Here is a 209770-nt window from a genome sequence, read left to right on the forward strand (position 1 = left end):
GGGGGAGCGGAAGGCGGGAGCGCCGTTTCGCGTCCGAGGGAGGAAGGGTTGTTTGGCGCCTTGGTCTCGTGCCTGTGCCCCGCCCGCGCTGCCGCTCTCTGATTGGTGCGCTCGGCCCGGGCCCCGCCCCCCGCGCGAGGCCCCGCCCCCCGCATGAGGCCCCGCCCCCGCCGCGCCCGGTGTCCCGGTGCCCTCCCGGTGTCCCGGTGCCCTCCCGGTGTCCCGGTGCCCTCCCGGTGTCCCGGTGCCCTCCCGGTGTCCCGGTGCCCTCCCGGTGTCCCCGTGCCCTCCCGGTGTCCCGGTGCCCCGGGCGGGGGCTCTCCGGGGACGCTTCCTGGGGGGGTTCGCCCACGAGCAGAAGCGTCCTGCGAGGAAACCGGCCAGGGACCGCCACCGAGCTGCAGGCCGTGCGGCTTGCGCTGCCTCTGGGAGGAGATCCAGGCTTCGCATCCCTCTCCAGAGCCGCGAGACAAGGTGGGGAGGCTAAAAAAGTTGGAATGGGAGTAACTTTTTCAAAATCACCACTAAACCATGTGCCTTCCCGTCCTCGGCCCGCTGTGCAAGATTCCCTCTGTGCCTGGGCTTCCCCCAGAAAAGGCATCCTGAGTGGAATCCCGTGTCCTGCACTATCACCTGGCAAATACTTTGGACAAAACCTTGGACTAGGCAACCTGCAGAACCGGACCTGCCCGCTTAGAGAATGCCAGTACTGCTATCTGTAACATTCTGTGTAAATTCACATAATTATTCTATAAAAACTAGCAATATGAAAAAGTTACTTTAGCAGTTCAAAGCAGGCACTGCACAGATGTGAGATATTCCCTATATGTATGTACTGAGGTTTTTATTGGAGGTTTTGTTTAGCACTTCGCCTAAGAGTGGAGATGACCAGAGCCACTGTTTTCCTGATGTTTTTCTTGGATTCAGAAACACCAGGAAACAACGGACTCCAATGAAAAGGTGTGACCCACACCACCTCTCTTCTGACCCCCTACCTTCGGCTGGCCTAGGGAAACAGAAACAGAAAGTAACAGTAACACAAAACTGGAAGCACGGGGCAAAATACGAAAGTGTTTTTTTGAACACCTAAATATCTCAGTCTGCTCCCCACTCCCTTTCATCATGCCCATCCCTCAGTCTCTGTTTTTCAAAAGTTTTGAGCCATGTGGTTTCTGATCTTTTAAACGCAGCCTTAAAAGCGTAAAACACTGGCTGCCATCGCAATGTGCACCTTGCTTCTTCCTTGCTTGAGCCCCTCCTACACAAATTCTGCCTTCAGCTGAAGCTTTCTGCCCCAGGGACCACCTATGACTATTATGTTTGTAAAAAACCTTCCTGGAGTGGATCCCACTGTTTGACAACACACTTCTAGACCTATGCACAACACTACAATAAATCCATGTTGATGCTGGGTGTAATTTCCTTGAGAAACAAATGACTTGCTGTCGTATAGATTTTCTTGAAAAGACAGCAGTGTATATATGAAGTATACCATTAATAAAATGTTAACGTTTCATGCCCAGCGTCATCCAGGAATTCCAGAAGTATTTTTATAACACATTGAAGGAGCAGATGAAATCACAGTCCTATAAACATTTGCTTTGTCTTTCAAGTTTAATGCTTTAACTGTGGAAAATGGCAATAGATGTAGAGGCATTTCTATGGTTAAGTCACCTAGAGTTGTAAAGAGTTTCTAAAAGACAACCAAGAAGTTGGATACAGAGCAACTTTGACAGGACATCCAATTCCAGCACTGGTGATGGCAAGGTGAAGCTGTTTATCATGGGAAGTAAGGATGGATTTCTGAAGTGGCAGGGGACTGTCAAACTCTCCTATAACTGTAAGTACAGGAATAAAAGCAAACACAAGCAGTGAGGCTGCTCACTCGAAATGAAGATTTTGCTGAGGAACCACAGGGAGTGGCAGGTAAGGGAAAGACTGGTATCGTCACCCTCTTGAGATTAAGTGTCACAAATTGCTTTTTTCCCTGACACAGGACCAAGTCTGTGTGGAAACAGATCAACGAATATCTATTAGCAAACTTTTATTAAGTTGTTGTAGTCAACTTAGTAACAGCAGATCATTATCCAGACAGTAAATTCAGTTATTCTGTCAATCACTCATCGGTGCCCAGTGGGGAAGGAAAAGCTGACCACAGTGGTTGTCTCAGATAGACACTGATGTGCCACTGGCTTCAAGGTCAATACTCAGAAAAAGAAAGGAAATGTTTAAAGATTTTCATTGTTTTTCCTGGGAGAACACAGATACTGAAAAAGTTGCGGAATTGACGGAAGAGATAAAGCCCAGTCTCAGGTGGAAGTGTTCTGATATAGGCAGTCATTATTCTTTGCACTGCACATGTAAAGGGGACTGCTGAGCGCTAAGCAGGTTGGGGGTTTTGAAGTAGAAAACCACTTATTTTGAAACCAGAATAATCATGTTTTCTTTAGACTTAGGCTGGTTTCCTCTGACTGAATCATATACCTGAGCTCAAAGCCAGAGGCATGGCAACACCTCACATGAACGTGTCTGAGCCAAGCCTGTGTAAACTCATCAGTCTGTTTCACTCTTCCAGGCACTTCCACACTCATCTTCCTGGCTGGGGTTGCCTTGGCCGCTGTTTATTCCCTTCATCACCAATTTGCCATGTGGTTTTGGCACAGCCACAAGTTACAGTAGAGCTCAGATACAGACATTTCTTGCCATTCCTGGTTTCCTTTCCTTCCATCTTTCTGCAGAATCCCTCCCTTTCTCACTAATTCCCAGACATTATCAGATCAGATACTCCCTACTGTGCATTGCAGGAACCAATTTACACCTCCTTACCAAGCAGACACTGATACCTTGACATACAGCTCATGGAGCAGAAGACTAAACTTTCCTTTAGGTAAACATATGGAGAGAGGATTTATGGTACCACTTCCAATTGCAATTAACAGTTTAATCAGCTGAGAGGGTTTGTATCTCAACGTTGTAAAGTATTTGTGCTTTTCAGAGCCTGCTTTACCCAGGCAATTGTAATGTAGAACTGAAATAACACACCACTTTCATTTTTTGACTAGAAAAAAAGCTGGCAGCACTGCACTGATATGTCAAGGGGACACAGTGTCTAGAAAATACCTGTCTGTACATAATAATTCTATTACATTAATATACATTTACTAATCAGTACAAAGTTTGCTTGCTTCAACTAACACTAATGATTCTCCTGGCTTGCATACCCATTCCCACAACCATTTTCATGGAAAACTTCAAATCAGTCTGTGTCAGTTAAATTCCATCTATTCTATTCCCTACCTTTTGTTTATTCAAGTATTTCCAAGTTGTGAGTTCCAGGTCTCTCAATACATTGGCAACAGCCATGTAACCACACACTCAAAATTCCTTTGTCATGACTACAAGGAAAAGTCTGGTTTATAGCTTAAGTTAATTAAAAATGGAAATGGCCTTCACCTGTGGCTTCTGCAGCAGACATCCATGATGTTAACATTCACCAAGGTTAATTCCTGTCCTTGATGCTCCCTTTCTATGGAGGCTGTCTCTGGGTAAACTTCCTGTTAATCCCTGATTGTTTCTGTAAAGATTAATCATTCTTGACACAAAGGTCAAACACGAAAAGAAAAGATGAGGGACAACCCACTGCTAGCAGGCAATGAAAAGGGCTTTCCTTCAGCAGCTTATCACTGTTTCTCTGGCTTTTTCTCCACAACACGAACATATTCCTTTCTGCATAACAAACGACAAAAATTTTAGTTGGTAGTTTCAGTTAGCTAATTAAATTGCCAGACCTCTTTCTTCTTCTTCCACTTACATGTTATGCCGTGACCAAGCTCTTTCAAAGATATTTCTTTTGCAAAGATTGAGGGAATTCCTGAATCAGCCTTAAATATTATAATTCTTTCACAATCAGAATTCTGATGAAGCTAGGGACTGTTCAGCCTTCAGAATAATTAACAGGGAAATGCCTGCTGGGACAGGGAAATAAGTCAGAGCCACCATCAGAGGTAAGCAGAGAGGACATGTGACATCTGGCCAAAATGAGGAAATACTGTTATATTTCAAAAGCTAGACATGCAATCACTCAGTAAAACCCCTTACACTGACTTTCTACTATTTTTAATCTAAGTTCCATGTCTGTGAGTGAACAAATGGAAGACTATATATCAAAAGTGGCATGCACTAGCAAATCTTCTTTAAAAGATTTTTTATTTAGTAACCAGGTAAGTCTGCAGGACCAGCCAGTTCACCCAGAAGCCAGGGAGCCACACACCCGTCACTTCAGTAAGGAAACGGCATCATCACAGCTTGGTGAGAGGGGAACAGCCTTTGTAAAAGCAGAAGAGAGTTAGATGTTAATAGGAAAAGTTGTTGCCACCTTGTCCAAGACTTACGGAGGAAGAAGCAAGATTCTTAGGGAGACAAATTCACTACAATAACTTGGACTTTGTAAGTAAATTACATTCTAAAAATTGGTTCAAACCAGCACAAAAACTAGACCTAGCATCATCCAGAGGAACCCGAAATATGGAACAAGGATTTGAAAGCCAGCAACACATCCTTAGTGTTATGCAAGCAGTCCTCATGGATTTTGACACGTGTCTTGGAATCCTCAAGCATGAGGGTGTGAAAACGTGAATAAAACACATGACAATGAGTGAGAAAAATAAGTTCTCTTAAAACTAAACTTCCCTTTTCATTAAGATTCACATTGAATTTTGTTGGATTGATTTTTTTACAGGCATAGGGGCAGCAAATGCAGCACACATCTCGTCTTCCCAGAGCCTTGAATGCTTTAGTGCACCTTCCCAGTCTAGCACTCCAGCCAGCTCCCCCACCCTGGCCTGTATCAGATAGCAGGGGTGAGTCGTGGGCTCTTCCTTGGATGTCTAAAGCCATATCACTGCTAGAAATGCACAAAACTGGACAGCACAAGGTGTTGGCCAGAACCATCTCCACTTAAAGAAGATCAAGCATTGCTACAGCACACCACTAGTTGCTCTCCTCTGAATTCCCTCGAGAAATTCCCAGCTTTCCCGAAGAACAAAGTGCAAACCCTTTCACCATACTCCCACAGGAGCCCCACTACAGCAGAAATATCTATCCCCATACCCACAGGATAAACTTGTGTTCACACAGGAGGGAGAGGGGATCCCCCCCTCACGTAGAGTTCTGATTTGATGTGACCTGCAGATCATTTCTGCCAGAGCTGTTGCTGAACAGCCACTCTCCATCTGACAGTCCTGCAGTGCATTCTGTTAACTCACTGCAATTCTTTGTGCCATTCATCAATGCATCCCTGAGACTATTCCTCAAGATAACTTTTAACTCTGACTCTTGTTTTCCAACGCTCACCATTCCTCCCTGTTGTTGTGTATTATTTGGTTTCATATTGTATTTCAGTTTTACATTGGGTTTTGTGATGGTTTCTTCTCTACTCTCCTGTTCCCATGGAAAATGTAACATCCCGAGGTTTGTCCCTGCCCCTTTTCCCTGCCCTTTCTCCCACATTGTTCCCTTCCTGGAATGTAATCCAACTCTGTTCCACTCCCACCGTATCCCTGGTTGGATAGTGGCTTGTCCTCGCCTTTAGCCCCTTCCCTGGATATAAGCCAGAGGAACACGTGGAAAACTCTCTTGGCTCGGGGATTGGGAAGGGGCTCCTGACCCAGGCTGGGGCTGGGCCACAGGAGAAAGACTGAATAAAGCCCTGATTTCCCCCCGGATCAGGTGCAGACCCTCCTTTGCCATTGATGGGAACCTGCTCTCTCTCTAAAGGAAAAGGTTCACAGCCACTCCTGGGTTTTTGGGGCCCTGAGGAAAAATCCTTCCAACTGTGTTTTGTCTCTCAAGCAAGCCGAGGCAAAAATGGAGCCAGGGCTCCGTGAGAGAGAGAGAGAGACTAGCCACACCTCCCAAATTCACAACAGTTTAACAAACATACTCCACAAACGTCATTGTAGGCCACTCTATGGACTCCGGATGAAACATTTGAATGCCCTTGAACACTGGATAGGCTCCTGGAAAAAATTAGGCAATACATCCTGCTCTTCTGGCAACATACCCTCAGTAACTCACCTTAAGTACAAGTGAGCACAGGAGAGGTAGAAATGTCCAGGAACTGGTGTGATTTAGGTGCAAAAATATCTCACGTCAATTTTGCAGGGTTCAAGTCAAGACAGGCACCTAAACGTACATGGCACATACACAAATAGGCAAAGGTATCTCACCAAATTCTTTTCCACAGGGCCACACTGTTATGGATTTCTGAGCTTGTAGCTTGAAAGTGGTTTCAGGGGTGCTTAACGCTAGTTGGAGCTGCACTTCACAGTGATTATGTGTAAATACCCTGTAGTGACCCAGTCACATGGTAATTGTGAGGGTTTGGGCTTCTTTTCTTTTCTGACAAGGTCAGGATGAATAATACATAGGAAATGTAGGCTCAGGTTTGGACTTGGAATGTTTATTACCACTTACCTATTTACAGTATTTACAGACTACCATGAGCTCCAATTAGCATGCTAGGAAAACGAGGTAAAATGGAGAGCTTCTAACTCTTTCCAAGATTATTTAAGCAATAATCCCCCAATAACAAGAGGACACCTACATTATTTATACTTTTGACCCAATAATGACCACCCAAGGCCTGCAATGCAGACCTTTTTTCACCCAATTACAGAAAACCACCTAAACCCATGAAGAAGGACAAGAAGAAGGACTCAGAGAATGCCCAAGGCCCTCCATCTTGACTCACATGTATTACTATAAACTAAAATCTTAAATCTAAGTTTCTAGCATTCCAACAGGTAATTGGGCAGCAAAATGCAGCACAGCATTCAAAGAAACAAACCTGCTTTTTGCAAACGTTGGATTGGCACGGCATAGCGACAGCTAAGTTAAATTGATAAATCAAATAGTAAAAGAACATAAGCACACTTACATCTCGAGTGACACCTGTTGGAGAGAAAATTGAGAAGAAATATGGAAGCATCACTCTTCATACCAAAAATTCACCCACTATTGAATATTATCTCTAGATGTGTATACATTCAGTATCCCCAGCTTGGCTAAAAAGGAGAGGTGGTTCCCCCCATGCTCTACTTCATGTTTTCACCATTCTGAGCATTGCTAAAACAGGCTCTCTCCACTACAGCTTCCTGCTTCCAACCAAACTTCCCAGAGTGACACTGCTGAGCAACCCTGGGACACCCTTAGGCCTTTTTCTCAGTGTCCTACTTGTCACTTAACAATGAACTGTTGACTCTGGCATCTACATAAATACCCTGTGATGATCCAGAGGTCAAACCCTGAGCTAAGACAAACTGGCACACTTTTAAAATATGCGTTGGGAAATATGAGTGACCTTCCAAAACACAAACACAATTGGCATTTTAATTCTTAGAAACTTCATTTGTAGGTACAAGGTCAGTATTTGCAACAGGTTAGCTGAGTGTGATTATCTGAATATCATCTCTGATAAAGAAATGGCTTGGAGCTCAGCTATGCCTTTAATTTTATATTGTGTGACAGCCACAGTTTATAATTAACTTGTAATTAATAACGTTTATTTATCCTGCTTATTAAAAAAAAAAAAAAAAAAACAAAAAACACAAACAACTCTTTAAAATCTGTTTTCACATAATAGCCTAGAAGAAACTGAGATTTTTTTTTAAATACACAAAACACGATGCAGCATGAACTCATCTAAAAGCATTCCTTCTGTTAATGGTAGAATTGAGTCACACAAAGCACGAATCATTTACAGCTTCATTAAATGGGCCACAAAAATGTAAAGGTTATAACATGGCAGGTATTCCTACACTTCCCTCAACAGTGCCAAAGGAATTTCCTTTAATTCCTTCTTAGGGAGGAGTTTCACGTGTAACAAGCAGACTATAATCAATCCAATCAATTAAGTTCATCCATGTTCCTTATCAGTCACAGCTTTGCAAGACAGCTCCTTCCTCTCTGCCCTCTGCTAAAGGTCACCACTTCCTCAGGTTTCCTTCCTGGTACTGTAAGGACACCTTCCACATTTCCATCAAATGAGTTTTTCCTGGTTTATTAAATAGATTTTTTTGCTAATCCAGATTGTTTTGGCTGAAATGAGCATGTGTGTGTAGAAACAAAATCTTCCTGCATTTTCCCACCAACAGCTCCAGCTCATGTGTGCTTTCAATTAACTGAGCTTCTGTAAGTTACTTCACCTTTGTCTTAGCTGGGTTGATCCTGCAAGAAACATTTATCTCAAATGGTCTGTGCATGTTCCCTCTTCCCATGAGCCAAACCCTTCAAGGGGATCAGCGTGTACATGTGCAGTACATGCTCTCTCTTCCTATATTTCTGCCCTCAGAGTGAGCAGCTGTGGCTTTTCAAAGGCAAGGAAACATAACCATCTTCTTGACAAGCAAAGAAAGCATTTTTCACTTTCATATGCTCAAAAAAGCTTGATTGCTTCATTATCGTCTGTAACTGCTCTGTTACTCTTTCTTGTGCAGCCCTGCACACGAGGCTGGTTGTGCTAGGCACTGGTCAAACACAGCAGCCTCTTGCTTTTCTTTTAAGTTGGGGACTGGAAAAGGCTCCCTGAGCAGAAGCCTTTGGTGGCACTCTGGTCCCTGAGAGTGGGCTCTGCTGCAAAAACATCCCACCTGGAACTCCTCCAGCCTCCTCTTCACCGTGCTGGGCTCAGCACCCACACCACCAGACATCTTTACAGCCCTGTGGTGAGCAGACTGAAAACTCCAAATAAGCTCGAGGCAACAAAAGGTTTATGTATTTCAAGGGAACCAGTTCCCGGCTGCATTACGGGGTGTGAGGTGGAAGGCACAAGCCAGCTAAGAGGGAAGGAGGGGATTTGCTTTTTCCGCAGCAGCAACAGCGCTAAGCCCCAGCCTTCTGCAAAACCAAGACAAATTGAAGAGATTTAATTACCATATCCCTCATTCCGAAGAGAAAGCGGGGACTGTTCTAGAGGGCATTTTGATTTATTCCTGATATCTATAACAGGAATTAATGTTTAGCACCAGAAACCAGACGGACTGAAATGAAAAATAAGAAACAGGAAAAGAGTGGCAGTGGTTAACTAGTAGAACAAATTATCAGGGGAAATGTTGGTTTTCTCATTTCCCAATGTCTTCAGATCCGTCTTTTTTGGAAAAAATATGTACTTTAGTTCAGCATAAATCAGTGGGCTCATGTCAAGAGAAACAGGAAGGAATTGCACGGCCTGTGAAAGATGGGAGGTCACTCAATGGGGTCTAATGGTCTCTGCCTGTTCTGCAGAGCTGAACTCCACAACAGGAAATAGAGGATTTCTTTTGCATCCACATGCACACACATCCTGCACCCGCAGGGTTCCCACAGGCAGCTGGTATTTGGTCCCACATGGGGCGTTCCTCTGCTGACCACTGCACCACACTGCTGCTTGCCCAGAGCCACCTGCCACCTCGTGCCACATGCAATTCCCAGCCCTTCAGTTTTTCTCATTCCAGGGCATGAAACAAATTCAAGTCCTTCTCCTTTCTGCTCCACTCAAGCAAACATCCTAGACAAAACAGATCCTGGGTGTCCTGCGCACATTGTCTGTCTTTATTACCCTATTATCCCTCTAAGGACGATACAAGTTCTATGTAATTTCTTCTATGTTCTGACAGTGAGATTAGACAAGAAGCCCACAAGTACCTGCCACGTTTTGGGGCTCCACTTAGATCACCACACCAAGAATGTTTTGTTCAGCAGAAAAACACTGTCTTTGCCTCTTGTCTCTCACTAGAATCAGAAAGGTGCTTTTACAAAGCAAACCCTGAGTAGTAACTCCCACACCCCTCTGGCTATTCTCTGATCACTCAGCTGCTGGGACAAGGTAACCAACAGGCAGCACAGCACACACAGGCAACCTGGGAAAGGTCTGAACAGCCTTTTGACAAACCTGTGTTTGGTTTTCTGAATTCCAGCATGCTTAACATCCACATTCCTCTACAGCCCCATGCAGCAATCTTTCCAGCTCTGGTAAAGCTTCCATTATGCTTTACTGTTATCAGTCTCTTTGGGATCATAGTATTTTTCAAGATGTCTTAGCAAAATACACTCATCACAAAAATTGTTAGAACTTCATCCACTTCAATTATTGCATACAAATTTAGGCAATAAATCTGAGATTTTACCTAGAAAAATCAAATGCCTTCTTTACTAAAGGACAGTTGTGTCTCATGATCACTCCTATTACTTTTATATCTGCGAGCCCACCTCCCAAAAAGTTTGGCATTTGGAAGGGTTTTGTGTTTGGAGAATCTCTGCACACCTTCTGCCCGCCAACACCAGTATTGCCCAGTAAATATGGTCACCATGTCATGGGAAAACAGAGGTCAAGTACTTCTATGAAGCCACATCACAATTCATCTACCAAGCAGTAAAAAAATACCAGGCTTAAATGTCTCCCACCTGACCCAGCTGTGTTCTCCCTGGACTCTCCCAGCAGGAGCAACTGGAGCAGGTTGATTTTTACCTAATCTCCCAAGCAAGTGCTGGCTTTTTCCTTCCTTATCTTTATGTTTTATCAGTGCCCTGAGCAATGCCTGCAGACATTCCCTCATCCCCACATATTCCTGTCAAAAGACTCCAAATATTTCAGAAGGCAAAGAGTATAGAAAGTTTTTTGTCTAAATCTTACCACCTTTTATAAGGTGTTCCGATACAGACTTAACACAATTGGTGAATAGGAACGACACCTCTCTAATTCCACTGGTGAAACTAGAGAATCAGCAAAACACCACCTGGAGAAAGATTGTTTTGAGAAGAAGCTTTCTCAAGAACTTTTCCCTTGGGAAACAGTTAGCACTGCTAGCAGGCTAAAACCTCTTTATACTTAGAAATGTCAGGCCCACATATTCCTGCAGTTCTTTCTTCACATTCCTTTTATATCAGACTTCTGGGGAAAAAAGCAGTGATTTTTTCTCCTTTCCCTCCCAACTTGGTGGTTATTACAAGGTAGGATGAGGCAGGTCTCAGCCTGATGAGCTCATACGGGGATCATCTCTGACAAACGCTTTCCTTCTACACGAATTTCACCTTTGAGGACAGGGGTTTTACTTTGTCCACCTCTGCCAGTGTACAAACACCCGCAGAGTGCATCAGTTCACGCTGCCTCTGCTGTATACTTGAGGATAGCCCCTGTCTCTCACAAGGGACCTGAATATTTATCCTCATGCTATTCACAAAACACACAAATGATACATGTTCCTTTCCTGGATTAAGTATAGGTAACGCATTCACTTTAGTCAAAACCAGTGGTTTGTGCCTCAAATTCATGTTACAGGTGTCACAACCATGCTTAAGAGCCCTTTAGCATCCCTACATCCAGCATGGAAACTTGTGATGGCCAGTGCTCCCAGAGCACGGCATTTAACACAACAATGGGGCCTAATGTATTTCAAGTATTAAATAGAAGGTGTTACAATAAAAAATATTAAATAGAAGCAAGATGTTACAGTGCTAAGCAACTTGACAGCAACTGCATGTGATCACTCTCTCAAAGGTCCTGTGAGGCACAGGCAGCTTTACAGAGGGTAACCAGTCCCTAACAGCTCTTCCATAGCGGCATTTCAATTCCCCTTCTGCATGCAATTCAATGGCACCAACGTGTTTCCCATTCCAGGTCCCTCCTTTTCTACTGGGCCCTTATGTAATACTTTTTAAATTTTTTTCTCCCCTCATACTGCTCATCCGAATTTTCCTCCTTGGCCCGGTATTGCCAACATGCCCCTTGTGCAGATCTTTATTTGGAGTGGAAGGCAGCGATCCGCTCAATATTCCTGTCAGCTGGGTGGGCCAGCTTTTTGTGTTGTTCCAGGCCGATTTTAGTTTTGAATCCTTTTCCACACACCTCACAAATCCATCCCTCAGCGGGACTCCTTTCCGAACCCCTCTGTGCCGTGGGACATGTCAGGCAATACTGTCAATGTTCTACCTTTGTCTCTCCACATTTTGCACACAAACTTTCTCTTCCCACGGTAACTCTTGAGATGTTCAGTCAGTCCCAGGATCCATCCTGTCTGCTTCCCACAGCACGGACCTTTACCCCAGTGTGTCCTCCAGCGGGAGCTCAGTGGTGTCACACAGGGCCGGGGACACCGGCAGTGCAGGAATGAGCACCACGGCTCCCAGAGGCAAGAGCCTCTTCCCTTTATTTCCTCTCTCTTTTCCAGGCTGATGCTGATGCCCCTGATAACTCTGGAGTTAGGTATCTGGGACACCTGTGGATGCCTGGCCAGACCTTCCCAGCAGGGGGAAGGATGGTAACCATCTCTGTCCACCACCATGTGGGGTAGAGGGGCCACAGCCGACCCCAGAGCAGCAGGGAATTCCTGCAGGGCAACGAAACAGCCAGAAACAGGTAAGAAAAATAAAAATTGTGACATAAGTGGTCACAAAAACACTGTGCCAAAATTACTTTAGGTGACTCAGAGTAAGAGTACCTTCATTTTACACCTTTCCAGTGCTGCCAGATTCCCTAGAGATCCATGGTGGATTACCCAGACCTGAGGCAGGATCAGCCATGCCTGGACCATCCCCAGCCACTCCTTACCTACACTAAACGACCCGAGGAGCCCACTGCTTCTGCAAAGGACACAGCTTTCCTGGCAATAAGGGCTGTGCTGGAGACACTTTCAGGGGCTAAGGGAAGTGGACAAGCTCATCACACACCCCCCAGCGTCAAGCCCACCCAGTACTTCTTTTCACCTTGCAAGTTTGCCCTGGCAGCAGCAGAGCTTGGGGAAAGCACAGCTGAAATGAAGAAAAATCACCGCCTTGGCCAAGCAGTGGCAAACTGCTGTTCTTCAAAGTTATTTTCATCCGTCCCGGGTCACTGAGTCTGTCAGAAGTTAATCAGCATTTCCAGGCCAGGCTGTGCAGTGCGAGAGCCGCCTGTGGCAGCAAGGACGGGAGTGTGCAGCCCTCTAGTGCCCGCTGCCAGCCAGGGAGCTGCCGCAGCGGCCACGTCCCTCCGTGTCCCTGCAGGGCTGCACAGCCTTCCCCCGCTGCCGTCCCTCCTGAACCCGCTCCTGACAGCCAGCAGGTCACAGCCTTGGCACTCTGGACCTCAGGGCGCTTTTTTTTTTTTTTTTTTTTTTTTTTTTTTTTTTTTTTTTTTAATAATAAATATTCCAGCTTTTTGGCTTTCAGCTGCCTTCAAGTACAGGGTCAGCCCAGAAGCTCTCTTCTCCTGTACCTTCTGCTGTTCCAGCTCCTTCCAGCCACAAACCTTCCGTCAGCATGCAGGGCTGGCACATCTGCATTTGTGCTGAAGGGTAACATTCCCATCAGGCCACGTTTTTTTCTGATCCCCTTAACTTAGCCATGAGTGGAGAACATTCCCCCTTGGACTGGGGCATCAGCTCTGGCTTGGGATGCAAACCCACACTCCCTCAGGGTCTCTGCTACAGTGTCACAGCTGCTGCACTTGAACCCCTTGCACATGATCCAGCTGCCCTGTCCCCTCTGGCACTAACCCCAAAGCGGCCCAAAGCTCGGCTGGCAGCCAAGGTGGCATCGGGGCTGCAGCCCCTGTGCCAGGTCAGCCCTTCTCCACCACATGGAAGCTGTCTCCTCCCCTCCCTGCTGGCTTTCAGGGGTCTTCTCCCCTTGTATCCCCACTTACCTCTGCCTGGCAACTGTCTGAAGACCCCAGAGTACACCCCTGTGAGACAGCCAGCTACTCCCCAGAAGCTGCTGGGTTTGCCCGCCGTGACCTTTATTTGCTGACAGTTCCCCTCAGTCTGCTCTTACCATCTCCCTGTGCTGGGTCCTAATGATGCCAAGACCCCATCCCCAAAGCTCTCCAGGTGGTAATTGAATCCTCCTTCCCTTTCTGCTGCAGACCTGGGGCCACAGCACTGGGCAGCTCGGCTGAAAGGCCACATTCATGGGGACAGCGGTCGCTCTGGCTGCCACAGCTGGAAGATAACGCAGCTCTTGGCAGACACAAAGACCTTTCCTCACCTCATTTATCTCACATACAAGTAATATTATTTTTGTGTGCAATGCCGAGGGCACCATATTTAATAAGCTGGGGTAGAAACAGGTGCCCTGTCCCAGGATGTGGATCCCTCCAGAGCCAGCTCTAGCATCTATTCCCAGGACTGCTCCCAGTCAGGTGCTCTCCCAGCAGCTTTCACTTGCCCGGAAAGCTTAAAAAGGCCCAAGTTTGTTGTGTTTTCCTTCCCCGCACAGATGATTCACTGCACTCTTCCCTGTAAACAGTGGGTGGATCCCAGCTGGATATCCGGGAGCAACACGGCGCCGATTCCGGGCTCCGGGAGCAGCAGCTCCGCTCCCGCATCTCGGCGTCGCCTCTGTCCGTCCTGCAGCAAAGCACAAGTGCGGGAGCACAGCCGTGCTTCACGCACACCTGCAGAACGCTTATGGAGTGCGGAGGGGAAAGGGAGCTCCAGTGTGCCCGGATCTGCCTCACTGATGCAGGCGCTGGGCACGGGGCACTCCTGGCTGCCGGGCGCCCCTCTCTGCCGGGCACTCCTGGCTGCCGGGCACCCCTCTGTGCCGGGCACCCCTCTCTGCCGTGCACCCCTGGCTGCCGTGCACCCCTCACTGCCGGGCACCCCTCTCTGCCGTGCACCCCTCTCTGCCGGGCACCCCCCTGTGCCGGGCACCCCTCTCTGCCGTGCACCCCTCTGTGCCGTGCACCCCTCACTGCCGTGCACCCCTCACTTGCCGGGCACCCCTCTGTGCCGGGCACCCCCCTCTGCCCGCTCAGCCTCTGCAGGCTCCTTCTCCCCCGAGCCGGAGCGCAGCCCCCGGGCAGTCTCATCACAGCCGTCTCGGGCTGCCTGGGGAAAGCTTGATGCTAAGAGTTAACTGGATCTCGCCTCCCAGCGTGCCCTAGTTGCAAGGCGAGACCGGCGTTTGCAATGAGAAGTGCTGGCAAAGCTCAACATCTTTATTTATTTTCCTTTTTTTTTTTTTTTTTTTTTTTTTTTTTTCTTTCTTTATTTTTTTTTTTTTTTTTTTTCCCAAGAGACTAATTGCAAGGCTAGCTGAAAGGAATTACTTAGGGAAGAGCTGACGTTTCCCTTGGTATTCCTCATCGCGCATCTGTGGGAACCAGCATGGTGCTTGAAAGCTTCTCTTCATATGTAACGCCATCCCTAATCCAAAAACCCTCAGCAAAACTCCATCTGCTCTCAGATGAGACCTGGGGCAGGCAGGAGCATCCCTGTCAGGAGGGCTGGTAGGGACTGGGGCCACCCACCCGTTGTCCCTGCACAGGGGCAATTCCCTTCCTCCCTGCGCCGCAGCCCCGGGAGCTGCCGGGGGCTCCGGGAGCCCCGGGAAATGTCGGGATTTTAACCACTAGAGGGAGGAAAGGGAGGTTGGACATCACCGAGATGGCGCACAGAGCTCCAGCACTGCGCTATGAATCTCGGATCCGGACACGGACACTGAGATCTCACCCTGAGGCACCTCCCTGAGCTGGGTCCCAGCCAGGATCCATCCTGCTCTAGCCACAAAACGGCACTTGCCCCTGGCAAAGGTCTTTCCAAGCAGGAACACGACTTTGCACATCAGGGGAATTTAAACCTTGAGAAAATATCAGTCTGGGTGCGGAGCATAGGAAGAAGGTCCCACAGGATGATTCTGAAGGGAAATCACCACCACGTTCTTAGACACCTTTTCTGTGGCCCTTTCATTCCTGGAGCAGCTTTTTCCACCCTGTGACTTTCTGGGTGGATTTTCTGCCCCCGCCAGCTCCCACCACCTGTGGCTAACTCCAGCCCTGCAACCTTTCCTCCAGCCCCTCTTTCACCCTTGCTAATAATTCGAGCTTCTGCAGGTGCTGGGTCAGCGTTTGGGATGCTCCCAATCCTCCATCCTTCTTGCATGCTGCTCCTCTCCTAGTCTAAATCCCTGGAGCAGAATGTCATCCCAAATCCTGAGCATTTGCTAATGGAAAGCTCAGATGGGGGACCAGCCCCAGTCTGAGTCTTTCAGGAGACGCTGAAAGGCAACACTCCACTTTGCCATTTCTGGGAAGAGGCTCAGCTTCCTTGCAGCCTCCCTTGCCTTCACTCTCGCTTCTGTTTCACCAGCACAGCTTTCCCCCCGCGGGAAAGCCTTCCTGCCTTCTGATGGAAACCTGCCAAAGTCAGCAGTAGATGCTGCCCGGTTTCTGGCTGAGTGTGACCAGCCGGGGAAGCTCTGTCCCAGGGGGAAAGGATGTGGCCATTCCTGTAAGCCACCCCTGACACCCCACACAGAGCTAATGGGAAGGGGATTTGGCTGGAATTTGTCCAGATATAAATGCCTTCCAAGGAATGACTCAACATTGTGGTTTTCCTCTCTTCCTTTCCAGCAGATTTGATTCCCAAATTGCTTCAGGGCTGCTGGAAGGCGGGGCTGCCGGGCCAGCAGCGCGTCAAGGGGGCACCCCTGCCTCCCCATGCCCTCCTCTCCTCAGCCCTCCTCCATCTCCCAGACTTCTTCAGCCCCAGACGCTCATTTTGCTCCCTCTGCAAAGCCACATGGAAAAGGGGAGGGCTGCCAGCATCCATGGGCGAGGGCTGGAGGGGAAACAGGAACCTTGAGGGGAAAAACATCCCAAGAAACTCCCTTTCCCCCTGGCCGTGCTTCCGCTGGGGCTGCCAGCACTGGCTTATGCTGGCAGATCACACTTAGCCTATAGGGAGCTACATGGGGTATGTGCTGCTTTCAGCGTCTCTTTGGGGGCAGAAGGATTGCTCCAGAGAGGTAAATGCCATCTCTGGTGGTAACAGCACCTGAACTTCATTTCCATTCATGAAGTCTCACCACATTTCTATCCAGGTGGCCAGATGGCAGGAGGTCTCAAAGGATGCAAAAATATGACATAGGCTAAAAACAGACAGGCAGGTGGAGGGGGAGCCCGAGCTCAGAGCAACACAGCTTGAGCAAAATCCTGGCTGTGTACAAAAAGCCCTGCTGGAGAGAGAGGCAGAGCAAGTCCCCTTGGTAGGAAAACACCCACTGCTGGCCAGGCCTTTGCACGGGGAGGTTTCTAGCAGGACATCATTGATGGTTATAATTATTCCTGAGCTCCTCTGCAGCCATGCAAATGCTCAGTGCAGGGTGTGGAGGGCAGGAATCCACACCAGCATCCCCCAGGGCTGGGAGATCCGAGTGCGTCTGCAAACACTGCAGGAGCAGCCCATTCCACAGGACACTTGGTGTGATGGAGGCTGCACCTCGGCCCCTCCAGGCTCTCCGTGTGCAGTCGGGGCTAGCATCACAAACAAAGGAGCTGAGGACAGCCTGAGCACCAGCCAAGCTGCCTGTCCTGAGGCCACTGGTGTGACCTCTCAGACCTGGTTTTGAGGACCAGGCTCTGTGGACAAACCAAGGCTGCCAAGCTCTTTGAGCAAGGGCATCTCTGTCTTCGTGCTGTCAGGAGAAAAAGCACCTGCTGAGCCCAAGCTGTCCCCTAACACCACATCCTTCATCCCAAGGGCAAGGCTCAAAGATGCGGTTTCCCTCATGTGTGACATTTCTCAGATGAGGAACCGGGGCTTGCAGGCAGTTTGCTGGCTTAGGGGAGAGGGAAAAGGAAAGACACACGAGGGCCACTAAATCTCACACAGCCTGATAGGCTCACAGTAGGTTCAAGCCTGGAGATGGACTGAGCCTCAGCTGAAGTGTGGGATTAGCTCTGTGTTAGACATCTGTGAGTCTACACCTGAGAGAATCTGCCTGGGGAGGGGCAGCAGGTGCTGGCTGGGCATGACCCTGCATCTGGGCACTACTGTGGGCATCTCTAGTCTCTTTTGCCTCCCAGCACCTCCAGCCGCAGCCTTCTTGCAGTGCACAGCCTGGGGCTGCAGCCTAGAGCAGCCTCCCAGAAGAGATTGAGTCTCCCAGTAGGAGACCACCCCAGACAGCCATGAAAGCCCCTGTCCCACTCCAGTCCCTGGGGCAGTGGCTGCCGCAGGGACACTCCCACAGGAAAGCTGCAGACATTTCACGGGTCCCCTTTCCAGTGTCCTGCCCGGGGGCAAGGAGCAGCTGCATCAGCTTTTATCCAAAATCCCCACAGTGCTGTGAGGCCCAGGCAGTCGGAAAGCACACACCAGCCCTTCCCTAAGGCTACTTTCTGCTTTCAGCAGTAATACTGTGAGGTGTTCTAATTGCTGGCTTATTTCTGAGCACTAAACCACACCCTGGTCCTGCTGCCTGGCTCTCTCTGCAGTCACAGGAGATTAAAGGTGGGGGATTTGAACTTAATTTCTTTGGATGGGTAAGAAAAGTCATCTGCTCTCTCTTCCTTTCCCCCTCCCCAGGGCTGGAAGGTGGATTTTTCTCCCCTCGGGGTGAAGTCCCAGCCTTACAGGAGCAGTTCCCCCGCCTCTTCTGCCACAGGACCACCTCGTGCCTAGCCATGCAAAGGCAAACCCCTCGTGCCTAGCCATGCTCCCAGCACAGTGAGGCTGCAGGAAGCTCCCCCTTCCCCCTAATAAATGCCAAGCCACTGTCCCTCCACAGGGGGCTGGGCCAGGCTGCTCCTCACTCACACCTGCTGCCTTTGGCTGAAGGAGACCGGGGGAATCTGGAGAAATGGAGGATAGGAACAGCATCAGGTCTCAGCTGTGCCAGTGGCACGGGGAAGGGATGGGTCCCACAGTGTGACCCCAGAGACTGCTTCTGCTCACTCACCTCTGCCCATCAGACCTATAAAAACTGGGATTCAGACAGTCACTCCAACTCCAAGCACGCTCTTCCTGCTCCCACAATCTGCATCGTGAGAGCTGGCAGAGTTGTTCACCAGCAAAACCGTGCATTCCCTTCCTCCCACCCGTGCAGGGTCTGAGCTGCCCTGGTGCCCATCCCCTTGGCATCAGGCCTGCAGCGACTTCCCTGTTTGCCCTACTTGTGCCTCTCTCTTGCCTGCTTCTTCCCCTGCTCCCTAGTGGTTTTCCAACTCAGGAGCTCACCAGACTCTTCCCAGCAGGCAGACACACACAGAGCATACATACAGACCCATGTGCCAAGGAGAGGGGTGCAAAGAAGTGGCCAAGCCAGCCATGGTACTGGGAAGGGGGAATAACCCTTCTGGGAGCAAGGTTTGTCCTGGGGAAGGTATCAGGAGCAGTAGCCAGAGGGACGTCCAAGGTCTGACCCCAGCAAGGACGAGCAATGCAGCCAGTGCTAGGGAGGCATTTGGCCAGGCCCCATCCCCAATGGGAACATCAGTGTCACAGCCCTGCTGCTGCAGTGCTGCCTTGAAGAGTTGAGCAGGCAGCAAGGAAGGAGCAGGGAGATCTCCAGCCCTCCAGTGTGGCACTGGGAGCTGCCAGAAGTGATGGCTGTGGGGAGGGAGAGATGGTTGCTCGTAAGCTGTGTCATGTTTGGGTGGGACTGCGGCAGGTGAGCAGGAGGGCAGCCCCACCTTGAGAAGTCAGAGATGTTTCAGGTCACAGACCCACATGCCAAAGTTCCTGTCCAGCCCCTTGATGGAGCTAAGGGGCAGAGAGTGGCGGTCATGCAAAGTTGAGGTGTGCAGCCAATCCACACCTGACCACCTGAAAATACACGGTGAGGCCCTGAATTGCTGATGTTGCCTGCTTTGGGGGTTTCCATTGATAAACCTGCGGCTCCAGCTTGGTCACCTCCGTGACAGAGCCTTCCAGTGCTTCCCACTCCAGAAACACCATGGCAGCTTCCAAAAGATAAAACCACTGTAAATTTTATCTGAACCTGCGGGGTAGTTGTTGAGCCTGGGCAGGGCAGTGCAGGCAGACAGGCATGTCAGGCATCTCACCATCCCCCATCAATTGATTTGCCAGTTTATTTCTGGGTTTGTTCACCGTGGCACAGAAGGAGCAGTGGTGCTCACCCCGGCGTCAGCTCAGTGCCACAGCCAGTGCTGAGGCCCCAGATTTTAATTTCCAGATTGCTGGCAGAGGGGAACCCCGGGGGACCTGATGTCACTTCTGAGCAAAAACAATGGTTGTGTGTTTGGTGGCACTGACAGAATTCTGGAGAATGGGACTTTGAGAAAAAGGAGTCCCACCCCACGTGTGCTCACCCACCAGAGCTGGCAGCAGCCAGTGGGGGCTACCTGCTTGGCCATAATGTCCCAGGGAACATCATCTCTCCGTGTTCCCAGGGAGGGCAGCCAGCTCCCTGTGGTGCCAGTGGGCATGCCGCTGGATGAAACACTGGCTGCTGAATGGAATGCTGGCTGGCACATTCCCGGGCCCTTGGCAGCACCTGCTACTGGCAGGGCTCTGTGGGCTGAGGATGGACGCAGCTCATCACAGGTGTCAGTGATGTGTATGTGACCCCAATGCTGGCACCGTCCCCACTCGCAGGGGCACTACGTTAAAGAAGGAAATGAATGGGCTTTGGTGGGGTGAGGCCAAGGTACATCTGAGTCCCGGGGGGATTTTCACTCCCAAAGGAGTGAAGAAGAGGAAGGAGCCAGTTAAGGAGCTGGTCAGGAAGCCCTCCTTGAGCTTGTGCCAGGCAGGCAGCACTCAGGTGCCCTCTCCACTCGGCTGGGGAGGAAATTCTGCCTAACCCAAGAGGGTGGTGGAGTGCCGGGCCACGAGCACAAGGCACTGCCAGCCACGCCGCAGTTTTCAGGGAAAGCGGCCCCCTCTGGCATCCGCCCCTTCCCGGGAAGGAGAGGCTGCTGGGGGCCGTGGCCCTGGCACGGGGATGCCGGTTGCTCCCTCCCACGGCTTCCCCTTTTCTCAGAAAGCCTGGAAACCAAAGGTGAAAGAAGTGGGTGGAAACTCTGCGCTGCCGTCCAGGAAGAGAAGTGAGTAAGTCGGCTGCAATATTTAACAGTGCCTCCGGCCCCGCCGCCCGCAGACCCGCCTCGACGGGAGCCGGAGCTGTCGGGTGAGTGCCGGGGTCAAGGGAGGGTCTGCGCCGGAGCGGGGGTCCGCTGTGCCTGGAATGAGGGCATTTCTTGGCTGCGGCTCTCCCTGCGGAGCCGCAGCCCGGGCGCCGCAGAGGGCGGCTCTGCCCGTGCCGAGCAGGGGGACGCGGGGGCGGCTCTCGGCTCCCGCCTGCGGGAAGCGGGGCAGGAGGTGTCGGGCGCCGTGTGTGCGCACCGGCATCTTCACTTCTCTCCCTGGCTTTTTCGGTAACCTGCAACACCGGACTCGTGCTTCTCGTTCTTTAAACGTAACGCGGGGGGGGTGGAGGGGGAACCTTCCTGCAAACTTCCCGGGAAGACAAAGTGAAACTCCCTGGAATAATGCTCCAGCCACCATGTCAGCGCGGCGCCGATGGCTGTGCAGCACCCACAGGACTCCGCTGCTTGGGCCTAGGCACGTTCTAGCTAATCAGTAACTCCCGGGATAATTAGGTGAAAATGCCAAAAGGAGGGCGCTGCTGCTTTTTTCAAGACATAAAGCAATAAATCATTAACCCCTGAGCGCTGGAGCTGCCTGGGAGTCACGTCCCCTCTGCAGCAGTGGCTGGTGCTTTGTCTCCCCCAGGAGCGAGGGACGGGGCAGCGCTCCAGCCTGTCCCACGTACCCACGGGAGGGAGTGGAGAGCGAAAGCCAGAAAGAGCTTAAAGCCTCTGGCAGCTCGGGGTTGAGCTCTCCAGTAGCAGGGTTGGCCGGGAGTGAGCTTCTGCTTCTCTGTGTCCTCCCGTCGCCTCCAGCGGGGCTTGCCAAGGGGAAATCTGCTCATGTGGCCAGCTCTGCTGTGCTCCACAGAGAAAGCCCCACAGCAGCGCTATCCTCCTGGGCACCTGATTGTCTGCAGTGTCTCTGGACTCACCATCATTTTGGGCCGAGGTCAGGAGCCTTGAGGAGCTATGGAACTCCGCCTGCAAAGGTGGCAGCTGGCCTGATGCAGTTCTCCCCGGGGCTGAACTGGGGCAGTGGTCACCCCCCCAGTGCAGTGCTGCAGCCTGACCCTGACACAGCCTCCAGGAAACACAGGGTCGGGCCAGGGCAGGGCACCTTCACACCAGCGAAATACCCATCACTGAGGTGGCTCCCACATCTCCATTCATCCCTGCCCTCCCAGGTATTAACTGTCACCCCACTCCAGTGCAGATCCCCTAAGGGCAAGGGATAATCCCAAATAAAAATCCGGCTGTGGCCCTGCCTGGGTGAAGGAACACAGAACAAAGCTGGGTCAGGAAAACCGAGGAAAAAAAGACAGAGAATCTAGGGTGCTGTGGAGGCCATGTCATGGGGACATTGCTTGCAGGAGCAGTCAGGAATGAAATCAGAATTAGAGCTTGTCTGAGTTTGCGTTTGAATTGTTTCTTTCCCAGCTCATCCCCCTGTGGGCCTTCCATTGCTCTTGGATCAGTTTCTGGTGCATTTTGGCAATGGGGTGCCCCAGTCCCAGCACCTACAGGTAGGATGCCAAAGTATCATGCTGGAGCTGTTCCTGCCCCACCTTGGGGAGGGTGGGGCACAGGGGAATTCATGCCAGACAGCTGCTGGGCTGTCCTGCTCAGCCCCAGCACCCACATCACCTCCACGGGCCATGGAGCAAGGATCAGGGAAGGCTTGTTGGTGTTGACTCCCATCCTGCTCACCTGCCTGTCTGCTTGGAACCCTTTCCCTTTCTTTGCAAATACGCCCATGGAGGGAGATGAGGAGGAAAGCTTTTCCTTGCCCTGCACCTTTCAGTTTGTGAAAGCCGTGGTTGCTTAGAGCAGCAGAGGAATGAAGGCAGATGGATGGCACTTTGAACCAGACACCCATCGATAATGTGAGGTGAATGACTCAGAGGAGGGTTTTACATCTTAGAAAATGAAATACAAAGTCTTTCCATGCACTCAAATAGCCAGGGACTGCAGGGTAACCACCCCATGGGGATGAGATGGACGACAAGCAGCCCCAAAGCATCCCAACCCTACCAACCATTTCAGGCTGGCAGGTGCTTCCATGTGGCTGCAATGTCTCTGGCAGGCTGCCTTCCTGCCCACTCAATTGCACAGGTGGCTGCCTACAGAGCAGGGGGAGGAAGAGGAGGGAAATCAGAGTTTGAGGAACTCAGAGCTATTGAAAACTCCCTGCCAAGTCACAGTGGTCTGAAAACCGGCACAGTGCACAGCTGGGTCTCTGAGCTGCCTCTCTGACCCTGCCCACCTGCTGCAGGGTGGGGACCCTGGTGTAAGCTCTGCTTTACCCCGTCTCCCTCCACTGCTGCCCCTCCAGACAGCCCCTGTGGTGCTGCTGCACGTGGTCCCTGGGATACACCAGAGCTGGCACTTCCAGCCCGGGATTCCTCAGCTTTTGCAACAGGGTTTGGCTCCTTTGCTACGTGCATCAGGATGGTGAGTTCATGCTGCCCTAACTGAACTGTAATTCCCAGCGGAGGGATTAAAATAGAGCCCTGGGCCAGCAGTTGAGCAATCGTGGAGTTCACTGCTCGTGCGACAGTTGCTCAGTGCTTCCCCCATTGAAATCTTTGCCCGTGCTCCAAAGTGGTGTGTGTCATTTCCCGTCTCTTCTGCTGACCCAAGGGCAGCTTTTCTGCACTGCTGGCATACAGGCAAAGGGCTGGAATCCTCTCCCCGTGCTTACTCCTGCCTCAGCCACTGTCATCACAACTGTGCCAAACTACTGCTGAGCCAAGGAAAAGTTTTCCAGCCATTAGCTCAGTCCCCAGGTTTGAAAGTGAACATCTACTGAGGGGTGAGGCTGCCAAAGCTGCTAGCAGCATCTCTGTGGGTGCTCAGGGGGACCCCCCATGTGTCCCTCAAGTTTGGCCCCACCCATGCATGTGAGCTTTGCAGCCCAAACCAGAGGGTGGGGGCAGTGAGCAGCAAAGGGCATGTATAGTTGTGGGATGCACCAGCAAGTCCCAGGTTAACCCAGATGGAGACCAATCCCTCCCTGAATCTACTCTCTGAGCTATCTGGAAAAGGTCTTTCACTCTTCATTTTATACAGAATTACCCTGTGTCTCTCCCCCCTTCCAAATGGGCAGAAAGCCCCTGCACCTCATGGTTACCCAGGGTAGCACTTGCTGCACAAATCCTTCCCCTCAGCTGGCACCTCCCAGTTCAAGGGGTTCCCATGGGCACTGCTTTTAGTATGAAGGGAGCAAAGCATCGGTGCCTGGGAGTGTTGGGCTGCTCCTGCAGGACTGAGCATCCTCCTGGCACTGCTTCCCCCTTGTCACTGAAGAGCAGTTTAGACCAAGGGATGTGTGACACTTGCATACAGAGCAAATACATAGGGGCATTCTCAATACACCTGCCACTACCTGCCCCAGCTGGCAGAAATGGTGTTTCTCTTACAGCTCTAATAGGTTTGCAGAGCTCAGGGCTGACCTGAAGCTTTGCAGTGACTCCAAACAAGAAGATACATTGAAGAAGTGTGGGGGGGGGGGGGGGAGGGAAAAAAAAAAAAAAAAAAAAAGAGACAGCCAACTTGAAGAAAATTCCCAGAGAAAGCTGTGTTTGTCTATGCTTCTTCTGGGGGGAGAAGTGCCAGAGTCTTCTCCTTGTGGCAGCTCCCAGTTGCAAAAGTCTGTGTCAGCTCAGTGCCTTCCCGGTGTCAAAGACATGACGAGCTCTTTGCTATTTTTTCCCCCTTGCAGATGGAGACACAGCTGGTTGGAGCCAGGGGAAGCTGACTCGCACTGGCTGCTTGGCTCTGAGAACTGAATTCCATAGGCGTTAAAGCCTCCAAAATGCCCTATGGATTCAGTTCTGCAGCTGGGCGGCAACTGAGCCTCAAACCCCCAGGAAGAGAAGGCAACTGTGAGCTCTTCCTACAAGGAAAATGTAAATCTTTGCTCCTGCACAGAAATCAGATTAGGGATGGAGGTGAGTTATGGCCACCACAGAAATATCCACTATCAGAGAACTACTAGAGGTTTGTGGCACATCCTCCCCAAGGGGAAAAAAAAGCCCAACTATAGAATGTTTTCTTCCCTCTGGAAGTGAAATGGCACTTGAGAAAATAAATACATTGCTATCTCCTGATGTTCTGCATGCAATTGTGAGCTTCTGCTAAAAATACACATTGTCAGAACAACAGCCTGGGTGTGCCCAGCAATCTCCTGTTCAGAGTCCAGGCAGCAAAACCAAACAAAACTTTGGAGAAGATAAACAGGACAGGATGGGTAAAGTTAAGGGTAATGCCCTCTCTCTCCTTGTGGGCTCTGGAGATGACCCTAGCAGAGACACATGTTTAGAGAGAAAGTATTTCTGTAGGCAACAGGCTTTGTTTTCACCCATCCATCACATATCTCTGGGAGAGCCTGCTTGTGCCCCTTGAGTTTTGGGGACATTTCCACTGTAACACAGTGTCATGCTGCCACCAAGAACCTAATGGCTGAAGAAACAGCATTTAGGATAAATTATCATGCAAGTCCTTGTAATTTGCGTAGCATTTCAACATCATTGTATGGCAAACCCTGTGCTCTTCACCTTGCCTAGAAGAGCTGGTTTGCACTTCCTCCAGGATCTCACCTAAAGCAGCCCCTGCCTGTAGCAGGCAGCATCCAGCTCTGAGAGCCCAGCTGTGTCCCACAACTGCTCCAGGGGATGGGGAAGAAACTCCTTCCCACACCCCACTGAGGTGCTACACCACTGCACAAGGATGCATGAACACCAGTGCAGGGACTTTGGGTTCACTGCCCAAAGGAGCTGCTGCTGGAAGGACAGGGAGTGCACCACCAATGCAAGGCTGATGCAGGCATTTAACTGCACATCCCTAACTGGGCAGGAGAGCCTGCTCAGCCAAGGAAGAGATTAAAAATACCTCAACAAACAACCAACCAACCCAGCAGGAACTGCTCCCTTTTTTGTATACTAGGTAACAAAAAGCATAACTGATTAGCCAGCAGGCATTAATGGAGGCTTTCTCTCAACCATTCAGCAAGTCCCACTGCCACTGTTTGCAAGAAGCATCAGTTTGGTCCAAGGTTTCTACATCAGTTTTTCTGGTTTAGCCCTCTTGGAGCTTTGTCTGGCAGCAGAGTTAACACATTTCCAAGAAGCTAAATGGGGAAGGGGAAATGCAGATGTTGCTGAGAAATTTTGGCAATTGGTTAAACAAAAACTGGTGCACTAGCTAAAACAAAAAACAAACAAAAAAGACTATCCACTTGCTTTCACTTTATAGCAAATCAGAATAACCAAGGGCCTCCAAGTTGACCCTCACAGTCTCTCTTTCACTATGCAGATGGGTAACATCCCATTCCCTCCCATGTGGGAGGTCAGGGGAGACTAGGAGACTACAGGGGGACAGAGAAGGTCCCCTATTTCTCCTGTATGGTTATAAAGTTTCTGCCCATCCCTAGAAGAACTGACAGAAAGCAAACTAGGACAAGGCAGCATGCTGGCAAGCAGGACGAGCCACCATGGCTGGGCATGAACCACAGCAGAAACCATCCCTATAACTTCACAAAAAGGTGCCAGATTTGACTGCAATTTGCTCACAAATGAGACTGATGTTAGGTAGTTAAGAATCAGAAACATAAGCATTTGCATTTGGGTTTTTTTTATTGTTTATATTCATTTAAAAGTTACAGAATTTTGGAAGTCAGACCCAGCCCCTCACAGCACCCCAGGCTTCCGGCACAACTCTTCCAGTATAATCACCAGCAATGGAAGTGCTGTGGTTCACACAACTCCAGTAACCTCAGTGGAGAGCCAGCACCTCCAACCAGAGCCCAGTCAGACCCAGAGCAGGGCCTCAACAGCAGTTTCAATAAGGACATGTGGCCAGGAATCCTGAGCACCACATTAGCAAGTGTAAGAGGATGGGGACACCAGAGTGTAGGGAAGTGTTGCATACAGGCCTCACGTGGTGATAAAGCACAGTGACAAGACATGCAGACAATTGCTCTTTAAGTGTTAAAGAACCCCTGTGTCCTCTGGAACCTGCACTGCCCTCAGCCTGAGAGAAATTCAGCTTTTTTTCTCCAGGAAGAAAACCAGCTTACAGGCACTTCCCCTGGACCAGGCAGGAAGAGGCCCATCTCCTCTGATCAAGGGCTGCAGTTTGGAGATCCCCTACCAGGCTGTGACCAGTCAACCAAAGCAGTGGAAAGCAAATGTTCATTACAAAACCAGGACCAATAAGCTGATCCAACACTCAAGTGTCACGTGGTTTCTTCACAGGATGGGCATCGTGCATCCAGAAGAGTAAATCTGCCATAAGATTGTGGAGAATGGGGAGCAATTAAAAGAAATCAACAGGAATGGTGGCATCCATTGCTTACGTTACTTGCCAACCACACCAAAAACTGCTGCCAACTGGCTCCCGTGAGGGTACTGGAGCATCAGTCCATTGAGTATCTGACTACCTCAATGTCTCAGTTTCTTTTTCTTCTTACGGTTCCGGTCCTCACTGCTGTCATCTGCCTCACTGGCACTGGGGGTCACAGCCCGCTGGGTGACCTTTTTCTCCACTGCGTATTCCTGGTCTTCTACCTTGGGGTCTCCCTTGACCAAGAACTCGCCTTTCCGATAGGATATGGAAACATTGGTCCGGGGGTAGGTGCCATAAACCCTTCGGAGATCATCCTTCACAAATTCTGGGAGGTCTTTCCTTGGCCCAAACACCTTTCCAAGCTTCCCCCACTGAAGCTCCCCTCTCATTGTGAAGCCTTCTGGCCACGTGTCTCGATACTGATCTGACCTCTGGCAGGCAGCATAGGGATGGTAGTTTGCATAGGGATTGTAGAGAGGGATAGGGACCATGGGAGGGAGGTGCCAGGTGTGGTATGGATGGATGTAGGGATTGGAGGCACTATAGAGATGATGATACTCCACCTGACCTCCTGCATAGTCAGGGTAGCTGTTCCGGTCCACCACAAAGGTGATGGGTCGACTGTGGAAGCTGTGCACGTGGATGGGAGGGAACATCACTGAGCTGGACACATCTTCTGCTCTCCCAGGCCGCAGCGGTGGGTAGGTGTAGGCAGAAGGCGGGATCATGGCTGGGTAATATTCCCGTGGCACAAAGCTGGACTGGTACATTGTACAGGAGCCTGGGGTTTTACACAGGGGGCACTTCCCTGGAGCAGTTGCTGAGTCTCAAAAGCTGTGATGACAGAAGGGGAAGAGAAACAATTTACATTGGTTATGTACATTTCAGGCTGAATAAGGAGATACACTTAGCGCTGAATAAGGAGATATACTTAGCACTGTAAGCATACCAACTAATTAATAATTAATACAAGGAGCTCCCTACAGCTTGCAGAGGCAGTAACCTATCAAGAGCAAGTGAGCCACATTGGCAGTGACTGCCTGTTAGCTGCTCTGCACATCTCAGAATCACAAAGATGAGAACAAGCTGACATAAAGAGGGCACCGAGGGCTGAATATTCAACCTCATATCCTCCTGACTTGTGTCTGCAGTGCTGGGAGGCGGCAGGACACTGCAAGAAGCTGAAGGCCCTTGAGCAGGCATGAAAATGGGGAAGGCAGGCACAAAGGAAAGAAACAAAGCAAGCAGGCAAAGAAAGGAAAGAGGCAACAGCCCAACCCTGCTGCAGTCATGTCAACTGCTGTCCTGCCCAGGCAAGGAAATCTTAAACAAATAAAAAGATCTTCAACTGCCTTTGACTCTCTCCCTATCCTCCTAAAGCCCTGCTTTTGGTCTGATAAGCAAACAAGAGCTTACTGTTTATTTCTAGAGCAAAATCCAAGCACATCTACACTTCCTCTGACAAGTTGTCATGCACAGGTTTCCTCTTTCTGGTCTCGATAACTACCATTCACATTTAAGTGTGCGTTTACCTTGAGCAACTCTGACCTACAGCTGAATTTGCTCCTAGCCTGCCCTTGCCAGATATCCAAGCACCCTCCAGGGCATGAAGAGCTGTCCTCCCACGACTCATTATCCTCTCCCCTAGGGCAGGAAAGGAAGCTGTATATAGCATAGGGTTGGTTTTTTGAAAATAAAGGTTGCTATCAGAGACAAGAAAAGACCAGGTCTTGCAGCTACAGGCAGCAAACTGGATTTTTTTTCAGTGAGTTCAGGTCCTGTGAGCTCTTCTTGCTTCAGCCTTAACTAGAGTTGCCTCTCCCACAGGTGTTGACCAAGAAAGAGATGAAAGTTCAGCTGTCCCCTAAGAGCCTCCTGACACAAACAATGCTGAGTACTGCAAAATGGAAGGTTTTCTTTAACCAGCACAAGTTCCTCCTGTTCCTAGAGGTTCATAATGCACACCAACTAGCTCAAGCCTACTTTTGCCATGGGTTCAGGGCTAGAAGCCTTCACCCCACACAGGGAACAGCCAAACAGCACAGGCATATTTAATCAAGACTAGGCAGCACCCTTGGATACAAAGCCCATCATGATCATCACCCCCTGAGACAGGAGGAAATGAAACAGAGTTCATAGCCTCCTTGCCTGACTTGCTCAGCACCACCACAAAAATCCAAAGGGGTGTTGTATGTCAATGCCAGCATGAGGAATAAATGGTCTTGTCTTGCAAACCAATCTCAACACCTCTTTAAATAGCTAATCCATGCATTCCTATTGAGATCCATATATCTGTGAAGTACTTGTGTTTCAGAGCAAGTGGTCTGCACAGAGGGTGTGCAGCTATTGCATCCATTGTAGGAAACAAAGCAAACCCAGCTTACACCCCTTCTGCTGGGTCAGTGTGCTGTTCCATGCCAGTTTAGGACAGCCCTGGAAAAGCCGTTCACATCTAGTTGATGACAGCTCTTGCTCAAAAGCTTCTGTTGCATTTAGGCTGTCAGCATCATTGCTCCCAGGTCTTCCTGGCAGCTGCAAGAATGACTGACAGGCCATTAAATCACTGGGGGGTTATCACAAGGCAGCCTTAGCACAGCTACTAATTGCTTTGATTTTACACTGAAGGAAGATAAGGGAAACAAGCAGTGGCTCAGCCTGGCAGGATGACCCACAAGAGGAAGCAAACTGAAGAGACGAGAAGGAGGAACAAGATGAGGATTAAGCAGGGCTAGCAGTGCTTCAGGGCAGCATTGTCACATGCCCCACCACAGAAGAAAATACATTTCCCTAGAAGCAGATCACTCGGGATGAGTGTGTTGACATCCTACACCAGACTTCACAGCCCCAGAGGAAGTTGGCAAACCTGTCAGGGCAAGCCTTGACTGGGTGACCTCTGCCAGGCTCCACTGCACAGCTGCCTGGCACTGCCCTGCCCCTGCCTGCTCCCAAGCACAGAGCTCTCAGACTGCCCAGACACAGCCTTGCCTGCACAGGCACAAGGTACTGAATCCCAAGCTCCTGGCTCTCAGGGCCCAGCACTGCTCGGAGTGCTCAGGTGTGTTGCAACAAGGTTCTGGTATGTGGGTGGCACAATGCTCCTGCCCTGCCCCTGCAGAGCTGCTCCCAGGGGCTGACAATGCCAGCATTACACAATTGCCTGTTGTTCATACTGACCTTCAGGCTGAGCTACAGCATGACAAATCCATGTGTACAGGAAAAGAGGGCTTTGAGAACACCAGTACCAGCTTGCCTGATCCTGTCCCACTTTACTTACCAGGGAGGAAAAGCAGACACTCATTCAGGGAAAACAGGGTTTTCCCAGAAGGTGATCATGTCAGTCCATCTGATGGATGAAATGCATCAAAAGCCAGATGCTTAAGAAAACCAACTCCAAACACCAACATCAAGTGGTACTACTTGAGGAAGGAGTCCAATCCCCAGTTTGTTCTCCTCTTCCTCTTCTCAAGGAGACCTTATTGCACCTTCTCCAAGGGGTCTCCGAGAAGGCTGGCACAGGAATTTTCACAAGGGCAAGGGCAGAGGATAAGGGGGCATGGTTTTAAGCTGATGGAGAGTGAATTCAAATTGAATAACAGAAATTAAAATTCTTTACTGTGAGAGTGGTGAGGCACTGGAACAGGCTGCCCAGAGAAGCTGTGGATGTCCCATCCCTGGAAGCATTCCAGGTGAGGCTTCATGGGGCTCTGAGAACTCTGGTCTAGTGGAAGGTGCCCCTGCCTATGGTAGAGAAGTTGGAACTGGATGATCTTTAAGTCCCTTCCAACTAAAACCATACTATGATCCACCTGCTCCTACTTTTCTTGTTTCTCCAGTACCAACAGCCAGAGGCTGGCCTTGATCTTGGAAGTAAATATCTGACAGCCTCCCACTCTTCAGGAGCAACTACAGGATCAGAAAGGGAGGGGGGATCCTAGCTGATCTGTCTCTTCAGACTGCTGTCCTCCTTTGCTCCACTTTCAAGCTCTCTTATACCTTGGGGGGGAAAAAAAATTAAGAAAAAAAAAAATCATCACATCTGTTACCCAGCACTTGAATGTCCTGAACAGGAACAGTCTGCTAAACACTTGCCTGCTTCTGAGAGCCACTGACATCCATCAATACATGCCAGGTCTTGGTGGCACAGATGGAAACCTGGATGGGCAGACAGCAGGCTGTGCCTGGGAGCCAAGCCTCCCCAAGCCAGGGCACTGGGAGCAGTCGTTGGCAGCAGGGAGCAACAATGGACCAGCACAGTAAGAAAGGCCACAACAAGAGACAAGGCAGCCTCTCCTTTTAAGCCTTTCCAGCACATCTGACCTTGCTGGAAAAGGGTTCAAGTCCCACTTGGCTGGAGCTGAATGAGACACCAGGCACAATAAAAAGGAGAGAAAACTCCAGAGACAGTCACAGAAAACTAACATAAGATTGCCACCTCTGCTTGGTGAGAACATTGTACTGCAGGCTATTTACTCAGGCTTGCCAGAGCTGACTCCAGCAATTCCCTTACCCACTGCCCCAGTCTTCTGGCAGGGCCTTTCCCTCCTCAAACATCTTGGTGCAGGTCGAGGGCACTGACACCACAGCTCCCAAAAAAGGGCCTGCCAAGCAAAGTGTGCTTCACACCAGCTGCCCCACACAGAGTTGCTATGGAGCAACCAAGCAATGTTTGCAATACAAAACTAGAGAGGACATTTGATAAGAGAAGCTTTTGTTTCAGCCCTCTCAGTTACTACAGGTGATGAATCCACCACTAGTTAAAACAGAAATGCCCAGGCCTGGTAGGGCTTTCCTAGTATCTAAATCAGCAGAAATCACCTGCTAAAAATACAGAAGACCATGTTTTTTCTGAACATCTCAGGGCAGTAGAGCTTTATTATCACTTAGGATAGCTTTGAATTTAGTGATCTTCCTTTTTAGGTATTTGTGGAACACAAGAGGCCACTGTGAGCTACAGAAAACAGAGGAAAGTGTAAATATTCAATTCCATGCCAGACTACACATTCTATAGGAGAAATGTGAAAGTGAGCCTGACTGTATCATGGGCCATACCAGCATACAGGCATGCCACAATAACCAACATGTGAAACTTCATGCAAGTATCACATGTCTGGAGAGACTGGTTTCACCAAGCCCTCTCTCCAGCTGAGGCTGGGTCCCCAGGTCAGGCTGGCAGTTCGGATGGTTCAGATACTTCCTCAGGGAACAGGCTTCTAGCCAACACAACTGTGGAGACACTGGACCCATGAGAGAAGACATGGCCATCTATTTTACTGTAACTCTCAACCGAGACTATTCTTGCCTCATTCCATAGCCCTGTGATCATCTCACAGATGAAGATCCTATTAAGTTACCCTTTCTTTTCTTCTCTTCCAGCACCCAAGCTTTCAGACTATTCCTTTCTAGCTTGTTTCCTGACCTCCTGCTCTCCCCACCCCACAAAAAACCACAGATCTCCTGCCATTGCTCTGTAACAACTCCCAAGGGTACAGGGATGAATACTGCAAAAGCACCAATTTCCTCCAGCCAAGAGGATGAAGAAGTAATGAGTTATTTCCATTTGGTCCCCTCATTTTGAGCAGAGTCTGCAAAACTGTTCCCACCTGACAAAGCTTTGGCAAAGATATTAAAAAAAAAAAAAAAAAAGCAAAAGCTTCAAGGACTGCTTAAAGAGAGATGTTAAAAATGAATGTTTTTATTCAGCCAAGGCTTGTCTTCCATCACTCTGGTGTCAGTCCCACGCACTTATCCAGCATCCTGGTAGCTGGAGATAGTGTGTGGGAGAAGATCATGACAAAGCAGTTTCATATTTTTCCTTGTCACTTCTACCCCTTTATTGCCAGCTTAAGGTCATGCTTGGTTTGAAGTATTTTCAGTAAAACTCATCTAGGAGAAGATTCCCAAGTACTTCTCGTGGAGGTGGGAGAGTAGTTCAAAAAGCCACACAACACAATAACTTTGATCCTCCACCACCAGTACTGATCCTTAGAATGCAGGCACTTGGCTACCTTCCTAAACAGGATACTTTCTCTTTGCCAGGAATGCTTGGCGGCAACACAGAAATTCAAGGAAAATGCAATAGCTCATTAAAAGCTTGGCCTTTTCAGGCCTTAGCTTTTATCTAGATGATCCGATTCCCATGCTAGTGCTGCTTAATAATGGAAAAACTTGAGTTTTGAACACAAACGCACTCACCCCCCAAACATAAAATAGCACCACATTTTGCTACACTCTCTGAGGGAAAACCAACCCACACTGTCCCAGCAAAGCACTCCAAGAAGTGTTAAATACTGGCAGAAGGGGTTACTGCATCACACCTAGTTCAAGGTAGCAGCAGACAGCAGTGATTAATAGCAATACACATCAGTGCTGTAGAGAATAGGTATCCCCACATCATTAACCCAAGTCTAACAAACTCCCCCAGCAATTCTGGGGCTCTGACCCCATTTCCCCTCGCCCCACAGGAGGGACCTTTCTATCAGGAATCACTTCACCAAATTCTTAGAGCAGCCCAAGCCAACTGGAAAGATACTGCACGCACAGCTGATACAAGAGCTCCATGAACAATCCCTTCAGCTCAGCCAAAGGGGAGAATTTAACTTCTGAAGCCAGAAGACACCAGTCTCACCCTGCTGTTACTAGTGCACCACAAAGAAAAGCGTTCCAGCTGACACTGGTAACTGTGGAAATAGCAGCTAATGCATATTACAGTCAGTCACCCCTTATAGAGGCCCTTTGAAGAGGGAGTAGATCCACTTCAGCTATTCAAAGCAACATTCCCAGAAAGCACCGAAGTCTAGTGTGGGTCTGGCATTTGTTTTTGAGGTCTGTGCAAAACCCAGACTCTGTATGAAATCAAAACACCAGGAAAAGGCCAAGTCATTGCAGAGCAAGCCTTTACTTGACAGCAGTTATCCAGAAACTCCCTCCTTGCATAACTCTGCTCAAACAGCAGTCAAAAATGCAACTTGCTGGTAACAGAGAGGTTTGGAGCAGCCACTCCTACCCTGACTGCAGCTGCTGGATAAGATGGCAGCTCTGGAACAGCTGTGCCACCAAGAATAAACATGATGAGTGTTACCATAGGGCAATTGCATCAGCAGGCAAGGCTCTGGAAAACACCCCTGCCTGCTGCCGAGGTGATCCCTGTCACCTATTCATCCTCTCCCTGGGTATGCATCTGCTGCACCAGAGTACGCATTTTGGATATACACCACAGTTTCTCTTTTTCTGACATGTTCTCCTCTCAGCTTAGCCTAACATCTGTGTTATTAAAACTTCCACCACCACTATTCTCATCTTTCCAGTAACCACTGCAGGCACCCTTTGCATCACATATCTTCCTCACCAGAGGTTCAAATCTGTGTCCCATGTCTCAGTATCCCAGCCATCGTGTTTTTTCTCATTTAAACCCTTTCCCAGGTACAACTCTTTTTTCTTTAATTGAGAGTATTTTACTGTGTATTTCATAGTGTTCAATCTCAAGGATACCCTCCATGTTGAAATGCAGTCTGCATAAACCTGTTCTTCCTCTCACCCAAGAGTTCACCTGATAGCCATCATCTCCATCCACACATGTTCTTCTTCAAAGAAAAATCTCAGTATCAGCTAGCTCAAGCTTCCAAAGGAGGTCCTGGTTGAGCCACAGCTGTGACTTCTGCCCAGCTATTCCCACTCACATTACAGCGTTGAGAGAACAGACTCAGGGCACTAACTTATATCAAGCACACCAATAAGTCAATTAAACAACAAATAACCTAATTAATGCACCAGTAGCATCTCTTGGCTATTTATATCACTTTGCACACAGCTATGATTCTACTAATCAAGTCTTATGAACCACACATGATGCTACTGAGTCACCCTTCCCTCCTACACCACTTAGCACTAGGATGCACATCTACCCCACTTTGCTCTGCCCTCCCAAAACAATTCTTTCCAACATAGACCTGACGTAGAGTCCAGCAGGTTGTTCAAGGAGCATCACTTCAGCATTCCTGGGGCTTGGGTCCTCAGGCTTTACTATCATCCATAGACACCTGCCGTCCTTCTGTCAGCTGATCTCACCTTTGTCTCATTTTATACGTTATTCTCTTATTTCAGGAGGCGTTTTTTCTGCCACATTTATGCTTCCCTTGCCCCAGTCTCCTCCCAAGCAGCCAATCCACTCAGATTATTTTTTCCTCAGTTTTGCCACATCCATAATTAAGCCTGACAATTCCGATATCGTTACCTTAGCAATCTCAGCCTTACATAGTATTACTGATATGGTACAAGTGGCCTTGGAAGATTTTACCCTGTAAGAGCTGCTCCAGGCATTCCACGATTATCTAGTTCCTCCTGGTTATACATTGTTTACTTTACACACTCCAAGACAAATAATTTCAGCCTTAATTCCCATGCCCAGCTCTACTTACCTACCAGCACTTTCTTATCTTACACACATTTTGCACAGCAGAGCAACATGTTTTGTACTTCCACAGCATCCTGGTCTCTCAGCTGCTTGATTACAAGCCTTTGTCCTTGAAATACTCTTGGGAGAGTCTCCTGCTATGCTGCAAAGGAGTTAATGGATCACATAGCCTGGTTCTCCAGAAGGAGTTTGCAGCCACAGAGGGTTTCCTCCGTTGACAAACACCACTGTCACAGAAAACTATTTACATTTTAACTCTTTTTTCTTTAAATACACTTAGATCCCATGCCCACATATCCTGCATCAAGAATGGATATGCAGAAGTACAGAAGGCATAATCTTATGCACTTGCACACAGTCTTCCCAAGGGATCAACACACTAAACAGTAGGAAAGGGCAGGAAAGATTACCCAGTCTTTGGGGTTGTATTACATACAACATACCCGTCTGGCATATAACAGGGTTTTCTGTTACAACAGCAACACACACTGCATTTCCAGTGTGAGTTCAGACATCTAAGCTATAATTACCCATGGGAATACTACTCTTGTTGCATCCCCAAAGCAGCCAACTGCAGCATCTGCTGAACTATGACTTTGTTATAGTTATATATATAACTTAAAAAACAAACAAAACCCCCAAAACACTAGCTCCCTTCTGTTATAGCCTTTAGATAGTACAGAACAATGCTCACAAATAACATTATTGGTTTTTTAAAATGGGAAACAAAAGAAAATTTTGTGCTTCCAGGAATACAATTACTCAAAGGCCTTTTCTGTGTATTTTCCCCCAAATTAAAGCATTTAAAGCTTATCACACAACAGTAACAATTTACATTAGTATTTTTCACAAGCAGGTAGTGCTAGGAATATTACAGAATAGAGCACGGGCATGAATCAATATTATAACCAAGTTATGCTAGTGCACATGGACTTACACCCACACAACCAAACAGCAGAGGTGAAAGGGGTGCCACTTCAAGTGATTTAAAAAGCCAGGCAAAATACAGAACATCTCAGTTGTACACTGCTTTGCTACTACAAAAATTTAAGGCAGCATATAGCTGCAGAAAAAAAATTGCAAGATAGCCCAGGTGATAAGTGCAGAACACAGAGATATTTGCTTGGCATACACATACTCACATGCAGAGAAAAGCCAACCAAGAGAATGCCTTCACTTAGCCAAGGAACAGTAGGATACACAACCAGGTCTTAAGAAAGCAGGTTACTTTCTATAAGCTCTTTTTCACTCAACCGCCTTAAGGGCAAGCGGGAAGTAAGGAGATGCCCTAAGATACCACATTACACCTTATGGAAGCTTTTCGTGTGGTAGCCAGGGCTGCAAAACTTGCCTGAACATGCCTTTATACTTAAAGGCAGTAACAGAAAGCTTATTCCTCCAGCAATTACATTACATGCTCAGACAAGACTTAGGTAAAGAAGTAGCTAAAATCAGCACATAAAGCCAGCATGGAAAAACCTCAAAAGCACTCACCAAAACTGCAGGTTCTTTCTCAAGCCAGCAAAACTTAAGGAAGTGAAACCTTTAAACAACAGAATAACTATCATAGAAAAGAACCTCCCCACTAAATACTTCAGCAAAAAGCCCACCTGTTTTCTCTAAGCTTTATTTCCCCCAAGCTTTTTACTCACAGTCAGCTACAACTAAGCTGGTATTTGTACTCACAGCTCATCCAGCTCATAATTAAGTAAAAAGCCATATCAGTGGCTCCCATCAGCACTACCTATTGTAAGCAGCTGCGCTGTGGTGGACCTTTACAGACAGAAATCTCCACAGGAGTTTTAAATAGGTGATTTCGCTGCAAGGTCAGCTCATCATCACCGAGCCCAACAGGAGCAGCAGGGCAGCTCTTTTGGGATGCTTAGTGATTCCGTGATCTTAGAGGTCTTTTCCAAACTAAATGATTCTTTTATTAGTGCCTTATGCCTTGCTCTGCTGCAGGTGATCTCAATAGCTGAAGCTAAATACCTACAAATCACTCTTTAATTACAAACCATGTTTATTACAATTAGTTGTCTGGCTTCTAGGAATTTATAAAAACTAGCTGCTTAAGAAGCTACTAGTAAGTCTAATGTGCAAAAACATTGGACAGTAATAGGGTGCAATAATACCTTTCTGTACATAGCAATTGGCTTTTGCCTCAATTTTTTGTGGCAAAATTTCCCCTGGTGAAAGTTGAGAACAGCTGCATGGAAAAAACTGTTGCAGTGAGAGACAGAAGGTGATGCATATGCTGAACATAGGAGTTGCTTCTTTGAGAGAAAGGACCACAGAGAGATCTTAAATGATAATGGACAATGATAGTCCCTATTTTCTGAAATACACAGGATGGATGGAAATTAATTATGGGAGAGAAATGTAAGTCACTGATTACTAAGACCAGAAACAGGCTGTTTGCTGGATTACTGCCCAAGTAGCCATGTATATATTTTTGTTTCTGCTGTGTCATTCTGCAGCCCACAGAATGTTCTTTGGAGAAGAGAAGGCTCGGAAGGGATGTCATCTCTCTTTACAAACACTGACAGGAGATTGTGATGAGGTGGAGGCTGGTCTCTTTTACCGTGCCTACAGTGAGAGGGACAGAGGCAATGGCCTCAAGCTGGGACAGTGGAGATTCAGATTAAATATCAGATTTTGGGGGTTTTTTTTCCCACTGTTCAAGTGATCAGGCACTGGAAATGGTTGCCCAGGCGGTGGAGTTGCCATCGCTGGAAGTTTTCAAGTGGCCTCTTTATCTGACACTGGGTGATATGGTTTAGTGGCTTAAGGGCTGAGCTGGAGGATTGACTGGATAAACTTGAAGATCTCGTGCAATATTGATGATTCCACGATGATTCCACGATTCCCGGACGCCAAGCGCCGGCGTCCTCGGCCAGGCCGCGTTTCCATGGCGACGGGCGGACGTACCATGGAGGCGGCGCCGGACCAGAGAGGCCCGTGCGGCTGGGGGCGGGGACATGCAAATGAGGGAGCCGGGTGACCCCGCGCGCGATGGCTGCCGGGAGGTGCCGGTGGCTTCACTTGCCAGGACGCAAAATGGCGGCGGGGCGGGGCTGGCAGGGCGCGTATGCGCGGCCGCGCCGTGCGACGGCGGAGCGGCGGGGGAGCGCCGGTGCCGGACGCAGGTAGGAGGCACCGAGGCGGCGGGTGGGCGTTTCTCCCGCCTCATCGCTGGCCCCGGTTTGTCTCCCTGCCCGTAGTGTGGTGGGGTGGTGGACCCCTCGTCTGTTCAGTAAGGTGCTTCGGTTAGGGTGGGAGAGACGCTACCCCCCAGTGGGGGCGCCTTTGCGGGGTAGAGGGTTCCCACTTCCCTGTAGTGGTAGAGCCCCGGTGGGTACCTCCCTCTGTTACCGTGGATGATGCCACTTTGGGCCGGGGGGTGCCGTCGCTCCCTGGTGGCCGTGCCCGTGGGCAGGGGGCTCAGTTCTGGCGCCGATGAGGATCTGCCTGCCGGCAAGGAGAGGCGGCTCTGGCATTGCCCTCTTCTCCCGGAGTGTGCCGCGGGTCTCTGGCGTCCCTGTTACGCATTCCCCTCACCTTCCGGGCTTCAACCCGCTGCCATGGAGCCTGCGGGAGAGCCCACCAGGGCAGTATGGCAGTGCCTCTGGAGAACCTGTCAGGGAAAGATAGCAGCGCCTGCGGCCTCGCCTGCCTCTGCCAGGGCTGCCAGGCCTCCCCTCAGCGTGGAGGGTCCCTGCGGATGGGCACAGGGCGCTACTTGGGCATGTCCAAAGTCGCGACGTCCCCATCTCCAGCCTGGCTCCCTGTGCTCCTGTTCTGCACGTGGGACATCAGCAGCTGCAGCTGGTGACCCAGTCAGTGGCATGTGGCCCTGTGGCTGCACTGGGGCCCTGCAGAGGGACGGTGGCTTTGTGGGGTTTGAATAGGTGAAGAGACTCCTGTTCCCGGGAAGCTGTGTAGCAGAAATTCCTGGTGGCTGCACCTGGCAGAGTGGTAAAAGTTGCTTTCACCTGGAATTTCCTGTTAAGTCTTAACAAAGAACAGGCAGTATGTGTGAAGTAATCCCTTCTTGTAGCTCCTTTGAGCCAACTCTTGGGGCTTGTTTTCAATAATGATTTCAAATTTTCTTGTAGTTTTGTAATTTGAGGCCAGAATTACCTGGCAATGGTTCCCCTCCTAGTGCTGTGAGATCCACTACAGGATTAGCACTTATATTGACAGCAAATGATCAGGAACAAGTTTTTTTTAATATATCTAACACTTTCTTTCCACTGTAAAACAGTGAGTTCTTTAGACACGGGATGTTGCAAGGCTATGAGATGTGCCCAGTTATCTCTGTACTGACAAATCTTGTGTTCTTGTTAGGGAATGAGATCTGATTGAACAAGATTGCTCAGCTGGAGCACAACTCCATGGAAGCCAGCAGCTGGTTCAAGGTGTTAATTGTCTGTGTGGCAGTTGTGTTTGTGTGTATGAACTCAGCAGGAGTGACGGAAGCACATGATTGTTTGTAATAAGAAGGGTGTTATTTAACTTCATGATGCAGTCATTGTTGAATTGGTAAACAGTACTGGGAAACGGCCTCATAAGCTCTTCCAGTCACGTTTCCATACCTGATCCCGGTGGTTCCAAAGGTTTCATTGCTTCGCCCATCAGATACCAGGCTGCTGGGAGCCTGCTGGTGGGGTGTTCGCTCGTGTTTCACGCAGGGCTGTGTTTAGTGTTCCCTTGAGAGTCCTTGTTACGAAGGGGTTATCCAAGGGTGTTAGGAGGGTTTCAGGAGAAGTGTGGAGTGGAGAAACTGAGAGCCTTGGAGCTATATTCATCTCTAAAAGGGTGCACAAGATCAAAGTTTAGTCAGAGAAGCCTAAATTTTGTGAAGTGTGTATCTAGGAAGGAGCTTTCTTGGGATAGAAATAGGATTTTGAGAGGTACTTTTTTTGTTTAAATGGGGGCTCTTTTGGTTTAATTCATTCAAATAGCTCTGTGGAGGGATTTCTCATTTTACTAACAGAGTTCTGCCAGAATCCAGGTAGCATTGTGGGGTGAGGACCCTCTGAGATGTGTTGTATTGGGGAGGTGTACCTGGAGTACCATGTGTGGGAGGGAAGGAGTGTGCAGAACCTGGTCTGTGCTCCCAAAATGGGTTCATCACTGACAGATAACCCTGACCAGGCAAAGACATCCATGACTGTCACTTGCAGGCTCTGGGAGGAATTGATGTGCCCAGCACCAGGCATTTGCTGGGACAGGTCACAGGGCATCAGCTCTTTCACAGATGCAGCTTCCCTGTGAATGGGGCTGGACCACCAGCAGCCTGGTCCTGTCTGGCTGTGACAAATGTCTATAAAACAGGGTTTCCTCTCAAGTGTTTCTTCCAGCTGCTGGGTGGATTTATTGTGTAGCAGTTGTAGAGTTACAGGGCTGGTGTATTTGGCCCTCTTTCACTAAGCCCCTCAAAACCCAGAATACACAGCAGAGGCAGTTTAATGGCAGCTCAAGCAAGCACAGACATATCCTGAAGTATCATTTGGGATATTCCAGCCTGCATTACCCACAGCAGGGAGAATGAATACGAGAGTCACCCTGATACTGCAGTCAGGTCTGCAGATGGCTGTTTCAGGTTGCTGAGTGGCAACTTCAGATGATGATACAAATCATCTGGCCCTGCTTAAAAGGCTGGCTTGAGCCAAGATTCACATGTATGGCTGTGCTGCTGGCTCAGTACAAGTGGCTTCAGCTGTGGAAGGCTGGAGCTGAGCCTTGTTGGAAGGCCAGAGCATTGCCGAATCACCATGGGACATGAGGACTTGTGAATCCAGCTGTGAGCTGGCTAGGAAGTTAGAGCAGATGTGTCAGCCCCAAGATGTGGTGTGTTCCAGACACAGCTGCATGCCAGCACTTTCAAACAAAAGCAGTGCTTTCCTGGTAGCCAGTATTCCAACATCCTTCTCAGGAAGATAAGATCTGTGGACGTCACTGGCAGGAGCCAGATGTCAAATGCGAAGGAGGAAGTTTCTCAAATAAAGACTCACTGCTTTTTAATTTATGAGCTTGTTGCTTTATGACTGTGTTAGAGGTTCAGCGTGGATGAATGGTAGCTATTCTCTCCTGCAGCTCCTTTTCCCATTACTTCTTACAGCCTCATGTTGAAAAGTTCTGACATACTCCATAAGTAATTCTCCATCCCAAGGAAAAGGTTATGAAAATACCACTGTGGCAATAACACAGTGCTTTGGGTGTAGAAGTAAAATCTGCTTTTTACAGACTACTGTGATTTGTTTCTTTTTAACTGCACATTTGCAGATGAGGAGGGAAAAAATATCCATCAAATGACCTAATGGCTATCCTAGCAAAAGTGACATCACTTGCAAATATCAGCTGGCTGGAGAGGTTGCACATCTGTGAGGGAGTGATGAGGGGGCAGAAAGAAAGGAAGTGGAACTTGACTCTCTTTGAACAGAGTTGTAGCATTTATATGACAAAATAAGATGTCTCTGAAAACTTCAACAGTTGTGGTTTGTGCAACATGCGCTCAATGAAGCACTTTTTGGATGGGGGCAGTGTGAAGTGCAGCACTAAGACCAAGACTTGAGCAGGCTCTGCTTTCACACAGGTTTTGGATAGCAAAGGCAAGCCCAGGATATGAATCACCCTAGTGGGTCACACTGTTGGTCTGTCTCTCCCCATATCTTGCCCCAGGGTGGCAGCAGGAGATGCTGTTTAGGGGGAGAGTACATGAGTCTGGGCACCTTTTGTGGCCTTTCCGCTTGTCCACCCCAGCCTGCGCAGCTGGCTTGGGGTGGCTAGAGGGGATTTCCCTGCCTTGTTCCCTTTAGTAGTTGTTTGTGTACAGCTGTTTTCTGTGAATTTGTCTAATCTTTTGAACCTGCTGCCCAGCTCTCTAATATCCTTTGGTAGTGAATGTCAGGTGTTTACGACGTGCCAGGTAAAGAGATTTTTTTGTGTGCTTTAAACTGACTTCCTGCTAGTTACAGTGAGTGTTCCCAGTTCTTGTGTCTGGACAGTTCCACGCAGGGGCCCAGCATTCTGGTGTCTTCATCTGCTCTTCAATCAGCCTTCCACAGAAGGCTTTTGGTGAGAGACAGAGGACTTACCACTGGGACAGTTGTCTTAACTCTCCCTTCTTCTTAACCTTTTGCCTTTACACATCGTGATTCGTTTGCAATTCTTGACCATACAAAATGAAATTTCCCCTTGAGGCTTGTCTGTCTTTAATTACATCTATAAAGGTTTGTTGTCTGGCTGAATTCCCTTCCAAGCAGTGTCTTCCTTTTTTCTGGCCATGGATTTTGGCCTGGCAGGGATGCAGAATGATGTCTGAGCTCCACAAGGGCTCCGCAGTTGGATCCAGTTGAGGTCTAGTGCTTTGGCTGGGAGTGGAACTGAGGTGCAGTTTCAATCTAGTGATGTAATTGATTGGAACAAATGCTGTTCCTGCTTCTTCTGAACTAGTAATGAGGAATTCCTTGGCCTAGGCAGAACAGATGGTTATTTTTGCTTTTCTAATCTTGCCTAGAAGTGGTCAGACTCATGGCTTCAGGGAAATGCTGAATGGGACTGGCGTTTCATCAGGTTTCATACCCAGACGTTTATTCTTCTGCTTGATTTCCTGCTTGGACTTGCTGCAGCTGGTGTTACAAACCCAAGAGGCTGGTGTGGTGCATGAGTTCCTATTTCTTATGTGTTCAGTCTTATCCCACATTGCAAAGCCTCCATGATGTGTCTGAGCTGGGTGAGTGCAGACCCTGGAGAGCTGAAACAGGAGTGACACACGGCCCTTTATCTTGCTTTTGACAGTGCCATGATAACAACCTTGTTGTCACCCTTCTTGTGTGTGTGGTGTGAACAGGGCTTCTCAGGACGGCATGGGCTGGAGGAGCTGGCTTATACTGATTTAAGAGACACTTATGTCTCAACATAAGTGCCTTGTGTCTGTAGCAACATTAGTGTGAGGGAGAGCTCAGCCTGAAAAGCACAAGAGAACATTTCTGCTCCCACCTCCTGGCCGTGAGCTGCAGTCAGTGCAGGTGTGAGGCGTCCTCCTCTCACACTCAGCCCCTTGTGAACTTACAGCAGCTTGTTCTGATCTAAGGCTGTTGTGTCCACGTGTTCTATTTCTGTGTATATCGCTGTCCAGCCAAAGCATCTTTATTTCAAACTATGGTCCTAAGATTTAGGCCACTTCAAGACAAGCCGGACAACTGCTGAGGCACTTCTGGTCACTTTTATTGCATGATGGCAGCGTGCCTGCTGCAGTCATGTCCTGGTCGTGTCTTTTCATGCCACAAAGCAGCAGCACTGCTCGCCATAATGCTCAGACTCCTGTCTGAGCCAGCCCAGGTGCTGTCAGCTGTGACTGCCTGGGGAAAGCATTGTGCACATGTGAGGTTACATCACAGCTGTTGTCATTTTTATTTGGGTAAAAATTTACATTAGTACCTAAAAATACCAGTGACTAGGTGTGTTTTCTGAAGGCTGCTTTGTTGTTTGCAGATATCTAGCTTGATTCCTCCTGTGACCTTGCCTTTAAAGAGCTGGATTAATTGTCTACTTGCTGGATAACAAAGAACATTACAGGGTAAAGGACAGGGCAAGCTGCTCAGGAGGAGACAGTCATACCCCCAGGAGCCTACAGCCTGGCTTCAGCTTAGTGAAACAGCTTTAGTGCAGCAGACAGCTTCTAGTCTCTTAAATCCCCTCCAATCCACTTTGTAGCAGCTCCTCAAAACAATATGAATTCTGATCTCTGCAGACAAAGATTTACCAATTAACTTGACTCACCTTTTACTTCATTTAAGAATATGAATCTGTTTTCGTTCTGTTTTATTTATTTTTTTTCTCTCCTGCAGGAGCAACAATGGATTGGCCCCAACGAAGATGTAGTAGGTGTTGGGAGAAGACATCTCACCTGAAATGGAGGTGATCGAAGGAGCTGAACACCGACAGCACCAACATGGGGCTGCGACTGCTGGCTTGTCTTTTCCATTTGCCCACTGCAGTGATCTACGGGTCTCTGTCGCTCTTTGTTTCCATTTTGCACAACGTGTTCCTCCTGTACTATGTGGACACCTTTGTCTCCGTTTACAAGATTGATAAACTGTCCTTTTGGATAGGAGAGGTTAGTTTTTTTTCCATCAGCTTCTGTGCCCTTTAAGTAGGAAACTCTGAAACCACGACTGCTCCTTGCTATAAATGTGAAAACCGTTAGTTATAACAGCAGTGTTCCCTTTAGGAGAGGGAGCAAGGGAGCCTTCCAAGTGCTAACTTAGGCTCTTCAGTTTTTCCCACTTATATAAAAATAGAACAAGCTGGGACAGAAAATGCAGAGACTTAGTTCTTAAGACTGCCTTTCCTCTGGGGATGTCAGGGTGTTTCACAGGCAATGAAAACCACTGGCCTTACTGCCAGTAGCCCCAAACAGGGGCACCATACAGCGGTGATGGGTCAGGGAAGGTGTGCTGAGACACTTCCTGCTGGTGGCTCAGCACTGCTTTGCTTTGGTGACAGAACGGAGCTGTCTTGTGCTTTGTTTCACTGTCCTGTTTTCTTCCCTAGACAGTGTTTCTGATCTGGAACAGCCTCAATGACCCTCTGTTTGGCTGGCTGAGTGACCGAGTGTTCCTTAGCACACAGCAGTAAGTGAAGTTCTGCTTCCAAAATAGTCTTGGAAGTTGTTTAGTCTCTGGGGAAGATGATGTCAAACTGGCAGCTTTAAAATGATGGCATGGGAATGGCGTATTGGGCATGGAATTCTTAAATATCTCCTTTTCATGGCATCTTTGAAGTTCAGTGCTCATAAATATTGTTTCAGTACTTGAACGTATAGAGAAAGTCACACACACCTATTGGGTGGATGTGATCCCAATCTTAATAGTTGTGAGTGGTGCAGAGCCCCAAACACAGGCATCTAAAATCTCAAGCCCTGCTATATGAGCAAGCCTCTTAATGGGGTGTTAAAGAGTGTCTATACATGGTTTGGGAGGTTGAGGGAAAAGTACAACTATTTCCACATGGAATGCCTCAGACCAGTTGTTCCCAGACTCTATAGGATGGGAGCTGAGGCAAGACAGCTCTGTATTGTTGGCCATTAGCATTTCTCATATATTTACGTCAACATTTTAATGAAGATCATGATGTGGCTTCCTGCAACTAGTACAAACTCATGAAAATCATTTACATTGTGCAAAGTGCAGACAGTACAGCACTGCCAGGGAGAGAAATGCTCTGGAGGAAAAAAAAAAAAAAAATCCCTTTTCTTTTGGCCTTCTTAAACCCATATTTTCAGTGTATTCACTATTAGCTGAGATGGTATCTGATATGGGTGGTTGTTACTTAAGCAAAAGCTCTATTTTTGTCTATGCCACTTACATGACTTCCTTAGAGAGGGAGTATGTGTGATCACTCAGGGTTTTGTCCAGGTAACTAAAATTTATTTTTTTTTCCTTCTGTTGCAGGGCAGGAGCAGAGATTTCCTCTCCTGAAGTAGTTCTGAAGAGGCTCAGAGCGCTAAGCCACAATGGCCCCCTCTTTGCCATTTCTTTCCTGGCTTTCTGGGTTGCCTGGGCTCATCCTGGTTTGCAGTTCCTCCTTTGCCTTTGCATGTACGACAGCTTTCTCACCATGGTTGACCTCCATCACAATGCCTTGCTTGCAGACCTGGCTGTTTCAGCAAAAGACAGGACTAGCCTCAATTTCTACTGCTCCCTCTTCAGTGCCATAGGCTCCCTGTCTGTCTTCATGTCCTATGCAGTGTGGAACAAGGAGGACTTCTTTTCCTTTCGCATATTTTGCATCCTGCTGGCCCTTTGCTCCATTGTTGGTTTCACCCTGTCCACGCAGCTGCTCCGCCAGCGGTTTCAGGCTGATGGGAAAGCGAAATGGGACCAGGAATCAACCCTGAAAGAGTAAGGGTCACGAATTCTCAGCAGGGACAAAGGCCTGGTATAGATGTGCAGCAAACTAAATGTGTGAGAAGATCCAGGATGAGGCAAAAATTGTTAATTATCTCTGGTTCTTGTCTGTTGATACAGTTTTCAGGATAAGCTGCCACACTGGCTCCTCTGAAAATAGAACAAAACTGTCTTGTGTCAGCCCTAGTCCAAACTGAAGGCAGAGGCCTAACCTGCTACATGGCCATCCAGTGTGTGGAACACGAAATGAGTTCAGTCTAGAGCACCCAGTGAGGCCTGTGAGTGGTAAAATGTCAGAAAGAGTTTGTGAAAGCATTCCTGCTTGAGCAGGAGACCACATTGCTGCCCATGCCCTACGGAGTTGGACAAGTGACTGTCTCTCCCTGTTACTCACTTCAGCTGTCTGATAGTGGCTGGGCTGTTGGTAGGCCACACCAAGCTGATATTCCCTGTTCAGCTCCTTCCTTGGGCTGCCTCACTTGTCATCTCTTGTTACGAGCTGCCAACATTATGCTGTAGTAGCAGCAGATCCTGATGAGATCTGCCAGGTGAGCTAACTGCAGGGACCTGGAAGAGGAACATATGTATAGTGGAATGGCTGATAAGAGGAGAATGCATTTCTGTAGGGAAATGTGAATTTTCTGTTAAGACGACACATATTCTTTGTTGCCTGTGTTTCTTACTAGCTATAAGCAATTGTTGTAGACTCCACTGTTTTGATTGGTCCAGGAAGACAAAAGGTTGGGATGGGAACTGAGAGACAGCTCTGCATGGGGAGAGCTGGGGACTCTGTCTTGGTGTGAGGGATTTATGGTTGCTTTTTATCCCTCCTTTTCCTTTAGGCTGTACATTGAGAAACTCTCCGTCCCCCAGGAGAAGAGGATCACCCTGGCAGAGTATCTCCAGCAGCTCTCCCGGCATCGCAACTTCCTTTGGTTTGTCTGCATGAATCTCATCCAGGTAGGCACAGAAGTGACATGCTGCGATTTGGAGGATGAGCGCTGGCTCTGGCTGTTTGAGATGGGCGATTCAACATTGTGTGAGTTCCCCAGGAAGGGCAGAGATGTCTCCAGCACCCACTTGCTCTTGGAGCCTCGTGCACATGCTGGCTGATTCAGCAGCTGGTAGCCACTCTCCCTGCTTGTGACTGAGGATACTTCCTGAGCAAGCTGTGGGGTGCTCCTTCCTCTCTCTGCAGTGTAGGCTGGGTTATGGGACTGTCTGAGCTCTGTGCAGCTCATATGGAGTGCAGAAGCACAGGGCCTGGCTCACAGAGGGGATGAGTTCAGGAGTGCTGTTTGCTGGCGTGGCTGTCAGCACAGTCTCCTTTCCCTTTCCGTTTTCCTGAGGCTCACATCACTGTTCTTGCTGTCCAGCTGGATCCATCTCCCAGCTGGCTTTTACCACTTCTGTTCTTCATCCTCTTCAGTGATGACTACCAAATGCCGGCAGCCTGCCCAGCTTTGTGTGCTGCAGTCATGGCTCTCTGGGGATCCCTCAGTTCCCCTCAGGCAGGCTCTTGATGCTGATCTGCATCTTTGTGTTCAAGCCTCACTGCCTTGCCGATGTCCTCCTGCCCGCTGCCTCCTCCCTCCCGCCATGCCGCTGTCCCCTCCAAAGCCTCTTGATCGCTGCTGGCCCTGCCTGCCCCAGCAGCACTGTGCTGTACAGCCAGGCAGTGGGGCTGACTTCGGGCACACAGTGGGCATGGCTGATGGCATTGTAGCTCTGCAATCTCAGGTGTTGGAAATGGCACAGCCAAGGTCTTGCTCTGCTGAAGTACTCCAGGTCTGTCCTGCATGATCCTTTGGCATGGGGCTCCTAGGACAACAGAGCTCAGAGAGCTGTTAGCTTTTTCTGTTCTTTCTCACTGCTGTTCCTGCTGACCAGCTCATCTGCATGCTGCCTTCACAGGTTTTTCACTGCCATTTTAACAGCAACTTCTTCCCTCTGTTCCTGGAGCACCTGCTGTCAGACCAGATCTCTGTCTCTACTGGATCCTTCCTGCTTGGTGAGTTCCAGGTGGGACTGGAGGGAGCAGCTGAGTTACATAGGACCTGGCCCGAGTCTGGGTCTGCTCCTCCCAAACTCCATCTGGGAAGAGGTGTGCTCACATGCAGGACTCTGGGCTGTAAGATTCACATGTGCACGCACCCCGCTTGTTTCCCTGGGACCTCTGAGTTGTCCTTCCTGGACACAGAAGTAACTTGGTGCCTTTTCTAGTAAGGACAAGCCTAGTGTGCTGGACACCAGACTCTGGAGAGGTATTTCTCTCAGCACTAGAGGCTGCAGATAGGTGTTCCCAGGATGGAGCAGAGAACACAGCCCTGAATTTTGTCCCTTCTGCAGCATGTGGATCATTTCCATGCTCCCACAGATATGTGGACATTGGTCCTAGAGTTACCCTCGAAAGGTTCTGTGCAGGCCAGGTCTGGTCAGGCAGTCCTGTCTCTCTCATTTCTGCTCCAGGGCTGAGTTGCAGCCTCTGCATGACACTGGGCAAGTCTTTTCTTCCTTCCTGTCCATGAGGTTGATGGAAGAAGGTCTCCCTCTGTAGGAAAGTGTGTGCTGTGACACAAAGCCATGGAATAAATCTGCTGCAGCCTTCTATATATGAGGGGGGCTACTCTGTATTGTGCTGCTGGCAATAGCCAACCTTGCTGTCTCTCTCAGTATCATGTCTGGGGGCATGGTGGAAAGTGAAACTCCATCAAGCTGTTTGTGCCTCTGTCTCTGCTCAGGTGTTTCCTACATTGCCCCCCATCTCAACAACCTCTACTTCCTGTCGCTCTGCCGCCGCTGTGGGGTTTATGCTGTAGTGCGAGGACTCTTCTTCCTGAAGCTGGCTCTGAGTGTTGTCATGCTCCTGGCAGGACCTGATCAGGTGTATCTACTCTGCATCTTCATTGCCAGGTAGGCAAGCAGCAGTCATTTCCCCTGCCCTCTGCATCCTGGGAAGCAAAATGAGTTGTCCCTGTTTTAAAAGGAGTGGAAGGCAGGGAACAGGGGGCAGGAACATACATAAGCCATGTGGTTTCCAGCTCTGATAGCACATGGGTCAGGTCACTGCAGAATCCACAGGCTGCCCTGCTGCAGAGTGAGGGAGGCAGTGATGTTCAGGAGGTCACAGACCAGCAGAGCTGGTGGCATCCTGTACCTGCCTTTGGCAGTTGCTGAGAGCTTCTCTCCTCCACAGCCCTCAGTGTGCACTGCAGGTGCCTGTGAGCCACAGGCCAGGTGTGTCCTGTCCCCAGGCCTGTCTGTGTGGCACGTCAGGACTGATCTGAGGTGCCACTGCATGGTACAAAGTCTTATTGATAGTGGTGTTCCTCTCCTCTAACCAGGGCTTCTGAAATTCTTATTTCAAGTGTGGGGAAACATTTTTTACCCTGCCATTTGTTTCTGATCTGTCACATTTTCCTGTCATTTCTTGATAGCCCTATTGAGTGCTTTCCCTGTTGTTCTGCAGCAACCGTGTGTTCACAGAAGGGACCTGTAAGTTACTCAACCTGGTGGTCACTGACTTAGTGGATGAGGACCTAGTCCTGAACCGTAGGAAGCAGGCAGCCTCAGCCCTGCTCTTCGGGATGGTGGCTCTGGTCACCAAGCCGGGCCAGACCTTCGCCCCCCTGATCGGCACCTGGCTGCTGTGTGCGTACACAGGTAAGGATGCTCCTGGGGAAGGCGCTGGAGCAGAACGGGGCAGACCTGTGAGTTCAGTGTCTGGCACCTGTGCTGTGCCCTGGGTGGGTGCAGAGGGCTCTTCAATTGCTAACCTGTGCCTGGTTTCTGCATCTCCACGGCTGGTCACTCAGAATGGACGAAGGTCCATCCCCACTGCCCCATTCTCATGAGCTCTTTTCTGGCACCAGGCTATGACATCTTCCAGCGCAATCCCCTGAACAACGTGGTGAGTGCCCAGCCGAAGCTGGAGTCTGCCGCGGCCTTGGAGCCAACTCTTCGCCAGGGCTGCTTTTACCTCCTCGTCTTTGTGCCCATCACATGCGCCCTGCTGCAGCTCCTCAGCTGGTCACAGTTCAGCCTGCATGGGAAGCGGCTGCAGATGGTGAAGGCTCAGCGGCAGAGCCTGACACAAGGCCAAGCACCAGAGGTCAAAACAATCTAAGGGTGCCTGAGCCCCCAGGATGCTACTGGTCCCAGGCTGGTGCTGGAGGGCAGGCAAAGGGCAGGGATGTGGGCTGAGAGAGTCTGATGTTCACGGTTCAGCTGTGAAATGCTGTGATACCAATGTTTACTCATTCCAGGTAGTGGTCACTGGGGAAGGCAGAGAGGTTCAGCATGTGAGGGGCCTGAGATAGATGGCTTCATCTCAGGAGCAAGAACATTTTATCCCAGCCTGTCCCAGGGAGCAGAGAGCTGCTCATTCCACCAAAGAGGTGCTGGGTTGCAAGTATTTGAAACAGACACATCCCCAATGCACTTCTCTGTGTTGGGCAGAGCTCTGGGGAGCCACAGACTCTTCAGCTGAGCAGGAGGAGGCTGCACAGGGAATCCTTCCTCACTAGAGCCTTGCAGTCTTGGGAGTGGAGTGAGAAGCTCCTGAGGGACCAAGTGACCAGGGGAATGATTGCCAAACAGGAGCAGGGGTGAGAGGACCTTGAAGGCCTTTCCCAGTAACTGGTACAAGCCTCCCACTTGCACTGCTGTGGTTCTTGGACCAAATCCACTCTTAAGCATTTGTTGTTCCCAGGACAATATCCTGCACAGCCAGGATATGCTGGGTGTACTGTTTTATGCTGAGGTTCCCTCCTCTGTGGCCTTGTAGAGGGAGTTGTTGCTGGCCTGGGAAAGGTACCGGGCTTGAATTGAGCTGTATCATTTCACTGGGCATCTCATTGCATGTGTTTATCCCTCCTCTCCTCTCCACAGCCCCTTATACTCAATGCTGTCACACAACAGTACCATGAGCCCCCTCCCATTCTGGGCAAGGTCAGAGAACCAACCCCTAATCCAGATGCTGGAAGTGCCTCCCTGCCCAGGGCAATCCCAGGTGACATGGTGAGGCAGCCTGGCACCCTTCCCTCTTGCAGGAGAGCACAGCCTGGAGGACACCAGGTCTTGCTTTTGTGCCTTCATTTCCTCTTTGGAGCCTATCTGACACAGGACTGGGCAGTCAGACGGTTGGGATTTCACCCCTGTGGGGAGGAGCAGACACCTCAGCTCCTCTGTGCTTGAAACAGTGACCAAGTTAGATTATTTCCTGGCTGCTGAGCCAGGGATCCAAGGAGAGCAGGTGCTTAGGTCTCTGTTTTTGGCTGGTAGCAGATGGACAGGTAGTCACCACGGGGGTCCCTGAGGCAAGGGAGTGACTCCTCAGTCCCTGTGATGTGTCTGGGGGCAGGCAGAAGGGATGTGCCAAAGCCTGTGCCCACCTGCTGCAGGAGGGGGGCTTGGCAGGCAGTGTTTGGAAGCTCTTGCACGTTCTTTGCTTAGTGCCAGGTTCCCTCTGGGGTCTCAGCCCACCAGCCTGCCATCTTGCCTCAGGACATGGCTGCCTTCTGTCTTGGACCAAGACATTCCTGCCGTGAGGCTGCTGTAGTTCTTAATGGTTCAATCATAAGTTATTTGTGGAACTTCTAACCAGGTTTGAGGATGATTCTCCATTTCATAAATTAAAGATGATCTTTTTCTGAATGGCTTGATAGTTTTCCTTCTAGCCAGTGGCTCCAACCTGGCCAGGTGGATGTGGTGCTGTGGGGACACGGATCTGGCTGGGTGGAGACAAGGGGACAGCTCCATCTCCACAAAACTGCACTGAGGCTTGGCTGTTTCTGCAGGGGGCAGAGAGGATCATCTGCCTTTAAAGGGAGGCATGACTTACCCCTGCAGTTTTGGAAGGCCCCTGAGTTAGGTCTGTCCTCTTCCAGCACCAGTGGCTGTTGGGGACAATATGGACCAGTCATAGCACTGGGCATTATGCCACCTTCCCAGGGCCCACCCAGTGAGCAGAGAGCACTGCTCTCTGCAAACACCTGGGCTGGCACCAGCTCTTCTCACAACAGCATTGGCATCACCCTTGCTCAGCGCAGGATGCCCTGTTCCAGCCTTTCATCTGTCTGCAGTGGCAGAAGTCTCAGGTGTGTAGAGTACATTTGGACACCATGGCTGCAGCCCAGGAATCTCCTCCCACAAGAGCCAGGCCAGGAATGCAATCCTGGACCAAAGATGGTGTCTCCTTGCAGAGTCTGGCTGGCAACAATTCTGCACAGGCAAAAGAACACAAGTTACCTCCATAAAATTGCAAATGTGGGAAGAGGAGGCCAGGAGGCTTGAGTGTTGTATATGAATGACTTTATTTAAGTATGCTGGGCACCACCAGGCAACATGGTTCGGACAGTGTGCAAGGGAACAGTCAGGCAGATCAAACGAACGCTAGATTGGAGACAGCACCATCCTGCCCAGTCACTGCAGGTTACAAATGGAGCACTGCTGCTGCAAGGCCAGTGGAGGGGCTGGGGGGATGGAGAGCACTGCCTGGGGCATGCAGTAATGGAACCAAGAGGAATTTGCTGGAATTCCCCTGTGCTGCAGCAAGAACCTGTTTCCCAGCAGAAGGCTGAGCATTGATGGCTCTTTTCTGACAGGTTCTTGCTTAATAAACAGTCTGCTGTGATGGGGGGAAGGGAACAAGCAGCCTGGCCTCAGCTGGGAGAGGCTCAGCACCCCACCTACCCGCCTACAGCCTCTCCAAACCCATGGGTGAGCCCCAAGAACATGGTTCCTGCAGTGGCAACTGGCTGCTGCTTACATTCATCTCAGCTGGGGCAGTGCACTGGCCTTTCCCTCACCTCTGTAGCAATCCTCCAGCTCTTACCCCATCTCTGCACCTGAGAGTGACCCCAAAGTGATGTGTGGCAATGAACAGAAAGGAGAGAAACAGGGAGGAACTGCCACCAAGCAACTCCAGCTCCATTGCTACTGCCACGTTCTGCAGAAAACTAATGGGAAAAAAGAGAGCACCGAATAATGCACAAGTAAAACCGGAACAGTGGAATGCCCCAACACAAGCAGGTCTGCAGGCTGCCCAGGGCTGTTAGAGCAGTACAAGCAAAGCAGCCACCAGGTGAGCAAAAAGGCACCGCAGTGCAGCAGAACACAGCCAGCAGGACTGGGAGCTCCCTGCTCACAAACCTGCCACTCACACCATCCTCCTGGTGCACTTTAGTGTCCCCTCCCCTGGTGCATTCCCAGCGACTAGCAGGTCCCCACGGAGCAGGGACAGGGTGGTGGTGCAGGGCTGGCCCTTCCGCTAAGCATGGGTGCTGTGTGCAGTGCAAATATTGAGCAGCGGGCAGCTGGGCAACAGATGTTCAAAGAAGACCCAAAGCATAATTCCCAGGTGCTGTGGTCAGTATTTGAGAGATCCTCAGACATTTCAATAAATAAAACAATTCTTACATTACAATGCACCTTCCCAATTATTATTTTGCCCCAGAATGGATTAAGTACACAAGAGTTACGCCTGGCTGTGAATACATGCTACCTTTGCCCTGACATGGCAGGAAGGAGGGAAACAGCCTCGACTCTTACAAAGAACACGAGAAGTCAGCACTGTAAATCTTGGCAGGTTGAAGGGGAACACACAAGTGCCTTCACGCCCGTTCCGGGGTACTTGCTTCCAGAGGAGAAAAGGTATTTAAAACAAGGTACGAGAGAGTAACCGTCTAGTACAATGATAGCTGATTAGATTTGCTTTGTTCTACTCCATGCAATACAAACTAAGTCTTATCGCCAACTTCTCCAGCTGTGGTGCAGACCCCACATCAGGCTAAGAAGTTACACACTCATACGCACACTCATACACCAAAACAGTGGGGGGCAAATGGATTTAACAGTTGAGAATGTGCTTTCTCTTAATAAAAAATATATTAAAAACAACTTCAAAAACCTACTGATGGTGAAGACACTGCTGAAGAAGGAAGTAGCTATGGGGTCTCAGCGTTGTGTTTCCAGACAATCCAGGCATTGCAGTCAGGCTGACTAAAGCCTGCACGAGCAGTCTGCAGTGGTTGGTTCCCTTCTGGCTTGCCAGGCAGTTTCTATAAGCTGTTCCCTTTGTTTTTGCTTATTTGTTTTACAATGACAGATGTGACTGTGATACAGAAAATAAGGGACTGAAATGAAAAAGGAATGGGCCATTCCGGAGAAATTTAGATTGGTATTTTCTCCTTTCCATTAAAAAAAACTGAAACAAAACAAAAAGAAGTTAGTAGTACTAATACAACCCTCCTGCTGCTGTCGTCTTTGCTCAGTGACATCGGGGCATGCTGGCGCACACACACACACACAGGCAGCTCTCAGACACTCGGACTCAGAAAAGCGAGTTTAAGTGAGTCTTCGGAGGAGACTGAGGACAGGTCCCAGGGCTAGAAGGTTTTTCGGTGGATGGCACGAGCTCCGTCTTCTTCATATTCCTTTTTCGAAACCCACATTTTCTTAAAGGTGTCCAGAGAGGCCAGGATAGAGCCACTATGGAGAGACAGGCACGTTATGGGTTAAGGGAAAATGCTGGGGGCACTCTCATAGTATCTCTGCAGAGATGGGCTGTTTCTATCCTGACACTTCCCTGTGAAGTGGGGTGCCTAGACTCAGTTATCCATGACAGACACTCTGGACAGCCACTCCCTCTCCCACTATCCTCAAATGTGCCAGTGTTACAGAGCCTGGCACCACCTGCCCCCTCCCACATGACCTGGTGACTGCTGCTTCAGGAACACGCCAAGCATTACCCAGCACACAGCACAATGTGAGAGCTGCCGGGCTGTGCCTCCCCAGCCCAATCCCAAATGTGTTGCTGTGCAGTACATACCCAATCCATGTGGAATACAATCTCTCCTGAGGAGCCGATATCTGGGAAAAAGAGAATCCGTCAGTACCTTCCCAAACTCCAGTCTGCTCCTCCTAGCACACTGCCACACTTCACTCCAGCTAACACCTGACAAACACAGATGTGATCTCTCCCAACAGAAAGACATCTGGCAGTCCTCACAAAACAGCCACTCCGGTCCAGAATCCTGGACAGGGGTCATGTCAGAGGAGCCACATTCTCAGTAACGAAACCAAACTGATTTTCATCACAACAGCAAATGCTGTTGGGCATGTGAGTGTCTCAGGAAAGGCATTTCTGATTTGAAGTAAATGGCAGCTGCAGTCTAAGCAAGGTTCTTTCAAGGTCACAGAACAAAACACTTGGTAAGTAACAAACACAAGAGATGGCTCCTACCCTTATTTTGACGTCCTTCGGAGCTAGCTTCTTCACTTCGCTCAACAGCCTGTCACCAAAGCCTATGCAAAACAGAAAATGTGTAGTGTGAGCACCTCAGCAAAATCCCAAGTTCCATCCACTAACAATGTGGACGTGTCCTATGTAGTCCTATTCAAATACCCCATTCCACATCTTATCTTACAGAGAGTCCAGTCTGGGGAGACACAGAACACAGACAATGACATAACAGGATTTTGTCTAACTGAGACCTCAAACACTGGCACAATGGGCTCTACTCCTCAGCAGCAACCTGAGTCAAGCAAACAAGGTTTTTAGCTAGGATCTCCTCCTTCCTTAGGCATTCCTCCTGTGTCCGGCCCATTTGTACAGGGGGTTGAATGAGAAGACCAGGATCTATTTGGAGATGTCAGCCAGTGGAAAACAGACTAATGGGTTCTGGCAGAGGGTATCTTTAGGTCAATGGGTACCAACTGAGCCCTGAGGGGATGGGCTGAAACCTTTCTGCACACAGAGCTGACACTCATGCAGGACTAGGACCATGGAACTCTCACATACCAGAGACCTAGAGAAACTTTAGAAAATGGAAGAGTCCTTTCTGGTATCTAGTCTCAGATACTGTGAGATACAGCAGCAGGAATGGACACAGCTATTCAGTCCTTCTACAGGCATTGATTGGAGGAAAACCCTCCAAGCCCAGAAAGTAATGTATGAGGGCACGTGTCTTGCATACCCAGCAGGATATGACTAGGACACAGAAAATTAGGAAATAAATAGCCTGAGAGAGCAGAATTTACACAGCCCTCACCCCAGAGGACAAGTTGGGTAATCTGGGCTATCCTCCCAGTTTCACATGAGAAAGAAGCAAGAGATCAGGTATGTCACAGCACACTGAATGAGGAAAGGCAGGAACCTTTGAAAAGCGTGGAGCCTCCAGACAGCACAATGTTGGAGAACAGCGTTCGCCTCAGGTCCATGTCTGACTTTTGAATGGCAAAAACGAGCACTTCATGAAGTCCTTCACATTCCTCCCCTATCAGGTCCGGCCGGAACAGGAGCTCTGGGGCTCGGAAACGGGCAGGACCAATCTGCAAGAGCAGAAGTTAGGACAGAGGGAAGAGAACAGTGTGGCTTTGTTCACCACCTACAGATGGGCCTGCATTTCTAAGGTGAAGCTTCCTGGACACTCATGCTGCATCACTAGATCTCAAGTGAATGCCAGTTTGGACTACAGCTCCTACAAGGGGCACCATTTCCAATTTGCAAATGAAAGAGATGAAGAAACTTGCTCAGCCCTGTACAGCAGGTCTGGCATAAAGAGAGCAAATCCAGCCCTGGTACTGGAGGTAAAACCTGTATTTCCTCTCTTTCGACCATTCTATAGAGGGCTCAGTCTCCTAAGGAGTATTCCCAACTCTTCAACTGTTAATGCACAGGAAACAATTCTAGGCAGGACAAAAGGCACATATAAAGCCACCGATGGATTTCATGAGCTGACACCTACCCATACTCCATACCCAATCTGCACAGTTTGTTAGATCAGAGCCTGCTCTCGAACAGCTCGGAGTCCTCATTGTCATGCTGCATCCTTACCCAGGACTTCTAGCAGAAGATGTGAGGTTTCTAGTAAAGTTTCCTTTCCTTAAAAATTCTAGTGCCCAGTCAACAGCCTAGGATGAGTTATGGTCTTTTAAAATTATCCCCTCCCATCTAACACAGCATGAAATTTCCCGTCACTAGGGAGCTTTTCTGGAAACCCTGTGCCTCACATGAGGAATTCTCCAAGGGTGGTCCTTACAAACCTCAATGGTGCTTCCATCTGGCAGGTAGTACTGAGCCTTCTCAGTCTCCAGAGTCTCATCCTTCTGGGGGTTTATTGACAGGTAGCAAGCACGCTGGAGAGGAAACAGAGTCAGGGAGAGGGAGGTGAGAAAGGTAAACCCAAATACCTCTGATAAAATATTTTTCTCACCAATAATCAAAATCCATTGGAGAGACTGATTTCAACAGTATTATGTGCTGGAGAAAAGACCTTTAAGGCTCACAGCAGGTGAACTACAGTGCAATATCCCTCTTGTGATCCCTAGCTGCCATGGATTTTACTCCATGAAGGGTAAACAAACACTAGTGAAAGGTATCATTAGACCCAGAAAAACTGCAGCACAGGTAAATGCAAACTGATTCCAAAGCACCAGCCCATCTTCACGTCCATGTTAACAGCCTCTCAACAGGCATTAATGTAATTTTGACTGGGAATATGGGACAGCTAAGGTTGCAAATGACCTCTGGAGGACATCTTGTCCATGCAGGGTCCCCTAAAGCAGGCTGTCCAGGACCACATCCAGATGATATTACCAAGGATGGAGACTCCACAATTCTCTAGACAAACTGTACCAGCACTTGGTCACCCTCACGCTAAAGAAAGTTTATGCTCAGACAGAACCTCCTGAGCTTCAGTTTGTGCATCTTGTTCTATCACTGAACATCACTGAAATTAGTCTGGCTCTGTTTCCTCTGCACCCTCCCTTCAGACATTTATATACATCAATGAGACTCTCCCCCAACATTTCTTGTGGCTCAACAGTCCAAGCTCTCCCTGCCTTTCCACATACAAGAGTCCTTTAGTCATCTTAGTGGCCCTAGACTCCCTCACATAGATAATGGATTTAGGTGCAGAGCTAAGTAGGCTAGAACTTCCCATCAAATTTCACTAGCCACAGCTTCCTTTGAGAAGAAATCCCCCCTTGGAAAAACACAAAAACAAGGCAGGGCATCACCTCCTTGATGGTCTTGACAATCTCAAACTCAGAGGTTGTGTGGAAGTCATAGCCTTCCTTCCGGAGATAGAGACGCAGGAAGCGGGAGACATCCCGGCCAGCGATGTCAATCCGCATGATGGAGTGAGGCATGGCAAAGCCTTCATAGATGGGAACCGCGTGGGTGACGCCATCCCCAGAGTCCAGCACCACTCCCGTGGTCCTGCCGGTTGCGTAGCTACCAAAGGAACAAAGACTCAAGTCAGAACAAGCACCTGAAAGTGAACCTGGGTAAGCAGCACATCCATGCTCAACTCAGGAAGCAGAGATTTCACACAAACAGGGCCTAAAAAATCCTCAAAACACAAGTTCTGTTTGCAGTTCAGCAAATTTCCTGTAAACTCTTTATTACACAAATTGAGTTTCAGTTCTTGCATGAAAAGGGCATAAGTCAGACATCAGTGAGGTCTTCCACAGGCTTTTTTGTAAAAGAATGGATTTTGTGGCAACATTCCACAAACACAAATCAAAGACAAAGACACTTACAGGCTAAGCACAGCTTGCATGGAGATGAACAGTGCTGGCACATTGAAGGTCTCAAAAAACACCTCAGCAGCACGCTCTCTGTTCTTGCGTGGGTTTAGGGGTGCTTCTGTCAGCAGCACAGGATGCTGGGAAAGAGAAGAAGGAGCTGTGCTGCAGTAACCAGGAGGCAGCAGGGGTGTGTTCCTTAAAGCTTCTGCTTATTTATTCACTTTAGGAACCACTTGTGCAAGAGTTCAGGTACAAAGGAGTAATTTCAACTGAGCTGTATTAGATGTGAATATTCTCTATTAGGTTGGAAGACCTGCAGGTTTCTGGTCTAGTTATTAAGGAGTGTTAGGAAATGTACTCTGTGAGTAACTCTGACCCATGAAGGACAAGTAGGATGACTCTCAGTGACAAAAATCAGCCAGATTAGCCAAAATACACAGACCCTAAGAAAGGGTGAAGGTCTTAGCACAAGCAGACAGAAATATTCCTACTCCACAACTTAGATTGCTCTCAGACATTTAATAATATTTTTGGTCAGATCCTTCCAGACCACAGGACTGTGGCTTTCTCCTTCCTCACATCAGATCATGTCACTGCTGAGTGAATATGCCTGATGTGCAGGCAGAACAGAAAAAGTCAGAAACACTTGGCCTAGAATAGAATCATTAGGAAAAGTGCGAATAGCAAATGTGAAAGGCAGATTTTCAGTCAGGCGAGACTATCAGATCTGGAGAGGAATTCTGCTTGGACACTTCTTGTGCAGTACCTCCTGAGAGATGAAAGAACCTAATTTAGCAACAGACACACATTGGGAAAGAAGGGCAAAGGAAAAGTCCAAAATCTTTCCCAGAGTTCCAAGGCTCCTGGTGTTACACATGCACTGAATGACGCCTGTGCCTTTACATAACGTGGTCTCTCACCTCTTCTGAGAATGTCTGGAGCTGGTCTTTAGAATACACGTACTGCCAGATGCGCTCCATGTCGTTCCAGTCCTTCACTATGCCATGCTCCATCGGGTATCGGATCGCAAGAAGACCTCTGTGCTCCTGAGCAAACAGGAAGGACAAGAGAGCTACAACAATCACACTTCTGAGCACTGTGACTGTGGCTGTCAGACTCAACTTAGTTTTGATTCCATTAAAAGATAACTTACCTACAGCATACATAGCAAAACCTGAACACTCATCACAAACATCCCTTCCAGAGAAGCAAAGACTAGACAAGGCCTTTTCATACCAAGTAGGAATGTCTGTCTGACATTTGCAGAGCATATTCCATCCTAACACTTCTAAAGTCAACACACAGATATCTATCATATGGTTTCTTTGTGCTACCAGCTCAGCCATGATATAAAACATAATAGGATGTTACTGGGGAATGCAGTTTGAAGGGCTCACAAGAAATGTGACCACACAACTGACTACATGCTGACTGAAGCAGGACTGTGGAGAGAAGCTTCCTGCCCACGGCAAGGAGATTTACAGCAATTGAGTAGGATCCATTTCTAAAGTTCCCAATCAAAAGTATGTAACCATATGGAGCTAGAAGTAGCCTAAAAAGAAAACAGAGATATCAAAGGCCTTGGGAAGTAGGTCTGTGGTCAGCAGATTGGCACAAGAATTTCATGAAGCTTCCCACTCCACCTTGGACACACATGGAAGTGACAATCTGTTCTACTCTTCATATGTGCACAACACCAAAGAACCACAGTCCAGCTGCCACATCCCCCCATACAGCAGCACACTGAGATATATGGACAAGTGCAGTGTACGGGTGTTCTTACCTCTGCCTTTGGACCAATGAAAATGTCCCCTTCTAAAGCACCAGCCATAACACGAACGTGCTTTGGTCTGCCCACACTAGAACAGAGACAAGAGAGTAAATGCTTCTACAAAGAGCTCAGATGCAACCCAAGGATTGCCTACTTTGTGTTTCTCTCTGTCCTAACCATAACTTTCTCAATGGGTGAGTCTGGGGGTGCTTCCAGGTGCAGACAGACCCAGGTTTGCTCTGAGCTAATCTCAGAAATCAGAGGTGAAGGGGACAGATTGTAGATAGTTCTGAATTGGCTGGACATAAACCAGCTGAGTCTGGCCATATTTTCACTGATTATTCAGCACTCACCTGTTTCAATGGTGCCTGGGATGAACATGGCTAGACTGAGCAATTGTCTGAGGTGTTGGATCCACATGTGCTGCCTGACCTCAGGCAGACTTCTCACATTAGACATTTGTGTCCCATACCCCACCATCCCATACAGAACATATTCCTCTGAACACAAAACTACTCACTAAAAACCCACCACACTGAAAATAAAAGCTGATGACTATTCAGAGTTCCTGTTCTAGCAGACTTCATCCTGGCAAAACTCTCAGAAAACCGACAAAGAAGTCTGGCAGGAATCAAAACATCATACCACACACTGAAAAAATACAGAGGTCTTCTCAAACTTCTTATCTCAAACTTTACTTTATCCAGATCCTTTTCCTTATGTGTACAGACTAAAGGAGCCTACAGCTTTGGTTATGTGTTGAGCCTAACAAAGTAATGTCATCTTTTATGCTATGTGTATGTCCCCCAAAATCTCAAAATATTTAACAGCAGAGCTCTCATCTCCCTGATGCTTCCTTGCAGCAGGCAGAAAACAGTAACTCATTTTTCCATTCATAAAACTGGGGAATTCTTCCCCTCTACATATCACAGAATTGGTACACAGTACTAAGAAGTTACCAAGACCAGCAAAATACTTACTAGTTCGGAAAGCAGTATTTTGGTATCTGATCGCCCGCAAAACCTGCTTTAATCACACCTGAGCCCTGTGGAAGCAACAGACAAATAGGTGAGCTTATCATTCATTCTATCACCTTCACAAGTTTTAGAGTGGCAAAGTACATCATCACTGCCAGATCCTCTCCTTTCTAGCAGGAATAAAGCTCCTCAGGGACTGACTCTCCAGGCTGGTAGGGGATGGGAAGTGCCAGCTTGGCTACTGGACGGAGTGACTGGCACATCCCACAGGGCACAACCATCCCACACACCCTGGTACTGCTCTGCACACACCCAAACACTGCCCTCTACAGACGAGGATTTTTCTAGCCAGGGCTACAGTGAAGGGTGCAGGAGGCTAAATCCACACTCCACAGGTGTCTATTGACATTAGATAACCTCAGGGGGGAAGACAACACTCCAGAAAGCCCAGCAAGAGCAACTGAACTCTGCCAGCTTCAGGAGGCACTGGAAGAATGAAGGCTACGAGACCTCTCAGAAGGAGATTTGGAAAGGATGGCAGGAGGGCAGATACATTCAGAGAAGAATGTATTCTTGAGAGAATTCATTCATGCAGCAAAGAACTGTGGGGAACAGACTGGAGAAGAAACTAGCGAAAATATGATCAAGTGGTGGATGAACTAGCTAACGCTAAGGAGGCACAAATGTGGTCAGAAAAGACACTGGAAACCAACCCAGACTGTGGTCTGGAAAGGACTGCAAGGGGAAAGGCTGGGGGCAGGAAGCACAGCTGATGGAATAGAGCTTATTCAGAAGAGACAAAGAGATGAGAGATGGCAGTCAGGAAGGCACAGATCCAAAGAGCCTACTGCAACATTCAAAGCAGCAAACACAGAGCGGGTAAAACCAGCCACAGCCAGGCCCTGGCAGGGAGTCAGTGCCAAGCATCTGGCCCCACAGCTCTCATCCCTGTCCGGAAGCATCCCAGGAACACCATCATCCACTTGGATCTGTGCTGACTCCTTCCCCTCCTCCATTTCCTCTCCCTGCACAAGGCAATGACATCTTGAAACAATGAGCAGCTTGCAGGAACACCCAAATTTTGCTAAGAAGCGGATTTTCATGGGATCTCCTCAGATAAGCTGTTTCATTGGTAATCCCAGACTACCATGGGCACAACTCCTCTGCAGAAAGAGGAGCATCTCTGCTTAACTCCATGGTGGGAACAAAGCGTGTGCAAGCTTACACTGAAAGCTGTGACCTGTGAAGTGCCTGTTCACTCTCAAGGGCCCTGCAATAGGAATGCTCTGATTTTAAGGCCAAAAAGATATTTTGGCTATCCCACAGCATTTTAAAATGAGTAGCAACACAGCTCCTCTGTAGCTTTCCACTTCTCACCACCTCTGCGTGGGTCAGCATCACCACTTTCACTTCACAGCTGGGGCCAGCTCAGGGCTCTCCAGGCAAGCCCTGGCTGCAGTGGTTTCCGATGCTGCCAGAGGTTACCAGCTAGAGCAGGCTCAGCAGAAAGGAATGCGGGGTGGCCCCAGCCTCTCCCGTTCACAGTCCAGCGCTTTACTGCCAAGCTACTTCCATCAGCAGTTTCAGCCGGGATGTCAGGCTGTGCACAGAGCATGTGTGCTCTGCCACCAGAGCCGGGATACTCCTGCCTCTAAACCACCAGAGTCAGATTTGCCAGGACACATCTGAGGGAGATGAGTGTCAGAAATACTCTGCAAACCAGACGTAGCTATTTATAAAGCATATGAAAGGTAGATTGCTTGAATCCTTGTCTCCTGATAAGACACCTGCAGCCAGGCTGGCTCCAGGAGCACACCCAAGCTGCCAGCTGGGCAGGACTAACCACTCCATTTCTGCATGAAGGACTCAGCTCCAGCTGCATCCCCGGGTCTGCACCAACTGATATCAGTGTGACAAAGTGGCCCATGAAGTGTTAAAAAGAACTCCTATGAGACAAACTCTCTTCTGACCATTACCTTCAAAATGAAGCAAGGACTAAACCAAACCCACTATTTTGATTTTTCTTATCATAGTTTATAAACAACTCTCTGCCAGGGAAAGAATACCATCCTGTGGCAAGCCTTGCAGAAAAATAATGGAATGAAATGCAGTAACGTAATGTAGCTACATTAGAATATTGCACTTAGTGAATATTTTGTTCAGGATAATGACTGATCTTGTTGCTAGCATATTCTGCTGTGGGGAACTGGTTTCAGGAGAACAATGATGCTCCTGTCCTAACTTAGAGATTGAAACTTCCTTATGTCAGGCCAAAAATTACCCAGTGTGTCCTAGTGAGATTCCCAGCAAGTTATGTATTTTAAGATTTACATACTGAAGTTCAAAGTTAACCAAATGTGTTGGGAGTTCAGAACTCCAACCTGGAGCCAAAGACGAATGACTGCTTTGAATGTGCTGGTGGGATGGGGCTTCAACAGAGTTGTGCTTCCAAGTGTGTGGGAATAAAGCAAGAACAGCTGTTTGATATCTCCACACTACAAAGACCTGACTGCACTTTCTGACCTATTCAATTTTTCTTGAAAACATTTTACTTCTTTGAAGATATGTTCGCACTGAGTAGATCTGTTTATTATAGACCAGTTTGAGATTCCTATGCAATGAGAGGAAAATGTTTACATTTTGAAGTAACTCTGATTCAGAAGGTTTAAAGACCTGTTTTTTCATCTTTGTTTCAAATAAGCAAAAACACATGCATCTCTCTTTTGTTAAACTCTGATTTATTAAAACTTTTTAAAAAAATAAATTATATACTTCCACCAGTAACTATCCTGGCTGGGCTTTCATTCCATTTTGTTTGTCAGGGCTTTATTACATATATATTTATTTTAATCTGAGCAAAAGAATAAAAGAAAAACTACATGTAAAATGTAAAGGCCAAGGCAGACAAATTCATTAAAAATTCTTGTGAGTGTCTTGAAGGAACTGAAAATACCTCACCCCTGAACACACCTCATCTACTAGCTCTGTAACCTGTTGGTTATGGATTCATTCATCTTGATGCATTTAGGACTTAAATTTAAATGGAAATCACCAATCAATCTTCCATGTAGCACTTTCTATGGAGAGTGTACATTTCATATTGTTGTAAAACTGTTTTATATGATACAGAAATTATAAGATCAAGAAAAAAAACAAAGACACAATAGCCCTTGCTAACAGCTCAGCTGCATAAAATCCCACCACTTAGACTACAAAGCAAACGAGATAATTCCGTGTTCCATGGACGTCAAGGAATTTGCACTGACTTAGGCCACAGCTGGACTATTGACACATGCATTATGTTCAGCAGGGTTCCCAGACCATTCAGAGAGAGCTTGTTGGACTGCAGATGGGAATACAACTCTTAAAAATTAGACAATGAAGAGTCTAAAATTGTGCTGAGGTACATCTCCAATCCCCCACTGTACATTACAAAGCTCTCCCTGCTGAAAACATACAGCTAAAAGCAATGTGTGGTAAGAGAAAAAAAACCAAAAAAACTCCCTGGTAATTTTTTAGCTACAGAACTTCATGTCCTTTTGGAACACACTGAGATACTAGAGCAGGGCTGGCATTGGGGGGGTCTGGCTCTCACCAGCTCAGTATCTCACTTCCCTCTTCCCACCCTCCCACACACAGGCACACGTGAGACAGGGTAACATTCAGCCTTCAAAAGGTGCCTGCAGCTCTCTGAGGAAAAGCAGTAATGGAACAGCAGTGGGAAGAGTGGTACCTGCTCTGTGCAGCTCCACTTCCCATCCTGCCTGAACTCCAAAGAGTAGCAAAAATGCAGTGTCACCACGAGTCTCCCCGGCCTGCCAACATTCCAGGCAGATGCCACAACAACTGCTCCATTCTACTTCTTGTACAGGGAAGGGAAGGGGGAAGCTCGTTTATTGGAGAGGCAAGAACAAGAATTAGCTTTTATAAGACCAGCTGATAAAATGAAAAAAGACACAGAATCAGCTGCTGGCACAAGCCCTTCTTCAGGTCTGAGGCAGGGATAGCAATCATTGTACTAAATAAATAAATGACACACTGAAATTAAATATAGGCTGCAACTATATGAATAGCTCAACGAAGTAATCCTCACAGTGCCAGAACACCTAGAGATATCTTTAATATATAGCTAATCACTCAACAACGCAGCAGGATCAGTGCTGATACAGTCATTCCTGAAAACACTCAACCTAATGCATTCTTAACATCTTCAATAAAGAAGATACATGCTTTTCTGAACACAGTCAATTTTACAGCTTACTCTCATTTTCTGTTAGATGCTTTCCCTCGATGTCTAACCCAAATCCCTCTGCTGTAAGATTCCAGGGAAATAAACAAAGCCAAAACTGCATCAGAGAGCTCAAGCTGTAGAGAGGAATTTGGGATCCATAATAAAGAAAAAGTGAGAACAACTGCCTTTCTCTGAGAAGACCTACAGTCATTCACCTTATGAAAAGTTAAAGCAATAGGTTGAGAAGTGCCAGGCTAGGAAACCCACATCATATGGCAAAAAGATTCAGCAGAAATGAAGTTTGTGGACGAAGAATGGAGCACAGTACTGACCCTTCAAAACAACAGGATCCCAATCACTGGCGATAGAGGTCAGAAGGGAGGAGCATGTGTTTGTGACTCAGTACACGGAAGGAGGCTCCTTCCAAGACATGCCCTCTCACCTCTTCCTGAATGGTCCTTCCCCCTGGGAGAACAGCATGGATGGGGCAAATCAGAACTGGATCCAGAAGTACCTCAAAGAGGCATGGAATCACTGTCACTCATCTCCCACAGAGCTATTACACACACAGATTGAAGGTCTGCTTTGTGCTAATGAGCAGCATCAGCAGATTGGAGCAGCCATCTGTAACATCACACTATGCTGATGCAACCCGTGCTGGGCACAGATCCCTCAGAAGCAGCATCGCAAGGCATGGAATGGCACTGCCTTCTTGTGATCACTGTGCTGCATGGACTGGAGGAGGGGCAGTACAAGGGGTGAAGGATCCTCTCTCGCTGGGCCTCTGAGGGGTGCCTGGCTGGAGAGCTCCGTGTCCTGCGTGGGCGCAGGAAAGTGCCAGCACCCCCAGAGCTTCCTGGGGGTCCATCCACGGCCTGCCAAGAGCACGCTGGAACCCTGGCCAAGGCCTGCCCCGGAGCATGCTGGGAGTATGGCCATGGTCTGGCCCAGCACCCCCTTTGTCCCCATGGCACAAAGAGGGGTGGGGCGGGACCGGGGGAAACGCCGTGTGACTGACAGCATAAGCTGCCAATGAGCGCAGGTGCTCTGGGGACAGTCCCGCCCCGCTCCGGCAGGTAACAGCGGGCTGCCCCGCTGACTGACAGCTGTCTCCGCCAATGAGGACCCGCCGCCCCTCCCAGCCAGAGGAAGATCGGCATCGGGGGGAGCCCGCGCCCCCCAGCGCGGGGCAGCGGCCCCGCTGCGGGTGACTGCCAGTCGCCCCAACCAATCGCGACTCGCCGAGGACAGCGGCCCCGCCCCCCAAGGCGGCTGTATGGCGCCGTGCGAGGGCCGGAGGTGGCGGCCCGGCCGGCCGAGGCGGGGGGGGTGCAGCGGCGGGCGGGGCGCGGCCACCCCGATGACAAAGGGATTGTGGGCCCTTCCCGCTCCCGGGACGCGCGGCCGCCGGCACTCACGTTGTCTATCACGACGGGCTGGTTCGCTATCACATCGTAGGACTCCATGGCGAGGACCCGCCGCAGCCGCCCGTGAGGGAGCAACAGCCCAGCCCTCGGCGGCGCAGACGCGAAGCGGCGACGCGACGCCGCCTGGGTGATGTATTCCCGCTGCCGCGGCGCCTGCCGGGAGCTATAGTCCGACGCTGTGCAGAGCCCAGCGGGGAGGTGCGCTGGGAGCGGAGCATGCCGGGAGCTGTAGGCCGGTACCGGGAGGAAGCCATGCTGGGAGCTGTAGGCTGGCGCCGGAGCGGAGCCTGCTGGGAGGCAGAGTGCGAAAAGAGGGAATCCTGCGGACGCATCCACATCCGAGAAACCGGTAGATGTTGCGGTCCAGGAGACAGCTGGTTACTTCCACAAAAAAAGCTGCATCGCAATTGGCTGGCTTACGCTTAATAGATTTCCTCCGGCCTCATTTTTTCTAATAGGAAAGGAGAAAAAGGTGATCCCATCAATTTCTGTAGAGGGGATCTGTGACTAAGGAAAGCCTTTTATTGTCCCATAATTTCATGTGATCATCTTTACGAACTACTGGTCATGACACATCTGTTCCCGCCACAAAATACCAATTTCTCTCCATTTTGAGGCACGAGAACCATGAAAGAGGTGTCAGTATAAAGAATGCACATCATGAGCATTTTGTATTGGACCATGAACACATTGTCATTTTCCATTGACTAAGTATTCTAAAAGCATTTGGAATAATCGATGACTGAAACTCTGGGTCTTGAAATTAATTAAAATGGACTTCCATGCCAGTGAGCGCACCTGAAGGCTTGACTCACCTGTCTTGTTCCACATCTCTCCTGCAGACACGGACTTTTCTCCTGTAGTTCCTGCCTTCGGCCCTAGCAGATATGTCTCATCCCAGATGTTCACTTTTAGCAACCTTCTCCATTCACCTAGTCTAAAAGAGAGACTTTTTGTACAACAGGATTGAGGTATTTAAATAAAGACCAGTGTTGTATCGCTTCAGTGAATGCCAGGAGACACTCGTTATGGGTGTATTGAGCCAACACAGCCTCTCATACAGACTCTATTACATTCACCTTCTCAGCTGACTGTAGCTGACTACTCAGGCAGATGTCACAAAAAGTAGTATCATAATAACAGGATAAGTGAAATATTTTTCACTCTGGGAAGCGATGACCCCGACTGCTCATCTCCTTTATCAGGGGATTATTGCTTGGCTGTCAAATTGTCAACTTCTTGAACATGTGTGCTCTCCCAAATGGTATCGTGAATGTTCTTAGAATCACCTCTTACCTATTTAAGTGAGAAATGCAAGCATGAGTGCCCACCCTCTCCTCTGAGCACTCTATAGCTCATTTTTTCTAGTTGCTGATTAACAAGCAGGACCTCGCTCTAGCAAAGGTGTGTAGGATATTGCGTACACACCATCCACATGTACATACCTGGCTTTGCATGACCACAGCTGTAGTTGCAACTCAGGAATGAACGAGATCGTCAGTGTGCTTCGTGCACAAGTCACAATCCTCAAACTTCACCTACTGGAAGCTTCCAGCTGCTTCCAAGGGACTTGCAGACACAGAGAACGCACGCGGAGAGGAAAGGTGCCTTGGGCTCTGGAGGAGGTGTGAAGGCAGCAGTAACAAACCCCTCCCTCCTCTGCCCCGGGCCCGCCCAGGTGCGGACGCTCCCGCTCCCCCCGGGCCCCGCTCCGCGTTCCCGCCACCGCCTCGCGCGGCCATCGCCCCGCCCATCGCGGCGACCCGCGCCGCCGCTAGGGGGCGCGCCCAGAAGGGAGCGTGGGGCGGGGGCAGAGGCGCGGCCGCCCTCCGGGCCGCGAGCTTCCATTGCTCAGAGCCTCCTGTCACTCACACCTCCCGTGCAGCGGGGCCCCGCCCCCTCCGCGCGGAGCCCCGCGCGGCGTCGCCATTGGCGGAGGTGCTTTGTCACTCACGCGGCCTGGCAATAGGCCCCGCCCCTCCACCCGCGGCCCCACGCAGCCGCTTGGGCCGGGCCGGGCCGGGCCAGGAGCGGCTGGCGGGAGCGGAGCGGGTTCGGCACCAACCGGGACGGGCCGGCACCAGCCGCCTCCGGGACATGGAGGGCGTGCGGCCGGGCGGGGGGCCCCCCGCGAGCGGGCCGGGGTCTGGCTCGGGGTCTGGGTCCGGGTCCTTCCCGTCGCTGTTCCCGCCGGGGCTGCACGGTATCTACGGCGAGTGCCGCCGCCTCTACCCCGACCAGCCCAACCCGCTCCAGGTCACCGCCATCCTCAAGTACTGGTGAGGCGGCCTGGATGGGGCCGGGGTCTTGCGTGGAGCTGAGGGGGGCGGTGGGGCCCTCGCCTTGTGTGGGATAGGAGAGGATTTGGGAGGAGTAGTGGGAGTGGGAGATGTTTGGGACAAGCTCTGGGGCTGGGGACATTGCACGGGGAGAGGTGGAGGGGCTGGGGAGGGTTGCAGCACGGGGAGAGGGACGGGGCGTTTCGTCCTGAGTTAGAGGTGAGATGCAAGAGTTTTGGCAGTACGCAGCGGTTCTGGGGATGGAGGCATTGGGGGTGCAGTTGGTTGCCTAGGGCGTGTGTTTGGAGGGGCTCCTGGGGAGAATGTGCTGGCAACTGGAGGAGGGTCTAGGGAGGTATAGGCAGGACAGTGTATTGGGGTTTCTGGGGTGATTTAGAGGGTCCCTGAATGAGGGGTGGCTGATGAAGGCCCCGGCTGGAGCAGGTCTCCTGAAAAGGGTGTGCATGTTACTTGGTGGAGGTGTTCCCGCAGAAGGTGAAGGTCTGGAGTTTCCCCCTGGACAGAAGGTACGAGCTCTCTCTTCTGGCCAGGAGCCTGGGGTTCGAGTGTGGTGGCACTGACCGGAATGAACCCGTTGTTGCAGCCTCCAGGCCGGACACAAGCCGTGTGTACCCATAAAGCCCGTGGGGCAGTGCCAGCTTCTCTTGGCCTTACGTAGCTATGCGTTATCACAGACTGTGAATCTGCTGCTCAGTGTCTCTGCTGACACAGTGTCTGACACCAGGAACAGCAGTTGTTTATGTGGGAGAGTGGCATGAAGGAAGTTCTTGGATGTTTAGCTATCAAGATAAGTGTCTGGCATCTAATCCCGTGTGAAGAGGAGTTCGTTTTGCTTTTTGCTATTGCTTAGCTCCTCTTCTGGGGCTAAGAAACATGAGCAAGTCACCCCCGATGTTTGCTTTACGTGACATTGGCCAGTCCCTGCCCCAGCACCTGAAAAAAATTAGAAAATGCTCAACTTCTTTATTTACAGCTCATTTCAACCTGTATGTCTTTATCTAATTAGAATCCTGAGTAAGAGCAGAATAACATCCTTCCTGTGTGCTGCTCTGACAGACGAAGCTGTTGTTGTTGTCCACAGAAGTGTTGTTTTTCAAGTGATTCTAGCAAGAAGTTTGTATGTTAGCCCTTATTGCCCAGGGGAGTATTGTATTAAAATGACACAGTGGGCTGAGATAAGATGTTGCAAATCTGAGACCTCAAGATATAAATAATTTCATAGTCATCTGTGCACATCAGTACTTTGGTGGTGGACTGATCAGTCTGTTTTTACACCTATGTCTAATCTTAGATACTCATGAAGTGTTTCCAGTCATGTTAGCACTTCTTTTCTATCAACAGTAAAACATACTGGCTATATTGATTTGTGGAGGTTGAGGGAAATTTAGGTCTATAGTGAAGAATGGCAAAGACCCTTGTTTGGGAGGAAACCTTGTTGCTTAAGGCATTGATTAGGGTTTCGCTGCAATTGGAGCTCAAATGCTCAAACATGCTGGCAGTGATGGTAGTATGCAAGTAACATATAATGTGAAGGCCTGTTTATCCTGGCATTTTCCACTTAGTGGTTCCTCCATCTGTTAGCTCAGCCAGCAGTGAGAGCTTCTGTTGTAGAGGTGGGCTTCCTATTACTGTCCTGTGCAGGAAATGCTTGTCTGAGGTAAAGAAAGCCTCCGTGGATGCCACACAAGTTCTTTGTCTCGTGTTGTTGGGTGAAACTTGGAGAGTGGTTTTGTTAAGTCTGTTAGAAGGACTCCTGCCACAACTCTCTCCTAATCTGTCCTATTCTGCCTGCGCTGCCACCTATTAGCTGGTTTAGATTAGAAGAGGAAATTGCTGAGTGAAGTTCCCTGCCTTAGGAGAAATATTGTAACACTAATCAGCTTTTAATTATATGTATCAGTTTCTCTATAGTTAACAGCAATTTGTTTTTTTTGTTCAGGGAGCTGAAGTTGTAGTCTTTAGCTTGCAGGTCAGAGCAGATCCTAACTGTGTAACTTTGGAGAATCTGCAGAACTCCATGCCTGTTACATAAAGGAGTTTAGCTGTGTGGATTATTTAATAGAACTAGTCTTTAACAATGCTATTCGCATATCTTGGGGGAGAGCTTGGGGTTCAATCAGAACTTCTTGGAAGAATTTCTGTCTGTTTTTGTGAAGGCCATGAACCAAGACAGAGTTTCTCTCTTGATATCCAGTGTCAACTTTTAGTATAAAATGTGGTAGAGTATCTCAAATCGAAATATCTTGTTGCATAGAATTGCTGGTGAAAAAATGGAATTTGTTCTTTTTTTGTGGTAAGTTTTGAAATAGGCATAATTTGGGCTTGACTGCTGGGTTTGTATCACCTGTCTTAAATTAAGGCCATACTCTCAAAAACCTGTGCAGTGAGTTGTGGTCTGCAGCCTTATGGGAGTCGCAGACTACTTCTGAAGAGTTGTTGAAAGGTAACTGTGAAAAGCAGTCCTATTGTCAGCTGCTGGGAAGTGACAACAAACAATACGCTAAGGACTTTTCAGGGTGAATGAATTAGGAGTTTTCCAATTACTTTCCATTATTGGTCTCTTTCCTCTCTGTATTTCGAATTTCTCCTTACACAGAAACTTCAGAGTGCTCTTAACATCAGTCAAAAGAAGACTCTTGGTGCAGATGCAAATACAGGGTTTCCCCTGAGGCAGCCCTTCCTGCTCCTGAATGAGCTCCATGAATAGAGAATGTAACAAATTTGTACTGTACCTTTGGCTTTGAAGTTGGGCTCTTCCTAATAAAATCCTCCAACGCTTCCAGCTCTTTGTGTGAGTGCATGTACTGATATGTAGATTGTGATACAAGGTCGAGCCCTGCCGTGGCGGCCGTGGGCGGGAGGATGTGCCACAGCAGCGCCGACCTAGAGCAGTGAAACCTGCCACCGAAACTGGATGACTATCTGTGCTGACTAACCTTTGGTGAGCATTATTGCCGTGGCTGTGTTATTATGTACAGCAGGTAGCTGGCTTAAAGCTCATGCTGGATGCTTGTGCAGTTGCAGCAGTTTTGGGATAGGTGTGTGGCTTGGATATGTGTTTTTCAAAATAGAGTTAGTCACTGCTGCAGTCTGCATCTCTTCCAAGCCTACTACATTTCTCAGCGAGTAAAAATGGTGTGACTGGATCATTGAGCAACCTGTGAGCAGCTGATAGTGAACTCTGGGAAGGACTGAGCTCAGCTCCTCCAGGCCACCTGGTACCACATTGCTGTAGCCACCTCTTGGATAGTGCGGTGCTGTAGGTCTCCAGAGAAGTTTGGCCTTTGGAGACAAACACAGGATTGCTGGCAGGAGTGAAGGAGAGGTGTCTGGCTTGCCTGGTGCTGTCCTAGGCAGGACTTGCCATCTACATCACACCTGACAAGTATGTTTGAGTAGCTGTAGAGAAAAGCATGTACTCACGGAGCAGTCCCTGTCCTGAAAAGAGCAGTATAGGGGTTTGTCTTGTGTGTCAGTGTCAGAGTGCCTGTGTCAGCAGTATTCCAGCACTGATTGTTGGACTTCTCAAATGTTATTAAACCCAGTTTGGAAGCAGATTTTCTTCATGTAGGAGATGCTGGTTGCTTAGCAGTGATCCCTTCATTGCAAAGCCCACAAACTGCTCTGACTGACTAATCTCTCACCCTGGTCAGCATATGAACCTCCCTCGCTCCAGAGTCTTCCCAGTCCAGTAATAATCATGTGTTACTTCTGCTGTTCACTGCCACTCCTCAAGGGTAAATGACCATCCTGGCTGGAATTGCTTCCATCTGACTGCTTCCGTCATGGATCACTGTGGGGCTGAGCACTGGCCAGGACATAGGTGCCATGCTCTGAGCAGAGCCACCTGTGGGTGTTTCTGGTAGAGATCTCAGCCTTCAGTGTGATCTGATGCCAGTGAAAGGGAGCAGGTGAGGAAAGGGTCAGAGGGGACTTGTTTTTTCCTGAGTATTTCAAACTATTGCTAGACTTTGAAAACAGGTTTTCTCAGGTGTTCTACTGAAGATCAGACTCAGCTCCATCCTGGGCTCTGACACACTTTCCGTGTGTTTGCTCACCAGTTTGCCTTTTATGCCATGAAGATGCCACTTGTCATACAAGAAGGCTGCATTGTTCTGATGTAGCCTTTGACAGTGGACCTCTGTGCCACTGCTGGGGGTGAGCTGCTCATCCCCTCTGTCCTGCCACAGTATCTTGGGCTCATCCTTGACTGACCTGCTGGAGAAACTGCAGCTGGTTTCAGTCACCATGATGGCCTTATATGACTTAGGAGGGGGAAGCTGTCCTAGGTAAAGTCAAGTCATGTTAGAGAGCTGCTCTGGATTTTTTTGTCAGCAGTAGTAGGAGCAAGGCAGCACAGCACACCTGTGGAGAGGCCTTTTAGTACGCCCAGCTGATATGCTGTTTTGTACAGACTTGATAAAGTTGGGCAACAGGAGGAGAGCAGAGGATTTAAAATAGTGTCTCACTGTCACTTAGGGCTGGATCCATCTGTCCAGCCATGGAGACTGCATATGATGATACACAAACCCCCAGGACAAGTGAAGGGGGCACAGCCATGCCCTGCAATCTGCAGATGATTGTGTCAGGTCTAGAGAGACAATAGACATGAGAGGAATTGAGGTGTAGAATCACTGATTCCAGTGAATAGGGTTGTGAGAATTTGGATTTTCTTGTTTGGAGCAGCTGAGACTTTTACTTGAAGACACCGTGTGTTGTAGGCACAAAGTGGTTAAACAGCTGTTCAGCTGTGCCATAACTGCTTGTGGTAGGTGTTCTATGATTGACAGGGCAAACAGCAAAACAGTCCAGTGTGTTTCTTCCTTCAGCAGGGAGTTGTCCTGTCTTTGCTCAGACGGAGGTGACGCGAGTAGCAGGAGAATGTGCTGTGCTCTCTGCTGGCACACGGCCTCAATTCCCTGTGCCTTGGAGCAGGAGGGGTGGCTGCAGTCTGGTGATTGCTGCATAACGTAACCTGCCTGTGCTGCATTGACTTTTGAGTTGTGTTCTTTTAAGGAAGCCATTCTAATGCTGATGCACAGGGTACAGTGATGCTTTTTACTCATTCTTGGTTAATGCAAGTGGTGTATTTTTAGAAGTTTTGCTGCTAGTTTTACTGAATCAATGTTTTCCTCCTCTACTGTTTGAACTATTTCATCTATGTTCAGAAGTATGGATTCCTCTCCTCAAAACCTAGTAATTTCAAAATCTTGAGGAATAGCATCACTTTTTTTTGAGGTATGTGCCTCTGGACTGAATTAAGAGCTTGCAATGCAGATACAGCCACTGCTCTTTTACTAGTACAGTTTTTCAATTTTCTTTGTGTTTTGTGGAAGCTTTAATATGATTTTCCAGAGGTTTTTATGCTTTAATGTTAAAAACATTTTTAGTGTGTTGCACACATGTACTTTATCTTCCTGTGCTCAGAGCTTTCTGGACTTAACCTGACATTTCTCCTCTTTTTTTTTTTTTTTTTTTAATTAGAGATAATTTGGATGTTCTAATTTTTGTTTTGTTCTATCATCTGGGGAGACTTACCATTTGTCTAGAGTAAACTAACTTACATAAGAATTTTTCTGGTTTTAATGCAGGTTGGGAGGACCTGACCCTCTGGACTATGTTAGCATGTACAGAAACCTGGGAAACCCAGCGCTGAATGTTCCTGAGCACTGGCACTACGTCAGCTTTGGGTTAAGTGACTTGTATGGAGACAACAGAGTACATGAGTAAGTGTCATTTAAGTTCCATAGCTGGGCATGGTGTTTTGTGTTGTGTTTTGGGGGTGTGTAGGTAAAACCCTGTCCTGCTGCTCGTATTATTTGAACAGCTGGTTTTCTGTTGAGAACATCCTAGCCCTGGTCTCATAAAAGATGACGTATGCATGTTCTTGTATGTAGAAGAAATTCTATGTTCCCTTCTGCAGGCTTTGAATGCATTTCCTTTCTGTGTTAAGTTGAGCGGGTTTTTGTTTAAATTTCTTTTAACTGGTTGGGAAATTTTCTTTTAACTGTTTGTCTTGTGTTTTTCACACTCTGTAATCTGTGATGGTCGTAGGCTTAATTCCTGACCCCTCCCTGTGGATGTTAAATACCTTCCTCTGGAAAACTGCTGTAAGGGCATTTTTGCTGTAGCTGGCACAGCAGTGTTACTGTCAGCAGTCTGCCACCCCAGTGGCTGCTGTATAAAGTGCCAACTTGTGTAACAGAAGCCTAAAACTCTAACTGTATGACTGTCTTTTCTCCAGTAATTAAGTTACTGTCTTATGTTGTTGGTATGGATGGTTTCTAGCAGGAGCTTTGGATTAGACCAAGCAGGCAGCATGAGCTAACTCTACCTCGTTAATATAACTCCCTTTCGTTAGCTGACCTTACTCCTTAACTCCAATTAAAGTGAATAGCAGTAGCCAAGTCATCATGATTTTGGGCTGTGAACACGACCTTTTAATCAGCCAGAAATGGCACAAGGTTTCTGCTGTTGCTGTTTACTGAAACTATCTTTGTGCTGTGTTATAGTTGCAGGATAAATGTCCTTGATGAATGGTGCAGCAAAGGCTCCAGTTTGTTCACACAAGCTTTCCTCCTTTTGTTTGTCTTGGTTAAGATTCAGTCACCAGTTTTTTTCCATCATAGTGCTTCTCTTGCAACAGCAGCAGTTGGGCAGTTTTTTTAATTTCACCCGTTCCTCAAGGCAGTTTCTTCTGGTTTTTTTCTCCTTGTGTTTGTGATTACAGAACTGTTTTTCAGAAAATTAGTCTGGAGTTTATACAGGACCCTAATGTCACAGAGATCTGCCTGGGACATTTAACCAACACGTCTACTAACAACAAACCCCAGTTGTTAGTTGCAGGGGCAGAGAAAACCTAGGGCAAGTGGAAGAAATGAAGTTTAAGGCCTCCTTCCCTCCCTTCCACAAGAGGTCTTAGTGTGAACATGTAGGCCTTCACATGATGCTTTTGTTTATAGATGAGCTGTGTGTTTCCCTTCTCTCTGTGTGGCCGGAACAGCATCCCTAGCTCCACAACACTGTGTCCCTGTGTCACTTGCCCTGAGATGTTCAGCTGTCTACAGTCTGTCACCTTTAATTTGGCCTCATTCTTGGAGCTACAAAGATGAATAGTATTTGTCCTGTTGAGTAGGTTGGTTCTACCTTGTGTCCAAAAGCCTTAATATACAATTATGCATGTGGTAGATCTGTCAAGACCTACACATCTCCTAAGCACTGAACCTGAAGTTATCAGCTGGTACAGGAGCACTGTAGACTGCCTGAGAGAAGACTTTCAAAGGTGCTGAGCACTCATCAGAAGTTCTCACTCCCAAGAGCAATTGCTGTTTGCTGAAATTGCTCTTGAAATTTGGTGGCCATGGGAACTGCAAATCACCAGCCCAGCCCTGGGTGCACACTGTAGGAATGTGGTGGATTTTCCTATGCACTCATGAGGTTCTTGTTCTCTGATACGGAATTTATTAAAGCTTTATTTAAGAAAATACGTCTCTTTTTTTCTTGAAGAACTTTGGGATTCTGCTGTCCCAGGTAGAGTGTGCTGTGGAATGGTTAGCAGGAGCATGGGGTAGCAGGGCAGTTGTTTAAATCTTTGGTATATTTTCTTTAAAACCAGTGTGGCACTGAACTCTGCTCAGTTGCCCTGGTCTCTGGAGACAGGAAAGGGTTTATGGGTTTTTTTTGTTTCCCAGCTGTCTGCAGAGACTGCAGAGATGGATCTGCTTGTGACAGTCAGCAAGGGATGTGCTGGGATGTGCTTCCATAGCCTTGCTGTCCTTTATACTTTAGAAAGGGAAAGATAGAACACTACCAAAGATCTTGTTAATTGCCCAGTTTGTAGCTTATTTCTTGTGGACCTCTCATGGTAATACAGTACAGTCTAGAACAATTATAATGTGGTATTAAATGAAAAGGACTTTTTATTTTTTTGAATGAACTAACACTGAATTGAAGGCCCCCATATTTTTATTTATAATGGAATAGCAAACAGATGTAGCAAATAATGTGAAAATGTTGACTTTAATTTATATTTTTAATAAGAATCTGAAAAGTCTGAAGTAGAGCTCTCCCGGTGCCTCCTTGTTGACAGATTTATTTTCAGTTAAAGCAGCACTGTTTCCTGCTCTGCTTACGTATCAGCTATGCTCTGCTTACAGAACCAGTCTGGTTTTAAGGATCTGTAGAATAAGATGGAAGAAATCTAAAAATTTCAAACAAGGAAACCTTTTTCATTTAAAACCCCTCAGTGTTTCATGGTATAATGGCAACCATGACACCAGCTGTGCTGGGCTGATAGCTCTAAAAATCCTAAATCATGATGTCATGACAGCATTAGGGAACCACAGGCCTTTCAGTGGGATTTCATGCCAAGCTGCTTGCATAGAAATAAGTCTCTCCAGTCGAGCATGTGGTACAACTTGAGTGGCAGCAGAAATCCTTCCAGGATGTTTTTGCAAGTTATACTACATTTTTAGCTTTTTCTATCTTCTTTCAAAACAAATGTGTAACTTCTTGAATCTCTTCAGCAAGATTAAAGTAGGTCCTTTTTTTTTTTTTTTTTTTTTCGGACTGTTCTTGCATTCTGAAGAGTGGTGAGTGTGTGCAGCCTGCTGGCAGGAAGCATGTGGGAGAGATGCTGAGTCCTGCACTCTTCTCCACCCCTTGCTGGCAGCAGCTGCCCATAGCAATGCCAGCAGCAAGGAATGTGTGTTTGCACAGTCAGTGCCTCAGCTGGCAGTTGCAGGTTTGTGCTCTGTTGCCAGACCATCAACGAGGTCAAGGCCAGGTGCCTGATCATACCTGCAGTTTACAAACATAGTGACTTCTGGTGGACTAAGAAGGAAAATGTGTGTTTCCTAGGCTTCTGTCTTCAGTTTGCTCTAAGGCCAAGGTTGAATCTCAACTGTAGTTCAAGTGCTCATCCTTTTTCTTAACACTTCAAAGAACTGCATGGAAAGTGGAAACCATGAGGCGATAGAATTTCTGAACACCTTGAATAGTCTTATTTGTATTAAAATTGCAAGGCGGTAATTCAGAGCTGAAATAGAAAGTAAGGCTTAAATTATGGATAGATTGAGATAAGATTTTTATTTGTGGTCTTCCCACATCCCGCAGAGTGATGTGCCAACTGTGTTTCGATGTTTACGACATCAGCCTCATACTGACGAGGGTGGTGGGGTTTGGAGGTTTTGATTTTGTTTTTTTCCCTGGCCCCTAGCCAGGAGCCAAAGTGCAGCATCCCATTTGCATAAAACCGGAGAGATTACGGCTGCCTTCATCTCTATTACAGATGCAGGGTACCCCCCCGCTGAGACAACAGGTTCCAACTTGCTGTGGTCCCTTTGATTTGTGCTGCTCTCCGTTTGGATCAGGAGGGAGCGGTGCATGCCGGGATAACGTGTTGTCTCTGTGGGTGGTGCCTCCCTATTAAAGGTGAGGGTAAGCATGAGCCTTTCAAGATCTTCAGTCCAGCTTGTGTTCTGCTTGCTTGTATAGATCCTCTGAATGACCTTAACTTGTAAAAGGGCAAGGATGCTTGTTAGAGCTGGGAGGAAGAAAAAGGAACGCAAAACTGGATCAGGTAACCAATGCAGGGCTTGCAGAGGGGTGGATGTTTTCTGGAAGGCTTTTTCTGGGTATAAAAGGAGTTTGAAAAGAGTATTTAGAAAATAGCCTGGAAGTTGGAACGAGCGCTCTCTTTCTTTTGAGTGCATGCTGGCTTCTCCTTTGAACCTGCATGAATGTAGGACCGAGTGGTGCTGACAGCTGTCACTTTAGTGGCCTCTTAGTTCTGTAGCCTTTCATAAATTTAAAAGCTCACTGCCCTCAGCTTGCCAGCCTTTAGCCTTAAATTTTGCTGTTTAATGGGTCCCTAAGTGCTTTATAAACCACATGCCTGAAGCACTGCTGAAATATTACACCAAACTCCAAGGTTACTGTGCATGTTTTTAAAATGGTGGAGACTGACTCTGCTCTTCTTTGTTTCACGATACAACAGAGGGCCTTTTGGAAGATGGTAAATTAGAGAGAGGTGGCGGATCCATATTTCAGACAGATTTGTAAAGTTCAGCATGTCTGCCTTGAGAGATGAAAGATTGCTGGAGGTGGAGCATCTGCCCCAGTTAAAGGGAATTACATGGAAGAGTATATCAGTGAGAATCAGTTTAGGAAAGAGGTACAAGAGGTAGGATTTGAAGGAGAGAGGGTCCACGATGGGCACCACACTCTGGACTTCCTTTTATTTTTTCCAGATCTTGTTTGCCTATCAAAGACTGATCCTGAATGTAATCTTTATTTTTTCATTTGGTCTTCTGTCTGAGGCAGAGGGGAGAGAGGAAGGTTTATGGCAGAGTGCAAAGTGAGAGGCCATGCAATTAGGGAGTTTTGTGACAACAAAGAAAAAAAGGGGGTTTTCTTCCAATGACAGTTTATTTGAGAATCTGTTCAAGTTGGAAAGAATAGTTTAGCTGCACAGCACAATAAAATCCATCTTTTAATGGATTTGTCTTGTGATTAGATTTTTTTCATACCTATAAAGATTTGAGTTGGAATGAGCTTTTCTTAAAATGAAGGTACTTTTAACAAGTCTCACCTGTGTGGATTCTCTGGTGTCTAGAAATACTGGTGTGCTTCTACTGCAACTTGCTTACTGGAAAACGTCTATAGATCCTTCTCTTCTGTCTGGCTGTTTGTTTTTGCATACTTTGCAGAAATGTGACTTTTTGGGGACAACTCTTCCTCTGAAGGACTGGATTGAATTTGACCAATGTGTTCAGACATTTTAAAGAAGAATATGGACAAGTGGGATCATGTAGGGTTCAATTCTCTATTTCCCAGACAAAAAAATCCCAAACAGTTAAACCAAGCATCGTGCCTATTTACATGTCCCACTGAGGGTGTCCGTCCAGCGACTGCCATACGCCAGAACCCTCTAAGGCTTGTGTTTCACTGCTGGAGGCAGACCTCCCCTGAAGCTATTGGTCACCACAGGGAAATCTGATTTTCCCTCCTCCAAGGCAGAGTGCACTTGGCTTCCAAATGTCATTTGCTGGAGGTAGTTAGTACCCTTAATGAAATGAAAGATGGAGGCCACCTACGGAGAGCAGCCCGCTTTGTGCTGCGGTCTATCTGTGTTTACATGCAGGGGTTGTGGGGCGAGACCACTCTTGAACTGTGCTAGATTTGGAATGTTATTTTGAGGCATTGAAGGAAATTCATTTAACGTTTACAGCACGGTAGTCGAATTTACAAGGAGGACTGTTTTCAATAAAAGAAAAAAAAAAAGGGGGGGGAAAGATTGGAAGAAGGTTTAGTGCTGAGCATTGAAGGCAAGCACCACTTCCTGTTCAGTAGTGTGTCTGCGCTCCAGTGCTGCATCCTGGTAGGATGAGCCTCTTGCTGCCATGCAGGGGAAGGGGCATAGTGCTCAAGCTCGATTGTTTTATGGGGTTTTTTTTGCCAACAGAACTTCCACGTTTATGATCTTGGCACATTGAAGGAGAGTTGATCTGAGACGTGGCTTCCTTACTCTGATCTCCAAGCTGTGTTAGTGCTGAATGATGTGGGAGAGTTCACAGGCTCTGTTCTCCCAGTGAGTTTAGCCTGCCCGGAAGAGAAGTGACTGGGGATCAAAACTGGGTCTTCTAGTGAAAGATTGCTTTATGTGATAAAGATCTGTTTACGATGTTTTAAAAATCAAGAACTGAAAAATAGTTGGTTTTTTTTTTCCAGTGAGACGTGAAGGTAAAAGTATTTTTGAGCAGTGTAGCCATTCCAGTTGTGACATCATTAACATTTTTTTAATCCTTTTGCTGTCTGGAATAGAGATACTGACAAAATTAATGTTTGAAGAAATAGATCTGAATTTTTATTCATACCTAATCCCCTTTGTTTTTTCCTCAGTGTGTTTTTAGTGTTGGGAACATGCCTTCTTGACTAGTACTAGAATAGTGCATGTTTCTTGATGAGGCAGTGGCTACAATGGGTAACAACAAATTACCACTGATAATGAAGTTGCCAATTTTATGTGAAATTTGAGCTGTTGGTGTTTCTCTCTTCTAAGCTGGAAACTCCGTGGTGATGACCTAACTCAGCTGCCTCTCTACTGTCTTCTCAATATTGAATCAAGGCCCAATAGGCAGTGACACCAGGCTAACAAAAGAGGGCTGCAAATCTTGGTGGTCTCCCATTCAGATGGTATTGCCTTCCTTGGACAAAGGGGTGAGTAGGGCTCCTGAGTGCCACTCTGCCTCTAGGGATAGTAAACAAGGAAAGGCTCACTGGTGGGAGGCACTTTTTGATCACTTGACAAAGCTGGGTAGATGGGATACCACCTGACAAAGGGCTGAGGTTTAAAGGAAGATTTTGCAAGGGTTCTTAAGAACAAAAAGAAAAAAAATAGGCCAGAAAACTGTTTTTTTTCAGGATGTAAACAGAGTGGGCGGAGGTGAAGGGGGACTCGGCCATTCTTGGGGAGCTGTGATTTAAGCTCAGAGGATACAGACAAGGGAAGGAGGGAAGAGTGCACAGATGGCTCATTGTTTTGTCTAGCTCAGCATTCTTGCACTGCCGAAGTGAAGGGCAATTGTTTTAAAATCCTTTTTGCAAAGAGTGCTCTTTGCTTTCCAGCTATCCCTGGTCCCTGAGATGCAAACTGTAAACCAGAGGGACTGGTCTTAAATGCCCATTTGTTTTTGAGGGTCAGTCCAAGGGGCCCTGCGCAGTTACTGGGCGGCAAGGCATTGCTTCTCTAAGGGAATGGGGGGAAAAGAGTACTCCTGGGAAAAATGCACTGCAGCATTTGGGGAGGAGGTGAGAACAAAAGGATGCGTGCGGAGGGGCTGATGCAGACCAGTGTCTGGCTTGGGGGCCTTTACCAAAGCTATGAAATGTAGCAGGAAACAGGCACATACCTTACCTGCAATGATATCTGATGTACAGTATAGTTTTCTTACAGTATTTCACTTTTTTTTTTTTGATTTTTGGTAGCAAATAATTCATTAGTATAAAGAAATACTGCCATTGCTATACTGTTATTCTTTCTACTGCTCCAGTTGCACTGGCACAGTTCCTTCCCCTCCTCCGCTGTAAATTGTTGTGGCCTTTCTGGAGCAGGGGCCTTTTTTGGCATAGTCGACAAAAATAAACCATAAAGGCAGCTGTTGTTATGAATAAGGCTCAACAGGGGAATTTTACCAGTAGAACTACAGCAATATAATTATACTGGTAGACTAGTTACAGTATATTTCCTCATGAAGACAAGCCTTAAGTTGACATTTCCTAGCTAAGTTGAATCCATATGTATAACCTTATTACGCAAAAATAATATGTCTCTGGGTCTTGAATTCCATTTTTTCCCAGAAGAGTAACATTAAGCAGAAAAGCAAAGAATTTAGTGTTCAGAGATAGATGGGAAATTTTCTCTAAGAGAGCAGTTGTGATGAGCGGTATGGTGACCTCTGTGTTTTTTACTGGGTAGGTTATTCCTCCAAAAGTGATCAGGAACACAAGGAGGGTGTTCCTGCTTACTGTACTAAGCAGTACTGAAATATGCTGTAAGTTGACATCTCTCTCTCAACTTTCCCTCTGAAAGACAAGCTGAGCCATTTTGCAGTTCCCAGAACTGAAGTGGTTTGGCTGAGAGGTGAAACTGTTTTGCACTATTAAAATTTTTAGGGGTAAGCCTGGAGCCACTGAAAGGATGATGAGGGAATGCCACTTTCTTTCCTCATTTGTTTGATTTTTAAGAGGCAAAGATGTATTTTATCCTTTTGGATATTGTCTTACAACAAATGGAGTTCATGTAACATTCACAAGCCCTAGAAGTTTCAAAGTGCTTCGAAGGAAAGAGAGTCTTGCAGGAGAAGCTTAACACTTAAAGGCAGATTAAAAAAAAATATTTGTAATAGACTTTTCATTGCAGATGTATCACGTTTCCCTTTTGGGAATCTTCCACCAGCAGTCCAGTGCTTACTTTTCCCTGGAATTGCAGCTCAAGCTCCAAGGACCTTTTGCTGCCTTTTAAATTGATTAAGTTCTTTCATGGTGCTCATCAGTATATTTTTAAGTGCACCCTTTGCAATGGAACAAGACTATGTAACAGCTCACCAGGGAAGGCAGAATTGTCTGGATTTCTATAGCTGATGAAGTGAAAGATCAGGGATTGAATTTCAGATCCATAAGGATTGTAGAGCCATAGATGGGTTTAGGTTGCAGTGGACCATAAAGATCTTCTAGCTCCAATCCCCACTAGACCAGCTTGCTCAAAGCCCCATCCAGCCTGGCCTGGAGCACTTCCAGGAACGGGGCATCCACAGCTCTGCTGGACAACCCTGTGCCAGTGCCCTTCCACCCTCACAGTAAAGAATTTCTTCCTAATATCTAATCTAAACCTATTCTCTGTCAGTTTAAAGGCATTCCCTCTTCTCCTGTCACTTCATGCCATTGTCAAAAATCTTTCTCCAGCTCTCCAGCCTTTTGGGTACTGGAAGGTACTGTAAGGTCTCTGTGGAGCTTTCTCTTCTCTGGGCTGAACAGGCCCAGCCCTTTGAGCCTGTCCCTAGTCCTCTGAGCATCTTCATGGCCATCCTCAGGACTCGCTGATATAGGTCCATGTTATTTTTAGGACAAGAGTCCCAGAGCTGGATGCAGCAGTTCAGGTGGGATCTCAGAAGAGGGAGTAGAAGAGCAGAACCACTTCCCTCAAGCTGCTGCCCACACCTCTGGTGGTGCAGCCCAGGACACAGTTTGACTTCCTGGGCTGCAGGTGCGCCAGTGGTTCACACTGAGCATTTTGCCAACCAGCAGTACATGGGTGCCTACAGCCTGCTTGCAAGCTGTTGGAGTTCAAGCTCCTATAAGCTCCTGAATGTCTTTTATGCCCCGAGTTCATTTATTGCACAGCTGAGAACTTAATTACATGAGAGTCCTAAAAATATGCTCAAGGACATGCTGAATTTTCTTCTTGCATGATTTTTCTTAATGTATGTTCTATAGCCAGCACGAAAGTAATGGGAGACACCAGTGTTTATATTCTACATAACCTATTGGAGTCCTGAGCCTTGCCTGAGACCTGTAGGCAATGCTGAAAAACACTAAGTGTAGCTGTCAGTGGCCTTGAGGTTTTTTTCATATCCTTTCCACCCTCTCTGCTGCTTTTGAAAGGCGCTTTTGTTATGCGAATAGGTTCCTCCCAGCAGCTGCAGAACTTTCCACAGTATGAGCTAGGAAGGGGCCAGCAGCCACTGCAAGGAGAGTTGGTGCCCTTTTCCCTGCTGCTCACCAAGCGCAGCAATACTGCCCTTCCCAGCCACGCTGGATCAAACTAGCCAAATGTTCTCTTGCCTGGCGAGGTTGCAACTGAGCCCTTAGTGAAGGTGCGGACATGTATTGCCATTCTCTGTCTATCAGAGCTAAGGATTCAGTTCCAATATGAAGTGGGATCCATGTGCAGACGAAAGTTTGTCTTCTCTGGTGCACTGTGTCGTGCAGTGGACTGTGTGCTTTTTTGGCAGAATCACCTCCAGCTCAGGCCAAATGAGTGCACTGTTATTCCAGGCCTCATAGAAATTAAGGATGAGTAGTTCTGAAGTGCAGCAAAAATAGGCATCTTAAGAAAAATGTTACAGATCTTGATAAGTTTTCTTTTTCATTAGTGCCTTCACTCTTGTTCTGTGAATGTAACAGTAAATCCTTATTGTACCCCAGCTTTTCTTTCCAGATCCTTTCAGTGGACGTTAAGATGATGCAAGTCTGCTGCAACTTCCCAGGCTTTTGCAGTGAAACTGTTTGCACTTTCTTTGCCAAGAAGTACAGCTCCACTTGTGGTGCTGGTTGTGGTGGTTCAGAACCTGCTTTCAGCACCTCACCTGGGCTTGACTGATTCTGCTGGCCATGAAGTGGGAAACCAGAGTAGCTCTGTGGAGAAATGTCTGAGCCCTTGAGCTGAAACACATGGTCAGTAGTCCAGTTACTTGATTACATATAGATTTATTTTTAATAAGTTGTTTTGGAAGTCATGAAGACAAAATGGTTTGGTCTTGTCAGTTTAGTTATAACTGTAATCGGAGAATAAGCCATCACCTACTGGTATAGCTCCATCTATGCTCCATAAAATAGAGAAAACAAAATGTAAACTGCCCACATGTGAACATCTTTTGCTGGAGTAGGGAGTGACATATCCCATGCAACCTCCTGTTTCATATTTGCTTGTTTTAGTCATTTCCCGTGTTCTGTATTTGTCCATGCTGTGCAGAATGTGGAGTTAATTTCCCAGCTTTTGTGACCTTGATAGATGGAGTATATAAGCATTTCCTATATGAGTGTGTCACATTACTCTTTGAAGCAGGGAGCTATCATTATTTACATCTGAGAATCAAATTCCTAAGTAACTTCTTGAGGAGGATGAGAAGTTTGTAGCAGACAGGAGGTTCAAACTTAGGTTACCTGGATGCTGTTTGAGCACTTTCAGAGTATTCTGAAGTTTCCTGATGTAGTGTTAATAATGAAGCATATCAATCCGTTGGCAGCAATAGGGCTGTTGCAGCCTTTTGCCCTTAATCTGCAAGCTCTATCCCTACAGGTGTGACTATATGTTGGCACTCTCCGGAATGAGACAATAATGCTTCCAAGCCTCTAGAGCTCAAAGGAATTAACCTCCAGCAGCTAAGCATGATCCTGTCCTTCTTCCAAATGCTACCGCTTTCATGGCATGGACAGCAGAGCCTCAAAGAAGCAACCCCTAGATTGCCTTAATTTGCAGCCCAGCACATTAACATGACCAGAAAATTGATGGTTTATTTTTACATACTAGGCTGGAGATAGCACAGTTCAGGAGCTGTTTCCCAGGTGTCTAGGCAGAAGCTGAGTATAGGAACCGCTTCTGTCAAAACGAGTTTAACTCAAGTGTTGATGAATTTTCAGCTGTGGGTCCTGCAACCACTGTTCTGGATACAGAGTATCAGTAGCAGAAGTTCATGCCTGTGTTCTTGGCCGTGATACTTTGTAGGATCACTTGGGTTGGAAGGAACCTCCAAAAGTTTTCAGTTGATGCTTTCTCAGAGGGTTGACTTCTCTGGATCACATTCCTAGGTCCTATTCCGGAGTTTGATCACTATCTAGTTGTGTCTGCAGAATTACGAATAAGGTTGGCTTGACTCTGTAGGCTTAGAGGAAAAAAAAAAAACCAATTTATCTGTTATATCAACATTTGTTATTTACAGAGACAATTTTATAAAAACGAAGTCTAAACTGTGAGTCTCCAGGTTTCAGTGACAAGATTGTAACTGGCTGAGTTTTGAAGAAGCTGAATAGTAAAATGGGTGAAATCAGTGTTTTGTATGTGTGAGCAAAACTCCTCTTCCCCCTCTGCCCTGTAACAGCTCTTCCCTTGCTGAATGGTAGCTCAGTGAAACAGTTCTGTTTCCTACTGGCCAGCACAAATCAATTCACAGATTTTTACTCAGATCTATCTTAGTGTAAGCTTTCTAAGTGGATCCTACATGAGTATTTCAGAAAGCTGAGAAATGCCTCCAAATAACTGCCGAGTGAGTGCCTCTGCATCTGTTTGGATTTAGATGTTGGAATAAATCTCTAAAAACAATTTGACTTTCTAGAAGAGTTTTCCATTTGGTTGATGGCTTACACATTTGATATGATGTACTGCAAGAGCAAGCTCGAATCAGCAGCTGCCATAGACTGACATCTGAGCACTGTGTCACTCACTTTCCAACCATGATTTTACATGAATAGAAATCTTTGAGCACGTGTTCGTTTTATGTTTATATTTGCCCTGCTTATGCATGGAGTTTTTTTCCTTAAATCAAGCTACAAAGAAGTACAGTAAGACTGTGTGTGCAAGTTTGGGGTGGCAGGAGCTCATGGAATTTCCTGCTAAGCGTTCAGAAGAGATAACCATCTGACATCCAGATAACCACCCCCTGCTTCTCTCAAATGTTTTTAAGTGAATGAATACTTTTTTAAATGCCAGGAAACAGTCCAGGAGAATATGTGAGTAAGCAGGTAGGTTTTGGCTGAAATAATTCTTCTGGATACTTTTTAAGCCTTTTATATAAAGGGGTTGCTTTGCCTATTTTCTTATGAAATTGCTTCACAGGAACCTCCCAGCCTGCCGTCAGGGTTCTCAGATGAGAGTTTTATACTGTTTGACAGCTGCACTAAAAACAACTGCTTCCTGTTAGGGAAGATGCTGGAAGCACTAGGTCCGGTCAAGCTTTTTCCCTTAAGCTCTGGAATCTGAGAGTCATTTGCTTATGGTGGGTAGAAATTGTGCAATGCACCTGGAGCTTGAATTCAGAAGACTGACTGTGCAAAGTCTTGTTTAAGGCACATCAGCTCTTGCCTGATGTCCTTCCCAGGAGACAGAGACACTGAAATGCTTCGCTCAGTGGCTGCTGAAGGCTTCTCCTTTGGTTTTGGACAGGAGACCACCCTTTGTGTTGCTTGTTAGTGGGCAGTAAAAGGGAAGTGATTCACGTCTCAGGATCTGTAAAGTCAGTCACTGGGTACCTTGATGCTTTTTGTGACATCAGTTCTCTGTGTTGCTAGTTGTAGTCTCTTTGCTACCTAATAGAAAAATCATCCCGGATGGGTATTAGCTCTGCAGCGTTAAAACACTATTCAGAGTTCGACTCCAAAGTGCTTTGGTTTCATCAGGCAGAGTGGTGGATCCTGCTCGTCACCTTGGTTTGACCATCTCCACAAACTTGGAAGAGATCCTGAGAAGCTGATCTGGAGTACTGAAAGCTATGGATTGGCAATTACTGTGTTGGGGAATTTTTGGTGGGTGGGATGGGGAGTGTGGGTACAATTAAAGTTGGTACTGATGCAAGTAACAGCATCTCTTACTGATGTCACATTTAGAAATGTAGTGATACTATATTTCTGTAGCCTTCAAAATGGTATCAGAGAGCTCACCAGCAGCAGAACAGGTAACTGTCTTTGTAGAAGATGTGGAAAGATGCAGTTAGAGAGTTGAAGTAAAAGGCATCTTAAGTAGCTTCACAAAAATAGTGTTGAAGCAGCTGAAAACTGAGTCTGAGACAAGTCATTCCAAAGTGCTGTGACCTTGCTTCCCCGAAGAGACTTGATTTATCTCTCTGAAGCTGTTGGGATTGCAGCTGTGACTTTTGAAAGTGCAGTCCTAACTATCCCCAAACAACCTGAAAGGGCTTTCTTGTTGTTCTCAGGCTGAAATAATCATAGTGATTTCCCTATGTAAACTCCCTTTTCCAGGGATTGGTTCACCTAATGTATTTATATGCACATACTCTTAAACTCTGGAAAAAATAAACACCTAGTACACTCTGCTCCTTGTACAGAGTTCTGTAGCTTCCAGAATAGCAGAATTGCAGGAATACTGCCATTTGCACTGCAGTGAAGCCTTGCCTTCTCTTTCTTCTTCCTTGCAAAAGTGAGAATGAAAATGCTTTAGCAAATAGCTTTGATTTAAACTGAAAAGCCTCTAGTTTTCAGAGCTGCTTTTAAAGCAAAGGGCTACTTTGGCTTTTGATCCTCTTAAGCTGGGTTATTTGATGTGAAAAACGCCCTGGGTACTTTGCTGCAGAGGGGAGCAGCTTTTCAGTTCTCTGTGTGTGGCTTCAGGAGAGGGCCTGGCAGAGCATGGGGTGGTGGGGGCTCAGGGGGGCCTGGTTGCACAGCTCCGTAAATAAAAGGGCCTCTATTTCTTTGGATTCTTTTGCTTGAACTAAATATCATGATCAGTGAAACTCTTACCTCATTAAGGGAGCAAGCCAGGCTCTTCCTGCAAATGTGCAGTGCTGCAGTGTGGTTTGTTCTGCTGAGCTGATTTGCTGAACAGATAAAGGGAGTTTTAACCTAAGAATGGCATGTAATGTATGACCTTGGCTTTTGAAAGGTTTATTTTTGTTCTTTTGTCAAAATAAGGTTTTAATATTAAATATGGGGTTGGATTTGACTTGGCAGATGCCAGAGACTTCTACTACTGCTGTAGTCATAATATAAAACTATCTGATGTGTGCCAGTGAGCATGCAGCAAGCCAAGAATTTCTCCATCAGTGTTTATTTTTCTGAAAACTTACGCATTTGCTTTGCAGTTGGATTGGCTAAAAAGGTGATATGCTCTTGTGTTGGAGGGAGCAAAGCAGTGGTGGGCACAATATAGTCCATGCTGACTCTTTATACTTAGCATCTTTAGTTTGGGGGCAAAATACGGGTTCCTCCCACCTTCATAGTGTTTTAGAGGTGTTTACTAGAAACTTTTGCTCAAAACTTCAGGGTTCAGCAGAACAAAGACATAAAACAAGCTTTGTGAAATATTCAGGTCTGTTAGTACAGAAACTTAATGCTGTACTGCAGCTTTCAGTTTGTGTAGCCGGGGCCATGCAGGGATACAAAATACTAATTCTGAGGCTTTCTTCCTGCACACGTTCCATCTCAGATCATCGTCTTACTGTAAAGCTGAGCGCTTTTGGACTGCTGCACTGCAGGAGTTTGGCTGAAGAGATGATCTGTGAAGCACTTCAGTGCTGAGATGCTGAACTAAGCTCCAAAGTGCTTGTTCTAAATTGGCTGTAGTCTGGTTACCGTCAGGTTTAAACCACTACCACCTCCCACCCCCAAAAAACCAAATAAACCCCCACCAAAACCCCAAAACAAACAAACCAACCTCCCGCCCCCCCCAAAAAAACCCCCAAAACAGCAATAACAAAAACACCCAAACAACCTAACCATGACCAGAAAAACCCACACCAAACCTACCATCTCAGTCCTCATCTCCCTAGCTCTCAGAGAAGCCAGCCCCAAAATGTGCCAGAGTCTTGTTTCTGTAGATCAAAGGCTATAACAGAAAGATGTTGCCTCTGCAGCTGGCAAAGGAGTTGTGTCAGGCTGACCTGCTAGGAATGCTTTTCACTGGAAAGGGAGCAGGTTGGTACAGGTAGCAGAGAACATGGAAGAGTTCATGGCTTCCATGTGCTTTAGCAAGATTTCTTCCATCTGTGGGTTATCATTACCCTTCCACCCAGTTTTTCTGTCAAAATAAGGTTTGTTTGGTGTTTCTCTTCTGGAAGTATTGTTAGGGTTTTTAGCTATTCATTGTGGCTGGATGGAGGCAGTTGATTTTCCAGAAGTTTTCTGGAAGTTTGGGGAAAATTTGGAACTTGAAGGAAGAAGCACAAGTTTGAACATCTGCAAGGTGTGGTGGGTTTTTTGTCCAGCTTCTTGTCATCCTCCAAAGATAATGCTCAAGCAAGGGAGACATACTCTAAAAAGAGGAGACTGCCATGAGAACCCAGTATTTCCACATGGAATAGAGAAGATTCTCTTTGTCCTTGTGAGAGATGAGAAGCCATTTATTTGCTCTGTCTTCCATTGGCACATGTACCTGGAGATCTTGGGTTTCTAACTGGAAAAAATAATTTCTCATGCTACTTGCTTGCCTCTCCACTAGCAGACTGATGCATCCTAATCATCACAAATTTTGAAGCTGGGGCCAGTGTGAGCACTTGTAGTAAAAAGGATATCCGTAAGAGAAGCCAAGCTGCATAACTTGGCTACTGGATACTTCTCTGTAATTTTCCTAGACCAGGGTCAGAAGAATACTGGAAGGTTGTAGCTGTATGTAGCTCCTGAAGCTCATGTCTGCCTCCATTCTCAGGTACCTCATCCCCCAAAACCTCATTCAGGACCTCTGATCCTGGATTATGGTCCATTGTTCAATGAGAGAAATTTTATGGCAGCTGTTGAAACAGCTATGTTGAACTTATCTTCAAATACAAGACTTTGATTAGGAATAAAAGCAAATCCTTTGGCAAAAATACTAACAATTACTATGCTCATTACATTCTGAATATTAATATTTCTTTCTATTAAAGACCTGTCTAAATTAAGCATAAAGTATTTCCAAAGTAATCACAAGTATTCAAGGCCACGTGTGTCACAATTTCTTCAAAACCAGATTACCAAACTAAAATTAAACAGATCAAAGACTTTTACTTTATAGACTGTTACCTCAGAACAGCTGCACGCAGCCCATGAATTGCATGTTTTTAAATTTTCCCTGTTTTTTTCACCAACTTGTGACCATTAACTATTCAAAAACATTTTAAGTCTAATCCTTAAATACAAATCTCTTACATGCAAATAAAATTCTTCTAAGATTTAACTGTTGTGTTGAAAATATAAGCATTTTATGCTGCTGCATTTTCTGAGTGTTCTTTGGAAGATACATCTTGACTCTTTGGGGATTTTTTTAAAATCCTAAAAGGGATGTAGCTTGTTGCTTGTTTCCTTTTTTTTTTTTTTTTTTTTTTAAATCATTATTTGGTAGTTCTCTGTTGAAGAGTCACACTACCATATGAACAAATCCATTTAAGTTATGTTGCCTGTCAGCTTTATTGCTTTGTGACTACTGGTGTTTTCCTGACCAGCAATGTTCTCCTATATGCAAGTGTTGCTTTAGATTTGATGGATACTCACCTAAACACTTCTGTTACTCAGTAACTTTCATATGTATCAATGTAATGCATGTGTGGTCTTCTTTAAACAGTTATTTTTGGGAAGCAGCGATCGAAGAGGTTAAAAAAAAAAAAAAAAAAGCCCGCTGAACTCTAGCTCGTTCCATTTTAGAAGTAAAGCTGTGTTGTTTCAGAATATGCCTTGAAAGGAGTAAATTCAATAGAGAGCCATCTTACTTTCCAAAAAATTTAACTGTGAAAGATCAGCTCGAAGGCTTTCTGTTAACTTTGATCTTTCTTAAAACTCACCCGTTCATAATGTGTTTCAGTTTCTGGTTTATGCTTTTTCCTGGAATCAGTTCTTGAAAACTATCCGCTTTGAAGTAGTTTTGTTTCTCCCTTTAAGAAATATTTCTTTTTTTTCCTTTACTAAGTGATATGTGAAACTTATAAAACACTCTAAGTATGCTGGTTGTCCAAGGCACAACTTTGCATTTGTGAGGCTGCCACTGTCCTGTATCAGTTAGTTAATTAGATCTTCACGTGTGGTTACAGAACACAGGATTCACTGCGCATCCGGATTCCACTCCCTCGATGGCTGGTTCTATGAGGAGAATGCTCATCCTTTTTCCATGGTCCTAATCTTTAACCCTGCTCTGGTTACAAGAAGTGTGTCATGACTTTATTTTTCATTCCCTCCAGGTTTACAGGAACAGATGGACCGAGCGGTTTTGGGTTTGAGCTGACATTCCGACTGAAGAGAGAGACGGGGGAGTCGGCACCACCCACCTGGCCAGCAGAGCTGATGCAAGGCTTGGCCAGATACGTCTTCCAGTCAGGTACCACAGGGTTAAATCCACGGCCTTGCTTTTTCCTGCTCTAGTTCTGAAGGGCCACATCTGTTACAGGGTGTGACACTTGTCTCATCAGCACCCAGTCAGGTCTTGGGAATTGTCTCTGTGTGGGAACCCAAAAGAGTGTGTTCCTTCCTCCAGTCCAGCCTGCAGGGACAAAACCAATTGTTGTTCAGGTTACCGCAAATCCTGAGTATTGAAAAGCTGAAGTTGCACAACAGTCAGTAACTATAGGAAGTTTTCCCAGTGACTCTTTCCTGCATAGCTGGGTTCACAGAATTGCAGAATCTCAGAATGAACTAGGTTGGAAAAGACCTTTGAGATCATCGAGTCCAGCTTAGGACCTAACACCTCCTCATTAACTAAACCATGGCACTGAGTGCCACGTCCAGTATTTTCTCTCAGCAAGAAAAACATTTGCTTATCCTGAACGGCTGAGGAACATCCATCTGGTAAGGTCTCACTCCTCAGCAGAAGCACCATAACTTCCAAAAGATAGCAGCTCCATCACAGGCAAATCCCTTCCAGTGGTCCCTGCAGCCGAGCAGTAGCAATGCATATGAACATGGAGTTGCTAAGATGTGAAAATGTAAAAGCTGTAAGGAATTAACAATTGTGAATCATTACTGCAGATGGAGAATTGCCAGAAAAGTGGGAACAAGGGTACCTACAAACCATCCTCTCCCACTGTTCTTTCATAGTTTCATTTATATCAGTAGTTTAGTGTCAGCACATGAAAACCTGAGAAATGGCGGCTGGCTAATGTACTTGAAAGGCTCTTTCCAGCATCACCAAGATCTGAATGAAAATATTTAAAGAACATTTTTTAACATAATTTGAGGTCTTTTACAGGCAAAGTACTTTCTAAATCAATGTTTATTGAATTTGTAGCATTTGGTACCTGCTCTGCTAGTTCATAAATTGCTCATAACTTCTGATTTTGCTGATGATTTTCAGTCAGCTGGCTGACTCTCCAAGGGGAAAGGTCTAGGTAAGAACAGGATTGCTGTGCTAACCTCTATAACAAATCTGAGGAAGTGGCAATCTTGTGGGTATTTTTCTATATATTGGTGGATATAGTTCAATGTCAGCCCAGATTACTGCTTGTCTTTTTGTAATCTTTGCTGTGTAGCTGTCTTCCCCAGTTGCCATCCAAAATTTGTCTCACCTTTCCATCTCAGTTTTTGCAACTATTAAGCATCTAAATCTATGTGACTGTCATTATTTTTCACATTGTTTGAGATTCTCATCCTGCCTATATTGTATTGTACAGCAACATTTTGATACTGACCATGCAGTGATGAATGCATAATCACATTTTCTATGCAATGATTGCAGGGTCCAAAAAAACCATCTGAGTCTAAAGTCTCCCTCTGAGATGCAAAGTAATATACGTGTTATGTGTTAACTTCCACTAAATATCCCACATCCCATTTGGAACATTTTAAATTTCCAAGTCCAGGCTAGTTCTCATAGCAGTTGCTTGTCTTTTCATAGGTGAGATGGCGTTTGCAGAGTGAAATGGGATTTGGAAGGGTACTTTAGGGCAAACTTCTTGGTGACTAAGCTGGCAGTCGGGGCAGAGACTTCCCTTGTTTGGTTCATGCAATAGTGCATCTCTTTTACCTCAGAGCCAAAGAACTGTTCTTAGAATGAAAAGAGTGGTTGTGCCCATGTTTATCAATCTGGCATGAACCACTCTGCAGTATTACCTTCTGCTTATCCATGCTGGTTTTTGCTTTATAGTCACCATGACTCTTTAAAGGAACACTCAAACTCATGCTGATGGATTCTAGCCTCTGGGTGTTTAGTTTTCAATTTGCCTTATGAAAAACAACAGTGTATGAATCATAAATTGACTTCTTTCTTTGACTACAAAATTGGGTGTGAGCCAGTACCACGCTCATCATACAATGAGCAAAGCCCTGCTGGGTTACCTTAGGAAAAGCATGAGCAGCAGATGGAGGGAAGTTATTACCTCTTTGGCATGGCACTGGGAAGACCTTGCTTAAAATATTGTGTCCTGTTTTGGGGCTTTAAGACATACTGAAAAATTGGAGAGTGTTCAAATTGGTCAGGGTTCTAGGCCATGAGGAGAGCTGGAGGACGCAGGGCCAGTTTAGCCTGGGAAGAGAATGTGCAGGGTGATCTAACTGGAGCCTACAGCTGTAGGGAGGATAGTTGCAAGATTGTGGGGTCAAGCCCTAGATAGTACATCAAAAGGCTACAGCTCTGAATTGCAGTATGGGAGGCCTTGGAAAAGCTTCAAGGAAAACTTGCTCACAAGGAGAGTGGCAAAGGACAGGGAATGGTTTTTAAGAGAGGTGCTGGAACTCCATTCCTGGAAAGGTTCAGGACTTAGCTAAACAAAACTAAATTGGCCCTGATCTAGCTTTGGTGGTGGCTCCACTTCAGATAGGGAGGCTGGATGAGAGACCTGCAAAGGCCCCTTAAAATATTACAGAAATGTTGGATTTGGGGCATTTTTTTCCGTACTGCTCCATGCTCTTCAGCAAGCAGCTGTGTGTTGTCACTGACTATTAGCAACCATTCCTTGCCTTGTATAAAAGTAATCTGAATGCTGTTGCAACAAGTGAACAAGCTCTAGTTTTATTTTAGTACAAACTTGATTATCACATGTCTTTTGGAAAATTTTTTTTTCAGGCTAAAATCATCTGGTTAATAAGACACCACGTTAATCCTGACAAGATGATTGTAATGGGGAACTTTATCATGGTTCTTCTTAGTCTTTCAGGGCAATGCCAGCTGACCACAGCTAGATGCAGTAATTTTCTAATTTAGTCAAAGATCTCTCACTCCATTGCTCTGCAGAGTCCCCAGTACTTCTGCTACATCTGGCATGTCCTGCTTTGTTTTGTTGTATTCCCTTGAGCTGTCTTCTCTCAGGATGGCAGTGTCCAGAGCAGTGCCTGCGTTCTCCCTTCCGTCACTCCTGGGTAATCAGGCATCCAGTCCTCAGCAGTGTTACTTTCTTTTATGCCTAGCAGAGTTTCCCCTAGTTTGACATTCTCACTCTGCAGAGCCAAGTGAGCTTGTTTGGGTGTTTTTGTTTTTGTGGGTTTTTTTTTCTTTTTGTTGGTTTGTTTGTTTGTTTGTTTTTGGGGTTTTTTGGGTTTTTTGTTTTGTTTTGTTCTTTAACAGGACTTCTCTGTTTAGGTGTTGAAACTCTAAAACTGTGAAGTATTTGAAGGGTTGGTTCTTCTGAAGCCCATTGGGCATGAAGCAGGCTGTGGCATGACAGCATTGTTTTACATGATGAAAGGTTTCTTTTTGCTCAAGTTCTTTCTCACTGTAGTGCTCAAAGCATTTGTCAAATGAAACTCTGGTAGATGTTGTTTAACTCTGGTGTATGTACCTTAATGTTGTCTTCTTCAGTTGTTTTTTAAAAAAAACAATATATGGTGTCTCTTTAATACTCTGAAGTAGTCTTAAAAACATTTGATGAAGTGAAACAAGTAAAGCTTGTGAATCCACCCTGAAAAAGAAGCAAGAAATAGAATAAAATCATCAGAAACCTTTTGGATAGGCTCCAAGCACTTCCACGTGTCAGAAAATTGTTTTCTCTGAAAGCTGTACTAAGAACAAAATTCTTATCTCTTGATAAAAACCAATTTTTTAGCTATCGTAGAGGTGAGTCCACTTGAAACTGGGGGAGAGTAAGGTGTAGTTATACTGCTGAGCCTGAGCATTTTCAGGTGGTGATGACTGAGCTGAATATTCACCTAGCAGCTAGTGCTGTCCTAAAAATATTATTCCTGTGTATTGTAATTGCAAAGCATGTCTCATTACAAGTGATGTATTTTTCTAACCAACACTTCCAGGCAAGTGAATGTTGTATTCCTTTGTTTCTTGCTCTCTCCTGCACTGTGGCAGTGCTTTAGAAAAGCAATCTTCTGCATTGAATTTCAGACCTCTTTCAGCCTTGGCCTCTCTGTTCACTGTAACAAGCACTTGGTGCTTTTGATTAAAGGGCAGTACTTACCCTCCTTCAACAAAACTAAGCTTTCAAGTCTCAAAAAGTTTTATTTGTGGCTTTATCTGTTCTTAATTTTATCACTGTTTGACCATGACCACAAATTCCAACTCTGTTTTAAAAAAATCCCCAAACCTTCAAACCTTGAAAATGAAACTGCACAATTCTGTGACCTTAGCTTGTCATGGTTCATGGGTGTACTGCAAATATCTCATGGCAGAACAAATTTATACTTCAATTTAAATGAAAAGAAAGAAATTCTTTCTACAGAAAGCTTATCCAGAGCTTAGTATAATTGTTAACTCTTTATGTACTACAGTATTAAGATCTTTGATCACTACAGAGGTACTACAGTTTGCATTTTCCTGAAATTAAAACCTGCATTTTTTTCTCTCTAGAGTAAATTTATGTTGGTTTCAAGGGTCTGTCTGATATCTGTCATGAAGGCAATATATTGATGTAGCATGGAAACAAGTACCTGTGTGTTTGAGCTCTTGCTGCTTCCATGTTTTTAGCCTGAAAGAAAACAGCTGCAGCTGTCAGGTACAGGTTTGGAGAAATTGTCATGAAAACTCATCATGCATAGAGCCAAAAGATAATGATGTGGCATATGTCATGGTTATATTCTCCACAAGGCACAAGTGGTAGTGGGGAATGAGCCAGAAGTATTAAGAGGATGTCCATGAATTAGAAGTTTGCAGGTTGGCTGAGCTTGATGACATTTACCCCAGAACATAGCAGCATGAGCAGGCTGAGCCCCCACTGGTTTAGGGGAGACAGGTAGCATCACAGGAGACTGCAAAATTGGCAAACGCTGTTCTTCACATCCTGCCCCCCCCCCAAAAAAAAACCTGTATCAAAACCAAAACAAACTCCCAAAATGAGGAAAAAGTTTTTAATTGCTCAATCAGATTTCAGGTCTTAAGAAACTGCTAAGAGAAACAAACCATCCAGAAGGCATCCACAGAATAATGGATGTTCCAGCATGTATTTATCAACACTAAATCAGAAGAAAGTAAGTTACAGGCACCATAGGGAGCAGTGAATGTTGGTTACCTTCATACTACTGAGACTTTTTACATTGTCCCAACAAGTGTGTGAAATGAGATCTTGGTAAAATGTAAAGAAGAGGGCTACAATACTGGTTGGATATTGAGATTCAGAGTAATTGTCAATGTGTAGTCATCAACCACAAAAGATGGGTAGAGCTGGGAAATACTGGTGTGCAGAAGGGGCAGGGAGGCACAACAGGTGCAAGGTCCTCTCCTGATACAGGAATAATCCATTGCAATCAGCTGGGGGAAAGCAGCAGTTCTGAAACAAGAAGAAAACTTACTATTACTGATGAGCTATACCTAAACCAACATGCTCTTCCTGCTGAGAAATTATTCTGATGTATAAATAGAAGTGTTCTGTGTATTGCATATGATTGGGTCCTATCCTGCAAGGGAGAGGGAGAACACTGTATTTCATTTTGGGCAAAAAGCTTCAAGTCAGATGCATCCCAGTTGGAAGGAGTCTGGAGGAGTGTAGTAAGAATGATCCAGCAGTCCAGAAAATACGACCTGTGAAGGAATAAACAAAAGGGCTACATTTGTTTAGTCTAGGGGGGAGAAAATGGAAGATGTGAGAACAGTCTTTAAGTATGCAAAAGGTTGCTGTAAAGAATAAAGTAATAAATTAATTTTTCATGTGCCTACTGGGGATACAAAAAAATTCTGTAATTTAACTACTAAAATTTCTGTAAAATAGGCTTAGGGTTTGTCAATAGGAGAATTTCAGAATGGCAAGTGCAGTGACACATTTGAAAAGTGGCAAATTCCTTATTGCTGCATATCTTTGAGAACAAGTTAAACTGTTCCTCATGGATATTTGTCAGGCAGAGTTGATGAGTTGATTCTTTCTTTAGACAAGGGCAGAGTAGGAGCCTTCTTAGTCTCATTTATTACTATAAATATGTCTTGAATGATTAAGTATTCTTTTCAGGTCTTCCAAATTTATTTTTTTATTCCATAAATACATAACTTATCTTTTTTGATAGTCTCCTGATGACTAGTGCACGGGAAGATAGTTAAATGTGAGTTTGATGTCTCAGCTAATTGGAAAGTTGAATTTTAATATTTGACCTTTGACTAGCCAGTAGTGGGAAGCTGTTTGCAACTTGGGTACTGCAAAACAGTAATGACAAAATGTGCAGTCAAAGAAAGTAAGGATGCAAGGTGCAATTTTTCAGTGGCAATTTAATGTAGATTTCAGCTGAATACTTCAGAAGCAACTTATATTAATTATTCTTTAGAAAACATACTGCTTCTGAAGAGTGGATTGGACTGAACCAATCCCAGTAGGCACATGACAAGTTATACATGTTGACAGCAACATGTCAAAACAGCAACCAAACTAACTATAGCTGGTTTGGTTTGTGAGGTTTTTCCCCACAAACACCTCTGCATTGTCAGGGTGAAACATCCCCTTTTCAGAGAAAAATGTATGAAATATATCTGTTATTTCTGTTAAACCTGTAGGAACTTTGTGTCTGTGAGCTTCTGTCCTCATGATTCAAGTCCATGGGCCAATTTCCCAAAGTCTCCCCTGGAAAAGAGGATAGTTGTGCTGCATGGAAGTGCCCAAAGCAGCACAGCTGCACAAGCCTTTGGCAGCCAGGCTGAAAAGCAAGCCCAAAATGAGGTACAAGTAACCTTCCTTAGTAATTTCTGACATGTCATACTTTCTTCAGGTAGAAATTATTTTATGACAGCTTGTCTCTAGTTTAAAGAATGACACACACACAATTCCTGCCATGTGCATAATGTCCCAGTACATCAGTTTGGGACCATTATGCCATCTCTCTATGCTGCAGTTTCACCTTTGTTTAAACAAGCATGATTATGGAAGTTATGAAGGCTGCAGGTGTAGATGCACTCTTCTAATTCAGCAGTTTACACCTGAACCAAGTTAGTTTAGTCTGACTCATGGAGGTTCTTTGTGTTTGACAGGCACTGTAACTCTTACACGGAAAGTGGGGCTCAGTGGGATCTGGGGATCTGATGGGGGTCACAGACCTGCAGCCATGAGCCAGCAGAGACCTTGGCACCTGCTCTCCTGCCATATCCACCAGGCCTCATCTTCACATTTCCTGGGGTCCAGAAAGCTTCAGTGTAGTAGCCTCAGTGACTCTTGGCTTGCCAACATGTTTTCAAACATTCTTGACACAGGCTGATTTCTGTGTGTAAAAAGGAAAAAACCAAAACAAGCAACGAAACTCTAAACCTAAAACAAACTCCTTGCTTCCTTGAATACAAATGAAGCTTCTCTGGCTTGTTTGTAAAGCTGTTTATTTCTTCCCAGGAGGATGACTAAAGCCAAATAAAATCTGCCAGTAATTCATACACATTTTTCCCTGACTGTACCCTTATCTTTTTTTTCCAACCCCAGGCCGATTTATTTTTCTCTTCTGGTTGCTATGGCTTTGTTATATATATATATATATTTTTTTATTTTTTTTTTCTGTCATCTGTTTATAATATTGACCTGTTTCCAGTGTAGAGCTGGCCCTGTCTCCTCTCTAGTATTCCAGGATTTTAGATTAAAATTGTATGGAGATTAACTGCATTTTTTAGCTCTACAAAGAAGTATAAATCAACATGAATTTAAATTCAACAGAACCTGTTATGCAGTGAACTCTGCTGCATGAATGCTGCAATTGTAGCACAGTAAATTGCTGTAGGTGAACAGGACTCAACCAAGTGTGCAGGGGCTGCGTGCCTTTGTTCTGCAAAGGGGTATGGAAGCATTAAGTCACTGGTTCCAATTTAACCCAAGTCTGTCATGGCCAAAAGCTCTCATCATCTGATAGTTATTCAGCGGTCCATGAGAAATTGGTTGGGTTTTAGCCTAATTCCTCTTAGATGTTTCCCATAAAACAAACTATTCTGTGAGCAGCAGCTCAGATCAAGCCTGGTCCTTTGCAATTTTGTGCACAGTGTCCTTCACTGCTGCACTAAATCTCCTTCTCCCCATACTGCTGTCTTTGAGCTCACCTCCTCAGTACTTCCCATTCCCCCCTCCATCTCCTAAGCCAGCCTTATTCTCAACCCCTAGCTTCCAGCTGGGATGTACTTGCTGTGAGTGGTAACAAATGATGTGCTGGCTGATAAAACAAACCTGTTACTGGTGTGCAGGGTGGTTGGCTGATGAGCTGGGCATGACAGGCAGCTCTCAAGCTCGTGCTTTGGTCCCTAACCTGTAGCTGCCTTCCTCTGGAGCTGCATGGCAGTGCTGAAGTTGTTGGCAATGGAATTGCCAGATGTAACTCTTAAAAATCGTCTTGAAAGGCATTGCAGCAAAGTGCTGGCTGTCGATAGACCTGGCCCTTTTTACTCCCCATTGTAGATCTAGGCTTCCTTGGTTAAATTAGTGCAGGTGCCTTCTGCAGGCTTGCAAAGCTTAATACTATTTGTCAGTTTATATAATTGTAAGTTTTGGGACCTCCAGAATCGGATGCTCTTATCCTCCCCTGTGAGGCAGGGATACACCCAGCTCTGTTTTGTGTGTGGGTGCTGAGGCACAGGCTTGGCAGTCCTTGGACAGCAGCTTTGCAGTGGCCCTGGCCCTGGCCGAGGCTTCGCTGGCTGTGAATTAGCACGCAGCTGGTGGCCTGTCCTTCCTCTCTGTGAGTTCTCTCTTGAGTGGTTTCAGGTGTGGGTGGTAAACTGGGAGAGGGCATAGAGCAGGGACACAGCTGTGAATGCCACAATGTGTGTGGTGTGCCTGTTCTTCCTGGCAGCAGAAATGGAGTTGCACAGCCTTAGATTTTGTGTGATTACATTGACTTCACTTCTCTTCCTGTTTCCAGCAGGAAGGGTGTTGCCTCTTTGTAATGCTGGAGGCATCCCAGTGCCAGGCTCAGTCCTGTCCTTTGCCTTGGAGCACCGTTACTTCCTCAGCCACTGATGGGATAAGCTGGCCATTATTTTTGCTGATTGCTATGGTTTTAGTGAGTAGCATCTTTCTGGCCTTTGTTTGTGACTTACTGGGACCTTGGGCAACACTAGAGAATCTCTTCCCCACACATTTAATTCAGCTGCAGTATAAAAAAGCTCCTTCAGCCCTTTGGCCAGGTTTGAAAAGTGCAGGTTGATTTCCTAGGAACATGAGAGGAAGGGACCAGCGCCACTGCTGAGTGACATTGTGTCACCGAGACACACCAGAGTAACAACATTGCCTTTTGCTTCATTAGGATGGGTGCTGTGAAGTAGGGCTGGGCATGAGACTCCTCCCAGTCAGAAGTGCAGCAGTAGGAAAGCATGACTGGAAACCCAGGAGTTTCCGAAGACACCTGTATTCTCATTTTACTTGGAGGATGAAAAGTCTATGTCTTATGCTGTCATTAAGCTAGATATGTAATATAAGTTAAAGTCTTTTTCTCTACCTCCCTAATCTCCTACAGTTTGGGCTTTTTTTCCTCTCCTGCAGTTTGTCTTGGTTCATGGTTATTTCCTGTGCCTTGCTGTGGAAGCCACTGTTGTCTTTACAACTTCTAGTTCTTGGCTGGGAACAGGTCTCTGACCTTCTCCAGCCTCAAAGGATAGGTTCACACTAAGGCATGGAGATACTTTGCCAGGAGCAAAGGCACAGAAAGCCTTTGTTGCTTATAAAAGACTTTGTTGAAATAGAAGGAAAGCTGTCTTCCCCTAGACTGCTTTACTGATTGCACAGTATTTCCAGGCAGTAAGTGAGGGAACTCAGTGCTGCCTGAAAGAGAAGGCTTGTTTGTAGCTGCTACTGCGATTTAGATAAAGCAGGTTTAGGCCCAGTTTGAGTTGGCAAGATTTCAACTGATGCTGTCCCTTTTAATTCTGTCAACTCATGTCCTGTTCCTGCCTGGGAACTGAACTTGGCTTGTTGTTTTTCAGCTGTTCAGTACATTCAGTTGGTTTATTTAAAAAAAGAAAAAGGAAAAAAAAAAGGGGGGGGTGGGAAATTTGTCTTCTGTGTTTTACATCAGTCTGTGTGTCCTGATGCTGCTCCCAGAGCGTTAAGGATGGACAGAGCACCAAGACTTGTAACTTTGATGCACGGTTATACTTAGAAATGCACAAGTTGTTTTAGTCTTCATATTGCGGGTGGGCTGCTATTGGGAGAGGGAGGGAAGAAGCTGGCACAGACACCTGGAGGAAGCTGTGTGACGCATCTCTGTGCAGAGGGGCAGAGGGACAGCCAGCAGGCCCCATGCCCAGGGACGCCTGGATGCTGGCCCCTAGCAGGTGTTTATCCAGAGTGCCTGCAGTTCGAGATCGGGACTGATCTGGCTGATGTTTTCTGCCCAAAGTGGAGGGGAGCCAAGCTCTCTGCAGGAAGCCTTTTATTCCATCCTACCCAGAGCCTCCCCACTGCAGGAGAGTGAAGAGGAGCCCACATGTTAGAGACCAGCAAAGCTCTGTGAGGAAGAATTCTCTTAACCCTGGGATAAAGGAAGCAGGGGAGAGGCTGCACATGGTCAGCCCGGCCTTGGATAAAGGCTCTGTCCCCTGTACTGAAGGAGGAATGTAGGACAAAGGAAACAGCACAGGGAAGGCAGAAAACTCCCCCTCCTGCTGGTGTGGGGTCCTTTGGCCTCTCACATATGAGGTCTTTGTCCCGGCCTTTCCTGGGAAACGGAAGCAGCCGCTTTAGCAGTTAAAAGCTTCTGCAGAGAGCAGTATTGCCTCCTCCTATAGAGGAGCTGAAAGCAACAACACAGAGGGATTGTTCTGCAGTTGCAAGAGCATCTTCTCTCACTGCCTGTGTGCAATTGTTTGAGATGCACAGAGGAGAGTTTGAAGGTTACACGTACTGAGTAGTCTTCTGAAAAGGACTGTGTTTTCCCTTGACGGCTGCCAAGCCCATGTGAGATGAAACTGCCGAGTAGAGTAACTGCAGATGAACTGCAGGGATGGAAGTTGGATTCACTGTTACATATACACCTTCTTACACATTCTATTGAAGATCTGTGCAGCAAGTGGTGCTCAAACTGTGCTTTCTGACTAACCTACTCTGTCTGCGAGAGTGGCAGTGAGCAGAGCTCATTACAGACCATCTTCTGACAGCCTCAGAGCCAAAGATCCTTTGCAGCTGCCCGCTCAGCCAGGAGACAGCAAATGGGCACAGCAGGGGAAGTGTTTTGTTCTTGGTGGGAAAGTGAAACTGGGAGAGTATATTCAGAGGTTGTGGGAAGCCCAGAACCTGAGGAAAGTGGATTCTTGTGCTTTTTGATTTAAAATTAGGGCCTTAAAGGAGTCTTCTCAGAACACTTGGGATGGTGTTTCAAAAGATGTTCCATAAACAGGCTGTTCATTCTGCATTTGAACCATAAATACAACTCTTGGAATAAGTAGTGGGTTGGTAGAGTTCAATGCGTAACTATTTTATGCAAGTATGTGTGAATGCAGAGTTTTTCTGTTTCCTGCCCTTTGGCCTCCCGCTTTGCCAGATAAAACAAAAGTTTGGCCTGTGCAAGCTTTAAATTCCTGAAAAGTTAAGGGAAAATAATCAACCACTGAGAAAAAATGACACAGTGCTCTCTTGAAGACCTCTGCCCTCTTGTCCATTACAAGTCCCAGAACTATTGCCTGAGTAATTAGAACTTTTTTCTGAAAGGGTTACGATGTGATAACTTTGTGGATGTTTTCTCACAGACCATCTCCCCTTTCTTGCCATTTCTTAAAATAATTTTGCTAAAAGAGATACCCTGGTGTAGTCTAACAGTCTCTCTGTCAGGTGTCTGTGCTGTGAAGACTATTAAAACAAGTGGCTTACATGTTCTTTGGATTCTTCAGAGGGAGATACTGCCTTTGCTTCCCCTTCAAGCTCCTTAAAAGCTCTTCGACAGAAATGTCTTATAGATGCAGATCTAGGGGAAGATCACAAGTTACTGTACAGGCTTTTGGTGCTCATGGGTCCCTCTAAGTATCCACCCTTCTCAGTGGCCTGCACATATGCAAGTAAGTAGGAGGAACTTTCTTCCAACAACAAGGAAGAAAGTTTTTCTCACCTGCTGCAGTTCTATTCCCTCACTGAGGACATTGAAAGGTTGCCAGGTGCTGTGGGTACCAGTCTTTGTTCTAGTTGCACCTGGCTGGGAAGTATTCGGGTAACTGTAGAACATTCTGGCTTTCCTGTGCCAGAACACAGGATAAGGTTTTTAAATGACAGGCAAGTATCTTTTCAGACTGGTCATGTGGGGCCACATGATCTCTAAATAAACTTCATTAAATACCTGTTTTGAGCTGAGTCCTTGACAGCAGATCCTCCTTTCTGGCTCCTGGGCCTCCACCCCATCCTAAAGCTATTCACTTTTTGAAGCTGTTGAAGATATAACTCCCACCCTTTAAAGTGTGCAAAATGCATCTCTTTCAGGTGAAGGATGCAGAAAGCTGGTAGCAGTGCAACTGGGCAGAGGTGGAAGGGTCTCTTGCCTGACCTGGAGCTCAGACTTCAGCAAGCACATCACTCCTTTGTGGTTGCTGGAACAGGAGGATGGAGAAAGTAAAAAGGAAGACTGGGGGAGGTGAAAGCACCCCAACCCTGCAGCACCCAAGGGCGATGGGTCTGAGTGATGGGATGTAGAGGAGCAGCAAACTTCTGTGGGGTTGAGAAGGAGCAATTCACATCTGTGTTCATTTTCTTTTTCTGCCATACTCAACAATGCCAGCTCAGTCCTTTCATGCTGCCATGCCTTCTTCCAGCTTCACCTTTCTGGAGGAGGGAGCCATGCAGATAAATCCGTAGATGGGTGAGAACTGTATTGTTGCAAAAGCAAGGCTGGAGGTGCAATCTGCCCTGGACAGTGCTTATACAAAGGGGACACCAAACACGATGAATGTGCCAGCTCCTGGTTCTGCTGATTGCAAGTGCTGCAGAAGCATGAGAGGAGCAGAGTGGAGGAGCTGGATGAAGTTGTGGGGAGGAGAGAAAGTGTGTGAGGGGGTGGCTGGTGGAGCAGGCTGTACAGAGTCAGGGAGAGGACAGGGGGCCCACCACTTGCAGAGAGTGGGAGTGTGCCCTGGGCACTGGAGTCACTTGCTGAGAGCCTGCGTGAGAAATTCCCAGAGTTTGCAGTCATGGAAATTGTATACACACATAGCATGGGGCAGGGAGAAGGAGCAAGCCAGATATGCAGATCTGTAAGGGATAGAAAGAAATGTCTTGGAAAACAGAAGGGGTAAAGGAGGCTCAGAACCAAATTGGTCATTGTACAATAGCATTTAATTTTTTTTTTTTCTATAATACTGCACTCTGCAATGTTGCAGAAGGCATCTGGGTGCCTGGGATCTACTTTGTGATAAGAAAAGCAGTATTTTGCAACTCCTTCAGTGGAAGCTGCAGTACAGTGAGATACATTTTCCGTCATCCCACTGCCCACGGTAGTGACTCTAACTAAGCACAACACAGATAAGTGAAGAATCACCTTGCCCTGCTGGTGATGTACACTGGGAAGGTGTGGGAGACTCTTCATTGAGCTTTCAGTTCTAAGAATTAAATGATCAGTTAAGTTTATATGTGTCAGCATAAATAGATTGGGCTTTTTTTAAGAGGGTTTTTAATTTTCCAGACTTAGCACCCTGGAGCTGTGCAGTAATCAATTTTGTACTTTCAACCTGCAGAGAAATTCTGAAAGAATAATCTGCATCACACTTCTCTGCTTTCTGAAATTGTCTTCAAACCTCCGAGGTCAAGTAGTTCCTACAGTACTGATAATCTGGTTTTTTCCCTGCTATTTTTTTTAAAGAACCTTTTCCCTAGGCCCCTTGTTTCTAAAAGCCCAATTTGAATCCCTGCAGTGGAGCTATTGTTTAATTGTATTCCTGGGATTTAATTCTTCTTAAAGGATCTTCTCTATGCTGCATGTCTGCAGCAGGCAGCAGCACTGTGTGAATTTGCACCTCTTAGGAGTGCCAGGGCTGGGGCAGTTCCTGTTTCCAAGACAGAAGATAAGGGGCAGCAAAATTGAACTGAAAAAGAAAAATAGGGAGAAAGAGCATTTTTTAAACATAGTGCAAATATCTCACAGCTTGGATTCTGCTAATTCTTTGTATATTCTTAAATCATTTTCATCTTGACTTGAAAGCAAAATTATAAACTAACTGCTAGTGGGCCCCACAGATTATATCCCAATTGTTTTTTCCCTTTACCAATCCATGTGTGCCATTCCTTGTAGGTTAGGAAACTAAGCTTGAGACTGAATTTAGCATTAATTATCCTAGTTTAACATGGCTGGCAAATGAGTCTGAATAAAGTATTTTTCTTTATAATTTTTTTTTTAAATTCATCCATATAATGAGTTGCAATACCAGTATTACTTTGAAATACTTTCAATACAACTTTCATCTTTAGCTTTTGTATTGTTTTATTATAGCTAACATCTTTGCATGCATGCTTATATTTATTATTGAGCTAGTTAGAAATGTATTAAGTAGGTCTGGTGAAACATAGAGCTATTACATCTCAGCACTGGACTCTGTTTCTCTCAATTAATTCTAGCCATTTGGTCTGCAAAACAGTACTGAAAAACAGCATCAAATCTTACTTGTGACAGTTTGCCAGATTACTTTTTTTTTTAACAAAGCCAGACTGAATATTAAAAATGTGTTGGATAAAATGCATTTATATAATAAATTATACAGACCGTGCATGGGGTAATGGCAATGCAATAAATTACGTTGATTCTGTAAGTATTGGATAAGCTGCATTCAATTTATATGTCTGGCTGCATCACTGTCATGCTGGTCAGGAACTCACTGGGGGCCTTTTTAACATTCCTGCACCCATAAGTCATGGAGTTAAAATCCTTCTTTGCCCTCAAGTACACAGTTTCTCTGAGTTATGCAGGCTGACATCTGTGACTGGCTGCCTGCAGTTTAACTGAGCTCTCTGAGTCAAAATTCAGGTTTGTAGCCCTTAGAGCAGCCAGTTTTCACACCATTGAGTGCTGCAGATAATGTAGGTCTGGCTTGTGTGAGGGATGTAGTCATCTTGTTTGTGTGCCAGCATCCCCGGTGCTGATGCAAATTTACTGGGTTTTTTTGTTGTTGTTGGATTTTTCTTTTATTTTTAGACCAAGGTAGCAGAGAATTGCCAAGCATTGTACTAGCATAGCTAAGCAACATCACTGCTCCAAGGAGGTGATCCAGGTAGCTCTGCTTTTGCAGGGGGCAAGCAGGACTGTTTCTTTCAGCATCATCTTGCACATGTCCCCAAATAAAGTGGCCATGTAATGATGACCTGGCTTTCCTCAGAAACAGGAGGAACAGAACCATGCTCTTAAAGGATACGAGTCTAGAGTGGCTGTTTTCCCAACACCAAGCACAGTTAGTAGTTAGTGTACTTAGGGCTTCCCCCACTCTGTTCTGTATCAGCTTCTAACCTGTAGCACACTGTCCAGGTGGATTTATTTGGCTGATTACTCAGCGCAGTTTAACCCCTCGTGGCTGCGTTTAGCTGGCATTTGGAAGGAGGAGGTGTCTTACAAGAGGTACAGAGGAATGGTCAGGCTGCAAAGCTGTTCTTCTGATTTTAAAATTTATCTCAAGAATTACGTGGTGGGACCATGTCAGAAGGGACAAATTTCTGGCCTCTGGATGAACTCTGGGTGGTGCAGTTTGAACTGCCTTGGAGCCAGACAGGCTAGGGAGCCTGCACGGACAGGAGAAGGGCTTAAAGTTGCCTTGCTGTCTTCTTGCTGGTAGAACAGCAATCAGTTCTTTGTTTTCCTCCTTAAGTTGCCAGTGCACATGCAAAAGAAGATACTAAGCTCCCAGATGCCCAAAGAGTGTTCACCATCTGCTCTGGGTGCAGGGTAGCCAGCTCAGGTAGCAGGAGATGTTCCCTGACTCAGACTGGGGCTGCCTTTAGGATGAAGCTCTCTCTTAGTTCCTGGTACTCCTCTAAGTTTGCTGTCCTTTTCAATTAAGGGAGTAAGGACTCCCAGCAAGATCCCATATATGGAAAGCTGACAGGTTTAAAAAAGAAATTGAAAATACATTGGGAAGTAATCGGTATTTCTCTCTAGAGCTAGGTAACACCACTTAAGTGTAGATTGCATGCATTATACTTTTTATAAAACATCCCGAGGCCAAGAATATGACTTGGTTTTATTTCTTTAGGCATCAGCTATATTTAGTCAAATTAAAGGAGGGAGGGGGAACGCACTCCAAGAAAATACATGAGCAAACTTAGACAAAGAAAATTTACTAGTCTACAGTGGAATGGCTCCCTCTGAGTTATTTCTCCTGTTCTCATTACAGAGCAGTTGGATAGTAAAGTTAGGAGAGGTTGTGCAGCTGAATTATGACTGTTGCTGCATGAAGGAACCTTACCTGCTTTATGTGAGCTGTAAAAGAAAATTGATAATGACATTTTAAAGACTTCAAAATATGGGTGGCTTAACAGAGTGGTCTGGTATAACTGCTGCTTTTGCATAATAGAATAGTACAAGAGCTGGTCTATGGCAGATTTAGAGATTTTTCATTTCTGTAGAGCTAGAGAGAGGCTTCAGATTTGCTACTATAAATTATGAACTAAAATAGTAAGTTTGAATTGAAATGTTTTAATGATTTCCTTGTTGAGTTCTTATGAAATCGATACCTCCCTATGAAGCAGTTGGATTTCGTGGAATCAGCAATCCTCACCAGAAAGAAAGAAAAGTCTGTGTTTTTTGTTAAAACATAAACTTGCAGGAGTAGAACCAGTTTCAAATTTGTGAGGATGAGTCACCTTGCAGTGTTAGGTTTAAGGCTTGTTAGTTAGTGCCCCTTCCAAGCAGGAAGGGTGCAAGAGTCCCAGGGGGTACTGTGAGCAAGCCTGTGTATTTACAACACATCCCCTGCTCCCATGGTAACTGCTGAAGGAATATGAATTTATCCTGGGGCAGATTGGGTACCTTAGCTCATCCTCTCATGGAGGCAACGTTTAACCACCTCAGGTTTACCACGAGGCAGAAGTATTCAGCAGCAGTCAGCTTGTGTGCAGTATATCAGAGCCCTAGTTTACTCCTGAGGATTTGCTTATTTATCCATCTACTAATAATTTGGATTTAACTTTTTAATGTATTTTCTTTCAGTTCCTTCAGTTTTAATTTCTCCTGTTCATGGCTAGATAATTTCTGTGCTTTGCCACCTGTACTATGGGTTTGACAATTACCTGTCACGTCCTGGAACTTTTTCTGATGACTGTTGCTTTTGCTGTGGTCACCTAGGGGAACGAGGCGTATCCATTTGTGGTGTTCTCCTCCCTGTCCTGTTTGGAAAACATGAGTGTGAAAGGTAGGAAGGGATGAGGCAATGGAAAGTGATTATCTAGTCCTCTGTTTCTGTAATGTCTTAGTTTTTGTGGCTACAAATCATGTAATTCAGGCAGTTCTCAGTGCTGCAATGGTCTCTGTACAAGAGCTAATCTTACATCCCACATGGGTGACGATGCAGCAAGTGGAAAGCTGGGTTTCAGGGTGTAATTCCAAATTTCTTGAACTCCCACAGGTTTTAATTTGGCTTCGTGTTATTTGCTGAAAATTTTTTTTGTAAGATTTAATTGAGTAGTCAGTGTGAATTTTGTGGTGTTCGTGTGTATGCAAGGGAGAGGGAGATTTTCTAAGTGTTCAGTGTTCATATGGACATAAACAGGTGGGTTTCCAGCAGAGACATTTGCATTTGAAAACCTGCTCTAAACGGGCTGGGCTTTCCCAGGAGAAGCAGCACCAACAGTGAAACGCAGGGATCGATCAGCATAGAATTGTGTGAGCATTTGATGGGCAAAATGTTGTGGTATAAAGACAGGGCCCAAGAATAAGCTCTTTGTGGCTTTGTTTCATTCCTGAAAACTGTGACTGAGAGGCTTTTATCATTTAAAAAAAATTAATCACCCACATTTTGTCTAACTTGAAAATATCACAAGATATCCCTTGCAGCATTCTACGTGCTGCTTCTTTAAACAGATTTTGATACTAAAAAAATATTCATTTTTCATTCATCTGCTTATATTTCCTTAACTCTAAAAGTAAAGTAATATCTGAAGCAGTCCTTTCAGTCACAGAGCTGGAACCGTGTAATTTAGTGTACATAACGATAAACTCTTTGAAGCAGCTTGCATTCACTATGTTTTCTTTCGTTGCTAATTTTAACTAAGGAAAACATTCCCTTACTTATCACACCGCTTCTGTTACATGCCTCATTTTTCAGGCTAAGTTCCTTTTGGTATTTAGAGTTTATTTTAATTCTTAATCAAACAAGCTGTCCAGGAAATTCATCTGAAAAAAACCATGGCTAATAAATGTTCAAACCCACACCAATGGGGACACCCAGTGGAGATGCTCTGAGTTGCCCAACGTTATAGCCAGGAGCGGGCCAGCAGCTGCTCGTCAGGGAGAGAACTGCAAATATTTGTAACCACATCAATTCTGAGGGAACTCTCATTAGTTCACCTGCCTACTGCTGAGGGCTCCCCTGAAGCGTCCTGTCCTTGCAGCAGTCTGTGCTCGCCGTCGTGGTGGTCCTGATGCACAATTATTGCACTGGGGTTTGCAAGCACCCAGTTCCTTGGTGGTGTTGTTTAATGTGACTGGGAATAAGTTGCAATTACTGGAAATCCAAAAAAGTTTTTCTCTTGCTGTTGCGCACTCTGCCGTGTTCATCTGTTAGCCCTATAGATATTTCAGAGGTGTCCTGTTGTGTTGTGTTTGGAAGATGTTGTGGAAAGGTTAGGTGAGGATCCGGGACCATGGGGAGGGCACCTCTCGGAATTGGATCCTGCTCCTGTAGCATGGGAGATGCTCCAGTCTCGACAGACAGCAACTCAAATAACTGGTAACGTTTTCCAGTCTGCACTGGCATTCCTAGTCCTCTTCCAGTGGGTAGGGCCTCCTTTCCTGCTGAGTATTAAGTGTGGCCTTGGGAGAGACCACGGCAAGGACAGTAGCCCAGACTGCCTTCATGGGTGAGCTTGGTCAAGGAGAGGGGCACTGGGCCTGCCACTGACTTTGGAAGCAGGCAGGCAGTACTCAGTTCATCCTGGGGCACTGTGACTATCTCAGAGGGCAGAATGTGGATTCCAGGTTGTTTATCCGTGTGTACAATAAAGCTCTGCTTGGACAAGCACAAGACTCAAGATAAAAGCAGTCAGCTAGGCAACATTACCACACATGCTCCAGGAACTGCATGCAAATGGAGCGTGCTTTAATTGCTGTGAATGTGGTCATGGCTGGTTGTTTTACTTCTAGTTCACTCAAAAAGCAAGCATTAGCCTTTCCTGTGATGGGGCAGCATCAGACAGATGGGTTCTGGTGTGCTTTCTGGCATGCACTAGCTGTGGAACATGGGATTATCTGGGGTTTTGTCTTTCTAAGTGGGAGGGGAGGAAAAGAAAGGAATGCCTGCCTTGTTTTGATGCAGTCTATTCTGACACAGAATGAAATTTATAACCTACTGGTTTTCTCATTGTTTGGGAAAGAAGAAACATGTTAATTATAATTTTGCTCCAGAGCCACCCAGACAACTGGGAGAGACAGTGATTTTGACTTACACTCTCACAAGCTGAGCAGCAGAATTTTTATTAGATATAGCAGGATAGTATTCATGTTTAATTCAAATTTCAGAATATTTTCTCTGTAGCAAATTAAGAGTATGGATTGCTGTGGCAATGGGCATCCAGTATGGCCTGCTGACTTTCTGTGCCCTCTCACAAAAGGGGCTAATAGTAAATGAAAGGCTAATTTTATTTGTTGGTATTCCTGTGTTGGGTTTAATATCAAAGTAGGAGAGTGTTTTTTGCTGCAGGACTCAAGAGTGGGCAATTTTGAAATCAGTGCTTGAATTCAGATGACTCAATGAGACTCCATTCCTGCTTCAGGTGGTTCAGAGGCTCAGCAGAGCTGGCCAAGGGCAGTCACTGTGAACAGTCACCGTGACTGTCCCTGCCTGGCAGCAGTCAGGAGCAGCTGCCAACAGAAAGAACGTTCTAGCAGACTCCACAGACTAAATATTTCTTGTTTCTTCTCCTTGCAGAAAACACCTTTTGCAGCGGTGACCACGTGTCGTGGCACAGCCCTCTGGACAACAGTGAATCTCGAATCCAGCACATGTTACTGACAGAGGACCCCCAGATGCAGCCGGTGCAGACTCCTTTTGGGGTCGTTACCTTCCTCCAGGTACGGCCCAGCCACGATGGCTCCGACTGCCACCTCCTGGGCGTGGAGTGCAGCTAACACTGCATGAGCTGTGCAACTCAGATATCCGCCATCCTGTCTTCGGATTCAAACATGAGCACAGGAAAAAAATGTTGAGGGAAACACTTTTAAAAGCTAATGTAAAGACAAATTAAAATTAATTCTGTGGTAATATCGGTAAGTGATCCATCCACTGGTTTGAATTCTGGAAAGGGAAGAGTTTGGAGCAGGACTTAGAGCTGTTTTAGCAGTTCTTAGTGGGAGAAATGTAGCTTGCAGCACTGACACGAAGATTCTTTAGAGGCTGAATTTTCCTGTATTGATCTGCTGTTTAAAAAAGGTTTGGGTTTGCTTTGCAAAAGAAACGTTAAAAAAAAATCCGTTGTGATTTAACTCTGCTGTTCAGCATGGGGAGCTTCTGTGGCCAAACAGGTTTGCTTGCTTTCCCGAAGTCCTTCTCAGTGATACTTCTTAGATATGGGCTGCTTTGGATATTTTTAAATTTCATATTGGGTTAATAACCTTAGTGGAAGAGTGGCATAGTTTATGCCAACTGCTGATTTCTTCATGCTCCATGGAAAAGCTTCCATCCTGTGGGAAAATGCAAGTGTCTGTATTTTATAATTTAAGCTTCTAGTTGCTCCCATTTGTCTTTCGCTGTAGTTGCAATATGTAAAAAGAAGTTCTCTTACCACAAACCTGCACAAGACAACTGCTGTGCAAGGCTTTTCTGAGGTGCCTAAATGTCTGTGTTTTACCAACAAAAACAAGGTGGGTGTGAGATTAATTAGTGCAAAGTGAGTTGTGGGACCTGGAAGGAGAGACAGAGAGCCAAGCTAAGCAGGATAGTCCCTGGCTGACTCTCCAGCTAGTACTGTGTTACTCCTCATCTCTTCTTTAGTGCCCAGCTGTCCTGAATCAAAGAACAGTCAGCTTGCTGCATCCTGAGGCCCTTGGCCTCACATACACATACAGTTCCACAACACATACAGTTGACTTGATTTTCCCCATTGTTAGATGCTTGTTGTTATAGATTTATTTTGACCCATGAGGATAAATGATTACAAAAAGCAAAGAAGGAACACAAAATAATTTCCTGTTTAGACTCTTGCTGTTCGTATGTAATTAGTGAGAGAAGGCCCAGGCAGGGGTGTCCTGAAGCAGGGGTGATTTAGGCTGTTCATGGAGGAAGCCAAGGAGATGGATGAGGATGAAGTGCACCTCTAAGGGCTGGCTCCTGGGAAAGTGAACTCTGCAGGGGGCAGGAGAGGTAGGGTGTGCAGAGCTGGGTACGTGCTGACGTGAGGGTTTTCCACACAGATCTCTATCAGTGCAGATATGTGCCAACAGCAGAAGGTACATCCTTCACTTCTGCTTGCTCCTCTTCAGAACTTAGTTTTCAGTTTTCCTGTTTTCTGATAAAATATCAGTTGAACAGATTTTCAAAAACCCAAAAATTCAGCATTATTGGAAAAGACTTAAGAGTATTGAGGAAGAAAATAGAAGACCATGGCTAAAAATATTTTCCATCTCAGAGTGAACCATTGTGCTCAAAGGCACAAGCCAGTGGTTGATACAGCAGGAAGAAACTGCCTTCTGCTATCAGCTGAAGGGTGTTTCACTCCTTCATTTGAAGCAGCTGATCTCTGCTGCTGTTAGAGAGACATCTGGTATTGCTCAGTGTGGCAGCTTCTATCCTGAAGAGCAAACACACCCTGCTTTATACAGGAAGGCAGAATTCTGCAGTTGCCTGCAGTGACAAGTGGATTATGTGGTGTGTAAGCAGCTTTACTTTATGGTGCTGTGTAAGATGTAACCAGTCAGCAAACTGAGTTGGTCAAGGATTTTATGAGCACCAAAGCAATCCCATGTGGCAGCAAGTCCCTTGCCTGGTTGAGATTGCTTGTGCAGAATTTCATTTGCCCCTGGCAATCGGTTGACAGAGCAGTTGTTTGTATGTACTCAGACCCCAACCAGTCTTGCTCTGTCCTTTTTGTGTGGACTTGATTGAAAAGTCAAGCAGGCTAGTGTATAAACCCTCATTTGTCAGCAGACCCTCCCCATTGTTAAATTCACACACTCTTTACAAGATTAAATGTTACATGACCAGGGCATTTCCCATGGTAGATGTCGAGAGAGACAACAAGGACTTGTAGGATCCCACTGTTGTCTCAGGCTCCATTTGTCCTGGCATATCTAGTGGGATTAATGAAATGGTGCTTCTCTGTAGCTGCACTCCTTGATCCCATACTGTGTGGCACATTTTCTCCACAGTTCTTTCATGGTTCCCACCCAGTTTAGTATCTTTGTTGTTATTTATTACAGATTGTTGGGGTTTGCACTGAGGAACTGCATGCAGCTCAGCAGTGGAATGGTCAAGGGATCTTGGAACTGCTTCGGACTGTCCCGGTGTAAGTGGTCATATAGCCCATATAGGGGAGCATTTCCGTAGAGAACAGTTCAGTTGTTTATTTTTATTAGCAATCTTTAACTTGCTGATGGAACTTATTTAATCTGTGCTGTAGCAAGAGATGGGAATTCATTGCAAATCTGTTCTCACACACAGACACTTAGATGGCAAATTAATGCATGTGGAAGTCCACATGTTCAGGGTGAAAGAGAATGAGGTCTTGAAAGCTTAATTTCCTTCCTCTTGTGCCTGCAGGGTGTTTTCTCATTGGTTCTTCCTGGGATAACTGTTACTGGTGACCTCGCTGTTTAGTTCAAAGAAAGGAAGGAGAAGGTCTGGCTTACAAAGCTGTCTGAAAGTGAGAAAGTCACTCTCAAATTTGGCCACTCTTGGTGGGCCAGTTTGCAGCAGGAAGCGCTTTCATGAAAGTGAAGCTCATTGTTTTGCCATGGGAGAAATAACAAAGATGATGTTGGGTTGAGGAAGAGATGGATTTTAAATGGTAAATTTTATGTTGATGCTTTGTTTGCTGCCAGGGTGCAGTCAAATCTTTTTGGCTTGCAGGTATTTTGTTTAAACATTTTTAAATTCAGTGGAAGTTATTCCCATGTGATTGTAACTCAAAAGACACTTTTTAAAGCAAAATAGTTCTCGATGTTTGTTTCTGGGCACAATAGTACCCTCTCTAGTGTCACAATAGCCTTGAATTGATTGATTATTTGTAAGAGCTGGACTTCTTTAACTTGAACTTTTCCCTTTTAGGCACAAGTGCAGATAATTCATGCAAATGCCCTAGAGTAGAGTGAATTTGTCCAGCTGCAAGCTTTGTTTCTGAGTCCCTGAGACAATAAACACTGCCTGCAGCTCCCTTAGCTCCTCAGAGTCAATACAGATACAGCACCTCTCTCCTCAGTCTGTTCTCATGTTGGTTTTTGGCTTTTGTGCTGTGGTATAAGCACCTTTCCAAGGAAAAAAATGAGACCCAAGTGTCCATGATTTGAAGGCAAAGCTGCAAACTACTAAGCCATTGATGTGCAACCAGGGTAAAAGTCTCTTGCACCCCAGTGAGGAACTGTGGCTGGTCACAGCCCTGCAGTTAATAATTGACAACTTCCAAAGTGATGTGAAAGAAAGAGTGGCTATCCAAGAATCTGAAAACCTGTAAAATATTAACTTTTTTTGCTCCCACTCTTAAGTATTTAGGAGACTAACACAAACTAGGCCAGAGGAGGGGGCTTTTGACTGCAATAACAAAGTATGTCATGAAAAAAACAAAGAAGTTTTTTATGGCAGTTCCAAAAGACTTCAGTTTTTACTTCAAATGAAAAGCATTATCTAAGGCTGACTTCTGCAGTTTGGCTGCAGTATGACCCAAAGTGAAGTCTCTGAGTATTTCATCTTCACAGTAATCTGTTTTCTGTCACCTTTGTTGAGAAATACCTTGAGCCTTCCAACTTTTATTGCTAATGATAACAAAGATTTCCCTGAACCATCTGAGTACTTGGCCATTAAATACCAACTGAGCAAAATGTCTGTTGTGATAGTATTTATCAGAGCAATAAGCTCTTTGTGGTACTGAACGTGACTGCCAATCTTGGCAAAAAGTGCAGTCCCACTGGGGCCCTGCTCTATTCTTAGATATGTAATAGAGGAATAAATCTTGACTCCTTGCCTTGCCCATCTTTCTTTGACTCAGGCTACACTGGACTTCTCAGTCCCAGTTCGTTTCCTGTAAGATTAAAACCCGTCTCAGTCTTGTGTGAGCAATGGGGCCTGGACAGGGGATAACAGCCTGTGTCAGTCCTGACTGCTCTGCACGTCTGGGTGGTGCCAGACACTGAGCAGATTAACTGCTAGGTCATGGGGGGCTTTTATTATTCATTTATTTGGAAAATGTAAAGAGCAAACGCATGCTGTGGGATGTATACGCTGCATAGAGGGGTTTCTAGGCTTATTTGAAACTCTTATCTTGTGCTTCCTTACAGTACAGGTCCACTCTGAGGACCCTGCTGGGGAGTTCTAATTAAAGAGCTTGACTGGTTCATTACCTGTCTTTTGTTGTAGAGCTGGAGGCCCCTGGTTGATAACAGACATGCGAAGAGGAGAGACCATATTCGAGATTGACCCACATCTGCAAGTATGTCTTTAGTTTATAAAATGTCTCTTGTAGTAACCAAGGAGAATTGGTTTAATGTTATACAACAGTTCTAATATTTTCTGTAAAGGTGTTTGGATCCTCTCAATGTTTGTAATAATCCTGGAAAAGTCTTAGAAACTCTTTCTCTTCTTAGAGGTGGTTCAAGAAGGACAAGTACAGCCCTTCATGAATGGCAGCTCTAGGAAGAAAGATAGAGAAGGGAGACCAGGAAAATGGAATCTCCTATATGAGACAAATTGGTAAAATTTGTACCAGATATTTTAGAAAGGAGGGAGAAAGAAAATGAAAAACCTAGAGTAATACAAGATTTAGGAATGGTACACCATGAAATTCCTCCGTCCTTTTATATGCAAGCATAAGGAGATCTAACATACAGAAAACTCAAAACCAACTAAGTACTATTTTTTCACAGTGAATGTGACAGTGTAGCTCATTCCTGTAGGATATCACTTGAGGCCAAGTAGTTAGTGTGGACTGAGAAATGATGGGAAGCCAAAAGTGCCACATGCAGTTATTAAAAATCCATGCAGGAAGATATATTGAACCTTCTTCTTCAGAGTTCAATATAATTTTGGAAATTTAAAGATAAAAACAGGGCCTCTTTGGAGAGGTTACTGTACTGTGGACTTCTGATCAATGCATCTGCAATCCCTTCAACAGAGCTGGAGAACATGGTACTGGAGTACATGAGTTCCCAGCAAATCCAGTGTGGTGCTGGCCGTGTTTCAGTGAATCACTGAATGTTTGCCTTTAACAGAGAACTTATGGCTTAGCCTGGTAGGGCACGTGCAAATGTGCATGTTTTGTACAAGCATTTGCTTATGGTCTGCATGTCTGTATCTGATTATTCTCAGTTGCTTCACAGCATCTTTTACTTTGAAAGCTTAAGAACAAAACCAAATTCTACTTTTACTGGTTTTAAGGATTTGTTCATCCAAAATAACCCCAGTCTGAGAAACAGAAAAAAATGTTCCACAACATGGGAGCTAATACAACTGAAAGACCCATAAAGTTTTTAGACTTTCCAGAGCCTTGCCCTCTCCCCTCCTGGAGGTGTTTCAGTTGTCTGCACACTGGTGATTCCTAATGATAACAGGGTTTTCTTCAATTTACTGTAAATGAAAAATAGCTCAGCTTACTGGAATCTGAGTCAGCCAAGGCAAGTTAAGGCAAATAAAAGAGTACCTCTGCCTCACCAGTGTGTCCTGCTGCTGAAAGCTGCTACGTCTGTGGTCCTTCCGGACTTCCTCACATTGAACACATTCCTGTTTCTGTTCTCTCTTGCCCTTGCAGAAGTGCGTATGGGCAGGTGTGTGTGTGCACACCTCCCTCCTGCTCTGCTGCCGCAGCCCCCAGGGATTCACAGAGCAAAATCCGCCCCCGAGTCCCACAGAGAGCCTCTGCTGAGTGCAGGAGTAAGGCTGAGCCAGGCTGGCTTCAGCCCTGTCATGTGCCTCCTGCTCTAATTAGTGGGAAAAGGATAGTGTCATTTTCCTGGTGTTGGTAGAGGGTGTGTGAGACCAGAAAGGCAGCAGTGGAAGAGAGGTGGAGAGGAGGGAGGGAACAGGCAGAGAAACTGGACAACTTTCCTGGGAGCCAGCAAGCATGTTGTCTGTCTGGGAAGCAGGCAGAGCTTGTTTGGAGGCTGCATTGTCTCTTGTGGGAATTGGTTGAGGCCTAAACCCAGCCCTGGCAGCAGCAGCTGTACTTTCTGTTCGGAGTTGCTGAGAATGGATCCCAACTAAGATGTCATCCCAGGATGTCGGCAATTAATGCTGTGGCAACGCTGGTTGTTTTCTGTTCAGCCAGGCTTCCCTGTAGGCCATTCAGATTTCCCTGGCAGCACTGTCAAACAATTCCTGTCGGTCCCCAGCTCTGTGCTGATTCTCAGTGCTTTGCTTCTGTTTAGCAGATATCTCAGAAGAGAATAAAGCTGATTTGAATTTCCTGAGTTGTGGTTGCTGCTCTGCAGGTCACACTGCAGTGCTCTGGCTCATTTAAAAAGGGATCAATGACTTATAAGAGCCTCAGAGCATCCCTCCCACATGCTGAGAGGAAAATGGGACAGAAATATCCTTTCTTTGAGGAAGGAAAGAGCTGAACCTCCTTTGCCCTGGGCTCCTCCAACCTCCTGTTCAAGCTGCTCTTTCAAAGGAGGAAGAACAGCCCCTCAGTCCCGGCAAGTCTTTGCTGGCTAAAGTGGGGTAGAACTGTGCATTGCCAGAGCTATGAATCTACACTTATTGGGGTTTTTTGGACTTTTCCCCCTTTAACATCAATACTTGCAAACATGAAGCAGGCATGCAAATTAGGCTGCCTTAAGCCAGCTCGTTTCCATCAGCTCCCCTTGATCTCCAAGGGATGCCAACAGAGCAGCACTTCTTCCCCTGAGGAAGTGCTCTGCAAGCCAGCTGAGCTGCAGATGAGAGTCCTTTCCCCCTCCCCGAGGCTCTGCACTCTGTCCGCAGGGTCTGGCTGGGAGTGGGGCCCTGGCTGCAGGGAGAGGGGAGCAGATCCCACCAGAGCCTCGCAGCCCTCTGGCCTCTCCTCCCTGCTCAGGAGCAGGTTTGGTGGCTCTCCAATGCGTCCCCAATGACTTGGATAAAAAATAACTTGGCTGACAAATTACACCTCCCCACGCCAGCACATTTGGGTCCTCACAGAATACTGTGGAGGGTTCCCAAAGGAGCCACGTGCTAAATCTCACTTAGAGCATTGTCTGCATATGTAGGAACGGATGTATTTTTATTTCTTTTCCGACAACTTCTATTTTTGGGTGACACAACTAATTTTATGTTTAGGATAAAACAAAAGAAAATCACAACAGATTTGTTATTTCTCAGATTTTCCTATTACGTTTTCAAGAAGCCAGTTTCCCCTGACGCTGGAGGAAGATCCTAACAAGGGGAGAAAGACAGTCTCTTGAATGCTTAAGTCTAAGTCACGATTGCTCCGGTCCTGCACTCAGCCACAGGCTCCTACCTCAACTTTCGGGCCAAAGAATGGGGTTTGGGAGGTGATCCAGATGAAAAAAAAAAATAGTTGGCTCAAGGGAAAGGGGTAAGAGCACATGGAGGAGGGTGGGACTGCAGTCATTGTGAATTACATCAACTTAAACCGCTGTGCAACCACACCCTGAATGCTAGTGCTTATCTTTGAGCTGCTCAAATCTTCTCTTGAATGGTCACAAGAACAGGCAATGCTCTTCCCAGGGTGCAGCATGCACAGCGGGGCAAGGGGAGGGACATACATGGATTTCGTCTGGAAACTGTTTCTTGGGGACAGATTTTGCAAAGAGCAAAATGTTTGCACAATCTCTCATCTTCAGTGGCAATGTCAAGCCAGAGGGTACTTACATGGAGTAGAGAGATTCTCTCCCATTGTGTGTAACACCTCTCTGCTCTCTCCTCAAATCTTTGAAGTTTCTTGGGACTGCCTGCGTTTTGAGGTGACTCAGACGTATGCAGAGAGATGCAGATCTTGCTGGTGCCACTGAGCAGTACCAGAGGCAAGACCCCTTCAGAAAAGGGGGAAGCGAGCCTGGCTGCTTCAATGCCAGGCAAGAGAGGTGCCAGCCCTTTGTCTATGTAGCACAGCCCCGGGTTTGTTCAGCTCAACATTACCCCCTTGTGGGTCGCAGGTGGAAATTCAGACTGATGCCCATGTCCAAGCAGGTGGAACTTCCTCGAGTTTTGGCTGTAGCTTAGGGCAATCTTGCTGGCAACAGATGCACATGTCCTTGAGTAAATGCCTGGTGCCTGAGAGCATCCAGCTGCTTATGATTGGTGTGTGACACCTTCTGAGACCCAAACACTGACTACGTGCTTGGAAAGTCCAGCTTGAAAGGGAGGGAGTTTGTTTATTTGCCAATAGAGAAAGTTATGCAAAAGCTTTGACATGGGGAACAGGTCTGTGTCTCCTCGCACGTCCAGTCTTGCATGTTTGTCCTTTATGGGACACCCCAGCACGTTAGAAAGCAGGGATTCTCTGGGCAGTTTGCAAATGAAGAACCTGTGTGAATGACGAGTCTCTCGGTGAGCTGTTTTCATTGTGGGACTCTTTGGTAGGGTTGGAAAGAAAACTTTACTTATTCAGGGGTTTGTTATCGTTGACATGTAAGAGATCGACTGCCAAGCTGTGGTTCATACCTTAAATATTTTAAGTTGGTGTAAATCAATGCTAACACCAAAAGAAGCAATCCTGCACACCCCAGGCCATTGATTTTCACCTTTCTCTCTCCTTGCTTTGTGCCTGCCAGGGCCACGTAGTGAAGCAGTGGGGATAGGGTGGGATCTCAGACCAACTTGCTATGGAAAAGGTTTGTTTAGTTCAGAGTGGCTTCCTGAAATGGCTCAATGTGCAGTTCCTGTTTGCTGACAAAACACAGGGTCCAGAGAGTGGAAATTGTCCACAGAAGGGGATCTGCAGGAGCTGCTGAAGGTTGGGCTGCACCATGGTGGTTTCCAACTCAGGCTCAAGCCACGCTCCAAAAAATTCTTGGTGTTTTGAATCTTTTCAAGCAGGAGAGAGTCGACAAAGGGATTGAGACAGATGGCTCAAACCTGAGCGGAGTGAGTGCCAAATGTGCCTGGGATGACCTGAGCCGGCCACCAGAGGATGATGAAGACAGCAGGAGCATTTGCATTGGGACCCAGCCTCGGCGGCTCTCTGGGAAAGGTAAGAGGTCCTGGGCCAAGTCACTGTCATGACCTTTCAGCTTCTGGTGGGTCTGGGCAGTGCACTGAGTCGTGCTGCATCTTCGAGTTCATAACAAACTCCACAGCCATTGGGGGCTTGGTGTATCTCAGGACAGCAAAATGGATTTTGGCCTCTTTGAAGAAGGCAGGAGAGAGGAGAAGAATTCTTGGCATTATTTTGTCTAAATGTTTCTTTCAGTTTTTAGGCAAATTGTAATCTGAATTTACAAAGTTAAACTGAGCACCTGCTGAAAACAGGACTGTAAACATCTGCAAGGTGAAGCAACTTCATTTTCCTAGGCTGTGTTTCCTTCTTAACATTATCCCTTCTTGGGAGGCAAGTTAGACTGATGCTGCACATTGCTGCAGCTGAACTCAAGGAATTAATGCAAATACAGAACTCTGGAAAGAAGAATTAAAAAAACATGGAGTTCCCCTTTGCAGTGAGATGCCTTCTCAGGGTAGGGAAGTCATAGCCATTACACAGGCTTGAAATTATGCATATTACCTTTCAAATGGGTGAAGCAACATAAAATTTGAGGGCTTGAGATTTCCTGGCATCCAGAAATGGTATCTTACTTGTTTTTAAATCCATAGTAAAAAATTAGTTAAACGCATACTGCATTTCTTCTGGTTTCTGTGCAAATATTTTGAACTGCACCAAATCTAAAAAGGCTGTTTTGCCTCAGCCTTGAAATGAAAAGCCCAGGAGAGGTATACATGATGAAATTTGTATATCCTTCAAAAGATTTTGAAATAATGTGTGTTGTTTTTTTTTTCTTTACCTAATTCTCACATTTCTCAAAAATAGATGAGGAAACTTCTAAGAAAGACAGAAAAGCTTCCTATTGAAAGTATTTGGCCAGTAGACTTTTCAGAAAAAAGTGAAAGTAAAAACACTGCATCTGAACTGCATAATTTGCAGCTTATTTTCAGATGTGAGCTTGAGGCTTAAGGTTGCCCTGCATAAAAATCTTGTAAATTAATCAACAGATTTCCAAAGGCAATTGCACAAAACTTGGAAACCTTCATACATTCGTTTGGGAAAGGAGCAAATTCCTGTTATGCCTAATGGGAAAAATTATTTCCAGTACAAAGGCTTGGAAGTGTCAGGAGGTTCTATAAGAGTTACAGAACCAACAAATAACTCACTTATGAAAATTTACAAAGCTACTCAGAATTTCTTCATCAGGAGGACTCAGTATAAAAGATTCCATCTCTCCTTGCCTGACATAACAATGAAGCCAAAACAAGGGAATTCAAGCTGACATTATAAAGTGAAATAACTCCTAAAGAAGTTCAGAAAGTTCAATTAAGTGTTATACCATAACATTTCTCCACTTCTTTCTGAAGGGGAAGAGTTTAGATGAAACACCTGGTATCTTCTTGTGTCTGTGTTGTTTCTGGGGATTCTAAATCATGTTTAAAATATTCTTTTTGCAGATACAGAGCAAATCAGGGAGACTTTGCGGAGAGGGCTTGAGATTAACAGCAAACCTGTCCTACCTCCAATCAATGCACAAAGACAGAATGGGTTGAACCTCGACCGAGCACCGTGAGTTTCACCCTGCATAGTCACATGGTGGCAGATGGAGATGAAGGAGCTCAGCATGGAAAACAAAGCTGGATGGGAAAAGACTTGGCAATGGGAGAGGAAAGCTGGCAGTGAATACTTGCAAAATGCAAAGATAGAGGAAGAAGAGTTGTTCAGGTTGAATAAATGGTCTAGGACTCAGGAGGGCAGCTTTTTAGAGGGGTTTTGGACAAGATGTGCTAATGCAGAGTAGCTCTGACTGTTCTGTAGAACCTGCTGTTCATGGTCTTCGGTGTTTGAATTCAGACTGGACTGATTCCTATAAAAAGTACTGTGCTGAAAAAGTGCTATGGTAGCAGTAGAGATAAGTGGCGAAGATGACTGCTGATATTTTTTCCTGAGTATTTTGTTTTCAAGCTCATAATTACAAACCTTTTGATGAAAATGTTAATTTTTTTTTTTTTAAGTGACTTTGATCTTGCCTTGCTTAAACAGGTGGGTTCTGTCAGTAATTACATGCCAGTAACACCTGGATCTCCAATAGCAGTAGTCTAACAGGTGATTTAAGTGGACTAGGATGGTCCATAGATATCTCTTGCAAGTTTTGGCTTAAGTGAATCTATAGGAAATTACATGTGGTTTCAAGCCATCTGTAGTATCTGCACTTCTGTCTTTCTGGGCTTCTCCCATTCCCCTCTTAGACTTCAGGTGCCAGTTCAGTGTCCTCCCATCAGTTTTAATGTTTTCATCTAAATGATACAGAAAGACATGCCTTTTTATGCATCTTTACTGCACTCTTTCTCCTTGGTATTTCCTTTGGTTTCTTAGTCTCTGATAAACATCTGTGCCTTCTGCTTTCAAGAGTAAAGATCATCATGAAATCAGCACTTCCCTGTAGTGCCAGGCAGGGACAGCACCCTGGTCTGTTTCAATTCCTATTTCATTCTTGATTCAAACATTTCATGAGAAAAATATTTCTTGTTGTTGTCCTTTCTTGTTCCATTTCGTAGGTGACTTCCCATTTGCCTAATACATGAATGTTTATGAGTTGCCTAATCCTATGGGGGAAGTATTATGTGTCAACTGCTGATGCTTTTGGCTAATATGTAATATGAGATATAGGTACTTATATTAAAAAATGTCAAGTGACTTTATTATTGCTTTAGGAATAATCTTACTTTCGCCATATAGTAATTATATGGAGTCCTATTCTGATCTGACTCAGGTTTTGAGTAGCATTTCTCTGCCTGCAGGTTGGTCACATTGCACCATTAGTTGTTCCCCCTGGCCCCGCTGAGAAAAATATAAAATTCTATCATGTGATTTGCACAAATCACACCCAACCTTGGAGAGCTCAAAAGTACTGGGCAGGATTTCTCACAGGTGCTGGGCTCCTGCATGCACCTGCATGCCCAGTGTCATTTGAGTCCACAGTGGTTGGGGGGTGACCACAAACCTTTTGGGTGCACATCAGGTCAAGGAGGCAGCTGATGGGTAAGCCTTAATGCTGGGAGGCAGTTGTTGCTTAGATAAGGGAGCTTTACGTTATTCAGGGTGAGATAAACAGAGATACGTTTGAGACGGAGTGGTGAAAGGTTAGCGAGGTCTAAGATGAAGCACACAAATATTTACCTGGGTTTTTAACTGTTCTGAGACAGAGGAAGGCAGATCAAATTCAGAGCCTCACATCTGTGACAGTGCTCTTTGTTGCAAATCTCGCTTACCTGCAGCGGTTGTACACCCACCCTGCCTGAAGCCTGAGTGGTAGAAATGGTTTCCAATGTTTGCCTCCTAGGAGGTCAATACATTTCCCTGAGGTCTATGGTTGCCACTGGGGAAACTGAAAGGTAGCCTGTTTCTCCATAAGCACTTCAGTTAAGGAAAGACAGCCATCAGCTGTGTTACTGTGGTGATACTGTTGGAGGGATAGGGCTAAAACCAGCTTAAAACAGCTGTGTGTCCTAATGCTTTCTTCCTCCGTCTTACCAGCTGCTTTGAGAGAAATTTGGGAAAGGTCTTCTCTGTGTGCAGTTGCTTCTCCCCTCCACGTAGCAGATACAATGGGACTTGTTCAATGCATTGACCGTACCAAAAGGGGTGGTTTGTGCTGGAAAGCAGTGTTTACTTACAACATCTGACTGACTAGTACGTAAATCAGACCTGATGATTACCCTTACTGTGGCTGAAACTGATCAGTCAACACATTTTCCAGAACAGTGTGGTATAGATGAAGCAGAAGAAGAAGATCTTGTTATGTCTCTGCCTTCCTTAATACACTGCCTCAGCATGTCTCATGCATTTGAGCAAAATTGCTCAATGTGCAATAAGTACAAGAGCATGATACAGAGAGGCTCATCTCCAGCTGCTGTGCAGGAATGTAACTTAGGAGCTCGGCTTTTGCATGCAGTAATGTATCTACATCCATGTTCCCTCCAGGTACCTGCAGGGGTAAAGGCTGAGACACAAAAGGCACAAACCTAATGCAGATACAATTTTCATAGGACTTCTGAGCACCAGAGATGAAGGACAATTCTGTACATTGATCTAATTCTTCTGGTGTGATCCTTGCTTGCATTGCTTGGGCCTGGTAGGGCTGGGACTAAGGTCTGTCCTTCACTGTAAATCTTGTGTAATCAAAGGCAAGTCATTTTGCTATTGAGCTTCAGTTGTGAATCTATAAAATGGGACTAATAATGTCATCTTCTTGAGGCACCACAAGGATAAATATGTTCATGATTACGAGGGGCTGGCTGATGGGAAGCAGGCTTGCGTCTAATCATATCCTGCACTGTACACATCAGATCACAAAATATCAAACCTGTAGTTCTTTGCAAGTGTCCTGTGAATAACTTGTGCGTTAGAAGTCCTTGAGGAACTTGACAGGAACACTCTCTTGGGGCATGGCAATTTTTTCAAATCTGCTTTGCATAGGGAGCACTGCAGAACCCCAGGCTGCCAAACTTGCACCCAGCTGACAGTAGGATGTTAAATTCTGACACAGACTCTAAGGACTTTGTGCAGAAGAGGAATGTGCTGTTTATTTATCATGGATTTGCAACCACCAATTGCTTTCCTAGTAGCTTTCTTCCCTTTCTTTTATCCTAACCCTACCACCCACACACAATAATCTATCAAGGTTTAAAGCAGACAACCTGTTCTGCATTCAGCATCACAAATAGTATCAGAAATACTCAAACTTTTGAATATTTATTTGTATGAAATGTAGAGGATCCAGATTCCATGTAGATTTCCCAGTCTTTGTATAGTTACAGTTTTCAATTCTTATGCAAAAGCCTCATATTATTTGGTTGCAGATAGGGCTTGATTCAGTGTTTTGGCTCCAGCAAAGCACATACTTACATGTTAAGCATGCATATTACCAGTTGTTCACTGTCCCAGAGTCCTAAAAAAAAGTTCCTTTGAGAAAAAGCTGGTTTCTGTCAAAACCCTGCTGGGCAGCTGTAGTACTTTGATTCATTAGTGTTATTACCATAGACTGTGTAGCCCTTTTTCTCCTAAGGATATGAATAAAAGCACACTTAAAGCTTAAAACTGCATCGGACATCTGTTTCTCAAAATGACTGTTGGCTCAGTTCATAAGCAGCCATTAAATCAATTCGTAGGTATTAACAAAAGAACATGTGAATTATTCTTTGGAAACATGACTAATCATTTTCAACATAGGTAACTGAATACTCTCAATTACCACTTGGAAAAATAAGACGTGTATGAATAGTGTGCATTTCAGTGGTGCGTTATTTGTTTCTTAGGACCCATCAGTTAAGTGGGCACTGCTGAGACACACAGAAAGGCAAGTGCAGATTGACTCTTGTTGGATGCAGAGAACTGTTGCCTGTAGGGGATGTTTAAATGGCAGACTGCTGCTGTCAAAGCCTCAGTGGGCTGGAAGCTCCAGATGTCAAAGTTCAGTGACACTTGTGGAGTCTTGCTTCGATCCCTATTTAATTTCTTGATGTAATAATTTCTGGGGCTGAGTCTTTGGTTGTCCCTGGTAATTAGCTCTGTGCTCTCCTGTGCAGTAGGTGAGTAGTATCTGCATGTTACAGATTAGGACAGCAGAGTTAATTTGCCACAGTAGCAGGGAGAGCCAGCATTGGGATAGGGGAATTCTTGACCTTTTCCACCCCTCAAGGGCCCCCTTGATCATGCAGTGTTGCTGAAATTGATGTTTTTCTGCTTCTTGGCTAACTCAGACTGTTCTGCTGTGAGTTGAGGCATGGAGTAGAAACCTAGTGCTAGCACATTGCATTACTGCATGTGTCAAAGCTAAAATTATCTGTAATTGTTGCATTTCATTGTGCCAGAATTCAGGTATTGCCCACGCACACCCCAGTGTCTGAACATGAAGTTTGAGTGATAGAAAAGGGTCTCCCAAGTCTGTATTACTTTGATAAGGCTTTTCCATCACGTCTCTGCTGTTTATAACTCTCCCCCTTCTCTAGAGGGATCAAGTGGTGGGGTTCACATGCCTGACTCTCATATTTCTGTCTGGGATTTCCCAGATAATTGTGCTGGTCCCTTATGTGTGGTGGTCATTTGTCCAGGGACCCACAGAGACTTCGAGTCCCATCTGCATTCAGTTTCTAGGCAGAAAGGTTGAGTCTAGGGAAACCTGAACATATGGTAGCCCTGTAGCCATGTGCTAATTCCATCCAGCCCTGAACAGTTTCCAGCTGTGCAGGGAAATGAAGGCAGGTTCCTGGCAAACAGAGTAGGGAACAACCCTCCGGCAGGTGAGGCTGGCAGGACTGTCCTGGCAGTGACCTGCTGGAGCTCTGCACTCTGAGCATCTCAGGTGGTTGCCCTTCCCTCATGGGAAGAGGGAGGAGTTGTGTCACTCCAGAATTCCTCCTGGGATAACCCCAGACTGTCACATGGTGTGTCTGGTTTGGAGCACATGAGTAATAGTGGCACTGCATCCAGGGCTGGAGTCTGCTGCTCCTGCAGTTCCTCTGACTTGGTAAACAGGGCACATGGATATCTCCTGTCAGGGAGCAGCACTGGGTTAATGCACACTAACAAGCTCCATCTGAGCAGCATTTCTGAGGAAGCTCTGACGGTAATACCAAAATGTAGGATTTGCTTGGAGGCGCGTCTGCACTTTGCTTTTCCCAGTTGCACTGGGTTTTCGTTCTGCTTTGCTTGGGCGGAGGGGAGCTGTTGTCTTTGTAGCTGGTTTCCTGTCCTCAGTTCTTGGAGGCAAACTTTACATAAAGGGGAGCATTTCAGCATTCTCTGAAGCTGTCTGGTTCTGGCTGGGCTTTCTGATTCTTCAACCACTAAGCAGTAAGTTTCCAATCCAGTCCTGCTTATTTAGGCATGCTCTCTCATCAGGTCGCCATTCAGTGGTGTCCTGGTTGAGTCAGGAATGCTGAATGGAAGGAGGCAATATACTTTAGGGAGTGTCTCAGCGTGAGGCTGAGTGCTGGGTGGCAAGATTGCAAACTAGAAAAGTAAATGTCTGGCAAACCAGTGTCAGCAGTAGTGCAAAACAGTCACCATGCTAATAATTTGCACTCCTTTATAGCTTTCCCCGTCTAAGAATCCAAAAGTGCTTTGCAAACATTGACTTAATCCTTGCAAGGTCCCTTCGTGGAAAAATGTCTCAGTTTTACAGACTGGGATCCTGAAGCATAAAAGAGTTGTTTGACTTTGCTCATGAGTCTGCAGGGTGCCAGTGGCACAGCCTAAATCTCTCAATTCCACTTCAGCTGCAGGTCTTGGAACAGTCTGGCCCCTGCAAGCTCTGACAGTGATTATTATGCAGCTTTCCAAAGGGATATGTGAGTGGCAAGAAGATTGTTGCTACTGGCATTGTCCTAGCAGCCCTTCCCTGCCAGGAAATGCACACAGAACATCGTCACCATCCTGTTTAACCAGGCTGGGGAGCACCCAAGTCTGAGCACTCGAGGTACCTTGTCTCAATGAGACCACAGCAGGAGCTGTGTAACCCTGTACCCCCCAGTTGTGCGCTTGCCTCTGTGCGTTCCTGACGGGTGCTGTAATTCTGTGTGCCAAGGTGCTGAGGGCTCTTTCCCACAGCTGCCTGCTTCAGGGGAAACTGTGGGAGAGAGACTGGAAGACTGTTGGCACTTAAGTGATCTTTGACCATATCTTCATGAGGGAGTGAGGAGGTCTGAAATAGCCACGGTTGGAAAGGGAAGAAGTGGGAGTGGAAGGAGGGGGCGGGAGAGGAAGAAAGGAAAAGTGGCCAGACCTTTCTCTCCCAGCTGCGCAAGTCTGCACTGATGGTTTGCATTTGGTAACTCACAGTACTGAATTTTATATGGAGGGAGCAAGGAGCAATGACAGAAACTAACTTCAGTGAGGCAGTGGGCACCCACTCCTGGAAAGAGCCCCTGCCATGGCCAGCTTCCCACAGTACGTCCTTTGTGATTTTGATACCTGGGAGGGTAGCTTGGAAATGCAGCAAAATTATGCTCCATATCAGCAACAGAGCTTGGAAGGGAACTGAGACTTCCTTCCTTGATAGATCCATGAGATCAAGCGCTCTGATCATAAAGCGAAGCACAAATGCAAGAATACTAAACCTTTCTTAATCCGATCAACCTGGTTATTCTTGAATCCCATAAAATAACTGCCAGTGGTTGCTTGAGAAGGAGTTGCTATAAACATGACTTATAAGGAGGGGACATCCAAACTTTGTGCAACCCAGTGATTGCATTGGCGATTTTCCAGGATCCCCACGGGCTGCTGCTAATTGGCATCAAATTAAGCAGGTTGCAGCCACCCTCATCTTTAATACAAAGAGAGGGCCCCCGGGAGGCTGCAGGTTCCAGCGTGTGGCCTTCTCACATCAAGAAGGAGCACAGCACACTGGGATGTCAAGTCTCCTCAGGCCCTTTCCCCTTGTTGACAGATCTGGGGAAGCTGCAGGCCACACTGGACACCTTTACAATGTCTTGACCACCCTCACTTTCTTAGAAAAAGAGAAAAAATAATCAAATATGGCTTTGGTGAAGTTCATGTTAATCAGCATTCATGAGACTTAACAAAAAAAAAAACAACAAACATAATTTTCTCCCTCTCTCCTCCACCCGGAAGCAGACTACTGGTAGAAACTGAAGCTGGAAAAAATAGTTGAAAGTCAGCTAAAGTCACCTTGGTAACTGCAGCAATACACTTGCCCAGAACAGAAGACATCAAACCCAACTACAAACAGCTTTAAAGAAACAAAAAGAATGTAATCATCTAAAGAATTAATCTGACAACTGCCCACGTTTACACCTCCCACAAGCTCCCAATCAGAGGGAAATGCGCTTTAATCTCCTCCAACTCCCCTCCAGTTTCACAAAACATTAGATGTGCAGTCTCTAAACTGGGGCATTTCCGGCATGCTGCTTCCATTTAAATCTGCTGCCTTTCCTAATGCAGCAGCCCTGGCTTTTGCAGACTTGTTTTTTCTGGACAGTGAGAAACATGAATTTTTTTGTGGGGGTTGGACAAAGTATTAAATCTGGAATAGACAAAGTTTGCAACATTTTTCGTGATAGTCAGCTAGATCTTAGTCATAACAAGTAAAACTCTACGGACTCTGGCTGGTGATTTATTTGGTGATGGGGTGGAGGAAGCAAGGACTTACGGGTAACTGACAGTCGTAAAACCAGGGATGTTAGTGTTAGAAAGCAAACTTTTTCTGCAATTGTTTTCTGAGTCTGAAAACTACAAGCTGTGGATGGCAATGTGTGTTAGGACATGAGCTTTTTATTAATAACAACCTAGAGTTCCTGCTGACCCTTCATCTGGGCTATCACCCTTTGGAAGGGTCAGCACGAGGATTTTGAATCCCAAAGAGAGAATTTTAATGGGTTTTTCTTAGTCCCCGTGTCATGTGACATTTTTCCAGTCTGAAAGTGATGGCACTGTGGCCTCCTGATGTGTTATGTGCAGTCCACAACACACAATTCTTGTTTAGAAAGGTCTACCTTAGACAGAAGGTTATTTGGTTTCTGCTGTTGGAGTTTGGCCCTTAATTTTAAATACGTGAAATTGTGTGAGCTCCTCTGAAGGCAAACAAGAGACACAGAGTATTAGTACTTTGGAAAAATTTTGTCAAAAGGATTAATCCTTTCATGCCATTCAAAGTATTAACTACCATTTTCCTTCACCTTTTTGACAGAAGGGCTGGTTACTTATTAATGTGAAGTCATAATTATTGACAGCCGTAAAGTCATGACAGTTCCGTTTGATAGTTATACATTAGTCAACATCTTCTCTTGAGCATGTAATGACAAACAGCTTTTGCTGGTTTTAATAAGACTCAGAAAGCTTTGCCCCTTGCCTCCAGAATATTGTCGTCATTCCTATTATTGCATTAACAACCGGAGGCAGTTTCCCCTCCGGACTGCAGCCCCATTGTGCTCGCAGCTGTACTGGCTAGCGTGATGGAAACCTAAAAACCCACCTTCAGCCGGAGGGATTTGGAGCCCAGGGGTGTGGGGAGCTGTCCTGCAGCTCTCTGCCTTGCTGAAGCACAAACCATGGATTGCCTGTGAGGCTGTTCTGGGATGTCCCCGTGCCTGGCACGCTTAGGCACTCCAGGTGAGCAGGGCACAGCCTCTCATCTGTAGCAGTAACATTGCTGTAAAACTCCTGATCCACTCTACAGTGCCTCAACTCTGGAACTGCATTTAGGAAGTTTATGGCTTGCTTGAAAATCATGCGTTGCTAATGGCTGAGCCTTTTGGTAGGGGTTGATAAATGAATGATTGGAAGCTGTAGACCACAAGCTGACTTTCCCACAGCTCACTGTGTATATAAGATCTGATAAGGAAGTTGAGACAAAGCTTAGCTTAAGGTCAACTGATCATTAATCAACTGTAACTGCACTTCTCAGGTAATCAGCCTGAAAAATGCTGGTCTGCTCTACTCTTTGAAGACCCCACCTAGAAAGAGCTATAAAATGTTTGCTGAAGTAGATTAAACACAACTTTAAGTGCCACACATAGACTACAAAGCATGTTGTGTCTTTGCTCCGGGGTTAACCCACAAAACTGACACTCTGCTGTCAGTCCATCAGCCCCACCTGTGCATGGGCTGTATCCTGACCTACCATGTCCCTGCTAGATCCATTACTCCTTTGTGTGTTGCTAAAGAAGAAAATGGGATATATTTTACAGTTTTTATCTTGCAGAGAGCTGAGGTGCTCTGGTATCTTTTTCTCCATGTCTCTGACCTGGCCAGGCAGTGTATTTGCAGGGTAGACCATGAGATATCAGAGTTTAGCTGTCTCGGAGTGGGCAGCTCAACAGCATAGGTGAAGGGCTCACCTGGGGCTAGGTAACCTGGCAGAAGCAACAGGCTGATCTGCACTGGAATTCACACTGACCTGCACTATTATGTGTGTGGTTGATAGGAGTAATTTTGGGACAGCCCTCAAAGGTTAAATCAAGTAAAGGTGTCATCTAGGTCAGCTCATGAGGGTGAAGCTGCTTCTTTACAATCGTTTCCAGATGTACATTAAAGACAGTTCAGCTTGGATGGAGGAAAGATCCAGGCTTGTTTTAACAGTGTTCTCAAACAGAGCCACAGCTTGATAGCCTTGTTTGGCTTTTGGTCCGTGTGGCACGATGGAGGTACATTGCAATGTGGAATCTCAGTGCCCTCCTGCTTTCCCTGTCTCTCTCCTCTGGCAATTCTGTGCTGTAGAAACTATCTTAACAAAGCCTTGCCTCTATTACATTCTTGTGTGACAAAAATAAAGATCACTTATCAGACATTTCTCGTCAGTCCATGTATCCATTGAAGTCATAACCCATCCTGTCCTTTATTCTTTGTTCCAGACTGTCAAGTAAGGGATCATGCTGGTGCTCTTTGAACATATAAAGTGTTTATGGTCAAGTATTTTGAGACAGATCGTTTTATTATCTAGAGGATTTGGCCTTGCAAAGTTCCTAATCATGTAACATTACTGTATTGTAGCTTCAGAATATGCTGGTCTTGCAGAAATTAAGGAATAAGAAAGCAAAGCTACCATTGTCCTAAAGCAGCCCAACTTACAAGGGAAAAGGATCTCTGAATCTCCTACTTGTCACATGGATAGTCTGTCTTTTGGCTGTTGCACTTGATGCTGGTGGAACCAGGAGGTTCTCCAAGCCTTTTGGTTGAACTGTGCAAAAAAAGACGCAAAGGACTGGACAAGTATTTCCTGCAGACCAGTGCCTGAACAATCCTGAAGATAAAGCAAAAGCAGGAGGGAGAACACATCTGGTAATTCTTCCAAACCATTTTATGGTGTTTGGAGTTTTGGAGACTTCAGTTTTGCTGCAGTTCTTTCCAGATATATATATATTTAGGTTTTTTTTAATATTGGGAAGGGATGCACCATGTATATGCATCAATTCAGATCCTAGGTTGTCAAATCAAGGTGGAGAGCTGCATGCTGGGACTGGTAGTCTGAGTGAGGCTGCATCTGTGCCGGAGTGGTGAAAACTCAGATGTGTCTTTGTCTTCATAACGGTTTTTTCCTGTATCCTTCAATATTTGCAATCAAAATAGCACGCAGTACTGGAACCCTGAATATGTGCATTTTGTCTGTTCTCTTAGAAGCCGTAAGGACAGTTTGGAAAGCGAGAGCTCAGCAGCCATCATTCCTCATGAGCTGATCCGCACGAGACAGCTGGAGAGCGTGCACCTGAAATTTAACCAGGAGTCCGGAGCTCTCATCCCCCTCTGCCTAAGGTGAGTGAAGCCATCCTCCTCCACAGCCTGTGCTGACATGCTGCTTTTGGCTTGTGGCATTGTTTCACCATACAGACATGCATGCAATGGGTCTGTAAAGGCCAGAGCTAAGACATTTTGCCAAAACACATTAGAAACAGATGATTCTTTGCATGATTCTGCACTCATCATGTTAAGATTGTTTCTCATTCTTTTTACGTCCTCCAGTGTCTTTCGAGTGCTGAAGCAGGATGGGGTTATTATATTGGTTTTTTTATTAGTCTGATGCTAGCAACCCTGTGATAAAGAAGGGATGTCTTAACATACTCTGTCAAAGAAATCCCTTAAGTTATTCATTCTGACTTATGGACTCAGATAAGTCGTTGTGCAAAACCTGTTTGCAATCAGCTTATGCATACAAGTGTGGGGTTTAGACAAATTATGTCACATGACTGAAGGAGCAACACATTGTGTGCATACTCTACACATTGTCTTTTGAAGGTTCAGTCTGTGCATATCACTGCCTTCTAGTTTTCCATAATTTCAGCCAGCATTATTTTTAAAAATCCCTGTGCAAATGTCCTTGAGATAAAGATGAACTGTCGTGTCAAGACAAATGATTGTAGGTGATTGACTTTTGCTTAATGAGTTACATGTTGGTAGTATCAGAGTTATCAGCAGCAGGTGCACACTTGCCTGGGCCTATTGAGAAACCAATGGGAAAATTGACACAAACATATTTTATTTTACATCACAAATGTTCAGTCTGTCCTGATCAGTTAGCTCATCTGACCAGCAGTAACTCATCAAGCAACTGTGACTCTGGTAGGCACTAAACATCTTACCTGAAGTTTTCCCTCTTGTGTGCTAGAAGCCATGCATGGGTGTCACAGGCACTCTGAGCCAAAACACCAGAGCCATGATTTTCCCTTGCATTGAATGAAAAAAGGGAAGTAATACTGTTGTGTGTGTGTTTTCTAGGCATTTGCTTAAGTAATTCAGGTGACATTTGTGAAGCACTGGGGCAATTGATTACAAGGTATTGTCACAGCAATGAGCCTTCTTAGAAATGCATCTTCACATTCCCACACGGATGTGGAGTCTGGCTTCCCTTCTGTAGTTTGTCTTGCTGGAAAACTGGCAGTCCCCTGCCTTTGCATACATCAGCACCTCATCATGGGGACAGGCATGAAGTGGGATTGAGATGTTTTCTAGCTCTGTAACAAGGTCATGAGATTAAGGGGAAAGATGAGGAGTAGCTCCCTGTCTCGGAAGGAGGCTTATCACCTGCTTTTTAGAGCAAATCATTCTTATATTCCTGAAAAATAAATATTTGCTGCCTTCAAAATAGTTTCCTATGCTGATGGCAGAAACAATCGTGATGTATCTCCATTGTTGTGTTGAATGCTCTGCATGCCCTCTCAACTCATGCACGTGTGTTTAATTCCCCAGGGGAAGGCTCTTACATGGACGGCACTTTACATATAAAAGTATTACAGGAGATACAGCAATCACATTTGTATCAACAGGAGTAGAAGGAGCCTTTGCTACAGAGGAGCACCCCTATGCAGCCCATGGACCCTGGTTACAAGTGAGAAAGACTGCCTTCTGTTTTTCCCCTTTCCTCCTTTACTGCAACCTAAAAACTATCTTGCTAAGGGCTTATGTTGTTTAAAAGTGTAACAAACCTGTATTTTCTGCTGCAGCATCTCTCATAGCTCTTGCACAGTATTTTCAGTAATTATGGCCTCAAAAAATAATGGTGAAATGTTGCTATTTATATTAGTGGAATTCAAAGAGATAATTGACAGGAAAATTCAGAAATCATCTGTGAATACAGTATTATCCATTTCCTGAAATCGGTGAACAGTTTACAGGCTGTATTTATTCTTGATTTCTTCCAGAAAGGAATTTGGGGAGGCAGAGTGGAATGACCTAAACAAGAATGGAGCCAGGGCAGAAGAGCTAGAAAGCTGTGGGACTGTGATCCTGCAGAGCCAAGATCCCTGTTTGACATAATCCATAACAGGAGAGCAGCACAGAGAGCAATGCCTTTCAGTTTTAGCCCTTTTCTCTTGATTCTTTAACAAAAGCTTGTGGTTGCGTGAAGCACCCACACATTTTTGTACCCACATGTTTTCAGTGTCACAGATCTTCCCTGGAAAATCCCCATCTGCTTGGAGCTGAGGGTCAGCCCTTGAGCAGTAATTCACTAATGATCTGACAGTGTGGCACTGTTCTACCCTTGAATTTCTTTATGGTTATAAGCATATCGTGAAAAAAAAAATCTTGAGGGAATGTGTTAATGCAGAAAAGCCCATTTCTGAGGGACTATGTGTGCAGTACGTCTCTGCCTTCACTGTAACTCTGGCATTCCTGCCTCCCCTTCTGTTTTGAAGTCAGGGGATTGTTTCAGCATTGCAGTGTTGCAGTTAGCCTTCCAATGACTTGTTTTCAAGGCATTCTGCAGCCCGCATTCATGTGTCTGGAGGACATCATACCTTAGAATCTGAATGACTTGTAAAGGAGCTGATCTCGGCCAGAACCATCTCATGTAGGGATTTTCAAAGAGCCTGCATGCTTTGATTGTTCTGACTGGAAAGTGCAAGGCTCCTGTAATGATTAACAGCAAAGAGTCCGGTTTAAGGGTGGGTCATTTGCTGTTGGTTCCTGTGCTTGCTAACATATGATACACAGGATCTTGTGACTGTGTTAACTCCAAACATGAGTGTTTGTTTGCATTTGCATCACATCTCAAAATATATTGATGTGTAAAGTAATCAGGTAACCTCTAAACGGTGAAGAATGGCAATAATTATGTCACCGTTCAGATATGTTAACCCTTATGAACCTGGCTGTTTTCATGCCTCTTATTTTGGTGCTGAAAATGTGTAAGATTTTTGGAGTAGGTGGGATGGGAAGGTGAAGAGTTGCTGGCTCAGATGGTAGGGAGAAGCAAAGTCCCTCACTTGTCTCCTACACAAGGCCAAAGTATTGGATCTTCTTGTCTGACATAACCAGCTCGGCTGCTGGCCCCTGCCCTGTCCTGTCCCGAGTACAAAGGCAGACAGGCTGAACGGGGGAGGAAGGGAGGCTAAAAGCAGCCTGGGACAACAGGAGTAGCACCCGGTTGTGAGATGTGGGAGTGTCTGAGACTCTTGGCTTACTGTGCTGTGGAAGACTTCATCTGTGCCCAGCCTTTCCTTGTGGTGTTGGGAGCAGGGGAGGTCCTTGTGACTTTTATTTAGTTTTGAGCTTTGGTGCAGTGAGAGCCCAAACCTGCAGACTAAACACAGTACCTCCTGTTTACATCTTGTGGGCTGGAGTGGAGCATGTCCAAGGTGGGACAGGCCAGAGAGCTGCTGTCTATCAGCCCCCGCTGCCCAGGCTGAGCAATGAGCTGAGAGTCACTGGGCTCTAGTGGAGGGTTGGTGGATGACAGGAGTTTGGCAGGTCCCAGCACCATTCAGACCAGACAGGTGTCCATATCACCACCACAGCTGGTACTCAGTGGGAACCGTTTTAGCAGTCTCAGCAGAAAAGTAAGGAGTCATTAGACCACAGAGTTGTACGCCCCATTTCTATCAGTCTTTCCAGGTCACGTTCGAGGCATGTTAGTAGGAGAAGCTGCTGCTGTCCTGCTGCTGCCCATGCTCTGGGGATGATTAGATTATTTCATTCTCCAGAGCTGTCAAATTGGCACCTTTCCCAAGTACTTGGAATTTTTTCTTTTTTTCATTTAAGTAACATTTAATTAGTTCTAAGAAGCTAAATTCTATTAAAGGTCTAAGCATGTTAGGCTGGTTTATTTCTGAACTCCTTCCACTGTGTCATGTATTGTTGAATAGGGAAATTGCTTTAATTCAGAAATGTACAAACATATTCAAGAAGTCCTCCTTGTTAACACTAGTCTTCTGTTTATATGCTAGTTACTGTGGCAAAATCTCTGATGTGTAACACTTGAATTAACATTATACGTGATCAAAGGCTTCTGCGGTTCTTTCTTCCACTCCCCCTTCCCCCAGTGCTGTGACTGCAGAGCCCCCATATTGCCTCCTAAGCACCTCTCCTCTGCTTTCCAAGGGGTAGATGTTCCAGATGCACAGGGAAAGGCTGTGCAGGAGGTGTCTGGCTCTGTGTTGGAGGGTTAAGGATGCTGATCATGCAGACTCCAACATAAACTGCCCCACAGTGACATTCGTAGTTGTGGTGGAGCGTCCAAGGTTCTTGGTCCGACATTTGAGCTGTGCCAAGTGTGCAATTCATCACAGATTGACCTTGTTTGTCTCAAAAACATTCCCAAAGCAAGGTGAGGTTGTGCGTGTGTTCTCTCTCCCTCCCTTACTTTTGTTCCGACAGATGATAGAGACGCTCTGTTGAAATGTGTTACTGATCAAGCCTGTCCCAATAAAGTTGCCTGAGCCTTTAATACATATTAATATTATCCTGGGGTAGTTTATGTCAAAGCCTGTCAGCGTGCATCATCCTTTGGGAATTACCATCATTAAGTCTCCAGTGATGGGAGTCAGGACATGCTTCTGCAAAGCTCCTCTGCTTTTATGTGGAGCTCTCTGCCCGTCTAGCACAAAGCAGGCTGTTCTCCCCTCCTGCCTTGCTCACCTGGACTGCTTACTCTCCCCAGAGGGGAGAAGGAGGTTTGTTTAACTCTACCTTTAGATAATTTCTGCTCCTGCTGCTTTAGGCAGTCATTGTTCTAGGCAAGGAGATGACATTCAAGTCTTTGATCATGTGCAACGTACATGTTACGCATCAGATACTGCTGCAGACTCTGACATACAAGCCAATACAGTGCAGTAAAAACAAACCTATAGTTAAAAGAGTCCTTGTTAGCTGTAAAATCTAGCACACAGAATGTAAGAAATATCTCTGCACTTTAGCCTTGCCCCTGTTACACATGTATTTCAATGCAATATCTAATTGAAGTATCATACGTATTTTTAACAGTGTGCTTGCCTCATTCCCTGCACAGAGGTGCAGTGTGTTTGGGTGTTTGGGAGATGAATCAGGAGCGTGAAGTAAAGTAGACTCTTGCCTATAGGACTTCCACTTTGTTTATTTGTTAAAATTGGAAAGAGTGTAACGAATGAGACAGGTAAGTGCAAAAAAATCAGAGTAGTGATTACAGTGAAGCCTCTTAAATGTTGCCCTGGAGAATTGGGTCCTGTTCCTGTGTCTACTACATTTTCTTTCTCAGTGCTATTCCAGAGTCTTAAGCTAAAATGTTCTCACCTGGCGACTTTGTGTTCCTCATTTTCTGGATGCCCAGCTCAAGACCTGAAGTCTTATCTGTGTTCCCAGCAACAAGAGGAGGTCAGGAGGATGTCCCTTGTGCATACCTCTGTGCTACACAGGACTAAGTGGACTGGAAAACAAGGATCTGCAAGTCTTGAGATGGGCATTCACAAGAAGTAGATATTCAGATTCAACTTTTTCTTCACTCATTTTCTGATGTCAGTTCAGAAGATCATTCTTCCGGTCATCCTGTGAAGAATGTAATGAATTCAGTGCTTGCCAGGCATTCCAGCTCCACAGATGAACACCAGAAGCAATTTCAGGAAGAGATTAAAATTTGTTCATGCAGGTCAGGAGAGAGGACAATTTCTCTGGGGCAGGGGTTCAGCCTGGGAGCTGTGGTAGAAGAGCCATGTTCAGCTTCTTGCTCTCCTGCAGGTTTTCTCTGTGACTTAAAGTCTCTACTTCCTTGAGCCTCCATCCCCCATCTGCTGTGTGGAGGGGAGCATTTCCCTGCCATGTAGAAATGTGAGGCCAAGCACGTCAGAGGTTGAGAGAGCGGTGGACAGTAAGATTAGGTACTTCCAGTATTATCCATGCTGGCAGTAGCTGGATGGAGCATACTAAATGAAGGGAAAGAGAGTAGGAGAGAATCGGGAAGCCAGTTGAATGATAATGAAAAGAAATGACTAATGCTGCATTCAGTGAGCAGAACCATCCTGAGGACTGAGCAAGGCAGAGGTTTTGCTGGAGAAAAACTCTAGGTGATCCTCTAATTACACATTTGTTTCATGAGGCAGACATATGCTGGGGCCAAATTAGCATGGCATCGTTTCTGTGCAGCAATTTCCAAAGTTTTGTATGCCCAAAGCCACTCATCCCTGAGTGCAGAGGGTATTTTTTCCAGATAATTTACTTAGGTTTGGGACTAATCCTGTTAGGCAGGTGGAGGCTATGGGTCATTGGCACTTGGCACCCCCTGATTCTCAGCACAATGTGAGTGTCTCTGTTAGCTGAAGAGCTCACAGCAGTGGTGGGGTGTTATCCTCTGGCACCAGGCACTGCTGGGGGACCCTCTTTTATCACCTCCCATGCCAGTAGGTTCCCAGTGTCCATCTGACAGAATGTGAATGTTAAGGCTGTGGAAATGGGGTTCTCCAGTCTCCTTGCCCTTTGTAGTCCCCAGCTTTGGCGTCTCATCTGCCCTTCATCCTGTTTTTCTGTGTCTCCGTCTTCCTCTCATCCTGGCCCGTGTCTGCTTTCCTCTCCCCCCCTTCATTCAAGTTGAAAAATTCCTTCTCCTCCTCCTCCACATGGTCTGACTTCCAGCAGAAACACTGAGAGCGCTGGAGAGTTTCCCTGCCATTAGTCCTGATGTGCCTGGTGACATAGCAATCCCTCACCCCTCAGAGGAAGGACCAGAGGAAAAATGACTCCTTAGCTACCTCTGCTCTATTTTGGGGCAGAGCTGCCTTGGGCTGGGACGTGCTCAATGAAGGACTCTTCATTTCTCATAAAGGCTGTGGGCAAGCAGTACTTTCAGAAACTTCTGACTTAGCAAAGCATTTTCATAATCAGGAGAAAGACTTTCCCTTGTCTTCCAGAGCACTCATTTGCTAATCTTCATCACCCTCTTCGTAAGGGATGGTTCTCGTGCCAACAAAATTATCACATGAATTTGCTAGTACTGTCAAAATAGACTTTTTCCAAAATACCTCTCTCAATTCCTTTTTCCCTAAAAACCTTTTAAAAAAATCAAAAACAAGGCATCCAGCATGGAAAAATAAGTTGAGGCTAAGGACAGCAAGGTCAAACCGTTCATAGAAAATGTTAAATGTGCCTGTAGGCAGGATAGGTGCATGGAAGCCGTGGGAAGCATCCAGCATGCAGGAGCTATCAACATGTGCTATCTATGCTGGCAGTCACAGCAGAGGGGGGGATTACTGTGAGCAGGGTCATGGGGGATGATCCATTCTTTTGGTTTGGCAACCTAAGTGAAAAATCTGGGAAAGAAGATCAGACTGAGCCCAATCTTTAAATATTTTCAGTTTTTCCTGCTGAAACAAAAGCCTTAAAGAGACCAAAAGCTGAAATAAAATCCTTTTATGTTGAATGAAACCAGAAATAAGAAATAAGAAAGTTTTCTTCAATAAAAACAAGGAAAAAAATCTAGTTTTGCAGAATAGGGTTGGAGGTGTCAGAAGTTTCCTTTCTCTAGTCAATATTTAAGGGATATAATGCTCACATAGGATATGAGAAACTTGTACATTATTTCTTCAATTTAAACCTCTATTTCTACTTCTTTGCTTTATGGGCACTACAACTATAGGGTATTTTGGTTCTTCCTCAGCTCTTCCAATTAGAGTTGTTCCACATCATATAAAGCACTGAATTAGTCACAGAGACAGAGTGCACAAGAGAATGACTTTGTTCCGGTAGAGTCAGGACATTCCCCTGGAAATGAGCACATCTGGTTCTTCTCTCTGCTAGACCACATGTTAAATCATTTATGCACACTGGCATAATGGCAGCAACAGAGGTTCAAGGCAACATTTGAAGGAGCTGTTCTGATGCTCAAGATGCTCACTTGTAAGTGGTAGCTATGGGTCATGTCCTCTCTTGAAGACATAGGATTGGTTTTTGGTTCTCCCCACACTTGAATAGATGTGTTATTTCTAGCATGGTGAGTTTAAGGACAACACACACAAGCTGGTTTAAGTTGTGTACAACTACATTCTGCTCTTCTCCAAAGCAGTTTTATGTGTCTAGGCATTAAATTATTTTTCAGATTCTTTTGAGTGGCTTCGCCCAAGTCCTTGAGCAGGTCTTAGAATTATAAGCTAGCAGTTTTCCAGTAAGTTTATCGTGTGCCCCAAAATCTTACTTCATTATCTGTTGTGTTCTTCTCCCTTACAGCTGAAGAAGACACTGGGAGACACTTAGTCTCAGGTAGAAATACACCGTTAGAACATGATGATCCTCCTGATGTCAGCTCTCCTGCAGCATGTTCTCTAGTACTTTGTCCAGGCTAGTTTTGGATGAGTCAGGTTCTTTCATCCTTCTTAATCTGACTGACTGTCTATCCTGCCCCCTAATGCCCCTCCCTTGCCACTCAAACTACATTTTGGCTACTTTGTGTAGGTTGTCTTCTACACACTTAGTGCATTCCTTGAAATGCCTGTTCTTCCTTTGCTTTTTCTCTCTGAAAGAATTGGATTAGCCTGTTGTCTTGGCTCCCTTGCCAGCCCTTTCCCCACCCGAGCCAAATGTTATGTACTGAATCAAAGAAGCCTTGTCTGCACTATAGATCTCATCAGTCTGGGCTCTAAGGAGCTCGGGTCCTCTGGATCAGCCTTGTGACTGAGAATGTCATGAAAAGATCCCACAAGGTCAAAATTTTTCAGTGTCATCCTATACTTCCTCTTCTGGGATTGTAACATCATGGTGTGAAGCAATAGGGCCCCTGAGGCATCTATGAGTGGATGTTTCTCTGTTACAAGGGGGGTTGTGAATCTCCTGGAAGAGCAGCAGTAGAATTTCCCATCAGAGGTGTTTGTTGCAATACTGTTACCTTTGAGGCTGTAGTGAGAGCTGTGATGGATTCAGGCAGCAAGGTGGCCTTTTCAGACAGTGTCAGGGCTGGCCTGACATAGAACAATGATGTGACAAGACCTCTGCCCCGAGCATGAGCAAAGCAGTGCAAAGAAGGCCAGGTCAAGGAGAGGGCAGAGAGGTGGGCTGGGGGGTGCCTGTGGCCCAGCACATGCTTCATCAGGGGGTTTTATTGGTGGAAATTTCAGTGGGAAAGGCTGACACACTTTAACTTAACTTTTTGCTGTGCTAACAACAAGAATTAAGCTGAAACATGTTCAGGGTAAAGGACTCCTAGAAGCTGCTGGATATTTGCAGATGTAACAGATGATTTGGCCTAGGATACAACTGTTCCACCTGTTCCAGGCATCGCACCCAATAGATGAATAGTTTCTTACAAGGGTTGGTGTGGTTTACATAGGGGTTTATTGCAATGTGTCCTCACCTTCTCTGCCTGGACATACAGGCCAGTGCTGTACTAAGTCCAGAACTAATAAAACATGGCTTCCTTTCTTTGACAAACCTGCTGGAAAAGCAACTTGTAGTGTTTAATGCAAACAGAGCACTAGGGCAAAGTGTGTGATTGTTTGGTTTTTTCCCAGGTAGGCAAGAAAATTGTGTATTATCAGTGAAAGCCTCTGCTTCAGTGTAGCTGGGCCATTTGCTTGTGTCTTGCCCTGGTCAAAGCATGTTTCCCTAAGTTGGGCAGAGGTGCAGCTTGATTCCTAGCTCAGCCTCTGAGAGTCTTCCTTGATCAGAGCCTTGCCAGATGTGCCAGGCGTTCAACCTTGGTGTGACCTCTGTCCCCAGAAGCCTTTCCTGAGCTGAGAATTTCAATCCCTCATGGCAGTGTTGAACCCTATAGTGAGAGATGGGGTGGTACCTCAGGTGGTACCTGTAAGCTGACTATAAAGTCTTTAATGTTTCAGTAAGCACCAGCTGCTTTCAAAGTCAACCAGCCTCACCTGGAGCCCCATGATCATGCATACACTTTTAGATTTGGTCCGTTTTCATATGCCTGCAACTGAGTACCTGTAACAAGTCATGATACAGATTTCTCAGCCAGGTGTAGGTATGAAAGCTTCAACACAGAAAGCTTCAATACAAACTCCTTCAGGTGACCCATAGGTGAGCCCTGTGGCTAAGAAGTAAATTTCTGCCAGCTCAGGTAAGACTTGCCACGAGAGGGAGACAGCATGTGTTCCCTGAGCACATCTACCTGAATGAGACAGCCTAGCCTGGTGTTCTGGACATGTCTGGACACTTGCAGCCGTTAGTGAAGTGGTGAGAACCCAAATTTTGTACCTCAGTTGTGTGGTAGGTCCCTGTGATATAAAACAGGGACTTATCTTCTGGCTAGTCGTCATCTTCCGAGCATCTGTAGCATGACTCAGTGCCACAAAACACAGAGCAAATGGAATCCAGATCTGCTGGTAATGGTTTAGCACGTGTCCAGGCCTCTCTAGGTCAGGTCTGGGAGATCCTGGTGCGAGCAGGACTGTGCAGCACCCAAGGAGTTGTTTCAGATACCCACAGCTGGCTGGCAGGGCCATTCACTGTTCATACTGCAAACAGCACCCTGTGACCAGCTTAGGCAAGGCTGGGTGTTTGCACAGGGCTGTGAAAACACTGGGCTGCTGCGGCACCCAGGACACCTGCTCAGGACTGCTCCTTTGCTTCCTCAGCACCAGCCCACAGATTTCATGGGAGAAGAGGCTTGTTCAGTGCACATGGGATGGCTTGGTTTGCCCTCCAGATTGTGTCGGCTTTTCCCATGGCTGCAGCACAACACTGGGGCTCTGTTTTCCTCTGGGAAGGGAATAAGCTGCTTCATCATTGTGATCTCTGTGTAGTGTCCTGTTGATAAGATCAGTCAACAGCATCAGAGGAAAACTCAGATTCAGTTCTGAAGTATAAAGTGAGTGAGGCCTATTTGTTTAATTTGAGCTTCTAAGGTTTAAATCCCAGAGGAAATTAAATTAGGTGCCTAGAGCAATGGCAGTCTGTCATGTTTATTTGCTGGGAATGTCACCTTTAATATCATGCACATGCAACGTGTGTGTGTGTGTTAATGTAATGGGGAATCATACTGTGCAGGAGCAGGCATGCTACAAGAACTGGAAATGTGAAATATCGTGAGTGGGGGGCACTGAGGAAGGATTGGATTTATTTTCAGCCTTCTCCATAAGACTCGCTCACCAGCACAAAGGTGGTTTAGCTGATTGCAGGTGGGGATGGCAGCCTGATCTATGTATGAGCACAGGCGTTAGTGCTCTTGGGCCATTTTGACTGGGCTATTTCTGACAGGAGAAATCTTGTCTAGACGCGAATCCAGGATGACAATATTTCTTACTTCCAAGCCCTCTTAAGAAGCTGGTGTCCTGCTGGCACATGCCTTCCCCCTGCATGCTCAGGAGAGCCTCAAGAGTGCCAGTTTCCTGTGTTGTGGGATGTGGCTGCTTGTACATTTGGTTACACCTGCACTTCGGAGTCTTCCTTCTTCTCCAGGAAGGAAGCCAGGTCTCCCCAGCGGTGTGGGGTAGTAGGATTTGGAGTGGGTTTTTTTCTGACTAGGACTGTTAAGGACAGGTTCTGAGACACACACTGTGTGTGTGTGTGAATGTCACTGCAGCAGTTTGTCATTGCAGCTTGTGATGCCTGCCCTCCACCAAAGTTAACTGTGCATGCATGGCTCGCAGAAAGCACTGTGATCTTCCTCACGTGCTGCACAGAGCGGGCTGCCAGTGCTTTGAGCCCCCAAACGCAGCTGAGCTGAGCTGTGGTCTCCTGCCTCGCTCCACTGGTCAGACGTTTTCAGGGAGCCAGTTCAGCTCAATACCTCAGTGGAATCTGTGCTTTTTTTTTCAGCTGGATTACCAAAATTCACTGAGAGAGGGCAGTGAGCTATAGAGGGGCTCAGCCATCTTTAAGCATCGCACCCCAGTTTCAGTGCTAGGCGCAGCGCACGTAGGTTTGTCCCCAGCCAGGACCTGACCTGTCCCCTCCTTCATTCTCTCCACCCTTTGCTGTTTACCCCTGCATACCCTGTCTTGTTTTCCTACAGCCTCAGAGCAGCTGGCTGCCTTGCACACGTGGCTCCCATTTCTCTCCTGCCTGTGGCACCTTGGGAGCGCCCAGGGGTCTTCCTGCTGCGCTTGTCTTCTAGTCTCCCTGCCAAAGCTGCAGCTCCTCATTCCTGCTCTCTCACCCATCCCAACCTCTGGCATTTTTGCTCATCCGTGGATGGCTGAATATTCATTTCCTCCTGGCCTGATTGCTGTGAATACCAATTCCTCCTCCTTTTTCCGGCTGTTCTGTAGATTTTGATGTCTGCCAAATTGTTTTCATTCCCTCTCCCCACTGCAGACTGCACCTCCGCAGAAAGCGATCCTCTCGGTGCAGAGCCCCAGCTCCCCACCCAGCCCTTCCTCCTGAGCTGGGTGATCAGGTTGCCCTCCTGCCTCCAACAGGGACAGACTTCTCCCTCCTCCTGCAGTCAGTCAGAAAATGAGTGTCTCCAGCTCAACAGGCAGAAGAGTTGCAGGCCCCTGCAAGGAGACTGCAGCAGTTTGCAGTGGCACTGCGTGTTTCAGTGCAATGCTCCTCTGCTTGCCAGTCTGCAGATTGGTGCCAGGTTGCAGAGTCCTATCCAAAGCAGCAAGCTGCTGGTTCCAAGCTGAAGCAGAGTTTTTTCAGTCTCGAGGTATGATCAGAAAGGCCTGGTAAAGGTGCTTGCATTCATGCTGAGCAGCTTGGTCATAAACCCTGGCCTGGAGCCTGCTGCAGGTTGAAGCTAAGTGAAGAGAGGAATGTAGTGGAGAGGGAAGGTTGTGGTTCCATCATCCCCCAGGAAATCTGTGTGTAGTGGCAGCAGTGTGGCAATGTTAAGGGGAGAGGACTGCAGACACCTTGGATTTGGATTTGGTTTTTGGATCTCTTGTCTTGCCCAACAAAAGAAGAAAGGGAGACTAGAGTCTTCCCTTTCTCCTTCTGTCCAATAGTCCTGCTTATGTATTGCCAAAATGGAGCCCAGAGGCTTCCCCTTGCCTGTGGCATCCTGGCACTTACTTGCTCTCCACTGGTGTTACTGGCCCTAAGCAGCCAGTGGGCACAGGAGGTGGGCTTCCTGCAGTGCCGTGGGACAGCCTGGCTGCCCCCTTCCAGATGTGAGGTGGAGAGCAGTACAACTGGCCACTTAGCTCCACCACTGTTTGGTGCTGGAACGGTCCCTTCTCTGGAGCCCAGGGCTTATGGCTGGGAAGAACAGGGAGGAGAAGGGTGAGAAAGGGGCCATGGGAATGGTGGGCTCTTCTGGATGGAAAGTAATGCCAGAGAGGAGGAAAGGGCAGACCAGAGGAAGGAAAGGAGGAGCGAGGGGAAAGAAACAAACCTGTAGGCTAAAATGGGAATAATAATCCACTGGATGCTGTTGCAACCTAACTCCCAGGAATGCTGCTCCAAGGCCCCCTCACTGCGTGGGGATGTTTGCCTGGTCCTGCACTGCCGTCTCTGCTCCTGTGCCAAGCCAGCTGTCCTGCCTGGAGCTCTGGCCTTTGCGGCTCTTGTGAAGAGGGCAGGATGTGTTTGCTTTTGCCTATCACGTATTTTTTTAAAGAGGGTGGGAGTTCCTCCTCTTGAATTCCCGGGGCTGATTTCCCCCATGATGTCTCTGGTTTCTGTGACTGGGGGGACTCCATGGAGCTGGGGTCGTGGTCCTCATCCCGGACTTTTGACTTGACAGCAGCTGTTTTGGACTGCTTCATGTTTGCCAGCCTGGCTCTGAGATGAGCCAAAAGCTTTCCCAGCACAGGCCTGCAGGATGGGCATGTGCCATCACAACATGGGGGTGCCTCGCGTGGGCACCTCTGGGAACATTTCCCATACCCAGCATCTGGTTCATGGGAACAGTGTGCTGTACTGGGGTCAGGCCCTTCCCCGTGCCCAGAGCACCAGCTGGCTCTTCCTATGCTGCTATTTCCTGATTAAACTGAGTTTGACTTCAATGGATCAGATGAAAGTGCCTGTCTCCCACTGTCTCTCCAACAGTTGTTATCTTGACCCTTTTTCCTTCTTCCCCACTCTTTCTGTCTGAAGCCGAGCCTCTAATTTTAGACTGAGGGAGATAATTGAGGGTCAAAAAAGATTGCTGTATAATTTCAACATTTTTTCAATGTTTGGGGTGGAAGACAAAGTTAGGAGCTCCTTGCTCTCAAACCTTTGTATTGTGGTAAAGGACATAGGGGAAGGAATGCTCTGTGCAGAAATCATGCTGTTCCTTGCAATTAGCTAAAACTAAGAGTGTAAAGGTGTAAAATACTGTATTTCCTTTGCAGATCCTATTGACTGAAGAGTTTGTAGAGAGAATGCTGGAAGATTTAGAAGATCTGAATTCTCCAGAGGAAGTAAGGCTGCATCATTCCTGTATCTTCCATCTACTGTCCCAGAGAGCTCAGCCCATCCTGCAGCTTGTCTTTGATCCTCCCCTCAAGGAGGCAGACTGCAGCCCTGCCCCATCCATAGAGTTGAGGCTATGCTAAGCTTTCACATCTGCTGTGAACCACTGAGGCACTGAGAGAGCGGATTGCAAGAAATACAAGACAGGGATAAGTATTAAGGGAGACTCCGCATTTTGATTTCCATCAACATCTTTTCCAGCATGGTATCTGAACACCCCAAGTGAAAGCAGTGCAGCTCCTGGGCCAGGTGGCTGGGTTTCCTCCATGCCATACATAAATTCTGGTCTCACTAGCAGCTCCTAGCACATCACCTTCCCTGTTTTCAGAAAGGCTGAAAGTGGTGGCAGCGCATTTACTTTTGAACAATCTGTTGTGTGGGCCTCCTTTAGTGGGTTTGGTAAGCAGGCAGGGCTGTTTCACATCTGCTACTCAGCCTTCACCTGCTGGCCCTGCACGGTGTGTGAAGGACCATCACCAGTCTGGAAGCATTACAGCAACAGCCAGAGGGGCTTTATAAAAGCTGGTACTAAACTTCCCACTGCCATGTGATCTCTTCCTGGGGAACATTTAACACCCCATCTCCCATGCATGCCATATAAATATTCTGCTTGACTTCAAAGATCAGTGGCAGAAATGACATGTAATATTTTTAATCCCATTTTTTACAGCTCCCTGCAGACTCTAAAGAAACTTTCCTTGGCTTGTAGAGCAGCCCTCCCATCCCTTGCTCTGCTCCCCTCCCCCAGGAAAATCTCAGGGCTCTAATTGTTTAATCCAGAGTTGACTTAATGCCAGGGTGTTCTTCACTTTGTGAGTGAGGGGAGCACGCTGCTGGCTGTGCAGTGACTTTCAGGCCAGCTTTTATCCAGTTAAACTTAATCCAAAGCTCATTTTTGCTAGCGACATGGAAGCCCAGGAGCACTTTGCATTGAAGGCCCTTTAGTGAAGGCTTTGTACGGCTCATGTTCCTTTGCTGTCCGTTGAGGCAAAGAGCATGGCAGCAACGGGTGTTGCTGGCACAGCAACGGGGTGTTTGGTTCCCACTCACTGTGACTTTGCTGAATTAAAAAGTGAAAAGCAAACAAATGCAAAGGATGACTTCTCCAAGAGGATTGCTTTGGAACCACTGCTGTTTATAAAAAGGAAAATACTTGAGATGAAATGCGATCTTTCAGCATCCAGATTCCTCCAAGGATTTGTAACTTGCAGGATCTGGGTTGGGCCAACTGAAAGCATTCCTCAGCAGCCCTGACTGTTGCTGATGATGTTCATGTGGTAGAATAAAGTGCGGTGAGGAGTCTTTCCTTTGCTGCATAAAGAGCCACCTGTGTTAAGTGAAATTAAGTGAAATAATCTGTCTGAGTATCTTTAGCATGTTTTTCACATGTCCTAGACAGCGACTTAGAATTCTCTGAGCTGTGCAGGGCCAGTAGATCACACGGTGCAAGCTATACACTGGGCTTGAGTTTACAAAAAAACTTAAATGGGACTTGAGCTGTTTGTTTCCTAGAGGATCATGAACAGGAGTTTGTGGTAGCCTCTATCTTGAAGAATCCTGCTGTGCCCCCAGATCATGGATCAGACTGTGAACCACTAGCATATTAAGGTCAATGGAAACCAACTGCAGGTTACCCTCATGGGCAGCTGCAAACGGAGCAAGGTCAGGAGCAAATTCATGTTAGACACCCTTGTTGTGGAGCAAGCAGCTGGAGGGGATCTCCTTTAGCAGGAACCTCACACTGAGCCTGTGTTGATGTACATCACAAACAGGGTGCTTAGGGGAGGAAAGACAAGTAATTGGATAAAGACTGATGATTTCCAGGTTGCTGTCTCCTTGTACCAGCTCTCTTATTCAAACAGCCCCTGGGAAGCCTATGGTGCTGCTGGCCTGGGTCTGAGGACTCTCCTAGGAGAGGACCACTGTATCCATAGCCATTCTGAATTAGCCACCTCCAGGGCAGATTGTCACTGGTGGTGTTGAGTCCCCATGAGATTCCTTCCTGAGAGTTCCATCAGGGTGTCAGGGAGTATTGCAGGGCAAGGCAAGTGCAACATTGGGTGCAGTACAGTTTCGAAAACAAAATGAGCCTGCAAACAGACTTCCAGAGCTATCCCCCATGTGTTTTGGGTACGCAGGCTGGCTGCTAGGATTGCATGAAATGCCTATGCAGAACTGGTTGCCATTCAGCTGTGGATGGGGCAGATTTGTTGCCTAGGAGATTCCACCCCACACCTTCACCCCCACCCCAGAGCTGTGTTTGGGAGACCTGTGTGAATGCCTGGGCACTGGTCATGTGGTTGTGAGAGGGGCTGGTGGTGAGGCTCCTTGCAGCTCTGTCCCTGCATGGTTGTGTTTGGGTTCATGTTGGGGTGACTTCCTAGCCTGAGGAGGGGCATCAGAATGGGACCAGTGGACTTGTTTGGGAAACACTGGCCACAGACAGTGCTGTGTAAACCAGACTGGGGCAAAAAATCTCCCTTCTGTGTGCTTCAGCAAGTGTTTGCAAAACAGCCTGAGCAGCCGAGTGCCTGTGTGAGCACAAGGCATTGTACAGCTCTGTGAGGCCTTTGTGCCAGAGGTGGGAAGGACTGGAGCAGGAATGCTGTGCAGGCACATTGGCTCTCCCCAGCCAGGGCTGCACAGTTTGCCTGTCACCTGACAAAGCCCTGATTGCTCACCTACATTCCACCCTGAACGAGCAGGGATTTGAAAGATGCCCTAAGACTCCCTTTAAAGCAGATGTGGGCTCTGGGTGCTGGGCTGGGTGAAAGGAGAGGGACATGGTTAGATAGGAGGGAAGACACTTCTGCTGCAAATCTTGTGAGATATTGGGAAGGGGAAATGGTGATGGGGGCAGAAACCCTCCAAAATTCATCTGATGAAATAAACAGCACTTGGACTGAAAGCTCAGAACTTTACTTTGGCAGCTGAGACAGGCCACATTATCTAATGTCCACCGCTGTCCAAAACATACTGATGGGGAAATGTTTTCTTAGTGGCCTCTTGTTTTAAAAAATAATAATAACATGGGGCTGCCTGCCTTTGCAACAATTTTGTTTTTTCTGTGCAGATTGCAGTGATATGCATTAACTGGTTCTCTTTACTGTCTTACAGTTTAAACTTCCAAAGGAGTACAGCTGGCCTGAAAAGAAACTGAAAGTTTCCATCTTGCCAGATGCCGTGTTCGACAACCCACTGCATTAGAGCTGAATTACACTATTCTAACAACTGGGAGAGCCAAGTTACTGTCCATTACCCAGTGACTCACAGGATAATTAATGCAGTAAAAACTCTGCCTGCAAATAAAAAGAGTTTGCTGCACAACCACTGCAAACAGAAGAGGAGCTACTCAGCACCAGCCCAGACCGAACTGAGCCCTTTCCTTTATCCTTCCCAAGGCTGAACTCCCTGGGAACAGCCTGCGTATGTGTGAGTGTGAGTGAGAAATATTTAACTATGAAAATTAGTAGTAAGAATCCTTTCTCTCTCCTAGCTGCAGAACTCCCCTCTGCCTTAGCCCAGGGTGTAGACGCTCTGCACGCCTGTATTTACACATACATTTCTGCCAGGTGCGAGCCTATAATCCATGGATTAAATGTTCTTTACGTGACTCTGGAGTCCTTTTGTTAGCCAAACTTTTACTGACTGCAGAACTGTTCTTCCATGTGCTATTTTTTTTTTTCTTTTTAGAAATGGAATGGTATTTCCCCTGTTTAAAGGAGGCCAAAAGCTCACATGCTTGAAGCTGAACAGATTTAAAGATGAACTTTCTAGTTCAGTCAAGAAAAACAAATCCAGATCCTCCCTGCCCTCAAATTAGGCATGTTTTAAGTGTTGGTCTTGGTGCTATTAGCTATGGTATCGCTGCAAACAGAGGCAACTTTATTCTCATGCATCCTGTCCTTGTGCCTGAACCCCAGGGAAGGTCGCAACCTCTGGTTTTGCACAAGCAAGAGGAAGAAAGCTACCGGGGCGGGGGAGATCTCCTGTTTACAGTGTGTTTATCTTTAAAGAGATACTGTCAAGTATTTTTTCCTTGCTATTGTACAGAATTTGAGAAGCTAGAAAGGATCATTTGTTTACAGGGACAACTTCAGCAGCTCTGCAGGATCAGGGGGCTGCTTGAAAGCATAAGAAGTGGAGATCTCTGCTGCCCTGGCACAGCAGTGAGGAGACTCAGCCTCAATGAAGCCAACTATTCTCCCTGTTCCAGCAGGGTTGTGCCCTAGTGCAGCTCCATTTTCCCTTCTAGGCTCGCTGTGCTGGCTCTTGTTGCTGACCTTCCTCCTTTCAGATGGGTTTGAACTGTAAAGCATCGAAAGCAGTTTGAAAAGACACTCTCTCTAGATCCCTGTGGCTTCCTCCTTGGAGCAAAACGTGTGCAGAGGAGCCGGTCTCTGCAGTGCCAGGTTGTCTCTGCATCAGCTGCTGGCCCTGTGGATACGCTGCAGCAAACCACCGCAGGCTTTACCCCCTGCTGCTGCTGCTGCAGGTTGTTTCTGATGCATATTCGTCAGCCTTCCTCTGCCCATTGTCTTTTGGTGACGACTCTTCACTCCTTGTCATGGGAGGTGCAGCTTTCCTTCCACCCCTTTCTGCCTAAAAGATAACTGGTGGTTTATGCACAGTTGCTGTGTGATCCTAATACAAGTATAACAAAAGCTTTTAACACTTAATTCCCCTGATCAAACAGCAAAGTCCAGGAGGCCTCACAGTACCCTGGGATCGGTCTTCTGTTTGTTTTCTGATTTAATTTCTTCCCAGCACAGTCAGCTTTGGTGTTTTCTGCATATATTTGAGGCTGGTTAATGTTGGTCAAGAAGCAGAGCTAGGAGCCACAAAGCTTTCCTTGGACTTGCTACAGAATTCCTCTGTGGCCTCAGGCAAGTCACTCAATGTGTCTCTGTGCAGAGAGGGTGACTATTGACTAAAGGGCTGCAGGACCTACCGAAGCATGCCAGGGTTTGCAGGGCAGGGCGTGCTTTGTGTACAAAGTAGTATTTGTATTATTATAATTGTTTTTATATTATAATTTAAGGCAGGCCAAATGCGGGGTCCAACACTGCTCTGCAGAACCTTCCTTTCTGCAAAGCTGTGAAAGCAATTTACATGTAAATGAGTTTGTCATTTTGTCTGAACTCAGAGGATCATCTTAAAATCCTGCTGTGAAAGAACAAACTTTCAGATATCTGCATGTACCAGCCAGAGTGATTTCTGTGCTGCGGCAGGCTGCACTCGTCCATGGGATCTCTCGGCCAGTTTTCATTGTCCTGGTTAGCACTAAGCATCCCCTCTGCACTGGAGATGTATGTGCAAGGGACAGCCTGGCTGAGAAAGCGGCATGAAAACCTACCAGTCCGGCTTCAAAAATGATGTGCCCAAGTGTCCCACCACAAGATAACGGGCAAACAGATCATTGTGGCAGTGGGGAAAAGGCAAGGGCAGCAACTACAATTTTGTCCCAAAGCCATCCAGCAGTAGCCCATGGATGCTCTTGTGCAAGCTTGCTGGGGGTGCCACAGCAGAGCTGGCCTGTTGCCAGGATGCTGGCTGCTCTTCCTTGTTTCCAGATGCTAGCTCTCATTAAAGGAGCTTAAAATCCACATCTTGGTGGAGAAGGGACATTTGGAAGGTCAGTTGTTGTTATTCCCGCAGAGATCAGCACAGGGCAGAGAGAAGTCCATGAGACGCTCTCTGAGCTCTGACACACATCTGGAACCTCCTGCCCTATGAACTCTTTGAGCCTTCACGGCAGGGATCTGGTGCTGTATGCAGGGAAAGCACCTCCTCCCAGCTGGCTTGTGCTCCAGTTCTGCCTTTCTCATGCAAGTGTTTTCCTCACCGTTTTTACACTCATCAGACGCTCTGGGCTGGGTTTCCATTGACTTCAGAGGGAGCACACTGAATGCATGTGATAATCCACCCAGTATCCTTGTGTGTGTGTGTGTATTTTTGTTCCATGTCATGTATTTATATATAGTTCTGTGTATTTGAGTTATGAACAGGTGGCATGCCAGAAATCTCTATTTCTGAGCCACTTTCTCACAGATCCTTGCTGGTAGCCAGATAACAATTGAGGGGGGAAGGATTGAAGGGAAGGAAGTGGAATCTTCCTATTTAGGTAAGGGGGGAAATATTAGACAAATAATTGCTAAAATAGAATTCTGTGTCTCATTGTTAGAGCAACTATGAGAACCTGGTGAAAGTCAGCCCTTAAGCTCCCTGGTCGTGTTGCTGCCTCTCGACAATTTATCTAAGAGTAAGAAAGTTGCAGTTACTCAGTATCCTGAAGAGCTGGGCACCCACAGAACATCCCCTCACAGATTCACATCAAGTTTGCAACCATGCCAAAGGCTTACCCACTGGCAAGTAAATGAGATGTGAAGTTTGGATGTTTTCATCTTGGGGCAAGAGGACATGTCTGTGTGTGAAAGAAACGGAAAAGAAACCTTTGTATTTTAGTGAGCAAGTCTTTTGAAAGGGGGAAGTCACCAGTGTTAATAAATGCCATGGTGCTTTTCTAGCCCAGACCTGCTGAGATGGTAGGAGCCAGTACTTGTGTTGATTTTTTCTAGATTGTGTAGAGGGCCTGAAGCAGGTTTGTATGGAACCAAAACCTGTGGGGCTTGTGTTGGCTAAAGACAGCGACCTGGACAGAAATGAAAGCAGTTCCGAAGCAGTGAGTACAGGATTTCTCTCTCCTCAAGAAATCTGGTGATGCAGGTCAATTCAGATATTTGGAAAGATGAAGAGCCTTGAAAATCCAACATGTGACAACAATTCTGAAACAGGAGAAGTCTTAAAAGCCAGGGCTACTCTCTCTCTCTCAATTTCTGATTAAAAACAGGACAAGGAATGTATAATTTCAGTATTAAAGTGTGTAGGGTGTGATCTGAGCAGAGCAGTCAGTCTTGTAGCTGCTGTGACTATATTTTCAGTGGCTTAGATAGGTGGTGCCTGCTGTGTCTAATTCTTTGAGGACAGTGTATATTGGTTTTACTCTACATGGAATTGCCAACAGTGATTTGAAATTATATTCTGAAGCTCTTCACTTTAAATATTCAGTTGCTCTTGAATGGCTTTTGAAATTACACCATCAGGTCATCAAATGGTCTTGGGAGAAGTGAGGGTTATGTTGTTTTTCATCTGGGACCTGTAGAAATATTTAAAAAAAAAAACCCAAAACACTTAAAAGCAATGCTTGGCTCTCCCCTCCTCCTAGGCTGGCATCCAGAGTCCATGTCCTGCTTTTCCAGCTTGTATCTGGCCAGGGCAAGGCAGCATCCCATCAGATGGGGAGAAAAGCTTCAGGCCAGAGGAGACCCTTAGACCTGTGTGTCCAGTTTTCCCCTAGACCAGAGCATGGCCCTGTGCCTTCTGGCTCCACTGTATCAAGTCTTGGGCTTCAGCCGCTGCGCCATCTCAGCCAGGTGAGCAGGGGTTCCAGCACCAGGAAAGGTCCCTTCCACCTCCCAGGGACTGGGTGACTGCCCTCCTGTGAGAGAGCACATTGTGCCTTAATTTTTCCTGTGAGTGAAGCTGCAAGGGCAGACAAATTGTCAAGCAACCAAGAATTCCTTTCTGTGCATCTGTCCCTATTGATAAATGCCAGCCTGCACAGCAGCCAGACTGTATCCAAAGCAATCTCAAAATCCACATTTCCCTATGGGATTCACCTCTTAAGATTTTAAAGCTGTATTTAAGTCCCTCTACCTAACAAGCTCTGTTTGAACCTACTATTTTTATAACATTATTTTCTGTTGTGCAGTGTCCGCTTGTTCTCTTTTCTTTTAAAAAAACCCATCCTTTGTGTTTGACATGAGTCCAAAATTTCAAATGGAGAGTGAGCCTGAGGTTGCAAATGTGTTTTTAACGTGGTCCCGTATTGACTTGTCTCTCAGGCAGTGAACCTGAGTGTATCGTGCTTCATCACCTCTTCATTTCTACCATGATTCTGTTTCCTCTAAAGTTGCTGACAGACCATAAAATCATCCGAAGTTCACAAACATCATTTCTAGTCTGCTGTGAAGGGGCTGCTCCATCCCTTTCCCTCGCTGGAAGACCACAGCATCATTCACCGTTCGGTTCGTGGAGCCCCGATGCAGGAGAGGACTGTCAGCCAGGAAGGGCTGCACGTGGCAGATGTGGCTGGCCAGGGCCCACTTGTTTTAAACTGTCCTGACGCTGTGCCTGCCCTCTTTAAAAAGAGGAAGAGAGAGAAAAAAAGCCAACCTCGAAAAGCCAGAGGAAAATTTCCTGCCGATTGTCGTGTTTTGCAAACACTGGCCTTTTCTCTTGCCCTCTCCCTCCACTCCCAATGAGGCTGGAGATGAAAATGGCTCCTTTGTTCCTTTCCCTGGGGCCCAACTGCAGCAAAAGTGCGGCTCCGTAAACTCTCCAGCGCACGAGCGGCGAGGGTGGGAGGGACGGAGCTGTCACCGTGTGCGGTAGGTCCTACATAAACACAGCTCGTTGACAATGCCCCGAGCAGGATGGGAGCAGGAGGGCTCTCTGGTGCTGCTGATGGGGCTCCCGTGCCGTTCTTCCTGCAGAAGCAAGTGGGATGCAAAACCCACAGCGGCTGAGAAAGGGCAGGTGGGTGTGAGTGGCCCTGTTGTTCTGGTAGAGACTGATCATGGGCTGGGGGTCTCTGTGCTTTTGGCTTTCCCCAAGATGGGAAACTGCAGCCTCGTGGAAGCAGGCAGCATCCTGCTAGGGGCTTGTAGTGATGCTCTGGCCCCCTCACTGGGATGCTCCTTGCATCCATCCAACCCTGTAGTCCTGGTACTCTGAGTTTGGCCATGGTCGTTCTCCAAACCCAAGCTTACTCTTTCAAAACCGTTGTCTTGTCCAGCCCAGGCTGGACACACTAACTTTTCCCTTTTTTTAAACAGACGGAGGTTTTGCCTCTTGCTGCGGACACTACTTGTTTTGTGTGCTGAATGGGAGCAAAGGCAAGGTTCCCAGGGCAGGGGACACACATGGGTGACTGGGACCACAGCAAACCCTGACCGCTGGGGTTGCCCTTGCAGCCCTGAGATGAATTTTTCAGTACTTCAGCCGTGTGTGTGTGTGTGTGTGTGCACGTGTGTGGTCTGCGGGCGCGGGGGTCGTGTGGATGGAGGAGCCCCAGGACACTCCCAGCGGGGCTGGAAGGAGCCTGTGTTTCTGTGGCCGGTGTAGCAGTACCTTGTAGATGGCCTTTCTTCCCTCTCCCCTCCTCCTTTTTTTAATAAGAGACGAAAAACAAACGGAAAGCTAAACTAGCAGAGGTTTTTAAATATTTTATATTAGTTTCTAATGTAAATTCTTACATTGTTATTGCAGTGCTGGGTGTGTTTCGCCTGCACGTGACTTTTTGTAATATTTTTGTGGATCACTAAACGGTTTTTTTTCCTCCCGTGTATTCTAAGTGCATTAAAGGTATTTGCAGAATTGTCAGTGTCCTTCTCTGCGGGCAACATGGTGGGACCAACTGCCTCCTGCTTCAGCTCTTCGACTCCTTTGGCAGCTCCTTCTCCTCGTTGACAGCTTCTCCCCTGCTCGCAGGGAAACAGGGTCTCTTGCCCACACCTCTGGAGTACAAGTGTGGGAGGGAAAGGGATCTTTTTTCCTCCCTAAAAACTCAGCAAAACCACTGGTCCCAGGACCTGCCACCTTCAGCATCTTCCATGAGCATCTGCTGGGAAAACCCCCTGAGTAAGGCGGCCCGAGCGCCCTGACAGCCAGGGTTTTCCGTGCTTCTTGGACGAGCTGGAATGGGGAGTGCTCGCACGTGGGTCCAAGCATGCAGCCAGTTGGCCGAGGGATGGCAACCTCGTCCACCAGCACAGGAAGGAGGGAGCTGGGGTGAGTGTCAGGTCAGGTCTGTGTTCCTGTCCTCTGCCAAGTGCCTCCTGGCTTCAGTGGGATTTGTGGGGGTGTGGATGTGTGTGCAGAGACCGAATATGTTGGAGAAGAGACGCAGCAAACACTTATGAAAAAATATTACTGAGCTAATGTTGCAATGATTTCCCAGTAACACAGAACGATTTTGCAGTAATCTTTTTACACTCCTCAGTAATAAATGCCTTTAAGGCCAGAGAGAAAGGGTGGAATATCTGGGCGGGGGGGGAGGGAGATCGCAGTGCTCAGAGGAAGGATGACAGGGAAAGGAAAGGATGCATGGAGAGCCAAAATCCAGCTTTAGGCAGGTTTTGCACTTGCTCTTTGCAGGTGTTATCTCAGCCCACCCTGCATCAAAAGGGGAGCAATTGGCAGAAAGGGTTTCTGCAAGGATTTCTTTTCCTTTGAAGTTTGGCGTGAAAGCCATCCTTTTTTCCTAAGACCTCTCCCACAGCTGCATCCAGACACAAAGTGCCCCGGCCCCAGTGCAAAGCAGTGAGCTCTCCAAGCTCTGCCAGTGCCGACCAGCCCCTGCTGGACGTGACAAAGAGAACATCACCGCGGCTTGGCCAAGTTTCACCATCTCGCTTGAGGAAATCTTGATGGTCAGCCGGGTTCCCCTGTGAGGTTATTTACCCAGACAGGGGTCTGGGGGAGAGAGGCCATCCGCAACTGGTTCTTTGGCCCAAGAGCCCCTCACGCCTCTTGCCTTCCTAGTTTTCAAAGCATAGACAAGCACAGGGCCTCCCCTTTAGGACATCCCAGCAAGGATGGCAGAGCCAGACCAGCAAGGGGCCCCACGTAGTGCTGGGAACCCTCACTGCCAGCCACTTGGTTAATTTAATTCATGTATTAAACTATCCACTTTTGCCTTTCCTGTGGTGGCCAGGCAGTACCCCCTTTACAACAGTGCGTCCCAGCTGTTTCCTCTGTTTGACCCCAAATCCGGAGGGGACCGTGGGGCTGTGGCACAGCGGGGTGTCCCTCTCTGCTGGCACCCTTCCCCCGAAGGCCCACCGGAGGCACAGCAGTGCCCAGCCCAGGCAGCCTCCCTGCTCTGCCTCCGCCCCAGCCAAAAGCACCTTCGGGCAGTGAATTTAATTAAGGTTTCTGAAAAGCAGTGTCTGGGAGCCCCTCCTGGATCTGCGGCTCTGAACTTCATTAGGAGCGGTTTGTTGCTAATAATGCCGGCAGCTTCTCTAATTAATAATGGAAGGGCTGTGAGCAGATGCCAAGCCAGGAGAGGGAAGGGATTTGTTTGTTTATTTCACTCCTCTCTTGGTTTTTTGTTGTTTTTTTTTCTGGAGTGCAGAGAGAGGGCTGGGGCTCATTTCCCATCTGAGAAGTGGATGGCGGTGCCTGGGATCCTCAGTGGGGAAGAGGGTGCACCTGTGAAGCTGAAGAGGGAGATGGAGTGCGGTGGGAGATGGGCCCCCATGGGTGGAACAAGGGAGCATCCCCCACAGCGAGGGGCTCCTACTCCCGTGGTGCTCCCTGCCCAGCCAGGACAAAGCCAACGTGGCTGGACTGGGGCACCCAGGAACAGTTCTGACCCCCAACCCCCTCACAAAGCATCACCCCCATAGTATGTCCCTTCCCATGGCACATCCCCTTCCCATGGCATATCCCCTAGCCCGTGGCAAGGTGGTGCAGGTATGGGAAGGAGGTGTTCTCCATGCTTCAGCCCCCTGGGCCACAAGGATGTGTCATACAACACCCAGAAATGTGGGCTCACAGGAGATCAGCACACCAGGTCCCTTTGGATTTTTCTTTTTCCCTTCTTTTCCCCTCATTTCTCTCCTGCTTGCTGTCTCTCCCAGCTGATGTTTGCGGCACAGCTGGCCACAGCAGCACCTCGGTGCTGAGGAAAACTCCCAGCACAACCCAGCGCATAGCACGTGATGTGTTAGCACCCCGTATTCCTGGGGGCCCTGTGGCCAGGCCATGGCTGGAGAGGGTCCTGGAGCAGCCGAGCTTGGCCAGATCCTGCTGCCTCCCTCTGGCACAGGACAAGCACCCCCAGCCCCACAGCCAAGCTGGCAGGCACCCTTGTCCTGTTGCATGTCACAGCCTCAGGTCTGGCACAGGAAAGCAGGACCTGGCAGGAGTGGGAGCAGACTGTAGAGAAGCCCCCTGCATGCCCCAGCTCCCTCTCTAGGCACCCACGGCATGCCCAAAAGCTCCAGCTTCTCCAAACAGCTTTCAGAGCAACTGTTCCTGCTGTCAGGGAAAAAGATGGCCTGTCACCTCATCGCTCACCAGAACTGAAACTGTGTTTGGACAGGCCACGGCAGCACAGCCACAGTGGCCCCAGGCTTTGTCCCCTCTGTCCCCTTCATGCCCCACTGCTCACCTGCCACAGGGAAGCACTGCCTGCAGCCTCACGTCAGGCAGCAGCCATTGCCACAGCGGCAGGTTCCAAAGAAGTGTACCTCAGGTTTGGTTTCAGTTTTCCTAGGGGAGGAGTATTTTTAATGGCCTTTCTCATCATTCTCATTTCCTCAGACTTTCTACACTCTGGTCACAAATGATAACCCCGCTGGAGGGCAGCGAGCAGGGCTGTCCCGTGCTGGAGATGCCCCTGCTGCAGGAGATGAGGTACCCACTTTGGAAGGGCTGGACAGCAGGGAGCAAAGGAAAAAGCGTGGTTAGATATTAAAAAAATCTCCAGAAGTGTCCAAGGCCAAGGTGACCTGGGAGACCCAGCTTGCTGCCCAGGCTGGGATCATCCCTGTCTGCTTAATGCACAAATCCCTCCTCTGGCTGTTAAAAATGCCGGAGCAAGCACGGGGCCGTGGCACCTCCTATGTCCCACTTGCTTTTTGAACAGGAAAATTATCAGGAGCTCGCAGCAAAAGGAGAAACATAAAGGCTCAGGAGTGGCTGGGCCGTGTGACAGGGAGCATTCCCGGGGGCACAGGGCGGTGTGGCAGCCTGCCCAGCCCCAGCACAGCCGGCCGAACAATACTGTGAGGCGTTGGGAACGCGCTCGGCAGTGGGAATCCCAGTCCTTGCCTTAAAAGGAGATTTCAGGGAATGATTTTATTGGAAAATTGTTTTCTGATTATTCAGCTTGTTGAAAGTTTCATTTCATTATTTGCAACGTGGTGGGAGGGGGGCTTCATCCGCACAGGAACGGCGATGGCCAAGGATGTTTCTGTGGGTTTCTAGTCTAGAAAAGCCCATTAAATCATCATGTTTTACCTCCTGTGTTTCCAGACCAGAGAATCTTCCCCCAACTCCCCTTGCACTGAGCCCAATAACTTGTGGTTTTGATTCAAGCGGGCGGCCCAGGACGACGTCCTGTCTCGGCTCGGTGACTTCAAGAGAGGAAGAATCTCCCACTGACTTCCCTTGGCTGTTTGTCCTGGTGGCCAAAAAAAAAACGCACCCCCGAGAGCAACACCCCACTGCCAACTTATTTCTGATGCAGCTGCATCCTGCTTGCCTGGAGCCTTTTTTTGGACAAAGGGGGATGCCCACACCCCTCAGCTGGTGCAGGTGTGCCCTCTGAGCCGCGAGGATCGATACGGAAAGATTGTGGGATACCCCCAGCCTGCCCTTAGCCGGCAGCTCGAGAGTTAACAAACTTCAAACAGATGTGACCGACGTGTCAAGACATGAGGAGTACGTGGTATGGATGTTTATAAGTGCATCGACAGAAGGCATTCATAAAAGGTTATAAACTGTGGTAATAAGCAACCCATCAACTTGTTTGGACTCTAACACTTGATTAACCATTTATTAAAAGGCGCAGTAATCATTTATAAGCCATAAGCGAGGCCGAACGTAAAGTATGACTCCTTTTATGTTAATAGATGCCTCAAGAATTTCTTCTCCCTTCCTGACACGTTTTGGGTGGTTAAAGGCTAACCCTGGCTGCCAGGTGCCACAGCCCCTCCTTAGTGGTGTGCATTAGCTGGATTAACTCCAGGAGCCTCCCACTCTCCTGACACCTGTGGAGAGGATGTGGGTGTCCCTACCAAAGGTTTGTCAGGGCCCTGGGGTTCTGTTCATGGACAATCCTGGGTTTGTTCTGGCCAGGCTCGGGGTGACCCCAACCAGCAACCAACCGTCCCTTCAGAGCCTGGCAGCAGGGAGGGATGGACAGAGAGGGGTTTGCTGCCAGCACAAGGTGCGCAGCAAGGGAAGCCCGGCAGGGAGAGGAGGGCCAGCAGATGATCCATCTCAGGAAGAGCTCGGGCACTTCTCCCAGGCTTTCCTGGCAGAGCCCAGCACGGGCCCTGCCACCCACAGGGCCCCGTTGGAGCCCAAAGGAGGATCTGGAGGGGACAGTGGGCACCAAGCACAGCTGAGCAGAGTGGATCATGGACAGAGAGGCTTCAGAGGGGCTAAAACTACATGCCTAGAGACTGTGGGGCCCAGGGGTGCCCAGGGGAAGGAGAGAGCACAGAGAGAGCCAGGAACCCGCTCCCTGCATTCCCCATACAGGAGTCTGCTCAAGCCCCAGGCTGCCAATGAACCAGGATGAGACAGAAATGCCTCCAACATGAAAGCAGCTTCATCCTTCTGTCAACAGGACCCTCCTTTTTGTTTGCCATCACACTCCTACCCCCAGACAGGTTGTGTTTTCCTTCCTGGTGTCTTAACAAAACCTAAACCCGTAATTGCTCCCATTACACAACCAGGAGTGACAGTTTATTAGCAATGCTTCCTGACCTAATTTATACCAGAGCCCTCCTGCTTTTCCCTTCACTGTGGGCAAACAGACCTTTAGGCTTTCTGAGAGGAAGTTGAACCCCAGCAGCAATGAGTGCATGGGCCACAGCTCTGGAGCAATCTCATGCCCCCACCTGCCTCGGTTTCCCCTAGTTGCACCTCCATGGCACCACTCGGCTTTGGGGCTTTGGGTTTGGGGTTGTGCAGGGCATGGCAGCCTTGGACGCTCTGCCCTTCTCAGGAAAGCCCAAAAGCTCCCTGGCAGGGGGTTTTTTAGAATGTACTGGGTCTTTTGGCTGGAGCCAATTTGAATTGCAGAGAACATGCAGAAAATTAACAGGAAGATTGAGAAACTGAGGTGAAGATGGCAAAGATTACACCTTTTTCTGGGCAGGGACCACAGGGACCTTCTGGTGGGAAAGTGGCTGAATCAAACTGCAGATGGGAATGGAGGTGGTGAGATCGTACCCTGCTCCCATCCTGTCTGCCATGATCAGATTTGGGGCTGGCATCTTCATGTCCCAAGCTTGTTACTGGGCTGGCAGCACTGAGGAGTTCCATCTTTCCCTCAGGGAAATGCCTCACTATGGTGTGGGATGATGTGCCAGAGATCGATGCACCAGGGAAAGGGCTGGAGCAGAGGCCACTGGCAGCCACGGGCTCAAGGCAAAGGGCTGCTGCTTTCGGCCCTGGGGGCAGCAAGGGGGGGTGTGGGTGTCCCTGCACCCAGGGGATGGTGACACAGCGAAGCAAGAGCCCCGGGCCAGGAGGGTTTACATGGCCACTCGAGAGGCTGTAAATCCTGGCCTCACCACTACAACACAGATCAGGTGGGAAATGCCTCAAAACGTGACTTTTCTACCAGTGGCACAGCCTGGGCTTTGGGCAGTGCCAGCCTGGGTGGACTGTGGGAGCAGCCAAAGGGATTCACTGCCAGAATCACCTTCCCTTGTCCCGACCTGCAGTGGGAAACTCACCAGGCTGGGGTCTCTCAGCACAGCACTTGCTACCATCCTTTCCAGATCCCTTTTAAGATGAATTAGTTACTTTTAACCCCATCGAGTACATTTTTCAGAGTGCAGTGGTGAGTCTGCCCCAGAGCTCTGCTGAGGAAAAAGAAATGTCAGGCAAATTCCAGGGCTGGTGGCTCCTCCAGATGCTCTCACCAGCCATCTCCTGTTAAAGGCTGCCCACTGGCAGCACCTCTCCAACTGGCAGCAGAAGGAAAAGTGAGACCAAGCTGCATTATTTTTTCCCCCTTGTCCACCCAGCAAACTTTTACAGCTTTTCTGCCAGGTCCTGCCCCTGGGTCTCAGGGGAAGGAGCCGCCCCAGGAGGGGGAAGAGCGGAGGAGCCGGTCTGGCCGCCAGTCTCCATCATGCTCAAAAAAAAAAAAAAAAAAGAATAAGAGCAAATTGTGCTGGATTTTTTTGTTTGGTTGTTTTGGGGTTTTTTTTAATATATATGGAGGTTTTGTGGCTTTGACGCAGTTTCCTGAAAATCCTGCCTCATCCTGCCAGGGACTGAGCAAATGCACATCCCAGCCCTCGGCGTTGGGGAGAGAAGGAGGCGAAGCCAGGGAGGGAGTGAAGAAAGCCTTTGCCAAACTGGCCTGACCAGAATGTGACACAAGAGCAGGAAATGAGTCACGCCGGCAGGGCAGCTGCTCCCAGGCATTTGCATAGAAAGAAACCCCTCCAAGCAGGGAACTACACCGGCGGCCCTTGTCCGGCTCCCCACGCTCCAGCCCCGCAGCTGCCAGACCCACTGCTGCACTCACCAGCACCCACCAGCACCCGAGCTCAGCCAAGGTGGTGAGCCCTGGAGCATCATCCCTGCTCCACAGCTGTGCACCCCTGGATTTGGCCAGTCAACCTCAGATTGGGCTGTTCCACCCTGGATTTGCTGGAACCGAAGCAGAGCTGCCCTCCAACACTCTGACATGCAGTCCCCCTTGGCCAGCTCTCAATATCCACTTTAGCCCATGCTTTAGGCTCGGGGAGGAAGAGAGAAAGCCCAGTATTTTTGCCCCAAGAGGAGCCCCAGCTGCACACCCATTGCACAAGAGTAAGGCTCTCCCAAGGGGCCAACGAGGGCATCACCATCCCTGCACCCAGCACACCATTCCAGACCTGTCCCCAGCTCCCAGTATCAGATGTGGGTGTCACTGGATCCCAGTGCCTGCGGGGCTGGGAACCTGCTTTGTGTGCTGTGGGGACCAGGCTGCACACCCTGCTTCTGGTCCCTTTTTATTAATGTCAGATGCACTACATACACACACACGTGCATCTTCTCCCAAAAGGTATCGGGCTGGGAGGATGCCACAGCAGGCAGGTGACAGCACGTGAGAGACAAATGTGACTCCATGGGATGGCTGGGCACAAGTGGTGCACGTTGGTGGTGTGCCCCAGGCTGGGTCAGCGGGTGACCATTGGGACCTCCGTGTTGTGCCTCTTCCATGGAGTTGTTTTCCTCCTCCTCCACCCCAAACAGGAACAGGGGATGACCAAAAGCAGAGAGATTTAGTGTTGGAAACCAGACTGCTGCCGCCCTGCGAGTTCCTTACCTCCTTAAAACCAGCTCTAAAACTTAAATTTCAGTGAAAGCCTTCAGCGTGTTAATCACATGGAGGAGGGTGGAGAGAGCTTTCTCCATCACACGGAGCCACCTCACCAGGCTGACATGGAAGGAGACAGAAGGGGAGTGATGGGTTTTTGCTGACTGGTTAATTGAGTTATAAATGACCCAAGAAACACAGCACTTTGTGTTACTTCCAGAGGGTTCAAGGCTTCTGGGGAAGGTGCAGGGCTGGGTGCCCAACACTTCAGGAGTGTTCCCAAGAGAGGGTGGTGGCAGACAGGGATGGTGTCACATTAACAGCCAAGTGCTCTGTAAATCTCTGCAAACATCCTCCCTCTACCATCAGCTCAGCAGGGTCCCAAGCCCTAAACACCACGAGTTTGGTACCTTGGCTCTGCAGAGCAGCCAAGTTCATCCTGCTCATAGGGACATTGTCTGCACCAGGCAGTGCCACCTCAATGTCAGACGCCGGTGACAAGTGTCTGAGCATCCTGGCTCTGCAGGGTGTACCTGCAGTCCAGTCAGTGCTCATTGAGGGCTCAGCAGAGATGCTGATGCTTTACTGCGGAGACAGGGAGCAGGCAGTGGTCTTTCCAGAGCTGGACTAAGGGCTGCAAAGGGACACCTCTGACAAAGAGGAATGATGGCCTGGCAGTGGCTAGGAAAACTGAGGCTTGGGGGAGGTTGAGGGATGTACATCAGGACTCAGCTGCAAACCACCTCTGTGGCCCCTTGGTGTGGTCTGGGACCCACACCAAGATCCTGGTGGAGGGGAGACTGCAGCATGGTCAGGCTTTGTACAGCTTGCTCCTGCTGGTGTTCATCAGCCACCCAGCACTGTCAGGAAGGGGTTTAGGAGCTGTGTAGGCAGAGAGAGCCCCGTCTACAGCCTTTCTCCAGGCAGCTCCTGCTGGTTGTGGAAGGGCTGCAATGCCCAGCCTGGCTTTGGGGCTTCCCTTGCCAAGGGAGTTTCTCTGGCATGGGCAGGGAGATGGCATCATCCAGATGTGGATATGATGACAGAGTGCGAGTCCCAGGACAGAGAGATTCCCAGCCAGGAGCAGGGTGCACCTTTCAGCTTGGCTAAGCCCCATCCCATCTGCCTTCCACTTTGAAGTACTGGTAAATACCAACCAGCTTCCCCAGCGCAGCCACAGTGGGAGTACAGGGGGCCTGAGAAGCCCCTGCAGAAGAGCCCTGCACTGGCTGGGGTGGGGATGGTGGCTGTCACTGGAGGCTGTCTGGTACTGTGTGTGTTTATAAAGAAGTGAGAGTCATGAATAGTTTTGCGCTGACTTTTTGGGGAGAGGTTTGCCTCCACACAGCCTCCGCCAGTCAACTGCGGTTCTGACACATCTCATGCTGCCCTGCCCAGCTCCCACCAGTCCTGGCTGCCGGATGGCTTGTAAAACCCTGGAGGAGAGGTACAGCCCATGGGCTCTGAGGCCTGGCAGAGGGATCACATGGCAAACCGCTCCCCTTTCAGGAATCGGCACTTGAGCCCCAGGAGCTCTGGAGTGGGTGTGCAGGAATGGAGGGGTGATACGGGGTGAGCCCCAGTCCTGCAGCAGAAGCCATCGCTGTCTCCTTATCGGAGTGTCTCGCGGCAGGACCTGCCTACGCACAGGGGGTTCCTGTAAAACACAGCGCAGAAAGACCTGGATAATCTCCATACTGGGAGTGGTGTGGAATGCTCATCCCTCTAGCAGGCTGCCCCGGGTGGTCCAAGGCACTGGGGGTAGTGGGTGCTGTAGCAGACACTCCTGAGTGGTGTCTCCAGACATTTTGGTCGGTAGCTTTGAGGCCGCAGCTGGGGAATTCCTGCTAAATCCCTCCCGGAGGCAAATTGCCGTCAGAGAGCATCACCCAAGGGTCAGGTGTGGGCCAGATCCCAAAGCTGCTAACTGTGCGTTTGCCCTCTCGTCACTCCATCACAAACCTGACTGTGGACCTTGAGCATTTTTTGATGTAAATACTTTGTTTTGAGCCATTGACACTAGTGGGAAATGGATTTACACCAGCAATGTGCTTTATTCCCAGCAGCTTGGCACATATGGCGGGGGTTAGATATACAGTGTCCCACAAAACAGCTGCGGAAACATTTGGTGGGAGAGCTGTTAACAGAGACACCTCTGTGCCCCGAGCTCTGGCAGAAAGTGCTGGGGCTGCTGGTTTGGGAAAGACCCCAGGGGACAAACGGCTGTTGCTCTGCACAGGGAGGAAACGCACCTAAATGGTCCTGTGCAAAGTAACAGCCCACCTAGAAGCCAGCCAAGAGGGCACAGGAGGCTCTTGAGGACACTTACCCCAGAATATTCTGAGCTGGAAGGGACCCACAAGGATCATCGAATCCAACTCTCGGCCTGCACAAGACATCGTCAAGAATTAAACACCCTCAGTGTGCCTGAGCGTGTTTTCCACACGCTTCTTGAACTCAGGCAGGCTTGGTGGTATGATCACTTCTTTGGGGAGCCTGTTCCAGTGCCCAGCCAGAACCTTATCCTAACATCCACCCTCGACCTCCCCTGACACAGCTTCAAGCCTTTTCCTCGGGTCCTATCCCTGACTGCCAGAGAGAAGAGATCAGCGCCTGCCCCTCCTGTTGCCCTTGCGAGGAAGTTGCGTACAACGACGAGGATGGTGCCCAGCACCAGCTGTGACCCAGATGTGCACTGGTTCCAAGGCAATCAGCCTTTTTACGGACAGGCACCGTGAGCAGCGCTCAGGTGATGCCGGTGGCCATGCAGGGCGGCCCTACGGGACACCCCAAGCCCGGTCTCCTCCAGGGCAGCGGCGGAGGCCGGCGCCGGGCCCCACCGGCGGCCGCGTCCCCTTTACGGCGGGGCGGGGCGGGGCGGGGGCGGTGCCCGTGACGCTCGGGGCGGTCCCGCGGGAGGGGCGGGGCCGCTCCCGCCGCAGCGCAGCGGCAGCTCCGAGGCGGCGGCGGCAGCGCCCGGCGAGACCCACCGGCACCGGCGCCTCCGCTCCGCCCCCCCACCCCGGCCGGCTCCCGAGCGGGGCGGGGCGCGCCCGTCCGCACCCCCTTTCCCCGGTTGATCGATCCCCGCGGCCGCCGCCCCCATGGCCGCCCCGCCCGCCCTCCGCCGCCGCCCCGGCCCCCCGCGCCGGGGCTGAGCCCGAGGCGCCGCCTCCCCCTTCCCCTCCCCGCTGCGGGGATCCGCGCCCCCACCCGCCTCGCTCCCCGTTCCCCCCCCCCCCCGCACCCCCGGCCGCGGCCGCCGCCCCGGGGGCGGCGGGAGGAAGCCGGGGCGTGGGGCTCCGGCGCCCAGGGCGACCCCAAGATGGCTGGAGGCGGCGGGGGCGGGCGCGGGGGGCTGTGCTGAGCGGCCCCGCCGGGACGGGACGGCTCGGCTCGGCTCGGGCTCGCCTGGCCCCGCAGCCCCTCCGCAGAGCCTCGCTGGGCAGGCGGAAGAGGTGGCTCCCGGGAGCGGGGTTGTTCTGGTGACTTTATAATTCTTTTTTTTTTTTTTTTTCATTACCCTTTTTTTTTTTTTTTTTTCCTTTCTTTCTTTTTTTTTTTTTTTTTTTCCTTTTTTTTTTTTTTTTTTTTTTTTAGATTTTATTTTTAACGCGCTCCCGGTCTCCGTTCTCAGCCGGGCAGCTCAAGATGGCTGAGAGCTGACTCGGCTCTCCCGGAACCGCTCGCTCCGGCCGGCTCCTCCCGGCTGCCCGCCGCCGCCTCGCCCCTTCCCGGCGGGGCCGCGCCGGGGAAGGCAGCGCTCCGCCGCCGGCTCGGGCACCGTCCGTGCGCCCCAAAGCATTGTTATCGTCGGGGGCTTGCGACCCCCGGGCCGGCCATGAGAGCGGACTAGGACGGACCTCCCCCGGCGCCTTTTTCCCCCTAGCCCTAGAGGGAAGTGGGAGCAGGTTGATTTGGGGTCCGCGGGGCTCAAAACCCCCCGTGGCAAAGCCCGTCCCCTCTCCCATCCCTCTCCGGGAGCGTTGGAGGAGCTGGGCGGGCTGTGCTGGGCTGGGGTTTGCTCTGAATGACCGAGCTCTCCCATTCAAGACCTCGCAATCTCGAAGCAGGCGAGGGGGCTTTTTTTCCTTCTCTCTCTTTTTTTTCTTTTTTTTTTTTCTTTTTTTTTTTTCCCCCGTCTTGTCTTCCCCCCCCACCCCCCTCTTTTTTATTTTTTTTTTTCCCCTGCTGCTCCTCTGATTTAGAAGCAAATCTCAGGGGCTGCAGAGAGAATTCGTTTTTCTGCCATCGTCATCGTCGCTATTATTATTATTTTTTTAATCTTCCTCCTTTTCCCGTTTTGGATCTTAACCCTTTGATCTGTTTCCTTTAAAAGACTCTGATTCCCAACTCCCATCAGGGGGAGAGGGAGGAGAAATACAGGGAAGGAAAAAAAAAGCCCGAGCGAGTCGCTGCCCTCAGCTGTTGGCCAGGTTTGGTGGGGGACAAAAGTCCCTTTAAAATATTGAATGTCAGTTGCAAACCTAAGAAAAGAAAAATCTGATCTGGAGCGCTAAATTTAGGAGCTTTATATGGAACTTGGACTCTGCTGCTGGATTTTGTATGGATTTTTTTCAACCTTTGGTAAGTTTCAGTTCACCTTCTGGGGTAAAAAGGAGCAAATGGCTTTTAGGGGTGGTTAGGACTTTGGGCTGTAAGTCCAACGGGATCGTGCTGGGGGGTTTTTTAACCGTTTGTGTTGCTTTTTTAACAAAGCGATGGGTACGTTGCATTTTCTTGCCGGATATTCCTAGAGTGCTGCTCTGTGGTTTATTTTATCCCCGATTTTAAAATCTGCTGCGGTTTATTATTTATGGCGCGTGCTGCGGGGAGGGGGGAGCCTATCCGTTCACCCTCAGCCTTCCCCTTTCAGGGAGGACAGACCCCGGCGTCCGCCCCTAGACCGCACTGAGCGACCGAAGCGGCTGGGGGGAAACGTCGACAGAGCTGCCGGCAGAGATGGCCGAGAATTGGAAGAACTGCTTCGAAGAGGAGCTCATCTGCCCCATTTGCCTGCACGTCTTTGTGGAGCCGGTCCAGCTGCCCTGCAAGCACAACTTCTGCCGGGGCTGCATCGGGGAGGCGTGGGCCAAGGAGTCGGGCTTGGTGCGGTGCCCGGAGTGCAACCAGGCCTACAACCAGAAGCCCAACCTGGAGAAGAACCTGAAGCTCACCAACATCGTGGAGAAGTTCAACTCCCTCAACCTGGAGAAGCCCCCCTCGGTCCTGCACTGCGTCTTCTGCCGCCGGGGCCCGCCGCTGCCTGCCCAGAAGATCTGCTTGAGGTGCGAGGCTCCGTGCTGCCAGTCCCACGTCCAGACCCACCTGCAGCAGCCCTCCACGGCCCGGGGGCATCTCCTGGTGGAGGCGGAGGACGTGCGGGCCTGGAGCTGCCCCCAGCACAACGCCTACCGCCTGTACCACTGCGAGGCCGAGCAGGTGGCCGTCTGCCAGTTCTGCTGCTACTACAGCGGGGCCCACCAGGGACACTCGGTCTGCGACGTGGAGATCCGCCGCAATGAGATCCGGGTGAGTCCAACCATCCTGGACGCCTGGGTTTGCCCAGCACCACCCAGCCACCCTTTTCCCTGCCGCGTCCGTTCCCCTGTGTTTGTGTAGGACCTACGCAAAATCCATCCTGGCGCTGCTCCTCCTTCTGCCCGGGGTCCCCCTGTGGCAGACATGTTGGGTGGCCTCCGAGCCGAGCAGTGACAGAGCCCGTGGGTGCCAGGGGGGCTCCCCAGGGAAGGTGTCTGTGCTGGGAAGCCTTTGTAGCCATTGAGATAGGGGACCTACGGCCCCTTGGGTGTGCGCTCTGCAGGGAAGGGTTGAGGTCTTGGGCCAGGGGTGTTTGGAGGGACCGTGTGCCAGGTTTGTGCTGGGCTGTGCAGCTGTTTGGAGGGAGGCAGAAGAGCTGCCTGCATCTGAGGTCGAGTCACCCCAAAGCTGGGCTTCCTTGGAGGACAAAGCGGCTGCAGGAGTGGATCCTGTCCATTGTAAGGCTTGTGAATGTCAAACTGCCTGCTCTTCCCACTGCCTCCCACTGGGGCCTGTGGCTGCCATCCTCTTCCCCCCAGCAATGGAAGAGGTTCGTGTCAGAGACCCGTGACGTGTCAGAGACCCATGACGTCTCACTGGTGGGGATTCAGTCCTGGGGTTTGGCCAAATAATGCGATTTTTATTAGGGGGCACAGGGCTGTCCCTCTCCTTAGAGCAGCTTGGGCTGTTGTTCTGGATTCGAGGGAAAGCGGGTCTGTATTTTGCTCTGGGCCAGGCCATCTGGCAGGAGCTTTCACCTCTGGCTCCCCACCCTCCAGTTCCTGGCAGGCATTTACCAGCCCTGCGGCCAGCCCTGCCATGACCCTTCTGCCACCTTCCCCCTTTGCAGGGCTGCCCCTCCGCTCCCCCTCCGACCCTTCGAAAGAGGCTCGGCGCTTGTCTGCCGAATAAATATTTAACAATGAATTGAATGGTGATTACTGTAAAATGGGGATGATTTCCTGTGTATTTCAATGTTGCCAAAATGAGTCACCATTTAGCAATAAAAAAAAAAAAAAAAAAGTCATAAATAAAAATTGCAGTATAATTACTTTCCAATTGGATGGCCAGGCCTGGGAGTGGGGCGGGGGGGGTGCAGCTCTGTGTAGAGAGGAGCCAGCCTGAGCTCACAGGAAGGTTATTTTCTTCTCCAGGTTTTTTGGGGGAAAACCAGGGACCTCCGCGGAGGTGCCAGCAGCTCCGCCACACACGCTGGAAGGGGAAAGACCCAGTCAGTCTTTTGGAGAAGCGCTTTTCTGCTTCTATTTATAGGGAGTCATTTTGGTTTCCCTCTGCCAGGGTGGGGAGCCACCTCGGGAGGGCTGTGCAGGGCTGGGATGGGGCTCGCATTTGCATCTCCCAGGAGCCTTAGCCAGGGACCAAAACTATTTTTCCAGGTCCTCTTCCAGGACACTTTGATCTCATTTATTCCCGCTCTTGCTGCGTGTTTTTTTTTTTGTTCTTGCTGCCGTTGTTATGGCTGGATGTTCGCCGCTTCTTGCGGATGCACGCCGCTAATGACCTGGCAGAAATCTGCCACCGGCTAGGCTGGATTTTGGCCCCGGCTTGAAATTTTAGGATATGTGGCCAGACACCAAAAGTGTTAAGACGGCTGTATCGTTGAGCCACGGAATTATTTTGTGACCTTGGCCGAATCCCTCGGTACCTCCATCGCCGCTTTATTTTAATTTCCTTTCTCTGCGATGATAAGCTCGTCTCTTCCCGCTGGGCGCGTGGCTCGGTTGGGTGCACGGAGTCTGGGTCAATGAAGGACAGCACCAAGCTGGGGGACGGTGTGCCCGAAGGATCCCCCCTAGAGCTGAAGCAGCTCTTCCGTGAAGTGGCTGGGGTTGGGATGAGGCCCTGGGAAAAGCACCCAGCAGGTTGCCAGCCCTCGCTCCATGGCCGTGGCGAGGACTCTGGCTGAAAGCTGCCCGTCGCCAGCCAGCGAGGAAGGTGGCCTGGTCGGTTCCCGAATTAGGGTGCATGAGCTCAGCCGGTGACGCGGGAACTCGGGCCCGGGATTCCTGGCCGCTTGCTCACCCTGCAGCGGCGGTGAGCCGCACTTGGAGCATCCCGGGAAAGATGGACTGGGGCTGGGAGGCAGATGAGTAACGCTGGGCTTGGGAGGTCCGGGAGGGGGGGAGCCCATTGTGAGAGGTTTGTTCCGTGTGTGGCTTGTGTTCAGAAAGCCGTTAATTGAGAAATGAGTCAAAGTTGGGAGGATCAGAGCCCTGACCTTGGTGCGGGGGACTCGCAAGTGTGGGGGTTGCAACATCGACTCACTGTGGAGGGGGTGGCCCCCATGGCCCAGAGGAGGGACTGGAGCCTGCAAACACGTTCCCCATAAACTCTGCATTTTTAGCGATTTATTCTTCTGACAGTGCTGCCAGCCCTCCTGGAAGGGCATCTTACCCCTGGTTACAGACCGGTTTGAAGGGGAAAAGGGGCTCAAAACAGCACCAGTGCTTTGTCAGCTGAGCTGGCAGTTGGGGCAGAAGTGCTCTGGCTGGCTGAGGGAGGCTGGAGGTAGGTGTCTGCTGGAGGAAAGGGGGTGTCTGTGCAGGGCTTGCCCGAAGTGGAACATGTGCGTGGTGAGTTTGGGGGAAGGACCCCGCTCAGCGTTAGGTGCTGCACAAACCCGCAGAGCCCTGGCTCGGAATTAGTTGAACTCCACGGTGCAACTGTAATACAAACAGTAAATAAAATATGTGGTTAATCTTTCTTTCGTGGGCGTATAAAGCGCTTACCTCCCCTTCCCCCCATGAGATGTTTTCTCCTTTGTTTCCTGTTTTTGTAGCACTTAAAGAGGAGAGGGGAGGAAGAAAAGCCAACAAGGCACCCTCTTTTCTCTTATTTCTTTTTTTTTTTTTCTTCTTTTTTTCTTCTTTTTTTTTTCTTGTCATTTTGTTTGTGTCAAGGTCTCAAAATGAAACATTTTTTTATTCTATCTTTGCCTTTGCTGCCCCAGCCACATGCCTCCTGCCTGCATGGGGGACCCTAGTTCTAAGGCTGAAAAAGAAGGTTGCTCCAGTGCGAGGCTGATGTGTTGCTTTTTATTTTTTCTCTATTAAAAAGGGGGAAAATATGTTGCTGGGGTTGGAGTATGGGTAAGAATTCAGCAGTCAGAGAAAGAGAGACTCACTTGTGGGGTATTACCATGGTTGCCCTGTCTTTGTGTTGATTGAGGCCAGGTACATCTGAGCTTGCTCAGAGGTTTCCCAGCTGCCTGTCCTCAGCTAGAGGTGCCACCCGTGGAAAAGGGCCTGGGTAGAGGGGCTCTGTTTCTGTTTTATTTTGGAGGAAGGAGATAGATTTTCCCCCTGTCCTAGCTTCCTAGAAATCCCTTCACATTCTAAAGGTGTCTGGTGGCTTTGAACATTCAGTGGGAGAAAATGCGTTGTGGTGCTGAGACCGGGAGGAAAACATTGGGAATCCTCCTGCAGGGATGTAGGAACAGCATCCAGCACTGTCCATGGGGCAGTGCATGTTCAGCAAATCCAGGGAGACAGGGACCAGGCTGCTGAGTCCATCTGCAACTCAAGGGGTTTGGGCTTGCTTTTTTGGCAGCACTCCACATAAGGCCAAGTCGTATGCTTTCTAAATTATGAGAACAAGGAAAGGTGAGTGCTTGGTAGGAGCACAGGAAGAGATAGATCTCAAGTCTGTACCAGAAACTCTAGTTCTTCGCCGGCTTTGGCCACCACTAAGTCCCACATGGCATCCCCGTGCTGCCATCTGGGCCAGGGATGTTTTGCTGGGACCAAGGGAGTCCCATCAGTGGGAAGGCTCGGTGTCAGCTTCACTGCCAGGCTTCTGGCATGGGCTGCTCTAGGTTGTTTTACTCTGAAACAGGTTTGGTAACTTGTGATGGACTGGATTTTTACAGGCTTACTTATTTTCCAGATGACTTGTTTATGAGGAGCACGGCACGCAGCTCACTGCAGGCATTGTGAGTGCAAGTGCCCAAGTGCTTGAGTGCTAATTTAGCTCTCGTGGCTGTAGGTGGTGTGGCTGGTGCCTGGCAGGCATTTTCTGTGGCACTCTTTGAGCATACCTGGTCCCCAGACAACTTTTGCAGCAGGTCCTACAAAGCAGGAGTTGTGCAGCTTCTCCCTGCACCCTCCGTCTGAACTTCTACCAGCACCCCAGAACTGAACTGCCAGCCTAGCCCAAGGGTTAGGTCAGCCTAACCCAGCTCTCTCCTTCCCTGGTTTTGCTTATGTCCTAATTCCTGCCCAGGGGCCTCAGGAATATGGCACTGTGCACCTAAATGTGGCTGATCATCGTGCCCTAGGATGCTGTCAGCTGGTCAAGCTACCATGATGAGCACTGACTTCTTGGGCCTTGGGCAGTGGCAGAAATCCCAGCACCCACCTAGCCTGGCTCCCTAGCTCTGTGCCACTCAGCACATCGATCTGTCAGGCTTTGGTGCTCTGTGTTCTCAGGAGCAGCAGATTTCAGTTCAAGCCGTAGCAGCCCGAGCTGCCCTAGAGAGCTCTGGGGGGCTGAGCCACCCTGCTGCAAACCCCTCTGGGTTTGCTGGCCAAGCAGCAGTGGTATCTTGGCAGTCCCAGATCTTTGGCTGAACTGGAGCAGTCTCCTGCCTCCGCAGGGTTTGGATTAAGGGCTTTTCCCTGCTGCTTTCTTGCTAAGCTTGAGCATTTTCTCTGCCCTCAGCCCGTCAGGTTGCCAGTGGTTGGTTGCTCCAGACCTGCAGCTGCAAGTCTTTTGTGTAGAGTCAATCGAGAAGTGACAGCAGAGATGGAGGATGCTGGGAGGCAGCCTGGAGGGTTGGTGGGAGGGAGGAGATTTGCGTGGAGGGGACAGCCCTGGTAAAGGAGTAGGACAGGGGCTGCTGTGGAGAATGCTCTCTTCCCGTAGGGGACAATGCAGTGTGGATAGCAGGTGTCGGAGAGTGGGGTGGAAAGAGGAGAGAGAAGGAAAGGTTCACCTGAGGACCTTGAGCTGCTTTGCAAGGAATAGCAACAAAATGTAGCCCAGGCTTATGCCCCTGCTCACCAAACTGCCCTGGCCTACCTAAAGCTTCCCAACTAGAAGCTCTCCCTCAGCAGTGACTTTGAATGAGTCCCTGAGACAGAGGTGTCATGAACTAGGAGGTCTAAGCCCAGCTTTGTCTGGTGAAGAGGGCATAATGAACTTAGCCCAGACCCATGTTTAATCCAAATCTATCATGTGATACTTATATGAGCATCATGAGTCTCTGGCATGGAGGTGATCAGCATGCTGTTCTCCTCAAGCCCGTGAGCATGATGGAGAGGGAGAAATAGACAAGAACTGCAGTGGGTCACCCTGGGCTTCTCTCCACCCCTCAGCCTCATGCCTCGCACGTGGGAGCCTGGGTGAGCCCTTCAAGGAATGCACAAGTCCCAGGACCGTCCTTCCTTCCTTGTCCCCTCCCCTTGCTCCAACAAAGCACTGTTCTCAAGGTCCTGCCAGAGGAGCAGCCTCTCTGCTGCTTTGGTCTTTGCCTCTGGAGCCAAGGAGTTGCCTCTGTCCCCATCTGAGCGGGAGGAGCAGAAGAGGGGCTGGCAAAGGGGGTGGGAGGAGAAGGCAGATTTCCATGTCTCACAAAGGGCACAAGCGATCAGATTCGTGCAACTGCCCAAGAATAAAGAGGCTCTTACAGTGCTGGCTGCCCTGACCTCTCTCCTCTCTGCTCCAGAGGACAGCGTGTGACCACACAGGGATTTCTTAGCTGTACTTGGGAGGCGGGCAGCGGGTTTTCTATACCCAGATCTGTCTGCAGCTTGCCTCGCAGCATATTGGCCTATTTTTGGCTCGTTACCTATCTGTTTACTGGAAATCTTGGTACATGGTGATAATTTCTTCTTTTCTTCTCTTTAATTTCATGTAATTGTTTTGGGTTTTTTTTTTCAATCTGACACTGAAATGGGGCTGAGAGCAGCAGTGCTTCCAGAGCAGGGACAAAAGTAACCAGGAAACACAGGGCAAGAGAGGAGGGATCGACACCGAAACAATGAAATAGCCAAGCAAGGAAAGACTGAATGCTCAATAGCACAAGCCTTTGCAGAAATGCCTGGCTAGTGCAGCATTTTATAATCAGCTTCTGTGCAGGGCTGGCCTGCAACGGTAGTGTGATGGGGGAGGAATGCTTTGAATTAGCTGGATGCCAGAATTAATTCTGTCAGAATTCAAATGTACATGTATGTACGGATTTATAAATAAACACTTGGAGCGGGATTCTGCTTTGCCACGCAGGCTCCAGGGCAGAATCTGGTCTGGCCTGGCTTTTTTTTCTTTAAAAAAAAATGCTATGGATCTGGGCTAGGTTCTGGTGACTTTGTCAACTTCTTGCATTTATCAACAGCCTGTAGGCTAAGGAGATGCTGGTTGAGTTGAAGTAAGGGGGATGGCACAGAGGATTCAGAGCTCCTGAACTTGCTTGCAGTAATAGCCGATTTTCTGCAATGAACCTCTGTTTTCTGGAAGAGATGGAGAGGCAGGTGCTGGAGGACTGGTGGCGAGATGTGAAATGTGCAGGACCAGGGATGTCCTGCCCTTCCTTTTCCTCCACGAAAGGACAGAGGCAGCCACCCCTCTTTTTCCTGAGAGAGCTACATCCAGCATTCTTGGGAATGAGAGGAAGAGATGTCTGGTCCCAAGTATGGAGGGAGGGATGGTTATTCACAGGGATGAGACTCTGGATGCACGCAAAAGTTTTTACATATGTGCCCCAGATGAACTCAGGGAAGAGGTTCCCAGTCCCGGATCCTTTCTGATAAGGACAGCTTTAGCCTGTTCTCACCAGGGCATCGTGGTTGTCCCTCTTCTGTCTTGTGATTCTCTTGTGATGGTAGCATGAGCAGAAGTTCCCAGCTCAGCACAGTGCCCTGCACTCTGCAGCGGTGCCATTGCACTCCACGCACGCTCCAAGTCATCCGTTTGCTGGGATGATGTACCAGAATTGTTAAAAAAAAAATAAGCATGAATTAACTTAATTTCTCTGTTTCTTCTCTTCCCCTACCTGTCCTTTTTCAGTTTCTTGCTGTGTGGATGCTTTGATGGGGGGGGCTGTCTCTGGAATGAGCTGGGAAGAGCCGAGCTGTGGATGGCTCCAGATGAGGCAGTTGGCAGGGAGTGATGTTCCGGATGGCTGTGTCTCTCTGAAATATGAGTAAACATTGTCAGAGCAGCCGACTGTAGTATGATCTGGGGCTTCAGGAGGGCTGATCTGTTTTTTCTTCCCTCCACCCATCTCTCCCTGTTCAGGATCCCCCATTTGCTCGGCATCACCCAGTTCTCCTCTCCGTGCCTGGGTGAGCTGGAAGCTTTATCCCAGAGCTGTAGCTTTGGAGAAAAGGAAAGAAAATCCCGCATGTCCTAATGGAGGCAGTGTTTTCCCTTGCCACACGACGGCTTAATCTAAACCCTCATTTGAGCCAGTTATTGTGTGGCTTTAAAACCCCGTCCCCTGGAAACTAGTCTCCCACCCCCTTCCCTCCCAGTCAATCCTGGTCAGTGGAGCCGAGCTCCGGGGTTTGGTGCTGGGCCACACGCAGACACAGATCGATCACACCGGGGGGTGGCTCGGTATTTCTGTGGCAATGGTTTTTATTGCTGGTTGCGGTTGTTGGGTCGTTGGTGAGTCGGGGGGGTCGGCGTGCGCTGTAATGGGCTCGTGCGTGTGGCAGGGGGGGAGAGAGGGTGATGTGATTGCATCCTTCTGCTCATTATCCGCTTGCTGTAGAAGGGGGGGCCGCATCCCTCTCCCCATCTGAATCCATGTGGAGCTGCCGCCTCTGCGGTGGGAGCAGGTTTTCCCTGCAGGTGAACTCCTCTGCGCTCAGACAAAGGGCTGGGGGTGCCGGTGCCTCTCTTTGTTCTTTTCCTGTCCTGGTGCACCCGCCTCTGATGGCAAAAAGCCCCTTGAAGCGTGCCTCTCAAATGGATGGAGCGGAATAAATGTGCTGCGAGGTCTCTGTCCCCCTCACAGACCCTTTGGGGACAGTGCGGGCAGGCGGGGGGGTGCTGCGCTCCCCCTTCCCTCTGGTATTGTGCTAGCCCCTTAGTGATGGGGGTGGCCACATCCAGGAGGGAATTACTGCAGCTCTCCTGCCACAGCTGCACGGTCGTGGCTGGGTGGCTGAGGCCTGCGAGCTCTGTTTTGGTCAGAGGTAGTTTGGTTGTGGGGGCTGGGGACAGAGCCTGCCCCCATGAAGGGAATGGGAGCACATCTGGGGGCTGTTTTCCTGCCTCTCCCTGCTGGCATCCTGCACATCAGGGCATCTGGGCAGGGAACTGGAAATAGGGCCTGCTGTGAAGACCACCCCTTTCCAAACGCATCTCCTGAGCCCGTAAGCCCAGCAGGTAAAACCAAGGCCTGTCCTCCAGCTAAGGAATTTCCAGCTTTCTACTTAGAACAGGGGAGAAAAAGATCATTTTAATCTCTGCAACCTAAAGTCTGGATGGTGAAGTCAGGGTTATTACCCTAAAATTAGAGGTCAGCAGAGGTGGAGAGATCTGCTAGGAGTCATGGCTGTGTGGGGAAGCAGTCCTGAAGACTGGAGCTTTCTTTGCTGATGGTGGTACCTTCCAGAACGTGGACCCTGCTAGCTGCCCCCATCCAGGCACTTCCTCCCCTGATTCTCCCCAGGGCTGGTTCCTGCTCCAATCTATGAATGCACATGGTATTAATCTCCATTTACCAAAGTGCTTTTCAGCAATATGATAAACGATAACAAGGGGAAGAACAAAAACTAAACCTTCCTCTCTCTGTGCATTAAAACTGCCCACTGGAGCCTTCCTCAGGAAATACTCCTCCCTCCCAAAACAGCAGGCCTGGCTTTGCAGGAGAGAGAGAGACAGGAGGCATCTGAAAAGACAGCCTTCATGTACGCGCTGCATCCAGGAACTGTTGACAAAGGCATTTGAGGAAAACCGTGTGCTTCCCAAACAGTGGAGGCTGGGAGCGTCTGTCAGTTTGGGTGGGGGATGGAGTATCCAGGGAAAAGGGAACCCGTCAGCCCATCTCTTCTGGGTCTGGTGGAGGGAGCAGGTATTGACGTTTTGAAGGTCAAGCAGAAGTCACGAGCTGGCCCTGTGGCAGCTGTGCTGGCTGGCAGGTAAAGAGAAGGCACCACAAAAAACCTGCCTGGTTTTACTGTGGGTACAATCTCACCAGGGAATGAGGAGCTACCGTTGTTGGTCCTTTCTGTTCTAGAAAATGGCAGTGGGTCACAGCTAGAAATGGCTTCTCTGGTTGTACACTGACTGCTGGCGCTGCTCCCCCAGTCCCTGTACAGTTCTCAGCATATCTCATAACATTTGTGTCTCCACTGCATCCTCTTTGAAAGAGGATAATGAAACTGAAAGGGAGAAGCAGGGAAGCAGGGCACACCAGAGGCACCTTGGGCTGCCAAGCTTGAGAAAGCAGTGCTGGTCTGCCAGAGACCTGGGGAGCTGGACTTTTGAGTCAAAAAATTAAATGCTAGTCAAAAAATTAAATGTAGGCAGAAAGACACCTTATGTGAGGACAGAAACTGAGTGTCAAATATGGCTCACGTGAATCAGCAGGACCGGAGTTGTGCAGAGCAGCTCCCCTGGCTCCCTGGGAAGATGGAGCTGACTGGGGTCTGAGCTGTCGAGCTCTGATGGGGCCAAGTCAAACCTGGAAGATAAATGATACTTTAGGGGCCTGAGATCAATAATGTCAAAGGCTGGTCTGTAATTGGGTGAGATTAAAAACCAATGACAGGCCTTCTCCTAGGAGCAGAAGTCAGCCTGTTGGAGGAGAGCGGCAGGGTTTGCTCCTTTACAGTTATTCCCTGGCGGTGCCCACATTCAAATTCCACCTTCCCTGGCTGCCCTCTGCAATATCAGTGATTTCCCTTTTCAGTCAACATCGACCACATCCTGCAGGTCCCCTACAGCCGAGCCCTCTTCACTGGTCCCTGTGCAGCTGGTCCAGAGTGCTCCTGTCCTTGAGAGAGTGGCTGAGTTGGAGACAAAAGCAATGTAGTCTTGGTGCTGGTCACTGGCCTCTTTCACTGCCTGGGGGTGAGCTGGGATTGCAGGGGGTAGAGGAGGAGAGGAGATGCTGAAGCGGGAGGTCATATTGATGCTGTGGGTACCATGATATGCCATGTTTTGCTAAGATGCTGGGCTTTGGGGAGCATACTGGGGAGAGGAGTTTGGGAAATGAGGGCTGCCAATTACTGTTGCCTTTGGTCCTCACTACATTATTTTTATCTCTATTTATCAGTTAATGGATACCATGAGTATTTAGCCACCCATGAGCAGGAGACAGGTGGGGTGCGTGCTCGTGCCGATTTTCAGGGGTGCTGATGATAGATCTTGTCATAGAAGTGGTTTTTCTCCTGGTTAGGTGCTAAGCAGGGAGCTGTGTCCCCTAATTGGCAACAGCCACAGCCTGGCATGGAGAAAATAGAACTGATGTATTTGTAGGAGCAAATTAAAATAAACTTGAGTCCCTTCTTTTCAGTGCATTCTTAAAGGGGTGCACAGGGTGCAGGGCAGGACCATGCCGTGCCTTCTGTGAAGGGCACTAGGAAATACGATGTTACCTCTTTCCCGGGTGCAAGGGCAGTTGAAGTAGAAGGGGCCATGTTGTCTCCTGCTGCTGCCCCTTTTGCACACACAAGGAGCTGTAGATGCCGTTTGCCTTTGCCCCGGGCTCCTCTTCCCCTTCCTCCCCACTCCCCCACCCCTTCCCCGCCAGGAAGCCTGGCCTTTGTGTGAAATGATGCCTCCTGACATCAGCCGGGCGCACCATTTCCTCCGCAGCAGGGAGGGTGAGCGGGCAAGGAGAGGGGTGCCACGTTCCCCAGGGGATGACGTACGGTCTGGTCGTGCTGGAGCACAGGGTGACAGCACTCCCGGGGTGGCTGTGTGCCCATCTGGGATGCTGTGGGGAGGTGGCTGTCCCCAGCATTACTGGTATGGTGATTCGGTGGAGCTTTGCCTGCTTGTGCTGTTCTACCTGAAAACACCACACCAGTCTGTTGCTTTTTGCTGTCTAAGACTCTGATTGCTTCTGTGCTATCTTTATGGGACCCCTCAAGGGATGCATTGTTGGCCTTTATGTAGCTGAAGTTTGACCAGCACTGAATGCAGGGTCTTGCTCTGGGGTTGGCATCGCAGTGCCATGGAGCAGAGGTGGAGGGGCTCAGCAGCAAGGCAGGAGCAGGGCTGATGTCTCCTGTCAGCCAGGGCTGCACCAGAGCTCTGGGAGCATCCTGCTTCCCATGCAGACACGTTACTTCAGAAAGGGCAGGTTGCAGGTCAGCTGTGAGGGGATTTGCAGTGTGTGGGCTCTTGGCTTCTCCTTGGAAAGGGGCTCGTGTAGCGCATGGGAATTGGCCGAGTGCCTGCCAACAAGAACCCATGGCTGGCACCTTGCCAGGAATTTGGGGGCCTTGCATCACTTTAATTTGAGATGTGTTTACTGGGGAATGGCATTTTGCAGCTGGCTGGCTGGAAACTACAGGTCCCAGCATGCTCCCTCACGTGTCACCCAGAGGGAGTGTGGTACCTCAGGGATCACAGTCTCGGTGCTTGCCACTTTGGGGTTTTGCTGTGACTGGGAAGGGCTCTGATTCAGCATCACTGGGCAGAGCCAGGCTGCAAGACATGGGACTGGTCTCTGCCTCCTGTTTTCCTATCCTTCTGCCATCCACTTGCTCAATGCAAGACCAGGTTGGCCTTTTTATGTCACCAGGCTGGGGAGGGGATCTGGTCCTATTCTTACTCATTTGCAACGTAAATATTTTGGTCCCGAGTACGTTGCTGGGAGCTGGGTGTCACGTTGAAGAGCATGATTCATTCATGCTGTTGCTCCTCGGAGCACAATGAGGCAGCCTTGGGACCGGTCCCAAAGATTTCCTGTGATCGCGGCTGGTGGGGAATTTGGGACGTCACGTTCGAGTAAGTCAGAGCCCTTTTTGCACAGTTCCTGCAAGCCAGGAGTACTGTGCCATGCCTGGTGTATTCGGGACTTGCCATTCCCAAAATGTGGTTGTTGTGGGTGGCTTGCATTTCCAGAGGTAGAAATAATGAGGAGCAAGGCTGATCTCCAGTTCTTGCCTTCTCCAGCTGCTGGCATGCAGAAAAGTTTGCAGGGTGTAGGGCTTTGTGCCTGGTCCCCGCCAGCCTAAGAATTAAAGGTACGAAGCAATGCAAGTTGAAAACCTGCTTCACATCAAGGACACTCAGGCAGTTTCTCCAGTGGGGCCAGAGCATCCTTGTGTGCTTTGGAGGGATGTGGGACAACCTGAGATGAGACGCTGGGCAGATGGGCCGGAGCAGTGGAAGATCCCCCTCCATCCCACGCGTCCACTGGTGATGCTGTGCTTCCAGAAGGGACCTTTCCTGTCCCACTTTGGTCACTGGTGCAGGAGGGGCTGCACCCTCCACCCCATGACTGGTTCCCTCCGTCCCCCCATGTGTCACCTTGTCCTCCCCTTGCCGCTGAGAGCCAGGTGTGGGCAGCGCCCAGATTCGTTCTGGCATCCTTCGTTAGACAGTGTTTGTTCATGCTGCATTTTTCTTTTTGCTGGCTTGTTTGGACACGCACTGGTACATTCACGGCACTCAGGCAGTAACGTGAGTCTCTTTCCCATTAGGAAAGGGGCCAGGATTTGGGGGGCTGGGAGGGTGGCTTAAGCAGTAGTTTTTGAGATATTTCCTTCTGCTGCCACACCCTGCGTGAAAGAGCAATATCCGCGGCTTCAGCTGCTATCACAAGGCTCTGAACGTCTCTCTTTTAATATAGATTGGTATCATTTTGCATTTTAAAGTAAAAACACGCTGCAAGCTGCAGACAGCTGTCGGTTGGCAGCTTTGTTTGAACATCTGGTATTGCTGGGCTGCTGTTCAGCGCGATCTAACTATGGGATTCATAAAGATTATAATCCGGGCTTTCAGATTCTCAACAACCACCTCACAAAAAAAAAAATTGGGAAGAGAAAAAACCCAGCAGGGAGGCAGTGGAGGGTCCTTGGTGTTCAGCAGACTGTGGTCATGGTCACTGGGGTGGATGGACTTGCTGTACGTTTCCTTGGCTGCCCGCAGGTGCTGACAGGCTGCTTCCAGCCTGCAAAATGCCAGGCACTGAGGAGCTGTAGAAGTGCGAAGTCTTTTCCCCCCTTCTGTTTTTTCCAGCTTGTGTGCTGAATCTGGTTTCATACTCCTCTGGGTGGTGTCTGGCGCTGGTGAGCTGAAGCAGCAGATTCTGCTGTGGCTTTCGGTAGATGTTTGTAACAGTTGTCTGCAGCAACAGGACTTGGTTTCTTTTTCTTTAAAGTAAGTGAGCCAAGGCTCACAGTAAACATCTTGGCATATCAAAACCTCATTTCCAAGAGAAATTGAGTCCACTTTTCTTGAAGCAACTGAAAGGTTGAGATAGCCACCTCTGTAAGCCCTATCCATCTTTCTGTGAGTCAGGCACTTTTCCTTGGCACCTTTGAGAGTTAAGCGACCTCTAAGCCCCTAACGAGTTTTATAAATCTTGTTAGTTGATCTGCATTTTTGCAAAGCTCTTTGAATCCAGCCTATTGGCGCATAAGTCACCTTGACTTTCCTCAAGGCTTTGACTCCCAATTCACTTTCAGGCTCCATTTGTCAGTTGGAGGTGCACAAAAACGTCCCCCTTATCTTTATTAGAGAAAAAAAAAAAAGCTGCCTGGAGAAATGTAGCTGCACTCTAGTTGGTGCAGGCCAGTAATAGAGGTGCATATAAACCTGTTCTGCCCTTGTTTGTGTTGATTTAACTTACCAGTACAAATTAAAATAGCCTTGAGCGGTTGGAAGTTTAACTAGATCAGTTGGGAGGAAAAAAAATAAAATCATGGCCTTTAAATCAAAGGAGGGTTTTCTTTCTAGTTCTGCCTGAGTCTGGAGAGGCGTTTTGTGCAGCTGGACCCCTCGTCTTTGGCTCACCAGATGAGACACTGATGGAGGATGTGGCTGCAGGTCATTGCCAGTGGTCTCATGGCTGGGACATGAGTGCATGTGGGTGCTGCTGCTGTGCTCCTCAGAGGTATCTGAGTTCCCCACAAAACACGTTTATGCTTCCAGATCCTCGTACCAGGCTCCCTCCAGAGCAGAAACTAGAAATCAGGGGGTTAGAAATCCCAAGGGGCTGTTGTTCAGAGCTCATGGCTTCCCATGGCAGGGCTCAGCCTGGTGGGTGCAGAGTGGGGGTCTTTGGGCAGGGGAGAGGCTGCTCCGCCTGCAGGAGGAGCAGTGGTGGAACAGGTTGGCTGTGTTTCACCCCTGCAGGGAGAAGGCTCTGAGATCACACAGGCCAGCTGGATCTTGAATCCAAGATGCTTATTTGGAAGGGGGAGTGAGGGTTTCTCAATTTTGCAGGGCTTGCAGATGAGGGTAGGTTTGCTGCCAAGCAATAGGATGGGTCTTTGCAGGATGGCTCCTTTGTAAGGCAAGCCATTCTCCCAGCCATAGTCGGGGGACAACTGGCTGAGACCCTGAGATTGTGTCACATTGGGAAGGTAATTGGAATTCAGCAGAGCTAGACAAGACTGGGACAGCAGCAGATCGAGGCAGAATTGGGGGTGCTGCCAAAGCCTGTTGAATTTTTTATGGGGTTTTGGGAGGAGCGACTGAGAAATGATATGTCAGAGCAGTAGAGCTTGTGTGAAAAACAGAACTTTGTGATTCAGCTGCGTCTCAGCACTGAGTGATCTCCCTTTACTGCCCAGACTGCCACCACTGGAGCTGGCAGAGCACTTCTGAGAGCCAGCTGGGGGAGATGATCCCACCAAAGACAGACTGCTCTTTTTTTTTCTGGATGAATTTTTTATCTGTGTCTCTGGTTGGGAAGGGGCAGATGTATGAAAACAGACATGAGGGAGAAAAGGATGGTAGGGCCCCCGTAATGTCCATATAAATTGATTGAAGCATTTGAGAAGCCACAAGCACAGAGTGTGCTGAAGGGAGAGAGGGCAGGACTTATTACACGATTTTTTAGGCTCTGAAAAACTGTGAAATCTGGTGAATCCCATTCAGTACAGCTACAGGCCCCAGATTTTATTTTCTGGCATGGAAGGGATGAAGCACAAGGCAACGCTGGTCATGAGGACCAGTTGTGCTCCAGGTGTTGGTGTCAGTCTGAGCTCCAAGTGGCTGGAAACAGTTGCTCAAGGCGCTCGGGTCTGGCTGTCTGAAACTCTCTGGATGTCACAAACCCCTGCACTTTCCCTGCAGTGTCCCAGTGCTGGTGCTCCTGAGTTGGTTACTCAAAAGGCATTTGGTGCTGGGCAGGGCAGGTTTGTGCCAGGGCCTGCAGCCAGAGCCCTGTGCTGGAGATGGCTCAGCAGCAGGGGGAATTTTGGTTTATAAGCAGCTCTAAACCTGTACATTTTCCCCCTAAAACTGAAAGGGGCGGGGGGAAGGAGCTTTTCCCCTGCATCCCTGATGGTGAAGAAGATGCAGACCTTGTCCTTCATAAGCACAGAGCTGAGCCCTGTGGCTCTTCCTGGCTCTCCTCACTCCCAGATGAAGGTGGCCTGTACTGTCCTCCCGCTGAAAGCTGGCTGGGCTGGACTGTTGGCCAGTGTTTGCACCCAGGCCTGGGTGGGGATCTCTTCTCCCTCCCTTCCCAGCAGAAAGAAAAGAAATTTCTTGAGTTCCTTGCTGTCCTGAGGGCCTGGTCGTGCCTGCGGCCGCAGCCCCAGCCCTCAGAAGTGGTCTTTCCATCTTGCTCCTGCACCACCCAAAAGCATCTGCATCCCTGTGGCATTGGGACACAGTGTGGGAGCATTTTCCCTGATGGGATGCTGTCTCTCCTGGCAGATGCAGGGCAGGAAGTGGCTCTACTGGCCAAAGGCATGGTCACTAGTGAGGTTCCCCAAGTCTCAGCTTTGGGACCAGTCTTGTTTAGTACTAGGAAGGCTCTGCAGAGAGATCTGGAGAGGCTGAATCGATGAGCCAAGGCCAGTTGTGTGAGGTTCAACAAAGTGAAGTGCTGGATTCTGCACTTGGATCACAGCAACCCCACACAGTGCTGCAGGCTGGGGGGTAGAGTGGCTGGAAAGCTGCCCAGCAGAAACTGACCTGGGGATCATGAGCCAGCAGTTGCCCAGGTGGCCAAGAAGGCCAGTGGTATCCTGACTTGTATCAGAAGTAGTGTGGCCAGCAGGACCTGGACACTGCTCATCCCCCTGTACTCAGCACTGGTGAGCCTGCACCTCAAATCCCATGTTCAGTTTTTGATCCCTCACTGCAAGAAGAATATTGAGGTGCTGGAGCGAGTCCAGAGAAGGGCAGTGGAGCTGGTGAAGGTGTGGAGCACAGGTTGTATGAGGAGTGGCTGAGGGAGCTGAGGGTGCTTAGCCTGGAGAAAAGGAGGCTCAGGGGAGACCTTATCATCTCTAAAACTGCCTGAAAGGAGGGAGTAGCAAGGTGGGCGTCAACCTCTTCTCCCAGAAAACAAGTGACGAGGACGAGCCTCAGGGTGTGCTAGGGAAGGTTCATGTTGGGCATCAGGAATTTTTTTTTCACTGAAAGGGAGGTTAAGCATTGAAATGGACTGCCCAGGGTGGTTGTGGAGTCACCATCCCTGGAAGTGTTCAAGAAATGACTAGACATGGCCATTAGCGCTAATGGCTTAGTTGACAAGGTAGTGTTCAGTCAAAGGTTGAACTCAATGATCTTGGAGGTGTTTTCCAATCTTAATGATTTTATGATTCTGTGATTCTATCACCAAGACTCATCTTTGTCCTGTGGGGCCAGTAGCATCAGTCATGGCTCGCCTGGCTGCATGCCTGGCGTGCAAACTAGCTTCTTGTCCTGGTATTCATCTTCCTGGTACATTTCCAGCTCCTTTTTTCCTCTTCGGCACATGTTGTGAATGAGTCTTGAGCCGCAGGTCTGGCAGAGGCAGTTTTCCCTGTCTCTTGTTGTCCTTTGCATGGAGGGAGCCTCTGTTTTGAGGGGTACATCACCCATACTGGACACCCAATAAGAGGAAGGCCCCTTCCTCCAGGACTTGCAGGGCAGTTGGTAAAGAGGTGATGTGTTTCCAGCCACTGGCCTCATTTCTCTGCTCTGTAATCTCCCTTATCCTCCTTTTCCTCTCAAAGCAAATATCCATCTCTACTCCAAGGACACTGTCAGCAGTGGCAGCTGGGCCATGGCTTGAAGTTGGGGTCCAAAAACGATAGGTAGAGCCCCAGCCTGTTTCCCCCATTTGTGTGAGAGGCACAGCATGAAGCAACCGCTGTGGCTACAGTGAGCAGGGGGAAGTACAGAGGCCCAGGAAGGTGAATTAGCATCCTCAAGATCCTCCTGAGGGTTGCTTTCTGACAGAGAATAGGTCACCATTTCCTGGCCTCCAGAAATCCTGCTTCTGGCCCCATGCAACACAATGCCTTGTATTTTCTCCTTATTAACGAGTTCTTCCTTTCTGCTGGATGTAAACACGGGAAAAACGCTGTCCCAGGCTGCAGGCACCGGCACAGCCCAGTGGAACAGGGTCTGCTCTGGTACAGGGACTTGCAGAGAATCGAGGTCTGCCGTGTGCGCTGTCCTGGGCTGCTCCAGGGGCCAGGTCCAACCTGGTTCTGCTGAGCAGTTGTGGGTCATGGCTCCGTGGGAGCATCCAGCTGCTATGTGCCAGTTGTGCTGCAGGGATGCCCTGAGCTGGGGTGGGAACAGGAGGTGGGACATGGGTCTAAGCCTGATGGTTTCTTCTCCAGGGAAGGCTCAGAGGCCACGCAGCTTTTCACAGGGTGACGTGGACGAGCAGGAGGCATCTTCACCCACTCCAGCATGAGAACAGGGTGGAGAGCTGCTCTTGCAAGAGGCCCTGTACATCCTGTTCCCCCAAGCTGATTATTTGGCCTTCAGTCCTTTTCTACAAAGCATCAGCTCTCCTGGTGCTCAGGGGTCCCTCAGTGCTGGGCAAGGGGGTCTCTTTAGTGCCTGTTCACTGCATGGCTGCTGCTTCCATCCCTTCCTAGCAAGGGCAGCTATTAATATCTCAGGCTGTTCCCCTCCCCTCTTCCTTCCCCTGTTGAGGATAAACCAGCCTGATCTCTGCACAAGGAGCACCGTGAGAAAAGCCAAAGCCTGGAGCACTGCGTGTGCTCCGGGCTGGCCAGGGGAGGCAAGGCCTCGTGCTCTGGCTGGAGACCTCCCCTTCTGCCTGGTGCTTACTGTAAATGTGTGCAAGATGAAACCCCAACCAGCAAGCATTTCCTTCCTGCCCCTTTAAGTGCATCGGCCTCCTGCGAGTGTTGTGAGGGCTGTGGGGAGTTTGAAAGAGCCTGGGTCTGGTCAGCAGGAGGCCAGCAGCAGGGTGGGAGGGATGCTGCAGGGGTTTTGGGCTGTGGCGGTGCGCGGTGCGCGATCCCGTGATTTGAGATCCTGTTTTGGGGGGCACTAAGATGCTGCGCCCCAGATGTGCACGGTGTCAAGGTTCTGATGTGTTGGCAGGTGGGGTGACACTTTCAGGAGGGATGAAAATAGCTCACTGCGTGGGGTTTTCTCAGAAAACGGTCCAGCTGACGGTGGAGCAGGGCTGGGGAGGGGGAAGCCTGCGTGCGGGAGGCCTGGGGAGGCGAAAGGTTGCGCTCGCCTCCTTGGTCCAGGGCTTTTGGTGCATTAAAATTCAGTCACTGTGACTTCAGGCCCGTCTCCAGCAACGTGCTGGGACATGTGTCTCAATGGGGGCTCTTGATCCCGGTCCCTGGGCTGAGCTGCAGGTGTCTGGAGCCATTCCCGCAACAGGCATCTGCCCTTTGCAGCTTCCTCGCTCCGGTTCCACCTTCCTCCTCCTCCTCCTCACCCTTCCTGCCCCTCATGCTCCAAGCTGCTCCCTCTGTTCTGGCTTTCCGGTGCCTGCAAACAATGTCCTTATTCACTCAGCGGCTGGGATTTGGCGGCGAGGGGAAGGCCTGGGTGCAGAGGAGGAGGAAGGAGAGAGGCAGGGAAGTGAGTGTGCCTGTCCTGGGCCAGCTGTCCAGCTGTGGTTAAAGGTGCACTGTGGGGAGTCTGGCTCTCTGCTCCCCCAGTTTCCTACGAGAACGAGGGCTGTGCACTCCTGTGGTTTGTCCACCTGCCCTGCTGTAGTACCCTCCAAACCCACAGTCGGTTTCAGCAGAGTTTATTGGGAATTAGCGTCCTGCAAGCATCCCGCAGGTCAGTGTGTGGGCGCCCGGTTGCTCTGGCAAGGTGAACGGCCCTGAAGGATGCACAGTGCTTATTAGACATCAGAGAAGCTGCACGGGCTCCATTTGCCCTATGAACACAGTAAGGCTTTTCACTGCTCCAGCTCTTGTTTAAAACCACAGCAGCTCAGCAGGTCATGGGGCACCGCTCTGCCTCTGGTGAAGCTGCCAGGGTCCTTGATTCTGCTGGGAGTTGGGCAGGGGCTGGTGAGCACTGGAACCCCCAGGGAAGGGGGTGCCAGAGGCTCTCCCCTGCCAGCTCTCCCTGGGAGGCATACAAGGGCCCTGACCAGTCTCGGAGAGCACAAAACCTTGGGGCATGTCATGGGATTTTGCTGCCCCGATGCTGGTCCCTGGGCAATGGGCTTCTGGGGGCTGCAAAGGGGGGATGAGGGGAGTGCTGAGCCTCAGGCAGGGCAGGGCCATAATCCACTGTTACTGTGGGCTCAGCAGTGATCACAGGCTTAGCTCTGCCCTTTGGGAGAGGACAGTGTTGAGACCAGCCTAAGTCAAGTCAGGGGAGACATCTTGCCCACAGATTGCTCCCTGCCTGGGAGGTCTTGGGTGGGTGTGAGCTCCTTCCTACACCCCAGTGCCCCGATTTACAGTGGGGCTTTTCCCAGCTGGTTGAGCTGGACCCGTGCATGTAACACATCTGAGGCTCGTGGTGCTGCAGCCATGCAGTGGCTCTTGGATGAGAAGCAAAGATGCCCTGTATCAAATTCTTTATTACTATCTTCCTGTCTTGTGGCTGCAGGCATTTAATGTTGCAGGAGTTCTCTGTTGGGACTGCCCTGTCCCCCAGCAGACGTATCCCCATGCCCTGCCTGGCAGGCTGGATGTGTCCTATGCTGAGGCCTCCACTGGGAGCTGGGGTCGGTGCACAGCCTGTGGGCACTGACCGGGAGGTGCAGTAAGGTGCAGGCAGGGCGAGCGCGGTTTCCCTGGTGGCGGTTTCCTCCCAGCAAGTGCCGTGGATAGCGATGGTCAGCAAGTCAAGCCTTCCCCCAGCACAATCCCACGGGGACCAGCTGTGTGCCTCTGCCCTGCAATGAAACCTTGCAGTGCTTGCTTTTCTTCCTGCAGAAAGGTCCCTCCAAGCAGTGTTTCACTCCCAGTGCGTGACCTTGGTACCCCAAACCCATCTGGCTTGCCACAGTGGCTGCTCAGGAATCGCCCTCCTCTGCCTGCACGGGAGGAGTGCGCCCTTGCTCCCGAAGGGAAGTCAAGGATAACGTCCCCTCCTTTGTCCTTCCACCTTTGGCAGTCCAGCTCCCTTGCAGGATTGATGTCCACAGCATGTTTGCGAGCTCCCTGTATGGCCTCAGCTCTTTTGTACCCGCACTTCACTTTTTGCCATGAGGAGGGGGGACATTATGTTCATCTCCTGCAGAAGAAGCTGGTGTGCATGAGCTAGCCCTGTCTCACTGGGGTCTACCAGGGTCATGGTGGACCAGCCACTTACCCCAGCAACCAATTTATTTATTAATTAATGAGATGAACTCGCTCTCAGCTGGTGTTGGAATAAGAAGCATTTTTAGCATGCGTTTCGCAAACTGGCGACGTGTCTCAGAAAAGACAAACTGGGATCAGAGTCGCTCACAGCCTGGGAAGGGTGCCTGTACAGAGGGAGCCTTGGTTCTCCCAGCATCAAGGTCATGCATGAAATATGAGAAATTACCCCGAGAAATTCTGATCCTGGAGGAGGAGGAGTTCATGACTTCAGAAATGCCAGATTTGGGAGGGGATGGAAGGGGAAGGGATATATTTTCCTTTTCAAAATACCTAAGGAATTCAGCCTGTGCTGCATAGACAATGAGATTTTGCCCCTCGGTGCCAGAGAGGGTAGTTCATACCCTCGTGTCTTATTAAGGTTTTGTTGCTATGGGTGAAAAGCTCTCCCATTCTGCTGCAATCCCAGGCACATACAGTTTTTAAATCACCCTAAAATCAAGAGATTGGCTCGTATATGAGGTTTAAAGAAAGCACTGCACGTCCACATGCATGTCCTCTATTCTCTGTGATTTCTATGGCTTTAGGTTGGATTTTGGTCACTTTTTCCAGCTTTGAGGGGATATTAAATTAACTTATATGTATAAAAAGTTATTTTTACATACGTTTATATGTATATTTGTGATTTCACATAATTGCATGGTTCCTGGAGTGGAGCAGTCTGAGGTTTGTTACAAAACACAAAGGTTGGCAGCTCTGCCACGGCAGCTGCAGGGCGATGGTACGTGCACGTCCGGGGCTGTTTGGTGCCTCCCTCGGGGGTCCCTGACACCAGTGGGGCTGGCAGAGTGGCTTCTGCCTGCCTGGCATTTGCCAGTGATGGGAAACCCTGCTTTCCCTGCGAGAGCATCCTGGCAGCATCGGGGGGAAGGGCAGCGGCTGCCTCGGGTATGTCAGATACCTGATGAGTACGACAGAGTGGGGTGGGGATTTGGCCTCTGTGCCCAGCAAGCTGTCAGCCTCGGGTCCTGTCCTGTGTTTTTTACCCACTCCTGTCCCAGCTGGCAGACAGGGAGGTCAGGCAGAGGACTGGGCTGCTCCTGGGGGCCTGGCTAGACTTGGCCGTCCTCCTGGTGGGCTGGTGTGGGAATGGGTCTGGCTGTCCCTGGTGGAGATGGCGAATCTGTGGCGGGGAGGGAGATGTAGGGAAGGGCTCCATGCAAAGCTCGCTGTGTCCTTTGGCTGCCCAGCGTGGGGCGTGAGCAGCTCGGCCTGCGCTGCACGACCTGCCCAACTCCCACATTCAGCTGGCCTCCTGCAAGCAGGGATGTTGGAAGGCATCTCTTTCTCTGGAGCCCAGGAGCAGGCTTGCTGCCTGCCACTTTTCAGGCCACCTGCGTGGGTCTGCTGTCCACCTGCTCTACAGTTCTGCTCGGTGCTTGACCCAAAACACTGTCCAAGCCCATAGAGAAGCCCCCAGCAGCTCCACACTCAGGCCTGGCTGCTGGCACAGGACCTAGGACACGGTTCCTGCCTGCACCCTTGACTCTCCAAGGTTCAAGCAAGAGGTGTTGAACTCACTCTCCAGAGCTCAGTTCCCACCGTGTTAAAACTGGGAGTGGACTGCAGCCTCCTGATGCTGCAGCAGCACAAATAACAATCATTTTACAATGAAAAGAAGGAGGTTTTTAATATATACATCAAATCTTTCTCCGTGTGGATGCCCTTGGATGCTGCAGGCCCCTGTGTTTCCGTACGCACACGCAGCAGATGTCCCCCCGTGGGCTGGGGATCTGTGTTGCTGTGACTGCCCCTCGGCCCTGTTTCAGTGGATGTGCTGTCTGTGTGTCTGTCTGCATGTGCCTGTGTGGGTGCACATGCGTGGGCCCCGGGAATGCATGTGGAGTGTGCCTGTGAGTGGGAAGCTGGGTTTTTTTAGCTCCTCGTTATTATTAGTGGTAGGAACCCAGTGACAGTAAGGCTGGAGGTGCCTGAGACCTTAAGAAAAACAACAGGAGGGAGGAGGCTTCGCATTCCTGCTCCTGCATTGAGTCGGAGGTGACAGCCTTTCCCTGCAATGCAATTAATCCCGGCAGCGCCTCTGCCACCCTCCCCCTCCCGCCTCGTCCAGGAATTAATTACTTGATTATAAATTCCCGAGTGGCAGTTTATAATAGCAATAATCCCCTCGAAATTCATTCTTGCTGCCGGTTTCTTTCCATCTCGCCCCCATCGTTGAGTCTCTAACGCCGCATCTCTGTGCCAGGCGAAACCCTTCTCCTCGCCCCGCTGGCATCCTGGCTTTTCCCCCAGTAAGCATGAAGGGCGCATATTTGGAGTTGATTTTGAGGGGTGTTTCGGGAAGCCCTGCTCCTGCTCACAGGGATGGAGCCCTTCTCTCGTGGGCAGTGGGTTTCTCCCGGCTGGGAGGCATGCAGGGGGAAGGCGCTCACGCTGGTCGCTGGGGATAAGGTTTTGTCCCAGTTATTCGGTGGATGGCCCAGCCCCAGCCCCAAGGAGTGGGCTGGGGGCTGGCAGTGTGGCGGGGGGAGGCCCCGTTCCTCCTCACTCTGTCCCTCCAGATTACGCTGACGCTGGCTCTGGGGCTTGTCAAGGAGGCAGGGAAGGGAGAAAGGATTTGGTGTGGCATACGGGAGCGCGAGGGAGGTGGTGATGTCTCCCAGGAGCCTGCCAGCGATGGGTGATGGGCCTCAAAATGGTTCTGCCTTAGTGGGGGATGAGCCTCTCTCTGTCCCCCCACAGTCCCCAAGGCTTGGCCCTGGCCCAACCCCACTGACCGGGCTGCAGAAAGTTACCTGAGGTGCTGCCCCCATGCAGGGGACCCAACCCAGCCGATAACGCAGGCCGGCACACGCAGCCCCTCTGCCGTTTCTGCCGTTGGAGGAACCGGGCTTCCAGCTCCACAAGCTACGCGAGCGCCTTCAGCCTGGCAGTGGCATCCTGCTGGGAAAAAGCACCATCCCTCCTGAACCACGTGGGCAGAACCAGTGTGGGCAGCACTGCTGTTCACTGGCACATGTGGCTGCTGGGCTCTGACGATGCTGCTTTCCCCCATCTCTGCAGAAGATGCTGATGAAGCAGCAGGACCGCCTGGAGGAGCGGGAGCAGGACATCGAGGAGCAGCTCTACAAGCTGGAATCGGACAAGCGGCTGGTCGAGGTAACCAGTGCTTCACGCTGCCACGGCCCGTCCTGGGGCCTGTCACCCGAGGGCACAATGGGGACAAGCTCCTGGGACACAGGGGCCAGGTGGGCACGGAGGGAGGTGGACATGCAGGAGCAGCTGGATAGGCTTCCTGCCTCCATTTCTGTGTTGTCAGTCATCATTTTGGGAGGCAAAATGTGTTTGGAGCTGCTCTGCAGCCTCACGGGTTCTAGGTTGAGTTGGGAGGTGAGGAACAAGGTTGTCCTTAAATATCAGGTGGCCCATCCTGTCCTCAGCTCAGCACAGCTTCTCTGAGGAAGGGAGTGCTTGTGGTCCCTAAAGCCCCTTGGCCTTCCAGAGCACAATGGGAAAGAACATGAAGTGTCTCTCCAGCCTGGGGTGGGGCTGGGGATGAGGATGAAGATGGGAAAGGGTATAGAGATGGAGAGGGATGGGATTTTTCAAGGGAACACACTTCCATTGGTGGTGCAGCAGGTTGTTCCTTGGCATGGGGTCTCTGGAGCTGATCCCCACAAGTACGTCCAGGAATCTGCTGAACCAATCAAACCTTCACAGCGTCCCTGTTCTGGCACATAGAAGTCCCACGTGGTGGTTGACAGCAGGGGTTGAGCAGTCTGGGTGTTGCAGGAGAGCAGAGCTGGGGCGCAGCTTTCAGGTTGCATTCTCCACTGTTGAGAAAGGACCCAGGTGTCCTGGGACATCATGGAAGAGGTCGAAGGGCACAGAGGGCCTGACCCTACTCCTCCCCCCAGGAGAAGGTGAGCCAGCTGAAGGATGAGGTGCGCCTGCAGTACGAGAAGATGCACCAGATCTTGGATGAGGACTTGCGGAAGACCATGGAGATCCTGGACAAGGCCCAGGCCAAGTTCTGCAACGAGAATGCAGCCCAGGTTCTGCACCTCAATGAGCGCATGCAGGAGGCCAAGAAGCTCCTCAGCTCTGTGCAGGTCATGTTCGACAAAACTGAGGACATCAACTTCATGAAGGTAAGACAGGCTGCCCATGACAGGGTGGGACGGACACTGTGGAGAGGTTTAGTTGTGGGGGAAGAATTGAGTAGGTGTGGGGTGTGGTGGGGAGCAGGATGGGGACATTAGCAGGGCTGGCTGATGCCTCCAGAGTGCTCAGCAGTGGAAGAAGTCAAGGAGAGGTGGGGCAATCGATGTGCTGGCCTCAAATGAGGAGGTGCCACAGCTGGAGATGGGGCTGGAGCAGCCCATTCAGGGGAGAGGGGGCTCAGTGCCCATGGTCAGACTGTCCCATCCTGGGGTGCCATGGAAGCTGACACTGAAAGGGGACATGGCCGCCATGTCAGGGATTGGCCTTACTGACCAGAGCTTCTCCTTCCACTTCTAGAACACCAAGTCTGTGAAAATCTTAATGGACAGGTAAGCACAGCGGGACAGACATGTTTGGGGGAAAGGGTGTATTCATGTCCCCAGGGGGGGGCAGCAGCACAATATCCAGAGGAAGACCAGGGCCAGGGATGCTACAGGGTTTGGGGGAAGCATGTGCCGTGCTCAGCTTCCTCCTCTCTCTGGGAGGATGAAAAAATCCCCTCATGCAACCACTGAATCAGGTCCTTCCCACGGACTAGGGGAAACTCGGTGTTGTGCTTGTGAAAGAGCAGAGGATGGGACCAGCCAGGTTGGGGTGCAGGGCTCTGTCTGGGCAGAGACAGGGCACAGGGTTAAAACCAGCACTAGCAGAGCGGAGGTGAGCTGGGATGGCCATGCAGTGGGGACATGGACTGCAGGAGGTGTGCCCTGGTAGGGGACATGCAAGCTAAACTGGACAGGGAAGGTCCTGCCTGCCAGAGACAGCCAGCTCACTTCTGTCCTCTACCCTAGGGAGGGGGTTTGGCTCCAGGAGGGTGTGGGGGGAGGAGCTGTCCCTTGCTTGAGTCTACCTCTGCAACGAGAATGCAGCCCAGTAACTCACGCCACTCTGCCTGCCATCCCCAACAGGACTCAGAACTGTACAGGTGGCAGCCTGCCCCCACCCAAAATTGGCCACCTCAACTCCAAGCTCTTCCTGAACGAGATCGCCAAGAAGGAGAAACAGCTGAGGAAGTTGCTGGAAGGTAGGTGAAACCTGAGGGATGCAGGGCCATGGGACCTCACTACCTCCTGTATCCATAGCAGGCTGCCCTGCAGATCCCAGTACAAAAGGGTGGGGCAAGCTCTTTCGGGCAGGGACCCCTTGAAGCCCCTCTGCAGTCATCAGGGGCATGGAAAGTCACAAAGCCAGTTCCTGACTGTCCCCAGGGCATTTTCCTTGTCTTGTGAAATGGCTGTGTTCTGGGGTTACACAGAAGCCTGAATTACAGAGCTTTTGGGGGCTCGGCCATTGCCAGGAAGTGTCAGTGGAAAGAGGGGGGTCAGCATGTGGGCAGGGACAGTCAGGGGTTGGCATGGTCCCACAGCCCCCAGCTAATGCCTGGGAGCAGACCACGTCCTGTGGAGGCTTCCCAGTCCCCTCCTTGGGGGATTCGTGTTTATTCCCCGGGCTGTCCCACTCTGCTCCTGTTAGGGTCTGTGTTCATCGGCTGTTTGCAGAGCAGTGCCTGGGACTGCTGGCAAGGGCCCAGAACTGACTCTGCAAATCCACCTGCACGGGGCCGTGTGCGTGGTTTGCCACCGGTGGGGCGGGCTGGGGGACCCTCTGCACACGTGGGGCTGGCACGTGGGTCTCGGGGCTGCGCTGCAGCTTCGGGTCAGCAAGCGGAGCACCGTGGAGCCACGCCATGCCGTGCTTAATGCGACCCCCCCCCCTCCTGTTCCCCTCCGCAGGTCCTTTGAGCACCCCCGTCCCCTTCCTGCAGAGCATCCCCATGTACCCCTGCACCGTCAGCAACTCCGGCGCGGAGAAGCGCAAGCACTCCACCGCCTTTCCCGAGGGCAGCTTCCTCGAGCCATCGTCCGGGACTGTGGCGAGCCAGTACATGAGCCAGGGCGCTTCGGCTGGCGAGGGGCAGTCCGCACAAGCCATGGTGCCTTGTAGCTCCACGCAGCACATAGTTGGACTTCCTAGCGGCCCGCAGCCGGTGCACTCGGGCTCCGTCTTCAACCCATCTCACTACCCCAACACCACGTCATCTCAGCAGTCCGTGCTCTCCCAGTACGGCGGGCGCAAAATCCTCGTCTGCTCCGTGGATAACTGTTACTGTTCCTCGGTGTCCAACCACGGCGGGCACCAGCCCTACCCGCGGTCGGGGCACTTCCCCTGGACAGTCTCGTCGCAGGAGTACTCGCACCCGCTGCCGCCCGCCCCCGCCGTCCCCCAGTCGCTCCCGGGACTTGCCGTGAGGGAATGGATTGATGCATCCCAGCAGCACGGGCGGCAGGATTTCTATAGGGTCTACGGCCAGCCGTCGGCCAAACACTACGTCACCAGTTAACCGTCGCACTCTCCGGAGAGTCCCGCTCGATGACGTGTTCAGAGAGAAAAGTCTGGTTTGGTTTGGCTTTTCTTTTTTTTTTTTTTCCACCCCCGCCCCAACTCTGAAATCAAACCCGATTTTTTCCCTGCCTCACGCCCCTCCAGGATTTTGGGGAGGGTTGTTCTGTCGTATCTCTTTTCTTTTTTTTTTTTTTTTTTTTTTAATCCTTTCAAAATGAAATTTTTTTTTTTCATTTTAATGCCTTTTTTTAATTTAATTTTGGAAGTCCTTCCTGCCCCTCGCTGGGTAGACACGAGGGAGAAATTACCGAGAAGAAATTGATGGGGATTTCAGTCGGACATTTGGGTCTGTGCGTTGTGCTCTTCCTTGCTCCTCTCTGCCTTTGGAAAACTTCAGAAGGGACAATGGCACCTTCTCTCTTTCTATTTCTCCGAGTTTATTTCTTCTGGTTTGGTTCAGTTTTGCCCCTTTCCCCACCCCTTTCCCCACCCCTTTCTTTCCCTTTTTAAAAAGAAAAAAAAAGAAAAAATCTATCATTGATTCAGTATGAAATGATACTTGTAGATTTTGGGTTTGTTACTTTTTTTTTTTTTAAAGGCTGATTTTTTTTTTTTTTTTTTTTTGTGTTACAAGGCCACTTCTCATGCATATTGGCATTTTTTTCCTTCTTTCAGAGATTTGTAAATACACAATGGCAGGAAATTTAATGCACAAAACAAAAAAAAAAAAAAAAAGGGAAAAGAAACTTTACAAAAAACCACAAATAAATAAATAAAAAAAAAAAATCTGTTCTAGTTTTCAGGAGGGGAAGCGTGACCGAAACGCACTCCCCTCCTGCATATCGCTGATGCAACTTCCTGTAACAAGCACTTTGTATAAAAAAAAAGTGGACTTCCTGCTATAAGGCACAGGTATTTATTCTGTAACCGATTTTAGACACACACACACACACACACACACACACACACGCAAAATATTCAAATAAATGTGATCACTTAGTGCAAACGCCTCGCTCTGCTGCAGCTCTTCCCCCGGGAACGCCAGCTCCAACCTGCTTTCGGAAGGAAGCGCTCCCCAGTCCCGCAGGGGCCGGCCGATGGCGGGGGGTTTCTGGAGGGGCTCTTTGGGGGGAGCAGCTCGGCGGTGGGGCGGCAGCGGGTCCCAGGTGTGGAGGGGGTCCCCACCAGCCCCATCCCGTGTCCCAGCCCCGTGGGAAGGTGCGCTGGCGATGCGGCTCTGCACCAGCTCCCTCCCAGGCGGTGAGGATGTGAGTCAGGCACGGAGCTGGCCGGGCCGCATCCTGCCCGTGGGCTCCAGAACAATCGCCATTGTGGGATGGGGACTGGGTCGGGGACTGCAGCTTTCCTGGCTCTGCCAGCGTCCACCATTCTGGCCATGCTGCTGCCCCGGCACACAGCCATTGAGCCTTCATCCCCACCAAAGCCCCACTGCCCCCTGGGGCTTTGTGGGTGCTGGCAGCACCCCGGGCTGGTTTGGGGACCCTCTGTGCTCAGCCGAGGCTGGGAAGGGCGAGGAGGAGCCCTTCGTCCAGGACGTGCAGTGGGGCCGTGGGCCGGCCTGGCTGGGGCTGTGCAGGGGCGATCTTTGTCTGGGGAAAATGAGGCTGACTTCATAAAGCAGAGCAGTGTCCTAGAGGCAGGAGGGGTTTTCCAATGCTCTCTTTGGGCTCAGCTTGCTTTATTTTTTTCTTGATTGCAACACACCCCCTGGTTTAGTTCCGGTTTGGATTCCCCCTGTGCTGCTTTAGTGGGAACTGGGGAGAAAGTCTCAGTGAGCTGAAACGGGAACAGTGGGTTCAAGGCGGGGGGACCCTCTCACTAACTCCCCCCATTCCATTCCAACAGAGGTGGCTGCACAACCCTGGACAGCTTCCCAGGCAGTGCTGGGTTGGGGAGCCAGCAGCTCCTGCCGTGAGTGTTCTTGTACACGCAGGCTGCAGAGCTCGGCAGCTCAGCCCTGCTGTCCTGCTGCGTTCTTCCCAACCCTCTCCTGCTCAGGCTCTTCAGGAAGCCCCCAGTCCACTGGGATATTTGGGGGTTTGCTTCTCAGTCAAAAGCAAAGCCCTGCAGGGTGGCTCCACAGGGATCCCATGATCTCTCCCCTCCATATTAATAAGGCTGGCTCTTGGGGGGTGAAGAAGAGCCCTGGGGTGATGGGGATACAGATGAGATGAGTGACGTCCCTCCCTGTGGAGGAGGGTCCCCAATGCACAGCCAGGGCCGCCCCACACCCCAGGGTACTCTCCAGCCATGGCCCTTAGGCTTGGTGCCTCTAGGTTTGACTGCCCAGCTGTCCTCCTCCTCATCATCCTCTTCCTCCTTGGCACAGCTGCCTTCTCCTGTGACAGCAACAGCTGCCTGCCCAGGCATTAAAGCACCTGTCACCTACTGATGAGGGGCCACAGGCACAGCCCCCATCCTGCAGGGTGACCCCCAAAGATTAGGAGTCTCCCTGTTACGGGCCACTCTCACCCCACACCTTCGCTGGAGGGACCAGCCCCACAAGAGTGTGTGCCCATGCAGAGCAGAGGGGCCACGGCCCTCTCTTGCCTCCTCCATCCAGGAAGGGTCCCCTGGTGTCCTGGGTGCCCCAGCTTCCAGGACCATCAGTGCCATCAAGCCCCATGTGCTGCTGGTGGTGAGGAGGACAGCAATGACCCCATGGGGTCCCCCCGTGGAGCGGGAGGAGGAATGTGTGCCTGTGGCCCTGTTGGGATATTGGTGTCCTGGGAGGGGAAGCGCTGACGCTCGGGGGCACAGCGGGGTTTTATTGATGGATGGCTCTGTCCGGGGGGTGGGGAGAGCGAGGGGGAGCAGAGGCACATCCATAAACAGCTCGAGTTGTGAATGGAAAGAGACGGATTAGGAGCCAGGTGAAAACATGTCACACGGCGGAAAGAAAAATGAGCAGCTGGGCCGGACCAAATTGGTGTCTGATGAAGGACGTGGGGCCGGGTGGAAAAAGGATCCCAGGGCTGGCGGTGCTGCACGGGGGAGGCTGATGGGGAACAGCTGGAGCTGGACACGCACATCTGGTGGAGCAGAATGAGGGGAGAGGCAATGGCTGCTGTAACCACCGTGCCGCCGGCCACCGCGCTCAGGGCACGGGACTGCGGCTCAGCCCTCGCATCGGCACGGCGAGAGGGGATGACGCTTCGCTTTCAGGGTGATCCTGGGAAGGGGCACAGCTCCGTGGCCCAGCCCTCAGCAGGGATTTACCCAGCGGGGTTCAGGCTCTCCTGTGCCAAAGGGGTCCCCAGGTGGAGGAGCCACTGCCTCTTCCTCCATTTGCATACATGTAAATAAGCAATCAACATAATGAGGGCAAATGCAAACCAGGCTTTCAGTTTGCAACCAAGTCCTATTTTTAACCTTGGAGAAGGCTTTCAGCAGGAAGCTGCAGACCCTGCCCTGGTACCCATCAACACGTCCGGCTGTGTGGGTGCTCACATTGATCCTCCACCGCAAAACGCCGCCGGCCCCGCGACCACCAGGTCAGTGCCGGTTGCGCTCTGTTCCCGTTACCAAAGCAAACAGGAATCCCACATCTTTGCGGAAAGATGGACCACACAACATCACGCCCTGCCTTGCAGGAGCCTTTTTGGGCAGCTCTCCCACCCACTGAGCCCCAGGTCCTGCTTCCAGCCAGGGCGTGTGCCCCGGGAATGCCCTCGGCGCCTTGGGAGTGAAAGCCCCATGCTTAAACATGAGAGTATATTTAGACGGTGTCAATTTAAGTTTGCACATCAACCTTATAAATATGAAAGCCCATCTCCATGAGATGTTTAAGATACCTCATCAGCCCTTGGAAAAATATGCAGGAATATTAATTAGCCAGATTTGGGTATTATCTCATAATGAATAAATGAAGAGACTCTCTGTCTAAGATGAACCACTGGTGTTTCATTGGGTTTTGTTGCTTTCTTTTAAGAAAAGTGTGTTTCTAATGTAATTCACTCATTGTAACCCAGGCTGACACAGGGACTCTGAGGATGCATGCCAGGGCCAACCAGGGTGGGATACAGCAGACTACTCCTTACCTAAAGGGACCCTAAAATCTGGTGTTTTACACCCCCTGATTTGGCCCCAGCTGGCAGCACTGCCTCTGAAGACAGAGCGACATGGACAGGGTTGGAATCCTGTCCCAGCTGCAGCAGCCCTGGGCCCAAGAGGGAGGCAGAAAATGCAGCCCCACTTCCCAAAAAATGTATTTTTTGCTTCTTCCTCTCCTGCCCTCAATCCTCGCCTCCTGCCCTCCTGCTCTGCTCCCCTGGATGCTTCACTCCCTCCAGCTGGGCCAGAATAGGAATTTCCCAGTTGCTGTAGAAACCCAGATGAAGGACACACTTCAAACAAAAATGCCAAACAAGAAATGGCTTTGTGTGAGCCCGGATGGCCGCTTTTCCTTGCCAGGATGTGGTGGCTTTGAGGCCCTTCTTTGGGGCACCCTGTATGGACGGGGAGGGCTGTAGAGACAGGGGAGGCTCCCTCACAGCCCCGAAACTTTGTGTTAAGCAGCGAGCAGAGGCTGGGGGTCACTGGAGAATGCACTTCAAAGGTGTCCATCACCCATACGATGCTGCAATGCAGCCACTGCGGTTCTGACATCCCTGCCAGCTCTGGCACCCTCTCCCCCTTTGGTCTTATAGCTGACACCCCTGGGACCTCAAGGGCCATCACCACCTGATTTGCAAGATTTTGGGGTGGTGGGGCAGTTTCCAGCTGGTGGGGAGACGCTCAGGGCTGAGCAGGGGACAGCTGGGCAGAGGGTGGGGACACCAGCACAAGCCTCAAGGTCCAGGTTGGATGGCCTAGGCGGTGGGCCAGGTGGCAGAGCCATGTCCCGTGGGCACAGGGAAGTGGCATCAGAGGAGCTGGGTCGGGACGGACCAGCCAGCAGCCGCTGTGGGCCGGAGCCGTCCCGGGGCCCCCCCGGCGCGTGGCGGCTGGCGGGGCCGGGGCGGCGCGTGGGTGCGGGGCGCTGCCGGCTGCCGGAGCTGCCATTGTTTGCCTTCAATCAAGATGTTTCAGGCAGAATCAAAAGCACCAACTGGGGAAATCATCATCACAAAAAATCTTGCGCCTGCAAAATAGGTCAAGTAAGACTCCAAAGAGAGAGAGCGTCTGATCTGCATTGCAAGGAAGAATAGCAACAGCTGTGATCTCCAGTATATATGGATGGGCTGGGGGGGGGGATAAATATATATATCCATGCATATGTATAACCGCTTACAGCTGTTGGGCCGTATGTTCATTAGGGCCAACTGTTTTGGAGGCAGAGGGATCAGCACTAATCGGGAAAGGGAGTTTATCATCACATTCAGAGGCAAAAGTGTCAGGAGCAACTGCGGCCCCCCCGCCCCGCAGCCCACACCAGCTGTGCTGTGCTGAATGCACCCAATTCAGGGCCCCTCCCAACCCCCCCGGGCTGTGAGAGCTGCGGCTCCTGCCCCAGCTCCAAAAGCAGCCGCCAGCCAGGCCCAGCTCTGCCCGGTCCCAGCCCCAAGCACTGTCCCCAGGTGCGGAGAGCTTGCCACGCCTTTTTCCCCATTCCCCAGATCAGCTCTCCATGCCCAGGCTACCGACCCAGCCCCTCACACTAAGGCCCCTTTGCTTATCCCTTCCTGGCTCTGGCCTCACAGGTGCCAGCTATAAAAATGAACCCAAAATACATATAAATCCTCCTGTCTGACATCAGGGAGGGTGATGGAGCTGGGGCAGGACAGCTGGCCCAGCCACCCCAAGACGCTGGGCTTGGTCAGGTCAGTTGGGATCCAGCTGTCACAGGCTGGGGACGGCACAGTGTCCCAGCCCACAGCGATGCTCTCGGCAGGAGGGACTCGCTGTCCCCAACAGTGTCCCCCTCAGCACCCCAAGCTCCTGTCAGACAAAGAAGCATTAAATCTTGCAGGCTGTGGCTCTCATTGGTAGCATAAATGTTGCAAAGCCAAGCAGCAAGGACAACTTCTGTTTAAAAATATCTCTCATCCAGGTGATTTACTTGCAGGGCGTTCCTGCCAGCTCCTAATGCAGCTCAGACTTGGGGCCTAACCCACCTGCCAGCCCCCCTTCCTTTGAGGATTATTTACTTGGGGCTGCGTTTGGCTGCCCGGCTGTGCCGCCCAGAGGGCTGCAGCTCGGAGGCGTGCGGTCACAGCACGTTGCAAGCAGAGGGGCTCTTTCCAGCCCTTCCCCTTGTGAATGTGATTTTTTTTTTTCCCTTTTCCCATTAAAAATGATACAGATATTAATCTTGGTTAGATGGCTTCATAGGAAATGCAGAGGGGGCACCCCCCACCCCGTGCTGTTTCCAGCAAGCCTTCGACAGCGTCCCCCAGCACGGGCACAAGCCTGACCGCAGCTTTACAAGAGTTTTGCTTCCAATCGGTGCTGGGAAGGGAAATAAGTGAACAGATTGCAATAAAAAATCCAACAAGCCCAAATTCAGCCAACTGAGCCCGAAGCTGCCATTTCGGCAGGAGCCAATCACGAGGCTGTGGTGTGAGCTTGTTTCCACTTAAACAAAACAAAATAAAATGAAAAAAAGCTTCAGCCAGCGCCTGGGTGTGTGCCTGGGTGGGTGGGCTGGAGCACGGCCGTGGCCATCGGTCCAGCTGCCCTGCTCCGAGGTGTCCCAGCAGAGCGCGGCCGGGCTGGGGGATGCCAACGCGGCGAGAACGCGGAGGCTGAAATATCCGGCTCTGCGGCCACAGACCACTTCTCTGCCCTGATAAAGGCAGGCGTCCGGGGGTGCGAGGCCATAAACAGGGAAATACTGGTCGAAGAGGAACAAAAATCTCAGTGTTTTTTTCTCCTGCAGGCTGCAGATTATTATTTTCTCTTTTTCCCTCCTCCCCACACCCAATCCGCTCGGTTCCTCGTCCTTTCGGGAGCACTAAATTCATCACGTGGATGTAAAGCGGGGCTCGTGCAGGGAAGGGACCCGCGGTTTGCTCGAGCAGACGCATGCAAGGTCACACGCAGCCTCCCCATAAATTACCGCGTCCCACCGTAAACAGCAACAGGCCAGGGGAAGCGCAGCGGCTTCGGGGGCCGGGGGCCGCAGGGGCCGATACATAACGTTGTGACAAGTCAAACAACTCTCAGGGTGTTCACTTGCCAGAGAAATATTTTTCACATCCAATCCATTAGGCAAACAAGATGAAAAAGTATTTCCTACTTCGCTGAAAAAATACCAGGACTGAGCATAAAGCGTGACTTAAAAAAAAAAAAAAAAAAAAGAGAAAAGAAATTAAGTGTGACCATCTTTAATGTTTTTTTTCCAGTGGCTCTGACAGCCTTCCAGGCATCCTGACTGTGCAGGGAGGGAGCTGATGTTTTAAAGAGTTCTAACAGTTTCTCACTTTTTGGCCCATCTGGGTGTTGCAGGAACAGTAATGAGTCAGATTAGCTGGAAAGCAGCGGATTTGCTTCCCTCCCTCCTAACCCCCTCCCAACCCCATTTCACTGAACTAAACCTAAATAGTTTGCTGCTTTCCTTTTTCCCCTTCCCTTTTCCTGCCAGGTCAGCGGAAAATGTGTTTCATGACATGCTTTTTTTAACCTACAACACGATTTTTGAAAAAAGAAGATCCTCCCAGAGTTTCCCTTTCTCGCTGGCTGATTCTCTGATAGTTTTGGAATAGTGAAAATCCAAAGGAAAAAGGCTTCTTCAATAGTTTTAATCACTTCTAGTACCAGCAACAATTTCTGGTGGGGTGACAGGAGCAATGGAAGAGCAGCTCTGTGGCCTGACTGGGGGCTTCTTGGGGAGAGACAATCCTGTCAGAAGATGAACCTGCTGAAGAAAAAAGGATCACCCCCAAACACCAGTTGTCTTTCTACTAAATTTTAATTTATTTCCCTTTTTTTTTTTTTTTGACAAAGACATCTAAATTATACACTGAGTAACAACATGACCAGATATTGCAAATATCCCTTTTTGGCCAAATACAAAAAGGGAACATAAAAGAAAGAGCTTGCGTGGACCTGGCCAGTCCAGGGAATGCAACAGCCACCACCTTTTGCTTTTGGAGAAGAGTGAGCGTGGGTTGGAGTGGGCTGGTCTCATCCCAGTACTCTTCATAAAAAGAGACTGGTGACCAGTTATGGTCAGAGAGAGAAGTCATTAATGTGCAAGAAACATTACATGTAGTGGGGAAAATGGGAGAAGTTTGAAAGAGGCTTTGGTGAGCATTCTCCAAGGGCAGGAGAGACATTCTCCAGTGAAGCTGCAGTGGAGGACACGGCCACAGCTGGGTGAGGACACGAGTCCCCACACCCAGCACTCGTGGTCAGAGCAGTGACTTGGACTCAGGTTTTCTGACATGCCCTTGGAGAATTTCACTTCTCCAGCACCTCTCCCCTGCAGGGAACACAATGGGGCAGGAGCAGGAGAGGCTCCTTTCATCTATCGCAAAGGTAGAACCAGATTTAATGATGTGAAAGTGAAGCACGGGAGGGGAATTAACCCCTGTGACAAACATCCCGAGGTTTGTCTGTCACTCGGAGCCTTTAAATCATGGCTGGGTTTCTTCCTACCAGAGCAGCTCTGGTTCAGTCGTGAGTCACCACGGCTGGGTGGGGTTTAACGGGCTGTGTTATGCGGGAGGTCAGGAAAGAGGAACACAACGGTCCCTTCTGGCTTTAAAAATCCAGGATTTGATGCGACCTGTGGCAGAGCTCCACCCATACCGGTGAGACGCTTGGTTCCCCCAGCCTCACTTTAAAGGAGGGCGAGGCTGACAGGGCTGGAAGGAAGGAGCCCTGCGTGTGCCACTGCCATAAACCTGGGCGGGGCTGAAGGGCTGGCAGGGGGCAGAGGCTGCATTCATCGGTGGCAGGCGTATCTGGCTGCCCCAGACAGTTGTCCAGGTGGTTTTTAACCAGGTGCTGCCCAGGGCAGAGAGCCCTGTAGAGGCCATAGCAGATGTAAATACATTCAGATAAGGAGCAGCAAGTGAACATAACCTCAAATCCTTATACATTTTCACCAGGTTGCACAGAGAAACGTTTACAATACAATGAACATTTACAGCCATCACTGCAGGATTATATACCTAAGACATGGTCATTTTACCCCCCCACCTCCATCCTCCCAGCACAGTTCACTCTATCCCGGTCTTCCTGTCTTACCACCTGGCACAGGAAAACCAAATTAACTACTAGTTTACAGGTGACACTCTGGCAGTTACAGATGCACACAACCAATACGTGTGGCTACAAGCAAACATAATGAATGAGCCAGCAAATGTTTCTGGATCCTGAGTTCAATAGGGCAAATTTCCTTCCCAACTAAAGTGATCAGAAAATTCGACACATTTATTTTACACACATTTCCAATTTTAACCAACACTGAGACTTAAAAAACTCCACAATCCCCTCCTGGATTCTTTTCTGCCCCAGGAAGCCAACTGTGGCAGTGGTGGGGTCTCACAGACCAAGTTTGCCACGGCTAAAAGAGTAGGGAGCAGGAAAGCACCTACTCAGGTCCCTTGCAAGTGTGAAAGATCAATGCCTGAGCCCCAAAGGGTGCTTTGCCCTGCCCTGCCTGGGCCAGTGGAGAGATAGCCAAGCATTTCTCTCTGCACCTGGTAAGCAATGCAGACAAATCGAAAGCTTGGGGACTATCTGGCACAAAGCTCTGCCACTCAGCCAGCACAAGCCTGCCCACAGGAAAGGGCTGCAATTCTTTACATTGCTTGCATCGGGCAAATACATTATTTGCAAGGAATAATTTGCAGTGATGCCGGGATGAATTTCTCCTCCTTGGACTGACCCAGGAACATGCCATGCTCAAATCTGCAGCGTTCCCGATAAGCCTGCGCAGCTGGGGAGTTACCGAGCAAGCTGCATTTAAATGAACATCTCATCTTATGACTCCTTACTCAATCCATGCAAAGCCGGAGCTGTGTCACTTTGTGTCATTAGCGATTGCTTAACAGCTCACTTGAGCCCGCTCTTCCCCCCCAGCCCGCTCCCCAGTCGTCTGGTTTTTAAAGCAAGGCTCTGCTACTCCGGCATGCGTGTCCTGCCTCCCTGCTGGAGACAGATGCACGAGGAGGGTGCTGACTCACGGACGCAGGCAGATTAAAGTTGGATTGCTAAAGCAGTTGCTGCCCCAGCTGTCCCTGTGCCCCCAGCCACAGCAAAGACAGCTGAACTACACACGGATCATCCCCGAACTGCTACTGTACATCCTGATGTATGGGGGACATGGGATGAGCCCCAGATGATTTTAATATGCCAAGCTGTAACACGTAGGCGGCCAGGGGCTGCTTCACGTACAGTGCAGATGTTTGTGCCGTGAGGTGGAGATGTCCAGGGGAAGGGAGGAAAAAGGAGCTGGGAGCTCCAGGGGTGTCAGCCGTCTGCCTGGCTCCATGAGTCAACTCGCTGACGCGTGGTAAAGCCACATGCTTTAGTACATGCAGCTTTCCCCATCCTGCGCGACCGTCCGTCTCCAGGAGGTGGAAGGGGTAATGCAGTCCCCAGTCATTCTCTGGCCTTTCGCAGGCAGGCAGCAAACAAAGCTGGCAAGCAGGGCAGTGGGATTATTTTACCATCTGTGCATTAGAAACTGGCCCAGGAGTCACCAAGCTTGCTTCATGCAGGACATGGCTACTTTGGCGTGCTAATCACTCCCACTCCCTTGTCAGTCTGGGGCTAGATTTGAATTGGGGAGGAGGTGGAAATCGCATTCTCTTTCCTATTTCAGCAACTGTATCCTTTTAAAGGGAAGCCGGCCCAAGGAAGAACGAACGCTTGTTTTACAGAGCACTTCCCATCTGCCGTTC

The 209770-nt window shown here is 48.4% G+C and overlaps 5 protein-coding genes across 14 annotated transcripts; 3 read left to right on the forward strand and 2 right to left on the reverse strand.

Moving 5' to 3' along the window:
• Positions 1–26465: 26465 nt before the first annotated feature.
• Positions 26466–37342, reverse strand: C8H10orf95 (chromosome 8 C10orf95 homolog). 6 transcript variants are annotated; one of them, XM_040072248.2, is made up of 2 exons: positions 37217–37342; positions 26466–28030 (listed from the first exon to the last, which is right to left on the reverse strand). In XM_040072248.2, exon 2 carries the CDS (start codon positions 27964–27966, stop codon positions 27292–27294), a length of 675 nt encoding a protein of 224 aa, XP_039928182.1. In that variant the 5' UTR covers positions 27967–28030; positions 37217–37342; the 3' UTR covers positions 26466–27291. The 6 variants fall into 6 exon arrangements, with proteins under 6 accessions (XP_039928182.1, XP_039928179.1, XP_039928184.1 ...); XM_040072245.2 differs by having other exon boundaries at positions 37101–37260; XM_040072250.2 differs by lacking the exon at positions 37217–37342 and adding an exon at positions 36749–36935.
• Positions 37343–38670: 1328 nt separating this feature from the next.
• MFSD13A (major facilitator superfamily domain containing 13A) lies at positions 38671–52177 on the forward strand. 3 transcript variants are annotated; one of them, XM_040071982.2, is made up of 9 exons: positions 38671–38752; positions 44462–44730; positions 45168–45247; positions 46067–46516; positions 47365–47482; positions 48437–48533; positions 49264–49435; positions 49992–50185; positions 50395–52177. In XM_040071982.2, the coding sequence occupies exons 2-9, from the start codon at positions 44566–44568 to the stop codon at positions 50646–50648; spliced, it is 1530 nt and encodes a 509-aa protein (XP_039927916.1). In that variant the 5' UTR covers positions 38671–38752; positions 44462–44565; the 3' UTR covers positions 50649–52177. The 3 variants fall into 3 exon arrangements, with proteins under 3 accessions (XP_039927916.1, XP_039927918.1, XP_039927917.1); XM_040071984.1 differs by having other exon boundaries at positions 46067–46213; XM_040071983.2 differs by having other exon boundaries at positions 38742–38864.
• Positions 52178–52817: 640 nt separating this feature from the next.
• ACTR1A (actin related protein 1A) lies at positions 52818–67629 on the reverse strand. Its single transcript, XM_040071985.2, has 11 exons — positions 67454–67629; positions 61808–61872; positions 60840–60915; positions 59977–60102; positions 59069–59193; positions 58544–58760; positions 57569–57661; positions 56680–56854; positions 55767–55828; positions 55353–55393; positions 52818–55012 (listed from the first exon to the last, which is right to left on the reverse strand). Exons 1-11 carry the CDS (start codon positions 67499–67501, stop codon positions 54910–54912), a joined length of 1131 nt encoding a protein of 376 aa, XP_039927919.1. The 5' UTR covers positions 67502–67629; the 3' UTR covers positions 52818–54909.
• Positions 67630–69520: 1891 nt separating this feature from the next.
• On the forward strand, positions 69521–158492 carry SUFU (SUFU negative regulator of hedgehog signaling). Of its 2 annotated transcripts, none has more exons than XM_040070883.2 (12): positions 69521–69741; positions 75354–75488; positions 92919–93055; positions 113096–113238; positions 115582–115667; positions 117731–117803; positions 122345–122501; positions 123965–124076; positions 134643–134777; positions 136209–136347; positions 148934–149002; positions 152172–158492. In XM_040070883.2, the coding sequence occupies exons 1-12, from the start codon at positions 69560–69562 to the stop codon at positions 152259–152261; spliced, it is 1458 nt and encodes a 485-aa protein (XP_039926817.1). In that variant the 5' UTR covers positions 69521–69559; the 3' UTR covers positions 152262–158492. The 2 variants fall into 2 exon arrangements, with proteins under 2 accessions (XP_039926817.1, XP_039926818.1); XM_040070884.2 differs by having other exon boundaries at positions 69522–69741; positions 122348–122501.
• Positions 158493–170014: 11522 nt separating this feature from the next.
• TRIM8 (tripartite motif containing 8) lies at positions 170015–199959 on the forward strand. 2 transcript variants are annotated; one of them, XM_040072090.2, is made up of 7 exons: positions 170015–170766; positions 171056–171711; positions 195450–195545; positions 196304–196537; positions 196908–196939; positions 197519–197634; positions 198344–199959. In XM_040072090.2, exons 2-7 carry the CDS (start codon positions 171142–171144, stop codon positions 198949–198951), a joined length of 1656 nt encoding a protein of 551 aa, XP_039928024.1. In that variant the 5' UTR covers positions 170015–170766; positions 171056–171141; the 3' UTR covers positions 198952–199959. The 2 variants fall into 2 exon arrangements, with proteins under 2 accessions (XP_039928024.1, XP_058277642.1); XM_058421659.1 differs by lacking the exon at positions 170015–170766 and having other exon boundaries at positions 170855–171711.
• Positions 199960–209770: the final 9811 nt, after the last annotated feature.

This window comes from Hirundo rustica, chromosome 8 (assembly GCF_015227805.2).
Source record: "Hirundo rustica isolate bHirRus1 chromosome 8, bHirRus1.pri.v3, whole genome shotgun sequence".
NCBI lineage: Eukaryota > Metazoa > Chordata > Aves > Passeriformes > Hirundinidae > Hirundo > Hirundo rustica.

Excerpts from the sequence above, each read along its gene's own strand:
- TRIM8 (XM_040072090.2), top strand. The coding sequence starts at position 171,142 with ATGGCCGAGAATTGGAAGAACTGCTTCGAAGAGGAGCTCATCTGCCCC. Across the intron at positions 171,712-195,449 it reads TCCGCCGCAATGAGATCCGG|AAGATGCTGATGAAGCAGCA; the intron begins GTGAGTCCAACC and ends CCATCTCTGCAG. Across the intron at positions 197,635-198,343 it reads GCTGAGGAAGTTGCTGGAAG|GTCCTTTGAGCACCCCCGTC; the intron begins GTAGGTGAAACC and ends TCCCCTCCGCAG.
- C8H10orf95 (XM_040072248.2), bottom strand. The coding sequence starts at position 27,966 with ATGTACCAGTCCAGCTTTGTGCCACGGGAATATTACCCAGCCATGATC.
- SUFU (XM_040070883.2), top strand. The coding sequence starts at position 69,560 with ATGGAGGGCGTGCGGCCGGGCGGGGGGCCCCCCGCGAGCGGGCCGGGG. Across the intron at positions 117,804-122,344 it reads AGATTGACCCACATCTGCAA|CAGGAGAGAGTCGACAAAGG; the intron begins GTATGTCTTTAG and ends AATCTTTTCAAG. Across the intron at positions 149,003-152,171 it reads ATCTGAATTCTCCAGAGGAA|TTTAAACTTCCAAAGGAGTA; the intron begins GTAAGGCTGCAT and ends ACTGTCTTACAG.
- MFSD13A (XM_040071982.2), top strand. The coding sequence starts at position 44,566 with ATGGGGCTGCGACTGCTGGCTTGTCTTTTCCATTTGCCCACTGCAGTG. Across the intron at positions 45,248-46,066 it reads GTGTTCCTTAGCACACAGCA|GGCAGGAGCAGAGATTTCCT; the intron begins GTAAGTGAAGTT and ends CTTCTGTTGCAG. Across the intron at positions 48,534-49,263 it reads TACTGGATCCTTCCTGCTTG|GTGTTTCCTACATTGCCCCC; the intron begins GTGAGTTCCAGG and ends GTCTCTGCTCAG.
- ACTR1A (XM_040071985.2), bottom strand. The coding sequence starts at position 67,501 with ATGGAGTCCTACGATGTGATAGCGAACCAGCCCGTCGTGATAGACAAC. Across the intron at positions 57,662-58,543 it reads TTGTCAAGACCATCAAGGAG|CGTGCTTGCTACCTGTCAAT; the intron begins GTGATGCCCTGC and ends TTTCCTCTCCAG. Across the intron at positions 56,855-57,568 it reads CAGATGGAAGCACCATTGAG|ATTGGTCCTGCCCGTTTCCG; the intron begins GTTTGTAAGGAC and ends CTGCTCTTGCAG.